The sequence below is a fragment of the Castor canadensis genome, chromosome 8, assembly GCF_047511655.1.
Source record: "Castor canadensis chromosome 8, mCasCan1.hap1v2, whole genome shotgun sequence".
NCBI classification, from domain to species: Eukaryota; Metazoa; Chordata; class Mammalia; order Rodentia; family Castoridae; genus Castor; species Castor canadensis.
Genome location: NC_133393.1, coordinates 46,678,998 through 46,967,355, shown reverse-complemented (window position 1 = coordinate 46,967,355; position 288,358 = coordinate 46,678,998). Strand labels below are relative to the sequence as shown.

The 288,358-nt window shown below is 42.8% G+C and overlaps 2 protein-coding genes and 2 non-coding genes across 4 annotated transcripts; 1 reads left to right on the top strand and 3 right to left on the bottom strand.

The window, feature by feature from the left end:
• The first annotated feature begins 88,184 nt into the window (after nt 1-88,184).
• Nucleotides 88,185-235,561, top strand: Bmp6 (bone morphogenetic protein 6). Its single transcript, XM_020172702.2, has 7 exons — nt 88,185-89,730; nt 206,891-207,083; nt 220,031-220,179; nt 220,937-221,134; nt 233,591-233,667; nt 234,795-234,905; nt 234,994-235,561. The coding sequence occupies exons 1-7, from the start codon at nt 89,088-89,090 to the stop codon at nt 235,141-235,143; spliced, it is 1,521 nt and encodes a 506-aa protein (XP_020028291.1). The 5' UTR covers nt 88,185-89,087; the 3' UTR covers nt 235,144-235,561.
• Nucleotides 157,013-157,119, bottom strand: LOC141426002 (U6 spliceosomal RNA). The gene has a single exon (XR_012451116.1). It is a non-coding gene; the product is annotated as a U6 spliceosomal RNA (small nuclear RNA).
• Nucleotides 235,562-237,649: 2,088 nt separating the features above from the next.
• On the bottom strand, nt 237,650-268,814 carry Txndc5 (thioredoxin domain containing 5). The gene is made up of 10 exons (XM_020172703.2): nt 268,499-268,814; nt 263,356-263,505; nt 256,324-256,429; nt 249,543-249,639; nt 247,012-247,127; nt 244,539-244,625; nt 243,818-243,961; nt 240,814-240,896; nt 239,281-239,410; nt 237,650-237,973 (listed from the first exon to the last, which is right to left on the bottom strand). Exons 1-10 carry the CDS (start codon nt 268,750-268,752, stop codon nt 237,851-237,853), a joined length of 1,290 nt encoding a protein of 429 aa, XP_020028292.2. The 5' UTR covers nt 268,753-268,814; the 3' UTR covers nt 237,650-237,850.
• LOC141426062 (U6 spliceosomal RNA) lies at nt 262,499-262,605 on the bottom strand. The gene has a single exon (XR_012451171.1). It is a non-coding gene; the product is annotated as a U6 spliceosomal RNA (small nuclear RNA).
• Nucleotides 268,815-288,358: the final 19,544 nt, after the last annotated feature.

Genomic DNA, 288,358 nt, shown 5'->3' with positions numbered 1-288,358 from the left:
GCCTCCACATTTGGGAGAGCAATCTGCTCTACTTGCAGTCCACTGATGTAAATGTTCATTTCATCCTAAAACACCCACGTGGAAATATGTAGAAAAAAATAGTAACTAAATAACTGGGTATTGTGTCCTAGCCAAAGTGCACATAAAATTAAGCTTCACAGCCAGCTAGCTATAGGCGTCAAAGCCAGAGAATGACCTTCCTCCCCAATGAGAGGCTCTGGCGGGCACGATGGGGCTACACACAAGGTGACTACAGGGGGAGAGGTCAGTGTCCCGCAGCTCAGGGATCTGAACATATTAAATCAAATTGAGGGTGGATCCCAAGTCAGAGGTCATGATTCACTCCTATAGCCCCAGCTACAGGCAGAGGAAGAAAGATCACAGTAGGAAGCTGGCCTGGGCAAAAGCGTGAGGGCCTATCTGAGAAACAAACTGAAAATCCAAAGAATGGGGAGAGTGGCTCAAGTGTGGAAGGCCCTGAGTTCAATCCCCAGAACCACAAGAAGGAGAGGAAGTGCCAGGTCTTAGAAGGGGCATAAGCCTCATTACCCCACAGTTAATCATCTATGAGAAAGAGTGCAGGCAGAACAGGAAGAGGACAGAAACCACCTCCCCGCCATTCCTGGAGCAGGTAGGAAGCAGGTGTCTGAAAGGATGAGACTTTAAGGGTAAAAGGTGGGAGGAAGTTTTGGGCCACTGGGCTTTGCCTTGCCTCTAAATCATAACACTACCTCCATGGAAGCACAAATATTTGAGCTTGTCCAAGTTCAGATGTCTTTCCTCTAAATCAGGGGTTGGCAACCTTCTTCTGTGAAAGGCCAAAAAGTAAATATTTTAGGATTTGTGGGCCATATGGTTTCTGTTGCAATTACTCATTTCTGAGATTGTAGCACAAAGCAGCCCTAGACAATCCAATAAAATTTTATTTACCAAAATAGGTGATGGGCCAGACTCCGCCAGTCCAGGCTGCAGTTTGCAGCCCTGGACTCCTGGTTTTCGATCTTAAAACCAAACAAAGCAGGATCTGGCCTTCAAATCTTCTTCAATAATATCCAACAGATAAACCAGAGCAGTGGCTCAGGTTGAAGTTTGGGTGGATGGGAGAGCCCAGTCCTTGGGGACCCTGAAGGAAGTTCCATGCAGACCTTCAAGTCCTATGGACCCCAGTGTGACATCCACTTCCCCACCCCAATGGCCTGTTCCATTTGTGTTCATGAATGCCTCTCACACTGCATTGTGCTGTAATGTTCTTCCTACCGATGGCCTGAGATCCTTGAGGGCTCAGGCCACAGCCTTCTTGTCTTTTCTCCCTTACTCTAGTACCCAGCGTGATGGGAGACTCAGGCATAGCTGTCTCACGTGGTGTGTTTGGGAGCTTGGTCAGTCATGACTCAGTCCCTGTCTCAAGACAGCCAGATCCTCTGTGTAGATCTGGAGCTGGGAGAGAGTAGGAGTTCACTTTCTTCCCAGCTCGACACCCCCACCCCTCGCACCTGTTAGTTTCTCAGGTGAGAGAAGGAGGCCCATGTATTCCTCACGTCATTGACTTCTGAACTTGTGCCCTGACCACAATTTCACTTTCCCACAGACATTAAGTTTGGGTTTGTCCCCAGTGTTTTTGGAAATTACCATTCACGGTTATCATGGGATTATTAGAAGGAAGAAGGCCAGAATATTGGTGATTACATGTGAGTGTAAGGGGAAAGGGTGGGGACAGGGAAAGTTCTGGTCAGTGTCTACTGGTCTTCACTGCAAAAAACATACATATTGCCCATGTGGGGATTATAACTGTAAAAACTTCCTCACCTACGCCTAGAATAGTGCCTGCACATGACCTCACTGTAAGCTGAATTTAATAGAATGGAGGGTTCCAGGAGTTCATATTACCTCCTTACTCATTATCTGAGCTCTGAAGTTATAGAGTTATTTCATGAAAAGCAAAAGTATGCACACCATGAAAGTATTGACCAAAGCACTGGCTACTTATGAAATCTTCTCCACTCAGACATCTGCCCCAGATACCAAATAAATCTGATTACAGTCTGTGTAACATACATTCAATGATACCATGCCAAAACAAATGGAACATGAGAATGTGGCAAGAGTAGGGTTTTTCAGGATGTTGATGAAAATGATAGTGGATCACCTCTCAGCTCTCCTGCAAAGCCATCAGCAGAGCAGGCTCTAGAAGCAGACACCCATTAAGGAATGAGGAAGGGAAAGTTGACAAGAAAACCGGGAGAGGTTCTTCAAAAGGAGTTAGAGTGGGAGAATTGATGAAGCAAATTCTTTTTGTAAAAATGACCATGGTATAAAAAATGAAGGAGGGAATTATACAACTATAGAACTTTATCAGAAATAACATCCCCCTCTGTAAATGCCTGCTTTCTTTTTTATTCATTTTGAAAATTTTATTCATTTTGAAATAGCCACAAAAATTCTGTCAGCTACATGATAAAAACACACTTAATTTTATTTTTCCAGATAAATTTTCAACCAAGCTTTTTATTATTATTTGTTATGAAAATATGTTCCCCCTTTTAACCAAGTTCACATTAAGCCATCTTTCTTTAATATCAATTATCCTTTGATAATGAGGGCTGTTTACCATAATGTTGGGATGGAAAAAACTTTTCTTATAAGCAAGACAAAAGATGCCAAGGAAAAGCTGTCAGAATTTTCCAACAAAATTTTGATACTTTTGCATGTGAACTAATAATAGACAACTTACTGGGTGAAAAATCCGTGCAACATATATAATCACAAAATGGTTAATAGAAAAAGCAAATATAAATCAATAAGAAAAAGGAAAGTAAGTCAGAGGCACAATAGGGAAAAATAGTTGGTGGATTCTGAGAAAAAGAAAGAGAAAGGATGGGCAGTGACTGAAGACACGTGAAAAGATGGCTACCCTTGATGGTAGTCAGGGAAATGTGACATAAATTATTAAAACACCACTTCATAATGTGGAATGGCAAAAACTTGGTGATAATATCCAGTGTTAATACAGATGCAAATAAGTACACAATCTCTACCCATTTTTGCCTTTTGGAGACACAAGTTAACAGGGTTTAGCAAAATTAAAATGTGTGTCCTTCAATATAGCAATTCTAGTTCTCAGGGTAGAAATCTGTCCCTTAGAAATACTTACACATGCTCACCCAGAACTATCTACAAGTTATTTATCAAGACATGATGAGGTAGGCTCAGTGGTACATGCCTGTAATTCCAGCACTCAGGAGTCTGAGGCAGGAATGTCATAAATTTGAGCCCAGCCTGGGCTACATAGCAAGACCCTGTCTTACATGCACAGCTAGGTCCTTATGGCTTGGCAAACCCAGAGTCATGTATAATCCCGCTTGCCTTCCTCAAATATAGTTTTAAAAGCTTAAATATTCATTTTCCCAGACTCCCATTGGACTTTTGCTGTTTCCCCCTCTTCCTGCCCAGACTACAGGTATGATGCCTAGAAGTATAAATGCTATCCTTTAGCTTTGAGGATAAAAATCAAACTTTGAGTTAGTGTCCAGGGCTGCTCTGACACAATAACACAAACTGGGTGGCTTAAAGAAACAGAAGTGTATTATCTCACAGTTCTGGAAGCTATAAGTTGAACACAAGGTATCGGTGGGGCTGCACTCCCTCTGAAGGCTCTGGGAGAGGGTCCCCCCAGCAGCTTCCCAGCTTCTGGTGTTGTCAGCAATCCTCAGTATGCCTTGGCCTGTAGATACATCACTCCAGTGTCTGCCTCCATTGTTACATGGCATTCTCCCATGTCTGTGTCTCTCTTCTTCTAAGAAGGGCACCAGCCATGTTAGATTTAGGGTCTACTCTACTCCTGATTATATCTTTAAAGGTCATATTTTCAAATAAAGTCATAGTCACAGTTGTTAGGGGTTAGAACTTGGACCATTTTTGGGGGGACACAATTTAATTCATAAAACACACTAGAGTGGAGAATGGGAAGATAGAAGACCCTGGTAGCCTTTGGAGCCACCACCAGTCTATGACAACCCACCTAGGAAGTCTTATTTTGTGAGTCAAATAAATTATTTATTTATTTAATCCACAGATTAGGTTTTCTTTTGCTTGCAGCTGAATACATTCCTAACTGACATATTCCTAACTGTCATACTTACTCATTCATCCACCTATCTTCGATCCATCATCCATCATCCATCCACCCACCCGTCCATTATCCATCGATCCATCCAGCCAGCCAGCCATTCATCTAGTCAACCAGTCTTTAGAAGGTGCCTCTAGTGTGCCAGTCAGAGAGAGTGGTGATGGCTTACTCAGAGTTGAGGCTGGCACAAAGAATATATTTGACATTTATTAGTTAAATCAAAGAATATATTTGACATTTATTAGTTAAATGTATGAATAAAATATTCTTTTTATGAAACCTATAGTTTGGAGTATATGCGAAAAGTTAACAATTAAAATGTGTGATGGGGCTGGTACCCAACTTGAACTTGAGGTTTAGGGATGTTTCCTGGTGATTCAGAAAGGTGATCAGACAATGTATAGAAGCCCAAGAGAGATTTAGAAAGTGAAAAAAATTCCTATGACTGATCCATGGAAGGTAGGGAAAGGGGTGTGTGGAGAGGGCAAGAAGGACAGAGAGAGAGAGAGAGGAGAGAGAGAGAGTGTGTGTGTGTGTGTGTGTGTGTGTGTGTGTGTGTGTGTGTGTGCTGACCAGGTCAAACTGGAGAGCTTAGCCTAGAGACATGGACATTTGGGACCACTCTGTAATATTTGAGCCTTACAATGTTAAAATGTCCAAAGCAGAAGGACCACTGTGTGTACTTTCACATTTTGAGGACAAGGGCTGTGCAGGAATGTCTTTGAATTTTTTGAGTTATCTGACTGATAGGACCATGTGTACAGTGTATAGCAAAAGAAGGACCTTAAGGTGCAAACATTCTCATTTGTATCATCAGATACTGCTCTGGTAAACGCTTGATTCTTGGGTGGATGGCATCCACAAAGCTCAAGCTTTGTGTTTTATGGACATGTGTTAGCACTTATGGGATGTTTCCAGTAGGTCTTGCTTTTGCACATCACCCTTACGCAGCTGTGTTTTCTGGACGAGGCCCTTGGAGGACTGGGTAACGCCAAATGCTCCCTCCTGATGCTCGGATTCTTGCCTTATGTCTTGCTTGCCAAGGGGATAGGCGTAGATAGTTTTCTCTCCAAGGCCTTCTTTTCCATTTCTCTAAAATTAACCTAAAATTTTCAAAAAAAAAAAGAAATAGCATAAAGTAAAGGGTGATGTGCACATAGGAAGTGCTAAACATTGACTGAATTATGTAAATTAAAATTAACATCACCAAGAATTCCATATCTTAAGGGAAGTCTGGTAGCTGCCTCTGCCCATAGCACAGGAACCAACTGAACCCGTTCCCTTCTGAGAATGTGAGCCAGACCCCAGTCTTCTGGTTCCTTGAAGTACAAGGGCATACTCTACGCTTTCTAAGTGATTTCACTGAAGCCCTTCTCCCTAGAGAGGAGGTGAAAGGCAAGCACCCTCTATCTCAGCGAGGGAGGGGTAGACAGAGAGCAAACTGAGAACTCTCTCCATCTGTCCTCTTTGTCAACACCTCCTGCCCTTCTACTCTCCATGTAGCTGAAGAACCCAAGAGTCATGAACCAATTTTGAAAAAAGTTGTTGTGCAGGGTAAGACTGAAATGTCCCCCTAAAGTTCATAAGTTGAAATCTTATCCTAAAGATGATGGTATTAGGAGGTAAGAGGTAATTAGGTCATGAGAGTGGAGGCTTATGAATGGGATTAGTGCCTGACTACACTTATAAAAGGGACCCCAGAAAGCTTTCCTGATCTTTTTTTGCTGTATTAGGACAAAAGAAAAAGATGGCCTTCTGCAGTCTGGAGGAGGGCCTTCACCAGAGCCTGACCATACTGGCACCTTGATGTTGGACTTCCAGCTTTCACAACTATGACAAATAAAATTCTGTTGTTTAAGATACCCATGAGCTTCCTAAGGGAAGCAGTCTCTCACTTCTCTTTGGAATAGGGTATGTATTGCCTCTATGCTTCAGGCAAAACTTGCATTTTAACATCTTTTAAAAATTTCTCTGAACCTTGGTCCCTCATCTGTAAAGTAGGATATAGACAAATATATATAGCTATCAGCTGTGATGGATAATTTTGTGTGTCAACTTGACTGGGCCCTGAGGTCCCCATATTATGTGTGGGTGTGTCTGTGAGGGTGTTTATGGAGAGAGAGAGAGAGAGAGAGCAACCTCTGTTTCTCAGACCTTCAGGCTCCGACTGGAGCTACATCACCAGTTCTCCTGGGTTTCCAGCTTACAGACAGCTACTCATGGACTTCTCAGCCTTTATCATCATGTGAGCCAATTCCTTATAATAAATCTCTCTCTGTATTGTAAATACTTAAATTTTTTTCTGTATATTATGATATTTTGGCATCTTGAAAATCCCTTGCTGGTTGAGAAGAGACTGATTCTGTGGGGTCTAGTCAATTTTCAGAGATAATAAAGGGTCCATACAGAAGCATGCCTTTGAGATGGAACTGACCAGTCTAGAGAGATCCTCCTCTGTCTGGCCTGTGCACCCTAGAACACCATATTCTTTTGTCATAATCATCCCAAGGCCAGGTGACTGGCAACTAGACAGCACGCTGCAGCCAGAGTCCACCAAGATTATTCGCACTAATCAGTCCTCAATTGTTCACCCTGCTTTGTCTTGCCTTTCCCATGGAAACCCAATAAAGTCTCTGGCCCTTGGGTCTCTCTGCATTCCTGCTTTCTGCTTCTGGCCACCATGAGGCTTCCTCATGGTGTGGCATGCATCCTGTCTCTAGGACCATGAAGATAATAAACCTTATCTTCCTGAGACTCTCCTGCATCTCTTCTTGTGGCCACACCTGACTGAATATGATATTCTGTCAGCCTCTCCCTCTCCATATGTATGCATACAGATAGACATAGATGTAGATATAGGACTGGAGGTGTGGCTCAAGAGGTGGATATAGGTACACATTGGATAGATATAGATATGCAGCTGAGTTGGTCTTCCATATTGTGGGTTCTGTATCTGTGACTTTAATCTGGGATAGAAAATATTTGAAAAAAATAATAAAACTATAGTTTTATGCTATTTGTATAGCATTTGTATTGTATTAGGTACCATAAAAATCCTAGAGATGATTTAAAATATACCAGAGGGTATGTGAAGTTCTATGTGAAGGCTACACCATCTTAGAAAAGGGACATGGGCATCCACGGACTTTGGATTTGGGTACTGCAGGGTCCTGGAACCAATCTCCTGGAGATGCTAAGAGACAACTGTCTATCTCCTCTTGATTCTATTTCTCTAGAGAACCCTGACTAGGCTGCTGTGAGGACCAAATGAGGTCTTTCTTTCTTTCTTTTTTTTTGGTGGTAGCTGGGTTTGAACTCAGGAGCTCATGGTTGCTAGGCAGGTGCTCTACCACTTGAGCCATGCCCCCAGCCCTTAAATAAGGTATCTTAACTAAAGATGGAATGTGTTTGGCATGGAGTAGATGCTCAGCCAGTGGTTCTTCCCTCCTGCTTGGCTCCACTCTCTTAAACCTGTGTGATGAGATTGATGGTATGATATTCAGTTTTCTCATTGCTGTGACAAATACCTGAAAGAACAACTCACAGGACTGAAACTTCAGAGGTTTCAGTCTATAGTCCTTGGTTCCATTGCTTCTGGGCCTGTGGTGAGGCAAAACATCATGGTGACAAAAGCATGTGGAAGAGCGAAGCTGCTTAAGTCATGACAGACAGGAAGGAGGGGATGGGTGGGAGAAGGGGCATGGGACAAGATATATTTTTCCAGGGTATGCTCCCAGTGGCCTACTTGCTCCATCTATGCCCTACTTCCTATTTTTCACCATCTTATTATGAAAGCATGAAAGAATTAATCCATTGATTAGGTCAGAGCCCTCAGGATCCAATCACTTCCCAAAAGCCCATCAGCTGTCAATATGAGCCAGTGGAGAACATTTCATATTCAAACTATAACTGGTGGCCACCATTCCCCTGGCTGTTACAACAGAGTGCTCCAGTTACAAAACCCTGGCATATTTCCTGGAGTCACTTTCTCTGCACCATCCCTTGTGTGAGCAGCTGGACCCATCCCACAGCCCAGTCCATGCAATGTGGTAAAGAGCAGTTCTTCTCACCTGGCACTACCCTCAGGTGAGCTGGAATCAATGTACCTAGGGCAGGTGTTCCAGGAAACTCAGAGCCCTAGGACCATGGAGCTGGGTGCCCTGAGGGTGACAATGAGTCAGGATCTCTACCTTTCATCTCTACCTCATGCAGCTTAGTTACCACACTGCAGCCCTTGGTGGGGAGGAGAGAGGAGAGAAGATTGTTTCCTGACAGGAGGGGAAGTGCTGCTTACATGTGTCCTCAATAAGGCTGAGAAGCTAGCCTTCCTGAGCTAGGATGTTCTAGCTTCATACAAATGCTACATCTTCCTTGACCTTCATCTTGTAAAACTGAGTCTCAGAAACAGGTCAGAATTTTACCTGGCTGAGGGAAGAAAAGCTGTGTAGGAGTAGGAGAATCACAATTTCTATTTTTAATTCCCCTTATTTGCCCCAAGATATGTTTCAAGATCCCCAGTGATTGCCTGAGTGCACATAGTACCAAAGCCTATATATACATACTATGATAAAGTCTAATTTATAAATTGATCACAGTAAGAGATTAACAACTAATAATGAAGTAGAACAGTCATAATAATATGCTGTAATGAAAGATATATGAATGTGGTCTCTCTCTCAGAATATCATCATACTGTACTCATCCATGTTGTGATGATGTGAGATGATACAGTGCCTACGTGATGAGATGAAGCAAGGTGAATGACGTAAGCATTGTGACGGAGCACGCATCTGCTGTTGACTTTTTCCATTGATTCATGGTTTGGTAGCATGATGAAATCAAGCACTGTCCTGCTCCATCTCACCCAGGGCCTGAATCATCCTTTGTCCAGCATATCCTCTCCCTGTATGGTATCTGCCCGTTAGTCCCTCCCTGTATGGTATCTATCTTGGTGATTAGATTCACTGTCGGGGGTTCACAGTGCTTGTGTTCAAGTAATAACAGCCAATTTGAAACTTATGAATTGTTTATTTCTGGACTTTTCCATGTTTTATATATGGAACTGGAGTTTGAACTCAGGGCCTTCACCTTGAGCCACTCCACCAGCCCTTTTTTGTGATGGTTTTTTTTTTTTTCAAGATAGGCTCTCATGAATTATTTGCCCAGAGTTGGTTTTCAACCACGTTCTTCCTGATCTCTGCCTCCTGAGTAGCTAGGATTTACAGGCATGAGCCACCAGCACCTGGCTTTTTTTTCAATTAAAAAAATTTTTTTTGAAGCAGGGTCTCCCTATATAGCCTTGAACTTGTGATCTTCCACAGACTCCCAACTTCTTCTATCACACCTAGCCCAAAGTTCAATTTTTTTTTTTCCAGTGCTGGGGATTGAACCCAGGGCCTCATACATGCTAGGCAAGCGCTCTACCACTGAGCTACACCCCCAGCTATATTTTTTACCTCAGTTGACTATGGGCAACTAAAACTATGGGAAGCAAAACTCTGGATAAGGAGGGGAACAGTATCCCCTGATTGGGCCAGAGCAGGGAGCTGGATCTGTTGGGCTGGCAGGCAGGGTGAGGCAGCATTGTCTCCTATAGAAGCCCTCTAACACTCTCGATGGATATTCCCACAACTATACAGTTGGGGATATCATCCAAGGTGTCAAAACATATTCCCTTCCACTTATAACAGATGTACACCTACATCTCTTGATTTGAGAAGACTTGTGACTTCAAAGGAAATCAATTGAAACTCATCCATAAATATACTTAAGGCATATACTGACCTGTGCAAGGGACATTTGCTGGGACCGTTTGCTTTCATTTGAAAGCCCACCACCATATACCTACATATTTAGAAGTTATAAGTCAATTCAATAAACTATTAAGAACAATATGTTCTGTCTTCCAGTCTTGACTGGCATGCTTTCATAATGATCCAGAAAACCAAGTTCAAGCTCAATGTCCTTAGACTTCTTGGACTCTGAACATCACCACATGGGGAGAGCCATTCCCTGGCCTGTGCTCTGCCTATCTTCTGTTTGCATATCTGGCTCCAGCTGCACTGTAGGAGGACTCAGATTCACAGAGGTGGATGCCCTATTCCCTAGTTCTAAACTTGGGCTACAGCATCCCCCAAACAGTTGCCTCATGGCTACTTTTGAGGTTTAGGCTGCACGTACTGAAGGTGCAGGCTTCCCTTTGAGGACTGACTCAAGAGAAGGGGATATAGACTCTACTGAGCTTGGGCTATTTGGGCAGATTCCAGGATCCCATGTATCTACACCTAGAGTGTGGAAGAGTGACCATGTCTCCTTGGGCCTATACTCCTCACCATGTAGAATGGCGCACATCCAGAGAGCCAGAAAGGGCCCTCAAAAACATGGGAGTCAAGGCAGGAGGCCTTTTGACATGGAGTCTAATGGCCATTCTTAAATGTGGGAGAAATTCCTTAAAAGAAACCATATTTCAAAAAAAACACATCTTGCTGCTGAAAAATAATCAACAATGGACCAGAAAGAAAACTAGGAGAGTTGGCAATCAGCACAGACTGGGTTGACCAAGGTACAATTATTTCAGGTACGGAAAGGTGTGCTTGGCCAGTTTATAGCCTCATGGCTCCCTGTCCAGTAGCCCTCCCCTCCAACACACTCCAGTGCCTGTGCATGCAGGAAATGAGAGGGATTGCATGGAAAGAAAGCAACTGCATCTAACTTAGACACTCAACAACTCTGGGAGATAGGACTTCTCTGAAGCAGCTAGTTATGAAGCTGAGCAAGCATCTTCCACAGGTCCAAGGAAGTGATTCTCAGAGACTGTGGCTGTGCGCATTAGGATGTGAGGGGCTTTAAGGTTGGTGGTAGCCATGATGGGAGGGGCAACAGGAGGGGGCAGGGTAGAAGGATGGAGAAATTGTAGACCTGGGAACATAGGGTCTGTAGAGCCCTAACTGTGGGGACACTCCCTGGGATCATTAGAAAGAAAGTGCAAGTAAGAGGGGCTGGTGGAGTGGCTCAAGTGGTAGAGCACCTGCCTAGCAAGCATGAGGTCTTGAGTTCAAACACCAGTACTGCCAAAAAAGAAAAGAAAATTAGCAGAAAGAAAGTGTAAGGAGCAGCCTAGTATGTGTATAATCCCTATGGAGAACACTGGAGAAGAGGATGCTGGAAGAAGACAGGCCTTCCTGGTCCTCAAGGCGTGGTGATCTCAGTGCAGTCTCAGCTCCTAAAGCTGGACATAACAGACTATGATTCATTTCAGCACAAAGGCTTTGAGACCTGGGGTTTTCTGGTGACATGTGCTTTGGTTGGGATGGGGGAGGGAGGGAGTGGAGCCACAACCTAAAAGATTAGCTTAAGCTTTATAAAGAGAAGCCTGGGTGCATCACATACTTAAAATGTATTCTTAATTATAGTTTATAAAAATAATGAGGAACCCCAGAGCATCCACCCTCCTTCAGCAGGAGGCCCCTGAAGTGGACTCTGCCTCTCCTCTGCTCAGATGTAATCTTTCCCCAGTTAAGTCTCAGGAAGACAGATGTTTCCAATTTAGCCTTGAAAAGTACACAGTAATAAAATAATCTTCAAATTAGCATGTCGGTAGGCCCAGTGTTTACAATCCAGCTTGAAGAAAAGGCCCTGGCTCTGCTGGTTCGCATCTGCTGGGAAGACAGGATTGCCCAACCAACCAGCATTGTCGTATTATCTCTTCCACTCTCCAGCTCACGTTGCGGTTCAGACAGAGCATTCTTTCTTTGAAGCTCTGCAGAAGCTGACCAAGTATTTATGCTTTTTAAAAACATGCTGTTTCTTCCTTTCTTTGTGGTATTAAAAAAATCTTCCTTTCTGATGAAACTTTATTACATCTTCTTTGAATAGTTGTGGATCTCTTCAGAATCGAGGTCTGTTGGATGGGCTACGCCTCTCAGGGAACGAAAGATTCTCAGAGACATGCTTGGTCTGTTTAACCAGGAAAAGATTTGGATGAGCCAGAAAGAATGACAGAAACAGTGCATGGATAAGGCATTGACCGGTCATTAAAGCGAGGGACACAGAAGGAGCATGTCACTTCTAAAACACGGCCTCCACTTCAGATTGTTGGTAGATATCCTTTCTAGGCTGAGGTCAGTCAACCAAGGCTTCCCAGGACCATGACCTCAGGTCACTTTGCAGCCCATTTCTGAACCCAGAGGGCAGGTCCTCTTGTACTGAGTCTTTGTCTGGGCTCCAGTTTGTGCTTATTCAACAGAGGGAGGACAGTGTGACCGCTGCCATTTCTTTGGCACTTTTCCTACCAAGAGGATGAGTCTCTTTCCCCTTCCTTGGGTCTGGCCTGGCCTGTGATGGCTCCAGTTGCAGGGTGTGGTAGGAGGAATACTATGACAGTTACTGGCTCAGGCTTTGAGAGAACTACAGCTTCTACCCTGCTCTCCTGGAGTCCTGAGCTGCATGTAAGTGGTCTCACTAGTCTTATGGAGAGGTTACTGGAAAGGCTCTGCAACCACATGGAGAGGGAGAGGAGTCTAGCTAAGCCAAAAGTCTTTCAGAGATTTCATGTAGCCACCAGGCCTGTGAGTGAAGCTTCATAAACCCTCCAGGCTCTAGGTGAACACCATCTAGTGACCAGAGTCAGCAGAACAAAGAGCAGAAGAATCACCCTGCTGAGTCCTGCTCAAGAAGTCAAGAGTAATCTTTGTTTTAAGGTGTTGCATTTTGGAGGGTTTATTTATGCAGCAACAAATAACTGGAACCGGCATGGTGCCACCTACGAAGTACGCAGGGGGTTGAGATGTCACCAGAGTGCACATTTTGATGGAATCCATTCATGGGAATTGCACATAAGGCAACAAACCCAGAAAGAGAGATTCCTCTAAAGACTTTGCCGCTCTTCAGAGGAGTGTCACAGCTATCCAAATTCAAGGAGACTAAAGTGTCCAAGTTATGCTTGTCTGTCTAACTCTCTCTGCTTTTTGCTAAACCTCAACCTCCCCAGCAAATCTTCAAATAGATAACATGCAGGTCTGAATCCCACTGACACACACAGCTTGGGCTTAAACCAGAACCTCTCTTCAAACAAGTATTTCATTTACACCCAAGGCCAGCATCTCTGGTTTGTGAAATGCTCCTTCTTCTTAACCATGGGCCAAATGGCTCCTCTATTACCATGTTGACAAGAAGTGGTAGGGTGATGTTGGCCTCCTATGAAACATAAACCTCATCTATGTTACAACATCTTTGCTGGGGAACAGCTGCCATGAGAATCTTCAAAGAAGTGCAACTATAGTTTGGGGGAAAGTTAGTGGAATGCAGCTTTGTAGATAAGAATACAAAAAATTTTTAACAAGTTACAAAAGTTTACCAGCTGCTCAAGACTGAGTATATATCACACAGACAATAATATAAACACAATCAACATTATTTACTCAGCGCAGATGACTCCTGGCTCTAGGACTGTAGACAGGGACTTGAGTTTAAGCTGCTTTTAGTTGTATTGTGCTTGTTAGTTTGCCCGCTAAATATGATGACTTATGCAACGGCATGGAAAAAGTGTTAAGAAGTGACCTTATTTTTGAGGCAATAACCCTCACTAGGGAAAATGGTGTTAGGCTGATTAGTGCAATGAACTCTAAGAATTTTTGTCAACTCTTTCTCCATTGTTAGGAAAAGTCATGTGAAATTGAAATTTCTCTCAATCAGTTTTTTTAAAGCTTTTGTCATTGTGTGTGACTTTTTCCTGAGCTGAAGGATAATTTTTTTGTTTTTAGTTGTACTGGGATTTGAGTTCAGGGTCTTGCACTTGTTAGTCAGGTGCTCTACTGCTTGAGCCATGCCCCAAGCTCTTTTTGCTTTTAGCTATTTTTCAGATAGGGTCTCATGCTTTTTGCCTCAGCTAGCCTTTGACTAAAATCCTCCTAATTCCACCTCCCATATAACTAGAATCACAGCTATGCCCAGCATATTTGTTGAGCTGGGGGGTCTCACTAACATTTATTTATTCATTTGTGGGACTGGGATTTGAACTCAGAGCTTCATGTTTGCAAAGCAGGCACTCAACCAATTGAGCTATGCCTCCAATACATTTCACTGTTGTTATTTTGGAGATGGGGTGGGGGGGTCTTGAGAACTGCCTTGAAATGCAATCATCCTGATTTTAGCCTCCCAAGTAGGTAGAATCACAGGCATGAGCCACCTGGTCCTGGCTTCACTAACTTTTAAAAGAAGAAAGAGAAACAAATGGATAATTCTGTATCAGTATACTGTGTAAAAAATCATTCCAAAACATAGTGCCTCACCTTTCATGATTTCTGTGAGTCAGAATGTCAGGAAGACCCTGGCTGGGAAGATGGAGCTTCTCTCTGTGTGGTCAGGGCCAGGCAGTTGCCAGAGCTGTCACTGCAGAGACTTCCATGTGGTCTCCATGGGACAGTTTGAGTTTCATCCTTGTATAGTGATCTCAGCAGATAGGTGGTTGACATGGCAAGTCAGAACTCCAAAGGCAGCATCCCAAGAGAAGCAGAGGAAGCTAGATGGTCTTCTGTAAACTAGGGTCCAGCACACAGCAGCTCTTTCGTCAGAGCTGCAAGCCATCCAAGCTTAAGCATCAGAATCATGGAGCCTGGATCTGTGTAAGTCACATGGCAAGAAGAGCATGTAGGATGTGAGATGTCATTGTGGTCATCTTAGGAAAGTACACACAATTCCATATTCTGTTCTTGACAAGTAGTCAAGGCCTTTGAAACAGAATTTACACCTAGTGAATGTTCTATACAGTTCCTTGCAGACACCCATAGCTGTTGCTTGCTTTCAAATATCATCTGACCTTTTTCAAACATGTTTTAGTGGAGAGTTTAATTCCTTCCCCTCCACAGCTGTGTTATGGAAAAATATACTTCTTCACATCTTTTCCAAGTGCAGGGTCTTTGTTCTCATGTTTGTGAGTTAGAAAGGGCATAGCAGTGGAGCTTGGGAATAGATGAGAAAGATAACATAACTGGAAGACAAGAAGAAAGATTTTTCAATAAAACTTGGGAGAAAGAAAGGAAGATAAGGAAAACTTAAATTAGGACTTAAAACATGTTTTTCTTGCCTATGGGAGCGAGGAAGCTGCAGAGTAATCACAGGAGCTGGCAGATCCTGATTCATCTTTCAAGGATGCAAGTCAAGATTAATATAACTCTAAATATGAAGAAACACTTAGTTGGGTGCCCGTGGTTCACACCTGTAATCCTAGCTACTTGGGAGGCTGAGATCGGGAGGATCACAGTTTGAGACCAGCTGAGGCAAATAGTTTTTGAGACCCCTATCTCCAAAATAACCGTTGCAAAATGGACTGGAGGCATGGCTGAAGCAGTAGAACACCTGCTTTGCAAGTGTGAAGCCCTGAGTTCAAAGCCCAGACCCATCAAAAAAAGAAAAAAAAATAACTCACCAGTGTTGCAGAAGAGTTAAGGGCCACACTAAGCATCGAGAGCACTGTAAACATCCAGCATGTCTTTTGTACCTAGAATCACTGCAAGAATAAAATAGTCCATAATGAAAAATGAAAAAGCTTTCACCTGCTTATTGCCATAATGAAGAAAACCAACAAGCCTGGCGCTGATGACTCACACCTGTAATCCTAGCTACTCAAGAGACAGAGATCAGGAGGCTCATGATTCGAAGCCAGCCCAGGCAAATAGTTTGTGAAACTCTATCTCGAAAAAAATCCAACACAAAAAGGGTTGGTGAAGTGGCTCAAGTGGTAGAGCACCTGCCTAGGAAGCATGAGGCCCTGAGTTCCAAAAAGAAAACCAACAAGCATTACACTAAAACCAGAAGGGGGATTACAAAAGGTTTTTAGTTATTAAAGGATAGAAACAGAAGTTATTAGCAGAAAGCTATTACTATAGATTTAATACGCATAAAATATCATTGGTAAATTAAAAGAAGGCATATATGATTTGGTAATTTCACTTCTGGGAAGTTATTCAAAAGAACTGAAGAGATATCTGCACTCCCGTGTTCATGGAGACGTTATGCACAGTAGCTAAAGAGGTGGAAGCAATCTAAGTGCCCATCAATGGATAAATGGATAAAGAAAATGTGGTATATGTATACAATGGAATATTACTCAGCTACACAAAAGAAGACAATCCTGTCATATGGTACAGCATCGATGAACAGTACAAAAAGAATCCAATCACAGAGGGACAAATACTACATGATCCCTTTTATATAAGGTAACTAAAGTAGACAAACTCATAGAAACAAAAAAGTAAAATGGTGGTTGTTAGGGGCGGGGCGGGGGGGGGCAGGAATGGAGGTTTGCTACTCAATGGAATAGAGGATTGTCATACAAAATGGAAAGCCCCAGAGATTTCTGTACAGCATTGTACTTACCAGCATTGTAGTTAACAAGACTGTACCTACCTTTAAAAGAGCTCATGCTATTTGTTTTTTACCAAATAATTATTCTCATTGGTAGTTGTCACTCCTGTTGTCTTCATGGGTAGTTTTTATAAATGCAAAGTGATATGATGGCATTCATATGCTTACTTGTAATTTCTCTTCCCACCTTATTTTTGTCTTAGCAAAAACCGTAGCCTGAGGTCCTCAGGCAATTAACTCTTGGCTGGGAGTAAGGGACGCACTAATGGCCAGCTTCTTAGGATAATTGTGTTTAGTTGTAATTTCTTTAATTAACAGTGCATTGAAGCCTATAACGTGAATAATTTTCCCAAAGGGTTTTACTATAAGAAACTTGAAACTGACTGGGAGCTCTTTTAATTAAATGCTTTCATAGTTGGTTACCCGTTCATTGCTCATGTTTACAACCAGTTTTCAGAAATAATTTTTGTACTTCAGTACAGGCACACAAGGTCAGGAGAAGGACTCAAAAACCAAAGATTGCAAGAGCAGAGTATCAATGCCATTAAAGTTATTTCAGGTCTTGAAAACATTTTCAACTAAAGTGGTTTATTCGTTCTTTTAGTACTTTATGCTTTAACAAAATCTGCCTTGTACTTCTTCACAACAGAATAGGAAACTGTATTTTTAGAATATAAAGACGACTTCTGACAGCTTCTGAATAGACCAACGACTGAGAACTTGCAGAACCAGGAGGTTGCTGGCTCTAATTTTGTAGGTCTTTCTTTAAAAATGAAGCTTATTGCTGATGGGGCGTTTATTCTTAGACTCAAATTGTTCAAAGTATTTTCTAGATCCAGTATGACTAACGAGAAGCCACTGAAGGCGGCTAGTGCGAGGCTCAGAGTTCTTTTTCACAAGGTACCAGATTCTGACCCCTGGCACGATCCATTTCTATCTCCTTTCTCTCTTCTTTTTTGGTGATGCTGGAGTTTGAACTCAGGGCCTCCCTAGGCATGCTATCTCCTGAGCCATGCCCCTTTTTCAAGTGAAGAAGAGGCTTATCGTCTGGCGCCCTACCTAACAATGGGGCAGAACACTGGAAATGAGACTGGAAAACTGGGACACAGCTGCAGACACTGTCATCTTGGCTTCTGTGCCAGTCAGCTCCAGCCTGCCACAACAAAGCTCCACAGACTGGGTGACTTGAGCCACAGAGGTTTATTTCTCACGGTTCTGGAGGTCAGCAGGCTGAGATCAAAGTGGTGGGTGACTTGGTTGCTGTTGAGGGCCTTTCCCAGACTTGCAGACAGCCATCTTCTTGCTGTGTCCTCATATGGCCTCTCCTCAGTACAAGCACTTGGACAGAGATCTTGAGTCTCCTCTTATAAGGGCCCCAATCCCATCAGGAGACCCCCCATTACCTCATCTAACCGTAATTATTTCCCAAAGGTCCCACCTTTAAATACCATCACCCTGGGGGCTGCAGCTTCAGCATATGAATTTTAGAGGGACATACTTCAGCCTTCTTTAGCTACCTTTCTTTTAGAATACAATCTGAGCTCTGACTTTCTGGAACACTTTCAAGAATTACTTCTTGGAATCTTGTTTTAATATCTGAGAAGTGATTCTTACCAGTAACTTCTCAGGAATGTCAATGTTTGTTTAGATAATCATTGCAATGTCCTAAAAGACCACATCCACTTGATGTAAAAGTTAACCTGAGGTATATTTTAGTGACTGCTATTTTTATTGAGAAATTATTACTACAAAAATAGATTCTTACTATCATTCAAAATTCCTTTTAGCTTGTGGGGCTAAAAGCCTAGATATCCAGGTGTCTAGAAGATCAACTTCTCACTCCGGCTCTGGAGCTTGCAAACCTGAACTGTCAGTCATTCTACATTTAGGAAGTCCCTTCCCTCCACAGTACTGGGAGAGATGGATGTCTCCCATCTGCTCCATCTGCTCTCAGCCGGGTGCTGGTGGCTCACACCTGTAATCCTAGCTATTCAGGAGGCAGAGGTCAGGAGGATCACAGTTCTGTGATCCCACCTTTTCTACTTTGTTCCCACCTTTTCTACTTTGGGCTCCACTTCCTTCACAGTTGGTCTCCGTCTGGAACCCACTGACTGCATTGCCTTTGATCGCTGTGTGTGAGTTTACGTTCAAGTGACTAAGTGTGCGTGTATATGAAAAGATGTTGATTGAACAGGATAATTACTCAACACCAACTGACTTAGGAAAAGGAGAATGCATTGACTCCCATAAGCAAATGGTGCCCTAGTGAGGTCTAGTGAGGCAGAAGGAGCACACAGTGAGGCAAAGTGATCATATTATTCACAGACAGGGAGCCATAAACCTCAGGTATATGGTGGCCAGTCATTCAAGGCTCAGGAAAGCTGCCTGAGATGGAGTCTCCTCTGCATGTGCTCTATGCTGCACTTGGCTGAACAACACCCAACTATGGGTTTGATACCCTGAGTGAACCTGGAATCTCTGAGAATAAGTATTGCAGGACGCTCTGTTCAAGGAGGGAAAGCACGGCCTGGGCTGTCCCAGTGTCTCCTTATCTCAGGTTGCTACACTCTTGGCACATTCTAATTATTATGAGAATTACAAAGAAGAGCAGGAAGGCCATCTGGGAACCTGTCCTCTTTCAAGGAGAAGCAACAGGGATGACTATAACTAGGGCTTTCTGTGTCTTCTCTGTTTCTGTCTTCTCTCTCCGTCTTTCTCTAACATGCCATCATTCTCTTGACTCATTTTATTCCATAGGATTACAATGATGGCTTCTGGTGGTATTTGAGCTGAACAAAACCAGGTAAAGGTTCCAATAAGCCTGGCTGGGTCTTGAGCTTACCTCGGACTCTTGTCATGGGATGCCACTGCGCAGTTCACAAATAGACCACCTGTTAGAGTGAAGCAGTTTTCCCAAAGAAGAAGGGAGGATAGTGACACACTTGCTAGAGCATTGTCAGCTGGGCAACTACCCTCATTTCCTAGGCTTCTTCTATTCTAGTACGACAGGCCCCTCTTCGTAACTCTGTGGAACTTCTCTTTGCAGTCCACCTTGCAGAGCTGGATGAATAGGTTGGCTCAACCTTGACCTTCCACTTGCCATGTGGGAAACCCCATCGCAGAGTGTGAATTGCAGAAGTATGCACTTATTCTTCTGATTGTCTAGCAATTCCATAACTACAAGGCCTAGTCACTCACAATAGAATAAAAGTGTACTCACCTTGAATTTCAAATGGTCTCCCTGTGGGTCTGCAGGGAAACAAACAGGCTCTTAGACACACTCAATGGCTAGTCCCTTGGCTACTAAAAAAACTAAGATGATCAATACACTGAATTTCCTGCTTATAGGATTAAATTCTTTGCAGTACTGGGGTTTACTTCAAGGCCCTGTGGTAGGTGAACACTCTACCACTTGAGCCACACCACCAACCTTTTTGACTTCTGTTAGTTTTGAAATAGGTTCTTATGGTTATGCCTGGGTCAACCTGGACCATGATTCTCCTATTTAGATTTACTGCACAGCAGAGGTGACTGATGCTGCAACACCACACCCAGTTTTCTATTGGTTGAGATGGGGTCTTGTGAACTTTTTACTTGCCTGGTCTTGAACCCAATCCTCCTGATGTCTGCCTCCTGAATAGCTAGGATTATAGGCTTGAGCTGCCATACCTGGCTCTTTAGAATTAAATTCTTAAATGAGTGCCATGTTTCTTCATCTCTAACTGGGAAAAAGAGATTTGAGCCTTACCTACTTTCCACTATGCAAGTTAATTTACTTTGAGTATCCACAGCAAGCTTGAAAATTCTTTGAAGTTTATTGTTTATTTTAAATTAATGTAAATGTTTCACTCCACTCCACTAAATCTGTATACTATCTAAGTAATGTTTTAAATTACTTTGTATTGATGAAAATAGATTTTCTGAAAAGATACCTCATATTTATCTTTCTGTCCAATTATTCTCTAGCTTTGAGTAATTCTTGGTGTTGAGTTCGAGAAATGTGGTTATATGAAATTACAGCCTTACTTCCTCCTGTCCCCACGTTCCAGTCTTTGGGAGCAATTTTTGAGAGCTCAAGCTTTTATAAAATTGAATCTTTGGGACACACAATCCCATCCAGATCTCAGAGGGTGATGAGTAGAAAAGAACTTTCCAGAGATGTGCAGGACAGTTAAGAGTTCACAGTATCATACTTTGGCATATGCAACATCCATACCTTCTTTCACTCCCTGACCTGGGGACTGCCACCTTAGACACTCACCAGCCACATGTAAATCATTGATTTAGATGGTTTTCAGCGAGGGCAGTACCACCATCCTGATCAGCTCTGAGTATCAGTCTAGAAATCCAGGGAGTGGAGAGCCTGTATTGGGTGTGTACAGAAGTTGGAGGCAGGGATGTGTTTTGCTGCCTTGTATCCATTTACCTTTCTCTGAAAACCACACCCAATATCCCTGTGGGGAGCCACCACTAATACACTTCCATTCCATCTCCTTCAGTTGGCTTTGACTCCTACATAGTGAAAAACACAGGACTCAGGCCTAGATAACCAGGTCCCTGGCCAGAGACAAAATAGGACACAATCAGAGCAAGCAAAATGAAATCCTATTGATCTTAAATCCTGGAATATGTGTAATCTAGAGCTGCTGTAGAAATTTTGGAAAAGAGACAACATTTGAAAATGGCATAGTAGACCACGTGAGGAAGGGAAACAGTCCTGGTGACATTGTTGGGCATTTGTAACAAATGATGCTTGACTCGAATATCACCCTGAACTTTCAGTTATTTTAGCTAAAAAATTATTTTCTTCTTTTATTTATTTCTCTCTCTGTCTCTGTTTTATTTCCTAGCTCATTTGAGTTGGGGTTTTGTTCTTTTAGAATCAACTGCATACTAATTGTATGTTCCATGTACGCACCATGGAAGAAAACTGATAACAGAGAGTCTCCCATGGTCACCCAGATGGCAAGCCAAGGATCAAAGTCCAAAGCCAGGAAGTCGTTCCATCTAGCAGAACATGACTGTGCTTTGGATTGGTGGACATCTTCGTTTTTGCCTTTCCCAAATGATGGCTTCATAGAAGTGACTGTGTCCTCTTCCCAGCATTGTACTCTGAGTGTATCAGGGGTTGTTAAAATGATCATTTAATTATTTGAATCATCTTCTGTGAGGAGTGGTGAGTGTATTTTAAGTATATGCAGACATTTTGGGAGGTGTGGGTGGAAGAATGTGTGCGTGTATGTGCGTGCCAAAAGGGGTGGAATGTCATAGATTTCGGTTATAGTTCTCCACCCAGTCACTATTCATCCTTGTTCTGAGAACTGTATGCAATTTTCCTCTAGGAGTTCACCCATGACTCCCATAATGCATATATCCACATCTAGGTCTAGAGCATCCAATTCATTGTCTGTATAAGATCCAACAAAGCCAAAGAAATGTGATGAGGCTGTCTCTACACTCTTTCTATCTGGAATTAAAGCTTGAAGAAAAGAACTGCAATTCCTAGGGCCATCTTGTGACCACAAAGAAAGCATTCACTTGAGTAGAAAGCCAATGTTTAGAGGACAGCAAGTCAGGGCCAACACACAGTGATGTTGGCTCTTGACATTGTAGGGTACCTGAAGTCAACCTGTCCTTAGATTTTTCGGGTGGTGGAGCCCATACATTCTCATTTAGCAAAATTCATTTTCTCTGGGGTTTCCTGCCACTTCAACTGGAAGTAGAAATAAGGGAACCAGGAGTGTGAGACAGGAAGGGTCAGTCCCTCTGGGGACCCACTGAGGAACTGTGTAGAATGCAATTCAAAATAGTTCCACCAGAAGACAGGTAGTCTATGACATTTATGAACTAGCCCTTGTCCCTGTTATTTGAGGGATGCGCCAGGCCAGTGTACTATGGATTGCAAATAACCAAAGCTGAGCTGATTTGCATAGTTTTTGGAGAAAACACTGAGACAGCAAAGCAGGGGAATTCTGAGGAATATACTCAATGTGAGAAGGTGATAGTGTGCACAGATCTGTCCATCACAGTGGATTCAAACAAGGGGATATTTGTATCCCCTTCGAATTTCTCCAATAACAGACCTCTTTCAATTTTCTCCAGGAAGTGGAAAACCTGCTGATGTCTACCTGGGGCTTGGTTACTTCATATAGCTCTTACAAATCATCAAAGTGATATCCCCAATATCATGGTGATAGAGCAACCCTTCATGAAAGCACTTCAGTACAATCTACCTCTGGTCCTTCATGTTCTTCTAAGGAAGCTGGTCTGACCAAGGTAAATTTACCAGTGACATAGGACACATTTATAAAAATCAAAAAAGTTCAGGCAGTGCACAATCAAACTTGGATGGGTCTAGCACTCAGTGACCAAGAAACCTGACTGCCTCCATCTGAAGAAGCCAGGAGTGCTAAAGCTGCAGATTACAAGGTGAGTTCTGTCCTTCAGAGATTTGAGTACCAAATCTAATCTGTGCTAATACAAGGTGAAAATCAGGTCAAGAGGTATCACAACAGAATTTGGGGAGATAACTTGAGGGCTCAGGCTCCTTTCTCCTGGAAAAATACCACTTAATGATGATCTCTTCCCTAGAGTCTATAAATAATTGTGTGTGCCTCTGCATGGAATAATTAATCAGTAAATTTACATTGTTTTTGTGGCTCACTTAGCTGATAGCTGGCTTGCCAATCAGATACGCGGTCAACTCTGTATCTGTGGGTTCCACCTGTATGGATTCAATCAACCTGAATTGAAAATATTTTTTAAAATTGCACCTGTACTGAATATACATAGCTTTTTTCTTGTTATTATTCCCTAGAACAATGTAGTATAACAACTATTTATATAGCATTTATATCATATTAAGTACTGTAACTCATGGGCTGGCCAAGTGGCTCAAGTGGTAAATGCGCCTGCCTAGCAAGTGTGAGGCCCTGAGTTCAAACCCCAATACCACCAAAAAAAAAAAAAAAAAGCATTATAACTCATATAGAGACAACTTATATGTATATGGGAGGACGTGCATAGGTCCTCCCATATTTTATAGGAGTAACCTGAGCATTTGTGGATTTTGGTGTCTGAGGGGATCCTGGAACCAATCCTCCATGGATATTAAGATAGGACTGTACTTGCTTCTGCCTTGTCCTTGAGATAAATCTAAGAGGAGAGTGGGTATGAAATCTGTGTTGACTGATGGGATCATTGTTTCAAATTGGTATGGACTTTGAACCCTCCAGACTGCAAAGTTGTGGTTACCTAACCCCAGGGTGCAAAAATTTGCCTTGGGAAAATGACAAATTTTTCCAATGAGACAGTAGACAGGGAGTACAACAAGCACGTGCATGTGTGCATTTATAAGAAGGTTAGAGCTGGGTCTTTCTCTAGAAGGCCTTTTCAGGCTGCTTCCTTATCCAGTGAGGTGAAGCTGGTGCTCACTGGCAGCTGTGCCTTTCCAGGTGTTATTGCTAAGGTGACAGAAGTGGCCACCCAGTTGAATCTTCTTTCCTCTCTGTTCTTTGCTTAATTGTTTGACTGCTTTTCTTTTAAATGACCTCAGTAAAAGTGAAAGCAATGCATCCTGCCATGAAAGTTGTTTTGTCTTTGTTCATAAGCAAAGACAACTCAGGAACAACTGACAAATTAGAGAGTTTAGACCAGATTTCATCAGAAAAAAACATCTTTCACATAAACAGTAATTTTATGCAGTCACTTAATTTATTTGATAATTTCCCTGGACTGTTTCCATCACATTTGCTCAGAGTTGGGCTTGATTTTTATTTTCTTTTTGTTGACACTGTTTTCTAGATTTTCCTACTACCACCCTCACATTCGGATTACGGACATGTAGAAAGCAAAAATTACTGTTACATTTCCAAAAAGCATCCAGGTGCAATGTGTGACCTCTGCTCCAGACAGGTCCTGATGAAAATGGGCTCAAACAATGGGTCATTTGCTCTCTCTCTCACACACACACACTCCTTTTTTTTTTGGTGGTACTGAGGTTGAACTCAGGGCCTTCTACTTGCTAAACAAGCACTCTACCACTTGTGCCAAGACTTCAATTCTTTTTGCTTTGGGGGTTATTTTTCAGAGAGGGTCTTGTACTTTTTCCCTGGGCTAGCCTTGGATTATGATCTTCTTACCTATGCCTCCTGCATAACTGTGGTTGTGAACCACCAAACCTAGCTTGTTTGTTGAGATATGGGTCTCGATAACTTTTTCCTGGGTTGGCCTTGAACTGTGATCCTCCCAATCTCCACCTCCTGAGAATCTGGGATTACAGATGTGAGCCACCTCGCCCAGCTCAATGATGATTTTCTGTGTGAGAGAGAAGTATGGCTCCCTCTTTTTTCCAGGTGGGGTTGCATGTTCTGCTCATTAATTATAGTGTCTAGGTGGTTGCTACATACCTATGATGGAAGATCCAGATAAGCAACATAGATCTAAATGCCTTAATTTCCAACTTGTTAATGAATCAACTTCATTATTAGGCTCAGAAGAAGTGCTACCAATGTCCAGGCAAGATGGCTTTTTGGTGTGAGGGACTGTTTTATGCTTCACAGGAAGTGTAGAAACCCTGGGCCCCACCCAAATACCTGCTTCATCTGCTGGTTAATGTGACAATGGCTTCCACGCTTCTCCAACACCTCACCTGGTTGAGGTTAAGTTGCATAAAGGAAGGAGGACTTAGTTTCAGGAGAGTGTCTGGGAGTGCCTGGCAAAACATAGTTACCTTCATGAAGAATCCTGGCAGACAGGGAGCGTAAATAATGCTCTTTCTGCACTGAAGTAGCTCACTCTGCATCTGTGACTTGGGCTTCAGAGAGGTCAAACTCTTGACTCAGGCCCAGAATAGTTCCAGAAAGCTCTCTGAAGGGACTATACATGACTATTGCATTTCAGGGTTGAATGTTGTCTCTAGAGTTGATCCTAAGCTATTCTCCTTATAGGTGTTGGAAATAGATACGTGGACTTCAAAGGGTGCCCTCCCCAGGACCAGGTCAAATCCATGCTGTGTTAAGAGGTTTTGGATTCCTTTGGCCTCGACTATATTCAGAGGGTGGAGTGATGTTAGTCATAATGTGCTTTTATGGTTCTCTGTAGGCACCCTAGGATAGGACTACTGCTGGCCATATGCACTGTTAGACTTGGGTGGGTGCGGGGTCGGGGGGAAGATCCTGGCTTTCGTAAGATAAAAGATTTCCAAAACTAATAAAACTTAAGGGTAAAATGCTTGTTATATGTGACTATCAAAGTGAAGCTCTGTTTCAGAATGTTGTTGACACAGGTCTTAGAACTGTATGTTCACACACATAACGAGCTCATGGGAGGAAGAAAATTCCAATCTAGGTTATTTTTGGAGAAAATTGTAGTTCTTTGTTTCTTCTAAAATGGAATGGATCACATTTCCAAAGTCTTTGGACTGTATCCTGTGAATGAGGCTGTAACCCTTTTGGTGGTTATAGTATTTGTACAAGAGGGCCAGTGGTAGGCACGTGCACAGCTCTTTTGGAAAAAGTTTAACAATTAGGTATTGAGTATGCATTATAGATGACACACTGCTAAGTACTAAAGGAATATAAGAATGCATGTTCTGTAACACACACTTGTTACAGAACAGGAGATCTGATGAGCTATGAGAATACCAGGATCAGCTAGAAAACAATGTAAGGCAAGTTAGGATCAGGTACCACCATGATGGTTGTCTTAGCCCATTCTGTGTTGCTATAGCAAGATACCTGAGGCTGGGTACTTTATGAAGAAAAGAAATTTATTCAGCTCACTGTTCTGGAGGTCCAAGAGCATGGTGCTGGCATTTGCTTGGTTCTTTTGATGGCCTTCTGGCTGCATCACAACATGGTGGATGGTATCATGTTGGGGACAGGTGCAAGGGAGAGAAATCACATGGTAAGACAGGAAGGAATAGAGAGCAAGCTGAAATAGCCAGCCCATTTTATACCAACCTACTCTCAAGTTACTAATCTAGTCCAATCAGAGCTGGAACTCCTGTAGACAGCATTCATCTGTTCATGATGGGTGTCCTGCGTCCTAATTACCTCCTAGGAGGCCCCACCTCTTTTTGGGGGGCATAACTGGGGCTTGAAATCAGGGCCTCATGCTCGATATGCAGGTACTCTATCAGTTGAGCCTCTCTTCCAGCCCTGTTTTGTGTTGGGTCTTGTGAACTATTTGCCCAGGCTGGCATTGAACCTTGATCCTCCTGATCTCTGTGTCCTGAGTAGCTAGAAATACAGGTGTAAGCCACCAGGACCCGGCTGAGGCCCCACCTCAGTGTTGGGAGGGTTCTGCCACTTCCCAACACCACCATTACTGGGAACCAAACATGCAGCAAATGAAACTGGGGGACACGCTTGAGTCGTATCCTAGCCACAGTCAAGGCCAAAGTGGCAGTGTTCAGAGCACCCACTGTTGGTATTGACCATAGCATAGCAGCTTCATCTCCAAGCTTCATGCCACAGTTGCCATGTTATTAGTGTCCACATGTGGATTTCAGATCATTCTAACATATGCTTATAGCTGCAGATTCAATGTTTGGGAATAAAACCTCCTACAATATAGTCATTTTTTTTCAAATAAATGAAAACCCAAACTTACTGAACTATGGATCCAGAGGTTGGGGTGGAACACTTTCTATAAATTATTGTCCTAAGTATGATTAATCATTGTTTTATTTGATGGTACAGGAGTTTGAACTCAGGCCCTTGCACTTGTTAGGCAGGTGCTCTACCATTGAACCACTCCACCAGCCCTGTTTTGTGTTGGATATTTTTGAGATAGGGTCTATCAAACGATTTGCCTGGATTGGTCTTGAACTGAGATCCTCCTGATCTCTGCCTCTAGCATTTTTTTGTGTGTGTGTGGCAGAACTGGGATTTGAACTCAGGGCATTTATGAGGGAGAGTTTACCATTTGAGCCATGCTTTCAGCCCTTTTTGCTTTGGTGATTTTGAAGACAGTGCCTCACTTTTTGCCCATGCCAACCTGGACCTCTATCCTCCTATTTATGCTTCCTGCTATAGCACATGCCACTGCCTGGATTTTTCCCTTTTTTTATATTGAGATGGAGTCTTGCTAATTTTTTTTCCCTGGCTGGCCTGGAACCTTGATCCTCTTGATCTCAGCTTCCCAAGTAGCTAAGATTACAGGTGTGAGCCACTGGTTTCCTGCCAGACATAATTTTTAAAAAAGCTCCTTAGATGCTTTTAATGGACATCTGTGGTACTGATCCAGGTAAATATAGACCAAAACAACAATCTGATAAATATTGTAATAGAGGTCCAGGTTGAGCGTACCTAATCTAAAAATCTGAAATCTGAAATCCCCCTAAATCCAAAACGTTCTGAGTGCCAGCCTGGTGCCACAGTGGGAAATCCCACACCTGACCTTGTGTGACAGGCTACAATCAAAATGCAGGCACACTAAAAGTACTATATAAAATTACCTGCAGTCTATGTGTATAAGGTGTATGAGAAACATAACTGAATTTCGCATTTTGACTTGGGTCTCATCCTTAAGATATCTCATTGCAAATATTCCAAGATTCAGAAAAATCCAAAATGTGAAACATTTCCATCCCAAGCATTTTGGATATGAGATTCTCAACCCCGAAGTTGGGGGGAAGGGAAGATCATCAACCTGTATCAATATGATGTAAGGAAAGGCAAAAAAGGAGCTCAAAGCTGGGTTTTGGTGGCGCCCGCCTGTAATCCTAGCTACAAAGGAGGCAGAGATCAGAAGGATTGTGGTTTAAAGCCAGCTGGAGAAAATAGTTCATGAGACTCTATCTAGAAAAAACCCATTACAAAAAAAAGGGCTGGTGGTGTGCCTCAAACCCCAGTACTCAAAAAAGAAAGAGAGAGAGAGAGAAAAACACAGTGAGAGAGAGAGAGAGAGAGAGAGAGAGAGAGAGAGAGAGAGAGAGAGACAGAGAGACAGAGAGAGACAGAGACAGAAGGAAGGAAGGAAAGAATTAAAGAAAAAGAAAGAAAGAAAGAAAAAGAAAGAAAAAGAGTTCAATTTCAAATGGAAATGTTGATGAGCTCTTTCTGGAGAATGCAGGTTTGGAGCTGGACCATATTACTTGCATTTTTGAGTTCTTATGCCTGCCTTTCATTTTTGTCAACTTTTTCTCTCCCATCAATGGGCGATCAGCAGTCTTTCTCTTTGCTAGGAGTGTATGTCTACAGCAATGCATTTATTTTATTTATTTATTTATTTATTTATTATTCATATGTGCATAAAATGCTGGGTCATTTCTACCCCCTGCCTCCACCCCCTCCCTTACCACCCACCCTGCCCCCTCCTCCCTCTCACCTTCTCAATACCCAGCAGAAACTATTTTGCCCTTATCTCTAATTTTGTTGAAGAGAGAGTATAAGCAATAATAGGAAGGAACAAGGGGTTTTGCTAGTTGAGATAAGGATAGCTATACAGGGAGTTGACTCGCATTAATTTCCTGTACGTGTGTGTTACCTTCTAGGTTAATTCTTCTTGATCTAACCTTTTCTCTAGTTCCTGGTCCCCTTCTCCTATTGGCCTCAGTTGCTTTTAAGGTATCTGCTTTAGTTTCTCTGCGTTGAGGGCAACAAATGTTAACTAATTTTTTAGGTGTCTTACCTATCCTCATATCTCTCTTGTGTGCACTCGCTTTTATATTGTGATCAAAGTTCAATCCCCTTGTTGTGTTTGCCCTTGATCTAATGTCCGCATATGAGGGAGAACATACAATTTTTGGTCTTTTGGGCCAGGCTAACCTCACTCAGAATGATGTTCTCCACTTCCATCCATTTACAGCAATGTATTTCTAATGTAGTGTTCCTAAGCAGTGGGGCTAGGAAATTGAACTTCCAAGTTTGTTGGAATTGAGTGTGAATTAGGGATAAATAGGCCCTACTTCCCACTAAAGGAAGCAGAACTCCTTAGAGAAATGGCTGATTCCAGTTCTGGGACAGGAAATGTATATGGTGAACCGAGGGCTTTTTGTTATGCCAGAGAGCAAGGAAGCTGCCAAAGAGTAATGTGGTCATGCCAGAAGGACACAGATGCCAACTGGAGTAGGCTCCACAGGTCAAGAGGGGACAATTAGATATCAATAAAGATAATCACTGCAGCAGACTGAGATATATTAAATATGTGATTATCCAGGGTTTCATAATGATATCAAAACAACAAAAACAATAAAATCAGAAAAACACTCAAACTTCAGTGTTGAATTGGAATGACAAGGGTACCCATTTATTGTTCTGACAATTCATAAATAAAGGGAAGCATCAGGTTTTTTCTTCTATTATTTTATTCCATTATTACCTCTGGGGTAAATACTTATTGGGGAAGGGAGAGTTCTAATTGATATTGTCATTGTTACTTTTTTGAGACACCATCTCCCTATGTAGCCCAAGCTGTCCTCAAACTCAAGATCATTCTGCCTCTGCCTCCTGAGTGTTGGGATTACAAGCGTGAACCACCATACTTTGTTTCATGTATCTAGTTGATACATGAAGAAAAAATTAGAAAGTCATATTTTGCAAGCTCTACTGAGTCTAGAGAAAATCATCTCTTACAGTATATGGATGCATGCCAAGCCACCATCGTGCTCAGTCCAGACTTGTCTGTTGGGACTAGTTGTCACCAGGGGTTGTGTTGCTCCTCCAGGTGACCTCTCATCTTTTACAGTGTATCCTGAGCTGCTTTACCTGGTGACTGGCTTCCTCGAGGATGAGGACAGAAACAGTCAATGCAGTCAGGTCTCTTAAGGACTAAACTCACAAGGGACACAGTGTCACCCCTGCTACTTTAGTGGACGAAGCAAGTCACAGTTAGTCCAGGTTGGGGGGAGAGGAAATGGACTCCAGCTCTTGATGGGAGGCATGACTGTCTTTAGGAACAATCTATCACCATCTGTCCTTCAGTCACAAAGAGCCACATCCTTCCATGTGCAAAATATACCTCCTTTCTTTCAGTTGTCTCCATTTTGGCATCAGCTCAAAGTCTAGGGTCTTAACAGCTAAATCAAGTCCTCAAGAGTGGCTCCTATTGATCTGAGACCTAAGAACTAAGAAGCCAAGTTACCTCCCCTTCACATACCCAATGTACAATGGTGAGGTTGCACAAGGCACTCGTGTCCCAGAGAAGGAACAATGGGATGCACATGACAGTCACCATTCCACAGCAGTTGTGAATCCAGACAGACACAGGACACAACTTCCCATGATTCTGGCACTGAAGTGGGAGGAATGGGTGTCTGTCTTTGGAAACACTTGTCACAGATGCTAAAGTCTTCAAGGGAAAAGTTGCTAGAGAACTTTATGTTGGAGAGATTGGGTTGACATGACATGAATTTCATAGCCAGCTGGGGCACGGGTGGGGTGGGGGTGGGGGGAGAGAGAGAGAGAGAGAGAGAAGGACCCCCTATCTTCAAAATTACCAGAGCAAAAAAGGGTTGGAGGAGTGGATCAAGCAATAGAGCAGCTGCCTAGCAATTGTGAAGCTCTGAGTTCAAACCCCTGTACCACCAAAAAAAAAAAAAAAAGTGTGAGACCCTATGTGAAAAATAAACTAAAGCCAAAAGTGCTGATGGCATGGCTTAAGTGGTAGAGTGCTTGCCTGGCAATCACAAAGTCCTGAGTTTAAACCCCAGAACTGCAAAAAATTGTCATAATCCATTGATTTATACAGATGATCCTAGACTTACAATGGGGTTACATCCCCTAAACTCATAGTGAGTTAAAAATATCACACGTTGAAAATGCATTGACTACACTTAACCTACCGAGCATCCTAGCTTAGCAACATGGCACATTGAAAGCATTGGAGAAGGTGGGGGTGGGGTTCCCTCGTGATCTCAGGGCTGACTAGGAGCTGTGACTTACTGTCACTACCCTGCAGCACTAGAAGATTCCATGACATCTCACCAGCCCAGGAAAAAGGTCAAATTCAAATGTCAGAATTCAAGTATGATTTCTATTGAATATGCATTGCTGTTGTAAAGTTGAAATATTTTAAGTTGAACCATTGTAAGTAGGGAACTTTCTGTATTAGACAATTATTTTTTTTGGTGGCATTGGGGGTTGAACTCAGGGCCTTGACCTTGCTAGGTAGGCACTGTATCACTTGGGCAAGCCCTTTTTATGTTGTTTTTAAAAGATGGGGTCTCACTTTGTGCCTAGGCGAGCCTGGACGTCGATCCTCCTATTTATGCTTTCCTGAGGAGCTGGGATGACAAAAGTGCACCACGGCACCCAGCCATTGGATCTTTTGAATTTTTTGCCTGGGCTGGCCTTAAACTGTGATCCCCCAATCTCTGCCTTCTGAGTAGCTAAGATGAGCCACTGCACCCATCTGTATTAGACAAATTAATCATTTATGGAGATCCTGTACATTAAAAAATATTCATTAATTGAAACTAACATGCACATAGTTTTAAAAAGTCAAATACTTCTATGTAATTTACAACAAAAAGAGCAGCTCCCTGCCCTCTTTGTCCTTTCCTGGATTTCCTCTTACTAGAGCTGTGACTTTTCAAGTCTCTTACTTCTTTCCATGTCAAAAGAACTGTTATATCCTATTCCTCTCTTCTAGTTTTCAATTTTAGCTCTTAGCCATTGGCCTCCAACTGAAGAACATAAGATTTTGCTCTTATATCATCCTTCACACATATAAACTTGCCCTTCTTCATGCCTTCCTAATAGCTTCATTTTTGTTAAGTCAATATTGATGTTTGCACTATGAGAACCAGGCAAATATTGTTCTCAGCCCAGCCCAGCAGTGAACTCAGATTCTATTTTGTTTCTTGTGTGCTTTTTTTGGTTCTCAGATGTTCACAATCTTTTCTGTTCATTTTGTTCATCTGCTTACTTTCCTCCATTTCTGAGGCTCCTCTCCCATCCCCTGCTAGAGTCAATATGTTCTCAACATGGCATGGCAGGTGAATCTTGGTTCCATCTCCTTCCTCCTGGAGATAGCCTTCCTGGATCTCTCTCTCCTCCAGCTTCTATATGAACTGGTCATGCCTCGGCCCACCTTGCAGACATAAGCCTGAGCTTCCTTTTATGTTTATCCTAGAATCTTGCTTCCTGGAGCCCAGAATACTCTTTGGGTTTGAAGTCACGAATCTGTGGCTTCTTGGGAGAGAAGAGAATAGTGAGCATTACATTGGGGTTCTGTATGAAGGACGTGAAAACCCTGGCCTGCCTTGCCACAGGCTGAGCTCCTTGTGAGGCTGGCTCTGAGATGGAGATTAGCCTATAGAAGACTTGCTAGGGTTGCTCTTAGGACCAACCCCTTGGATGGGCAGGAGTCAGGATTGGACTGGAGGAGAAACTGAGTTGATTGTCATTCTCACTAGTCCTATGGGGTGTTCTGGAACTGGAATGAGTCTTCAGAATTGTCCCAAGTTGGGGTGAGGGATCAAGTCTTAGGTGCCCATAATCATCAATCACTGGGTTTTGGCCACTGCAGGAAGTGGGTGTGACGCTGAGTGTGTCACCTCTCTTCTTCTATAGGCACTGGGCAGGGAGGAGCCGGGTGGCACCTCACAGCACCTGCCACAGTCTAGTCCTGTGTTGCTTTGTACACACTTCCTGTAGAAGGTCTGGATCAGTCCCTCCAGGATCCTAGTGAGCTTCTTTTCCAGGGAAACATAGAGGAGGGAAAGTGGGGGAGGCACTGCCACTCCTATGCTTAAAGATGCTCTGGTGTCCTTGACTCCTCCTCCACTATCCATTCAACATCCTTTGTACCCTCAACCAGCACCTGCACTGGTCTCAGTAGCTTAACTGGGGCTGTGACCCAGACTTTCATCCCTGAGGATCTGAGCTTCTGGCCACCATGCCTTTCTCATACTGTGGATGCTGGATTTGTCTATTTGCTATCAAATAGTCAAGAGAGGATTAAGAAGTACAAGTAAGTCATCTAAATGCAAGCTGCCCTCCTTCTTATGTGTAAAATCAGGTTGCTTATTTTTCATATTACTATTTTTGAAATGAGGTCTTGTTATGTTGCCCAGGCTGATCTTGATTTCCTGGGCTCAAGTGATCCTTGTGTAGTTCTTTGAGGGGTCCAAGAAGAGGGGACTTCAGTGGATTCCTCCAAGAACTGGATATGTAATTCCTGAATTTTAAGTGTCACAGTGAACTGATGCTTGATTCATGCCTTAAAAAAAAATCAAAGGATATGAGGTGATGCTTGGGAATGGACTCTGGTGGGCAGAAATTTCCACAGAGCAGACATGTGCCTTGCCTGATGGGGCTTCAGGGGTCATCTTAGACGCAGCCTCTCAGGGACAGAGGTATGTACCTCCAAAATTCATTTGCTGAAGCCCTAGCCCAATATCTTAGAAAGTAACCATTGGGTCCTTAAAGAAGTAATGAAGTTAACATGAAGTCATTAGGGTGAGTCCTGATCCAAAAGGGCTGGAGTCCTCTTAAAAAGAGGACATTAGGATATGGAAGGTACATGCACAGAGGGAAGACGTGAGAAGACTTGGGAAGACAGCTGTCTACAGTGTAAGGGTGTAGTCAGCTAAGGCTGCCATAACAAAATACCAAAGACTGATTGGCTTTAACAGCAGACATTTATTGTCTCACAATTCTGGTGGCTGGAAGTCTAAGATCAAGGTGCGAGAAGAGCTGGTTTCTGGCGAGGCCTGTCTTCCTAGTCATACAGGTCCTCTCAGTGTGCCCTTGCATGGCCTTTCCTGGGCGTTTGTGTGAAGAGAGAGCTCTGGTGTCTCTTCCTCTTCTAAGGACACTTGTACTATTAGATTAGGGCCCCAGCCTCTGACCTCATTTAACCTTAGTTACCTCCCTACATCCCCTGTTTCCAAATACATTTACTTTGAGGTTTAGGGCTTCAACCTAAAGAAACCAACCCTTGACCCTGGACTTCTAGCTTCTAGAACTAACTGTATGGAAATAAATTGATGTTGTTTAAGTCACTTTGAGCTGGCTGTGCAAAAAGGCCACCTACAAGGATGAAGAAGCCTGAGAGCAAGAAGTTGGGACATACTAAGGGCTGAGGAAGGAGGCATGGGAGACCAGCTGGAGGAGTACATGCATTTATCTCAAAGAAGGGGACAATAGGGATGTTCACAAATGGGAGGGGAGGAGGTAGTCCCTGTAAAGCTAACAAGTGCTTTTCTATGAAAGAAAAGGGAGATCTTAGCCCGGCGTGATGGTGCATGCCTGAGGTCTCAGCTACTTGGGAGGCAGAAACAGGAGGATTATGGTTCAAAGCTAGCCCAGGCAAAAGCATGAGACCCTGTCTCAAAAACAAACTAAAGACAAAAGACTGGGGTGTGACTTAAGTGGTAGAGTGCTTGCCTAACAAGCCTGAGGCCCTGAGTTCAATCCCCAGTAAGGGGTGGGGGGCTCACATATGCTAAGCCCAGAAGGCTGTGCCAGTTTGTGACAGAGGACCAGCAAGTCCATCTTCCCTGCCCTTCCATTTCTTCCCTCCCCCATCCTGGTGCCCTGAGAGAGTGGGGGAGAAGGCCCAGAGGGGACACAGTGAAGAATCCCAGTGGTCTCCTGCCCAGTGCAAGCAGCCAGGCTGCAGCAAACTGGGCTGGGAAGGGAAGCTCTAGCTTCTGAACATCAATGACATTTGGAGTTTTATGTGATACAACATTTTCATACCAAAATGGGTCTGTCCTATAACTTGCCATGACCAGAGGACATTTGATCACCTGGGGATGACAACAAAACTCATGAGGCCTGTAACAGATTTCATTCAAGAGAATGGGGAAAAACTAAAGCCAGAGAACGGTTAGCAAGAGATTAAAAAAAAATTGCTTATTGTGAGTCCTACTTATTCCACCTAGAGGTCACACAGGTTCCCTTCTTCTTAGGTTAAAGTTCAAGGTCTTGAGCGTGTCTGACCTCATTTCATGGAACTCTTGCCCTGGCTTATCAGGATCATTTGTGGTGACCTTTGTCTTCAAGCTCCTCCCAGGGTCATTGTATAAACTACTTCCTGTCTGGAGTGTTCTTGCTCTTTACCTTCCTCACCTGTTCAGCCTTCAAGTGCGTCTCAGCTGCTGTGTCCCTAGAGGGGCCTACTTTAACTTCAACCTAGATTAGGTCTTTTTTAGCTATTTTCTCACAAAATGACTTTTCCTGCATATCTTTATTGAGTACAATTTTACCAGTTTGTTTGAGTGTGAACTTGTCCATCTCCTCCCCTGAGCTGTAACCTCAGTGAGGGCAGAAATCATACCTTTTTAAAGTCACTGGTGTGTTGCCAATAACTGGCACATAGTAAGTGCTCAATAAATATTTTTAAAATTTTATTTTATCTGTTTTACATTTACTTACATGTGCATACATTATTTGGGCCACTTCCCTCCTCCTCCCCCAATAAATATTTTTGAATGAACAGATGCAGTGTCAGCAACAGAAAACGGAACACCAGGGCAGTGTTAGGACAGATGAGATTACTGCACTCTTTCTACCACCCCTGGGGCAGGGTTCTCACCTGCAGCATGATTGACATTTGGGACTTCCAATGCTTTGTGGTGGTTGGGGCGTGCCCTGTGTGTTGTAGGGGGTCTAGCAGCCTCCCTGTCTCTACATTCTAAACACCAGTAGCATGTACTCCCTTGGTCCCTAGACACAATAATCAGAAGCGTCTCCAGACATTGCCATATGTGTGGGGTTGGGGACAGGAGGACAGAAAAATTGCTCCTGGTTGAGAGCCACTGCTTTAAGGAGGCTGAAGGTGGACTTTATTTTTGTTTTCATATGCTTCATAGTGTGTAAAATTTTTACAGAAAGCAAGAATTTCTCTTGCTTAAAAAACCAAAACAAACGAATAAACAAAAAATCTAGAGATAAAGTCAGGGGTCGTGACTGTCAAATACCACAGAGAGGAAAATGATTGAGCAAGCAGTTATAAGTGGTTGAGAGGTGCCGTTGGTGACCTGTGGCACCTGTGCTGGGAAGAGGACGCTAGGTGACTGAGGGTTAAAAAGGGTCTAAGGAGAGAGGAAGTCAAGGCAGGTGAGGCCCAGGGCTTGCCAGGAGAGGGGTGAGAAAACATGTTAGTGACTGTGGTCATAAAAGCCTCTCAAAGGCTGTCACTTCTCTCAATTTTAAAATCTCCAAGACTTTCCTCAATTTGCCTAACATGAGTAAATTCTGAACCTAACTTTAGCTGGGCAGCAATTCCAGAAGCAAATCCTAGTAGCCAACTGTATTCTTTTACAAGGGCCATACACTAGAGTCTTACAGGAAAGAACATCTCCTTACAGCTCTTAGAAGTCTAAGATCAAGTTGTCCAGAGGGCTGGTGTCTCCTTGACTTGTAGATGGCCATTTTGTCCCTGTGTCTTCATATGGGCCAGCTCTGTGTGTGTCTGTGTCCTGGTCCGTAGGTCCCACAAAGACCCCAATTGGGATTGGATTAGGGCCCACACTAGTGGCCTTGTTTTAACTTTATTACTTCTTTAAGGCTTTATCTCCAAATACAGTCAGTCACATTCTGAAATATTGGAGGTCAGGACTCCAATATATGATTGGGGTGGGGGGAGGCACAACTCAGCCATGACACTAGAGACTATTTCACAGGGACTGTTAAGCCACATAGTCACTTCCTTCTCCACTGCAAGAGCCAGCACTGACCACTGCCTTTAGCTCCCTCCCTCCAAACCTTATGTCATCCCCCACAGTGACGCACACATCCCTCTCCTGGATCCTAATGGTGAACTGACTGCTCCACATTCATCCTGGGTGTACCCGCCAAATTTGAATCATTTTAGGACCACTCCTTTCTCACTGATCACTTGAACTTCAAGAGGTCAAACAAACTGAGAGTTCAAAGTCACTGTGCATATCATTACATTTGAGGTTTGAGACATAGACAAGAAACTTCTTTAAAGTGTTACAGTATTACCAGCCCTATAGGTGAAGTAGGGTAGGCCAGGGTTTAGGAATTGCAGCCCAGGGGACGTGGTCCCCTGGAGACCACTCCTAGAGAGACATGTTGTTTTTCCTGAGTCACTTCTATGAGAATGTGTCAGCTCATGTCTTTTGGTAACTTGCTAATGAAATGGTCTTTATTAAATACATATATATAGAAAGGTAAAAATAGGTGGAGTGTTTTCTAAATAACTCTGGCTCAAGGTAAAGTGGTGAGGGAGTTGTTAGTTCTTTTGAAGGCAAAATAGAACTGTTCTTCATCGTTCCCAGCCACCCTTAAACTTCATCCTAGGACAAACAAGACATCTCCCACCTAAAGAAAATGAAAACGCTGTTCTTGACGGGATTGCTTCAGAAATACACTTGGCCTTCAGAGTTCCAGCTTTTCTGGGACTCGTTCTACAGAGTCTAACCCTTGTGGTTTTTGGTAGGAGGTAATTTCTGGCCTGGTTATGATTTGAAGGAGCTGGCCCACAGCTCAACTTTGCTTAAATTGGAACAAGATGTCACCCGTGGTCTTGCTCCCATAGTAGGCTCTTGAAAATAGATTCTTGTCTGATGGATGGATTTTAAGGCCATTGGGATGAGGGACTTCTGTCAGTTTCCATGAGTGGAAATGACACCATCATTCTGTCATTGCGTTTCAAGTGCCCTGTGCCTTGTACCACGTAGGAAGTGTGAGTTGTGGGAGAAGCTTTTTTTTTTTCAAGCAATGAAGGCAATGGCAAAGAATATTTCATAAAAACAAGTGACAAATTTCACTCAAGTTACTGACACATAAAAGGAAAAAATTAGTTTTTGCTTTGAAGCTAACCAAAAACAAATGGGACCATTTCTCCAAAGGAAAAGTTAGAGTTTAGTTATGATCCATCCCCTCCCAGAAATCTAGGAAATTATACATCTCGTACCCTCTGTTTATAAGAATATGAATAACCTGATTGTGTGCACAGGGTCAACGGCAGGTCAGGGAAGAATTTACTGCCTGGAGCAGCCTCAGCATCAAGGCAGAAAAGGCTGCTGTTAACTCCTTGTTGACACCACCCGAATGCCTTCCTTTTAAGAAAAACCCAGACTGAGAGCTGGGTGAGGTTAGGAACCAGGTCGTCAATGTCTTTAGATGTCTTCCTGCTGTGTGGAGCCACGTGGCTGGCACATGTCAGGGCTCCAGTGAATGAAGGAATGGCCTTTGATCAAGGACAGACACAGCACTGAGTTTTTTTTTTTTTTTGCATTGGGAAAGGGGACCGGTGCCATGGAGCAACAGGGGAAGAGCCATCAGCTTGCTCAGATAGCTCTGGGAGTTTTCCAATTTCATTTACCCTTCCAAGGGGTCGGTGATGTCTTGCTTTGGGGGATGCAGGAAACGTGGGACAGAGAAGGCTCACACCCAGGCTTGACTGAGTGCAAAGACCACCCCACGGCGGCGCTGTCCCCAGAACCTCCTCCAAAGACATCGTGCTTGTTCATTAAGCCCATCAATCCAAGGACCGGACAGGGAGAGTCACAACACAAGAGTTGGGGGAGAAAAGCCAGACCAGGTGAGGGGTGTCAGAAGTCCCAGGAGAATGTCCCCTAAGTCCCCAGGAGCAGCAGCGCAGGAGCGATGCGGGCAGGTGCGGTGCTGCCAGAGCTGCAGGCCCGCCCCAGCCCCAGCCGCAGCCTGTCCCGCCGCGTGGGAGGAGGGTGCGGCCCGCGGGCAGGACTGTCATCTGCGCCCCCAGCTTTTTTATAAAGCACCAGCGGATGGCGCCACTTCCTTCGCTGCTCTGAGTCACAGGGCCGTTCCAGCCACCTGCAGTCCCCCTTCTGGCGCTGGGGACAGAGCAAGCCTGGGGTCTGGAGTCCGGCTGCAGGCAGATTGCTGCTGGGAGCTGCGTGCGCGAGTATGTGCCAGAGTCAACGCGAGCTCAGACACGTGGCGCTAAGAAACGCTCATCCCCGCCCATCCCCATAATCCTGCATTCACAGAGGATAAAGGGATCGTGTCCTGCCCGTTTTCACCTTTTTTTTTTTTTTTTTTTTTTTTTTTGGTGGTACTGGGGTTTGAACTCAGGGTCTCGTGCTTGCTAGCTCTGCCCTCAGTCCTTTTTGCTTTAGTTTTCAGATAGCGTTCTCCCCCACCCCACCCCTTCAGGAGCAAAACCTTCCAGTCCTTCTGGTCTCAGCCTCCTGCATAGTTGGGATGACAGGCACGTGCCACTAGATCCAGCTTTATTGGTTGGGATGGGGGTGTTTCAAACTTTTTACCTAGACTGGCCTCAGACCTCAATCTTCCCCATTTTCAGCTTTGAGAAGCTGGGATTACAGACGTGAGCCACCACACCCAGCCCCGATTTCACTTTTTTTTTTTTTTTTGATTTGTGGTGTTGGAAATGGAACCTGGGGCCATGCACATGCTAGGTAAATGCTCTACCACTGAGCTCCACCCTCAGCCCTCACTTATGTTTCTAAATATCCTAATTTGAGGAATGAGCCAGGCATTGTAATTCATGCTCGCTGTTGTACAGCTGTGACTTCCTTTGCTTTGTAGGTAGCAACCTGCTCTGCCATTTCCTCAATTCTGCTGGACTTCCTCTTTCAGCTCTGACTCCAGGCCAGGTGTGTTTAGCTCATGACAAAAGCTGCCAACTTCCCCCACAGCACTACTGGCTTTGGAAGTGTCAGTGCCTGGCTAGATTCACTTGGTCCTTCTGGCTCCCAGCATAGCACACGAGTTCTACCTTGTCCTGTTCTCTGCAGCTTCACGTCACTCTCCCTTCCCCTCTGCTGACTGCAGGCCTGACCCAGATGCAGAAACAGCTCCCACACGAAAACTCTAACCAGCTCCTACCGTTTGTTGTGTGCAGTCAGATCCTGGCCTAAATCCCTTGTCTGGTATCACTCACCCTGAATGGTTCTTCTTCTCTGCTTGAACCTTGATGGAAAGACTGGTTAAAGACAGCTGTGACAAAAAGGTCCGGGTAGGCAAATAGAGAATCTGCAAAGTCACAAATAGGGAAGGATGTTCAGGAACCACTAGCAGCTGGCTCTTCCTAGAAATAAAATGAACAGCAGGAAGAGGAAGGTGAGGCTGGAGAGAAAGGTGAAGTTGACCATGGTGGGAATTGAATGTCACGCTGAAAGTGCAACCAATACGAGAATCAGCAGGATGAAGGAAGCGTCTATACATGTGCTAAAATAAAGTAGCAGTGAGGGGGTTTAAGGATCCACTGTGCTGTGTACTATTCTCTGAATGGTGCACCACATGGAAAAGTTTTAGGATATAGTACTTTTTGTTTTTTTGTGGTACTGGGGTTTGAACTCAGGGCCTACACCTTGAGCCACCAGCCCTTTTTTGTGATTGTTTTTTTCAAGATAGGGTCTCTCAAACTGTTTGCCTAGGACTGGCTTCCAACCATGATCCTCCTGATCTCTGCCTCCTGAGTAGCTAGGATTACAGGCGTGAGCCAGTGACATCTGGCTTAGAATATAGTACTTTTTAAAAGAAATGTTGTTTCCTATTGTTACATAACTAGATTAGATAATATACAGCCTTGTATCACTTAATGGGGGGGCATGGTGTAAGGAATGGGTAATGGGGGGGGTTGCTGTGAACATCTTAGAGTGCACTTACACTGACCTACATGGGATAGGTCACTCCACGAGGCTCGGGATAAAATCCAGAGACAAAATTAACATGAGATGGACGAGGCTACTGCCAGGATCACGTGGCACAGATTACAGTGAACTTTTTTTTTTTTAGTGGTGGTAGGTATTGAGCTCAGGGCCTCTAACTTGCTAGGCAGGTATGCTACCACTTGAGCCATCACCCCAACACTTTTATGCTTTTGTTATTTGGCAGGGTCTCAAATTTATGCCCTAGTCAGGCTGGACCAAGATTCTCCTAATTCCACTTCCCACATAGCTGGGGTGGCAGGCACACACCAACAGGCCCAACTTAATGGTTGAAATGGGGTCTTGCTAACTTTTGGACAGGGTGGCCTTATATTTAAGTCCTCCTGATCTCTGCCTCCTGAAGCTGGGATTGCAGGCATGGACCACCATGCCCAACTACAGTAAATATTTTTCATAAGTAGGAATTTATCCTAAAATAACTGTAAAGTATAGCAAACGCATAAACCAGTGACACGGTCATCATTACTATGCACTGTACATAAGTACTTTTGTATGCCTGGCAGCATTACCACAGACAGGTGAGGAGCAGGTAGTGTACATTACAGTGGCCACAGTGTCACTAGGAGCTAGGACTTTTTCAGCTCCATTATAATCTTAAAAGGACTCCCACTGGGCTCATGGTCTATCATTGAGCGAAACACTGTTAGTGGCACAGGACCGTACTGAGCTGGGACAGGATAGGTATGCTGTGCAATAAATTAGCCATACAGTTCAGGCTCTCATGCCCCAAGGGATTTTTCTTGCCCATGTCAGGCTGGTCAGATAATTATTCTTAGACACTCATTAAGCTGTGTCTCAGAACTCCAGTGTCTCTCTAATGGCAGCAAAATCTTCAACGTGTAGTCTAAAGAGACTGCCATGACAGGGGACAAGAGTGTGGGCGATCCTGCAGATCAGGGTGGGATGGGTCACTAGGGGAGGCCTGGAAATGGCTTATAAATCCTCCAGTCACGCTTCCTGAACTGCCAGGAAGCTGGGAAATGTGGCCCAGACAAGGAAGATAAGATGGGATTTGGTTAATGCATAGATCAGCATGGAAGGTTCTAGTTATGGCTCTGTTGCACTGACACAGTAATTGAGTTGGGTCACTGACAGAGCTGGGCTGGGTAGGCTTCCTTTCCAGTACACGGTTTAGACCTTCTGTTCTTATTTCCATGCTTTTATGTAATCAAAGGCCAAAAATAAGAACTGTCATGTCACATCACAACTCACTTCTTGTATAGTAACACTTTACACTACAGTGGTTCTTTGAATTACGATGGTTGTGTCCCAATAAGCCCATTGTAAGTTGAAAGTGCATCTGATTAAACAGATCCACTCAATGTACCACTCATTGGCACAACACACACAGTGTAAAGCACACAGCTTAAAGCATTGGTTATGTGTTCTTGTGATGGCATGGCTGACTGGGAGCTGTGGTCGCTGCTGCCACCAGTTTCAGGGTAGAGGATCAGACCCCATAATGCTAGCCTGGTTTAAAAAAAAAATCCACATTCAGTTTCTGCTGAATGTGTACCGATTTTACACCATCACAAAGTTGAAAGATTTTAAGTTAAAGACCATCTGCCTCCATTTATCTCTAGACCTGCTTCTCCTAGGTAAATAATAACCTTTATGTTCTAGAATGAACAGCTGGGTGTCGGGATTGTTCAAGCTGGAGAATATCAGCTAATGAAAGTTTAGAGTGGTAGCCAGGCACTGGTGGATGCCTGTAATCCTAGATAATTGGGAGGCTGAGATTTGAAGGATGGAGGTTCGAGGGAGACGCCATCTCCAAAATAACCAGAACAAGATGGTCTGGAGATGTGGCTCAAGTGATAGAATGCCTGCTTTGCATGCACAAAACTCTGAGTTCAAACCCCACTCCCACAAAAAAAAAAAAGAGAGTGATTTACTTTCTATGATTATGCAAATATACAGAGCAATCAAAGATCCTGTATGCAAGAGCAGAATCACTTCTTATTTCTGATTATCTTGATTCTTCACAGTCACAACTAATTAGTGGGGAGGCTAGCACATATCACTGGCACTTTTGTCTGTTATTTTATGTTTTTTAATTCTTTTGTTCACTATTTTAATTTTATTTTTGAAACTGATAACTAGAAACATAAGAATTATGCACAATATTGGGGTATCATGTGACATTTTCACATGTGTATACATTGTGTAATATTTCACTTTACTTTTTTAGTGGTACTGGGGTTTGAACTCAGGGCTTCACACTTGCTAGGCAGATGCTCTACCACTTGAGCCACTTAGCCAGCCCTACTTTGTGTTGGGTATTTTTGAGATTCGGGCTCATTAACTATTTGCCTGGAGCTGGCTTCAAACCATGATCCTCCTGATCTCTGCCTCCTGAGTAGCTAGGATTACAGGTATGACTACCAGTGCCTGGCTATGTGTATTGTTTAAATCAGGTTAAACGTTTCCTCAATTAAATTTATCATTTCTTCATGGTGACAACTTTCAATATCCTTTCTTCTAGGTTTTTGAGACATGCAACAGGTAATCGTCATCTAGAGTCATCCAGAAGTATTTCCCCACAGACATGATGTCCTACATGTTTCCAGCCTATGACAGGTTAAGTAGGTGAAATTGAACCTTTTACTACATTAATTGTTACAATTGATTTTTTTTTTTTTGCAGTACTGGAGTTTGAACTCAGGGCTTTAAAAAAGGTCCTCTTTATTTAAATGTCCAAGAGGTTTCAATCATACATTTTCACATCATAGTGTCTTTTATTTTATTTTTAATTTTATTCACATATAAGAGTTGTAGAGGGGAATACATTGTGATATTTACATATGTGCTTACAATAAATATTAGTTAGATTTACCCCCTTCATAATGTTTTAAAGATCAAAACAATACTGTAAAGTACTTTGAAACTGAAAAATATCACATGAGAAATAATGTTTTAATTTTCTTGTAGAGAACCTCAGATTGAGCAAATGCTATTGCGATGGTTAATTTTATGTGTCAATTGCGGGGGGCACAATACCAGATATTTGTTCAAACCCCAGTCTGGATGTTGCTGTGAAGGTGTTTCTTGGATGACATCCACATTTAAATAGGTAGGCTTTGAACACCTATATGTGCTTCAGCCTCGCCCAATCAGTTGAAGGCCTGAAGAGCAAAACCTGAGGCACCTGAGGAAGGACTTCTGCATCCAGACTTGGACTGCAGCATCAGCTCTTTCCGGGGTGTCCAGCCTGCTAGCCTGCCATGTAAATGTTAAACATGGCAGCCCCACAAGCATCTGTTGGTCTCTTTATTGGTCTATCTATCCATCCATCCATCCATCTATCTATCTGTCTATCTGCAACTTGTTTTTTTGTTTCTCTAGAGAATCCTGACTTGGAGAGACATTTTTTTTTTTGAGCAAAGGAAAAAGACAGTATATATTAATTTTCATGAAAGTCTTTAGGATTATATCATAGGATGTTCTTTGAGAAGCACAGATCCATTAAGGATCCCAATGTCTCCTATTTATGTACCTTAGGCCATTTTCAGGCTTCTATTTTCTCTAATTCTTTTTACCTCTGAATTCTCTGCTTGAGGGCAGAGCAGTCAAAACACTCTTAGGTAGGAGAACTCATTATCAAGCAATAAATCCAGGACTGTTCCTTCTCCAATCTATGAAGAAGATTGTTCTTACTTCCCCGGATCTCTTATTTCACCTATGATAAGGAGTTAAATCCATGTTAGGGACAGATTAGATACATTCCCAGAAACAAAGGGAATTGGCACTAACTGATATTAAATAGCATTCGGACACCAGCCAATGGAAGGAATGAAATACAAAATATGACGAAGACCGTCTCTGACCCACCCAGGCTTGGCTGGCGTGCTGATGCTCTGTGGGATCTCCCATGCTTGGAGTGTGATGGATATGTGGACAAGGCGGGTCGCACAAAGAATTAAATGTCAGCTTTATGAAGTTGATTTGTATTGTGTGAGGATGACCTCCTAAATAACATACACAGAAGAAACTTACCTATAAGACAGCACTGTTGCCTGTGTACATTCCTTGTGGCTGTGAAAAAGAATTCATGTCTGTTGGAGAAGTTAAAATGAAAGAGAAGTAAGAAGCAGAGAAGAATAGCATGTAGCAGAGGTTACCTGACAGAGGACTAACTCAGGATCCATTTAAGAGGCACCTCATTCTTCTCCTTGTTAGGTTAGAAGACAGTAAATTGGAAAAGATTATAAAGTAAGGGCAGCGCCGGGGAGACAGGTCCAGCTTAGGAGCTATAGTCATTTTTTGTATACTCCTTTTCCTTTCCTCCTTTGGGAAGCTGGGATGATAGCATATATCTCTAGATTTAAATGCTCCATAGTAAACCTCATAAAGTTAGCAGTTCGAGTCCTATTTATCACCCACATAAGAGGGAAAAAACACTACTGTGTATGTGGCTGTTAATAGGCCCAGAATTGGAGAAGTTAGAAGTGAAAGCAGACAGTAAGACAGGCATGATCTAAAATTAAGACTTCTGTTTCAGAAGGCAGAGGACAAGTGGGAGAATAAAAAGGAAATTCTCCTGTACAGAGGAAGTAGTTAGTTAAAAACATTGAGTGGGCTGGCAGAGTGGCTCAAGTGATAGAGCACCTGCCTAACAAGTGCGAGACCCTAAGTTCAAACCCCAGTGCTGTCAAAGGGGAAAAAAAAATCAGTTTGCTGGGCATTCATGGCTCATACCTGTAATCGTAGCTACTTGAGAGGCAGAGATCAGGAGAATGGTGGTTCGAAGCCAGCCAGGGCAAATAGCTCATGAGACCCTATCTCAAAAAAACCCTTTGCAAAAAAGGGCTGGTGAAGTGGTTCAAGGTGTAAGAGCACCTGCCTAGCAATCGTGAGGCCCTGGTTCAAACCCAGTACCACAATAACAACAACCTTGAGTAACACTGTTAGGGAATGAGGACCTCTCTGGTCCCAGACAGCCTTGCTGGGTGGGATATTTGTGGAATACTTTCTGCTTTTCTAAAGACAATGATAACTTCTTATTTTCATACTTGTAAGGCAGGGGAACTCCAGGGGCTCTAGCATGTCCACACGCCGAAACATTTAGCATACGGCCAGGGACTTGTTAGGCTTCCCATGTCTGAGAAAGCTGAGTTTCCTCAGTAGATATTCTAAACTTATCGTGTTAATATTATGCCTTAATTAACACTAGGGTTGTCAGAAAGAAGTAAATCCTAGGGAACTTGTTCTCAGCCTCCGGGTTTTGTTTCTGATTGAGTGTCAGGGGAAAGTCAATAATTTGCCCAGACCTCAGTTTCTTCATCTGCGTAATAAGGACGGTCAATAAGAGGATTTTTAAACTCTCCCTGCCATTAGCATTCTGTGAACTAGCTAGTTCTGTTGAACTAGCTTCAGAGGGCCCAAAGCTTAAAGCAATAAATCTTACCATATAGTTCAATCCAGCTCAACCATAAATACTCTAATATTTCTTAAGTACCAGGATGTCCAAGACCTCATTTAGCTGCCTGAGGTGTGTGGGTATGAAGGCTGGGGCCTGCCATTCTTTTCAAAGAGCCCATGCTCAGGAAGGATGCAAGTAGAACATGAAGTAAGCACCAAAAGGTTCCAGAACTCCTCCAGGGAAGTGCTGTGTTTTTCTTTTTTTTTTTTTTTCTTGTGGCACTGGGGTTTGAACTCAGGGCCTCACGACTATTAGGTAGGTGCTCTTACAGCTTGAGTTACTCTGCCAGACCTGCTGTTCCCATTGGGATGGTGACATTCTGAGATCTGAGCTAGGGGGCTGTGAGCTGAAAGAAGAAAGTGAAACAGATTGCCAGAGCTGGAGGAGAATTCCACCAAAGTTGGAAACCCAGAGTGTACTGAGGAAGAGCAGTGTCCCTTTGGACTAGTGCTATAGTTTGGATTCAAATTGTCCCCAGATGACCATGGATGTGGCAGTGTCAAGGTGGTAGAACCCCTAGGAGGCAGAACCTCATGGGAGATAATTAGGGTTGTGATGGTTCCAACCTCATAAATAGATCAATGCCCATCCCTTGGGAGTGGGTTAGGTTTTTTGGGACTGAATTGGTTGCTGTAAGGGCAGATTGTGATAACACCTGGCACCCTTCCTCATTCTTGCTCTCACATGTCCTTCCATGTGATGCCATCTGCATGTTATGACACAGCATGAAGCCCTCACTGGATGTGGTTGCCTGATTTTAGCCCCAGAAATGGACCCAAATATACTTTCCTGTATAAAGTAGCCAGCTTCAGGTATTTCATCATAGTGATGCAGAATGGACTAAGAGAAGAAAGACTGCAGAGTATATATATGGAGGAACAGGGAAGGTAAGATGAAAGCAGTGTCAGGAGTTTGCAGGGGGCCTTGGATGCTGAACTCAGGGACTGTACTTAACTGACTAAACATTTCTGAGGAAGGGCATGAGAAGGTGTTATGTAACTGATCAGTCAGAAAACAGACACAGAGAGCGCTCAAGGGACACACCCATTGAGTAAGACAGACCTTGGGGACAGCTGGGGATAGGACAGTTTCCCAATGTGACCTGGTTCAACCACTCGATTATGCTGTGCAAGTGTCATATGGTAAATGAATGTGGTGGAGGGAAGTCATTGCTTCTGAAGCTACGTGCTTCTCAAGGTGTCTGCTTGTTTTGCTAGGGTCTGTCCTGGAAATAGTTTTGTTTTTCAAGCTTGTCATTGACACAGTCCATGGTGGGGAAATTTGGCTTCCGTCCTGGCTCATCTCCCATTGCCATTTATTTTGGGGAGGGGGCAGGGGAGCTGTCTAGCAGTTTGGGGCATGTCTGGGTACAATAGCTCTGAAGGGAGTGGCTTTTGATGAGTCTTTTTTTTACTTCCCACCAGGATATACCACATCATAGACAGGGCTGGAAATGAGAAAGCCAGGATCCCTCTGGCTTTAATTGCTGACTTAATTGCTTTTTAACAATGTTTTGGCTGGTGTAGGTGGTGAAGCAAGTTGGGCTGCAATATACATTCCTTGCAATTCATCCTAACAGTGATATTTAAATGGTCATTGCTATTAAGCCAAGAAGGTAATACTACAAGGATTTCCATCTGTTTCCTTTACTTCTTTTTAATCTGTGTTTGGATTTGCTTTTTAAAGCAACCACTAGCATTTTGTATGCCTCTTGGATGCAGCAATCCAGCAACTTCATCTAGCAAGGGCATAAGGACCATAAGCAAGGACAGAGGGGCTGGGAATTCTCATGGCATCACACTGCATATTTTAGGGAGGGCCTCTGGTAGAAAATGAAGGGAGATTATTCTGGAAGGTTAAAATCTTATTTGCTCTTGGGTGCAGGTTTCCCTGCCAGGTCCATCTGATTAACTGACCCCTCCTTCCTTTCTACTTTTATTTTTCAGGCAACTGACCTGCTGAGCAGCCTTTTTTCTCATCTGCTGCTTTCTTCACATTGTTCCCTTGTTTATCTTTGATGAAGTCTCTGCTCATGCATTTGAGTTTTTATCAGAAGCTTTCTTTTTTTCTTTTGCCTTTTAGCATATTGCATTTTCATCCTCCTAATCTGCCCCTTTTGCAGATTAAACAAAGGATCAATTCATACTTTAGTTTTAGATGTTTGGATATCCTGCACATATGTAACAACAGATGTTTTCATGCAAGTAGGACTGTCAAAGTTAATTCAGCTTTGTTTGCAACTGCTATTTTAATGAAATTTGGATTTTTGGTTTGACTCTCAGAATTTCCTACTTGTGGCATTTTATTTCTTTGGAAATACAATGTTCACTAGACAGTAGAATTATGTGTTAAACCTCGTGATTTGTAAAGCCGACTTTCTAAGTTTTCAGCATACTTGAGTATGATGCTTCTACAGAGGGTAGGAAAGCCCAGTTTATGGTGGGTATAGTCTTCTGATCAGCTGCACCAGAAATGACACAGGATGGTTTCAGTAAGCATAATGCATTACTTGATATGTGAAACACACACACACTCACATACACACACACACTCTGACACACACACATTAAGAGGAAGGAAGAAAACCTCTTCAAAGGAGGGTATTTATTGAAAGTTGTCAAATTACACATTTTGGGGCCCAAAAAGGTGGAAAGTGCTCTGGAACAACCAGACCACAATACCTGTTCAAGTCTGAAAAGCATTCGTTGGTTCTGTGACACGTGGTACATGGTGTCTGCGCTGGCCAAAACAGGAAGTACAGTCAGGAGCCATGAGAGGCTGGAGATGACAGCTGGCAGTCTCTCTCTTAAAGACTGACATGGTGGAAGCCAGGGAGTGACAGAACTAACAAGTGGGGCTTTGGTCAGAGAGCGATGTTGACCACTTAGTACCTCAGGGGAATTCCAAGGCTCAGGTCTGGCCCTGGCAGCCATGGGCGTGGGGGCAGTGAGCAGGAAACGGAGCAGGAGGCTGCTGGCTGTTGATCAGGGACCAGCAGGACAGGCAGGTTACTAGGTGGTCTATGTGGATGCTGCTAATGTCACCAAGCAGGCATGTGACTCAGGAAGAGAGAACTGTGAGCCAAAGAAAGAGTGGGCCTCTTCTCACTGCTGTCTGTAACAAACTGTCAACCCATAACTGCTAGGGTTTGAATGGGCCCCCCAAAGTTCAAGCCTTGGAAACTTAACCCAACCCCCAAATTCAAATGTTGATGGTGAGGTGGAAGATAATTAGGGTGAGATGAGGTCATGAGGGTGGGGCTCCTAGGATGGCATTAGTGGCTTTATGAGAAGAGAGACCCAAGCTGACATGCTGTTGCATTCTTTGAGGACGTGATTTGGGCTATGACTCATCAAGAGTCTGTGAGCTGCATGAACTTCAATTGTTTATAAAGTACCCAGTCTGAGGTATTCTGTTAACGCAACATAAAATGGACTAAGATAATAATCATTCAATACCCATTCAAAAATTGACCTGTATTAAGTGCCAATTGTATGGCAGATACCGTTAATCTGGAAGTCAGACATGTTTCCAGGGCAAGAGAAGCTTACTGTCTGATTGGGGAGTGTGAGGTATGACAATTTTTCAACATGAGCTTGTAAACTCACAGGGCTGTGGGGGCCAAGCAGGTCATGGAAAGAATGAAGCCATCATCCATTAGGGGAGCTCAAAGCTCACCTAAAAGATGCCACCATATTTCTATGTTGGCAAATCTTCTAACTAAGAAAAATCAGAAATGCAGACTTCTGGGATGAAATCTCCCAATTTTAAGATTTTAGCAAGCAATTAAAAAATTAAAAATGCAGTATTGGGAAGGGGTTGGTGGCCTTCAGTTTCAATAATTGTAGCTGCAGGCAGCTGTTGGTTCTGGTTCTGGCTCTGCTCTTAACTTGCTGGTGATCATCTCTGGACCCCAGTGATGTCATCTATCAAATGGAGCAGTAAGCTGTAGAGTTCGAATGCGAGGGTCTTACTTATTCACGATTCTGTGATTTCAGTGTCTGAATAAACTTAGCATTAATTTCCTTCTGCCACAAGAGTGGGAAGTGTGGGGGTTGTGTCTTCTGTGCTCCTTTGTCTGAAATGTGTGACATCATCAGAGGGCTGTCACTCTGGAGGAATTCATCATGGTGGCTAACATTGGCCAACCCAAACTCTAAGAATGCATGAGGCTTGGATGACGATAAATGTTTGCTTCTCTCCCATGCTTGTGGTCAACAAGGAAGCAGGATGGCTTACAGGATTGTTCAGAAAAACACATGGCAGAATCCCAGACCTGTCAGTTAACAGTGTCTGTGATTGGGCAAGTCATTTCCCCTGGGCCCCAGATGTCACCAGCTGTAGAGCTAGGAAAGGGAATGGTCCTTTCATAAGAACTTGGATGCTTCCTTCTGCCAGAGGGGAAGAATATCATTATATGCCTTGTTTTTTTTTTTTTTTGGTGGTTGTTTTTTTTCAACTGCTATTTTAGCAGAAAGCAGAATAATCTGGACCATGTTAGATTAGTTCTCCAAAAATTGCTTTGACTGAGTTATAATTTGATGTCTTCCCTTTGGCTTTTTCTCCATATTATCTTCAAAACTGCAGTTGAAGCTATTATTCAAAATGGTAGCTCAGCCTTCCATGGCAGGTTGGCCTGGAAGTCCCATGAAGTTGGCTGGAGTAGTCATTGTTGGGCATTGAGTAAGTCCCCACTGAGCTACGGCTCTGCTCTGCTGAGTGAAGGTGTACAAGGTGGCCAGGAGCTGAGTTGCTTGGACCCATCAAAAGGATTTCTAGAGACTGTGAGGAGCAGAGGAATGGGAGAAAGGGAGGAAAAAAACCTAGTTGAAGGGAGACCAGAGAAGTCTTGGGATAACAAGGACAGATGTGTCCAGCATGCAGTTGGAGGAGGTTTTGCCATATGCTGTGTGACAGGATCCACCCTCATCTCACAGAACAAAACCAATACCACTTGCCAAGGATTTTTGCTGACTTCTTTCTTCTTTTCTTTTCTTTTCTTTTTTTTTTTTTGCAATACCAGGTCTTAAACTCAAGGTTTCACACTTTCTAGGCAGGCATAATTATTATATTATATTTGGATAATAAGGAATAACAATGGAGTTTAGGACTGGAGGTGTGGCTCAACTAACAGAGTGTCTGCTTTGCAAGTATGAAGCCCTGAGCTCAAACTCCAGTCCCACCAAAAAACCCCAAAACAGTAGGGCACCTGTTACTCATGCCTGTAATTCTAGCTACTCAGGAGGCAGTGATCAGGAGGATCAAGTTTCAAAGCCAGCCTAGGCAAATAGTGAGAGAGAGAGAGAGAGAGAGAGAGAGAGAGAGAGAGATCCTATCTCAAAAAAAAACCCTTCACAAAAAAGGGGAGGTGGTGGGCTGGTGGAGTGACTCAAGGGGTAGGCCCTGAGTTCAAACCCTAGTATTGAAAACCAAACAGAACACCTTGTTAAAAGGAAGTCTATATCCCCATTTACTTATTAAAAAAAAAGCAAAATTATTATTTTTTTATTTTGTTATTTTTTTTCTTCTATTCATATGTGCATACAATGTTTGGGTCATTTCTCCCCCCTTCCCCCCACCCCCTCCCTCACCTACCCGGCTACCCACCCCCCTCACTACCAGGCAGAAACTATTTTGCCCTTATCTCTAATTTTGTTGAAGAGAGAGTATAAGCAATAATAGGAAGGAACAAGGGTTTTTGCTAGTTAAGATAAGGATAGCTATACAGGGAGTTGACTCACATTAAAATAGCAAAATTAACTATGTATCTTATACTTACTGGAGCTTTGGAAGTTCCACTATAATGTGTATCCAAATTTTTATAAGTGATTGGGAAGGTGGTCATCTACCATCAGAACAAGGTGACAACTCATTTTAAACAGGAAGGCTATGGCGGGGGGAATACTTTTTTAATATATTTTATTCTGTTCTGTATCTTGATCTGGGTGGTGCTTAACCACATATTCAATTTATAACTAGTAAATGTTCTTGCATATCTTATGTACTTTTTCTGTGTATGTTAATCTATACAATAAAATATAAAAGCTGAAGGTCAATGTCTTTCAATTTTAAAAGTATAGTGTGATAAAATGAAAAGTGATTAAGAAAAGATTGGAGAATCTAGGAATAAACCCAAGAAAAACAGGAACTTCTTACATAAAAAGGCAGCATTTCAACTCAGTGCGGGGGGAGTACAAATCTTAATGACTGGTGATGGGAGTACTCTGATCTATTTAGGATAACACTATACATTTGAATTTGTTTACTTATTTATTTCTGCATTATTGGATTTGAACTCAGAACCTCACGCTCACTAGGCAGACACTTTACCACTTGAACCACTCCTCCAGCCCTGTTTTGTGATAACTTTTTTCGACATAGGGTCTCTCGAACAATTTGTCTAGGGCTGGCTTCAAACAGCCTCTAATCTCTGCCTCCTAAGTAGTTAGGGTTACAGGCGTGAACCACCATTGCTTGGCTTACATTCAATCTTAAATAAAGGTGAAAAAGTTAAAAATCTCAGGAGATTATAAAGCTGGAGTGTGGTATCAAATGAAAGTGACCAGAGAAACCTAAATTTAAAATACCACTTTTAGAAAAATGTTTATTCATCTTAAGGATTTTTTTCAGCTTTTACCTGCGAATCTCAGTAGATTGAGGTCCTGGTTTTAATTATAACTCCCAAACGAATTCTAGAAAAGTTGGTGTTTACAAAAAACTTATCTCCAGGTGCCTGTTATAGGTGAGAGCCTGTAATCCTAACTACTTGGGAGATAAGGAGGATTGAGGTTCAAGACCAGCCTGGGAAAAAAGCAAAACCCTATCACAAAAGTACCCAACACAACAGTAGTAGTAGAGAACCCTCCTAGCAAGCCTGACATCCTGAGTTCAAACCCCACTGCAAAAATAAATAAATAAATAAATAAATAAATAAAAATTTTAAAAATCCTGCAATAATAGGACACATTGGTGAGAACTTTTTATAATCTTTTAATGGTGAGGGACTTTCTAATTATAATTCTAAACTCAAGAACCAAAAATAAAAATAATCATACATTTGACTATAAAGTTAAGAAGATCTATTTATAGCAGAAAACTTGATAAAATAAAAACAACAATTTATTTAGGGCACACATCTATACAATCCTGGCACTCAGGAGGCTGAGACTGAGGACAGCTTGGGCTGCATAGTAAGACTTGTCTCAGACAACAACAAAAAACAAAAATACAATATGACTGCAATCAAATTTAATTTCTATAACATATATAAAGAGCTCTTTTAAATTAAATTTTTTAAATACTAATATAAAAATTGGCAAAGTGTCTTAAACAGATAATTCACATAGAAAAATCAATGACAATGAACAATGAATAAAAAATACTCAATATCTATCAGTAAAGAATTCAAATTAAATCTTCATTTTTGAAAAGAAAGTTCATTATTCTTAAGGAAGTATAATACCTTCAATTGGCTTATAGAATTATATTAATATATACAAGCTCCTTAATTTTAAAGTTACCATACACAGTTTTAGCAGAACTTAAATAAGCTCTTCACCAATTAAAATGGCTGAGAGCCAGGTGCCAGTGGCTTATACCTGTAATCCTCTCTACTCAGGAGGCAGAGATCTGGAAGATCAAGGTTTGAAGCCAGCACAAGCAAAGTTTGTAAGACCCTGTCTTGAAAAATACCCAACCAAAAAAGGGCTGGTAGAGTGGTTCAAGATGTAGGCCCTGAGTTCAAACCCCAATACTGAAAAAAAAAATGGTGAAGAAAGATGATATTATGTATTAGCAGTTGAAACTCTTTTTTTTTTTTTTGTGGTACTGGGGTTTGAACTCAGGGTCTACACCGTGAGCCACTCCACCAACCCTTTTATTTGCCTGGGCTGGCTTTGAACAGAGGTACTCCTGATTTCTGCCTGCTGAGTAGCTAGGATTACAGACATGAGCCTCCAGCTCCGGCTAGTTGAAATTCTCATTTGTGCTGGTAAGAATGCAAATGGTATGTCCACTTTGGGAAACATTTTAGTAGTTTCTTATTTATGATAGGACTGGTGTTTGAATTCAGGGCTTCACACTTGCTCTACCTTTTGAGTCACACCTCCAGTTTGGTAGTTTCTCAAAGTTAAATAGACATTTATCATTCAATTCAGCAATGCCCTTCCTAGGTTTTTACCCAAAAGATCTGGAAACTTCTGTTCACCTAAAAAATTACACACAAATAGCTATAGCCATTTATTCCTAATCACCTGGGAAGCAGTCAAAATGTCCTTCAACTGGTGAAGGCATAAACAAGCTGTGGTGTATCCAAATTGGAATACCACTTGGGAAAAAAAGGGGACCAATTCCTGATTCATGTCACAACATGGATGAATTTCAAATGCATTATGCTAAGTGAAAGAAGCCAAGCTCAAAGACCACATGTTGTACAATTTCATTAACATGGCATTCTGGAAGACACGAAATTATAGGAACAAGTCAGTTGTTGCCAAGGGTTGGATGTGGGAGGAGTTAATTACAATGGCAGCACAAGGAAAACTGAGGGATGATGGATGGATCGAATCTTTTTTTTTAATTTCTGATTTTTTGGTGGTGCTTTTGAGACAGGGTCTTACTAGGTCTTGGATTTGCAATCTTTCTGCCTCTGCCTCCTAAGTTCTGGGATTATAGGTGTACATCATTATGCTTAGCTGGTTCTGAATCTTACTTTGTTTTATTTTCTTTTTGTGGAACTGGGGTCTAAACTAGGGGCCTCATGCTTGCTAGGCATTTGCTCTCCCACTTGAGCCACTCTACCAGCCCTGATTCTGAATCTTGATGATGATGGTCTGACTCACAGAAGTCTACATACAAAGTCAGTTTTACTGTACATAATTAAAAAGATGAGCCATATGGCTCATGCCTATAATCTTAGCTACTTAGGAGGCAAAGATCAAGAGGATCTTGGTTCAATGCCAGCCTGGGCAAATAGTTCGAGAGACTCTATCTCAAAAAAACCCATCAAGGTATAGGCCCTGAGTTCAAACCACAGTACTGCAAAAAAAAAAAAAGTAGCAGCTAGGCACCAATGGATCAACCCTGTAATCTAAGCTACTTGGGTGGACTGGAGGTGTGAGTCAAGCAGTAGAGCACCTGCTTTGCAAGCATGAAGCCCTGAGTTCAAATCCCAGTCCCACCATAAGTAAATAAATAAGATGAATAAAAGGTCAATCTCTTTACAAATTAAACATTGAGATGAAAACCAAACGATGTCTTTTTTTAACTTAGACTTGATCATCTATGCTCACCCTTTTTTCAAAATAAATTCTGGGTACATTAATGTATAACAGCATACAAAAGTTGTAAGTATAGATCTTGCTGATTTATCACAACTCTCGTGCTCAGCCCACCCCTGCTCTGATGGGGACAACACTGCCAGAAGCCCCCTCACCCACCCACCCCTTTCATCTTCACAATCAATACTCTTATGCTTAGGTCTCTGCTTGAATCTTGTGTAAAGGAAACCACACATGTATATTTTGACTAACCATCCTACTTATTTATTTTTATGAATGTATTTATTTATTTTAGTGGTACTGGGGTTTGAACTGAGGGCCTTGTGCTTGCTAGGTAGGCAGGTACTCTACTGCTTAAGCCATTCCTCTAGCCCTGTTTTGTACTGGGTATTTTCTCTTTTTCCTAATTTTTTTATTAGGATGTATTTGTTATATGGGGAGGGGAATGGTCCCCATTGTCTCTCCCGCCTCAACCCCTACCCCCCCGCATTGGGTATTTTAGAGGTAGGGTCTCACAAACTATTTTCCCAGGCTGGCTTTGAACCGCAATCTGATCTCTGCCTCCTGAGTATCTAGGATTACAGGCATGAGCCACCAGCATCCGGCACCAACCATCCTTTTAAAAAAAGAAAACAAACTAAAAAAAGCTAAGGTAAAGGCTTTGGGAGGTGCACGCCATACTGTCTCTTCACGATCTAGATTTTTCTCCTGTATTATTTTCCCTAGCAGGGGTAGACATCAGTCTTAAACTTGGCCCAAGTACTGATCCTGTCATACGATACATCCTTGGTACTTCACCAGACAATGATCTATGAACTTTCCCTGCTTTGTTCTTTTGAGCTCATGCTTGACTTCTGCTTAGTGAAGTTTAAAGCAGTGGGGAGAAGAGACTTCTTGAAAAATATGGTACTGAAGCCTGCTCTAAACTTGAGTATTGGAAATCTCCAGTAAAAGTAAATCCATATGGTAGGTCTGGTCCTAGCTTGATTCCTGTGTGACTGGATCCAAGATTCTATATAAATGCAAGTGAGCATGTGTGCGCGCACAATCTTGTATGTGCTCTTTGTGGTGAAAGTCAGTTATGCTGGTTTTTGTTTTTGTTATTCTTTCCAGTGAGAGAACCTGGAGTATCAACTCTGAGTTTCAGGGTTGGGGCAGGTTTTATTTTCTTAGCAGTAACCAAGTGACAAAGTGAAAAACAAAACAATCTGACAATTAAAAATTGCCTTGAAAAATAGTATCAATAGCAAATACTAACTTTTAAGAGGTCACTATATTCTCCAGCTGATTCCAGCCTAATTTCAGTATAACACCCTTAGGTCCTTTGACAAAACCATTATTGAAGCAACTGCAACCACAAAGCTCAAGTGAAGGATATCCCCCAGGTGGGTGTGACCAGCAGGGCCACCAAACCATGGATTTCTTGCTTATTCTAACTCAGAAGTGCTCAAAAAAAAAAAAAAAAACCCTCCCCCCCAAAAAACCCTGGTTTTTGTAAATAAGGCTCAAGCAGAAAATTCTTCAAACCTATTCTCTCATTTTCTCTCTCCTCCCCGCATTGTGAGGATTCCAACTCTGACTTTCTTGCCTCACATTGAAAGTTTTAATGCAAGTAAAATTTTTTTTACTATTATTATCATTAGTTTCTAAGTTGAGAAGTTAGTACAATTCAGATATAAAATTAAAAACTACCCCCATAGGATTCAACAAAAGTCACACTCAGGGTCTAGTAATGAAATGATAGAATGTTAGTGTTGGAAGTCAGTCCTTTTCATTCTACAAATGAATGGCTGGGCCTGATGAAGTCACATGACTTGCCTAAGGTTCCTGGGATAATTAGGGGCAGAGGAAGATGAGTATCTTGGAAGCCTCCAATTTTCCAGCCAGGCACTCTTTTATGGATCACTTTTCATTCTCTCAGAACATACTGAGTTAGCTTGGTTATTGTTGCAGATGGAAGAAGGTACACTGGAGTCGAGCCCTGGGAATTTTAGTTGAGATGTTTGGCTAGAAGATATTATTAGATAGTTTGGAGAGAGTGGACTTTAGTAATGGCTTGATTTGGCAGTTAAATGATGTATTCCAAATCCAGGCTTCTTTTCTAGCCTTCCATTTAGCTTCCAGGTATCATCTCTTGGTGGTTATAATAAGGCTGTCAGCAGTACCCAACAAGTGAATGAGGGGCTCATTTTGGAAGCTTCTAGAAGACCTCTGAACTCTCCTAACTCCCCATTGGTTGATGCTCCTATCCTGATTAACTTAAGCCTGAGTCATAGGTGCTATTCAGAAGTCACATTCCCCTCTAGACGAAGTATGGTTTGCAGAATGAGAATGAAAGTAGTTGCGAAGAAAGGGGACACATGTAAGGGAGTGACTCAAGGTGTACTTCAGTTGTAAATACCAGAAATCAACTTGAACTAGCTTAAATAGTGGGTATTTACTCACAGATACCCAGCTGATCTCCCAAGTACAGGGAGCTGTGTGGCATAGGGGAGGGACCTGAAGTCAAGAACTAGAATCATCTGGAGCTAAGATCATCCTCACCTTCCTCCCCTCCCAACTGCTCCTCTCCTCTGTCTTCTTTTCTCCCATTTCACCCTCCTCTTACTTCCTTCTCTTCCTCCCCTCCACCTCTTTCCCTCAGTGTCCCTCTTCCCTCCTGTCTCTTCCCCCTCTTCCCTTCCCCCTTCTCTCCTTTCCCATTGACTAGTGACCTCTGGTTTCTAATTCCTCTTTCCCAGTGGAATCTGTTTCATTGTCTTGGGCCTGATGTCCCCCCCTGAGATGGGCAGAGCATCCTAATAGAGAAAGTGGTGGTAGGTGGTGGCATGGAGAGAGATGGGAAAGCCTGTAGTTCTTAGATTGGGGCTAAGATAACACCACTAGAGGAGGAACTTTGAACTCTGGATAATAGTTATCATCTGAGGTGCTCCCTGGAACTAGGGTGTCATTGATGTGGGCAATACCTTTGACAGGGAGCCATCTTGTATAAGTTCATCCACTGCCTTCTCCCCAGTTGGCAGGTCTGGAGTATGGAGAAGGAGATGTTTGGAGGGGAGAAAGCAGATGACATGGGTTAGAATTCTTGTTTCTAAACAGCTCCAGTGGAAATTTGGGGAAAGCCTCCTTTCAGTCATAACACTGAAAGGGGATATTAGCTGAACCACAGAGAGCTTTTGTAGTGTTTGACACTAAAGCAATGTTAATGAGAGGTAGTCCACAATGATGTCTTTCAACCCAATCTACTGACGACCTTCATAAGAGCTAAGAGTCTCCTCCTTAAGATGTGCGTTCCTGAGATTCTCAGACTCAGGTGCTGCTCTCTATTTACTTTCAGCAGCCCCACCCTTTCCTCTGGGAGGGTGAGTCACCCTTTGGGGTAGCAGTGTCTGAGGTCTGACAGCAAAGTCAGAGATGACTCTGGGGGGCCTGAAACTGTCCACTGCAGTGAGGAAAGGGGTTGTTTTAGCCTGACCTTTGAGAATAAATGGATCAGAGCCTTTTTCTGTTATCCTCTTTCACAAGTTCCTCTTAAATCTAGAACAGTGGCCTTATAAACAGGCAGGAAATCTGTGTGTGTTCTGCCAGGAGGGGGAGTGAATGGAGTGGTTGTGTGTGTTAGGTCATCTCATTTCATTCAGATTAGTGCCTGTCAGGTCGAGTGGTAGGAAATTTCAAGGGTCTCACACTGAGTGACTGCCAACTTCCCTCAAGAGCAAGTCATTTGGAGAGACCTCAGGTTAGCAAAAAGCACATAGAGAAGGACTCAGGAGAGCCAAAGTCAAAGGAGTGAGGAACACAAGTAAACCCCACTGTAGATCTCATTAAAGAAGCAATGCTAAAACCCAAAGTAGCTTCACGGAAGCAAAGGAAAAAGTGGGAGACCCAAAGACTTGGGGACACCCAAAGAAGATGGCGTCCATGATGACATTGTGAAGCCTCACTTGTAACTGTCTTGTGGTATCTTGGATGTAAGAAAGCTTTTGGTTCACATTCACACTATCACTTCATCCCCAAAGCTACATTCTGAGGAAGCCATCATCCCCACTTTGTGGATCAATAAATCGAGGCTCAGTAGGGTGAAGACAAGTCTTCTCTTGTGTTAGTTAACTTTCCGTCGTTGTGGCAAAGTATATGAAATTAGCGACTTTGAGGGGAATAGGGTTATTTTGGCTCATGGTTTCAGTCCATGCTTTGTTGGGCCTGTTGCTTTGAGCCTGGGTAGCACAGTGCATCATGGCAGGAGCACATAGCAGAGGACAACTGTTTGGCTCATGTCAGCCATAGAACAAAAAAAGAAAGACAGGAAGAAGCTAGGGTCTCATAATCCCCTTCAAGGGCACACTTCCAATGACCTGACTTCCTCTCAGTAGGCCCCTCCTCTTAAAGCTTCCACACCTGTCAATAATGCCACCATAAGGAACAAGCCTTCAACCCATGGCCCTTTGGGAGATACTCAAGATGGAGTATCTCTAGACAGCACCTGTCTAGAGAGATTGGGGTTGGGATACAGACTCAGGTATTCTGCATTGTTCAGTCTTAGGGCTTTCACTGCCTCACACGAAAGCAGGTCAATGTAATCTCACTCTATTTCCATAATGACAAAGCAGTACAGGTTTATCTCTATTATGCAGATGAAGAGATTCAAGCTAACTGAAAATGACACTTAGCATGTGCTGATTCCCTAGCACACGTCAGGCTCTGTGCTAAATCCTCTGTATATATTATCTCCTTTGGTTTCTACCTCAGTTCCATGATCCTTCATTTTATAGGAGGGAAACTGAGGCTTTGTGAGGCTCGCACAGTTGAGCTAAGCTGCTCAACTGTGGAGTGTCACAGCTTGAGTTCTCACACAGACAGTTTAACTCCAGTCCTGCAGTTCTTTGTCAGTCTGTCCAGTCATGTCCACGCAAGATGGCTCTGAGCTCCAAGTCTAGCCAGGCTCACCTCAGTGAGTGTAGTTGCATCTAGTCCATTGGATTTACTCATTTTATAGATGGTCCTAAAGATACCTCTGCTCTGAGAGTGCTGAGGGTAATGCAGAAACGTGACAGCGATAGTCATACCATGTGGTGTTCAACACCACCTGTCATGACAAAGGCAGTAGAGTTCCTGGTGCTCAGGCCAACTGCATATTGAGTTCAAGGAGCACCACTGTGCACATGTGCCTTTGTGAGGCCATGGGCACCATATAGTGGATGCAGTGTGGAGAGCCTTCTGTTTTTAGGGATCCATGGAGTTATTCTTATTTCTTTTAAAATCTGAAGAAAAAGAAACTTTTAGGTCAAAGAATTTGTCTTAAATCGAGCACCAGTGGTTCACGCCTGTAATCCTAGCTTCTCAGAAGACAGAGATCAGGAGGATGCTGGTTCCAAGGCAGCCTGGGCAAATAGTTCACGAGACCCTATCTTGAAAAAAACCCATCCCAAAAAAGGACTGGTGGAGCGGTTCAAGGTGTAGCCTTGAGTTCAAACCCCAGCACCACAAAAAAAATTTAGTCTTAGCATATAATATTATTTGTCTTTATAGCAATGCAGTTATAAATTATAACTTTTATATATAGTCAATTCCCCATATCTGCAGCTTCTACTTCATAGATTCAATCAACATTTGGGAAAAAAAATCACATCTATCCTGAACATATACAGACTGATTTTTATAATGACAAGTTATCCTGATTCCCTAAATAGTGTAACATCTATTTACACAGCATTTACATCATACTAGGTGTTATATGCAATCTAGAGATGGTAGGAACTACCCAGGAGAATGTGCATGGGTGCTATGCAATACTACACAGTTTTCTATAAGGGACCTTGAACATCAGCCATGGCTACCAAGGGACAGCTTTTTTAATGGAGGAAGGGACCAGGAAAGCAACAATGCTTGGGTCCCACAAGAGTCCTAATGGTCCCTGATAGTAGCAGTTTATTGTAAGGCAAAGCTTTTGTCTGGGTGTGGGACTTGGCTCCCTTGTGAGCCACGTGGAGTGAGCTAACTTCCAGGTCAATCAGGGGCTTTACTTGTGGGCAGCACAAAGGCAGCACACGGGGAGAGTGTAATAGCAACAGTTAGAATAATGATCATGGCTTTCATACCAAGTGTGAGGCACCATCTAAGAACATTCTCTTGGTGATCTCTTTTTGTGGGTTTTTTTTTTTTTGTGGTACTGGGGTTTGAACTCAGGACCTACACCTTGAGCCACTCTACCAACCCTTTTTTGAATCGTAATCCTCCTGATCTCTGCCTTCTGAGTAGCTAGGATTATAGGCATGAGCCACAGGCACCCGGCATCCTTTTCATTCTTGAAAGCATTTAAAAAACTCTTAAAAAGCACTTTTTCCTTGTAAGAACTTTGTTACCATTCTTTCCCTCCCTGAAGGCAGGATGTTTTATGGGTGTGAATCTGGGAGGCTTTAACAGTAGAAGTTGGGGGAGAGAATGAGAGAGAGAGAGACAGACAGACAGACAGACAGAGACAGAGACACAGAGAGAGAGAGAGAGAGAGAGATACTGACTTGAGGTAAAGACTTCAAAGGTGTGGAAATGATCTGGATGCCGGGACCTGTGATAGGTTCACTATGGATGTGTGGATGTTCCTCAGGGAAGGACAGAGCTTCTAGGTCTGGCATAGCTCACTTGCCCTCTGACTATAAGGTCTGAAGGCTCTTCCACCCCAGACAAAGCAAAGTAAAATGTAGATATGCCTTCTGAAAGGCTAACTCCAATTTGTGCCCTGCATTCTGTGAACACTTCCAACTCTGGGCTCTTGGGACTGGCCTCTTGCCTTTGCATTTTCCTACAAGGTTCCATGTAGGGATGCCTAAGGCTACTTGAGTTCATTGGCCCATGGAGGGGCTTTGGACTTGTCAAGGTGCCTCCCCAGTGTTTTGGAAATAGATAGGTCAGCATTGGTTCAAACTGACATGACTAATGGCAAAGGTTACCAGGGTTTGGGTTCAACTTTCTATGGCCATGAAGAGAAAACTCATTGTCCCCTTGTTAGGAAACTGGCATGGGACAAGTTTATTTATTTATTATTTATTTTGGTGGTACTGGGGTTTGAACTCAGGGATTCATGCTTTCTAGGTAGGTGCTCTACCACTTGAGCCACTCCATCAGCCCTTTTTTGTGTTGGGTTTTTTCGAGATAGGGTCTCTTGAACTTTTTCCCGAGCTGGCTTTGAACCATGATCCTCCTGATCTCTGCCTCCTGAGTAGCTAGGATTACAGGCGTGAGTGACTGGTGCCTGGCTAGCATTTCTTTATAATAGCCAAGATATGGGATCAATCAAGGCTATCCACAGATGAATGGATAAAAATGTGTGTACATGCCACATTGGAATATTATTTATCCATAAAAAGAATGAAACCTTGTCATTTGTGATAATGTGATGGACACTATGTTAAGTGAACTAAACCAGGCACAGGAATTAAAGCCCCACATATTTTCATTCACATGTGGAAGCTAAAATAGTTGTCAAGCTTATTTTGTGATTCTTTTATTCATGTCAGTGATCTGTAGTGGATTTCCTCCAACAAGGGGCAGGGACAGTGCCTGATACCATTTCCTACTGCCTCCAAGGCCAATAGGATAATAGGAAGTTAATCAATATTTGTTCAATAAGTGCTAAAACAAATAAATGACAGGAATGAATGAAAGGAAAGTCAGGAGAAAATGGACCCTTGTTGAGTAAGTACAAAAATCAAAAATTATTTGAATACGGAAGTCATTTCTTTGAAGCAAAATAGGCTTATCACTGTGACCCCTAAATGACTCAAATCACACACAGCAGTTTCTTGTTCTTTGGGGAGAGAGAGGGAAACTCCTGTAACTGCCCGAGCCTCACATACAAAATGATAGATGCCTATTCTGTGTCTTTTTCCTTCTCTGTATTTTTCTTAATGGAAGCAAATGGAATTTTCCAAATATCACTGTATGATTGGAAAAAGTGAGGCGCTCTGTAGTGCCATTTTGGGGGAAGGAGGGAAGAAGGGGAAAAGATCCTGAAAAGGGTTTATGTTTGCTAATGGAAGTCAGATGTGGTCCTTACTTCACTTTGCCCGTGGGTGCTCCTGTGCCACGTAGGATGTTCAGAAGTCCCTCGAAGATAGGTGCATTCTTTTCATTCTCTAATTTTCATACCTTAGTTGTCTGTCCCCTGTAACCCCTGGCCCCCAGCTTTCAGCAGAGCCTAAACCACGCTCTGGGCAAACCTAAGACAACTTTGAATAAGAACCTGCTGGAAAAAGATTTCCCTTACAAGCTAAATGTTACATTTCCACTCCTCAGAAAGGTGCTGCCGTTTGGCCGTAAGACAGCAGCCAAAACCCTGTAACCTTTTGCAGTTTGTCGTGTTATTTTTGGTTCATGCCAGCATGGATCACAGCTGTGACTCAACAGAACCACTAAAGCAGGAATTCAGAGCTGAAAGAACAGCAAAGCCAGAAAGGACTGTCCCCCATGGGTCATTACACAACACGCCTGTGGCTCACCTTTTCGGATCCAGCTCCGCACACACGAGGGCACTTGTTTTGCAGATGACCCCTGTAAATTGCGTCAGCAGCTTCCCAAATCCCACTGCAGGCCGGGGGTGGGGGAGGCTTTCCTTTGGGGGTGTTTGTTTTACGTCAGTAGTGACTTACTTTTCAGAGGTAAAAGAAAAAAAAAAACTGTGTTGATACATTTCTCCCTCAAACAAACCAAAAATAGGCCTAGGGCTTGATTTAACCATTCAGTTTCCCCTTGTGATGGTGACAGTAAGCTGAGATCACCTAGCTCTGGGTCTTCTTTTGCTTTTCCTCATCTATGTTCATAAAATGAAGCCATGGGTTTAGGCCTGACCAAATGGAAACCAGGCATGGACTGCAGCAGACACTCTGTTAGCCTGTTCATCAAACGTCTTTTTGACTTCTGCCTTCATTTCCTTTTATTTTCTTGCTTTATTGCTGGCACATACCAGGCAAGCACTCCACCACTAAGCTACCCCCAACCTGTTCTTCATTTTATTAATTACCACTTAAACTTGCAGCATCCCCCAATTCTCCCTTTTGAGGGAGCATAGAAAAGGAGGGTATAGGAAAAGATAATTCTTGGTGCCTATAAACTAGGTACTTATTTATTTATTTTTTTTGGTGGTGGTACTGAGGTTTGAATTCAGGGCTTTGCCACTAGCTAGGCAGGCATTCTGTCACTTAAGCCACACCCCCAGTCCTTTTGGCTTTAGTTAGGGTCTTGTGCTTTGTCCCTGCTGCTCTTGAACCATGATCCTCCTATCTCTGCCTCTAGGGTATCTGGGATGACAGATGTGTGCCATTGCACTCAGCTTGTTTGTTGAGATGGGGTCTTGCTAAGTCTAGAACTGTTATCTTCCTGATATCTGCCTTTCAAGTGGCTGGGATTACAGGCATGAACCATCCCACCCAATCTTTTAAGTACTGTTTTTTAAGCATCCGATTATTTATGTATCTTATTTTTGCAGTACTGGGAATTGAACCCAGGATCTCATGCATTTTAGGCAAGTGGGCTACCACCTCAGCCCAGCTTCCTGGTCAGACTTAGGAATATTAAGGACTTAAGATATTAATTTGGGCTGTTATTTGCTCAATGAGATCATTCATCAAGTGTTTTCTAAGACAAAAGGAAAAGGCAGCTCAGCCAATTGATTTCTGTATGGGAAAACAGGCGCACGCTCTGCGTCCTATGAGATGCCCACGGTCACTTAGAAGATGGCGTCCATAGCAAAGGCTGCCTCTGAGACCGGCTCTTCTTTGAGAACTTAAGGATAAGTTAGAATATGGAAACACTATTTTGGCTCAAGTGATAGAGCGCCTGCTCTGCAAGCACTTAAGCCCTGAGTTCAAACCCCAGTCCCACCAAAAAAAAAAAAAAAGAAAGAAACTCATAAAACTTCTGCTTCCTTTTACTTGGTTCTCTTGTTTTCAACAAGTTCTTACTAGAAAAAAGTTTTAACATTGAAGGAGTAGGGACTGCAGAAACCATGTAGGTTAATCATCCTATTTATAGATGCAGAAAGTAACACAGAAGGGTTTAAGGAACTTGCCTAAAGTCACCCAGATAATTTGTGGCAAAGTTGGGGCTCGCATCTGGATTCGGCATGTCCTTTGACCCATACTGTGACCTGCTTTGGAGAACAAATTGGTCTAAAGAACTGACTGCTCCAAAGAATTCAGATCCATAAATCCTTAAAACAAGTTATTTAAATCGCAAAATGTCATGAGAGAAAACACTGAGAATACTGAGCAAACCTTGGGGGATTAGTGAAAAAGGAAGTTGTTCCTATTTAAAGAAAAATGTCTCTATCCTTATGCGTGGAATGATTTTTAGATTATTTTTTAAATTGCTGAAGTTCAGTTGGCAAAGCAATTAACTTTGAAAGACATGTTACTAAACTAGGGTTTTATTTATTGATTCTCTATAAACAAATGAATGCTGAAATGTTACCTAGAAATGATTCATTTGTTCCTGTTACACATTAGGAGCTCACTAAATATTTGTTGAATGATTAAATAAAGATTACAGTGCTCTAGAAGTCAGCATTTGACTTTAGACTTATTAATAAGGTGTATAAAACATGGCGTTGAGAGAAACAGCCAGACAAAAACTACCATACTGTAAGATTCCTTTTAGATGAGGTACAAAAAACAAGCAAAGTTAATATAAACTATCAGAAGTCAGGATAGCTGGCCATTGGTGGCTCATGGCTATAATCCTAGCTACTTAGGAGGCAGCGATCAGGAGGCTCGCGGTTCAAAGTCAACCCTGGCAAGTAGCTCATGAGCCCTTACCTCAGGAAAAAAAAAAAAAATCCCAAGAAAGGAGTAGTGGAGTGGTTTAAGTGGTAGAGTGCCTGCCTAGCAAGCATGAGGCCCTGGGTTCAAACCCGAGTGCTGCCAAAAAAAAAAGAAGTCAGGATAGTGATCATTCATGGGGTGGGTGTCTGGAAGTTGCTGCAAGAGGATCACTATTTTTCTTGATCAGGGTTTTGGTTATTTATGAGTGTCCAGTTTGTGAAAATTCATTGAATTGTGACTGCATATTATACTTCAGCAATAAGTTAAAAAATATGTAGTGTTTCTTCATAGAACAGAACAGGTTAAGAAATATTTAGCTCTTGGAAGAAATTCCTATAGCATAAATTAAAAAGAAGATGTCGGGTGGAGTTTCTACTTTCCACAGTGCTGTCACGGAATAAGTAGAACTTTGACTGCTTCTCAATTTTTACAGCTGCCTCCAGAGACTTCTGACAGTTTTATCACATTTTTGACAGTTACAAAGCATGTGTTAGACATCAGGATGACACAGGGAGAGGTTGGAGGGCTTATGTACACATGGTCTTATAAGTTGAACATTTTTTAGCATGAAACAAACCATGATCCTGGGCAATTGAATTACATTGCTCATTTGTGAAAGCATTTTGAGCTTGATTCACTAAATATATAATACTGAATTATATATAGAATTAGCACATTAATTTTGGAAAATCACATTTAAGTAAGTACATTTTTAGGAGGAGTGTAATATTAGACATGCTTATGTGTATAAAACATAGTTTTTAAAAAACCTATTTATTATGCTGTACTGGGGTTTGAACTCAGAGTGGCAAGCATTCTTCCTCTTAAGCCATATCCCAGTCCTTAGAACAATTTTGGAAAGAAATAGCTGCTACTTCAAAGTTTACCTAAGACTAGAAATCCAAGTCTGATTTTCAAATGTGCCCCTTTTGGGAGGAAGTAGGAATATCCTATGAGGAATTTAGGAAAGGGAAACAAATCCTGAGTGAGAAGGTCTCCTGATTTCCTCCAGTGAGACCTGCTTGGATTATCCCAGGTCAAGCTAAAAAATTCACTGTATAGAGTTTTATCAGTTTCCTACCTAAGCTCTTGCCCGAGAGAGGCCTTGGGTATTTATGGAGTTATCATTTGAGACTTACGCGTACAATTTCAAAGGATTCCCACAATGAAGCAGGCCCTAGCTCTTCCCAAGTCCACCGCACTTTGTGGCTATATATCTTTTGAGTGTAGCCATAACAAAGGAATCCTTTTGTTGAAGAGAGTTGTTCATTCAACTTTTGCTGGCTGTATTTCTCGCATTTATCAACTAAAGTTAAAAAATAGGAGAATTCACCTTCCAACCTGGTGGTCTCAGTAAAGGAATCCAATTATTGCATTACAAAATGCTCTCTGTTTAGATAGACTCCCCCACCATTTCTCCCCTATGGAGTGTGCAGTGTGTATTTCAAAGAGAATTGAAAAAATTGATGCAAGCTAGAGCAGGTGGCTGGTACATGTGTTTTGCAGCTCTCAGTTTGCCTATTTCTTTTTTAAGGAAAAGTAATGAGGGAAAGAGGCTCCAAAGAATTCAACCTGCCACCACCCTCATATGCACATCTTTACGGGGTCCAACACGCTCCCTACTTTTTTCCTTATTTGATCCTCACAGCAGTGCTGTTGGTACTAGTTATGTACGTGTGTTATTCCTATTTTCAAATGAGAAAAAACTTTGTCTTAAAGGCAGAACTGGAGCCATACTGTCTTTTTTTTTTTTCAGTACCAGGGTTTGAACTCAGGGCTTCAGGCTTGCTCAGCAGACTGTCTACTGCTTGAACCACACCTCCAGTCCTTTTTGCTCTGGTTATTTTGGAGATAGGGTCTCACTTTTTGCCTGGGTGGGCCTGGACCTTGATTGTCCTATTTTATGCTTCCAGCCATAGCTGGGATGTGAAGCAGATGCTACCACACCCAACTTTTTTCTGTTGAGATAGGATCTTGTGAACTCTTTTTTCCCTGGCTGGCCTGGAAATGTAAGCTTCTAGATCTCCACCTCCCAAGTAACTAGGATTGCAGACTTGCAACTTTTTTTAGATTTTTGATGTTTAGAGACATCCTCTGTAGCCCAGGCTGACCTCAAACTCATAATCCTCCTTTTCGCCTCAGCCTCTCAAATGCTGGTATTACAGACATGTGTACCACCTCCTGCCCTACATCATACAAGATTTTTTGTTTTGGCAGGAGTAGGGTTTGAACTCAGGGCCTCACACTTGCTAGGCAGGTGCTCTACCTCTTGAGCAATTCTACCAGCCCTGTTTTGTGTTGGGTGTTTCTTGAGATAGGGTCTCGAGAACTATTTGCCAGGGCTGGCTTTGAACCTCAATCCTCCTGATCTCTGTCTCCTGAGTAGTTAGGATTACAGCTGTGAGCTACCAGTGCTCAACTAATGAATTAATTTTATTTCAAAATAATTTTTTCCCTGCAGTGCTAGGTATGGAACCCAGGGCCTTCTGCATGCTAGGCAAGCTCTACCACTGAGCTATACCCCAGTTCATCTTGTTTTTTATTCAGTAGATATTTATTGAGCATATCCTGAAGTCATAAATGATGCCGGGTTCTGGGGTGATACACCAGGTTCCTGCATTCTTGAAGGTTATGGAGTTATCAGCAAGACACGCATTAAACAATCCACGCATGAATGGATACATTTAAGTCGTCACCTAGAGATGACTTGTATCACCTATACAACGTAAGTGCTGTGTGAATAATTGTTACACTATATCCTTTAGGGAACATGGACAAGAGAAGAGTTTGTACATGCTCGCTCTAGGATATTTTTGATCTGCAAGTGTTTGAATCCACAGATGCAGAACCCAGGAACACAGAGGGTCATCTAATTTAAGTTATGATGACTATTACAAATAAACTGTACGGGGGCACTATGAGAGATTGTTACCAGAGAGCTTAATGCAGCCAGGGGAAGGCCTTTTCTAGGAAGTGTAAAGAGTGCAGGTAAAGAGTACAGTGGGGCAGGGAGAGTATTCCAGTAGAAGGAACAGAGTGTGCAAAGTCCCTGAGGCAGAGGTACTGGGGCCTCTAAGAGATGGAAGGACCTCCCATGTGACGAGCCCACAGTGATGATGGGGGGAGAGGCAGTTTTGAGGCTGCAGAGATTAGCGGGTTCTTGGAGGCCATTGGAAGGTTCTGAGTAGGGAGACAGCTTACCCTTGAAGACCACTGTGGCTGCCAAAAGGAGAATGAATTGAGAGAGGAGGGAAGGGTTGGGGGAGCTTGGAAGAAGGGATAAGGCAGCCAGAAGAGGAGGGTTTGTTTGAAGTTAAGAGATGAGAGTGTTTTAAGAATGAGGCAGAGGTCAAGTGTGTCAGTTGCCATGAGAACTTTCCAAAGCAACTCCTGGACTTGAGAACTCAAGAAGCCAATTGTGCCCTACACAGTGGGGGTGGAAGCTCAGTTGGAGGGAGTGAAAGTGGAGGCTGCGTGTGTCGACCGTGCTTCATAGCCATCATGGGAAAGGTGGGAGGAAACTAGAGGGAGTGTGCTATGGTCTGAATGTTTGTGTCCCCCTCAAATATTGAAATCCTAGCCCCCAAGGTGACAGCATTAAGCGATGGGGCCTTTGGGAGGTCACAGGGGCAGAGCTCTCAGGAATGGCATCAGTGTCCTTGTGGAATAGGCTGAGGGAGTGTGTGCAGCCCTTCTGTCATGTGAGGACACAACGAGAAGGCAAGATCTGTGAACCAGAAAGCGCCCACCAGACACTGAATCCACGGATGACCTGGTCTTGGACTCCCAGCCTCCAGAACTGTCAGAGATAAAATTCTGCTGTGAATAAACCTCCCAGATTATGGTATTTTAAAGTAGCATCCAGAGCAGACTAAGGTGGGGTGTGCATTCATTAGGGAATTAAAGGAAAGATCTTTTTTTTGTCCTGTGGTACTGGGATTTGAACTCAGGGTCTTGTACTTACTAGGCAAGCACTTTACCACTTGATAAAGGGAAGCTCTTTATAGTGGAACATACTAAAGCATTTGGGCACAAGGATGAAAGCCATTGTCATTGAGGGAGAGCTGGATGGTGATGGGTGGTGATGTGTGTTGGATTGTCATGCAGACATATGCTGTTGGCTAATCAAAGGAATGAAGTCTTGGGAAGACACAGAGGATGTTATCAGAGTTCCCATGGAAACTTTCATTTGATTCTACACTGCTCCTGGGGTAGTAACAAAGACACTGTCATTGTGACAAGAGGGAAGGAAGAACAGGTGGGTTTGTAGACTTGGTGGGGAGGATGAAGGCATTGCTTTCCAAGAAGTTGTTTCCCCGCTTTGCCACGTGAAGCAAGGTCATAGTGAAGGGCAGGAAGGGAGCTGGGGCAGAGTGAGGACTGTGAAATGGCCGTGGTGTGGAGGCTGGAGGAAACTTACAAGGCAGTGTCCTTGGGGCCCATTGAGAACGACCTAGTCACCAGTCTGCCCTCTGGGTACTTTGGTCCTCAGTGTCATCTGCTCCGTGTTTGGGGTTCACCAAGGTGGGGGCGATTTCAGAAGAGATGACTCAGGACACTACTACTTCAGGCTTGCTTTGGGGTTCCATTAAAATACTGGATACGAATTTGGTGCAGCAAGGGGGACCTGCTGACTTCCCAGGCTGTTAGCAGCACTGATAGGGTTTCTCATTTTTCTGCTTCTTTTCTTGGAGGCAGAGCAAAGACTGAGGCAAAGAGGTGGAGTGTTGGTGTTGGAAATGTTTCTGACTACTGAAGTCTGAGGCCATGGCCCTGCCCCGCTCCAGTCTTTCTTCTTTCCTGCACAGTGGGCCTGCCACACTTTCTGCCCTCTGCACATCTTCACCCTCCACTCATCTTCAGCCTTCTGCCTGGTTTGAACCCCTCTGGAACTACCCACATAAAGGGTCAGACACTACATCAAGCTATATTTTGTTTTTGAGCAATATCTTGCTATGTAGCCCAAGCTGGTCTTGAACTTGCTATTCTCTTCCTTCAGTGCTGGAATTACAGGTGTGTACCACCACATCCAACTCGATCAGAATTTTTAAAGGAACCACAGAACCTTCCTTGCACCCTTAGCAACAACTCCTACCCTCCCCCATGTTCCCAAAGAGGGAACTTACTGAGAGGGACTTAATGAGTGGCCTGGTGGGAAGATGCATGGCTTTTCCACTTCTTCACCTCGTGGGGTCAGGTGTGTGCAAAGACTCAAGAGGATCGCTGTGGACACAAGTGCATCCCAAGGAGGGAGGGCAGGGATCTCACTCCTTGATCTCAGCTGGAAACCTGCTGGCCAGCTCTCGTGCTGCAACAGAGCAGAGGGGAAACTGGGGAACGGATTCGTAGGGGGCCTGCTCCCTCGCCAGACATTTGCAGGAGGAGAGGCTTCCTGGAATGGGCTTGCCAGCAGGGTGTTGAAGGACCAGAGTTGAATAGGCTCCCTGAAGTTCTCTTTGGGCTTCAGGGCACATAGAAAGGACCTCAGTGGCTTCCATGGCTCAGTGCAAAGGAGCATGGGAGTTGGAGGAGATGGAAAGAGGGTGAGTCAGGGGGCATCTAGGCCAGTATTGGAGGCTCAACTTGGAGAGGAAATTTAGGACACAGGCTACTGAAAGAGCCAAGGAGACACATGCTGCCCATTCTAAAGGGGCCTTTGGTGATGAAGACAGTAGGGATGAACCGGAATCCAACCCACAAGCCACATGCACTCTGTATGTAGAAGCTACTATGTCACAGAGGGCACCAGCATCTGATAGGATCAGGGCAGAGCAAGAGTGATCACTGTCTCCACCACCAGGGACATCAGGTACTCACCATGACCTCGGTCTTCCTGATTGTTCCTCCCACTCCTCATCCTTCCTGATTATTCCTCCCACTCTTCGTCCTACCTCCTGTGGGAGGTAGACCAAAGAGAGAGAGGGGAGGAGGGGCTCCAGAGCAGACCACACCGTCTGTCCAATTCCAGGTGCTGGTGCAGGAGGATGTTGAGCAGAAGGAGAGCTTTGAATTGCACACACATGCCCACAAACACCACAAATGCACACAAATGCACCCAACACACACATATGCACACAAATGCATACATATAAAAACACACACGTGCACATGCACACACAAATGCACACATAGCAAACACACACGAATACAAATACATGTGCATACAAACATACATACACTGAACACAAGTGCACACATGAAACACATGTACATGTGCACACAACACACAGACCTTTAGTAGTCAAGATAATATATTTGGAAGAAAAACCCAAACAACTCCAGTGCTTGAGAATTTCTGTAGATGAGTCTATCCCAGGCCTTTGTGTGTGTGTGTATGTGTGTGTGATTGGGGTTTGAACTCAGGGCTTCACATTTGCAAAGCACTTGAACTACACCTCCAGTCCATAGTGCTCTGATTATTTTGGAGATGGGGTATCACAAACTGTTTGCCCAGGCTGGCCTCAAATCGTGATCCTCCCAATCTCAGCCTCTTAAGTAGCTAGGATTACAGGTGTGAGCCACCACACCACACATACATTCAAAATGGACATACATACACAATGGACACAGCACTTGCAGGGGGCATATAAAATCTTCTGTGAAGTGAGACTGAAATAGTGCCTCACTGATGAATTAACTTCTCCAAGAAATCATCCCAAATCTATTCATATTCAGTTAAGCATTAGAGATACTTAAGAGAAAGAACAAAACATCAAAAGTTGAAATTTAAAAATAAGATATATGTTATAAATCAATGATCATCAAATGAAGACAAAAATTTTTTTTTGTTTTTTGACAATATCGGGTTTGAACTCAGAGCCTCACACTTGCTAGGCAGGTGCTCTACCACTTGAGCCCCCAACCCACCATTTTAAAGGCAGATTATCAAGAAATGAGAAACACGTGACCTTATAATGGCATTAAATATTTTTCTTATAGTTATACTTTAAATGTATTCTAATGAAAATAAAAATAGCATATGCCTTTTGTTTAGTTCTTGCAGGATTTGGAAGAACTTGCTAAGTAGCAGTAGTGTCCTGTGGATACCCTTTGTGAAACAGTATTGTAAGGTTTAGACCACTTTTTATTCAAGCTTTGGATCAGACATTGGGTCTGAGGTGCTCTTTCAAAAATATTATTCAGACATCTAATGAAGTTATTGGAGGGTTACACTGTATGGGCTCTTAAACTGCAAGTAAGTGGTAAATTATTCAACCATTCCCATCTGTGCTGAGGGATGAGAAATAGGAATTTGAGAGCACATGGTTGAATGCATAGATTGGAGAAAAATGTACAATGTTCTACTTTTTTTTCTTTGATGGGACTGGGGTTTGAACTCAGGGTCTTACACTTGCTAGGCAGGCACTCTACCACTTGAGCCACTCCGCCAGCCCACTAACTTGAGACTTTTTAATACATAATTTGTTTATCACCCTTTGTCAATCCTAACCATGGTTGGTGTAATTAATTTGATTTCTTGTATTCAAGGTATCTGTTCCTTGATTTCTCCTCTGTATTAGTTTTCTATTGCTGTGTATCAAATCACCCCCAAAAGTTGAGCAGCTTAAAACAACACATTTTTACTATCTCACAGTTTCTTTAGGTCAGGAATTTGGGTGCAGCTTAGCTGGGAGTCTTGGACTCTAGGTCTCTTGTGAGTTTGCTGGCTGGGCTGCAGTGTCATCTGATGGCTCAGTTGGAGAAGGATCTCCCGCATAAAATTGTTGACAGGTTTCAGTTTCTCATGGGCTATGGGACTGAGGACTTCAGTTTCATGATGGCTGTTGGCCAGCAATCTCTGAGAAGTCAGGATTTTTTTCATAACCCATTCTCAAAAGGGACATCCCATTACTTCTGCCACTTTCGGTAGAGGTGAACTTTCTGCATCATAACTAAGCATTTATCAAACACGATGGATATAACTTTGATGAGGCACGACACACGACTTTGTACCGTCGCAAAACCAGCATGAATTTTTTCCCCTACTTTGCAGTTTCATAAATAGAAGAGTCATTCTTATCCTACATCTTAGCAACCACAGTGTTTGTTCTCTTTCCTTATTAAGTCAAGCACTTTTACCTTTTCACTTAAAGAAAGCACATTGTAGCTTCTCTTTGGTGTATTCAAATTGCCAGCATCTAAATCTACTCTGTGTTTTAGAGTCACCGTTAGGGAAAATAAGGGCTAATTACTGTGATTCTGCAATAGTCAATCTGGCAACATTGTCAGCTACTGAGAGACTCTTAGGTAGGTAGCACATACAGCATGGATACACTGGATAAAGGTGTGATTCTTTTCCTGGGAAGGATGGAACAAAATAGTACAAAAGTTCATCACTACTAAGAGTGGTTCACAGCTTAAAATGATGAATTATTTATTTCTGGAATTTTCTAGGTAATCTTTTCAAATTGTAGTTGACCACAGGTAACTGAAATGGCAAAAGCAAAACTGCAGATAAAGGGAACAACTATATTACTTATATGCAGATGAACTCGAAATTAATTTTTTTTAGATGATCTCACTGCATAGTCCAGGCTGGCCTTGAATCCTCCTGCCTCAACTTCCTAAGTGCTTGGATTATGTCATGTGCCACCATAACCAGCAAAATTAATTTATTGAACAAATACTTCCTCTGAGCTGTAGAATGATTTCCCTACTGTTTATGTGATAATTCTGTATGGATGTCACAGAAGGACTCAAACTAAATGCCTGTAGTAGAATTTCTATTTTCCAGCTTCTTTCTCCATAACTTGTTTCCCTCTAGAATTCCCAGTAAACAGAGCCACCAGCGGCTTCGTTTCTTCCATTTCTCCAGTTCCCCATTCCAATATATCACCAAGTCCTAAATTGTCCTGTCTTCTAACACCTATCTGTCACCTTCTCCGTTATCTCTGCCCTCCTGCCACCTGGCTCCCGACAGAAGTCCCCTTCTGGGCTTCCTGCTTTTATGCTCTGCAAAGCCATCAATTAAATGGCTCAAAATAATATATATCAGACTATATTTCTGTTGGTGAAAACTTTATGGTGTTACCTGTTTATCCTTTGAAAATCCATGTTTCTCAAGGTCATGTGTAATATGGCTGTTGCTTGTCTTTCCAACCTCAGATCATACCATTCATCTGTGCTTACTATGTGTCAGTTATATCAGCCTTCAGCACTCCATAAGCTTGCCAAGTTCAAAGAGCAAGTCTCCCTGGGCCTTTGCACATACTATTCCTTCTCTTAAATTCTTTCCTGTGTCCTTCTCAACTTGGCTAGTTCTTGCATTTATCCCAATTAAGAATTATAGGTAGCCGGGTGCTGGTGGCTCATGCCTGTAATCCTAGCTACTCAGGAGGCAGAGATCAGTAGGATCTCGGTTCAGAGCCAGCCTGGGCAAATAGTTCTCAAGACCCTATCTTGAAAAAACCCAACACAAAAAAGGGCTGGGTCAGTGGCTCAAGTGGTAGAGCACCTGTGTAGCAAGCATGAGGCCCTGAATACAAACCCCAGTACCACACACACACACACACACACAAATTATAGATCTACTCATTTTATTTATTGCCTGCCTCATTAGACTGTCAGTTTCATAAGGACATAGGCTAAGCCTGCTTTGTTCATGGTTTTATACCCAAAACCAAGCACTTAGCAAGGACTCAGTACATATTTGAGTAAACAATTTCACAGTCATGCTCCAAGTCTTTCCTCAGATCTGTGTCCTTAACAACCTTCCCAGTCCATGGAGCCTTCTCAGAATCCTTCAGACCCACCTACAGATTCCTTCCCCTACCAATGATTTAGAAAAGCCACAGTAGCAGTTGCCACAGAGTGTTGAAAACTCGCACCTCCAGCTCCACAGTAGACCATATACCCAAGGAGGGCAGGGGATTTGTCTTTTCTTTTCACCTTCCTTCCTTCTTTCATTCCTTCCTTCCCTCTCTTCCCTCACCTCCATTCCCCTCCTGTCCCCACTCCTTTTCTTCCCTTCCCTTTCTTTTCTTTTTGACAGGGTCTCACTATGTAGCCCAGGCTGGCCTAGAACTCAAGATCCTCCTGCTTCCGCATTCTGATTGTGCGCACTACCACCCTTGGCTGGGGACTTAGGCTTTTCATCACTAAAAACCCAAGCCTGCATTCTGGTGCCTGGTGTCCACAGGCACTCCTTGACACGTTTTCCTAATGATGAGCTGAGAGTTGGTAGTCACAGCCCTCTCCTGGTCCCGCAGTGGGAAGACGGAAGCTCTTTTCCTGGCTAAGGTACAAAACCCAAGCCCCTGACTGCTCTGCCAGCCACCAACCCTTGGAATCTGTAGCAACCTGAAGCCAAGTGGGAGTCTCTCTGGGAATGGGCTTCTTTGAGGCTTTGGGATTTTTGCTGAGGGAAACATATTTATGGAAGGAAAGAATGGCAGTCTTATAAAGATTGTTCCTTGAGTTGCTCTGCTGAATGGTTGGGAAAACCATATAGGGCAAATGTAATTATGTAAAATGCCCAACATGGGGTATGAGCTTCCCTGAACTTGTAAATGATAGCAGCATCATTTTATTAATTGAATACAAGCAGTTTCTTCTTTCCCTTCAGTTCCCATCTAAAGACACCGACAGATGTCCTTGGTGACAGCAGCCCCACCCTGCTGGCATGGCCTGAAAACCTTTCTTCTGTTGACCTGGGGAGGCCAACTTGGAGACAGGTGGATATGTGCACACGGAGGAATCTGTTCCAGATGCCAGAAGATTTGGTTCTGCTGAGGGACGTGAAGGAAAATTATGAGAACAAGTGTCCCATTCACACGCTGGGAAAATAAGTGTTTTACTAATCCTTAAATAACATTTTACTCTGAGGTGTACTGGCAAATTTTAGTTTTATTTCTGTGTGAAGGTCTCATTTTTAGAAGTGTGATTTATACACATTTCAGTAGCAGAGGTGAGTGTTAAAAATTAGTTTATGTCCTTCCATGCTAATGTATGCATAGGGAGAGGATAAGATAACAAGTCCTGGCATTTTTGTTATGTTTAATGATTAATATAATATTTATTATTGCTAGTGATGGCTTAGTTTAACTATTATAAATGCACATGGTTTTCTATGTTTGGCGTTGTCTTCTCATGGTAGAGGAAGTATGTGATTAAGAAAGAATCTGTGTGTTCTCTCTCCCCACCTAAGGCCTTACCCAAGAAGGTTCCGTCATTAAACAAATATTTATTTAGCACCTTACCATGTGCCAGGCACTGTGCTAAGTGCTGGCATACAACAAAGTCTACAGTCTGGATTTTTAGTGAGGCAAAAGTGAGGTGGCGAGGATTCTCACCTGGGTATTTAGGGAGTGGCTGAAAAGTTGCCTACTTGTTACCTAGTCTGCCCACAGCCCCAGTTCACTTGTTTATGGAGTGGATTTTACTAGCCTCCATTAAAAAGTGGGGGAAAATGCCACATAAAAGCTAACAGTAGTTTCTGCTTAATGAACTATATCATATGAATTTTATTGGAGTACATCTGGCACATTTAATATAATTTATTCAGAGGAAAATTAGCATGGTCTGATCAATGGTAAGAAAGGGTAGCCACATTCATGCATGATCATTAGAAGAAATTTTAGTTCTGGAACTAAAAGTTTGCTGTCGACAGTCAGCTGTCTGAGTATCTAGAAGTTGACTCCATGGAAGACTCTTCACCCCTGAAGACCTGACTCCACCCCTTCCTACTTTTAAGCTTCATTATTCATCATCTTACATATAAATTGGTGGGGTGATTTTTGTTGCCATCATTGAACATAATTTCTGAAACTCATGAGGATAAGGACAGGTTATAGTCAGGTGCCAGTGGCTCATGCCTACAATCCTAGCTATTCAGGAGGCAGAGATCAGGAAGATGGTGGCTCGAAGCCAGCTGGGGGAAACAGTTCACAAGCCCCTAGCTTGAAAAACAACCTTCACAATAAAGGTCTGATGGAGTGGCTCAAAGTGTAGGCCCTGAGTTCAAGACCCAGTACTGCAAAACAACAACAACAACAACAAAAAAAACAGGCTGCGACATAATTCTGTACCTTTTGTTTCCCCTCTTTCTTCCCTATGTCCCAGGATTCTTTTTTTCATCATTTTCTCTTTCTTTAGAGTTTTAAAAAAGAATGATAAATTGGCAGCAACACAGAAATCAAGCAGATGTAGGAATGATCCCACATTGTCCAAATCCTCAAGGATCTTAAAGCAGCTGACATTAATAATGCTTCTGTTGTCAACTACAGATTCTCCTAAAACAGATGAAAAAGTAGAAAATCTTGGCAAAGAAACAGAAGCTATTTAAAAAAAAAAAAAAAAAGAACCAACTAGCTGGGTGACCTTGGCTCACACCTATAATCCTCCATACTTGGGAAACTAAGATCAGGAAGACAGTGATTCAAGACAAGGCCAACCCAGGTAGGCAGGCTGTGAGACCCCCCATCTCAACCAATAGCACAGAGCTCACATCTCAATGGAAAAAAAAAAAATCCAAATACTGGTGTGCTGACACTCGCCTGTCATTCCAGCTATGGTGGGAAGCTTAAAATAAAAGGATCTCAGTTCAGGCTGGCCTGGACAAAAATTGAGTTCCTATTTCCAACATAACCAGAGCTAAAAATGCTGGAAGCATGTCTTAAGTAGTAGAGCAAAAAGTCCTGAGTTCTAACCCCAGTACCACCAAAACCAAAAAAAGAACCAAGTAAAAATTATAGAACTGAAGCTGGGCACCAGTGGTTCATGTCTATAATCCTAGATACTCAGGAGGCAGAGATCAGGAGAATCACAGTTTGAAGCCAGCAGGGGCAAATATCTTGAAAAAACCTATCACAGAAAAAGGACTGGCAGAGTGGCTCAAGCAGAAGAGTGCCTGCCTCGCAAGTGTGAGGTCCTGAGTTCAAACCCCAGTGCTGCCAAAAAAAAAAAGTAAGTATAGAACTAAAAAAATACATTATAGAAGTTAAAAGCTTGCTAGGTAGATTCAATAGTAGAGTAAAGATGACAGAGGATAGAGTCGATGAACTTGAGGACACATTAATAGGATTCATGTGTTTCTCAAAGGCAGAGAGAAAATAGTCTAGGAGCTGGGAATCAGCAGGACCTCAGGAACCTGTGGGACCTTAAGAAAGTGTCCACCATTTCACTGTCCAGGAGAAGGGAGGAACAAGAGTCAGACTGAAGAAGATTTGCATAGATAATTGCTGAGCACTCGCCTACATATTTAGGAAGGAGAGCAAATCCTAAACAACCTAAACCAAAAGAAATCTACTCAAAGACTCATCATAATTAAACTTTTGAAAACTACAAAGAAAATGTCTTGAATACAGGCAGGCAAAACAACACGTGACTTACAGGGGAAAAATGGTTTGAATGACAACAGATTCTCATCAGGAAACATGGTGGCCAGCAGGAAGTTGGCACCACGTGCTTCAAGTGCTGAAAGAAAAGAATCGCCAACTGCAGATTCGACATCCAATGGGAATGTCCTTTAGGAATGCTGGGAAAATAAGGTGCAGTCATACCTCGGTAGCTAAGGGGGATTGTTTCCAGGACCCCCTTAGGTACCAAAGCTTCACATGCTCAAGTCCCTTCTATAAAATGCTGTCGTATTTGCCTAGAACCTATGTACATCCTTCTGTGTGCTTTAAATCATCTCCAAATTACTTGTAATATCTAATATATGTAGCTGCTGTGGTCAATAGTGATTATTCTATACTGCTGAGGGAATAGTAGCAAAAAAACTCTGTACTGAATTTAGTACAGATGCAATGAAAAATATTTTCAGATCCCTGTTGGTTGAATCTGGGGATGAAGAACCAGCACATACAGAAGATTAGTGGTCATTCTCAGACAATGGGAAACTAAGAATTTGTTACTAGTCAACCTATCCTCAAAGAATGATTTGGGTTGGCGAAGTGGCTCAAGCAGTAAGAGTACCTGCCTAGCAAGTGTGAGGCACTGAGTTCAAACCCTGGTACCAAATAAATAAATAAAATAAAACTTAAAAAAAAAGAATGGCTAACAGAAGTTCTTCAAACAGAAAAATAACAAGAGAATGAGTCCTAGAGCATCAGCAAAGAAGAAGGGAATACTGAAGGAAAAGAACTATTGGTACACATCACAAACTCTCCTTTTCCTGAGTTGTAAGATATACTTGATGATGAACAGAAGTTATAATGCCATCAGTGAGGTAATGGAACTCCAAAGTAGAAAGGGAAAGGGGGCTAAATGGAAGTATAGTTTTCACACCTCACTTGAAAGTGAAAAATGTTGCAAACAATAATAATAAGTCCCATATGTAAGATTTTATAATGAGAGCAACCTCTATGAAAACTATTTTATAAAAATTCCTCAAAAATGCTATTAATCAATCAAGATGGAATCTTTAAAAAAAAGTTCAAGTAACCCATAGAAGACCAAGAAAAGTTGATCCTAAACTTGAAATATCTAGGTAATTCTATAATTTAGAGCTGATAATTAATTATTTAAAAACTCAACAGTGGGCTGAAAGTATGGCTCAAGTGGCTAGAGCACCTGCCTAGCAAGCTCAACGCCCTGAATGCAAACTCCAGTACTACCAAAAAAACACCACCCCCCAAACCAAAACTCAACAATGATGGGCTTTAGTGTAAGTATACGTAGCAATAGACTCAGAGTCAAGAAGCTTGGCTTTGTATTCATGAGAAATAATTCAATATAGATTAATAAATGAAATACTGAGTAAAAATTTAGTGCCAGGCTCCGCTCATGTCTGTAATCCTAGCTACTCAGGAGGCAGAGATTAGGAGGATTGCAGTTTGAAGCCAGCCCAGACAAATAGTTCACAAGACTGTATCTCAAAAATACCTAACACAAAAAAGGCTGTCAGAGTGGCTCAAGTGGTAGAGAGGCTGTCTAGCAAGATTGAGGCCTTGAATTCAAGCCCCAATACTAACAAACAACAATAACAAAAATTTAGTGATATAATCTGCCCATTATTAATCTAATTGGCATAAAGGCCCATAATACTTTCTATGGCAAAGGAAGTAGCTGAACTTTGTTTCATCCTAAAATTAAAGTCACAGGAATACTTTTCTCAGATAGGCTTTTTATTTTGGCATAATTTCAAACTTGCAGAAATGTTGTTAATATAGTACAGAGGGTTACTGTGTATCTCATGCTGGGTGTCTCCCAGCATGAGATAATTATAATGTATTGTCTTATATTATTATGGTACATTTATCGCAACCAATGAACCAATATTAATACATTTCTGATAACTAAACTCCACGCTATTTTATTCTATCAACTTTTCCTTAATATCTTTTTTTCTTCTGCTCCAGTATCCTATCCAGGATACCACATAAATAAGAGTGGTTTTGTTCTGTTTTGTTTTTGGAGATGGCATCCAGGCTGACCTTGAATTCCTGGTCTCAGGTGCATACCTGGTTTGTAGGAATCTTTTAAAAGTTAATTCCTAATGGCGAAATTTCCTATCTTGGAGATTTTCTATTCAGAGATGGAGTTGTGGTCTTGCATAGCAAACCACTGAGTGTTAGTTGGAGCAGTTCTTGTGGGATGGGTGCTGAAAGAGATCAGATGGGTTAGAGCCCCTTAGCCACACCCCTTGACATGGTCATAATCCCTGGGACCTGACCACTGTTGGCCTCAGCCTGCAACACATTGGGCAGTGGGGGGGGGGAACACACTTTGCTAGCCCTGTACAGTGGGACAAGTTGGTGGCATGGCTTGTTTTTACATGCAGTTAGCACATCCTCTTGGAATTGGACTCTGTCTTTTGGATGTGTCTAGAATTCAACCACTTATCTGTCCAGGGTTCTCAACCACTTTTCTGTGTTTCCCATCGGGAACCCCATAAGCCATCATCCTTTCCTGCTTGACTGTGAGCAAGGGTTTCTGATTCTGCCCTGGAAACTATAGTCCATTTTCAGTCCAGTGGCCTGAGCGGTCATGTTAAAATTGAAGTCAGTTTGCATTCCTTCTCTACTCAAAACCATGGAAATGCCCTATCTCATACTTGTTTGTTACTGTTTTTCCCTTACTTAGTTGTTTTTCTATCAATGTTTTACTGCAATTTGACATGAGTAATAAGTGGACATATCATATGTATAACACTCACTGGATTATTAAAATTGACCTCATCAGTATAATCACCAACCAGGTGAGAAACTAGGCCAACCTTTGGGAAATCTCTATTTGGTTTTGTTCCATCAGTATTCCATGTCTTCTCTCCAGAGGGATGGAGTAATCTGATTTCTAGATTCATTTAGTCTGCTTTTGAGTTTTACATAAGTGCAATTACAGGATATATTTTATCTTGTCTGGTTTCTTTTCTTCAATGTTTTGTTTGTGAGATTTTTCCATGTTATGCTATCTCATTGTTTCTTATATAAGCTGACGTCTTCACCAGCATGTCCAGGGCCTCTACCACCTTAGTCCCTAATTGCTACTCTCTTAAGTTTTCTGATAGAATTTCCTACTGGTATTACCTCCCATGTCCCCAGTGGTGGCTTCATTGGCTTTCTACCTTTCCTTCTCAACCTCACCAGGCACTTTACTAATGCAGGGATGATGTCTGACCATTTCTGACACCAGATAACCTTGGGACTATTCCCATTTACTTTCCCAGGTCTTTACTCAAATGCTGTCTTCTTCATATTCCAATTTTCTCTACAGCACTTATCATCATACTAAATATCTATTTGTTTCCTCTTGCTGCTGAAACTAAATAACAAATGTAGTGGCTTAAAAGAATACAAACTTCTCACAGTCCTGCAAGTGGGGTATCCACAGGCCAAAGTCAAGGACTCTGCGGCCCTGGGCTTTTGTCTAGAGACTCTGAGTGAGGATCTGCTTCTAGGCTTGTTCAGGTTCACTGACAGAATCTGGAATTAACATTAGGGTTTCTGTTTTCCTAATGACAGTAAGTTGGAGTTTGTTTTCAGCTACCAGATGCCACCTGCATTCCCTGGTTTGTGTCCTCTTCATCTTCAAAGCCTGCGAAATGGAGTAAGTCTCTCAGGCTACACATCTCTTATGTCTTCCTCTTCTATTATAGACTGTTGGAATTATATTAGGCCTTCTTAGAGAATCATGACAGCCCTCCTATTTTAAGGTTACCTGTTTACCAACTTTAATTCCATCTTCAAAGTCCTCTTTGTAACATAAGGTCACATTTTCACAGGTGTAACACCTGGAGGAAAAGCCATGGAGGCTAGCATCCTCCCTGTCAAAATATATCTTCTTGGATGGAGGTATAGCTTATGTAAAAGAGCTACCTAGCAAGTGTGTGTGTGTGTGTGTGTGTGTGTGTGTGTATTCTTATTTTGCTTGTTGTCCATCTCCCCATCTAAGAGAGCATGGGTCTCTGACTGGTGTCCCAAAACTTAGAGCAATGCCTGCCATATAGCAGGCATTCAACTCTTTGTCAGCTGAATGAGTGAATGAGTGAATGAGCGAATGAATACATGCAGACCAGGTAACTCATCTTTCCCTTCTCCTTTGGCAGCTGAAAGTCCTCATTCTAACCTGATTTTGCTCTGTGTTTTTTGCTGGTCCCACATGCTACTGGTTATATCTCTGCTACTTTAGGAAGTTGGTAGCACCATGTCAGGTTTTCATGTAGCCTTCTAGTTCACACAGAGATATATAGGGACATGGGTTATTGAGTGGGTCACAGAATGGAGTGAAGCCTAGAGGTCAACACAGACATCCTAGAGAGCTCATGGCTCCAGTCCAGCTGAGACTACAGTGCTTTCTTGGAAGAAAACTCTTCAAGGATAGTAAAACTAGACTTGGAAATGTGGTAAATATTGTTTTGCTCAGCAAAAACAAATGGAAGACTTAGTCTGTGAATGTCAATGATCCAATGAAAATTTCAAAATCTTTTTAATCCACTGGATGTCTCAAAATACTTTGTGGCTTGATATTATGTAGACAGCCTAAAGCTTACAATCATGAGCTCTGAGCTTCTGTGAAAAGTTTGAAGCACACAAGTAACAGATTTGCTATTTGGGTTACAGTGTGGAAAAAAAAATCTCTGAAAACAGATTTATGTATTAGTTTTTCACTCTGCCACCAGATGTCCTTCATGAGTAGGAAAATATGATGGCTTTGAATGATATTTTGAAGTGTGACTGCCCAGGATTTTTGAATAGACAGTGAAACGAACATGTTAGCGAAAGAACGTGCTACCATAGATGTGTGGATGTGACAGGTACTTTGGAAGCTGCTATTCAGGCATAGCTTTCAGAAACAATATTTATTTAACTCTCAATTTCTCATTTCGTATACTTTGCAAACATTGGCCTAACATAATTCCTTTTTGCTTAACTCCAAATTGATATTTTAAAAATTACTATATTTTGAAATTAGTATTTAAAAGACTCCGATCGTCTGCTAAATCGTAATGATAAAAGTTTAGTATTTCCAAGTGGTTTCCCCTAAGGATTCAAGGGGCAGAGCTCGGACTTTTAAACACCATAGCCACAGTTTCTAAGATTTTCATGTTAAGTTAGTTCCAAAAGCATTGACTTATAACTTTAAAAGGCAGTTGAATGGGACCACTGTATGACTGAATATAAAATCAAAGACTGCACTGGTAGTTTACCACTAATGAGATAACTCACAGAAGAGTTAGGGTGTAGAATATTTAGCATATCAAATTAATAAGTAGTATCTTTTCAAAACAGCAATTAGCTGGTCAAATGTTTATAAATGTTTAATATAACCCTCCATAACATAAAAGGAACATGGACTACTGCATTTTAAAGCATTTGCTGTGTGAATTACACTGTGCCTTGATAAACCTGTGGGGTCAGGATTCCCACCCTGTCTGCAGTATCATGGAAGACATGGGATAAGCCCATGCTTTCTGGTGAGGGTTCCTCACTTCTTCATGAAGTGGGGCAGGGGTGGGACAGGCAACCTATTTCCAGAAATTGAGGCCATCTGCATGAAATGTCAGCCAAGCAACCAGATGTTTGCTAAGGATTGGCTCCCACATCTGGCTTCTTCAATGAATTCCTCCTCTTTCCCCCCAGATGTTTTAGAGACATGTACAGAGAACTTAATGACGCCTGTCCAGGACTCACAGAGGAAGGGGAGGTAATATTTCAGTGTCCTGTAGGGGGCGAAGTTACCTCTGATTTTCTTAAGGCATTCACAGATTTCTATGAACTCCAAAGCTAGATCTGCTCCTTTCTGTTCAACTCAACTCACCTCTCATCCTCTTGAATCATATGCGGACTTTGTTAGTCTTCTGTTCTGAGACTTGGAGGAGCATTGGGATCTTTAATAGGGATGAGTTAGAGAAACAGGGAGCAGGAGAGGTGGTGGTGGTTAAGAGTTCCTTATCTACGCAGAGTTGACTTGGGGAGGAAGTGCCCCCAATTTTTAAATTTTATCATTTTTACATTTACCCTCATGTGTATACATTGTTTGGGCCACTCCCCACCCCCGCTCCCAACTTGAAGTTAGAACTGTACCTCTTCTCCCATCCTTTTTGGTCCCCAGTGAATACAGAGCTTGCCTTTGTCTTTCCTGGCAAATACAACATGCGCAGGTTGGGTATGTAAGAACATTTTTAGGGCTCTCAAAGTTGGATGGCACTCTCCTTATGATCATTGCCATCCTACTTCACGTCTTTTTCAGGCTTCCTATGGCTCTCCTGTTCATCATCTGGAGACAGCCTCAGTACCCCACATTCTAGCTCTATTCAGCAGCAACAGAGAGTCCATCTGGGGGTGAGAAACCCATGACAGAACTAAATTAGGGATGATGCTTAGATGTTTGACTTCACCAAATGTCAGTTTTGACTTGGGTCACACAGGTCAGCTTCCTCTAGCCAAGTACCTAAAAAAAGGGGGAGATGGCTTTGGTGTGTGTGTCCCTGTGTGTTCTCCATTAGATTTATCTCCACAGATGCATGTACAACAAGGTGAGTCACACCTGATTTTGTGTCTTAAATGGCATAGCTCTATTAAGTGTCCTCATATACATTTAAGGTTTTTACAGTTTTCCACTGCTTTCCTCAATGGCCTAATGGCTTGGAGCTTCTTTTTCACCAACCAGAAATCTTATGAAGAAAGTATGACTAGGTTTGTGTGAGGAGGCCCTTGGTGGGAAGCCTACATAACTCACCTGGACTTCAGATCTTTTGAGCAGACCTCACAGCTGCTGTGGGAGCCATGGCAATGATTTTATGCTTGAACCATGTCCTAAACAGAAGAAAGAAATGAGCTAGACTCTTATATTGTAAGAGTGCTGGCACCCCAGACCAACCAATGATATATTCGCTTTTCTGGTGAAAAGAATCCAAGAAGATGGTTAAAGACTGACCATAAGTATTGTTATAGTTGTGTGGCCTGAAATAAATTGTTATTAGACATTTGTAGAATTAAAGACTGTCCTAAATGACCACTGTGCCTGGGCCAAGATAGAACTGGACAGAAGGATCCAGGGGGTGGCTGGAGGTAAAGACCTTTACACACTTAAAACAGGTTATTTGAAATAAGAAAGGAACTCATATAGGATTTGGACAAGCAGAAACCCCAATGATCTCATTAATCTATTTGGTCTCACTCTCAAATGCTTTGGACTATGTGAACTAAGGCTACCAAGTCAACAAATTGCAGATTTTGTTTTCTAATTTTTCAAGTTTTCCCAGGTAAAAGAACCTAATGTTTAAGGTGAATTTGCTTGTAGGATCTATAGATGACTGGATGGTGTATTGGCAAATGAATTTGTATCTTTCCTGGCAGTTGGTGGTGTTGGTAGAGGTGTTACATTGTCTACTGTTCACAGCAACTGTGTTTCAGGGCCCTGTCTATTATTGCCACCATTTAGGATACATGCCAAACACCTACCCTTACTGGAATTGTCTCTACCACCACTCAAGTTTTGTCTTGCATTATGTAAACTACATAGTATTTCAATACATTAAAATGCAACATTAACTGACAAACTGGAGAAGCATCGAGAACACTACCAAGAAAGTAGGGATGGCTTTTCTATTATATATTAGTGGATTGTACCGTGTTTGGGTGTTAGTTTATGAAGCCAAACCGAAGCCCCACAGAAGAGACGTCAAAATATTCCACCCAAAACCCTCAGGGCTCTAGTCTGGCTTATATCTGGCCTTCTCTATGGCAAGTTTGTAAGCACTTTCCTCCGAGGGTGTGTCTCAACTTCCAGCAGCTGTCTGTGAAAGCCACGTGTCCGCGAAATGCTTACATTACATCAATAAGAGAAACTAAGAAGGGAAAGGGAAAACTATCATTTTCCTTTTCTTCCTGAATTCAGGCAGTACAGATTTAATAGCTGTGTTTACTTTTATTTAGTCACAATTTAGGCCTTTCACGTGATAGTAACAGAGAAAGGTTCAGATCCGGGCGTTGATCATATGGTTCATACTAGCGATGACCTGTTTGCCTTTGATACCTCGCGGCTCCTTTCCAGACGCCAAGAATTCTCTGTGCTTGAAACCTACGCGCGGCAGAGGCTACGCCTCTGGGGAGGGGAGGGTGAAAGAAGGAGGCGGACCTATTTAAATAGCCCTCAAGATTCCTCTCTGTATTGGCTGCCAGTCTGTCAGTTACCCAGAAGGGCGGGGAGTCCGGGGACTGGAGTGCGGTACCTGAGTAAAGACACACAGCAGAAAGCCCACATTGGCGGCTGCGCGGAGTACCGCGCGGAGAGGCGGGAGACTGCAAATTCCAGAGCCGACGCCGCAGCCACTGTCCGGTTCACTGGTCTCCGTCCCTCCCAGTGCCCTCTGCGAGCGGGGTTTGCTGGGCAGTCGAGCGAGCTCTGAACGGAAAGCAAGATCCTTGCTGCCTCGGCTTGGGGAGGCGCACGGCGGTCGGAGACTGAGGGGGAGCGACAGTGCTCGAGGGCGGAGGGGCGCGGAGTTTGTGAACGAGAAGGAAGTTCAGCTTCGAGGAGAAGGCTGGCATTTCGGGACGCCTGGTCGCCACAGCCTAGGCCCTAGCGGCAGGGTGAACATCACGGTGGCCTTGAGAGCCGGGGAGGGGTGTGCGCGGGGATGATGTCGGGCATCGCTTCCAGTTCCTGAGCGGCGGCCCTGCTTCCCCGACGCCCCTGGTCCTACTCAGCCAGCCGCTCGGGAGAGCGGTGGGCAGCGCACGTGTGCGGACGGTGAGTGTCCCGTGGGGAGTGACCGCGCCGTGACCCGCCCAGGGGCAAGGGCACCGCCTGCAGCGCAGTCTTGACTCGGACACACCTGGCCTGGACCGTGCGCCTCTACAGACTTGCACCGGGGCTCCCGGGTGATCGCCGATTCGCCTCCCCTCCAGCCTGGGCTACTTGGGGGTGCCCCGGACGACCATGAGAGATAAGGACTGAGAGCCAGGAAGGGGAAGCGAGCCCGCCGAGAGGTGGCGGGGGCTGTTCACGCCAAGGGCCACAGCGGCCGCGCTCCAGCCTCGCTCCGCAGCTTGACGCCTCGCGGGGCCTGCGGGGGCAGCCCGGCCAGGCTGGGATGCCGGGGCTGGGGCGGAGGGCGCAGTGGCTGTGCTGGTGGTGGGGGCTGCTGTGCAGCTGCTGCGGGCCCCCGACGCTGCGGCCGCCCCTGCCCACAGCCGCGGCCGCCGCCGCTGGGGGACAGCTGCTGGGGGAGGGCGGGAGCCCTATCCGTGCGGAGCAGCCGCCGCCGCCGCAGTCCTCTTCTTCGGGCTTCCTCTACCGGCGGCTCAAGACACACGAGAAGCGGGAGATGCAGAAGGAGATCCTGTCGGTGCTGGGGCTCCAGCACAGGCCCCGGCCCCTGCACGGCCTCCAGCAGCCGCATCCACCAGCGCTCCCACAGCAGCAGACGCCTCGCGAGGAGCCCCCTCCCGAGCGGCTGAAGTCCGCGCCCCTCTTCATGCTGGATCTGTACAACGCCCTGTCCACCGACGACGAGGAGGACGGGGCATCGGAGGGGGACGGGCGGCAGCCTGAGTTCCACGGAGAGGCCAGCTCGTCCAAGCTCCGGCAGCCGTCTCCCGGCATCACACACCCCCTAAACCGCAAGAGCCTCCTGGCCCCAGGACCTGGCGCCAGCGGCGGATCTCCACTGACCAGCGCGCAGGACAGCGCCTTCCTCAATGACGCGGACATGGTCATGAGCTTTGTGAACCTGGGTAAGGAATTGGGGTAGTTTCCTGGGTCGGGGTGGTTGTAGTGTGAAGGAGAGGAAGTGTCTGCGGCGTGCAGGTCCCGCCTGGCGCGGTGGGGATGAGGAGACAGCTTGCGCTCCGCTACCTGCGCGGCGGTGGGCCGCACGTGTGCTCCCCGCGGGGCCGGCCCGCTGCGATCTGTGGCCGCGGGAGGCGGCGGGCAGGCGCGGGCAGCTCGGAGAGTGCTGTCCCCCGCGGGCGGGTCTTTGAGGGCGCCCTAAACACTTTTGTGCTCTCCTCACTCTTGCTGAGCTCTGGCTACGTAAACGCTCTACTGAGGCAGGAAAGCCCAGCTGAATGTGGCCATTCAGGGAAGGAGAAGGTTCCCCAACACTTTTTTCCTTCAAACTTTCTTTTGCCCTTTGATGCTGGGAGTGCTTAGTTTTCCCACTGCGACTTTTAGGGAATCCGACCGTAGTTGAGAACTTTGGAAACTTGATATGAGTGTTTTAAGAGGTGTCCAAGGTATTGGCGAAAGAGGGCTTTGGTTTCGGAGGAAGGTCCTGTAAGGACCGCTAACGGCGAGTCAGTCCCATCGGACGGGGCTCGTGCCTGCTGGGGGCCGGATCTCAGCACAACTAGGATACTCCTCACATGCCCTTGGCTGTTGTCCCCAAAAGCTGAACCTTTAATCAATGCTACCCAAGCTGCATGGGCAGAGAAAGGGTGTGGGGTTGGGGCCGGGGTTGGGCGCTGAGCTCGTCTGAACCCGTTGCCAGGCAACAGAATGGAAATTCAAGGGAGGCAAAATCAGGCTCTGCCACAAATGTTTTGTGGCAAACGCGGACGGAGTCACTTTGCCTTTCTTCCCCCTTTAAGTTTTCTCGTCTGTAAATGAGATGGGTGTGAGGAAGACTTTCCTAGTCAGCGCCTTCGGTTTGTGTAGCTCTTCATTCATAAACTGATTCGGTTTAGTGCAGACAGAGGGATGGAGGAGATGCGTCCTCCGCATGGAGGCCTGGGGCTGCTGTAGTCACGTCCTGAGTGGGTGCAGCCGCACGGTGGGGTGGGTCTCCGCAGGCTTCCTGTCCCACGTGAGACGCGTGGCTGTGCCCAGCTCCCAGAGTGTGTTAGCAGACGCTTGCCAAAAGTAGCACACAGGTCTCCAAGCCATGTCAGTTTCCTGTCGTTTTAGCGGCATTGTTTACATGAGTGATACCAGTGTGATATATCTAACTGGTTTCTTTACTAGTGTATCAGTGATTCTCATTGGAGCTGAGCTTTTTTTTTGGGGGGGGGAGCGGGGGACGGGAACATGAGGGCAGGAGTTAGGGGGGACCGGGAGGGTGTGGAGGCAAGTGGTGCAGAAATCCTCCTGGGAAATTCGTGAAACAGAATCTCACAGGGAGCCGAGGCCCAGGGCTGCCAATCTGGCTACTTGCATTGCCAGGGGATCTGATCTAGTCCTAGAATATTCACAATGTACTGGAACCAAATTCAAGGTTGAGCTACCTCCAGGAAGCATTCTGTGAAAACTCTCTTTCCTGCCGGTCATTAAAATTTGGTGGTGGTGGAGGGGGGCGGGGATCAGAGGTAGCAGAGGCCCAGCATTATTACTTATTCTAACATTTCTACTTCTGGTTTAATAAATTCCACCCCTTGCTCTCTCCTCAACACCTCCTTCCCTCAGGTTTCCTGACTGCTTTTGGGGAACGTCCTGTTGCCTTTTTGGGGTAGTCGTAACCGTAACCCCAGTAATGCTGGAGAAGTCTTGTACTTCTGCCTTCTTCACAGAAAATTCTGGGTGTGGACCATGGTTCTTGACCTTGGCTACCCTGAGCACTTAAAAACTAGCATTTAGTATTGCCTCGAGCACTTAAAAACTAAGAGATTCTGGGGCTGCTTCCCACCCAGACCCTGAATCCTCAGAATCTTTGAGGTGGGGGATCAGACATTTTTTAAAGTGCCTTAGATTTTTTTTTTAATGTACCACTACACTCAAAAACCTCTGAAAGAGATTCTGGTGCCGGAAGGAAATCAGTGTGTCATCCCAGTAAGAAATTAAAAGCAAGGCTTCCAAATACTGCTACACTTTAGAACAACCTGGGCCTTTTAAAATTTTATCCAGGTGCCCAGGTGGCACTCCACTTCAATCCACTCAGAATGTGTGCAGGGTAGAACCAGGAACTAGGACTTCTTCAAATGCCCCCAGGTGATACCAGGACTCAGGAACCACTGTCTTGGATGGTATTTGAAATTTTGAGACCTGGCGTGAGGCAAGTTTGTAAAGAATGGTGACATTTGTTGTATTTAGTGACCTCCAGATTTCTCTGGTGACTCTCATTTCTGACCTTTTTTTTTGGCTGTACTAGGGCTTGAACTCAGGGCCTTCACCTCGAGCCACTCCACAAGCCCTATTTTTGTGAAGGGTTTTTTGAGATAGGGTCTCGCAAACTATTTGCCCGGGCTGGCTTTGAATCAGGATCCTTCTGATCTCTGCCTCTTGAGTAGCTAGAGTTACAGGCGTGAGCCACCTGAGTCCATCTAGAAAGGATTTTTAAAAGATCTGAAAAGTTCCAAGAGAACTCACTAAGAGCGCAATTTCAGGCTGATATGAAACTGAAAGAAATTTCTGGGGTGGGCACTCTGTCCCAAGTCCTGTACATCCCCATCACTGAGCCCATAAATTATAAATTTAAAATCTGATATAAATTATACTGACTGTAGGTCTAGTCCTGGATTCCATCTGGGTAATTAAAGAAGAAAACCTTTCCCAGGTAAGAAGAATCCAAGCAGCATGCCTCATCACTTGCCAATCAAGCAATTCTGTTTTATCTTAATCTATTTAGCAATGATACAGAGAGATTTCACAGGGAAAGACTAAAATGTGATAAAATCTGATTATCCTGGCTTTGAGCCTAAGAAGGACAGTTCATTTGAAGAAAGTAATTGCTTAGCAATGTGGATTCTCGAAGGATGTTGGGAGAATTCCACAGATTTCCCAATTGGTGTCAATGTCATGTTAGCTGTTGTGCTACATGACTCATCTATTAAAGAACCTAGGGAAAGATAAGTGTTACAGCACTGAGTTCTGAAGTGCTCTATCCACTAGGATAAGAAAGTTGTACACTGGAAGTACAAGGGAAAGTGTTACGTGGTTGTAAACATGCCTCCTCTCTGGGACTGGAGGAATAATTTACTCATGAAATACATTTGAAACACCCTGAGTTTTGTCAGCCAGGGGACTATCAGGAAGGATGAATCAACAGGATGAATCTCTCTCAGCCCAAACGCTGGTCATTCGACCCATTCATTGTTGTTTATGTTGACAGTTTTAACCGTCTGGGTGAACAGGCTGGAATGTGAAGTGCTAACCTTCTGCTGTCCCTGTGCCTGGTCTACAGTGCTGGGGTGAGCTCATGAACTTGCATTAAATTAGGGCCACAGATGACATGTTCTATTTGTTTTCTACTGCTAAAAATGCCTTGGCAGCTTTGAAAGCAAGCCTGCCAATTTGGTGACCTTGGAGAAGTATCCCGAAATATCCTTTGGGTCTTAGCTTAAAATCCAGCTTCTTAGAGAGACCTTTTTACCCTTCTGTATGAGCTGGAGCTGCTTCACTGTCTTTTGTACCATCCCAGAGCCCTGCTTATTTCCTTCCTTCTGCTGACCACGAGGAGTTTTTCTCTTGTTTTTTTTAAATTTGCTTACTCATTTGTTTGTGTACCCTCTAGGATGTCATCCTCCAAGGCCAATACCACACTCATCTACCACAGTTAGCCTGCCTACCTAACAATGCTGGGCACTTGAAAGATACCTCAAACCGAATGAATTAATGAGAATGTAAACAATAGCCCACACTTTAAATTGACATTTCACCAATCTGATTCTTTAGAAATGATTTTAAGGAGTTAAAAAAGCTTGAGGTAAAGACATTTAGAACATTGAGGTTTATGGTATTTGATGCTTATCACAATGCTTTACTGATATAACTACCTCTTTTAAAGCAGCTATCCATATAAATATTAATTTGTAATATGCATTACATGGAGACTAGCAACAATGTTTCTTGCCTTTCAGACCTATTTATTTGAGGTGTTGGGTCTCTAGATGCTGAGATTAAAGAAAATAAAAAGCTGAAATCAGGTTTAGAAAAAGGAATCAGTATGCATTAGTAGAAGAAACAAGAAACTTATTGTACTAAAAATACTGGCAATCTTCTCAACAAAATTACTCTTGGGAAACATAAATTAGAAGAAAAATGGAATACTCCCTACTTGTATTTGAAACCAGATTCACTGCACTGTCCTTCCCTCATAAACGTGGGATCTGTAGTGCCATTTTTCATTTGAGCTGTCTGTCCTTATGAAGATTTTTGTTAGCAGAAAATAAATCACGCCTGCCAGCTACTCACAACAAGAGTAGTTAGGAGAATTTGCAAGAGTGTGGTTCAAAGAAGAAGCTGTAGATGTTCTCCTAAAGAAATTTAAATGTGGTATTTCAACAAAAGAGCTGTACAGCGTGTTCTTAAACTAAGATCAAAGGGCAAGCAGATACCATTGTTTAGAAGTCAGATGGTGTTTCCTTTGGTTGTCCTTCTAAGAATGGGTATAAATCCTTTTGTAAATGTGCTGAGTCACGGTTAGTTCCTCTGCCTAAGAGTTTACCTCTGATTAGCTTGCAGGAGGACTTCCCAGGGATGTGAATATCTGTGTAAGTTAAAGAAAACTCAGCACTTTATTCATCATATGATAATGCCACTTTAAGCAGTTCTACTTGTTGGATTTCATATTTTGGTGCTGGGGATGGATTCCAAGGCGGCACCCATGCTAAGGACATACTTGACCACTGAGCTACCCCCAAGCCCCAAATTAATATTTTACAGGAATATGGGTGCGACTCTCAGTAGCTGCTATTTAAGTACTAAAAGATAACCATGCTAGCTACTTTGTCTCACCCTGTCTATTTTAAGAAGCTGAGTTAGAAAAGAAAAATGAAGAGGGCAGATTTCTTGGAGAATATATCAACTTGCTGTTTACTTTTTCAAAAAATCAATCCTCTGCTCTTTGCTTCCCCGTCCTACATTAAAAAAAAGAAAAGAATTATTCTAGGGAATGTTTGTTTTGTAACTTATTAATATAAAGTCTTTATGATTTCACTTTTTTCCTTTTCCGAATTTTAGTCACTTCACTATGGTTGGGGGCTTCCAACTATGCCAAAAGTAGGTAATATTTTAGTGAGGTAATAGTACTTCTGATTAGAAGTGGTCATAAATATCTGGTTAAAAGGAGTAGAAATCAATACAAACTCCATCGATTTACAAAGTCCCTGTGCACATAAACAGCTTTTAGACATTAACGTCCTATCCCACCCTCCCAAGGTACAATACTGTCCAACCATGTGCTGGGCTGGCTAGACACTGTCACCCAGGGATGGGGAAAGACTCCCATCCTTTTTGCTCCTCACAAAGAACCAGCGTATTCTGTTGTCTTATTTGTCTGTTTTCACCATGATCGCTGAGTTAATTTTATTCAAACACTTTCTCTCTCTTTTTTTTTTATGGGGAGCTAGGGTTTGAAGTCAGGGCTTCAAGCTTGCAAAGCGGGTACTCTATTGATGGAACATACCTCCAGTTCACTTTGCTCTGGTTATTTTAGAGATTGAACCTTGAGAACTATTTGCCCAGGCTGGCATCAAAATAAGATCCTCCTGATCTCAGCCTTCCAAGTAACTAAGATTACAGGTGTGAGACACTGGCACCTGGCCACATTTTCTCTTTTTAATCATACCCTTAAGCTCCTCCACACTCATCTGTGTTACATCTCTTGCCCTCTTGAAATTTATGAGCCATAAAAGAATTCCACTTTTACTGGAATATGTGAAAAAGGTGACTCTGGTATCAAAGAGAAGGATAACGCACACCACTTTAGTAAAAATTAGAGTTAGAAAGACCCAGTGGCATAGACCTCCCAAATTTTTTGTTAGTATAATTAATTATATGAAGGGTTTCACTGTACTATATCTACACATACATTTAATGTGCTTTTCTTATAATTCACCCACTCCCTCAGTTCCCTCAGTTGCTGTTCCTTTTCCCCCCTACCTTTTTTTTTTTTTTGCAATTTTTTTTTTGGGTGGTACTGGAGTATGAACTCAGAGCCTCATACTTGCTAAGCAGGCACTTTACCACCTAAGCTACTCCACCAGCCCTGTTTTGTGTGGGGTATATTCAAGATAGGGTCTTGAGAGCTATTTGCCTGGGCTGACTTTGAACTGTGATCCTCCTGATCTCTGCTTCCTAAGTAGCTAGGATTACAGGCAAGAGCTACAGGTGCCTAGCTTGCTCGTTCTTTCTTTCTTTTTTTTTTTTTTTTTTTTTATGATTTTTAGTGGAGCTTCATTATTTTATTTTCATGCATATGAATAAAGTCCTTCAACCATATTCACCCCTCCCTCACCCTACTCCTCCCCCCCATTTTGCCCTCCCCCCACCTGCTGGTTAACCTCAAGTTTCTTTTTCTTTTTTGGTGGTATTGGGGTTTGAACTCAGGGCCTCACCTTGCTAGGCAGGCCCCCTTACCTCTTACCTCCAGCCCAATGTCAAGTTTTTGAGTGCCAGAAATTCTCGGAACCTGAGTTTTAGCTGCTTATTGTTGATCACTGAAACTTATTGGGTAGGTTTTTGTTGTTGTCTTTTAGTTACCAGGGTTTTGAAGACTTGTTCTCTCTCATTTTTTGTTTCAAATGTATTTTAGCACCCTATGGGGCCAACAGCTAATATGCACGATGTTTTTCTGGGAGAAACACCTACTTTGGGATTATTGGTAAATTTATGTTACGTATAGGATTTAGAGCTGGAAAAGTTCTTGCATTGATAATCTAATCTCTCGCATTTGCACTTGAATTTTTTAGGTTTATCCAGCACCTTTTCTTTTCTTTCTCTTTTTTTTGCAGTACTGGGGCTTGAACTCAGGGCCTACACCTTGAGCCACTCCACTAGTCTGTTTTTGTGTTGGGCTTTTTTGAGATAGGGTCTAACGAACTATTTGCCCAGGCTGTCTTCAAACTGTAATCCTCCTCCTGAGTAGCTAGGATTACAGGCGTGAGCCACTGGCCCTCCTTCTTATCCAGCACCATTTCTTCTGCACTGTGGTTTATTAAGACGGAGGGTTAAACACACACCTGAAAGAGATGTAAGGAATCAAAACTGGGGGATAGCTGATCAGGTGTGAGTGAGAAATAAAAGAGAATTATGAAAGCATGCAAGCATAGGCCTGGGTACAGGATGCTCAAGTCTTCTGGAACTTTCTGGGCTTTGGATAATATGTGCTCCTAGAACTCTGCTTTTAGAAAAGGTAATGCTGCACATTTCTATAAATATCCTAGGGTATGCTGGAGGACTGTTGACCCCAAAGAATTGTTTTCTGCCCCGAAGCTGAGTTGAAAGCCATGTTGCCTTGTGTGGCATTGTTCCACTGCTATCCACAGGTCCCGGTTCTCTTCCTGCCCGTCCCATCTCCATTATTTCAGAGGCTGGGTCCATAATAGAGATGGTATCTAAATTACATCAGGTGATTCCTTGATGGCTCCCCACGGTCTTGTTATCTCAAGTGCAGTCCCGGATGGCTGGGTTGAAGAATCTCCTTCAAACATTTTTGCAGAATGAGGTTCTGGGTCTGAGTGGGAGAGCCTTCCTGACTTTCAAGTTCATGGGCACACGCCCTTGATTACGTACTGATCCTGCTAGATAGGTTGGGATTTGTCCTGGGCCTGAAATGTCCTTGCTTCCCAGTCCTGGTTTTATGCTCAGATTGTTTTCTCATCATCAGAGAGCACTGTCTGGGTAGGGAGAGTGGAGGGGACTCAACTCAGGCAGTGGGAGGGATAGTGCCCGGGGATAGGGTGGGGTCACAGGAGCTGACCTTTGATATCCGCCACCTTCCCTATTATCACTCTCTAGCCACTTACCCTTTCGCCTTGTCCAGAATGTGACTTCCAGCCTGAAACATCTGGGCTTGTTGATTGTTGTTCCTGTGTTTACAGCCTTGTTGGTTTCCTGTACATGAACATGGGCTGGGAAAACATTCCCATTTGTGTCTCAGCGGAGGGGGAGGTTAGCTGTATCACTGGTGCAAGCTGCCTTGTGTGCTGATGAGGTCAGGAGGTTTATTTATTTATTTATTTATTTTAAGATTGGCTTTGCTTATTTTTTGAGACCAGTTATTTTCCCTCCCTTCTTTTAAAGAATCCAAAGGGGTGAGTTTTGTAAACTACAAAATGAAAGACGGAAAGTTTTTACTTGGCTTTTATTTTTTCCAGATTTTATTTGCATACTCTCATGATAAGTTAATGACAGAGAAGCTGATTTTTTTTTTTTTGAGCAGTTTAAGGTTCACAGCAAAATTAAGCAGATTGCAGAGATTTCCCCTACACCCTTCCCCCACACAGGCACAGCCACCCCCCTTTGTGACCATCCCCCACCAGAGAGGTCCATTTGTCACAGTTGATGAACCTTCGTGATGCATCATTTGCACAGAGTCCACATTTTGCATTATGGTTTGCTCTTGGTGTGGCTTATTCCGTGGGATTGGTTTGCACAAATACATCAGGACATGTATCTACCATCTTAGTTGCACTTTCACTGCCCTGAAAATCCTCTTTGGAAAAGCTGTCCATTTAATGGGAAAATTCAAATCCATGAACATAAAAAAATTCAAAATATGCAGTTTGAGGAAAGAGTTATAAAATACCTTTGATGAGAAATACTTTGTTTCTGGGTTTTACCCTAGTGGCTGTACCCTGGTGGTGTATGAAGAAGTAAATTTTGATCACCTATCACAACGTGGGGCTTTATTTTGTAGTGCTTCCACGTGTTGACAACAAATCCATCAGAAATCTTTCTTTCTTTTTTTAAGTCTAGGAGTTAAAAATCTTTTTTCCTCCACATACTTTCTCTGAGGTGTCTGTCACCATAGTACCTAGACAATCCCTCAGGCAGAGACACAAGTGATTAAATTTCTCCCTGGCTTGAGCCCTGTTTGATCCATGCTCGGCAGGATTTGCAGGAGTAAAATAAAGAAGTCTGAAGAACAAGTAAGAATTACTGGAATTCTGTGCCTGTAAATTATTGAAATTTGATGGTGGAGGGGTCTTACGGGAGGAGTTCAATATTTTCCCTTCGTTCCTAAAAACTTAAATTAAAACTTAATGTGACTTCAGGATTGAAACTGACCAAAAAAAAAAAAGAAACAAAAAAAACTTACTGGCCCTGGAGGTGGGACCAGGGAGCTTTCAGACTTCCCCAGGGAAGACTATTTAGATTGGAATAAAGCTAAATTAATTAAGACCCCATAAATCCAGAGGTCTTTGTAAGTAGTCTATAGAATAGGCCTATTTGCCTTTGAACTGTTCTCTGTAAAAAGGGGTTACACAGATTACTGATAAATAAATACGAAAATGCAACAATATTAGTAAGAAACTTGGTAACTCTAAAAAGTGCTATTGAACACATAGCTAGCAATTCACCTTAGTTATGTTGGGAGTTAGTGGGCATTCCTTCACATATTGTTGTACAGGTGAACACATTGCCCACTCCTTATCTTCCCTCCTCACCTGCACAGATGAAACCTCTAAAAAATAAGGGAGAGTTTAGGGCCATGGCAGCATCGTTGGGTTTGAGACACTCAACTTTGTTCCATACATCTGACTTAGGAAGTGCTGTGGTTTAATAGATAGACATTTCAACTGAGCACAAAGAGAAGTGATCCCAAAGGACAGGGCAAAGGCTTGTGGAGAAAATAGTGAGAAGGTCATAGGGGTCTTTAGTTGAAGAAAATTGGAGAGCTATGTTTCCCCAGAGAGACTTTGCAGTTTTTGGGGTCTGGTTAGAGCAGAAACCTCTCATGTCAGTCTTGGGTACTCCTCTCCCAAATCTGGTTACTTCATCTGTTTAATTGAAGTTATTATAGGCACAAATTTGTCATTGTTATAAGATGTGGAATCCAACATGGTGGCAGGGATGTAGGTGGTACCCAGTAGATGCTAGTCTACCCACCTCCCTCTTTCTTTCTGGTACTTTCTTTTCCTTCCATTAATAAGTTTGGCAACTTCATTACATTTATTTCTTCTTTTGTACATGTTCATTTCCTGCGGTTTTGGTGCCTTTCTCATTGACCCAGCAGGGCATATTACACACATTTCCATGGAGTTTTATATCACAGTAATGAGTCATTGCTCGCTATTATGGTTGCAGTTGGTCTCTTGATGGTGCTAGAAAGTGTTTATGGCCTTTTTAGCATAGAAGAAAGAGCACTTGATTAAATTTAGTCCTTGGTCATAGTAATCTGACTCCTTTTTTTAATTGGTGGGACTGAGATTAGAATTCAGAGCTTCACACCTGCAAAACAGGCATTCTATCACTTGAGCCACACTTCCAATCCATTTTACTGTGGTTATTTTGGAGGTGGGATCTCACAAACTATTCATCCACTCTGGCCTCCAACCTCCATCCTCTTGATCTCAGCCTTCCAGGTAGTTAGGATTACAGGCTTGAGCACTAGCCCCCAGCTAGTAATATCCTTTTTAAATAATATGTTGTTCAAACCAATTTCCCAAGTTTCTAGGTCTCTTAATTTTATTTCTTTCCTTAGCTTTAAAATGTGAATATTGGGATAGATCTGCATTTTTCTATAAAATATTTCATGGAACATGACTTTTTTGAAATGTTCTGCAAAAAAAGATCATGGGCAGGTGCGGCTTACGCCTGTAATGCTAGCTACTCAGGAGGCAGAGATCAGGAGGATTGAGGTTCAAAACCAGACTGGATAAATAGTTCTCAAGACCCTATCCCAGAAAAACCCATCACAAAAAAGGGCTGATGGAGTGGCTGAAGGTGTAAGCTGAGGTCAACCCCCAGAACCACAAAAGAAAAAAAAAATCACGAAGCACTTAATGTTTATTCCTCTCCTTGAGATGTATGTGTCTTCCAGCGTGTCAAAGCCCTGACAAGGCTATCAGCAAAGAAGCCTGCTAAATTTTTGTAATAGTTTTCTTAGAATTTACTTTCACTCTATAACCCCTTTTTGCTGAAAGCCCTGTGTCACACCCAGGCCTCTCTGTTCTTGTGCCCATTCCTTACCCTTCCCTAGTTACTCTCATAACTAGGGCTGGAGACCCTAGAGGCTGCCTTTCCAGCTGCCACTGCCCTGCTGTTCCTCCAGTTCTGAGTGGTCTGCCTTGTTCCACCTTGCACTGGTGACCCCTGGATTGTCTTCCCTCCTTCCTGAGGAGTGAGGTGGCTTCCTGCTGTTGTTAATCCATGGGTTCCTGCTCCAGGATCTGCTTGGCTGCTGAGTTCTCCCACTGCCACATCACCAGTTCCCTGTGTCATCAATTCCCTGTGTTAAATCCCCTCTGTTGGAAACACTTGCAGGGTTTCTCTTTCCCTGGTTGGGCTCTGTGTTATTCAGCTTTCTGTTGCTGTGACAAAATACTTGAGATAGACAACTTAAAAAGGAGAAAAGACTCATTTTCACAGTTCACAGTTTCAGAGGTGTCAGTCCATGGTCATTTGACTGTTGTCTTTGGGCCTGTGGTGAGGCAGAGCATCATGGTGGAGATGGTATGGTGGAGCAAAGCTGTTCATCTCATGATGACAAAAATACCCTTCAAAGGCACACCCTCAGTGACTTACTTCCTCCAACTAGGCCTCACCTCTACAGTTTATACTACCTCCCAGTACAAGCCCATCAACAGATTCATCCCTTCTGTGTTCCCTTCTGTGTTTCTGGCGAATGATTTCTTTCTAAAACAGCTTTATTGAGGAATAATCAACGTACAATTAAAAGCATGCAGTTCTATAAACTTTAACAACAATCAGGACTGAGAACATTTCCTGAGCTATCCTAAATAATTATCTACCCTAGGGCCTGAAATGATCAATCCAAACACACAGGAAGTGCCACCCCAAGTTCCATCTTTCACCAATGCCATTGCTCTCCCTTTTATCTTAAAAGGGTTTTGACTGTCCTTATAGATGGAATGTGCTGAAGATATTTGTGGATGGTTGTCTTGGATCAGAGAACTGTGAGGTCAAGTCTTCATGGGGTCAAGCTTGCTCTTAGCAACTATTTGACCTTAACCCTTTATCTCACTTTCCATATTTACTCTTGGAAATAATCAAATGAAAAATAGGCAGTGTTCTTTTTAAACACTGAGATCAAACATCCGGGGTACTTTTGGGTTGTTAGTGACCTTGTCAGCATCTTGTTTCTGAAGTCTCAAGTTTAAAAGATTGGATCCTGCTGGAAAACAGCACAAGATGCTTCCGCCAGTTTCTGTTTTAAATTCAGTCAATTTAGGTAGGGCACAAGTCCAAGAACTCTTAGAAAGTAGACTCCAACCTACCCCCAACATTCCCCCTCTGCTCGCTGTTCTCCAAGTGTTCTGTGAGATTATAGAGATCACTTCTCCCTCTTCCCTTGCCCCAGACTACATAAGTATTGGATTTCTTTATGACCTTTTGCCTTAAAGAATGGCTGATGTCACTTACTAGCCTATTATCTCAGCAAGGCAGAAACATGACATTTATAGCTGCAAATAGACAGTAAGTACTAGTACAAAGATAAGAGGGAAGAAAATGAATATTTAAGGTAGTGCTAACTGAATGTTCCAAACAGCACCCAGTGATATTTTGAAAATATGTGATCAGCTGCCTGCCATTCAGGAAGGCTGCTCTTTCAGGCTGTCCCTTGCAGCCTGACTCCATCACTTTGCTGAAATTGCTCTATCGAAGGCAATTGATGATTTTCCCAAGTCCTCATCCACTTCTCTGCAAGCAGTGGTCATGTCCAGTCTTTTTTCCCTCTGCTGCTCAGATTGCTGTGTTTTGGGACATTTTCTGAAACACAGTAGGGGATTCAGAGGGTTGGTATGTGGCAGAAGACCTTCACACTGGGCCTAGAGGACACGGTAGGTGGGAGTGGGGGGTGGGGGGAGGTCACACCCAGTATGATGATGGGCAGGCATCAGACTCTCAGATGATCCCCTATGGAGGTTGGTGGCTTAGTAGGAGAGAGGGCCATAGTGATGGGGAATCAGCAGTCAATGTGTTCAGAAAGCCAATGCAGAGAGGTCCTAGCCCCAAGCCCTTCCTCATGCCTTGTTGTCCTTTTACTGACCCATTTCTTCCAGATATGGCCCAAGTACGACCTGCACTGCACAGGTCTACATGACTGTGTAGTGCTTCTCTTAGTGCAAGAACCATTTTGTTTTAAAAAAAATTAATTTCTGTGGATTCATACTTTTGCAAAATTCATGAAAAATGAATTATTAGAACAGTGACATGGAAAAAACCCAATATCTGAAAAAGTAAACCTTTAATTATTAGATTCCATTCTGTAAAGTTCTTGATCAACTTACCATGAAACTGTGTAGACACTCTCCATTTCTGTTAGTACTTCATTGCAGGTTAGTAACTGAGTTTATGAGTCAGCACAGATCCATTAACAAGCACTTCTTGGATCTGCCCTGACTTGGGGGATTGGGGTTGTGGGAATCTGCATTTTTATCAAGCTCTTGGTGACGAGAGTAGTGACTGAGGTTTGAGAACCACACTACTTGTTCTCAGGTTTAAGTTTAATCTCTGTCCTCACTTCCACATCCAACCAATTGCCAGATTTACCATTTCTGTTCCTTAAATCTGTCATTCCCAGATGCCCATACATTCTCCATCACTCCCCAGCTTCTCCAGATGAGGTCTTTATGATCCTTGATCCTTGGCCTTGACTTCTGCCCTGGCCTCCTTGTTGCTAATCCACCTCTGCATCCTTGCCAGCTCAGCTTTTTTGTAGCGCAGATGTCATCTGTTATCCCGTCCGCCACCGTCATTGAATCCTTATGGTCCAATGAAGGAAGCCAAAATGCTCTGACTTCATCCCATTCTGGTTCTCCTCTTTTACTGTCTTTGCAAACACCATCCTGTCCACTGACTCGGTTCCATGATTGCCTTTTGACCCCACCCCTGACCCACTCTCCACTTTACCTGCTTCTTTAAACCCCAGCTCAGATGCTGTTTCACCCACGAAGCCTTTCTGAGACTTGCTTCTCTGCATCCCATGAATCTTTGGAAGAGCATTTGGGGCCAAATGACAGTCCCTAATGCAGAAAGCCACAGAGCACAATTCTCGTTCTGATGCCTGTTTGCAGATGAGCTGTGCTTGGCTTAGAAGAAGGAGCTGGGAGCCTTGCATTCCAGTGTTGGCTCTGCCACCACCAGCTGTGTGAACTGGACTAGTTCCTTCAACACTGACTTCTGATTCCTATCCTCTAATTACTTTTTGTGGGGGCTTGAGATGGATCTCTGAGCCTTGGGCAGATAGGCCTCCTCTCCCCAAATGCCTGGCATGGTACTTAGTTGATAGCTGAATGAAGATTGGGTTCTCTAGAATTAAATTGGTGTGTGTTATCTTCTTTTCTCTCATCACTAATACCACCAGATATTTGACAGAGTTATGAACTGTGGAGCATTGTGTGTGGATATGGGAAATGTGGTTTAGGTTGTGTGCACAGCAGTGGTTATGAAAAAGAGATGTTGCCTTCTTCTTTCAGAGTTTGTGTTCTGTGACTTTCTCGATGGCTGAAGAAAAGGCCTCAGAAAAAGGTAATATTATTTCCCTCCTATCTGATGTCATTATGACTTAAAGAAGTGTTAGTGGGAGGCAGAAAGAAGTTGCCGTGGAATCTAAATTTAAATTTCCTGCTTGTGCCAGGCAGGAGGCATGCATGCGAGCAGGCGTGGCTCCTCCTGCAGGTGCCGATACAAAATACTTATCTTGTCAGCTTCTACTGCAGGCTCACTCCTTGGCTTACACTGTGAAGGTGTTAGACATTCTGTTTACATAAAGGCTGAGGGGGTGACATAATGTCTATTGAAGCAAGTCACTTAGCTCCCCACCAGGCAGCAGGGAGCATTTAAAAACTGAAAACAGATCAAAGTGGTGGGCTGGGTTGAGATACCCTTACTCAGGGGGAGGGTGGTCTCTTGGTTGGTTGCCTGAAACAGACCTGCATTATTGCCCTGCTGTATTGCCAGACCATTGGTGAAATGAATCAGGCAGAAGGAAACTCCAGGAAGCAAATCCAGAGAGACTGCTCAAGAGAGTGCAAGTGCGTCCAAATAGGTTGGAAAAAATGTCAAATCAGAGTAAGCACATACAAGACGTGATGTTTCTCTTTTTATAGACTGTTATAAAAGTTGTTTAAAATTAAACAACTTTGCAGTACTTAAATTATGTCTAATGAGACAGGTAGGTCCTGGAATGGGGAGCCCTTTTCTTTTCCTTCTTACCCCACCTATAATTTGCTCTCCCTACCAGAGTCTATAAGACATAAACACTTCCATTTCCAGGATATGTATTAGCCTTAGGATGGGCAGGATGGGTAAAAAAGGAGGGGCGGGGAGGAGAGAACATAGTAGTAAATACAGATGTCACATTTTTATTTATTTGATAGAAATGGAATGAGGAGATAAAATGAGATGGAATTATGGAAACAGTTTCAGACTCATGCTTTTCTGTAAGGCCTATCAAATGATAATCTTGTTCATTTTATTGCTTTTGTTGTTCCTCACATGGTAAGTATGTGTTCTGCTGAGCTGCACCCTATCTCTCTCTCTCTCTCTTTTTTTTTTTTTTTGGTGGTACTGGGGTTTGAACTCAGGGTCTCAAGCTTGCTAGGCAGGCACTACTCCACCACAGCCACTCTATCAATTCTTTTTTGTAATGGGTGTTTTTGACACAGGGTCCCTAGAACTATTTGCCTGGGGCTGGCATCAAACCAAGATCCTCCTCATCTCTGCCTCCTGAGTAGCTAGGATAATAGCCATGAGCCACTGGTGCCTGGCAGCCCTAGCCTATTTTGTGTTTTTTAAAAATTTTTATAATATATGGAAACATGGCAGAAGGTTTATTGTACAGTATATACTCCTTTTTTTCAGCCATTCCTTCCTCACAAGTAGTTTACTGTTGCTTTGGTTTTCATTTTTAATTTTTGTCTATAGTTAACAACAATAAACTGTGTGTGGTGTTGTACTGTTCAGTATTTACACGGTTGATGTGTCTTAATTGTTGAAATATCTGTGGCCTCTTTTTCCAGTTGGCTGGCTCTTGTTAGAATCATTTATCTCACTTCTGTTTTCTCAGTGTCTGAAGACAGGGGATGCTCCTTTCTAGAACAAATGGATAGAGTGACCCTTTGACTTCTTGTTTGCCTAGAGGCCTGTGTTTTCAGGTCACCTTTTCTTTTCCTTTTTTGTTTGTTCTTTGCAGTACTGGGGATTGGCCACAGGCCTTATGTAATGTGTCCTATCATTGAGGTACACTCCTAGCTCTGCTGGCCAGTTTAAAGCCTGTTCATCCTCAGGCATGGAAGGTTCTGCTCTCTCATCCAGTGTTATGTTTTCATGTCATTTCTGGTGCTTTAGGGCCTGGCTTATAGGAAGTTGAACACAGAATCGAAACTTCTCCTGAGGTGCCACCTAACACCACTAACCACAAGGACTGCCGGGATAGCCCTGTTGACACTGCAAAAATAAAATATGTCACCAGAACATGTCACAGAGCTGAGAAACTTATTTCCATGATTCCCTAAGGTCAACTTTGGTACATGCTTTTTCCTACTGGGCAGCAAACATGTGTTACCAAACTCTTAGCTAAGTGCTTTTTGTTTACAATTCTACAATGAATTTCTGGCTTTCTTCATGTTGACTCCTGAAAATACTGGGATCTACTTCCACGTCTTTTTCAGGGAATAAATTCCAAGTTGCAGTGCATCTTTGAACCTTTGTAAACATTTTACTGTGAAAACTTTCAAGTCTACAGAAAACTAGAACGACTTTACAGCCAATATCTGTAGCCCCAACACTTAGATTCTACCATTAGCAGTTTCTTGTTGTACCTGATTTGTCACAGGTCTGTCCATCCCATTTCCTATTTGTCAGTCCATCTCTTCTTTTTAGATGCATTTCAAAGTAAAGTTGCAGGTGTCAGTACATTGACTTCTCAGTATTTCTGCTTGTATACCATTCAAATTCTTCAAGTTCAATAGTTCAATGTTTACTTTTTTTTTCCTTTTTTGTGGAAATGGGGTTTGAACTCAGTGCTTTGAGCTTGCAAACCAGGCTCCCTACCACTTGAACTACACTTCCAGTCCATTTTGTTCTGGTTATTTTTGGTGATGAGTGTGTTATGAACCATTTGCCCTGGTTGGACACAAATAGTGGATCCTCTCAATCTCAGCTTCCCGCGTAGCTAGGATTGCAGGTGTGAGCCACCAGCGCACAGCACTTTTTTTTTTAAGTTAATTTTTCTTTAGGTGAAACATCTTATAGAATGGAATGTACATTTTTTTATGTATCATTTAATGAGTTTTGACAAATGCATACACCTATATAAACCCAAACTCCTGTCAAGGTATGGAATGTAACTAGCACTCAGAAAGTTCCCTGAGGCTGCTCACCATCTACCCTGGATATGGGTGGTTCAGGTCACCCAGAATTTAGGACTTCACCTTTTGGTGTCTCCTTTCTGAAGTCTCCTTCCTTGCTGGGATTGCCCACATCTCTCCTGTGGCTCGTCCAGTTGAGAGACTGGTGATCCGGCAGGGCTACATCTGGACACCCCTATTAAGCTTGAAGTCACAGAATTGGGGAACCCATCCCATGCTGTTTTCTCTTCCAAGTCAACATCCAGAACATGCCTCTGCTTTTGGTCAGTCTCCACAGCATTCAGGTAGCTGGGTGTGGTTTTTAAAAAATTGTTTTTACTAGAGTTTGTACTTTTAATCTGTAGGGCTGTTAGGACACTAGGATCTTATTGGTCATTACTAGAAATCAAACCTTGTTAATTTTTTATTTTATTATTATTATTATTTGCAGTGTTAGGGTTTGAACTCAGGGTCTCAGGTTGCTAAGCAGGTGTTCTTACTGCTTGAGCCACTCTGCTAAACTCTTTTTCTATGATGGGTATTTTTCAAGAAGTATTTGTCTGAGGTTGGCTGTGAACAAAGAGCCTCCTGATCTCTGCCTTATGAGTAGCTAGGATTATAGGCGTGAGTCACTGATGCCTGTCAAATCTTGGTAATTTTTTAAGCAGTTATTGTGCATGGAATGCACAAAGAGCTAGTTAGCTACACCTGGTTCTCAACTTTTGATTTATTTATTTAGCTTTTTTGAGTGGGACTGGGGTTTGAACTCAGGGCTTTGTACTTGCAAAGCAGGTGTTCTACCACTTGAACCATGTCCATTTTTCTCTGGTTACTTTGGAGACAGAGTCTCACAAACTATCTTTCTGGGTTGGCTTTGAACCAAAATCCTCTGAATCTCAGCTTCCTAAGTAGTTAGGATTATAGGCGTGAGCCACAGGCACCTTGCTTTGGATGGTTTGATTTCACAAGTTTTCCACTTTATGGTGGTGCAAAAGCAATTCACATTCTGTAGAATCTGCACTTGGATTTTGAATTTGGATCCTCTCCTGGGCTCGTGATATGTGTTTGGCAACACTGGGCCGCAGCATGAAGCCACTGCTCTCCTCTTAGTCAGCCCCGCTGATCACCAGGGGCAGTGACCAATACTCTACAGCATGCTGGGTGCTAAGCTGTGATGATGGCTAGCTATATTCAATGCATTTTCAACTTACATTTTTTTTCAGCTTACAATGAGTTTGTCAGGATGCCACTCCATCATAAATTGAGCAGCTCCTGTATGTATAAATGGATTTCAAATAGCATTTGAAGAATATAGGGCCTGTGATTGCATAAGTTTACATGCCAAAAGATACAGTGACAGTGTGTCTAACCAAATGGAATTGTGGGTACTGGTTAACACACCCTGAAAAAAAGTGTTGCTTAAAGTCAGAGAATGTCTTTGGTATTGCACATAATGGATTCAATGTGGCCACCCAGCATTTACTGAGCCCTTTCCAGGCACCTGGGTAGACTCTGGCTGCAATATGGAGGGAAGGTAAGGTTGCAGAGGGCAGAGAGATGGAGTCATTGGCTTGAGAGAGGGAGGCAGATAAGAAAACAGAACATTGCTGAGTCTACCACAGAGCTAAAACCAGAATGTTGTTCCAGGAGCACTGAGGAGGGTGTGGTTATTTTATAGGGGGACATGACATTTGATCTGGTGTGGAAAGAGAAGGTGGATCCCGTGAGTGACGAGAAAGGCAAGCCTGCCTGAGGAATGCATTGGAGACCCACTGTGGCGGTGGTGCTTTGGGAATGGCAAGAGGTCTCAGGTGTCTGGTTTCCAGGGCGAGCTGTTGCTGGCGGTGGCATGGGACTCAGATAGGGGAGAGGGTGGAAAGACAGACTGTGACTAGTGGGGCAAGGATGTGGGAGTACGCTAAGGAGTCTGGGCTTTTTTTGTAGGCTCTGAGGAGCTATTTCTGCCTCTTCAGTAAGGCTGTAATGACTGATGTGTGCAGTGATGGGAAAGATATTTTTGGCAGCATCAGAACAATGAGCAGGCAATGGGGCAACCAGCTAGAACATTTTTTGCAGTTGTCTAGATATCCTCTCCCCTATTTTAATCTGTATTTGCAGCATTTGAGGGTCTTTTTTGAAAGTTTAAAATACTTTGCATTTTTCCTTTCCTGCAATTAAATTTAGAATGTTTAATCAAGTGGGGAAATTAGGTGAAAAATAGCACCCAAGAGCTTATAACTTGTGGAAAAAGTACTCGTTCCAGTAACTAGAATCTGAAAGGTTCTGATTTAAATAGGTGTTTTAATAGACTTGTCTTCCTGGAACTCTTTCCCTCACTTCTCCTTACAATTGCAAACACCCATTGGGAGCTGGTTGCCTAGAATTAGTAATGTCATCTGTGGTCAAGGTGCAGAGAATGCTCCATCTGCGAAGCTAATTGGTCCACAGGAGACTTCAGTGATCTGGGCCTCGTTTGTAGGCAACTCAGCCAACTGGAATGGCCAAGTTGAAGTTCAGCCTCATTTTCCACCTGGTTTGTACCTACTTTGTTGGCTAGCCCACACCTGTCCCAGGTAGTTCGAAAGGTTGGTGTCATCTCCAGCGGCTGGAATTTGTCAGAACTGGTTGAGGCAGTTGACATGCTGTTCTCATTTCTACCTATCAAATTAGACACTAAGTTCTGACTCCTAAGAAAATTTTATTTATAGAGTACAATTCAGTAAGTTTCATTACCTCAGCACACAAAATATTTTGGACCCCTGTCCAAAAATAAGGACACTCAGATATATAAGAGGTAGTATAGAGAAGTTTAGACATTTGTATTAGACTTTCTGTTGCTGTGACAAAAACCTGAGAAAAACAACCTAAGGGAGGAAAGACTTGTTTAGGCTCACGGTTTCAGACGTTTTAGGCCAAGTTTGGCTGGATCCATTGTTTTGGGCCTAAGACAAGGCAGAATATCATGGTAGTGAGATTGTGTGTTGGAGGCTGCTCCCGGTGGCCAAGGAGCATAGAGAGGAGTAACAACAAGAGGTAGGGGACAAGGTGTAGCTTTCTAGTGATTTACTTCCTTCAACTAGGCCCCGCCTCCTGCTTTCCACCCCTTCTTAGAAATGCTGTAATGTTGTGAATCCATGAAAAGATTAATCCATTGATAAAGTCTGAGCCCTCATGATCAAACTACTTCTCAAAAGCCCCAGCTCTGAGCACTGCTGCATTGGGAACCAAGCCTTCGGCACTTGAATCTTTTGGGGGACACTTCAGAACCAAATCATAACAACTTTCAAGGTTGGTATTTACTATAGACAGGATGTTAGCCTCTTGGTTTTGCTCCTGGTGTTACATCTTTGAGTATATTACCTTATTGGCAAAGGAAACTATGGTGCTAAACAGCTGACCTTAAGATAGGTGCTTGTCCACACAAGGAAGGGGTGAGGATAGGTAAGACACCTAAAAAACTAGCTAGCATTTGTTGCCCTTAACACAGAGAAACTAAAGCAGATACCTTAAAGCAACTGAGGCCAATAGGAAAAGGGGAACAGGTACTAGAGAAAAGGTTAGATCAAAAAGAATTAACCTAGAAGGTAACACCCATGCACAGGAAATCAATGTGAGTCAATGCCCTGTTTTGCTATCCTTATCTCAACCAGCAAAAACCCTTGTTCCTTCCTATTATTGCTTATACTCTCTCTATAACAAAATTAGAAATAAGGGCAAAATAGTTTCTGCTGGGTATTGAGGGGGGGGAGAGGGAGGGAGTGGAGTGGGTGGTAAGGGAGGGGGTGGGGGCAGGGGGGAGAAATGAACGAAGCCTTGTATGCACATATGAATAATAAAAGAAAAATGAAAAAAAAAAGATAGATGCTTGTCCTGGAGTATTGTTCATATAGGCCTTGCAAATAGAAGAGAAAAGCAGACAGGTCAGAGATTTTATGGAAGAAGAAGCAAGAGCAATCCTATGCATCAGTCTCTGAAGCTGGAGAAAGGAGGCCTAGGCCAAGGGACACAATGACTCTAGAAGCTGGGAATGGCACAGAGCTGACAGTCTGCAAAGAAATGGGGATGCCAGTCCTGCACAAGGAACTGAACCAACAAGGAAATAAAGGAATGCTGTCCTGCTGCCATCTTGTTTTTAGCTCAGTGAGACCCCTGTTGGGCTTCTGCCAATGGGACTGTGAGAGAATAAGTTTGTGTTGTTTTAAGTTGGTGATGGTAACTATAAAAAAATGCATATGGTGTTGATACTTGTGCAGGGCTTTGTTGTCTTGGGATCTCTACTTAAGAGTAGTCTGAGCTGGTGGCCTGGAAGAGTAAAACCTGCAGGTGCTGGAGTCAAGTCTATTTGGGTTAGCAGATGGGGTGGGCTCTGCACAGCTAGTCACCTGGAGCCACGCACAGCCATGGTCAACCACCCTGTGTGCTTTGATATTGTCAATGAAGGTAAGCTACAGAATGATGTCTCCTTTAAGTTGTTTGTAGCCAAAGTTCCAAAGACAAAAAGTTCCAAAGACAACAAAGAACTATTATGCCCTGAGCACTGAAGACAAAGGTTTTGGTTATAAGGGTTCCTGATTTTACAGAATGATTTCAGGAGTTATATGCTCAGTGGTGACTTCACACAATGCAACAGCAAGTCCATCTTTTGATGACTTGGAACTTTACCTTGAAGCATAGAGGTTCAGGCATCTTGTGTGCAGAAAGTGCTAGATTGAACATGAGGTTCTCAGGTTTTCATCTGCACCACCAAACTGACTGGTAGGATGACAAGCATGTGGTTTTTGGGAAGGTGAAGGAGGACATGAATATTGTGAAAACCATGAAGTACTATGGTCCAGGAATGGCAAAGACCAAAAAGAATGTCACCATTGCTAGTGGTGAACCACTCTAATAATACCTTTAACTTGTGTTTTGTCTTCACCACCAGACCACTCCTTCTGTAGCTCAGGAGAGTGAGCCTCCACCCGTCGGCTTGCAGTCTGTCATCTTTGTGCTCTCTCTGCAGCTCTTTGAATTCCTGACTTCCTCCCAAGTCTAGCTGGATTGCAGAGTTAGGTTCATGATTATGAAATAAAAACTTGGGCCTGGAGGCTAGTGCATGCTCCAAGCTAAGCGGGAGGCAGAGGTAGGAGGATTGTGGTACAAGGTTGGCGCAGGGTTAGGTTAGTGAGCTCCTATCTGAAAAAAAAAAAGTTAAAGAGAAAGGACTCCATGGAATATGGATCAAGTGGTAAAATGGATTGCATTTGGTGTGAGGCCCCTGAGTTCAATTCCCAGTACCATGATAAAAAGGGAAGGGGGAGACCCTAAATAACAAGAAGTAGGAGAAGAAATAAAAATAATAACGTGGACTTTCTAGGCATGGCTTAATGCAAGTTATCCTCTGTGTACTCCAGTTTGTCAGCTATAAAATGGAAATAATAGTTGGATTTAGTTCATCGGGTGGTTGCCAAGATTAATTGACATATTATATATGTCAAGATTTTACCACAGTGCACAGTATTTCTTAAGTACTCAACAGTTAAAAGCTATTGTAAGATTTTTTTGTGTAATAAAGGGTCTCTTAAGACAAAATCTTCATGCTCCCTGCCTTTTAAATGATTAATACATCATCTTCTTACATTGAGTGCAGGAAAGCATCCTAAAGAAAACTGGAAAACTTCAGCCAGACCTACTTGGTATGGGGTTCTCCTGGAGAGCACTTATGCACCTCCTGGATCTTGGTTTTTAGAGAAACTTATAAGCTAAAGCACTATGTCAATGTAACGTAAAATGAAATATGGCCTTTGGGGGCTACACTAGTTGTGGGCACCCTGTGAGTAAGCTCAGTTCCCATGGCCAGCTATGGAGTGGGGTGGAGATGTTTGCCGTGATTAAGCTTACCCAAGCTGAATGACCAATATTCCTTGTCAATGTGGGAATAACCATTGTGTACTGGGAAATCCCAGTTCCATGATCCTGTAATGATGGAATCCCATGCTCCTATAATATCCACAGCACTATATTTTCTTGGATCACATGACGCCCCTTTTCCCTGTGATGGCAAGTTTGCTGCTGTGCTATGACAATGCCCAATCCTATAATCAGTCCAAGAGGAATTTGTAAAAAGTTCCAGAACCAAAAAACACCTGGAAATCCCTATGTTCTTTCGCTAAATCAAGTGCCTTGGTAAAGGAAGAAAAATGCCTAGGACTGGTTGAGTATCCCTTTTCCAAAATTCTTGCATCCAGGAGTGTTTTGGATTTTGGAACATTTACATAAACATAATGAGATATCTTGGGAATGGGACCCAAGTGTAAATAATCAGATACACCTTATACACATTGACCGAAGGTAATTATATACAATATTTTATTTATTTAACTTTTTGTGACAGGGTCTTGCTATATAGCTTAAACTGACTCAAACTCTCAATCTCTTGCCTCAGCCTCCTGCGTGCTGGGATTGCAGGTGTACACCACTAAGCCTTGTTCCAATATTTTAAATAATTTTGTGTGTATTTGGGAAAACCTTTCATGATGTTAGCATTCAAAAAGTTTCAAGTTTTGGAGCATATTGAATTTTCAGATTAGAAGTGGTAGGATGTACCACCATTTGACTCCCACATTGATGCCTTCGGTTTTCTACCCTTTGGTACAAGAGCCTAGAACCTCCCTGTAGCTGTTCATTGTCCACTGTGTGTTTGGTCTACGTGAAGAGCCACTGTCTCTCTACTCCATTGCAGGGGCAGATGGCTCTGCTATGCAGAATGGAAAGCTGTGCTTAGCTTAGACTATCACCCTCTGGGAAATTCAGGACTTTCTTCTAATTCACTTTTGTTTCATCTTATGAGTGCTGAGAATTTTGCAAGTGATCGTGTTTCCACACTCTTTGTTCACTAGGAAACTCCGAAACTACCTCATTCAGTATATGGTATTTATTTGCCTGTATTATTTTATTTTCTTATCCCATTTTTCTCTATTTCTGGTTTCACATCTGCTTAATGTGTATTCTATAAAACTATAGTTTGATAAATGGTCTCGGGCTGTTTTCAGAATGAGGCAGGGGAGAAACAAATTACTGCTCAAAATAAATAATAAGCTGTACACTGGTGGATCATGCCTGTAATCCTAGCTAGTCAGGAGGCAGAGATCAGGAGAATTGCAGTTTGAAGCCAGCCTGGTCAAATAGTTCACGAGACCCTATCTTGAAAACACCCATCACACACACACAAGAGGGCTGGAGGAGGGGCTCAAGGTGTAGGCCCTGAGTTCAAGCCCCAATACCGCAAAAAATAAATTGTCAAAGAATCCTTGGGACTTCTCTCTAAGGATAAGTCTACACCCTAAATTATGTCATCATTTGTGTACGGCTGAAGTCATATACTGCCCAGGGTGCAGATGGGAGTTTGCCTGGTTGATTCATTGGGAATGCATCACTACCAGGCTTGATTGACACTAAACATTCTTGAATGTAGTCTGTGGGTAATGAGCCTCAGAATCAATTTGAGGAGATTATTAAAACTGTGTGATCCTGGGTTTTACTCCCACAGATTTTGATATGGGACTGAGAAATCTACATTTGAAGAAGATTGTAGATGGTTTGTATTTATTTTGTGGAACTGCTAGGCAGGTGTTCTGCCACTTAAGCCATGTCCCCAATCCTTTTTTGCTTTATTTATTTTATTTATCTTTTGGATGGGTTCTTGAATATTTGCCTGGAGCTGGCCTTGGATCATGATCCTCCTACCTGTACCCCCTGCATAACTAGGATCATAAGTGTGTGTCACTATGCCTGGCTTATTTGTTAAGATGGGGTCTTGCTAACTTTTTGCTCCAGCTGACCTTGAACTGTGATTTTCCTGATCTCTGCCTCCCAAATAGCTGGGATTACAGGCTGAGCCATCACACCCAGCCCTAGAAGGTTTTTTAATCAAGTGGTTCATGGACAAGATTTTGAAAATTACTGTTGGAAGGGTGCATAGAAACCAAAGAGGCAGAGGTTATGTACTCCAGATGGTAGAACTAGCAGAATCAAAGGCACAGATTGTGATGAAGGACAAAATGTGTGAGACAGGGAGCCTTGAGGTTTGTGGGGGCACTTTCACGTGTTGTCAATGCCATCTGTGTGCTTTATTAAACACTAGAACTTTGAACTTATTTAAATATTTGAGTATATTATATTGACTGTGTTAGCTTTCCATCACTGTAACAAAACACCCGAGATAATCAACTGAAGCAGCAGAAAGATTTATTTCCACTTACAGTTTCAGATCTGGTTAACTGTCTCCATTTCTCTGGGCCTATGATGAAGCAGCATATTGTGGCAGGGAGTTTGTGGTGGAGCAAAGCTGCTCATGACAGTGTGGCCTGGGAGTGAAAGAGAGACAGAAAGGGGTCCCAAATACCCTTCAAGGCACAGTCCTAATGATCTAACTTCTTCCCCACAGGCCCCACTTCTTTCTATTTTTTTGCGGTACTGGGGTTTGAACTCAGGGTCTCACACTTGTTAGGCAGGCATTCTACTACTTGTGCCACTCCTCCAGGCCTCTTTTGCGGTGGGTGTTTGCTAGATACGGTCTTGAGAACTATTTGTCTGGGCTGGCTTCGAACCACGATCCTCCTGATCTCTGACTCCTGAGTAGTTAGGATTACAGGTATGAGTCACAGGCGTCCAGCTAGACCCCATCTCTTAAAGGTTCCACCACCTCCTAATAGCACCACAGGCTGAGGACTAAGCCTTTAATATATGGGTCTTTGGGGGACATTCTAGATTGAAACCATAGCAACTAAAACATTTAATATGTTTTGTGCCATTTAAACATTTGAGGGCCCCCTGTGTGCCAGATGACAGACAGGTATCTACAATACTATAATATTTAGACCACATCCTCTGGGTTGCTATGGAGATCTACAGGACTTCAGCCTTCATGGTAGCAGGTACTAGGATAGAAATGTATTTGGGGGATGTCAATTAGGAAATGACAAGGACAGGATGAGGAAGTCGAACCTGAAAGTTGAGTGGATATCTTTGCTGTTGTGAGTTTCTGAAGTTGTATCATGTGATGACTTAGCCTGAGAGTCCCACGGTGACTTTCACAATAACAATAGCCCTTTATTTTTCTTGGACAGTTTGCTTGTATTTTACCTGTCTTGTTTTTTTTTAATTAAATGAACTACATAAATATAGTATCCTTGATGAGGTGTATTTTGAGATTTTTCCAGCTGGTTCTGGGACTTGAAAAAAAACTTGAAATCAAAAGCCTGTTTGATGTTTCATTCTCCATTCTTTACAGACAAAGTGAACATTATTTGAAAGATTTAAAGTGGCAAAACTTTGAATAACTTGGCTACTATTTCTTTTCAAGTTTAGTTTCCATGGTCATCAAAACCTTTCAGGTGAAATGTCAGATGTCCCCCTGACTCAACTCCATTTCTGTCCCAATTCTGTGGTGTTGGGGCACTGCTTCTCTCCACCTTGCTCCTCTCCACCTTGCTCCTCTTTCTGGAACTGCATGAGCTGTGATGGGGACGGGCCCATCTCAGTGTGCTGCTTAAATGACCGTAATCTAGAAGAAGAGCTAAACTCTCCACATCCTTGTCCTTGGCTGCAGTCCAAAGCCGCTAGTGTTTTTGGATTACTGTCTTCTCAGCCACATTAAGCCAGATTCTTTGATGTTGGTGAAAGCCAGACTTGACCAAGTGGTATTGCCTCCTGCTGATATTTAGGTGGAAGCCAACACCATAAAAATGAACATTTTACTAAGACGTTTGCTCGACTACCTGCAGACCAGCCAATCACACTGCCAAATTGGTCAAAGAAAGAATTGGCTTGAGGATTGCAAAGTGCATTCCTCCAGCCAAGAAGTGGAACTTGGGTCAGCCTCTTGGGGTTCCCTCACAAAAATGTAGTAGACATGTCAAGCATTTTAATTGGAAACTTCCAAAAAATAAAAAAAACAGTTTGGTTAAGAAATGAAAAACAATCTTTGACAGCTTGAGCCATCTTTTATTTCTCCATTAGTTCACCCACTGGATTTCTAGAAAAAATTACTTTTGTTTTAAAAGATGCTAACAGTATAGAGTATCTAAGTGGGTTGACGTGTATATTCTCTGCCTCTGTGTTCTCTGTAAGACTTGGCAATGTGGAGCACACAGAGACATCATTAAATCATGTTTACAGAGCTCCATGGAGCAATCATGGCATGTTAAGAGCTATAATGGACACAGAATTAGGCATGGCTTCTGTCCAGCAGAGACATGTCAGAGGGCCAATTACAGATGAACTGGCCACCAGTAGACACCCAGGTTCTCCTTTTGAAGATGCATGTTTTCTTTATGACTTTTCTTAGCTATAATGTAAGATGTTTTTCTTGGTTAGTCAAGTGAAACTTTTTCAAGAAGTCTAACCAGCGCCTCAGAGCCATTGCCTGTGTGAAACTCTGAGACTCTTAGAAATATTTGAGTTGAGCAGGCTCCCCTGTACCTTGTTCTTAGATGGCAGACCTCTGAGAGCTACTTAGACACTTTGGTCACAAAGAGTCGCTGCTTCATAAAGACTCTTCCTGAAACTTGGTACTGTGATCACCCAGAGTGTTCTCAGCTGAGTTATTTCCATGTTCTTCAAAATTCTTGGTCTTTGGTCATTGCTCTAGAGCAAGAGTTGGAAGCCTTTTCTTAAAGAGTCAGATAACAAATATTTTCAGCTTTGTTGATCTGGTCTTTGTCCCAACTGCTCTACTTCCCTGAGGTAGTGCAGAAGTCATATTTCAACAAATGGGAGTGACTGCATTCTAATAAAGTAATTTTCAAAGCTAGGTGGCTGGCTCATGGGCTGTAGCTTTCTGATTTTTCTTCTAGATCTGTGTGACCCTGGGTATGAGTTGTGAAAACTTAATTCTAGGCTGGTTCTCTGACATACACATGGGCCTCCATCTCCACCTGTAGTGATAGCAAATTGATTAGGAATGTCTATTTAATGCTGTTCTACTAATCTTATAAAAGTTTTATGCTGTGTCTTAGTCTTTTTTATTACTATAACAAAATACCTAAAGCTGGGTACTTCATAAGAAAAAGAACCTTATTCAACTCAATTCTAGAGGCTGGAAAGTCTAAACAGCATGGCACCAGTGTCTGGTGAGGGGCCCTGGCTGTGTCACTACATGGTAGATAACCAGATATGTGAGGAAGGTCTATGCATATCAGAGACTGGGAAGGAGACAGCAAGCTGAGAAAACTAAATTCGGCTTATAACAACCTGCTATCTCAGCAATGAAGCCAGTCCACTGAGACCTAACTAACCCAGTCTCTCTTGAAAAACATAAATCCATTATGGGGTGGATACCTGGTGACCCCAAAGGCCTCTTACAGGTCACACAGCTCAGTATCATTACACTGGGGAGTTCAGCCTCAAACATGAGTTCTGGTGGGACAAACCACATCCAAACTATAGCAATAGAAATGAATTTGCACCTGTTATTTATGGAAATCAATATAGTTTTTTCCCCCCTTTGAAGGGGGTTATTTTAATGCTGTATAATTTTTCTTGCCAGGAAACCATTAACTTCAAGAAAGTGCTTTTAGAGTTCCATCACTAAGCATTCTTGGATTGCATTTTTAGAGATGAAAATGCAGGTGAACAAGTACAGACTGTAGATATGCTTGAGTACAGCCATCCTTTCAGAGGGGTCAGTGGATTAAATTTGAATGGCCACATGGAGCACAGAGCCTGTGTTTTTCCTGCCTTTCTTCTTGCCCTCTATATTTTCTTCCTTACTGGCTGGCCACTTGTATAGAGCCAAAAGAGTATCAGACTATCACCACTTGGCATAGTAAACACCTATGCCTAACCCAGGGGATGAGACACTGGGTTAGCCAGCAGTCAGTGTTGATCAAGCTGCAGAAACAGGTAATATTAAACACAGAACCAATCCTGTTTTTAAGATTTCATATTATATGTGGTCAGAACACTGCTGATGCTAAAAAATTACTGGTCTGAGTCCAAAGTAATTTAAGACATTAAGAAAAGGTTCATAACATTTCAAGCAACAGTTTGACAGAGGTCCTGACCTCTATCAGGCACCTGCTACTTACTTGATCAGGTGGTCAACCCTGTGTCCCTAGTAAGTGACTTCACCCCGACCATCTACCAACCTCTCTGTCCCTTCTCAGAGAGGGGAGAGAACTCAAGAGAAAGTGAGAAATCAGATTTGGTGGAAGGAGTTTGCCTGGTTAAAATGAAGCTTTGGAGCCAGGGTTGCACTAAGTGTGGAGCCAGGACATTTTTCTGAGACCTCTCAGAGCTTCACAGGTATTTAAAGTGCAGGAAGCACTGATCTAGTTCACGTCCTTCCTTCTTTGCAGGTGACAGGAGCCATCCTTGTTTCAGAAATGCCACTTTATAAAGAGTTGTATGCATTTTGGGGAGATGAAGTAGGGGAGAGAAATTTTGCTCCCAGGAGCATTGAGACTTTGCTCAGAAATCTATGAAACAGGATCATCCTGAATGCCAAAATAAGCACTCTTCTTGCTCTGCTGAAGAAGTGCTGCACAGTGTAGGTTCACCACCAATTCCTTCAGCATTTGGTTTAAAACATTTTCAAAATCTCCCTTGCGATTACTTCTTTGACCTGGGTCATTTAGAAATATGCTGCTTAAATTTGAAATACTTGGGGATTTACTGATTTCCAATTTAATCCCATTGTAACTGGAGAACACTTTGTATTATTTCGGTATGTATTTATTTCTTGGTGATACTGGGGTTTGAACTCAGGCCCTCGTGCATGCGAGACAGGCACTCTTCCTGCTTGAGCTACACCTACAGCCTTTTTTGATTAGGTTATTTTTGAGATGGGCATGCACTTGTGCCAGGGCAGTCTTGGACCAGGACCCTCCTATTTATACTTTCTGCTTAGCGGGGACGACAGGTACATCATCATACCCAGCTTTTTATTGGTTGAGATGGGCTCTTGAGAACTTTTTACCCAGCTGGCATGAAGCCACAATCCTCATCTCTGCTTCTGGAGTGCTGTTATTATAGCTAGTTATTACAGCCACTCCCAAACTTGAGTGCTTTACCTCTTGAGCCATGCCCCCAAGTCCTTTAGCTTTTACTTTGCTTTTCAGATAGGGTCTCATGCTTTTTCCTGTGGGTAGCCTTGAACCATGATTCTCCTGCCTCTGCCTCCTGAGTAGTTGGAATTATAGGAATGTACTACCATGCCTGTCTAACCATTACTTCTTCAAATTACTTTTTAGTTTTATTTTTTCAGTACTGGGGCTTGAACTCAGGGCCTACATCTTGAGCCACTCCATCACTGTTTTGTGATGGGTTTTTTTGAGAAGTGTCTCCCAGATTATTTGCCTGGGCTGACTTCGAACCATGATCCTCCTGATCTCTGCCTCCTGAGTAGCTAGAATTACAGGCTTACCGGCCTTAGGCTTTTAAATCACTTTTGAGAGCCACTCCTTCTGGGACTCCTTTATATTCCATGGCTCAGTGAACCCTGCTCATTTATCTTTAGTATTTTTTTTCCCCCTTTTTGATATCTCTCATTTGGGATAGTTTTTTTTCCAGTGCTGGGTCAAACCTAGGGCCTCACATATGCTAGGCAAGCACTCTACTGCTGAGCTCAGAGCTACCTCAGCCCAGAGCAGTTCCCATTGCTGCAATTGCAGGTTCACTAATATTTTCTTCTTCATTATCTAAACTATTGTTAATTCTGTCAATTCTGCCAGATTCATTCTGTTTGATTTCTAGACATTTAATTTGCATATTTTTATGTCTTCCATGTATTTCTCCCTCATATTCACATTTTCTGTGCTCCTTAAACATGTCTGAGTATCTGTAACAGTTATTTTAGGATCTTTACTATTAATTCTATCACTGCTGCCACTTCTGTTTCTATCCTATTTTTTTTTGGCTTGTCTTTTGGTTATGAGTTATCTTTTTCCCATGTCTTTGCATGCTCAATAATTTAGATTGAATGTTGTGTGCTGGATTTCATTCCATTCCTTTAAAGAAAATTAGATTTCATTCTTCTGTGCAGTTAAGTGGCTTTCAGAACACTTAACTTTTAATGTTAGACTGCTTTTAGGGTTTGTTACAGGGCATCCAGATTAGCCCTGATTCTAGGGTTAATTTATCTCACATTCTTTTTGAGGACTCTACCCAGTACCCCATTTTTAATGAGGTGTCCATACACTGGTTCTTGGGCACACAAACTTCTCCCAGACTTGTGCAAACTCTGGTAACCTTCCTTCTGTCCCTTCCCTTCTCTCTCCTTTTTTCCCTATTGCTTTTCTCTCACTTTTAGGTTTTACTTCTGCAAGAGCAGATGAGAATTCAGCTAAGGAGCAGAGGAGAATCTTTGGAAGGACCTAAGAGCTCTCTCTTTCTGTGTGGCTCCGACTTTGCCAGTGTTCAGCCTTGTGGTATAGCTGTTTGGTGTCTCCACACTCTGTCTTCTTAACTCAGTGGGATTATTGGGCTTTGTTTGGTAGCTCCTCTCTGGGCTGCTTCCTCAATACTGTCCCCAGGAAGCAATGTGTGGTGATCATATGGTTCAAGTCACTTGTTCCCAAGTTTATAAGTTCTCTAACACCTTATGGTGGGAGGGCAATTCCACAACAGTTAATTCTTTGTGGGCAGAAGTCCCATTGTGTAGTATAAAAAAGTCAAATTAGCCGTGTGCTGGTGGCTCATACCTGTAATCCTAGCTACTCAGGAGGCAGAGATCAGGAGAATTGTGGTTTGAAGCCAGCCCAGGCAAATACTTCATGAGACCCTATCTTAAAAAAAATCCCATCACAGAAAAAGGGCTGGTGGAGTGGCTCAAAGTGTAGACTCAAGATATAGGCTCAAGGTACTGGTTCAAACCCCTGTACCACATACACACACACAAAAGATCATACTGTGTAAGTATTATTTTATTTCTAAAGTGCATAGTGTGGCTGGGCATGATGGTACATGCTTGTAATCTCAGCATTTGGGAGGCTGAAGCAGGAGGATTGTGAGTTCAAAGCCACCCTGTACTACAAAGTGAGACCCTATCTCAAAAAAAGAAAAGTGTAATATGGTATGTTATTTTCCTTGGGCTGCCCTAATAAGGTACTGCAAACGAGGTGGCTTTGAAACAGCAGAAATTCAGTCTCTTGCAGTGTTGGAGACTGTAAGTCTGCAGTCACAGTGAGGAAAGGGTGTGCTGTTTCTGGAGGCTCAAGGAAATGGTGTGTTCCACACCTTCTTAGCTTCTGTGTCACTGGCAATCCTTGGCATTCCTTGGCTTGTGGAGGCCTCATTCCATCTCTCCCTCTGTTATCACGTGGCATTCTCTTTGTGCCTATGTCTGTGTCTCTTTTCCTCCTCTTATAAGTGTATTAGTCACACTGAATTAAAGGTTATTTACTCCAGGATGACTTCATGTTAAGTAATTATATCTATGAAGACCCTATTTCCAAATATTGTCATGTTCTGAGGTTCTGGGAAGGACATGGATTTTGGAAGGACACTACTCAGGCCAGTACATATGCCAGCGGTGAGTACAACATCCCTCTGATCTTTTGATAAGGACATTCCTTATGCCAAAACAAGACCTGCTTCATTTCCTGCTCCCTGCTGCCATAACTCCACACCCCATCCAGCTATCCATTGGTGTTCTGTTACAGTTACACAATGCACTGAAGCTTCATCTTTGTACGGCAGGAATGTCTGTTTCTTGACGGTCCCCTGGACATCCCTGGAGTGCAAAGTAGGGAGGAGATTGCCTGTAACATTCCTCTCCATGGCCCTAAGTGTCTACTCCCTAGCCTTGCTGACACAGATACTTTCTGAAAGTTCACATATTTTACAATCCTGCTGTGGGTTATCTTCACGAGTTTCCTTTGTGATGCCCTCCCTAGCAATGACTCCTTTTCTAGATCAAAGCTCTGCAGACAAGAAGCAGAATTATGACAAATTACTTTTGCCAGCAGAGAAGGATGCCATTGTGTGGGGGGAAAGCACCAATCGCAGAGATACGAGTTTCACAAACATTTCATGGAATGCCTTTGAGTGATGGCTTAGCTTCCTTCTGGAAAGATGCTAATCTGCACAGGACCCAGCATCCTTGGGAACGCATGGATAAGGGGAATGCAGACTGAGGAGCCACCACACTTAGCTAAGGGACACCCGACTCTCCAGAGAGCTGCATGAAGGAACAGAGATCCTCACTCAAGGCCAGAAGTTCCGGTGACACCAGGCATCAATCCTGTGAATTTTGGCTTGGTACTCAACCACTAGGCATTTTAATTTTTAAAATAAATATCAAGAAATAAAATCCCAGAATCTTTCAGGACCTGAGTAGATCTGTGTTTTGGAAAAATCACCCTACTGACAACTAGGATTTGCAACCAAGCTTTTTTAAAATGAGGTCAACAAAACCCCTCTCTTCCCTACAGTACCTTGTGATATTTTCTGTATTCATTTTGACTTTTTTCAAATAGCTGTGGCTGAACTGGCTGAAGGATGATGCTTTAGAGGGGTCAGTCACAGGAGGCAGCTTGCCAAACCCTATGCACAGGGAAAATGCAGCCCTAGGGTCAGGGTGTGCCTCACCATTTTGGCATCTTGACATTTCTTGAACCTGGCCACAAGCACCCTCCCTCTCTTTCCACCGACTTTCCATGTGCTCACGTGCACAGGAGTTGGAGCCAGGGTCTCCTCACTGCTCACCTTGTTCACAGGTGCACTCATGGTTTGAGGAGAGGCTGTGTGGCAAAGGTAAAATAGACTCACTTGGGTGGTCTGAGCTCCCCTCTTTGCTCTCCACAGCCTGAGAGCTGCTAAGAGCAGGGGCTGTCTTATTCCTATCTGTATCTTCAGTATTTAGACCAGGGCCAGGCTCATGCGAGCCATGGGATTATCTTCTGAATAAGTGTGAGGAGGAAGCCTTCCCTTAAAGATCTTTCTGGCTGCTGGTTTTGGGGCTTGAAATTCAATGACCCAAGAGGTGTTCTCTGAAGCTTCAGATCTTTACGCCATGCACCATCATACACGTGTGCCTGACACTAGTAATACCATTGACTTATCAGAAGCCCTGTGTCACTAGGAACGTCATAACATAGAATAATGCCATGAGATGTGAATTCTCTTACATAGCTCCTTGGGGGAGCTCCAGGCGTATGGGATGTGTGAGGGCATGGGTGAAAAAAATGCAAGTGATGCCCTGGGCAGTGGGAGCTCAGGCGTTTCCCAGCTCCCACTGGGCATGCTGCAGTACTGAGCATGTTGGTTCTAGCCCTTGTTTTGTCACTAAACTGTTGACTTTAGAATCCCTGTTGCCTTATCAGAAAAACACATGCTCTTTGAGAACCTTCTAACTCTAAGCTCTTGCCTGGAACCAGCTTTGAGTTTTAAGTAATGGACATGTGGATTTGTTTATTGTTATTATCATTATAAATTTATTTAACGTTGTGGTGCTGGGGATGGAACTCAGGGCCTCACATGTGAAACAAGTGCTCTACCATTGAGCTATAGCCCCATCTCAGCAAACTGATTTATTTTGGTAGAATTTTTTTTTTTTTTTTTTGGTAGCGCTGGGATTTGAATTTCAGGCCTCACGCTTGGTAGGCAGGCACTTTAGTACTTGAGCCACTCTGCCAGTCCAAGTTTATTTTGGATTCATTGTATCATTATGTTCCCAGCCTTTCTTGGGCTCAAGAGATCCTCCTGCTTCAGTCTCCTGAGTAGTTGGGACTACCGGCATGCCCCAGCCAACTGTACCCTGCTCAAATCAGATTTTATTTTATTTACTTAAGGTTTTTTTTTGGCAGTACTGAAGTTTGAACTCAGGGCCTTGTACTTACTAGGCAGGTGCTCTAACACTTGAATCACTCCGCCAGCCCACCAAATCAAATTTTAAAAGCTTGAGTGAGGTTAAAAAAAATTTTTGTTGTTGTTTTTTAAAAATAAATAAAATGTAAAGCCCAACTGAGTCTTCCATTATGTTTGAGAAGCGAGAATTTCTGTTTTTATTTTTTTGAGCTAGTGTAATAGACTTATGAAATTGAAACAGAAAATACAGAATTATAATTTATTTGGCCATTTTCCTGACTATCTTTGTCACTCTGCATATGGATAGAAAGAAATGGGTCAAAATAGAGAGAAAAACACCACTTTCTACCTGAACTTTGCTATTGGGTGACTTTGGGAAAGTCACTTAACTCTGCTAGACCAAGTTTCATATGTAAAAACGGGGGCCTACCAAATAAAAGCTAAGGTCTTGGGTGCATCCAAAAATTCTCTATTGAATACGTGTTGTTATTTTGTGAGGCCTCTCAAGTGAATTTTCTTTGCCCAGTGCTGTAATTAGTGGGTAACAAGTCTCTGGTTAATTTTGTAAAATAGCAGCCTATATATCTCTTATTCCTTCTCCCTGGACTGACATCCCCACCAGCTCTAAAGAACAATATCCACTTCAAGTTTCAAACTTTCTTCTCTTATTTTATGTGTTCTATGTAACATTTCTCAAAGACTATCTTTGGATTACTTATACACACAGCTGTTTTATGAGACTATGCTGGAGTTTATGAGTCAGATTACTGTTACCAAAATGTTTGTGAAATCACTTCTTAAGTCATCTATTTTCATCATGTGCAACCTGTTTGACAATCAAAACATTATGCCCTTCAGCACTTGGCTGGTCATGATAGTAAGTTTTCCAGTCAACTGTTCCAACATAATATAATTGGGTAGTAGACAGAAAGCACAGTTTTTTATTTTAGCATAGAATTCCAAGTGCATTTCTCTTTTGGTAAGATTAAGAAGGACATTGAAATATTCTGTCATAGACTCAGCGTGATCAGTTAGTAGCACAGAAAAATCCAGTAGAGCTGAGGAGGGGTGGGTGTACAAATACAAGCCCAGCTGTGGTTTCTGTTTTGTGGAGCCACAAGGGATAGAAGATGGACTGACTAGGGAAGAAGACAGCAACAGAAACTTTGAAATGGTGAGCCATGTGTACTGCCTGCCTGTCTGTGACATCTCTCACTGCCTCAGGTATGCAGTGACACCAGCTCTCCTACATCGGTGCTTGGTCGTCCTTTAAGGCAATCTCAAATGGTAGCTCCTTCAGGAAGTCTTCTTGATGGACTCAAGAAACTCCTTTCCTCCAAGTAGTCTTATTTCCACTCTCTGATTACTCAGTTGTCATTTGTGAACATCTCACTGTCCCCACTTGTCTGAACCTTCTTGAAGACAAGGACTGTGTCTTGCTCAGCTTGCATTTGTTATAAGGAAGAGTTCATATCTTGATTAAGGTGAGAGTGGTCATGCGTTTTGTTTTTTTTTTTTCAAGGACACATCTAAGCCCAGCCAGTGGGTCTTCCCTGGTGGGTTCTTGAAGGTTTGCTTTAATGATGTCTTATCTTCCACAGTGGGATGGGCACCTGTCATTGCTAAGGCATTGGTGTGTCTTATGCAGACTTTCATGCAGTAATCATTGCCCTCTTGGAGCTTATGACATATCAGGGTCAATAAGAAATACATAATAAAAAGGAACGACAATAGTATTCTCTCAATGCTAGCTGAGTAAAATAGTCAATAAATTGGATGGAAATGTAAACTTAATCTTATTTCATAGCTTACTAGATTTTCTCTATAACAGTGCTCAGTGAATTAAAGGACGTAACTCAGTGTGCATGTCCCAGTGTGCACATCGGCATCTTTTAAGTGTTTTTCCAGTGACTATACAGGCTGAGCATCCCTAATCTGAAAATCAGAAATCCAAATCGTTCCAAAATCTAAAACTTTTTGTCCGTCTACGTGGCGACACAGTGGAAAATTCCACACCTGACTTGGTGTGACAGGGCACAAGCAAAATCCAGGTGCACTGAATATATTGTATAACTTTACCTTAAGCTATATATATAAGCTATGTATGAACATGAATGAATTTCATATTTAGACTTGGGTCCCATTCACAGGAGATCTCATTATATCTGCAAATATTGCAAAATTGAAAAATCCAAAACCAGAAACTTATCTGGTCCCAAGACTATGGATAAGGGATACTCAATCTGTATTATGTCCTCCAACACAGCGACTGTGTATCCATGTTTTCACATTTCTCCTTCAGGGGAACAGCAATAGGATGATAGCTGGATCTTGATAGTGGGCGGTGCTGGGGAAGCCGCCTGGCAAAACAGATGTGCAGCCGGCTCCAGGCTGTTTTGCAATTACAGCATCCCGGGAGCCTTTCACCACCTGTGAGATGTGACCACAGCCCATTAGATGTGACCATGAAGATCAGGCCCAGCTTTCCACCTGACCCCTAAACCTCTGTCCCTGTGTGTCTCCCCATCCTCTGCCTTGCAGACACTCCTGAGGATTCTGCAAGCCCTGGATAAATAAGCTAGCTTTTAGAAGCCTGTGTTTTGAAATACAAAGCATGCATCTCTGAAGCAAGGTTAGAGCTTGGAGCAAGATCTCCAGGGTTTTCAATCTCCGCTGTCTGTGGCCAACCCCAGGGGAGGAATAACATGAAAGAGATCTCACAGAAATGAAAGCACAAGACGTGTCTTTACTTTGAAATACGAGGACTATTAGTATTCCCCCCTCCATTTTTTTTTAAAGCAATGCTAAAGTTCTGTATTTTAGCAGATAATAATCATCTTACTATTCTTATTTTTAAAAGTTGGGGGGAAGGCATTCTTGTGGGAGTAAATAGACAACAAAAGCAAAACCAGAAGAAAAAGAATTTTTCTGAACAGAAGAAAATTCCAAGGAAACACCCCATTTTATTTTAGAGCCTATTCTTTTAAAACATCAAAGATTCTAGTTAGCTTCATGCAAAAAGTTGTTTGCTACAGGGATCAGCATGCCAGACATGAAAGTGTGGTTTGTGGTGTTTGACATCCAGGTCTCCCTGTCAGGTCCCGGCAGGACTCCTGATTACTCCACAGGGCTATTTACTGGGCCTTCCTCCTCTGTCCAGAAGTGGGCATACCATCCCTCCATCGTAAAGAAGTGGCAGGTGCAGATGGTGATCATAGGTGTGGCCCTTGGCCCTGCTTAAAGGGAAAATAAATCTGTCTATAGCATTTGAGTAAATAAAATAGGATTCTTGTACACAGCAACCTTCATCTATCCACCCTCTTGGCTCCCATCGATGGCAAGTTGTAACTGGACTACAAGGCCTAATGTGTTGTGTAGTCTGGAGGGGGAAATGCCAAAGGAAAACTCTGCTGGATCAAGCAAATGTTTCTTGTGCTCATTTCTAGGCCTGTAAGCAAACACAGCTGTTGAGTGAAGGACCGTCTTCAGAAATGGTGACAAAACAGTGATACCCTGCCAGGGAGATCCAGCGGGGGAGAGCTGTTCCAGGGCTTTGGAGGCCCAGCAGGCCACGTCCATGTGTCTTCTCTGTCTTCCAGGACAAGCTGGGTGGGAGGAGAGCCGGCTCTGTGCTTCCAGCTGAGGCAGCTGGAGGACTCAGAATTAGTGTGGAAAGGCTTTGCTGGGCAAGGAGTCTGAAGTTTCAGCTGCCTTATCCAAATTAAACCTTTGCTGCAAAGGCTGTCTTTTTCTGGAGGTGATGGAAGCAAATGTTTATCTCTTCTTGCACTTATTTGAAAGCAGCCTGCAACTTCAAGTAGCATGAGGATACCAGCTTATATTTATGTCAGTCACTCCCTGCTAACAATAAGTCTTGGGTCCCACTCCTGTTTCTTTTCTCTTCCTACTATTATAACATATATTTATGGCACCATATGAGTAATGCTCAGGACTCATGCCGGCACCATGGGCTGCCATTTGCATCCATTTTTTTCTGATGGTATGATGGGAAGGTGAGATTTCCACACAGCTGTGGGCCTCTCACTTCAGGTTGCTTGCCTCATCCTCAATGCTGGAACTGCAGGAGCCCACCACAGCTGCAGCAGGAGACTAGGTGAAGGCAAGAAGGGATTATTTTGTGCATGGAGATCTTGTCACCTCAGCTCAAGCCTTCTTTCATTCATGCCTTTATTTATTTACTAGATATTTATTAAGTACTTACTGCATGCAGGTAATTAGGTGACTTCATGCCTGTGTCTTCTCTTAGACTACTAAGAGGCTTGTGACAAATTTGGGTTTTGTCTCATTTGCTGTCACCTTCCTCCCCCTCCCTCCCTGTAATATACCTTTTCTTCCTTCCTTCCCTCTTTCTCTCTCCCTCCTTCCCTCCCTTTCTCTTTGCAGTACTGAGGTTTGAACTCTGGGCCTTGCACTTGCTAGGCAGGCACTCTACCACTTCAGTAACACTCACAGCCCTTTTTTTTGCTTTGTTCTTGTTCAGGTAGGCTCTTACATTTTTGTCCAGGGTCAGCCTCAGACTTCTGTGTGTGCCATCATACCAGCTTATTGGTTGAAATGGGGTCTCAATAACTTTTTGTCTGGGCTGGCCTTGATCCTCCTGGTCTCTACTATTCCCAGCTGCAATATAATTTTCAATGACTCACTTCACTTGAAGGTCCCAAACATAAAGAAACGGTAAGGAGACAGAAACACTAATGACTCTGATTTGGTCACCACACATTTACAAACATGCATTGAATTATCACACTGTACTCTATAAGTATGTGCAGTTACTAAGTGTCAAGGAAGAAAGAATCACTGCTGTGGCATGAACCATTCTGGAGACCTGCAGGCCTTGAATTTCCCAGTGATTACTTTGTGCCTCCGCATCTCCTTGTGGCTGCCACAGAGATGCTGATGAGCCCTGAGCTCTGGGTTCATTAGCAGAAAGTTCAAGTTTTCCAGAGAGAGGGACCCCAATTCATTTTCCCACCCACCTGCTGCCAGTGGTTTTTGCTTTATTTTGTTTTGCAGCTCTGGGGATGGAACACAGGGCTTTGTGCACACTTAAGCATGTGCTGTACCACTGAGCTACACTCCTGCCCCTCCCCTTTCTTTGAGACAGGGCCTCATTTTGTTGTTCAGGCTGGTCTTGGACTTGTACACTCTAGTGAACACTTATTTCCCCTCCAGGGATCTGGGACTATAGGCATGTGCTACAGGACCTGGCTTGCCTCAAGATTGTAGGAAGGACAATGTAATAAAGTAATGATCTAATGATGGCACTAGCCATCACCATTACAGGTTAGGGATCACCCCCCAAAAAAATCCCCAAATACTTGACCACTTTGTGTGTGGTGTAGCCAGGTTAACTTGTTGCATGCCCATACCTGCTGATAAGAAAGATGTGGAAGGGCATAAAAAGCACATGTTAGCCAGCACACATTTCTCATCACATCAGCAGCATCTGACCAGGGACAACCTTGATTCTGGATCCTCCATCAGCTTCCAAGCCTGACCTCCTTTTAGCACTGCTGGTAGATGGCAAGTCTGTTTCTGATGGGTGTTGCAAAAAATTACCACAAACCTCAATGGCTTAAGACACCTAAGTTTCTTCTCTTACCGGTAGTTCAGTAGTGCAAAGGGTCGAATACAAGTCACTGGGTTAAAATGAAGAATTCAGAAGACTGGGATCATTCTGTAGGGGAGAATCTATCTTCATGCCTTCTCCAGATCCTAGCGGCCTTCTTTACTGGTGATCTCTTGCTTCAATTTCAAATCCAGCAGTGTAGCCTCTTCAAATCTCCCTGACTCTTACCTCTGCTTTGGTCATCACATCTCCTTCTCTGACTCTTCTGTCACCCCCCACAATAAGAGGGGGTCCCTTATATTACACTGGGTATACTGGATAATCTACGATTACCTTCCTATTTTAGATTATCTTCGCATCTTGCCAGGTAAAGTCCCTCTGGAGTAAGGTAACATATTCAGAGTTTCCAGAGATTAACACGAGTTCATCTGTGTGGGGAGGGCCAGTGACATTATTCTGGTTGTCACAATAAATTTGGTGTTTTTATGATGACTCATAAATTTTAAATAGGAGGCTCTTTTTTCAGTGTGTGCTTCTAATTGGTGTTTTTAGCAGATGGAAGGAAGATCCAGTGGAGAATTTTGAGGAATGTATCTTGTCTATAGATTTTCTGAGTGTGTTGCAACTTATCTCTAATGATAAATTAAACAAAGTAGATTATTATATCTGTACATTCTCATTAATTTAGAAGGTATGTGATGCAGATGTGTTTCTTTGTTCTTAAGGTAGACGTGATGTTCCTAAGAATTACCTATATAATGAAATAAAATCAGTACGAATTTTGAAAGCATCTCCTCTGACTTCTCGGGATTCATGGAGACATTTTAGATCCTCTCCCTATCCTATTGCTGAGTTCACTACTCCAGTTTGTAGACTGTTTTTAAAAAAATATTAAATATTATCCTACTCTATTTTCTGATACTACAGACTGCATAGTTTCGTAGGGAATACAAGTTTATTTTGCACGTTATTTTGGAGGTTGGCAAGTTCAAGACCGTGGTAATACCACCTGGCAAGGGCCTCCTTGCTGCATCGTGACATTGTAGAGGGTACGAGACAGAGAGAGGGCACAAGGGAGCCAAACTCATAACAAACCAACTCTGGCCATAAGTAACCCAGGTCCATTCCTGCGAGCAGTGCCCTCATGGCTGAATGACTTCTTAAGGTCCTATCTCTTGGTGGTACTGGACTTTGAACTCAGGGCCTTGTGGTTGCTAGGCAGGCACTCTACCACTTGAGCCAAGTCCCCTTCTCTTTTTTAAGGTTCTACCTCTTAACACTGTTATAATGGTAATTAAATTTCAACTTAAATTTTGGAGGAGACATTCAAACCATAGTAAATACTTTTGGATAATTTTTTTCTTTTAAAAAGCTTCAGTAAGATATAAACCAACAGGTATTAAATAGCATGATATTTTGAAGGTGTTTTTGTGCTTACTGAAGATGGCAAGAAACTTCTAGGTTATTTGTTCTGTTTGAGGTTTCAGAAAACTGGTCCTTTTTTTGTTTTTAAACATTTTTTGGCACAGAGCACTTTTTCCCAAATGGCCTGATCCACAAAGACTCTGGTGCTTTGCAAAGTCTGGATTTCTAAGCCCCATCCTGGAGATTTGGAGTCAGTAGGTGTGGGGGTGGGGTGGGATGCTCAGGAAACAGAGTTCTTAGCTGTTTTTTTCCCCAACACAAAGCTGTCATTTTTTGTACTTGTTATCTTAGGTGAAAACTTAATACTGTTAGGTTGTTCAAGCCAGAGACGATTCTTATTCAGGAACCAGTTGGCCAGTCTTGCGCACTTGGCAGTTACTTGTAGTTATTTCAGTTTCCTGATCTGATCATTCCAACGTCTTTGCTCTCTTTCTGAGTCTGGGTCTGACGCTTGCTTTGTTTCTTCAAGCTGTTTTTTTACCTTTTAGTGTCTTGTGCTTATTTATGTTTTTGGCGGTACTGGGATTTGAATTCAGGGATTCCGGTTGAGCCTTGGTTTTGTTGAAAGCTGAATTCATACCCAGCTCTGTCAGTGACTTACTGGACAACAGGAGCTGTGGTAAATAGGCCTTTAGTGATGTGGACGGCAGGTGCTGGGGGAAGGGGAAGCCTTCTGTAGTGAGGTGATTGGGTTTCAGCCTTTTATTTAGTGAGCCTGTGTCCCTGGCTATGACTTTCACAAATTGCTTTTTGCCTTTTTTTCTTCTCCTATAGCTGGGTCAGGATGGCTAGTGGACTGGTGGAATTGAGTGTTTCTCCTCTCCAGGGTGGAATGCTAGTGCTGGCTGGATTTGGGTGTTTTCCTTCTCCCAGGTAGGTTAGGCTTTGATAAAACCCCAATGGTTTAGGCTCTGATTAAGTAGTTTCACCTGAACGCAGGACTTATTAAGAAGATTAGCCCTAGGCTGGCATTTTCCAAATGTTCCTATTTATTCACTGAGGAGAACTGGTTGAGCTCCTAGCAAAGCCAGGTGAAGTGTACCTTCACCATGACTGGGTTCCCCCCAGAGTTGTTAGCCCCCACACTTGTCTACTCTGAGCCCACTGGCAGTCTATAAATTTCACTTCAGGCCTTTGGCCTGGTGCTGGTTCTTGTGATGCTTCCTGCTTGGCTGTTCCTGCTCTGGTAAGTTGTGATCCTCTACACTCACCTCTCTGCCGCCCTCCTCCCTCTCCCCCACCACCGTTGTCTGTGGCAACATTTGCCCTGTGTCTTCATCCCCAGTGGATCTAATCAGAATTGTCGACTTTTCAGTTTGTCAGTGTTTAGCTTTGCTGTGATGGAGTGGCTACAAGTGCCTCACTTGCTCACCTGGAAACCAGAATTGAAATTACTTGTGTCACTTGTGTGTGTGGTCCTGTTCCTTTTATACCTGCTTCTCAAGACAGTCTGGGTATTGCCATCTGCCTCTGAGCATAGACAGGTCTCCAGTCTGGGCGAGGCCTCAGTTTCCTCCACACAGATACTCACTAGTCCTGTTTTTCCTGTTCTGTTGACTATAGTGGCTCCTCTGAAAAGCAGTCACCCCTAAGTGGTCTGGTCTCATCTTGTAACATCTGCTCAGTCTGTTGAAGGACCCCAATGGTTCTTCTTGTTTATAAGGAGTGGCCGTTCTGTCCTGTATCAGCATTTGACATGAACTCCCCTTATAATTCTGGGTGCTGTTGTACTTTTATTTACCCCAGCTTGTTCTGATGTGTCATGTAGGCTAGTTGAGTCCTTTTCTATCAAATTGTGAAGTATAAAACCAGAAGATTGGGCCATCTTCAATGTTGCGATGCCAGTCCCTGAATTAATACACTGCAGCTTTGTTGCACTGATTGGATAAAGCAGTTCTAAAGGTACAGACAATTCTTCATGTCTACTTCCAAAGCAAACAGTAAGTGTGCAATGTGCCAGTGTAGTAATGCAGGCAGGTTAAACAAAATCCAAAGTGAACGACATACTCAGAAGTCTCAGGTAACTTGTGAATTAGAAAAGAGACTGATTAGCAGTAAAGGGAATGAGCCAGCTGTTGGGAAGGATGAGGGGAGCTAAGCTGACCACAGCCTGGACTGGCCAAAATGATGAGTAACCTGAGAATTGGGGAAGCCAGTGGTTCCCAGACTTTGTTTTTACATTAGAACCACGTGGGGGCTTTAAAAAGTTCACCCCCTTCCTAACTCAGTCACTATACCTGGGGTTCACTATACCTGGGGTTCGAGCTGTGCATCTTGAATCCTTCAAAGATTCCCCAGGTGATTGATTTTCTTGTGTGCAACAGATTATTGAGTTGGTCAAGTCCAACACGGGTGTATCTGAGCTGCATGTCCTATTAACATGACCTCTGCGGGTTTTTTGTTTTATAATTTCCTGGCTTTTAATTTTTGTTTTTTTTTCTTAACAGTACTAGAATTGAGCACACTCCTGATAAGGGTTTCACTTTGTCCTGGCTGACCTCCAACTTGTGATTCTCCTGCTTCTGCCTCTCAAGTAGCTGGGGTATAACCTGAACTACCACGCCTGGCTTTTAAATTTAAAACCTAGAAGACCTAATTGGTAGGCTCACAGAGAACTCAAACATGGTGGTTGACATAAGAGTTTTGGAATTTCAGGGGAAAAATTTTGAAGAAAATTATTGTGACAAATTGTAATTTACAATTATAATCATTTAAAATCAAGACAAACTGTAATGCACAGAGGTTGATTTGCTTGGATTTTTGAGATCTATCATCATATCATCTGCAAATAAAGATAAGATTTTTGTCTTTCTCTTGTCTTTCATTGTCTAGGGTCTCTGTTAGTGATGCAATAACAGTGACAGTGGGCATTCTTGGAACTGGTGATTTATGTAAACAGATTTTCTAACATTGAGTCATTGCTGCATCCTTACTTGTACTTAATTATTTTAGTGTCTTAGGATATAGTCAAATGATCAAGTTACTTTTTGATCAAGTCAAATGGTTATGCTTATACCATTTTGGCATCAGGATTAGATAGCCAGTTACAGAGCAAACTTAAAGAATGAACTGTGGGGGACCTGGCACTGGTGGCTCATGCCTGTAAATCCTAGCTACTTGGGAGACTGAAATTGAGAGGATCGAGGTGTGAGACAAGCCTGGGGAAATAGTTCCTGAGACCCCTATCTTCAAAATAACCAGAGAAAAATGGGCTGGAGATGTGGTTCAAGTGGAAGGCCACCTGCTTTGCAAGTGAGCTTGAGTTCAAGCCCCAATTCTCCCCTCCCCCCCAAAAAAAGAAAAAGATGAGCTTTTGGGGGGAATGGGACTATTATGGAGGGGATAAATTTGTTCCCAAAGTCCACTGTATGCATATATGGAGTTACCATAATGAAACCCCCTTATATTATGAATGTATGCTAATTAAAAATATAAAACTTTAAAAAAAACTTAAAATGAGCTTGGAAGTTTTCTGTTGGTTTTTTTTTTTTGGTGTGTGTATGCCATGGAACAGTTTAAATAATACAGTATAAAACTTATTTAAACTAGGAAAATAAGCCACATCCTGTTTTTAAGCGGTTGAACATACTTTCAAGTGAATTGATATCTAAGTACTTATTCAGTGAGGTGAGTACAGCTTACATCATGTTAAATACTAGGTCCTGGTGGTTTGATTCAAATAATAGTGAATAAAACAAAACAAAACTGATCCCTTTAGAAATGAGGGGAAGCATAGGTAATAATTAGGACCCCTCCCTCGGTCCTTGTGGCCCACAGAATGAGGGCTGAGTATTCTCAGGACTGGGCTTTTTTTCATGTTTTATCTGTCATCTAAGTCCGAGACATAGGTAGGACTGGAAAAAAACCCCATAGGGAGAGATTCTGGATTAATGGGTGTAAATCTATATTTTTAGTGTCATTATTCTCAGCTTCCCGGTTGACCTTATGATGTTGCCCTCTCCTAAAAATACTCCCTGCTTTTGAAACTTTCTGATTATAAACATATCACTTAGGGTGCTCATAAACATACAGATTCCAGGCCCCATTCCAGATTTACTCAGAAATTCTAGGGAAGGGGGGTCGAGAAATCTGATGGCCAACAGTTACCCCAGGTGATCCTGTTATTCGGGGAGCTTGGGCAGCTGTATCCTGTGTGGAACTAATTTCAAATCTGCCATCGCTGTGGTTTCCAAACTTGAATAGAATCAGTGGTGGGGGCACTTTAAAAAATCCTCCTGTCTGGGCCCCTCCACCAAGGGAATCCATCTCTGGAAGTGTGTCCCAGACGTCAGGATTTTTGAAATGTTTTGCCAGCATAGAGAGTCACTGACTTTGAGCATTCCTGAGATGCAAGTGATAGTCTTTGAGTTAATTGTTGACGCCTCAGCTCACTGGAAAACTTAGCCTGGGTGTCACTGAATGACACAGAGACTTGTGTTCTGCTCTCATTTTTTTTTTTATTTCTTTGTCTCTCTTAGATTTCATTCTATTTAAAACCATAATGGTCAAGCAAATTAAAAGGCTGGAGGCCTGACTGTGTTGGGTCTCCCTTCTGTGTCCTAGAGACAGCTGCGGAGTTGGTGGAACATGGATCTGCTGGCCTTTGCCTCTAAGTGGCCACCTCCATACCTCCAGGCTGTCTTCTGCACTGAGTTGACCCCAAGGTGACCCTCCTCACACAACAATGCTATACAGATATAGCACTTACAGGAGGTCATTGCTATCATTATCCTTATCTTCAGATGGGGAAACTGAGGCAGAGAAGTTGCAGAATCTTTTCTGAGATCGTGCAGTCAGTGGGTGGTGGAGCAGGACATTGAGCCCAGGCATGATGGCCCTGAAGTCTGTGCTGAGGCGTTCTGTAGTTGAACTTTCTTGCCTCTCAGAGTAGATTTTACTGAATACTGGGCTGGCCCAGGCCGTTTGTCATATAGGAGTCATGGCAGAGCCAGCAGTGAAAACCTGAAATTGTGTATCAGTCATTCCTTTTCTCATACATTCTTTTAGCTGTCCTGCCAACTTGTCACTTGGTTTGTGACCCTGTCGCCTCCTAGGATCATCCTTAGAAAAAATGCCATCCTCTTCTTCAGAGGAGTTGTTTGGGGTTTTTTTGTTTTATTTTGAGATCTTATAGCTCAGGCTGGCCTAAAACTGAGTATCCCAGACTGGCCTGCAATTCAAAATCCTCCTCCCTCAGCCTCCTAGGTGTTGGGATTACAGATATGCACCACCACACCTGGCTATCTTTCTCGGTTTTACAGAGTACTTCAGCTAAACTAGCTGGGTGGCCTCCAGTTAATCAAATGCCTGCTTGTTCTTATCAGTATTAGTGGGAAAAGTTTTTCTTTCTTTCTTTCTTTCTTTCTTTCTTTTTTTCTCTGTCTGTCTCTCTCTCTCTCTCTCTCTCTCGCTCTCTCTCTCTCTCCTTCTCCCTCTCCCTCTCTCTCTCTCCTTCTCCCTCTCCCTCTCTCTCTCTCCTTCTCCTTCTCCCTCTCTCTCCCTCTGTCCTTCCCTCCCTCTCTCCTTTTCTTTGGTGAATTGACAACTTGTCCTGTAGTCTTGTTCTGTCAGAATGAATTTATTAAGTTATTACCAGCTGCAGTCAAACAATTGGAACCTCCTATCCCTGTAGGTGGGGACTGAAGCAAGCCAAATTGCAAACCTGAAGCCAGTTTATTCACAGTGACAATGACAAGCCTCTTGTGTCCTTTGGCCAGTATGTCCTCTCTCCAAGGGCTAATTAATGCCACTCCAAATCAGGGCTGCCTTGACTCTGAAGGAGTCAGATTAAAATGGGTGGTGATTACACAAAACCTGAACTCAAATGCAAAAATGAGGTAGACTTCCAAAATTGGTTTTTCTGCTCAAAATTCCTGAGGCCAAGTCTCCCTGACTCTGGGCAGTGCTTGGGTAGAATCTGACCCTGCTTTCTTTCTTTATTTCTTTTTTTTTTTTTTTTTGGGATGGGGGTTTGAACTCAGGGCTTTGCACTTACAATGCAGGCTCTCTACCACTTGAGCCACACCTCCAGTCCATTGTGCTCTGGTTATTTTGGAGATGGGGGAATCTCACAAATTATTTGCTCAGGCTGGCCTCCATCTGTGCTCCTCATGATCTCAGCCTCCCAAGTAGCTAGGACTATAGGCCTGAGCCACAGGTGCCCAGCTGACCCTGCTTTCTAAGGTCTGGTGAGTGACAGGTGACAGGTATCCCCTTCCCCCCAACTGATTAGCACATTCTTAGATTCTTTCTTTCAATATTTTGTACAACATTTGATCTGATTACTCTTTTTCCTTGCAGGTCTGGAAATTATTCTCTTTTTGATGGCGTAGCTTGTCTTAATTGGATTCGTTTTGGGTTGATTTTAAAATTTAATTTTCTTTTTTTTTTCCAGCTTCTTGAGGATTCATCACTTGTAGCTCCATAAATTGCTAGCAGTCAGGAAAATACCAGAAGGAAAATACATAGATGAACCCAGTGTATTCTCTGTTTTCATGGGGTTTTCCCAGTTGAGGCCGATTGTGTAGTTTCTGTCTGTGAATGTGCCTGTAAAACCCCAGCGTGACCCTTTCCTCTGGGTCTCTGTGTTCACATGTGGATGCAGCCCAGGAAAACCAGTTTTACTCTAGATTCTGGTGTTTCAGGCAAAGCCAGAGGAGTCCCGTATTCCAAGGGGAATTAAGAAGGATCAGGAAAACAGAGAACATCTGGACATAATAGCATTCACTCACCACGATGCATTTTCCTGGAGAAGGTAGTTGGGCAGAGTTCTAGGGAATAAGTGGGCTGACTGTGGAGAGCATCCTTCAGACAAGACCAGGGGCAGGAAAAGGAGAGTGAGCCAAACTTTGTTACATGCATAAACATAATCTCAGAATGTATATGCACATTATTCAGACAACCTCAGAAGATGCACAGTTGTTTATTTCTATTAACATCTATGTGTATCTGGAGACTTTCAAATCCAAAAGAATCCTATTGCAAAAGTTTTAAAAGGAATGGGGATAAAGAGACATTTGAATAATGGCTAAGCTTATGCATAAGACTAAAAAATTAAATGCTAGGTAATTCTAAGGTAACTCTTCTACTTTAATAGATCTGTGTGCATGTGACTTTTTTAGAAGTAGCAGAGTAGATGGTTTGGAACTTTCATATTTCCTTTCTGACTGTTGGTTCTTCATATTTAGGTGAAAGCTAAGGTTTTCTCCCTCCATTTCTGTGTCTCCCAGGAGACTTCCTGATGCTGTTTGGAACTTCTGGGGTTGTGGAATATTAACCACTTGGTAAGGATTTCTTGGGAATGTGTGAAAGCCAGGAGCCCTGCATGTGCTTGACCTGTCATCTCTGTTTTTTCCAGAGGGGCCTTGCATCATTCCAACCCAGGGGAGAACTAGTCCTGAGTTAGGTTGGGGAGAGGACAGTAATTAGTGGTGGGCCCATGGAATGGGTCTTGTAACTAGAATAAGGTCCCCTAGGCATTGCTTTTGGATGGAGACACATGGTGCTAGTCCATCTTGGGGCCTGTGTAACTCCTTCAGAACTAGACAGCTCTTTCTTAGCTTGCTAGCTCTTGGCTCTTTTACCCAAGAAATCGAATCAAAATGCAAGTAGGTAAGCAAGACTGGTGCTAACACAGGGGTAGCCTCAATTCATCTAATTTACTTTAAAAATGTAAATCTTTTGTAAGCAAAAGCATTTTATTACATCTAGTTATGATTTACTATGGTTAAAAATCACCAGGCTTGAAAGAGTCACTGGGAGGGGCTATGGACAGGGCCATTTGTTGCTCAGTGGCAGATAACAGATCTAGAGAGGTGGGTAGTTGATGGCAGATCAGTCACTGGTTGTCACCAGGCTCATGATGGCAAGAAAGGTTGGGAGAAAGCAATAGGCCATGAGCACATGCAATCAAAGCATGCAGGACTATTTGAGTCCTCACCATGAACTGGCTAACCCTAATGTGAGGATGTCTTGTTTCAGCCTTTAACACCTCAGGTGGCCCTGGAATCATTGTTCACATACACATGGGAAAACCAAAGCTCAGTGTGCTGCAAACCCTTTTGTAGGTTCACTCAGTAGGGAGTGGCAGAAACAGGATTTAAACTCATCTTTCACTGATGTCCCAGAGTGTTTTGGTCACCTCAGTGCTCCTTACTCCCTCAGTGGCAGGAATCCAGGTCCAGTCCACAAGGTCAGGGAAACCGGTGGGTCCTAGGAATCCTGGAGAGGGAAGGCAGAGCAGGCTGTGTCCCAAAAGCAGCGTAGGGAAGGCTCATCATCCAGAGGGAGTGGGGACAGTCTAAGTACAGACAGAGGACAGTCGATAGCACTGTGTTGTTCTCTTCCTGGGCACCATGGTGTGGGTCAGCAGACTTTCCAGCATTTCTCAGCTGACTGCAGCAAGGTAGCTGGTGCACCTGTTTTCATGGGCTGCCTTGGATTTGCTCCTCTACAATGGGTTGATTTCAAAGTGAGCTTGGACCTCCTGCTTCAGGCCTACTGAGGTGCTTACATCATAGATGGAAGGCCCTGTCTGGTCAGTGGGTGCTTTGAGGACAGCAGGCTGGTCCTTCAGCATTGTTCTACCTCCCTATGGGCCTTGCCATTCCCCAGACTCCTCTGCAGCCAGTCCCTGATCTTGGTGTAACTCACATTCCCCCAATCAGACATGCTTATGGATGGGCTGACATGGAAAGCACCTCAGGGGTAGGAGAATGGTGGGTGCTTGGGCTTTTCATTTGCTGACTGGGGCCCATCTTGCCAGCCCAGGTGGCTGTGGAGCAGCTTCCTGTTTCTCAAGTTGTACCTAAGGTGGGATATGCGGTTCCAGGGTCAGTGCCAAGGCAGGAGGCCACTTCTGGAGTATTGTTCCAGACATCATTATTGGAAGACCAGCCTGGATTCTGTGCTTCTGGCTCTTCCTGTGATTTGGTAAGCATCCCATTGCCTGGCTTAAAGGCCTTCCTGACTAGAGTAGGGAAAATACTGGAGCTCTTCTCTCCAGGTTTCCTGGAGGCTTCTGGTTGACTTTGGAGAACCAGGGTGGGGACCAGAGAAGAGGGAATAGAGACCTGGCTATCTTGGACTTTCTCTACAATGTAAGAACTTGAGATAAGGGTACTTGAAGTTTTCTATATTGTCAACACAGATTATTAGAATAGGAAAGGAAATTTGGATTGGTTCTTGGGCTGGGTGTGGTGGCTTATGCTTGTAATACTAGCTACTTGGGATCGTGGTTTGAGGCCAGCCCAGGCAAAAAGTTAGCAAGATCCCATCTCAGCAAATAACCTGGGTATGGTGGTACATATCTGTAATCCCAGTTATCCCAGGCTAGTTCAGGGTAAGGGGTGACATGAGACCCTGTCTAAAAATAAAGTAAAAAAGAACTGGAGGTGCAGCTCAAGAGATAGAACACCTGTCTAGCAAGTGAAGGGTCCTGATTTCAAACTCCAGTACCACACACAAAAAAGATTAGTTTTTAAAAATTATTTTTAGGATTTTTGTGCATTTTATTGACAGATTCCAGCAATTGTAACTTCTTAGAAGTTTTGAATTATACAGCAGGCATAGGCAAAAGAATTCCCCACACCTCAGTAGTGTGTTGCTGGGATGGAGATGATAAGATAAGCCTATATCCTTATCTTAAGGAGTTCAAGAGTTTGGAGGGTCAGGTGCATGTTATAAATACATTAAGAACTGGCAACACGACATTTTAATTAATATATTTATGTATACATATATGGACACATATGTATGTATAGGTGTACATAAGTGGTGTGTGTGTATGTGTATTATCCTTGCTATTTCTTGTTGTTAGGTTGGGTTTTTGAGGTGCTGGCGTTCAGAGCCAAGGCCATATGCATGCTGGGCCAGGGCCTTACACTATAGCCCATTAGGCTGAGTCTTAGCTGCACGTGAACTCTGATATGGACAAGTCAGACACTCTTTATGCTTGGACTGCAAGGCTAGCAGAGCGAGGGTGCGCACAGGGCTATTTCCTCCTTCCCTTCTTTCTTCCTGCCTTCTTCCTCCATTCTTTGTTTTTGTTTTGTTTTGTTTTTCAGTACATGTATGTCTGTTTAACTCTGAAGTAAGTTTCAACTTTCTATAAAAGCTATGAAGTCGCAATTTTAAATGGTTTGAACTCACTGGAGGAAAGAATTTATAGCAGTGTACCTGTTTTGCAACCACAGAAGCCAAAACCTCCATCTTCCTCTGCATCTCTCAGATCACAAGTGCCAGGACAGAAATCAAAAAGGAGCTGGATTTGGAGCTTGGTTACTTTGTGTGCGCCATATGACATGAGTGGAGTAGGACTGGACCATGTTAAGTTCCTGCTCTGGTGCAGTCCTCCAGTCCTGTTAGTGAAGCTGTTCTTAGAAGTAACATATTACTGGATGATTTTACATGAAGATGGGGAGGAGGTAGGTGCGGATGGTGTCACTTAGCATTAGTGGTACTGATGTGCTGATGACCTTGAGTAATTGCAATAGGATGTGACAACTTTGTGGTTGAGTGGGTTGCACCAAGTTCTGCTGCTGTCCTCTGCAGGGTCCTGTGACAAACAAAGAGTGCAAGCACGTGCTTTTGAGAATTTTGTAAAACACTTTCACGACATTTGTGGGAAAGCTTTAGCAACAGGTTGAAGACTTGAGAGGTGCTTGGGAAAACACAGAGGTCGTGGACTCAGAGGAGTCCCTTTTAAGTCCTACCCCAAAAACCCAAAACCTATTTCTCTCATCTGTAGAACCATGTTCTACAACATTTGTTCTCTCGTTTGTAGAACAAGGGGGCTGAATGGATCATTCTGGAGTCTTTTCCGGCTTGAAATATCTTAATCTGTATTTATTACTGGTCCTCATGGCTGCCTCCCTTATGGCATGGGTTTCCTGATTTAGTCTTGGACAGGCTGATGGGCAGGTCCACTGCACATAGTAGGTGGGTGGCCTCCCTGTACTTGCTGAATTCAGACTTTTTCTGATGTCATCCCCACCTGACCACCACCCAGTGATGACAGAAGAGTCCCCACTGAGTTTGAGTGCTGGATGTACCTTCCAAGTGTTTAAGTTGGCCTAAGTCCACTGTTGACTCCACAGAATAATGTGCAGGCTGTCCTGTGTGCACTCTTCCTTGTTACTTTGAACCAAGAGCTTAAATCGGTGGAGGGAAACGCCTCTGTGATGAACTCTTACTATATTGCTGGAAAGGCTGAGTCAGGATTATATTCCCTGGATGGAAAGTTCCAGTGTTTGAAGTGTTGCTTTTCCCTTTTGTCCGTCTATGTATTGGTCCATTCACATATTCTATAGATAGCCCCTTGAGTGTTGATGTGCTAGGCACTGTGCCAGGAGATGCAAAGTTCTTGGTTCCTAGGCCAAAGGACAAGATAGAGGACAAATCCCAGCTGATGTTTCTTAGGGCACTTTCTAATGTGGTGTGGGTCAAGGGTAAGCATCCTGGCTCCTGAAGCTGAATTGAGTTTCAACTGAAAACCGAGGGTATTGAAATGAGGAATAATTCTACCACTATTGTTGCCTTGACAATAGTGAGAGACAGGTGCCAGGGGTCATTCTAAGATGTCCACTTCCCTTTTCTCTAACAGTTGAGCTGCCTGCCTCCTGCTGTATGACCATGTTGAGAATCACAACCTAGTTGCCTGGTGTCTGTAGCTACTGGGGTGGTAGGTGGACAGGGAGATGCAAGAGTTCAAGGAGTCATTTCAATTTACCATTTTCCAAAGTGAGTGCTAGAAAACTGTAGTGTCGGTGTTAATAGGGATTATATTTTTCTTTTTCAATAAAGGTTTCCAAACAGTGGAAAAGACTTACTGAATGTGAGATTTTCAAATTAAGTGGTATGTGAAATTCTAAGAAATACTGTATTTTTCCTTCCTTTCTTTTCTTTTCCTTTTTAAAATCATAGACTTTCTTCTATTGCCCCTTCTCCTCAACACTAGCTCTAGGGCTACAAAAACTAGAAGGAAGGAACAGAGTGAGTTCAGTAAGTCAATACCAGTTGTTCTCGGGATTTGAGTGGGAAGTTGGGCAGTAAGAAACAGTGAGCATGTAATTCTAATTACAGTGTGTTGGAGGTGTGGAGACTTGGAGCTCATCTGGTCCAAAGAGACAGTGATTAGCCTCAAGTCCACAGCTGGCCAGCAGTGGGAACCCAGATAGAGCCCTTGTCCTCCACCTTCCAGTCCAAGGTACTTTCCACCCGCTTCCTCTTTGGAGGGCTCTGTCACTGAGTAATATAAAGACTAGTTTATTCAGTTAATGATTTTGAAGGCTGGGTTGGTCAAGATTGGGTAGCCACATCTGGTAAGGTCTTCTTGCTGGTAAGGACTCTGCAGAGTCCTGAGGAAGGACAGGGCACCATATGGCAAGACAGTGTCCAATCTCAGGTCTCACTTCCTCTTCTTATAAAACTTCTGTCTCTTTGAATTAGGACCATACCCTTATAGGCTATTTAGTCTTAATTACCTCCCAAAGGTCCCACCTCCCAGATAACTTTTTATTCTTTTAATATCTTGTGGTGGGAATTAATTCAGCATAAGTTCTAGTGATGACTTTTAAACCATAGCAGCTCCTAAGGCACAAGGCATCCACATAGCACATGTACTTGTACACATCCACAATGATGAGGACCTTGAGACATTATTTCCTTATTAAAACAAACATGGTTGTATCATGGAACAAAATGGAAATTCTCATGAATGTTTAAGATCAGGCATGAAAAGTTGAAGAAGTTGTGAACTTTTGGCTAAGTTGGGGATCTCTAACTCATATCACAACTCTCTGCTCCAAGGATGACTTGGTGGAGATTTTAGAGGGTCACAGGCCTGCTGATATGGCCCCTGTTGCTGTGGAGATGAAACATGTATTCTGGAAAGGTCCAGAGTGTCCAGAGCTGCCACCAGGATCTTGGTGTTTTATCCCCCAGTCTCTCGGCATTCATCAAAGCATTGTGCAGATGTTGCTTTTGTCCTTGTTAAATGTAAATATAATGTTTTCAGTTATCCCTTAATGAGTAAAATGGACTCCCCAAGAAGAAGATGCACGCATTAGCCTAGGAGACTGCCTTCCTGTTGTCAGGTGGTCAGGGGACTGTATTTACGTCCCCAGATGACTGAATGGGGCCTAGTCAGCTCTGATTCTACTACCCTTTCCCTTCCTTGCTTCTCAAATCAAAGATGACTTTCTTTGCTTGGCACCCAAGGCCAAGTTAGCTGTTCTTGGTGATTGGAGATAAATTTGCTAATGTTCTTCATCAGTTGCAATGATCTAGTTCAGTATTTACAATTTGTCTTCCAAGATTCTAAAACTAAACATTTTAGGGCAACAAAGAAGGCACCATTCTGTCATTTGTTAAGAGAAGTTTTATTTATTTCTGGGTAATATATTTTGCACTCATTCTATTTACATAAGGGTGAAATAGCACTTGCAAATACAATGCTTTCCACCTTAAAAAAATTAAAACACTAGACAATGTCCCTACTTTGTTTCAAAGCCCAGGGAGGGAATAAAAGGTAAAGTTTACAATGCCTGGAAATGTTAATGAGGCAAAATTCAGACCTGAACTTCAAGAATTTAGTCACTGAGGTAGTTGCCTAAGTTATACAAGAAGGCATTGAGCTTAGAACTTCCAGCCCTGCCTCCCTTTCCCCAACTTTCTCATTTTGGCCCAAGACCTTTAACTATTTGAGCCTAAACTGGATCACTGAAAGATATTTTATAGACACTTTGATACACATCTTTGATCTAAAAATCTGAAATCTAAAATGCTCCAGGCTCTGAATCTTATCAGGTGCTGATAGGATGTTCAAACAGTTTTAGATTTTGGAGCATTTCAGATTTTGGACTTTTAGATTAGAGATAGTCAACCAGCAAATATTTCATTCAAAAAATCTGAAACACTGTGGTCCCAAGCTTTTTAGGTCAGGGATACTCAACATGTAATTTTAAAAAAAATAATGGGTAGTGTGCCTTATGAGTATAGCTTCTCTCTTGCATCCCAGGGAAAAGGATATTGCTTGAGAACTTCTTAGTCCTCCAGTATCCTCCTGATATAGTCTACAGGGTGACTAACTTCATTCACCCTTTTGTCAGTCCACTGTTGAGTTCTGAAGGCTGTTTTCTAAGTTTCTCCCCAAAACTTGGTCTCTTGTCTCATTCTCAACTTTACTATAGGTGGTTGTCAAATTGGAGTAGTAAGTGCAAATACTTTCAAACAATTCAGAAGCCACTCAGGCTTGTGCCCGTCTACCTTTCCATAATTCGAGTGAGGACTCATAAAAGAAGGCCTGGAGTATTACACCCCCTTTATGTGGTCAACCCCTCAAGTGTGTAATCCCAGCCTTTTCTTTGCACACCCACATTGTGAGAGGGCATTGTAAGAAGCCAATCCTGGTGCCTAGCTGGGAATGCTCCCAAGCCTTCCAAATGAGAACCTCTGGCCAGGATCAGAGAAGGAGGTTTTCTACTGAAGAAGACACCTGGCAGGTGTCTTCCGGGTCCAGGACATGATGAAATAAAAGAAGACAGAACACTGATCCAGCTGTCCAGGTCAGCCCTGGGTGCTGGCAGGTGGCCCTCTGTGTGCGTGCATTGCACCTGTTTCAAACAGACAACCAGCAAGCAAGGGACAGAGATTGGAGACAGTTTTAGTCATTATGGTTTTTAAAACGATACAGGTAGTACATGAGTTCTCGCTTTACCAAGAGCCTCTTCTTCAGGCATTCAAAGCTCCCCCAGGGAGACTGCGTGTCACATGGGTCCCCTGTCAAGCTCAGTGCAGGTACTGGAAAGCGGACGACACACAGGAAATCAAATTCCCTGAAGGCCAGTGGTTGAGAAGGAAGTGTCTTGTTTCTTAGAAGACTTTTGGCTTTTGCCACATGGGGAAGGGAGGCAGGAGGGAGAAGCTGGGGACAGTGGGAGATACTAAAACAAAACAAACACACAAACCGAATGAAAACCTCTATCTTTCTGGCATCACTAACAAAAATAAACAGAGGAAAAAGCTGAAAGTAGGACGTAGAAACCCAGCAAACTACTTCTTTGGTAGTCCTGTGTGCGAATACCCTCTCGATTTGGAGCTGGACTTGTTTTGGCAGTGACTTCTCCAGAGTTGCTTGCTTAGGGGTTGGGCCCAACCTGAGATGTCACTGCATACATATGTTAGTTAGCATTTTCTGTGGCTTAAAGTCCTTTAAGTAGTGATGGCAAGCTTTGTGTGTGTGTGTGTGTATTTTTACAGTTTGGGTCATTAAGCCCAGGGCCTTGCATGTGCAAGGTAAGGACCCTACCTCTGAGCTACATCCCAGCCCTATCTTGGCAAGCATCAGATCCTTTTCTGTCTCCCTAAGGAACTGAGAGGAACCATATTTTCCCTGTGGCCCTGGAGCAAGTGCAGCAGGTATTGGCCTGGGTGCCCAATAAATCAGATCCTTCCTCAAAATGGGGTGTCCCAAATGCCAGGTGACCACAGTGTCCTCTGCTGCCATCATCCCCTCTGCTTCTTACCTGGGTGGATTTACTCTGAGATTGAATTTGCAGTATGCTTATTAAGACTGACAATAAAAATGTTAGATTCCCCCATAGAGCTTATGGTTTCCCAAGTGTTCTCAGAAGTGCCACCTTATTAATGGCTCTCCTGAGGTCATTGTACTCACTTTAGAGATGAGAAAACCAAAGTAGGGAGAGAGGCATGGCACTTAAATAGCCAAGTGATGCCATCTGAGGTCAAGACCGGATTGGTGAGAAGCAGCCTCCCTGAGGCTGGCTGGGTCTTTTTGTGGTGTCTGGTGAGAATGTTTGGGTGGTATGAACTTTCTTCCCCAGAACCACAGGTTGCCTTTGGGAATCAATTTGTGACTCCAGCTCACCTCATTCTACCTTCCTTCATGGGCCATATGTGGTTGAGCCTGTGTTTGCATTGAGGAGAATCTCAATAGCACACACACCCAGCCATTTATTTCTGTACTTCTTCCACTTAGCTATAGTGCTAATTTGTCATGGTTTATTCTAGGCAGCTGTGATGTTCTCATACTTGTCTTGTGTTTCTGAGACCAATTTAATTCTACATCTGCTGATGTGTGGCTGCCTCTGTATTGTTTACTTGCCATGATGGCACTTCTAATTCTTTTTAAAAAGTATGGGAGATTCTTCAAACTCTAGTGTTTCTTAATTCTGGGTTTTTTTTTTTTTTCCCTCTTGCTGGGTATCGAACCCAGGGCCTTGAGTATGCTAGGCAAGTGCTCTGCCACTGAGCTACATCCCTAGCCCTTAATCCTTTTTTTTTTTTTTTTTTGGCAGCACTGGGGTTTGAACTCAGGGCCTCACACTTGCTAGGCAGGCATTCTACCAGTTGAGAAATACCTCCAGCCCCCTTAATTCTTGAATTAATCTAAATTCTTCTTTTATGTTCTAACTTAGTAAGGGGATCTATCTATCTATCTATCTATAGTATGTTTACTGTGAGAAGACCAATTCTATTTTTAATCTGTGCCTCTTGGGAACTGTCTAGTCTCCAAACAGTATAATGCTTTGTGTCACCATCTTTTTTTTGCTCTGATACTATCATAAAAGCTATTTCCACGGCTGCTTCTAACCCTCTCTCAGGGAACACTTGGTTTTCAATAGTCAAAGGCTATATTTGTTCTATTTAATCCTCACCACATTTTTATAAGTACAAATTGAGCATCTTTAATCCACAATGCTGTGAAATCTGAAACTTTCCTAGTACTGACCTGAGGTTCAAGAAATTTTCAGGTTTTGGAACATTTTGGATTTTCAGATTAGGGATGTTCAACCAGTAAAGTCTGTGCAGATATTCCAAAATCCAGAAAGAAATCTGAAGCACTTCTAGTCCTAAGTTTTTAAGATAAGAGATACTCAACCTATACTATTGTTACTTCCCTTACCACTTTACAGATGAGGAAACAGGCACAGAAAGACTAAGTAATGTGCTGAAGTAAGTGGCAAAACCGTCTTCCTTCTATGTTGCTACACTGTCAGCTTCAAGGCATGCTTTTAGGTGATGTGGTACAAAGCTAGTCCATTCTCGGGGTGTTTTTACAGATTTAGTATCAACAGGCACCCAGGCAGCACTTGCTGTGGGAGTCAGTGTGTGCAGAGAAAGAAGCGTGGCCTTTAGTATTTGGTAGGCCTGGCTCTGCGTTGTCCTGTCACCCACAGACTTAACATGGAATTTAACCAGGTCTCTCGTTGGTTCATTCAACAAGTGTTTATTGACTATTTAGTGTGGTTTGTTTATCAAATGTCTCTAAAGGCTCATGTGTGGAAGGCTTGGTCCCCAGCTGTTGGTACTGAGAGATGAGTGGACCATGAGGGTGCTGGCGTCACCAATGGATTAATCCATTGATGAGATCATAGCTGAATAGGCCTAGTTGGAGGACATAGGTCCCTGGGGCTTATCTTTGAAGAGTAGATTTTTTGACCCTGGCTCCTTTTTCTCTCTTCCTGTGCTCCCTGGCTGCCATGAGCTGAGCAGCCTCCTCTGGCCCCCATGATATTCTGCCTCACCTTAGGCCCAAAGCAATGAAACCTGAAACCATGAGCCAAAATGAACCTTTCCTCCTTTAAGTTTATTGTCTCAGGTTTTTGTTTTGTCACAGTGATGGAATGTGGACTAACACAGTGGACAGAGATGCAATTTAATAAAAATACACATGGTATCAACCAAACAGTTACAGTACTGAGTATAATGACAACTGAGTTAAGTGCTGTGAGAGAGCCAGAACTCTTGGCTAAGACTGGGAGGCCAGGGAAGATTTTCTGGAATAAATGGTGCTTGCTCAGAAGTCTCATGTCAGCAAGGACTGTGGGACCTTTGGAGAACTGGAAGGTGGCATGGTAAGTGTGAGGTCTTATGGGCTACATTCAGGATTTTAGTGTGTAAGTGACTATAGTGGGGGTGATAGCAAACATGCATTTGTAGAAAGATTACTGTGGTTTGGTATAGAGAACAGACAGAATAGAGGGATGGAGTGGGTGGGCATCCCCACAAAGAAGCTATTTTTAAGGGCTAAGGTTGTGGCTTAAGTGATAGAGTACCTGCCTAGCAAGCATGAGGCCCTGAGTTCAGTCTACCCCGTGCCAGGCACGGTGGTGCATGTCTATAATCTCAGCTACTTGGGAGGCAGAGATAGGAGGATAACGGTCCAAGGGGCTGGGACAGGGGAGGTGGTTCAAGAAGTAGAGTGCCTGCCTACAGGCCTTGAGTTCAAGCCAAAGAGCTACTCCCCTCACCTCAAAGTTATTTTAGTAGCTAGATGGGGTAAAGGTGGTATCTTGAATGACAAAGAGGAAGGAGAGAGTAGATGAATCTGAGCGAGATTTAGGAAGGGAACTAGCAGGATGTAGCAGCAGATAAGATAGGAAGGGGACTGTGAAATGGTATATATCTATACCAGAGCACCATGACAGAGTGTTCTCCACAGAGATGGGGAGCTCTGGGAGCCCCCACATCAGGCTGGTGGGGAGATGGTGATTTTGTTCATGCTCATGTCGATTGGGGGATATATTTTAGAAGGGGGAATTGTCAACTTGGGATCAGTGGATAGCATTCCAGAGGCTGCAGAAGAGAGGTGGGTAGGGAAGGGCTTGGTGATCAGTGTGTGCAAAGTAACTGATGAGGTGACTGAATATGGGAATGGAGGACAGGAAAGGCCCAGCACTGATCATGGAAAAGAAGTCTCTGAGAGGAGCAGCTAGGGAGGTAGGAGGAAAACCAGAGCATCAGGGTATGTCAAGAGGGAGAGATGGATTCACAGTTTCAAGAGCTTAGACAGGCAAAGTGAACATCCCTTATCTGAAGTGCTGTGGTCCAGAAGGCTTTCAGCTTTTGGATACTTTGAGATTTTGAAATAGTCACACACATATATTGAAATACCTTGGGGATGGTGTGTTCAAGTCTGAACATAAAATTTGTCTCATACACATCTTATACACATAGCCTGAAGGCAATTTTGTGCAATATTTTTAATATTTGAAATACAGTTTGTGTACATTGAACACATTTTGGCAGTCACCCATCCTGTGAGATTAGGAACTTTCCACTTATAGGGTCATATCAGTGCTCAAAAAGTTACTGACTTTGAAGCACTTTGGATTTTGGGATTAGGGATGCTCAACCTTTCTAAGAACTTGAAATTGGCTCCTGAGTTTTGCAACATGGAGGTTGGTGATAATTGGGGTTCACTGGTGTGAGAAGACAAGGGAGACGGAGGGGTCAGCTTGCATGAAATCTGGCTGGGAGGGGGAGGAGCACAAAGGCCAGCACTGCCGAGGGTGGAGGGACCAAGGGAGTTTGGTGACAGTGGAGAGGGCTTTGACCATGTTCAAATGTCCCAGGGAGGGACCCAGCTGAGAGGGAGCGGCTGACTCTCGAGACAGACTAGATGATTTGAGAGTATAAAGTGGAAAATCATCGTTGTCATCATCAGATGACTGTGAAAACTGAGATAACATGGAGAGTGTGTGGAACAATCCATGCTCCTGCTCTCCAGGGCATTGTCACTGGATCCTTTCCAAGTCGCCTCTTACTTTCTGTATATAGAAAAATGGTTTCTTTTTGTCCACATGCTCTCTAATCTCCTTTGAAACTCAAGGTTTTTTTTTTTTTGTCTAAGTGGTTGTAAGTATTCTTCAGCAATTGGGTTATGTCATCTTTCATGTTCTGTGGAAATGTGAGGTGCTACTATTTCTAATCTTCTTTGTATTTCATACAAAAACTGAAAATGTTCTTTCCTTCTCAACTTCCTTTTGTGATTGTTGATTTTTTTTTCATTCCATCATAAAATTCATGATTTATCTTCTTGAACCTCCCTTGCTTATTATTATCTAAATCCATCTTATTTATTTCTTTAGTGCCAGTTTCTGGTTAAAGTGAACTGGCCAGTTTTTTATATTTCTTTACTTATTTTTTTATTTTTGGTGTGACTGGGGTTTGAACTCAGGGTGTCATACTTGCAAAGCAGGTGCTGTACTACTTGAGCCACACCTCTAGTCCATTTTTGCTTTAGTTATTTTTGGAGATGGGAGTCTTCCAAACTATTTGCCTGACCTGGCCTTGTATTGTGATCCTCCCAATCTCAGCCTCAGCTTCCCAAGTAGTTAAGAATAGAGGTTGTGAGCCACCAGCCTCACTGAATTGGCTGTCTTTAAGTAGAGCTTGATGGGTCTGTGTGTGACAATAAAGGGTTCATATTTTTATCATAAGTGTTACTGGGAAATAGAGCTTTTCTGTGCTGGGATAAAGTTTTAAAATTCATGTCTCAATTCAGATTTTTTTTTCCCAGAGATCCTTCTTTTTTTTTAAATGAAATGATCTCATTTGGTGAAATTTACTTTTTCTTGCAAAATCCTTTGGACTTTAAATGATAAGTGTTTTCTATGAGTATATGTAAAGATCAAACACAAAAGAGAAGAAAGTGTAGTAAATTGATCTTGGCCACACTTGGAAGTCTTCTCACTTCACAGATGCTGAGCCAGAGCTCATAGGAGCAGCTGAGAGGAGGAGGGGCTGGTTGTCCCCACCGAGGTTGGTCACCTCCCGCCTTGGGATTGCATGCAGAATGATTTTCTTCTTCATCCAGACTTGGCTCCAGACTTGCTGCAGGAATAAAGGAAGATTTTGTATTTATTCCATTCTGACAAGTCCCTAGAACCTTTCCTAGTTAGTAAGTACGGTACAGATGGAATGTCCCTTATCCAAAATGCTTGGGACCAGGTGTGTTTCAAACGTTGAAGTTTTCCTGATTTTGGAATATTTGCGTAGAAATGATGCATCTTGGGGATGGGACCCAAATCTAAACACAAAATTCATTCATGTTTTTTACACACCTTATAAATACCCTGGTGGTGATTTTATCCAACATTTTCATGGTAATTTTTTAAAAAGGATATTTGATTTGTGGTTAGTTGAATCCCAGGATGAGGAATCCATTGGTACAGAGGACTGATTGCACTAAGTTCTTTCTTTTTTTCTTTTAATACTAGTTTTTATTAGCATACATTAATAGTGCAAGGGGGTTTCATTGTGATAATTCCATAGATAGTGTACTTTGAACAAGTTCACGCCCTTTAGTATATTCTTTTAATCCCTCTCTCTCCTCCCCCTCCCTTTTTCAAATAGTGTTTGATGAGTTTCATTATGCTCTCTTCTTATATATAACATACTTCCATACTTTTCATCCCCAAGTAACCCCCCCTTCCTGACTTTTTGAAGTACTGGGGTTTGAACTCAGAGCCTTATGCTCTACCACTTGAGCCACAACACCAGCCCAATTTTATGCATTATTGTTGATAATTTTGTGCACAAAAAAAGTTTCATGGTATGGAATTTTCCACTTGTGGCATCAAATCTGCACTCAGAAAGTTTTCAGTTTTGGAGCCTTTTTGATTTGGGAGGCTCAACCTGTCCTTGCAAACCTGGAAGAGTAGTCATGGAGATGAGAAAGTTGAGATGAATTCTGGAGAAAACTGAGCCCTACACCCATCCCAAACACCTGTTCTAGATAGCTGGAGGGGAACCGTTGAAGTTTAAGTGTACAATGAATGGTACACCTCTTCTTGTGACACTCTGCTACCTGCCAGTGCTATCAGAAGGAAACAGATAACAGGTCTACTGACTTAGGTGCGCTTCCAAAAATGCTGTTAAAATGCATAAAATTATCGCTAAAATGAATAAATACATAGAGTTGAGAAAGCGATGACTCATTCATTTCTCTCCATTTCTTTTTCCTGTGTCACAACATCGAGTGCTTGCTCTTTGCTCCCTTGGTAAGTCAGAAGAGAGTTCGTGGATATGTGAGGTTCAGAATTGCTGGACGCTTAGTAAAATCATTGCGTCTTAGCTCGTGATTTTGCACTGTGATTGTCTTTTGAGCCGTGCTAGGCTGGGAAAGGCCTCTTTCACTGACGTCGTGGGCGAATGGCCTTCCTAAGCTATTGACAGACTAAATGGAGGTCATGCGACACGATGATCTTCTTAAAGTCTTACCATGTCTGCTGCTGGCAGGAGCACGTGGAGATCTCATACTTTGTTGTGTCTTACAGACTCCATTTGCCTTTTAAAAAGTCTGTTTATGGAGGGGGAGGATATGGCTGAAAAAACACTCGTACATAAAACAGCTGCTAAGCGAATCTCCACACACTGAGATCAAGAGGACATGAAGAAATATGTCCTTCCAAGGACCCTTTTGCCAACTTGGAGCCTCCATCAAAAAATAAATACAGCCACACTACAAGTTTCTGGTAACTTAGTTACTAAAAAATAAATTGAGCTACTTAGACCCTTGAACCTTGATTTAAAAAAAAAAAATCTCTGAATTCTATTGCAGTGATGCAAAGGAAGCCAAAGAAGCAGAATGTTTCTTTGCCCTTTTATTAACTGATGTACTGCCCCCCCCACCCCCCACAAAGAGTCTTGAAAATGCACGAGACAGAAGCACAGGCTTCCTTAGCAGATGAAGACATGTCTTCATTCTCTAAACATCATCTCCGATAAGAAAAGATGACCTGATGGTCTAGCTTCCTCTGGCCTTACTCATTTCTCTGTGGCTTGCCATAGTTGGAGAACCTTGTGCTCAATGGCACCAGGAAGGTTAGACACTCCCCCATGATGGCACCTTTGGATGCATCCCTTCTGTGACTTCCTGGAACACCTCGGGATTTATTGCCTGTGGTATCTGCTGTTGCCCTCTGAGTGTTGTTTCTGAAGAAAGAGGCCCCTGTAAATCCTCTTGGTCACACTTGGAGCATTCTGATTGTGTGCTACAGATGTTTTACAATTTATTTCCAAACAGCTGTTTTTCCCTTCTTTAGTCTGTTTTTCTTTCCTTTTTCTTATTTTTACCTACATTCCCTCCAGAAACCTTTTAGCTCTCATCCTTGGCAAAGCTCCCTTAGTAGAAGTTTCACATTCCATGCCTGATGTGCTCCTCAGGTGCACCTGTTCCTAGAGGCAGCCATCAGCCCAACAGACTGCTGTTCTGAGAGTGGGAAGTAGTTTTGTGTATGTGGATCAAAACTGTGTAGTCAATCAGCCCAGAATGACAGCCCCAGTGACAAGCGAGCTATGCCTAGAGTTTAATGAGACAACACAGAAAGTAGGAAAAGCAGTGGTTTATAATTGACAATGCTCACTTCAAGCATCAGGTAGGAGAGCCCCATGAAGATGACATGGTGCTGGGTCATGGGAATAATTTAAGAACATAACAATTTGGCAGTCCGCTCCCCTTCACACTCCCCCAGCAGCCAGCTGTCCAAATCCTTGACCTTTACAGGTATGAAAAGGAGGAAGAATTAAGATCCACAGATAATCCTAAAACCTTGGTAATGGCTTTCACTTCCTTCTCCTATGATCCTTTTCTCCACAGGGAGCTAAATTGACTAGTTCAAATTCAGTGTCCTTCTCACTAATCCTCATGAAGAAATTGGGGTGAAGACAAAGTCCAATCAAAGGGGGCAGCATGCTGGCGGCTCATTGCTGTAATCCTAACTGCTCAGGAGGATCATGGTTTGAAGCCAGCCGCAGCCAAAACAAGGCTGGCAGAGTGGCTCAAGTGGTAAGAGTGCCTGCCTAGCAAGCATGAGGCCCTGGGTTCAAACCCCAGTTAGCCAAAAACAAAAACAAAAACAGCTTCAGGAAGGGAAGAGAAGGAACAGGTTTGGAGACCATTCCTTGAATAACTAAGCATTGATTGACTGTTAGTAAAAGGAAAATGTATCTGTATGTCCCTTCAGCAGTTGTCCATATGCAGATACGCCATCTGTGCTGCAAAGTGTGCATGGATTTCTCTTGAAGTGCCTAAGTGAGTCAGCGTCTGAGATGGGAGTCACACCTCTAAAACAGCTATCAAGTATTTAGGGATGAGGTGCTGCAAAGCCATGAGCGTGAAAACAGTCCATGAAGGCGGGCTTGGCCAGCTCTCAAAAATCTTAGACAGTTGCAACACAGTCCTTGGCTCCAATGCTGGATTTTTCCCATTCATGCACTTTTTTGACAGATGGATTGTTGCAGGCTGCGAAAAAGCTCTAGGAGGAATCTGTTAGATTCCTCACTCAGGGCAGGGGGCTGTTTGCTTTGCAACCTTGCTCTTAGCAAGCCCAGGTGCAGTTCACTTTGTGTGGTATACCACTTGGTTACTTCTCAGTGATGGCTGCTCTGTCTGGAAAGGTCAAAGACACACTTAGTGCTGGCATATTTTTATGTTAGGTTGGAATGGACTCTCAATTTACTAAATACTAGACGCTGGTATAACTATTCTGGAATTCGTATTTCTTAACTCCTATGGAATGTTTATTACTTCCATTATAGTAATAAGATTTCTTACTCAGAATCCCACAAAATTAAGTGACCTTGGCATTTCCTTCCTAAAGCTACCCTTTTTGCTGGTGGATGAGTTCACATTCATATTTGGTATCATTGATCCACCTTCAAAATCTACCTATGGTAGATTTTTTGTTTTTTGAGACAGTGTCTCATTATGTACCCCATCATAGCCTTGAACTCATGATCCTCCTGTCCCATAGTATGGGCAATCTTAAAACCAACTGTGCTCATGTCTACTCAAGAAGGTCTTTATAGCCCGTTAGGGGTTCTTATATACTGTCAGGACATGACTGGTAAGTGGACCATGACTCCCGTATGCATGCATGTGGGAGGAACGCGATACTATAAAAATAAAACTGTGTTTTATTTGATTAATTATAAAATAAAATGTACAGTTGGGAAGTTGAAAATGGAAAGAAGGATAAGACTTATGAGGTTATAGTTCACATGAATCTTTGTGTTGAAAATGCATGGATATTCTGACAGGCTGGCAAATGCTCCTTGAGCCTCTTTGTAGCGAGCCACTCCTAACAGTCCCTTCCCAAGTGTCTTGACAACTTCCTTTCTGGAGTACATTGGACTGGTGGTCATTGCCCAGCTTGTGGGGCTCCTTAGGAGACCCCCCCCAACTGACTGCCTTTTATTTATTTATTTATTTATTTATTAAATATGGAACGCTTCACGAATTTGCGTGTCATCCTTGTGCAGGGGTCATGCTAATCTTCTCTGTATCGTTCCAATTTTAGTATATGTGCTGCCAAAGCGAGCACCTGACTGCCTTTTAAAAATGACCCTCTCATCTTTTCAAGATGAAGAATGTTCTTGAGGGTCTGTGATGACCCTGGCCAGCCCACAGGGAGCCCACGGGACTTGGAGACTGGCAGCTTTGCACACCTTCTGCCTGCCTAGGAACAGGGCTGTGAAGTGGGTGGGCTGACTGGTGTCCTGTGTCTGAGGCCCTGGCCTATACCACTCCCATCCTGCTGGGTGGGGCCAGTGTCCATCCCTTCTGTCTGTTCTGAGGACATCCAGCCACATACCTGGTGCTCCTTTCCAGAAGCTGCTTCTGTTATCAGTTGCCACAGTCAGTTCTGAACCTGGGATACTTGCTTTGATGCTGGCTCAAGAAAACACAAAGCAGTGCTTGGTACTCATAGGTCCCTTCCTCCTGCCTGCCCTCCCCCATGACTCTGTTGGAGTTTTTCTAACATCTGATTCCTCCACCTCTTCCTGCCTCACAAACCCCTCTCCTCATTCCTTTGCATGTTCAAGGGCACCCTGACTGCTTATTCTGCCTCCCTCTCCCATCACCTCTTGCAGTCACTGCTTCTTGACCCTTAGTGTCAACATCTTTGGGCTCTGCCTTTGGTCTGCTCTGCCTATTAATCTTTGCTGTTACCTCAATTCGTCCCAAGGCTTCAGTGGTCACTGAGCTGTTGTCTCTTAACCACACACACCCACACTCTCCCCCTGCTCACCCAAATGCCCCTCAAACATCACTACTTGGAAGTCCCAGGAGCCCCTCAAATTTAGCATGCAGGGAAACTTATTTCCATATGTTCCCAAATCTGCAACTTTTTTTGTGTTCTCTGTCCAGTGCAGGGTGGGTCTGTGCATTCAGCTTCCTAAGCCTGCCACAGGGCACCATCTTAAATTCCTTCCTTTCCCTCACTCCTCTACTCCCCATTTCAGTGGCTTGGTCATGGTCATATCAGTCCTCCCTCCTTCATAAGTTTCTCATTTATCATTATTTTTATCCTTCTCCAACCTTTTACTTCCTGCTTAAGCTTCAATACCCTGGAATACTTTTTTGGACCTACAAGGTTCTTGTACCAGTCAGAGAAGCAGAACCAAACAGATGGAGAGATGCACAGTACTTTACTTAAGGAATTGCTTCATGTAATTGTGGGGCCAACAGTTCCAGATCTGCAGGACAGGCTGGCAGCTGTAAACTCAGGTAGGAGTCGATGCTGTAGTCTTACGGTAGAAGTTCCTCTTACCTGAGAAACCTCTGTTTTAACTCTTAAGGTCTTCAACTGATCGGGTAGGCCCCACCCACCTTATCAAGGGCATTCTTCACTTCAGCTCCACTGAGTGTAGGTGTTAATGTCCTGTACAGAACATCTCAGCAACACCTAGATGAGTGTCATCAGTGGGGACTATATAGCCTATGTGGGTTGGCACGGAAAACTGACTTCACAGAATTAGACTCTGTGCTCATCTGCTCTATCCATCTGGACTGTGGGCAGGGATTGTGTCTTGTCCACTTGATGCCCACATAAAATAGGAGTATATATGACAATGATATGTCAGCATATGTTCCTCAGTTGCCGCAAATGTACTCTCTGGTGTGTGGAAGGGAAGGGAGTCAGGAGAAATCTCTGTACCTTTTGCTCAGATTTCTGTGAACTTGAAAGTGCTCTAAGCAAGCCACAGGAGGTTCAAACTCATTTAGGAAGTTCACCAGTTTCTAAGAGGTTAGGTGAGAAGAATGTGCCTGCCCTTGGTTGCCACCTTTCCAGGACTGAGCACGTGGATGTAGGTTTTCCCATCTTATCCCTAGGCACTGCCTATAATTATAATGAGATACCTGAAAAAGAAAAAGGTGCTGAGCATGGTGGCACACTTATGCAATCCTAGCATTCAGGACCCAGAGGCAGGAGGATCATGAACTTGAGGCCAGCCTAGGTTACATAGTAACACCCTGTCCCCCCACCAAAAAGTTATCTAGATCACAGTTTAGCTTTGGAGGCTAAGTCCAAGATTGGTTGGCTCTATTGATACAGCCTCTGTTGAAGACCCCCTTGGCTGGGTGGCATCATAATGGTAGGGGCACATGGGAGAGAAATCACAAGAAAGGAGAAGAGCCAGTTTCACTCTCTAACAACTTGAGAACTAACTCAGAGGTCCCATGGGAACTGCTTTCATCCCTCTCCTAGGGCAATGTGTCTAATTGCCTCCCACTAGGGCCAGCTCTTAATGGTCCCTTTGCTTTTCAGCATGACCACACTGAAGACCAGGCTTCCAACATGTAAACCTTTGGGGAACAAACCACATCCAAACCATAGACCCCAGTCACCTAATCCAGGCCAGCATCTGTTGCTGTCACCTTTCAAGGCCTTTTCAGAGCACCTGGCTGTACTTCAGCTAATTTCATTCTTCGGCTCATGGGAAAATAACAGCATTCTCCCCCACTCTCTGGGGCCTCCATTCTCCATGGCCTTCCCAGTCACTCAGGCAGCCACTTCTGTTCTGCCCCTCAGTGCTGTGGGCTGTTGCTGTCTCCCTGAGCTCTCAGGACAGGATCTGCAGCCCTATTTGGATGTTCTGTCACTTTCATTTCCAAGCCTTCCTGAGGGCCAAAGTCATCCTCAGAGCCCCATGTCAGTGTTGCTTTTCTTTCTTGTTCTCTATGACCCTTTTGGGTGTCCAGAGAGTGGAGGGAGGGTCACCTGATCCAGTGGATGCTCTATCAAAGCTATTAATTATGAAATGGTCCTGAAAAGCCTTAAAGTTGGGCTTTTCAGTTCTCTTTGTTCTGCTGTTATGATTTCTCTTTGGAATAATGGTTGCTTCATGTCACAGAGCCCAAATGGAAGAGTCACAGGCTAAAGAGAAGACAGTGAAGGGCACAAGAAAATAGCACATTGTCGATAACTCCGTAAACTTGCCACATTTATAAACACCCTTAGGATATCAAATTCTCACCCTGTGGGAAGACAAGGAAATGAGGTTCAGAGATTCAGAAGACCTCATACTTGCCCAGGGTTATAAGTGCTAGGACAAGGATTTGGACATGGGACTGTCTGACTTTACTGTGCCATAAAAAGAGACCATTCTCCTGGGGACACATGAGAGGGTGTGAAGAGAACCATTTGTAGTATCTTGTAACTCAGGAAAGGTTTTCCCTACTCTACAAAGAAAATTTTCCAGACCTTAGGCTCCAAATATTGTCTAGGGAAATAGAAGAGTTCTTTTCAGAGCCAAGCACCAGTATCTGACACCTGTAATCCTAGCTACTCAGGAAGATTACAGTTTGAAGCCAGCACCGGGCAAATAGTTTCTAGGACCCTATCTTGGAAAAAAACCATCACAAACAAGGGCTAGCAGAGTAGCTCAGGCATTGAGAACACCTGCCTAGCAAGCATGAGGCCCTGAGTTCAAACCCCAGTGCTGCCAAAAAAAGTCCTTTTCAGGAAACATGTTTTGTTTCAGTGTTTATTAAACTGCAAGCTGCATGATAAAGAAAAAAAAAGTACAGTTGAACGTCTCTTCTTTGTCAAGCACTGGAGATAAAGCACCTGATGTGGGCATGGATTGGCCACACAGTGGGAGTGAAACTGAGTCCCTATGTCTATAACTTTCCATGGGGAGAAACATGAAGGCAGGAGATTTTTTCGTTTTGTTTTGAGACAGGGTTCATGATATAGCCCAAGCTGACCTCAAACTTGTGATCCTCCTGCCTTTTCCTCCCCAGTGCTGGGATTATGAGTGTGCATCACTACACCCAGCAGGCAATTTTAATTTATACCCAAGATTTCAAGAGATGCACACAGGGGCAACAGAAGCCCCAAGGAGCAACCCCAGCTTGAACTGATGGTTGGGCTGGGTTCCCAAAGTCCTAATAAAAGGAGACTTGGTCCACGCAGATGATCTAGAGGATGCGATTGGAGGCAGAGGAGGTGAAAGAATGAAGCCACAAAGTGGCAAAGCTGCCCTGACACTCAGGAATCTCCAACACAGGAAGATGTGGCCAAAAAAGCAAGGTCCATGTTGTAAAGGGCTAGTTAGTTATGAAGGCATTTAGATTCAACCTTGTAGCTGATGCCAAGCCACTAAAGCAATTTAATCAGTGCTGTGACCCAACTGTGTTTGAAGATACACTGCTGGGGAGCAGTGAGGAGAGTGTAGGATAGACCTAGGAGATGGGAAGCCATCCAGAGTGTCACCCAGCAGAGAGATGAGGGCCTGGGCTAGGGTAGTGATGGTGCAGGTGGAGAGCTGAAGACGATGTCACAAAGTACCACAGAGGTCCAGTTGGTGGGACTTAGCACTGAATGGAAAAGATGGGAAGTTAGAGATGACTCCCAGGCACTGGTCTTGAGTGTGTCACTGAATGGTGGTGCCTCAGAAAATGATAGAGAGCAGTAGGTTTAAAGGAAGATGATGACTTCAGTTTGACATGCTGAGTTTAAGGGACCCTTGGGAGAGCTCAAATAAGCATTTGGAATCATTTGTATGAAATGGAAACGACTGCCAATCATTTGGATGAAAGGTCAAAGCTAGAGGTATAGGATCTGCTATATAACCTGGAGCTGTCGCTCTGTAAGAGTGGGTGAGATCCCCTGGGGGGGAATACCTACAGTAAAAATGAGGTAGTTCCTCGGATAGATTAATAAGCCATGATGAAGAGGATCCTGGGAAGGAGGCAGAATGGAATCAGAAGTGTGCAGAATCCCAAGATGGAAGGATGCCTTTGGGATCAATAATGATGCATTACCCATAGAGGTCTTGAAAAGAAAAGAATTTCTCTGTATTTCTAGGTCCCGGGAGCTCCTTGGTGGCCTGGGGGAGGAATGTTTTGGCAGATTTAGTGAGTACAAAGCCAGAATGAAGCCATGGTGGCGGAGAGGACTTGGTCCTGTTGTAGGAAAGTCCCTTCTGTGCTGGGTGGGAACGTTGCATTAAGCCATGTTAAATGGCATTTCCCGTCCTCAGACATAGGAATATTAGGTCTGGGCTTTGTCTTGGTGCTGGAATATCTGAGCTAAATTTTCCTACTTCCTTACCAGGTATACAATGGATATTCTGTGTAAAGAAAAATAAATTATCTGTATGTCTTGAATGTCTTAAGCTTAGAGTTCATAGTGAAGAAGTTTCTATTTTGCCAGAGAAATCCATTTTTAAATAATGTTGCTTTAGCATAACTCATCTTTATACTATTTAGTATATAATCAATACATAATGGAATTTTAGTTTTATTTCAAGATTTACTCTGTAAACTAAAGTAGATTTTTTGTAAATGAAAGAAGGTTGCTGGATTCAAAATAGAATGAAATATTTATATTTGGGAATTAGTGAAATAGTTCAGGAGATAGTCATTTAATTCAGAGCTATCTGAATCTTTCTGAATACTCAGCTCCATTTTATAGCTATCAGCACAGTATTAAACTCATAAAAAGAACTAAATACCCTGTTTTGGTATGGATTGGGGCTTATTTTTATTATGTGTCAATTTAAATGTAAAATTCTGGATCCAAGTCTCCTCCTCTTTAAAGAATACTTTATTAAGTACCACCTCTTCAGAGTATGTTTCAATGTCGACTAACCAATCTAGTGAAGTGTTTGGTAAAGCAACAGGAAACTTTGCAGTAACTACAACAAATATACATCGTCACACTCTTTGTGGAGATGACACACTGGAAACTTCAGGTGGTGCTTACTTTAAAATGTATGCTCTATTTAACGTGTCCCTACGTTCTCAGTCTCCAAAATAAATCTAGCACAGGCAGCACCACCCCCCTGCCATCCACTATACAAAACATGGGCTGTTGCAAATCCCAAGCAATGAAGTGGATAGTCATTTCAACTTTCTTTTGGCATCTAATGCTAAGGCGCTACTATTTTAATAAGTGATGTATTTTAATCTTAATAAGCACCTAAGAATTCATTGAGTGAAAAGTTAAGGTTAGCAATTGACCTTGGCAAACTGATGCTTATAAATTATATCAATGTGAAATTGGATTTTAGTTAAGAAATAAGAGTGGGTGTTGAGAGGGAATAATAAACCATCAAACTGCAAATAGTAACATTTCATCACACCACTGTTCTCATTGGACATTATTCACAAGTGTACCTTTGATTTATTTTTCTCTCTGGGTCTGTAAATCTCTTTCTTGGAGTGCAAACTGTATGAGTAGTAAGTTCCATGTGCCAGGAGATGGCTTGGTTCATCTCTTAGACTTTGACTTTATTAAATACAGCAACAAAAAGTATAGATCTATGCAAGTCTTAGAGAACTTTAACATGGAAAAATATTTTAAGGGGATTTCTACATTTCAATTTTATGTGTATTTGGTTTTTGCTAGATGGTCTTCTCTATGATAATTTGTTCCATCATGATGCATTGAGAATGTATAAACTAACAATAAAAAAGATCAGACATATCCGTTGACCCATCTGTCTCCTGGGATGGGATGACTTCTGCCTGCCATTGTATAGTGGCCCTTGTACTTCTCTTGCATTCTTCCTTGATGCTATTATGCTTCTGGAACTCTCTGTCTAATCTTGGACTGTCAACTAGTTGTCTTGATTGAGTGATGTATCAAGGAGACCAAGTCTTGGATTTAATAATGACAAAAAAATCCCCCCGTATTTTACCTAAGTATGTATCACTGTATAGTCCATTAGGTTTCTTACATTTGAAGGCCATAATAGGCTGTGCATACCCTTAGGCCAAGTCAGTCAAGTCCTTGCTATGTGTCATGGGTTAGAACCAGATGCAAGGCCAGAGGATGAGGATTCTGGGACCCACAGGAACCCCATGGATGATCGGGGCCACTGTCCTCAACCTCAAGAGAATGAACTTGAGGCCCAAGGAGGCCCAGTTCCTGTGCAGTCCACGGTTTCTGAGAGCTGGTGCTGGATGTCCACTTCAGTACACGTGCTCTTCTTGGTACAGTGTGTGTGGATGTCTCAGCACATTGTTGTTGTAAACAAACAAAAACATACCAACTTAGGGTTCACGTTCACATGTTCCCAGGTTGTATTTTTCTGTTACCAAACCCAGTGACATTCTGTCAGTACCACTCAGCTAGAGGGTGATCAGATCTTCTACACTCCCACACTGTACCATGTATTGTGCTAAGGGTGAGGGAACAAGGACGATCATCCACCTGTTAATAGGAAATATTCAAACTAGCTCTTGGCCTCCACACCTTAGGTAGCATGAGGAAGATGATCTATAAATGAATTTCATTAGATTCAGACTTTACAAGAACCACCTCAGGAACCTGAGAAACTCATGCCAGGGTTAGAGGTGACTTTATCTCACAGACTCCATGGCTAGGTGCCTGAGCTCTACAGGGGAACTGAGAACGTGGTCAGCACTGGGCCTCTGGCAGGCGGAGAAAGATTGGATCATCTCATTACATCATTTTTAATTATTACCTCTTGACCTCATTCACTCACTTTCTCTCACCACACCATGTACTGATTTTAATTGGTCAGTAGCCGGAGAGTAACAAGCTTACTCCAACTTTCCAACACAGAGCATGAAAGCTTGGGCTACTGCAGAGGTTTTGGATGGGGGAATCTGGCCTAGACTCCAAAGCAGGCAGAAAGGAGAGGGCGGTCTGTTCAACACAATAACCTCACTTGAAGGCCTGAGTGCCAAGCTAATTTGTTAAAATTACTACACTCAGTTCTCAGTTATCCCTTTCAAGGATTATTCATGTTGGGGATTGTCAACTGTCACCAAGTCTCAGCTAATCAAAGCAGGGGACAGGGACAGAGGCAAAAATCAGTAATTGTGTATAAAATGGGATTTAGAGAAGTTCAGTGACTTGGATTAATGTAGGAAAGGCCTGTTGAGATTGTTAAAGAGACTGAAGTTAGGAATTTTTTTCCCAAAGGACTATTTGATTCTAGGTGATTAGTGTGCAAGTTACCTGTGTTTTCTGGATCTCAAATTTTCCCTGTAAATCAGGATAGACCACAATGAAATTTAAGGTCTTTTCATGCCAACATTCTATAAGTGCAGGCACTTACTTTAGGACACCTGCAATAAACTGGGGTTGAGCTAGCCAAATAATTCTAAGCAGACACCTTAGCTTAATTAAATCAGCAGTCATGATTTATAGATGACAACAGCCCCAAACCAGCTCTATTCTGACTTCTATTCCAGTTGTACTGTTTGTCTTTATAAAGGCTAACAGTGCTTAAAAGCATGTAATCTTAGAATCTTTAAAACTTGGAAGATTTATTTATTTTAATTTCTATCCTGACTGACAGTTGAGTTTCTCTTACACAGTGTCATCTTCCTTGGCTTAAGGGACTGAATACTTATTGATAAGTGCAATACTGAAGGGTCAGCTGTCACTAAATAAGACCCTTCTAAATTCATGAGGCCCTGAATTGGTGAGTTTGGATCTTGACTGTCCCCTTAAAGCCCAAGTGGTAAAGGCTTGGTCCACTTGGTGGGAAGTTTTAGAACTTTTAGAAGGTGGGCCCCAGTGGGAGGTCTTTAGGTCACTGGGGACAAGCCCTTAAAGGGGACAGTGGGACTCTAGCCCCTTCCTCTTCCTCTGTTGTTTTCTGGTCATGAAGTGAAGAATTTATGGTACCACACATTCCCTGCCATCATCATCTGGAACTTCCTTCAGAGGCCCAAAGCAGTGGGTCCACTGGCTCTTTGACTGGAACCTCCAAAACTATGAGCCAAAATAAACCTTTTCTTTTAATATGTTAATTGTCTCAGGTATTTCATTATAGTGACAGAAAGCCAACTACCACATAGTATGTGATACTTTTGGAGTGTTTGTTGTTTATGATCTGATGTGTATCAGGTATCTTCTAGTTAGGTTACAAAAGTTATTACAATAAAGGAAGGGGGTGTGGGAGAGCGTAAGTGTGTGTATACATTTTTATCTAAGAGCCCCCGCCCTGGTATGTGGTTTCCTTCCTCCTCATCCTCACACACCTACCTAGAAACATACCAGATTTACTGTGAGCCTTTGTCTCAGATGCTCAGAATGTAAAATAGATAATCCTCATCTTTAGTATTTCACAGTAACCAGCTGGAGACAAAGGAGATAATAAATATGATTGTTCTTTGAATGGTTAAAGAGAAGAAATTTAAATACAAATTTTATAGAGCCAAATAATCCCAGTGTAGAGCTTCGTACAACAAAGACATCCATAAAATGTTAATTCGATCTCACATTTCCTCACACATTTGCCTGTCTCCATAGCCCAAATGTTCCGCAAACTTTCAAACCATGTACCTGATCAGGCTTTTCCTCTGCTCCCTGCATTGTCCACAGAGCCTGACAAGCCAGGTCTAAACCATACCTAGCTGGAGGTGGTGGGGGTTGGGGGGTGGGGCGGGGAGGACAGAATCTCTTTGTTCTGTCCTTACCACTTTCAGAGGCTCAGTAGTAGCTTGGTCTACTGAAAGAAGTTTTCTTTTCTTCTGAGGCTTGAGTTTATATATTTACTTTAGCTGTTATGGGAGTCCTTTTCTTGTTCCATTTTATTTCCATGTTCAGGAGCATAGTGGATTATTATTGGAGTGACTTTATTTTATAAACCAACTGATCAAATTGATCTGCTGAAACTTCATTAATTTAAGCAAAGTATTTTCAGTCCACATTTTCAGTGCCAAAGTTTCCTTTAGCTGATTCTGTCAGCAAGGGCTTGGGCTTAAAACAAAGCAAATCAGAAGTAGCTGCAAGTCCTTGACACTGGCTGCAGTCTGTGGAGCTGGTCAATCCCAACTGTATTTACTTGAGTTTCATGGAAAAGGGTGAACACTTGCCTCAGGTTGGAGGGAGCTGTGTGTAAGCTTTCCAGAATGGAGACTGTTTTCATCTGGCCTCTTAATTTGGAAGAAGAAATGTATCACAGTTGTGGAATGTACTAATCAAGGCAAAGACGATGAAGCAAAATATTTCTCAATCAATGGTCCCTCCTGTGCACATGAGAGAGGCCATTTCCATTGCTCACCATCAGCTTTTTACTAAGAACATTTATGAACGCAAACAGTGTCCTCTTAAACACTTTCTTGCAAAATTTCCAAACTGCTGTGTTTATTGTCTTCTTGAAGACCAGCCCTCTTATTTTTGGCATTGCCTGATACCATTGGACTTCAACCCAGCTCTTCATGGCTAAGTGATGACGCACTGAGAAACTCGATAGAGAAACACCTGCAGGGAGTGCCGTGCCGCTTGCACTCTTGGGTGGGCTCTGCCAGGCTGGATCTGAATAAATCCTTCAGAGCAAACCCAGGTGAACAGGAAATCATTTCCGTCTGGTCACCAGAGCTCTGAGATCCAGAGTGATCAAGTGGTGAGGCCCAGGCCAGTTGCATGCTGCTATATCTTGCTTCACTCATGACCCTGGCATCACAGTGACTTCATGACATAGCTCAGGGATGAAGAAGTCTGTCCAGATAATAGAGTAGTGTCAGAGGAAATGTCCCCTCTGGGTTTGGGAGATGTGTGCCAAACTGGGGTGTGTGGGAAACTCAAGTGGCTTGCAGAGTGCTCCCTGGATACAGATTCCTTCTGTAACTCTGTGAGGTCTTCAGAGAACTTAGACATGGAACAGTCTAGCATGATTTAGAGTCTGCAGAGCCACTGTAGACTAGCAGATGTTGTTCTTATTAACAGAGCACTAGTCTGACCATCAAGTAATGTGGGGCACAGATAGTTCTATGCTACAGTTAATGACCAAGGTCAATTTGATCTCCATCAGAGAGACCATGTCCTGCCCAAAAATCCGTGAAAGGCCCTTCCTGTCAGGGAGATAGGGAAAGTCCTCAAGCAGCCAGAGATCCAGAGGGTAAATTCCAAGTCACACACAGGACCTGCCAAAAGGCCATTTAGAAGGCATTTGATGAGCTGGTCATGAGACCTGCAGCTAAGCCAGTTAATTGGCTCCCCTCCCATTCAGTTCATCTCCTTGTATTGGTTATTATTAAAGAAAAAGTCATATTGTTTAGTTATAGTTTGTACTTAAAATTGTGATTGATCACATTACCGAGTCTAATTGGGAAAGTATCTTCAAAGTTTTCATTCATTCAGCCAATCAACATCAATTGAGTTCTCTGCTTTTGGCACTGGATATTTAAAGGTGAGTTGAACAGATGTGTCCTTGGCCTTCTGCAGCCTGTTTGAGTGGATAGCCATCATTGACATTTTTTTTAAAACTGGATTCTGTTGTTCAGAGCTTGTGATGGTCACAAGGAGGGGGATTTTGATAAGGAGTCAGAATTAATGGATAGGCACGGTGGTCAGCGTGACACTGGTTCAGTGGAATGGCTGAGTTAGAACACTCTTCGATCTGCTCGTTGTAGACCCCATTGGGAGAGGGAGGATAGGCAGACATTTGGCCAGCAGAGAAGGATGGCAGCTTATCCCCCTACCAGATGCTCCTTCTGAGCAAGTTGCTAAAAGGAGAGATGGCAGGGTCCTTGACTGAGCTGAGACTGATTGTCACCTGACGACGAAGAGTTTTCATGCTTTTTTCATCCCAAGGAAATGTTCTTAGGCAATGTCTTCATTCCAGATGGTCTGGCCACATAGGTCTAGGGGCCATCTGGCATTCTGGCTTAGAGTGCACATACTATGGTGGAGATGGGCCAGGCATTCACTGCATGCTCATTGGGGGCTTCCTTAATGTCAGGCATTACTAGGTGCTGGGACACATGAGAAGATGGGAGAGACATGGGTACTGTACTGAAGAACATTTTTGTTCAAAGGAGAGAGACAAACTTAATGAGGAAACAGAATAGAGAAGAATCCCTTCAAGCTGTGATGGGTGCTAGGAAAGAAGCATAGAAAGCTGAGTAGGAAAATATCAGATTCTGGATGGAGTTGGCTGGGCAGGTGAATAGAGAACTGTAAGATGGAAGGGATTTCTGTGTGGAGTTGAGGAAGAACAGTCTAAAAAGGGACAACAACAAACACAAACACCCCAAGGTGGAGAGAGACCTTGGCTCACACAGGTGCAGCGGGCTCAGTCGGTGGTCAGGGGGAAGAGGAAGTGGAATAAGCTGGAAGGAAGGTGGTGGCCAGACCACGAAGGGCCTTGGCTTTCTTGGAAGAGTTTGGGTTTGGTCCAAGTAGGATCCATTGAAGGGTTTGAACAGATTCCTAAAATAATCATAGATACCACTACCAGATTAATGGTCTCTGTGGGTTTTGACACTACAGGACAATCTTGAGGTCTCTCCACTGCCTTCCAGCTTGTCTTATCTTTCATTTATTTCTGCCATGCAAACTAAGCTCCAATCTAATGTCAACCTGCACTCCTTATGGCTCTATTCCTCGGGTCTTCTTTCACACCATTATCACCACCTGCAGAAAACTCCCCGTACAAGGCTCAGTTCATTTGGCAATCCCTCAACCATAGCTTTCTCAGCCAAGATGTGCTCTCCCTTCTCTAACAGCCCTTTGTAACTTTCTAGTAACATTATATTTCATTGATTTCAAGATGCATTGTTTTTAGAATGCTATCATTTTTATTGAAAATAGATAGGTGAAAGCCAGGTGTGATGTAACTCCAGCTACTTAGGAAGTAGAGGCAGGAGGAGCACAAGTTTGAGGCAGCTGGGGCCAAGTTAGTGAGACCCTATCTCAAAAACAAAATAAAAAGGGCTGGGGGGTGGCTCAAGTGGTAGAGTGCTTGCCTAGCAAGCCTAAAACTCTGGGCTTAATCTCCAGTACTGGAGGAACACACACACACACACATTTATGTGCTTATAATTGCATGCAATTGCTTTCAAAAGATACACAGATGTGAATAAGAGCAATTAATTCTGGAGAGAGGACTGGAAGTTGACTTCCATTGGGAAGTTTACTTTTTATTATATTCTTTTGATTATTCAATGTCCTACCCTGTATGTGTATCAATTTTTCAAAACAAACAAAACTCTGGTGAATATACAGCAATGAGCAGACAGTTTCTTCAGTCTTGGTAAAGGCAAAGTGTTGAACTTGCTGGGCAAACTTAAATAAGTTGAGCATAGCAATTGAGAGTATCAAAGTTTGATTTATAGTTACATAAATCAATGCTGCCTCTTAGATTGAATAAAATATGTTAATAAACTTCCTCCAGTACTACAGGAATCCATGCAACTGCCTTTATTCCCTGCTAAAATGAGAAATCTAAGCTTAGAGACCCCATGGTAGCCCCTTCGGTGTCCAAGCTAAGCACCGTGTTTCACACAATAAGTGGTAAACAAGAGAGAACTGTTCAGGAAACAATAGAGAACTTGCTGCCGAGGAGTCTGAGGGACTGGATTGGAGCATCGTGAGAGATGGAGCTGTCTGGAGTGGGTGGTGATCCAGAGAGCCCAAGCACTGTGCTAGGGAATTCCAATCTTCTGAGGATTATCCTAGACTAGAAGTTAGAGGCAAAGCCACTAAAGTAGGAAATCAAAGCAGAGCTTAAAGTAGCTTCATTTTTAATTCTCACATTGGATATTTTTTCCTTGATTCTCTCCACTTAAGGCAGCTGGTTTTGAATTTACCTCCTTTTGCCACACACCATCTTTTCGTGTCAACTGCCTTCAACACTCCTTTGCTTCTTCTTTGTTTTTTGGCAGAGGTTCTGGTTTTACACATAGTGATTATCAAGTTGGAGTTTTCAGGCAACTCTATGACTACTGGGTTCTGTCACCAAAGTCCTTTATTAAAATGACTTAATTTCACATGAAGGCAGGAAGAATGGATTGAATGTGGGTAGTGTCAGAAGCCATCTCCTCTTTCTCTATCATTGGAAAATCGATTCATCCAACAAATATCTAATGTTTTTCCTATGTCAGTCACTGTGCTCAGTTCAGGGAACAGAGATATATCACCTCCCTTGAGTTAGCTTCTATTCTAGACATAGAGTTAGTAGATTATTCATGCAGGGGCAGGGAGAAGAAAAACAAAAACATACTTAGGGCTGTTATTCAACACATATAGACTGCCTTCTTTATGAGTCTGTTTTCAACTATGAGATTCTGTGGCTACACTAGAGGATCTAAAAAATGTTTTCCAATGCTATGACAGTTTTTTAGTGTGTGCAGATACTCTATAATAGAGTCATGACCTAGAAATACTCTCCCCCTTCCCTATCAGCCCAGTGCTTATAAACTCTCTCCCAGGTCGTGCCAGAGTGATAGAATCTTTTATACAGAGCAAATTATTATTAAATTCTAAGCACCTGTATCATTCAAAGTTTAATTGTATTTATGTAATACTGTTGTTGATCTGATATGGACATTTTTGTCCCCTAGTGTTATATTAGGTCCATTAGAGAACAGTGAGAAATCACTGTTCCCACCTAGGGTCTTCCCCATGTGAAAGAGCGCTGTTGGTCTCTCATCTGTCATCCTTTTCAGTAGAGCCAAAAATAACTGCCAAGTTCATTGTCCGTGCCTTCTACAGCACGGAGTTTGTAAATGCTATCTTTTGGATTATGAAGCTCCCCACTCACACACAGGTATGTGAAGTGATCTGTATCTATCTAACACACACACACAAACACACACACACACAATTGTGATTTTTGGCTACAGTCATTTAAAAAAGTAGAATGAAACTTGTATCTTTTTAAATTTGAGACACTGAGATGCTACTATTCTTTACAGTTTTCTGTTGGGTTCATTTCAAGAGCCAAATCGTCCTGCTGTCTTGTTTTAATGGCTTAGGACAATGGAATGTTAATTGTCTAGCTGTATCAGATACACAGGAAGGAAAGCAGAGCTGGCCCCATTAGTTTTGTGGAGGTCTCGAGTAACAAATGGATGGAAATCAAGGAGCACATATTTTGTGAAAACAGGGAAACAAAACTGACAATATTTGGTTCAAGAGCTTTGTACATTCAGAAGAGTCCTTGTAGAACCATGTAAGGCAAATAAAACCCCACAAAGAGTATGTTCAGGGTCAGGAGAGATCATAAAATATTCTAGCCCAGAAGCCAGAAGGTCATTAAAATCTATATCATGGGTGTAAAGCATCCTAGGGAGGCCTCCCACTCTGAGCTAGAATTGGCGTGGAAGGTGCATTCGAATCTTTTTCTCTCTGATGGGACTGGTGCATGACTCCAGTCACATTCAGCCTCATTGCTGCTGAGCAAGAAGGGTTCACTTGAGAAGAACGCATACTTTCACACACAAGCACGGCTGCATTCTGAGATGGGGGGACAGTAGTGTGGTTGGATGCTTTTTATGAGATTAACATCAAATGTATTTCTACAAAGTCTACTCAACACATCTACTTAACACTGTGCCAGTCTCCCATGGGCTATGCGGCAAGCGTTCTTGGGATTTCCAGCACCCTGAGGACTTGTCTCCTGGTCCTCACATGAGGGAGAGCCAGGTTCTCAAATGAGGGTGACTCATACTTGTGATCCAAGTCAACTTGGTGAAATTGATTCCAATTGTTGGTCATTCTCTCTTAAGCATGAGTGTAAGTTAAATTCCCCATGTCCCATCTCTAGCTAACCAGCTGATTGCCCTGGATAAAGATGTCTTTCTAATCCTTTTTGTTCTCATCCTGATGCTCTGTGTAGCTCTTCTCCTGCATAAATTGTGACTTCTTTTCTTTCCATACAGGAATATTTAACTTCTAAATGTATGGCATTTGTGGTTATAAGAATGCAATCTTTTGTTTGTTGTTATTTTCTCTGATTCTAAGGAACAGAATCAGGGAAAGTTTTCTAATTTGGTCTAGAAAACTATTAAACAAAAGGATTTAAACAAAATGAGCACATCAAAGTAGTCCACTGAGAATTTTATTAGCATAGACTTTCCTTAGCTATCTTTTTCTTTCCTTGGGTTGGGGAACTTTAAATATTTCACATCGTAGTGAAATTAATGCTTTCCACTTCAATTTAAATTAGTTCATCTTCTTGCGCTAAGATTGGATTGCTAAGTAATTTTTAAAAGCAAAGGATTAAAGTTGGCTTTATCATGAAGCCAGTGAATTTAGTGTCGCTGGACAAGTAGGAAGTGAAAAGCTTTACCAATCAGAAAATGAAAATTGGTTTGGTACATTCCCTGTTCAGTTGCTGAAGTCAGGTCACTTAATCTCAAACTCACCCTAGTCTTACTAACCTCCTGACAAGAGGATTCTACTGTCACTCTGCCACCCCATTTCAATGCTTATACTTGTCCACACATCTAAACATCTCTTGCTTCAGTTTGTCAATTCTCCTTACTCTTTTTTTTTCCCTTTGGGGTGGGGGGAAGGCGCTGGGGATTGAACTTGACCTTGGAAGTCCACACTCCCAATCCTTTTGCTTTTAGTTAGTTTTTCAGTTAGGGTCTCATGCTTTTGCCCAGGCAGGTCACAGACTGATCCTAATACTTTTGCCTCTGAATTACCTGGGATTATAGGCATGTACCTCCACACAGGCTCTTCTGTTCATTCTTAGAAAACAGTGGGCCACTGTCCTATATAGTATTCTGTTCATGTGGTGGGGGAGAGAATGACATCCCACAGGATTGTGAACATTATATCCCATCTCCATCCTTTTGCCATGTGTGGTCCACAAACCAGCAGCTCAGTGTCTTCTTGGAGCTTGTTAAACATGTGAATTTGGGGGACCCTGCTCAGGCCCACTACACCAAATTGTGGGAATAAGTTCCAGAAACTTGTGTTTTTATAGGTCCTCCAGCAGGTTCTGATGTTTACTGAGTTTGAGAACCCTTGGTATATTGAAAACTGGGAAGAATCAGTCATGAAGAAGAGGGGGTAGCCGAAACCACCCTGAGGAGAGGAGACTGTGCCTCCATCACACTTCAAATGCATCTTGAAGATTGGTGGAATGTAGCCATCCTACACCGCCATGCTTGTGAATGATCCTGGTCTCTCTGTGTTACTAACCAAAAGTCTTTAAATGTTAAAACAGAAGAAAATAAATATGCATATAAAGAGATTGCCCTTAAAATTGAAGTCAGCTTAGACTTCTGATTGGCCAAAGACAAACTTGTAGATTATTGAATGCTTACTGACGGATGGGAAAGAATTTCTTAACCACACACATTTTACTCACCAGAAACTGCCCAGAGCGCCTTGGGAGAACCATTGTAAACTCACTGAAACCAATTGCCTGCTATTTCTGTGCCACAGCTAACTTCTCAAGACTGCAGCTTCTGAATTGCCAATTTTCACCTTCACATTTATTCTTAGAACATGGGGAGGTGTAAAGATTTTGTTGGTCCCTGTAACCCCTTCCCTCTTCCTTTCAGTAGACTTTTTTGATTTTATTTACCTTGAAAGAGCAAACCCGACAAATGTTCAACCACTCCAGTCAGAGGAACCCACTCCCCACTGATGCTTCTGAGAACTTAGGGCCATCAGGAAAATTCAGGGCTTTTTTTTTTTTTTTTTTTTTTTTCAATGTGGGGCTTTGGCCAGGGTTGCATTTCTCCCACTGGGTGTATGGTACAGAAATATACCCATCTCAGTGTCTCGGCTGATAAAAATTTTAAAATGATGGCTTAAACATTCATCTTTTATAACTTTTGGCTGGAGTTTATTTAAATGGAACTTTCTGGTAGCTTTCTGCAACCTGTAATAAACTCGCTGGAATGAGTGAGAAATAGATATCACATGTTTCCTGAGCCTTCCTTGGATCGGTGGCCAGGAAAAAGCTGTTGTTCAAGGGTTAATGGTGTTCAGCCCTTATTTATGTTTGTGTGGTTAGGGGTGTGCAAAATGTGCCTCTTGCTCTCAGTCCAGGTTTGGGGAAGATTAGCTGTTCTAAACAGAAATGGAAGACCAGCCCAGAAGAATTGGCAAAAGAATGCGTGGCATGGGCAGCAGGACGTTTTTCCCCCGTGTGTGGCTATGTAGAGACGGAAAAGGATGAGATGCGGTTTAAAAATTAAATGCAGACTAACTGCTCTGCTCTCCTGAGGAATGCCAGAAAACATTTAATCCAGGGGGTCCTCCTGACCACTGACCACGATCTGCCCACCACCATTCAAGAGAACTCTTCCTTCTCTGTAAAACAGACCGGCATGGTTACTACTGCAAAGGCTGTCGCCTGATGGGTTGAATGGTGGAATTGTGTTTGAATTCGCACTACATGCAGCTTGAGAAAAAGACATGCCGCATACGCCTCATTGATTTGAATATTTAGGATGACTTCTAGGAAATGAAACATTTATCATGACAGCAGGATTAAGGGAGAGTGGATTTGATCACTAAACTCTTTTGTATTGGCCTTCCAAAATCTCTTGCACCTGAGACCTTTTATTTTTCTGTTTGTTCACTCCACAATGGTAAATGTTTGGCTGCCTGCTGTATGCAGAGTTTGAGATTATTAGCCCAAAGTTTTGAAAGCATTTTTATAAAATAGTTAAATGTTTCCATATTCTCTACAGATCTCTGAAGTTGATTCTTTTCCTTTTCCTTTTTTGGCTGTACTGGGGTTTGAACTCAGGGTCTCATGCTGGGTAGGCAGGTACTCTACCACTTGAGCCACTCCACCAGCCCTCTTTTGGTTCGGTATTTTTCGAGATAGGATCTCACAAACTATTTGGGCTGGCTTTGAACTCGATCCTCCTGATCGCTCCCTCCTGAATAGCTAGGATTACAGGCATAAGCCACTGGTGCCCGGTTCGTTCTTGTTTTGGAAGGATTAGGGTCTGAACTCAGGGCCTAGCACTTGTTAGGCAGGTGCTCTACCATTTAAGCCATACCTACCAGCCCATTTTTGTTTTAGTTTTTTTTTTTTATAAAGTAATTTTTTTAAATGAGTCTATATTTATTGTATGGGGGGGGATTCATCCTGACAATTCCAAATAGGCTTATATTGTTAGATCACCCCCACAGTCCACCCCCTTCAATCCCCTCCCTACCCCACTTAAAGCAATCGCAAGAGGTTTCTTTGTTCTTTTTCATATAAGTATATGAAGTCCATAAACCATATACCCTCACCTTAATCTCCTTTGTTCACCCTCCCTCTCCCACAAGTACCCCCATGCACATTGTACTTATTTTGCAGTCTGTCTTTCTGCTTTAGTTATTGTTTTTAGATCTGGTCTTGCACTGGCCTCTGACCTGATCCTCCCACCTATTCCTCCATCATAGCTGAGATTACAGGCATGTACCACCAGCCCAGCCCCTGGATCTTTCTTGGTTAATTGTATGTATTGATGGGGAAATTTTTTTAAAAGTTATTATATTCAAATACATTTATTTGGCTCACTGAAGAATAAGAATTGACCATTTTTCCAGGTCAAATTGTTCATGTTATCCATAAATAGCAAATGGTGACACTCAAATTGTGAATCCCCTGGGATTTGAACTCAGGGCCTCACACTTGCTGGGCAGGCCTCTACCACTTCAGCCACTCCACCAGCCATTTTTGTGATGGATTTTTTTGAGATAGGGTCTCATGAACTATTTTCCCAGGGCTGGCTTTGAGCCTTGATCTGATCCTCCTGATCTCTGCCTCCTGAGAAGTTATGATTACAGGCGTGAGCCATCAGCACCCAGTTAGAATAATGGATTTCTTAAAGCTCCAAGGGACATTAGAGAAGATCTAATTCAAAATCCCAATTTACTAAAGAACACACTGAGGCCCAGTGAGCTTAGCCCAAGTGACCTTCCCAAGGGCACAGGGGTGGCAGGTGAGACAGCCACAGACAGCAACTTGATCTTTGTTTTCTTGCTCCTCTCTTCCTTCCATAGACACTTGCCATGCACAAAACTCTTACTGGGTCCGCTCACTCTCAGGCACTGTGCTCGATTTAAGGACTAAAGCAATAAGTAAAGAAGTGAAAAGTCTATGTCCTTGAGTCGTTTACAGTATTTATATGTCTTAGATTTTCCTTCCTGTCCTAGAAGCTTATGAAGTATGAAAACTAAGCAGAGGATCTGCTAGAAGCCTTTGGATGCTTTCAAGAGATTCATTATACTTAATAATTATGTTCTTAGATTGTTTATAAAGCATTAAAATACATTTCTTCTTGAGAGAAGATAAGTGTCAAAGTATAAAGGATGCATCTCTCCTTCCGTCCTCTTCCTACCCCTTTTCCCTCCCTCCCTCCCTGCCTCCTTCCTTTTCTACCCTGATTCTCTGCTACCATGGAGAATACTGATTCTTGGTGACAGGGTATCTGAGAAGGAATACTCTTAAAACTATGTGTTCCCACGGAAAACAACAGTATGGAGTCAGACTTCTGGGGGTGTTCTAACTCTGCCAGAGCCACACTTACAGTTGGAAAGCCGGGGTCTGAAACTGAGCCCCCCTTAAGCTGTCTTTTGAGCCCCCTATTGGAAAATGGCACGTGGAAGGCCTCATAAGTGTGCAGTTACCTCAGGACAGCTCACACTTTGGGCCTGAACAGTTCTATAAGTACATATTGAAGTTCCTGCTAAATAGTGTCAAAGGTCAGTCGGTAAACATGGCAAATTACACTGTCCTCATCTATTGCAGCAGTGGTACCCAGGAGAACAGAAATCCCCTTCTTGTCCACTCACTGTTGCTCCCAAGGATGGGTCCTAGGAACAAAAGTCAGATGAATTCAGAGGCCCATAGGGGCCAAGATTCAGAGCAAAAGATTGTGAAGCAGGACATGCTTTCTTTGGGGATAAAATGAAAGGAGGAAGAAATCAATGGTGGGAGAGGAAATAAGAAAAAAGCATTTGGGAGGAAGGTCTGATTTGGAGGGAAAACTGTTGGCATGGTAACTAGTTGCCATGGAAATGAGCTTCCCCCCACCAAGTTTCTGACCCACCTTCTTCTGAGCCCACTTGTTTGGGCAGATTCTGTTTATGAAGCACTCTGTGTTCTGAAATGGGGTCTAAGTTCAAGGCTGTATTCTTGTCTGCTTCCTTTAACTGTACCAGGAGGAGTATTACACATGTAACACAGGGTATAATTTGACCTAATTGGTTCCAGGCCTCATTATTGTCTCTCAAACAGCTTGCCCCCTCTATTACATTCACATGGGATCCCTTTTCCCTTAGTTGAACTTTTCCAGTTAAACTCTTGCAGAGGTGAGAACTCTTTCTACAGATGACTTTTGTAATGCAAGCACCTAATACTCTCTTTGGACAGTAAAAGCCCCTGGTGATGAAAATATGTGTATGCTTTTAAAAAACAGAGATTCACCAAATGGAAAACATATATGAAAACGGATGCTATGGTTACAAGAGAACAGGGTACTGCCTCTACTCAGAGCTCTGTATCAACACAGGCAGGTGTTGAAACAGAAATAGTAGGGGGGAGGCAATAGATGCAGGCCTGAGTTTCCAAATTCAACATTGATTGAGTTGTTTTGGGTTAGGGTTGAGTTAGATCAAGGCTTGTACATTGTCTACACTTTGATAGAGTTGTGTTATAATTGGATTAAGAGAATGGAAGGACTTTAGGGAGAGGCAGTAATAAGTGAATCCATGTGTTTGTTTTCAGGACTGATAGAGAATTCACTTCACATAGTAACTATCTTCAACTTTCCATCTTAGAAAAAGTTTCCTTTGGTTTACATAAAAAGCACTCTCCATTGTGGTTCTTATGAATGCTGGGTTGAATCTCAGATGTGCTTTGAAATTCAATAGTCTTTAGGCAACAGAAATTTACAAAATTAAACTATTACAAATTAGAAGAAAATAAAGATTATTTAGCTGGTCTGTAGATAGAGAAATGCATTCTAGCTGTAAAGTAATAGGAGACTGTATAATAATATATACATATATTAGCTTAGATGAAAAATTAAAACTCACTTATATCAAAACATAAACAAAATTAGGTGAGGGCTGTAGAATGGTTGCTTAGCAAGTGCAAGGCTCTAGGCTTGATCTCAGCCCTACAAAAATAGATGGGTAGATACCAAAATTAAATGTATTGGCAACATTAACCTTTGTTATGTGTGTTGCAAATATGATAAACAATAAATATGGCAAAAAAGAGAAGATATCCTTCACTTCTTTTTCTTTTTTTCTTGCAGCACTGGGGATCAAACCCAAGGCCTCACAAATTCTCAGCAAGTTCTCTCACACTAAGCCCCAGGCCCAAAAGATATTCTTATACAAAAAGTCCATACAAGATGGATGCCAGTGGCTCTTTCCTGTAGTCCTAGTTACTTGGGAGGCTGAGATCCAGAGAATTGAGGTTCGAGGCCAACCTGGGCAAATAGTTCTTAAGACCTCCCCCATCTCCAAAATAACTAGTACAAAATGTGTGTACTAGTTACACTTGAGGTGTGGCTCAAGTGGTAGAGTACCTGCTTTGCAATCACAAAGCCCTGAGTTCAAATCCCAGTCCCATCAAAAAAAGTCCGTGCAAATCAAGAAGAAAAATACTAAAATTGATTAAAAACATGCAAAATATGTGAAAACAGTTGGAAAAGAAGTATAAATGTGCATTTTCAGTGACTGAATTTCATTATGGGTATGAGAGCACTGTGAAGTCCTCCTCACGATATTTCCATACGTCCCATTTGTAAGGACCTGATCCAGGCTTTCTCCCGGGCCTCAACTTTTCCTGGGAATTTTGTACATGACTGTAGACCCTCGTATTCAGTGATGGCCAGGAAGTTCAGATACCATCCTTGCTGTGGGCAAAGGATTTTAGTGGCACACAGTTTGTTCCTGGTTTCACTTTCTTTCTCCTACTTTACTCACTTATTAATTTTTATCATGGTATGAGATTTAATTTTTAAAAAGTTTTCTCTTGGTATGGTTTAGTACTTTTTACTGTTTATTAATTATACAAAATACTGTATAAACAATGTTTCATTGTGACATTTTCATACATATATAACATACTTTGAATATATTCATCCCCCATTGCACTCTCTTGTCCCCTGACCCCATATCTCTTCCCCAGTAATCCTCCTTCTTCTTTTTTTAAAATCTAGAGTCTGCATATGAGAGAAAACAAGCAATATTTGTCTGAGTCTGACTTATTTTGCTTAACACGATGATCTCCAGTTCCAGCCATTTTCCTGCAAATGCCATGATTTTGTTCTTTATGACTGAACACTCCATTATGTATATACCACAATCTGTTGATCGGTTGATGGGCACCCAGGCTTGTTCCACAGCTTGGGTATTGTGACCAATGCTGTGATAAACATTGGTGAGTGGCGATTTCTGTTGTAAGCTGACTTGCATTCCTGTGGTTATATATCGTGGAGTGGGTATAGCAGGGTCTGTACCCACCTATTTCAGTTTTCTGAAGAACTTCCACACTGATTTCCATAGTGGCTACAGTAATTCACATTCTCACCAGCAGCATCCTGTGATTTTGTACTTTTTGGAATGGCAGGGGTTTTAAGCAAACCACAATATAAGATATACAGATGCTCCTTGATGCACAGTGGAGTTATGTTCCAGTAAACCCATTGTAAATTGCAAATATCATGAGACCAAAATGGATTGAGTCCACCTACCTTATCGAACATCCCAGTTTAGCAACACAGGGCAGTGTTGGTGGCTTCTCCTCATGGCAGCAGGGCTGACTGGGAACCATGTTCAATGTCACTGCTCAGCATACCAGAAAGGACAGGAAGGAATATCATTAGCCAGGGAAGATCAAGATTCAAACTCAAAGTATGGTGTCTTTTTTAAGAAAATAAATTATAAGTTCAATTCTGTGTTTTAAAACGTCTACAAACGTTCCCTAGTATCCCTCTTCAATTTCTCTTGGGAATTCCCTTGATTCTAAACATCCGGGTGGGAAATAGTCATGTGTATAGGTAGTCAGCTAGACAGTGACCCCCTACTCCTGCACCTTGACTCTTTTTTCTCTACTCCACCCAGAGCTTCAGAATGAAAACCCTGCTGTTCTTGGAAGGTGCCACCCCCTGCTGGTGAGCTGTGAGACTGCAGGTTGGAATAATTCAGTTTGTTTGTGGTTGTAGGACTGAAGTCCCCATTTTCTTGCTCATTGTCAGCCAGGGTTGCTTCAGCCACTTGGTGGTAGGGTGGTATCTAAACACTGATGGACTGGTGAACTTGAAGACATTTTTAAATGTGTGGCAATTCACTCTATGAATGCAAAGTAGTAGGGTGGTTAAAAGCATAATCTTTAGAAAAAAATACTTGGGGTCAAATCCTGGCTCTGTCACTGGTAGACTTTTGGAACTGGGGCAACCTTTTCATCAGTGAGTGAGGGTAACAGTGGGAGTTGTGAGAAAGGGATCAAAGTTTATCATTGTGCTGGGCACATAGCAAGTGTTCAGTTACTAGTGGTTCCTGTTACTTTTGCTGCTAAGAATCAATAGTAGCTGTGGCAAAGCCTTAGTCTTGGTTAAAGTTACTTTGTAGTGAAGACATTGTGAAGGTTGAAATGATTTTAGGAGGATCACACAGTTGATGTGTGGGTGGGTGTGATGCTGGATATCCAATCCAGTCCTCCTGCATTCTAGGCAAGAGCTATACCCCAACCATAAACAGAATTTTTTTGTGGTGCTGGGGATTGAATGCTGGGCCTTGGCATACCAGGCAAGCCCTCTACCACCAGTCATCACCCCAACTCTCTAAATTTTTTGAAAATAGCACATACTGTAAGATCTAAAAAGGGAAAAAGGGGGCTCAGCTCATTCCTATTACAATTAACAATGAGTGATGAACAGAGAAGATGTGTTATTATTAACATTTTCCTTTGTGTCCAGTTGCTGGACTTCCTAATGCAGCCCATTTAAGCCAAAAATAGAGCAAGAGGAAATAGAAGACAGTAGAGTTGTAGAAGTAGTGGTTCTGACCAGAAGCCAAATGGTTAGTGGGGTATTTTACTAACCACTTGTATATGATAAGGCTGAAGCTGTGCTTGCTGGAAAAATTGTTTGGGCCGGATTCTGTGGCACTTCTGGGCAGACTGTGCCTCTGTGTTAGAATATTTCACACAGTCAAGACCGCAAGAACGTCCTGCCCTCTAGCAGGCAAAACTGTTCATTAGTAGGATTGAAAATTGCTGGAGAGACTGCACATTCACACCATCACTCAGCACTAAGAGTGTAGGTCCTGGCTTGGTGTGGTTCCTCACACCTGAATTCTAGCTACTTTGGAGGCTGAGATCAAGAGGACCACGGTTTCAGAACAGCACTTGCAAAAAGTTCACAAAACCCCATCTCAACCAATAGCGCCTGTCATCCCAGCTACACTGGGAAGTACAAATAAGAGACTCACAGTCCACACCAGACTCTTGGCATAAAGCGAGACCCTATTTCAAAAATAACCAGTGCCAAAGGGGCTGGGAATGTGGCTCAAGTGTAGCAAGCATAAGGCCTTGAGTTCAAACCCCAGCAGGACAAACCAAACCAAAACAGTAGATCCTAGCCAGGGGCTGGTGTCTCAAACCTGTAATGATAGCTACTCAGGAGGCAGAAATCAGGAAGATCACAGTTTTGAAGACAGCCAAGGCAAATAGTTCGTGAGAGCCTATTTCGAAAAAATCCTTCACAAAAAAGGGCTGGTAGAGTGGCTCAAGGTGTAGGCCCTGAGTTCAAGCCCTAGTACTGCAAAAAAAAAAAAAAAAAAAAAAGTAGATCTTAACAAGTGTATAAAGAGGGAGGAGGAAATATTGGGGAAAAGAGAGAAATAATTCTGAGTGAAGGGAATGTCTTGTATTTTTTAACACATTGGTTCTTTTACATTTAATCCCCTCAACAATCCACAGAAATCTTTTCTCCTGTTTTAAAGATAAGCAAGCAGCTCAGAGGTCAAGTAGCTCTTAACGTTCCAGCATTTGGTGGGTGGAAGGGCTGCAGTCTAACTCCGGTTGTATGGTCACACAACTCATGCATTTTCCACTGGCCTGACCTTGGATTCCAACCTAAAGTAACACTGGGGTTAGGGAGGTGGAGTCTGCCCTGATTGGGCAGATGAAGCCTCCCAGTCCAAAGTCCCTCTGATCACATTCAGTCATTTTGTTCGCTGATCTTTATTGCAGACTAATGGTTTGTTTGTGGACTAAGCTATGAGAACTAGTACAACTCAGTGCAGTAGCACATCAGAATATAGGTTATGCTATGCTTTGGATCTTGAGTGTCTCCCAAAAGCTCATGTGTTGAAGACTTGGTCCACAGGGTGGTGCTATTGGGAGGTGATGGAGCCTTTAAGAGGTAGGGCCTAGTGGGAGGTCTTGGCAGAATGGCTGAAGTGGTAGAGCACCTGCCTAGCAAGCATGAGGCCCGGAGTTCAAGTCCTAGCACTGCAAAAAAAAAAAAAAGGTACATGATGGGATTATGTACTTATTCATGTGGAAGACTGCTTTGTGTTTTAAAGTTGAAGTATACGTGTGTTTTAATTTAACCTTCAGCAAACCAGATTATTACAGCATCCAAAACACCTCCTGTGATTTTGGAGTGCAGTGTCGGGTGGGCTTTGGGCGTCATCTTATCAACCACTTCTCACCAGGAAGTGAAGACACAGAGGTTTGGAGGTGAATGGCAAGCTGTTTGCCTAGTTTTGCCCACCCTGCCAGGCTTATCTGTTCCTGTGACATGTTGTGGGTCTAATAGATGAGTACATTTAGATCACATCTCCATGCCCACACATTGGGCTTTTTTTTTTTTTTCACATTTATAATTGGACTGCTTCCTTTAAAATGTTTAGAAAGCATAAAATCGTTCAAATTCATGGCTTAGACTATTTTGTTCTGCTGATTTTTCTCAAAATTTACAAAATGTGAAGAATAGCAATAGATCAAAAGTAAGCAAATACGCACAAATTAGGGCCGGGAAGGCTTTCTAGATTTCCTGATCCCACTGCACTGGGAGTACCAAAGAGTGCTTCTAAACCTTTTTTTTTTATGTCAGATGGGAGTGGCAACAGCGTGCTTGCTTTATACTGTGGGACATTTTGTATCTCACTCTGCTGAAGTGGATTTGGGGAAAAATATAAAAGATCTTGGAATCCTTAGTACTCCCCCCCCCCTTTAACTTTCTTGCAGCTGCAGACAATGATGCGTCTGTATGAAGTCCCACACTGTCACCATACATGACTGGAGTGGGAGCTACTTCTTTGTTGTGGCCTGGTGCTTTTAGAGGTTTCCTTTCTCGTAGATAGGGTTTGATCATGAACCAGTCTCCAAAGGGAAGTGCTTCTAGCTGTCTTGATCTCAAACACAGAATTTTAGCTCAAACCAAGGTGCCTGGCTTAGGGACTCCTGGACTGGGATCCTGGTACCCTGCTCCATAGCTCTCTCTTCAAAGCAGGCAGAAGATTCAGCTGCTTGTGATCACATCCCGCGTACAACTTTCAGGGTTCTCCTGGGTCAGAGACTCACATTTTTAGGTCAATTGATAATAGCTACTCAGTGTTCCATCACGAGAAAACACCTGTGATAATCAGCTTAGCGGAAAGATTGCTGGGTGTGATGGCCCACACCTGTAATCCCAGCTACTTGGGAGGCTGAGGCCAATCTGGGCAATTTAGTAAGACCCTATCTCAAAATAAAATTTAAAAAAGGGTTTCTGGTGGTATAGCTCAGTGGTAGAGTGTTTGCCTAGCAGGTGTGAGGCTCTGAGTTGGATCCCTTGGTACTGAGGGTGGAGGGGATAAGGAAGAAAGATTCATTTTGGCTCACAATTTCAAAGGTTTCAGTCTGTGGTCATTTGGTCTGGGATCTTTGGGCCTGTGGTGGCACAGTACATCTTGGTGGGTACATGGGGTGGAGTAGTCCTCTTTACCTCATGGAGGCCAGAAGGCAAAGAGAGATACAGGAAGAGGTGGGGTCCCATGGACCAAACCTCCTCTCTTTAGGCCCCACCTCTTAAAGGTTCCATCACGTCTGTGTAGCACCATGGGCTGGGGACCAAAAAAATACATGGGCTCTTGGAGCATGCTTATCCAAACCACTACAATATCAAAATAAGGAAAAGTCGTCAGGATCTGGAGAAAGGTAACTTTTTCATGGAGTAGATGGTCATATTTTATATAACACATGAAGTTGGCAAGATGATCTTTCCAGATTTCAGAAAGGGATATCTCCTATCCAACCAGGGCAAGATGCAAGGACATGAGTAATTAGAGGAAGAGACATCACTCATCATGGCAAGATGGATTGTGAGAATTGGCTGGAGAAGAAAATGAGGGAAAAGACCAGCTGCAGTGTAAGACGCTGGATGTGTGTGAACACATGTGTGAGTCTGGCCATGTGTATACACTTGTGATCTCTAGTCTGGGTATCTTCTAGAGTCTATAAAGTTTTACTGAAGTAGACATGCTATTGCAGTAGGGTGACCCACTTGTTCTAATTTGCCTGGGACTGTCCTGGCTTTAGCACTGAGAGGCTGTGTCCTGGAAGCCCCTCTGGTTCTGGGCAAGCCAGGATAACTTGGCCAAAATGCATCTTGCTGAGAGTCATTCCCAAGATCCGGCTGGAGAAAATGATCCAGCTCAGACCTGAGCGTCCAGGGTATAGTTGCATATGTGTGTCATTGTCTCATTACCCCAGCTAGCAGGCTGGAGTTCATCCAGGTCAATTTATGTGCTAATGTTTTAGGGACTGCATGCTTTGCAAAAGTTCTCCTGACTATCAGATCCAGAAAACAGTTGTTGAAATTTGAATTTGGCAGGCTGAAATAAACAGATAGGAAGAGAGAAAGAAGTAAAAAAGAGCAGGCAAGGAGAGAGAGAAGGAAGGGTTGAGGAAGGCCCTTTAGGCCCCATCAGGAAGGTCTCCACAATGGTACTAGGCCCACATAAGCCTAGCCATGGGCTCAGAATCTGTTCTGGAAATCCTTTCCATTTTTACATTACTCTTCCAAAATTCAGCATATAAATGAAAATGGTCTTTCAGTCCCAAAGTTTTCCATCCTTCAGCTGGAATTGAGGGGATACTGTGATTTTTCAACCAGAAACAGAAGCCTTGGGTTTTATTTTTTTGTAGCAGTTACCATAAATTGGACTCCAGTGAGTAATCTTTTAATCAGATGGAAAGAAGCATTCCAACTATGTTCCCAGTCATCTGAGAGTCTTTAACAACTTCTCTGAGAAAGAAAGTAAAAGGTGGTGAGATTGGGCATCAGTGGTCCACTGAAGTACTGTGCTTAAATTTAAAGGTTTTTTTTTTTTCTAAATAACATAAATGTATTTTTATCATAAATAGAATGTATTTATTGTCAATCATTTATAAAACAGGGATAAGTAAACTTAAGATAATAGAAATTAGCCACAATTCTTCTACCCTCCTAGCTATATACCCTTTTAGGTTTGGTTTTATATTTTCTCAGGTTTTAAAATAGCATATGTACATTTTAATATATGTGTGCACACAAATCATACAAATAGTATTATCTCATACATCATTTTATAAATACAGCCAGCCCCCATACCTGTGGGTTTTGCACAGGCAATTTTGGAAAGAAAATACTGGAGACAAAAAAATATGGGTCTGTGCTATATATGAACAGACTTTTCCTTGTATTATTTTCTAAACAATATGGTAAAACAGCTACTTCATAGCATTTACCTTGTGTTAGGTGTTACAAGTCATCTCGTGATGATTCAAGGCACACAGGATGAAACGTGCAGGCTCTATAAAATACTACCCCATTTTGTACAAGGGTTTTGAGTATATGCAGATTTGGTATTTGGTGGGGGGATGTTCCAGAACCAACACCCATGGCTACCAAATGACAACTGTGGACACTTTTTTTTTTTAAGGTTTGCTGGGTTCTGTTATCATGGGTATTTTGGGTATTGCTGTGAGTGTACCACAGAACAAAAAGCTCATACCTGGTGATGATACATTCTATCCCAGGTGGATTCGTGAAGGGTTGGGAGGCCATTGTGGGTGATGTGACTGTACAAGTCACAGCTTTCAGATGTGTTTTTCTGCATTTGGGGACTTGCTAATAACCACGAGCTGCCTCTTTGTTTCATGTGGCCTCTTCTCTTTCCAGCAAAAGTAGCTCTCCTCAGCTTCCTTAGCTGTGGTTGATCCATGGTCTTAGAATGCTGAGCATTTCCTGCAGGGAGTCAGGTGGAGCTGGTCCCGGGCAGTGGGACTCTCCACTCATTCCCTGAGCAGGTAAATAGGACCTAGGAGAAGGCTGAGGCCATTTTGCAGTTACTAAATTGCTCATTCTTCATGTTTTACTTTTCCCCAGGTACCTTTGTCCTGTGAACATAATTCACCTGTCTTGGGCTGTTTCATTTTGTTTCTTTTTTTTTTTTTTTCTTGCTCTACTGGTGTTTGAACTCAGGGCCTCGAGCCTCTTGGCTGTTCCTTGAGTTGTTCTTTCTTCCAGCATAATCTCTGCCTATGTGGAGAGTGACTTGTGCCTCGGGGAACTCTGCTGTACACTTCTGTACAGATTTGGCAATGTGAGCCAAGAACTTCCCTGACCCCACCTGAAGGATGGCTTCTCCTGGGTTGAGTGGGAGAACTGAGGTTGGGTTCTTGGGTTCTTGCAGTATACCCTTTTGAGAATGCTGAGCCTTGAGCCAAGGATGTCTTCTGTGCTCTCAGAATTACTCCAGGGGCTGCACTGTTAGTGATAATTCCTACATGGGATTGGGGGCCAGGGCACAGTTTTGTCCTCACCAATCAGGTGACCTTGAGCAAGTTACTTTTCTGGTTGAGAGTCAGTTTTCCCAACCACGTGATGGATATGTAATAGTGACTATCTGGGGAGGTTATTATGAAGACTAGGTAAGTCGATGCTTTTAAGTCACTTCCTTAGCAAATTCTCTGACACAGCCTTCAAGGTCTGGGATTATAGGTGTGTACACTTACCCCCAGACTAACATTCAGTATATTATTTAAGCAAGACCTTCTGTGCTCTGTAAGGAGACCCAACACTGGGCACATTAGACATGTATACCTAAAGGGACTTGGGCTGTTTGGAATATGAGGAGGAAAGTTGCTGGGAATGAAATATAACTTAAAGGAAAGCTTTTAAGATCATGAATTTCAGCTACCCACACTCCATTCACCTTGTGAAACCAAGCACTGAGTGCATTGTCCCCAAGAGCGGAAAGGGTGTCACTTTCTCTTTTCTGTTCTCATTGTGCAGTGCACTTTGTCCTAGATGCTTTCCTCCTTGTCCCCTCCTCTCCTCATGTCTGGTTCCTGCCACCCTGTCTTGGCCAGATCCCAGCCTGCGGTGGGGTTTTGCTGGCCTGTTTCTGTGGGTCCCTGCTCCCCGCAGGCCTGCTTGATGCCTGCCCACATCTCCTCCCTCTTACTTGCTAGCCACCCCCCTCAACCACACATACTTTTTTTCTTTACCACCACCTTTTCGAGTCTCTTCCTAATTGTTCCCACTCCACTGGGATCAGCAGTACAAAGTGAAGCAAAATGCTACAAATTACCGAGTGGTGTGACTTTCAAAAGCCAGAGTTTCAGAAGTCATCCTGCCAGCCTCGAGGGTTGTTGATTTGATGGGATCTCAAGCCATGGTAACTTGTTCCTCCAGGCCCTTTCCTTCTGCAAACTGCAGGGGTGCCTCAGCTCTGCAGTGGCTGAGTTGTGTGTGTCCCAGTGACTAGGCCTCCTCCTTTTTTATGGCAGCTAGCCATTAAAGTTTCCTTCCTCTTTTCCTCCCTCCCTGCTTCCTTTCTTCCCCCTTTCCTTTCCTTTTTTTTTTTTTTAGTAATGGGGTTTGAACTCAGGGCCTCACTCTTGCTCTACCACTTGAGCCACTCCACCAGCCTCCCCTCCTCTTTTTTTTTTTTTTTTTTTGCATTAGTTTTTTTTAGATAGTATCTCACTTTATGCCCATGATGGCCTGGACACTCCTATTTGTGCTTCCTGTGTAGCTGGAATGACAGGCATGCACCATTACACTCATTCATGGGTTAAGATGGGTCTCGTGTACTTTTTTGCCGGGGCTGGCACCAAACAGTGATCCTCTTGATCTCTGCCTGCCAAGTAACTAGAATCACAGGCGTGAGTCACCTTGCCTGGCCCCTTAAAGTTTGTGAATGTGGAATTCTATACTCCTAGGCTTGCCCAAGTCTCTATAACATTTTTTCCCTAAGTGTTTCATTTACATTCTCCCAGGTCCCCGATTTTCTTTCTCTTTGGAAAATGTTCTACATTGAGGATCCACTGGTACCACAGTGATGACCCAGGAACTGTTTGTTCGTGAATATGTGCAGCACACCTGGAAGTGATGGCGATTGAGCTGTTGACTTGGCTTTGCTCCAAGTCGGGTGGGAAAAGATGATTCATGCCTCTCCAATGTGGAGTACTGCACTGTACACTTTGCAAAATGTATCCACATGCTTTTCTTCAGTTAAGCATCCTGCAGCTCTGTGATGCAGATGAGGGACCTCCCTTAAGCCAATGAAGAAAACATAACTGAGGAAGTTTCTCACTCATTCAAAAGAATTATTACCTATCAACTGTGTGCCATACACAGTTCTAGGTACATGGGTTATAAGAAATGCCTTGTACAGGGAAATAGGCATTCCAGTGGCAGAGAGAGACAAATCAATGAGGTCAGTGTGGTGGTAGGTGGGGGCAAATATTGTGAAGATCAAGGAAAGCAGCCATTTTAAGGGGGTGGAGTGTGACCACTTGTGCTGTGTTGAGTGGTCAGGGACAGTGTGGGAGGAGGTAACAGCTGAACAGAGAGTTGGGAGAAGTGAGTGAGCTATATGGATATCTGCAGTAAGAACTTCTGTGGCTGGAAATAGGATGTACAGAGGTCACAGAATTGTCCTACTGAGCAGCTGCTTCAGTTATACAAGTGTAAGAGCACAAGCCAGGGCCTAAATTCCATTAGCTTTGCACCACACTAAGGATTTTGAGTTAGATTTTGACAAGATTTTTGTTCTCAGAGGGGAGGGCATTTGAGGGTTGTATACTAGGAATGCTGTCACCCAATTTATATTGCACAAGATTATTCTGGCCTTGGGGACAGAGTAGAGTGAGAAGGACACATTAGGTGGTGATCCCAGTTGTCCAGGTAACAGACAGTGATGGTTTAGTGCACAGTGGTGGTAAACAGATGGCGAGTATGTTGGGCTTTTTAGATTTGGCGATAGAGCAGATAAGATTCTCTAAGTATCAGAGAGTCACCTTTGAGAGAAAGTGGAATCAAGAAGGACTCTAAGCTCAGAAGAATTCCAGAGGAGCTAGAGGTTCTGGGTTGTGGCACCTGCCTAGGAAGTGCAAACTCCTACCACCCTTCCTACTGAGTTCAAACTCCATACCACCCTTCCTAAAAACAAAGAATAAAGATGGTACTGTGGGTGGTTAATGGTCTTGTCCTATTGATTGACACAGATCTCCCAGTCATCTTTCCAGAACAGTTTGTGTTGGGGTCAGAGAGTGGCAGGGATCTTATCTGGCTGAATACCTACAACCAGTGGCCGTTGGAAATCTACAAGTGTCCTCCCCTCTCTCTGTGTCAAATGTGCTTTGAACACAGATGTTTATTGGTCCTTTCTGACTGAGTGAGAGGAAGGTGGTGAATTATTGGATAATCTTTTATTTCAAGGTCACTGTGGAGGGGCTATGGGAAGCCTTAAAGGGGTATCCAATTAAATAGCAAGAAACCATTTGGTATATTTGTGGTATCTTTAAATGCCCATTGATGGCCTTTAAAATGACTTTATGTGCAAATGTGAACTCTACAGAGGAAGGGCCGAGAATCCTGAGAGCTTATTAGCATGTCTTCAGGTAATAGATGCTCAGTAAATACTTGTTGAGTTTGGTGGTTTTTGGTTGGATGTGTTAGCATTTTCTGGAATGTGATTGGAGTCCCACCTCACCTGGGAGAGATTAGTGTCAGTGGCTTCAGCCACTGTTCCTGACAAGAGAACAGATGGGAAAAACATGAAGAAGGGAGGCACTTAAGACAATCCCACAGGTCCACTGGAGTCAGGAACAAGCAGGAATAGCCTACTGGGTCCCAGGTAGTCAGTGTTAGGATTACCAGCCTCTGCATCGTTGTCAATGGGCAGACATCAATCCTCACTCAATTTCCATGTTTTTCATTGTTTTTCAACAACTGGCCTTTGTTGACATTGTTATGGCAGGATAAAATCTGGCCATCTCTGGTAATTCACAAAACTTCAATGGTTTTAATATACGGTATTTTCCCAGGTTGTTTGAAAGATGCTCTGCTTCCTCTAGCTGCTTATCAGAGCTCCATGATGATCAAATGGTGGCCTCTCCAAGAGCATATTCCCCAGGTTTCTTCTCTTTTTTTCCCCCTGATTAGCATTTTGCTTGAGGCCACCAAAGGGAAAACAAGAACAACGGCAAAATACAAAAAAATCATTCTAGACTGAGTTTAAACCCCAGTTCAAAAAAAAATTGTGGGGAAGACACTAATGGTCAAAGATAGTTTGAATAACTAGTGTCTGACTCCTACTCTCCCATAACCAGGAGGAGAAAAGACAGGCAGAGCATCAGCTCTGGGTGAATCAAAATGTCATATGATTGTACCAAATCGCCTGTGCCAAGAGAACAATAAGGTCAGGACAATTGCCTGGGAAGTGGGGACTGGGCTTCAGTCTGCCTACTTACAGCTGCGTGACTGATGTAGTTATCATGAGGTTGCTTCTCAGCGTCCCTGGACAGTCCCTTTCCACTCACCTCCTTGTCTGTTTTCTTTTTGCCCATGACTTTTCATCCTCTCTGTGCTCTAATGACACTGGAATGTTGGTCCCAGTAAATCCCAGCCTGAAGGCCAAAGGCAGAATTCCTTAATACCTTCCTTCCCATCTTTATAGGTTGTCTTCCTTCTCCAAACCTGAGGAAATGCCTGTGTACTGACCTCATCTGTGTGTGATTTGAGATCCTGTGGCTTGGTGTGGGGAGGAAGTGTGGAGCCACCCACCAGGTGCCCCTACCCCTACCGCGTGGACCTGTTGTTTGGGGAACACAGAATGTTAAGTGAGCAGTTTAGCTTGGACTGCCTCAGAGGCAAATCAGTCACTTCAGATGGAGATAGTTTATCTCCATTGTGTTCCCAGGAAAGTGAATGTGAATCACCAGGATGAAGAATGTGCTGTCTGGTATGGCACCAATAATGAAGTATAATGTTTTTAACTAGAGGAGGGGGGGGAAGAGAGAGAGAGAGAGACAGAGAGAGAGAAAGAGAAAGAGAGAAACCTTTGGCTGGTCACTTGCTGTTCCTGTTGTCTCCCTCTTCTCTCCCTTCAGATACATGCTTGGATAAGAATTTTCTTCTCTAGCCGGGTTTTTCCTAAACTCAATCCTGCAATGACATGACAAGGCCATGTTAGACATGGAAATTATTGCAGAGCAGCAGATCCAACACACTCATTTCACCAAAGACCCCAGGAAGCAGAGATGAGGCTCTGTAAGAGCATATGCCTCCAATGCAACTCAGATATGTTTTCCTTGCCCCACTTGTTAATTAGTAAATCAAAACCAAATGAAAAATATAAATAAGTACATACCACAAATCTGTCACACTTGAAAGTTTCCCAGCTCATTTCTGTCTTTCTGGCTTGATGCTCTCCCTCATCATCGCCATCTGTGAGTAACCGTGCCTTGATAGATTGGAGTCCTTCGGGGCCTTATAAATAAAACTGTGTAAGAAATGACATTGTTCAGGTAAAGATTATTTGGCTATCTCAGAAGTTATGTGACTTTTTTAAAGAACCTGAAGATGGAAGTGATGAACTGTGATTTTTTTTCCACACTCTTTTTGAGCTTTTGTAGGTGTTTCCTTTCAAATTATGTATTCAAATACTCAGTCCTAGTGAGTTTGTTTGCTTGATTTTTGTAATTTAAGAAGCTTTGCCTGTTCAGATACACTTGGAATTGAAAAGGACTAAACTCACCAGCACAGCTGTTGCTCAGAAGCAACCAGGAGACCTTGTTGCCCCAGAAAGGGCAAGAAGACATTTTCTGAGAATGGTCCTGGGAGAAGGGTTTTGTTGTGTTTTTGCAGGAATCTGGGAATTTAAATCTTGCCTATTAAAGGAAAGGAATGGCCCTGTTTTGTTTGTGTGTTCAGATCACACGGCTGTACTGGGGAGACACCAGTGGTGTTTTTCCATTCTCATGTTTAGAACCCTAGGGCATCAACACATGTCATGTGTGGTTCCCTGTGCCCGGGATTGCATCTTGGTTTAGAACTGTGGGCCTTAGCTGACCAGGACAGGTTCTGGTGTTCATCTCTTGCTGTGGCCAGGCTGGCTAGTGCTTGGGAAGTGCAACTCCGCTGGCTCCAGGAGGCATCCTCCACCCTACCCCATTCAACAAATGCCTGCTGGTCACCTGCTGCCTGCCAGGTACTGTAGGGGGCACTTGGACTAGATGAGGCACAAAGCAAAGTTCCTTGTCCCTGTGGACAGCCCTCAGTGGGAGCATGCCTGGGCTTGCTTTCACTCACTACTGGTGCCTTATGGAGGTGAATTGGGAGGGCCACGTCAGGTGCCTCCCATTGTGCTGGCGATCTCCACAGCTCAGGCTGCCCTGGGCCAGTCACGTGGGGGAGAGTTTGGAAGGGATCATGAGAAAGTGCTCTATCCCCACATCCCCATGTTTGGCACATGGTGCTGTGCCGTGAATAATAATAGGCCATTTGATGTGGTGTAATTTGATAGGATTATGAGCTCCGTAATCCTGGGAACCCAAGTAAGGAACTGGCCTGTTACTTTTTTTACTTTCAAAAGTTGAATGTTTCGTCAAACCGAGTACTCCATTGTCATGGTCAAAAGTCCACTGTGGAGAAAGGCAGGATTTAGTGTTTATTTAAGCTTCCACCCAATGAGAGAAACTGTTGGTCAACATAGTTCAACTCTTCATGATTCAAGAGGTGATTTTTCATCTTGTGGATTTTTCAGCCTCCCTGCATCCCCCAGATGTTTTCATGGAAGCAGTAGAATGTATTGGCTAGGTAAGAGAGTATGTGAAGAAAAATCTCCATGGTAGACAATGTGCTAAGTAAGGCTCTCAGGAGAAGGATGCATCACCTGTTGTCTTATGGCTCTCTTGGAGATCCATGATAAATGGGTTATTGAGTCTGTGCTCCAATATGTGATAAAATAACACAATGTCTTGAGTTCCAAATTTTATGGCTTCTCTATAGAAGCTGGGAGAGACTGGAAATGGTTCATTTCCTTGATATAGTTAGAAAGAGTGCCACCTCTGGGTCACACTCTGGCTGTTGTACCCAGTATTTCCTGCTTGCTAAACCCCTGATTTTCAAAGAGACAATGGCCATCCAATTCAGCGTTGCCAAGATTTCTTCTCTCTCATCTGTGCTGGAGATGTAGCTGACCCCCCGCCTTGCCGTCCTTCCCATGATGTTGATCTAGGGTATCTGTGACTATCAGTCCACATTACCTTATTTTTCCTTCTTAGTCTCTTCTGTGAGTTTCCTGGATTAACCTTATTTCTATCAGGCTCAGCAAATGTTCATTGTGAGCCTACTGTGTTCCAGGCACTGCGTTCAGCAGTTGATGTAGTGCCCATTGACTTTCCAGCCTCTTTCTACTGTGTGCCACACAGTTGACCCTGGGGAGAGGAGACTTAGCTCTTCACCCTTATGCTTGGGCCAGGCCATGTGTCGACATCAAAGGACAGTATCGACCCTTCCAGTGTTACCTCTGGGAGTCAGTGGCTGAGAAAGAGAGATGAGTGAGAATGAAAGAGATATATGCCTCAAAGAATTAAAAATGAGCACTCAAACAAATGTGTGTGTGTTCATAATGGCGTTATTTACTATTGGTAGAAAGAGCCCGAGTGTCCATCAGTGGATGAGTGGATAAAGGATGAGATATATGTACAATAGAATGTTACTCAACTGTAGAAGAATGAAGTGTTGACATACACAACATGGATGAACCTTGAGAAAATGATGTTAAACCAAAGAAACCAGTCAGAAAAGACCACATATTACATGTTCCATTTAGGTGAGACGTCCAGAATAGGTGAGTCCATAGAAATAGAACAAAGACTGATGGTGGCTAGAGCCTGGAGAAGGGCAGGAATGGGGAAGTACTGCTTAATGGGTTTTCTCGGTGCGGGGGGCGGGGGGGATGAAAGTGTTCTGGAACCAGCAAGAGGCAGTGATTGCACATTATGGATGTACTGAATGCTTCACTTTAAACGGTCAGTGTTATGTCATGTAAATCTCATTGCAGTTGGAAAACAGAATTGGAGAGAAGTGAGTGTTTCAGAGGTCTGTTTTTCTGAAATGAGGATGTAATTTAGAAATCCATTCTGCTTTTCTTATGCATTGTGATGTTGGGATACAGCTTGAGTATAATTGAGGTAATTTTATCTGATTAATTTCCTTCCTTTGTTTTAAAAAAATTTAGTGTGCTTGGAGTTTGCATCCTGAAAGTAGAATGCAAACCAGTATGAAAATTAGTTACTTGGGCCAATAGGACTGGTGCTTTAAAAAAAAACAAGACAAGGCAGATGTTCTGAGGCCCACAGCTCAGCTGTTTCTGTTCTGTAGCGCTCCCCCTGGTTTTGGGGAAAGATGCTGGGCTGGAGTGAGAAGTGTGAGTTCTGTTCTTGCTCCTTACATCCCTTAGGGATACTACAGAGATCAGAAAGACCACCCAGTCCTGGCTGGGCACTCATTCCATACACGTCCTTCAGCACCAGGCCTAAGCCCTCTGTTGGGGCATGAAGGTGAATATGACATGGAACCTGCCTTTGTGGGGCTTACAGTGTAATAGGTGATCTTTTTAGCATGAAGTAGGGATACAGAGCTGAGGATTTTCATGGGAACCTAGATTTGAGGGCAGTGATGCCACTTTGGGGTGGATTGGTAGAGAAAGGCAGGTAAGGAAAGTATATCAGGCTTTCTTTTGGTGCGGATAGCCCTCCCATAATCATGGTTAATGTTCCTAAAACCCGCCGGACTTTCTGTAAAAAGCGCGGCAAGCACCAGCCTCACAAAGTGACCCAGTACAAGAAGGGCAAGGATTCTCTGTGTGCCCAGGGAAAACGGTGTTATGACAGGAAGCAGAGTGGCTATGGTGGGCAGACCAAGCCCATTTTCCAGAAAAAAGCTAAAACTACAAAGAAAATAGTGCTGAGGCTTGAGTGTGTTGAGCCCAACTGCAGATCTAAGAGAATGCTGGCTATTAAGAGATGCAAGCATTTTGAACTGGGAGGGGACAAGTGATCCAGTTCTAAACTCCATTTTTTGTTTTTTTATGAAGAAAATAAAATCATGAGGTCAATTTCAAAAAAAAAAAAAGAAAGTGTATCAGTTAACTTCCATCACTGTAACATACCTGAGATGGTAAACTTACAAAGAGGAGAGGGTTGTTTTGCTCACAGTTCTGGAGGTTTTGGTCCATTATCAATAATTGGCTGTGCTGCTTTTGGGTCCCATGGTGAGGCAGCGTGTCATAGTAGAAGCCTGTGGCAGAGCAAGACTGCTTGCTTCATGGCTGGGAAGTGAAAGAAACTGGAAGATGATGGGTCCCATTATCCCTTCCAAGGGGAAGTCGCTGGACCTCAGACCTCCCTGTAGGCCCTACCTCTTACCTCCCAATAGTGTCATGGTGGGAACCAGGCCTTTAATACATGAACCTTTGGGAGACATTTAAGATCCAAATCATAGCAGAAGATGTCCTGGAATTCAATCTTAAAGGAATACTTAAAATATCTGCATTATTGCAATAGACTGAATGTTGGTGACCCTCCCCACCAGATTCCTGTGTTATAATCTAATTCCCAATGTGCTGGTATTAGGAGGTGGGGCCTTTGTCAGCTGATGAGGTCATCAAATCAGAGCTCTTTCTAATGGGATTAGCATCCTTATGAAAGGAGCCTCATGAGACTAAGGGTGTAGCTTTGTGGTAGAGTTCATGTTCAGTGTTTGTGCAGCCTTGGGTTCAATCCCCTAGCTCCAAAAAGAAAAGAAGAAAAAAAGTCCCAGAGACCTGCCTTGTCCCTGCAGTCATGTGAGGACATGGCAAGAAGGTACCATCAATGAACCAGGGAGGCAGGCCTCAGCAAACTGAATGTGCTGGTGCCATGATTCTGAACTTCTGGCTCTCAGAACTGTGAAAAATACATTTCTATTGTTTATGAGCCAACCAGTCTATAGGTGCTATCATTTGGATCTGAAATGTTACTAAAAGGCCATGTATTGAAGGCTTGGTCATAGCCTGGGATGCTATTGGGAGGTAGTGGCATTTTTAGGTGGTGGGCCTGGTAGGAAGAGTTAAATCACTGGGAGAGTGCCTTTGATGGGGATATCGGGACCCTGGCCCCTTCCTGTCTCTCTCCTTACTTCTTGGCCACCCCTTAAGGTGAACAGGCCTCCTCTGCCCCCATGCTACCATTATCATGCACTGTGCTGCCAGTGACCCAAAGCAACAGGGCCAAGTGACCATGGACCAAAACCTCTGACTCTAAGAGCAAAAATAAACCTTTTCTCCTTACAAGTTGACTGTCTCATGTATTTTGTCATAGTGATGGAAAGCTAACATAATGGTAATTAGAGCAGCCCAAATGGACTAAGATAAGTACCCATTAAGTATCTCAAGTACACAGAATACTTGTAAAAGAGAAACAGTTAAAACTAAGTAAAAACATATTTTTAAAAGTTAAAGTTTTATGTTTTCATCAAGACATTAATAATTATGGGGCAATAAGAACTTTGATATATCTAACTTTGTTTTATTGCTTTAACAAATTATTTTTATTGACATATACACTAAAGGGTTTTCAAAATTTGGGGTTTGTGAAAGGGCAAAGAGAGGCTAGAGGGTGCCTAGCCCTGGATTCCATCCCAGCACCACACCAAAAAAAAAAAAAAAGATATATAAAGAGCAAGGAGATTGTTTAAGGAAGGCAAAGGCATGGGGACCTGGGAGGTCTGACGAGAAGAAAACTAGAGTAGTTAGATGTACCACAATAGTTGAGTTTGAAGGCCAGGAAAGGTGGATGGAGACATGGTGTGAGCAGCAGGTTCTAAGTGAGACCTGTGACTTAGGTACTGGCTGCAGCGTGGGACATGGAGTGTAGACACACGAGGAGCCAAATAGAGGTGCAGGACCAGGATCCTGCCCAAGTGTCATGGTAGTGGAGGGAGCAGGAAGGGTGAACTTGAGACACCTTTAGACCTGTGCTGTCTAGCAGAACTTTCTGTGGTGATGGAATGTTCAATTCCATCTGACTAGCTTTGTTTCCTCTTTCCCCTCCCACAACCATGTTCACTGGGCCATTTCCTTATGTTTGAGCAATCAGTGTATTTTCAGCACACATACCCAGTAGTACTTTTAAGTCCATTCTTACAAGGTGCAAATGGATTTCAATAATTTATACAAACATGTGGGTTGTGTTCAATCACTGCAGTTTTAAGCTACTGTACACAGGAATGAAAAGGTTATAGAAAAGTGCCATAGAAATAGTTCCTTAAGAAAGAAAAAAAAGCCTTTAAAAATGGATAAAATAAGAATGACGGGATTTTTAATAGTCTCTACCAGCCACATATGGCTACAAACACTTTAAATTTGGCAGTGTGCCCTGTATGGTACCATAATGGTAGATATCATCACCATCATATATTCCACATCCCTGGAGTGCACACCAAGTATGAAACCCACGGTAAAGTGCTAACTTTAGGTAACAGTATGTGTCTATTTGGTCTCATCAGTTATGACATAAGCACTACAGGAATGGGGAATATCAGTGAGAGGGGCACCTGGGAGGGGGGAGGGGTGGATATGCAAGAACTCTTTGTGCTTTCCACCCAGGTTTTATATAAACCTAAAACTCCAAAAAGATAAAAGAAAATGCTAAGAAAGAAGTCCAATTGCATAACAAAAATCTGACCTTTCACCTTGACTTCTCATAACAATTATAACTGTTTTGGTCTTTGGAATTTTGAAGGCAAAAAGAAAGCATTTTAAACATGTTTATTGGGATGAACAGCAATTTTAATTTTAGACAGTCTAAATTTAAATAGCTGCCTGTGGTGTGGCTGCTGTGTTGGACATTGCAGTTCTAGAAGGTAAAATTAACAGGAGTTGGTGATTGATTGGACAATTTGGAGTGACCAAGTAGAGTAACAGGGGTAGTTTAACAGGAAGGTAGCCAGTTTCATTTTCTGCATGATGTCTTCAAATGGGGGGGGGGCGGGGTAGGGGACATCTGGAGGAACAAGTGTGCCTGGCAGTAAGATAATCATGTCCCTAAGCTGAGCAGTGGGCTGCAGATGGGCATTTGGGAATAAGCATAAAGAGAATTGTTGAAATCGTGAAAGGAAGTGGCACAGAAGGCCACACAGTCGCCTCTGGCCTCAGATTGCTATTGATTTGATGGCGGTGGTAATATTTTCTCTGCCTACCTCTGGGACTATTCTGACAAACAGATTAGATAATAATGTGTGTGAAACTGCTTTGTAAACTCTTCTGGCATTAGGCTGGTTTTACAGTATCTTTAGGAGTTGAGAGGAATGTGTCCCGAATGTCATTTTCCAAGCATAAAAGGTAAGATAAAGATCTTGATTCTGGAATTATTGCAGAGTGCATAATCTGTGGGACCTTTTGCTTATCCAGGATAAACAAAAGCAAACAGGCTGAGTTGGGGACAGGGACTCAGGGACATCTTTGAGGACTCCCCTGGGTGGGTTTTTGTGAGAGCAAAGACCAGCACTACTATGGTTCCTGAGCCCAGCGTGGGGCCCTGGATAAGGTGGGGGAAAGAAACCGCTGAGGTTTCTGGAGTAAGCTTTGATGCTCCAAGGGAGGTAAAGAGGTTCTGGGATGGTAGTGTAACTCACAAAAGCAAAAGTATATTTGCTTGTTTGAACAAAAGCAACACCAATTTAAACATTCAGTATGAGTTTCAAACAGAAATTACCTGAAACTAAAAAAATCCCCAAACACATAAAGGAAATAGATCACCAAATGAGCATCATCTGAGGAATTGGAGAGCGATCAGAATTAAGTACCCCCCCCCACTCTGTGTTGGAGAACAGACTCCAAGTTAGATAGGAAATATAAGGAGTATATATAGAGAAAAAGAATAAGTAATAGCATAACAAATAATATGACAGGACAACTGGCCATTGGAAATTACTGAGTAGATAAAACAACAATCGGGGTACTGGGAATTAAAAAAAAGAATCATTAGAGTGAAAAACTGTTAACAAGTAACTTAAGCCACATATTAAACACAGCAGAGTAGAGAATTGGTGAACTTGATTGTCATTTTGAAGGAGACTCTAAAGAGAATGGAAAAAGGCATAATTGCTGAGCTAACAGAATTTTCCAGAACTAATAGAAGGTAGAAATTACAGATAAATGAATTACGTGTAATCCAAGTATGTGAAAACACATACACAAAGGCATATCGTAGTGAGGCTGTGGCATAGCAAAGGAATAACATTTAAAAACCGCCTAGAAAAATCAAGTCATGTAAAAGAAATGATTGTTCTGACACAGTGAGTACAAGGTTTAATTTTTTCTACCATCACAGTGAGGACATTCTGCCCATTTCTGCTCTGTAGTGGAAGTGAGAGGTGTAGCAGAACCTCCCCTCTCCTCTGCTCCCCATTACCCTGTAAGCCCCTCCACTCCCAGATGGAGCTCAGGGCCTCACATCTAGGCAGATCCTGATGCTCTGCCCTCTTCAGCCATGTCCCCAGTCCTTTTCTTGATCTTTTTACTTTTTGTTTGTTTGTTTTGGTTGTTTTTTTTATTTTTTGTTCTTTGCAGTACTGGAGTTTGAACTCAGGGCCTCACACTTCCTAGGTAGGCACTCTACCACTTGAGGCCCTCTGCCAGCCCTACTTTTTTATTCCAGATAGGGTCTCATGCTAACTTTGTCTGGGGTAGCCTTGAACCTTGATTCTCCTCTCTCTGCCTCCCCAGTAGCTGGGATCACAGGTGTGAGACACTATGTCTTCCCCCCCACCACACACCCCATTCTTTTTAAATTTAATTTTGGTGGGTTTTTTTTTTTTTGAGACAAGATCTTGCTTTGTTGTCTAGGCTGGCCTCACACTTTTGATCCTCCTGCCAGGTGATATGATCACAGATGTGTACTGCCATGTCTAGCTCTACTTTTCTTTTTAGGTTGTCCCATCTGTGGTTTGACAGAAGATGTAAAAATTCTCATTTGTGAAAATTGCATGCTGTGTATACTGATTTATACTCAATGTGATCTGATTGCTTCTTTTTAATGGTCCTCATAAGTGGGCAAAAAATGTGGTTGTTTGTTTGGCATTAATGGTCCCTATCCCTGGATAGGCATGATTACTAAGTCTTTTTTCCTGGCATGTGTTTATTAAGTGCTGAGTGTGTTCCCTGATGGTAGCTGAGATCTACTTCTCTCCCTAGTAAAACATGTTGTAGCTCCTAAGCACCTTTCCAACCTAAAGTGACATTAATACCCATATTTAGAATTATTCCAAAGCAATTTTTTAAAAACAATAAACAAGTTGGTTTTCGCTTTCTACTAATGACAGTGTAGTTGTTTAATGTTGGTTGTAAAGCCCTTTACAGTGTATGTACTGAGTCTAGCTTAAAAATTCATTGGACTAAAAAGGCAGCCCAGGATTTCCTTTGTGGTGACAGAGTTCTGGATGGTTATAAGAGTTCTGGTGGTGGTTATAAGAATGTATGGCACGTACCTCAGTGTCAGAGAATTACATACCTACAAAACGATGTAAGTGAAATCCGAGGAAGCTATAGCCCAGCTAATGTGCTGTGCCAGTGTCACTTTGCTGGTCTGGACATTGCACTTCAATCATGTAAGATGTCACATGGCTGAGGGTACGTGAGACCACTTTACTATTTTTGCAGCTGAGGGTCTGTAATTATTTTAAAAGAATTAAAGCTTTAAAAAGTCATTTGGATAGCAGCCAGGAAAATAGTGTCTTCCTAACATTTTGTGATTCTCAGAGTGTTAGTAAGGATTTGGTGAACCCTGGAAGGTGTTTTTGACCTCATTGAGGTCAAAAAGAGTGTTAGGGAGTTCACACCACTCAAAGTTTTATGCTTGTACAATATAAAAGTCAAAAGGCTGCCATTGTTACCACCCTTGGAAGATTACTGGAGACTGTCCTTATTACCTGAAATTAAATAAACTTGTGCCATTTTGAGTTTCATGTTTTGTGTTTAAATATCAGTGGAAACATGATGCCTTTGGCAAATGCAGAATTTACTGGCAAGTTCCATAATCACCTTAGCTAATGTAGACTGAATTACCCAGAAAGTAAGTCCAGCTAGTGAGGAAGTAATGTATGTGGTTGCTCATAAAAGTAAATGTCCTAAACAGATTTTTCTGTTCTTTTCTTTCACCTGTATTGCTTTTTTTTTTCTTGTCTCCTTTCTATTTGCAGTCAAAATAGGTGATGTCTTTATTTTTTTCTAGACAATTTTATTTGAAATAATTTAGACTTGGATACTTTTCAGAAAATACCTATATTAAAATATCCTTATTTCTATGAAGTAGTAGTGGGGGAATCATAGTTAAAAGAAGGCAGTTTGTTGCTTTGTTTTTATTACCCTTACAAACTGCAAACAGCAAAAAGTAGGTGACCTCGTAAAAGGTCATTACCATTAAAAGTGTTTTATATGGTCCTTGGGGTAAAAAATATCTAAGAATGCCTCCAAGAATACAGCACTGTATTCATAAGCTGAGTGCCAAGGATGATTGGAAATTTCACTGACTGCCCTTTTGGCAGAATGCATTATTTGCAAATTAAAAGCTAATTTAGAGGAAGTGTTAATTGGCCTTATCTGTGGACAAATGAGTACATTTGAATGACTCAGCAAAGGCACATTGTAAGCTGAGAGGAATTAGAGTCTGGAAAAGCAGGCCAAGCATTATTACAACTAACATTTACTGAGCACTTCACTTGCATTGCCACTGGCTATTTTGTATAGGTTGTCTGACTTCATCTTCAAAAACGCTGTTCTCATCTAACAGATACTGAAACTTTAATATATTGCCGAGCATCACCTAAGAAAGAGTGGAGCCAGGATCCCAAACCAGAGTGGCACTTTGGCACTTCATCAACACTCTTAGCTGCTACTTACTTATATACTTACTGGTGGCACTGCCATTGATAAATCACATGCTAGGTGATACAAAATAGACACTGAATTTAAAATCCAGTCCTCTTCGTTCCCTTCTCATGTATTGAACTGTCTCGCATTTGAGGAGTCCAGAATCATACAGTTTGGTTAAGTTTCTTGGGAACATTGATACTCTACCCAGCTGTCTTTAAGTGTACCTGGAGGCAGTAACAAACTTGGGTTTATTTCTTGTATCCCTATGTAGTATTAGCAAAAGTACTGTGCAAATCCAATTGTAGGCAAAAGAGTAGAGAGAAAAATGAGCTCCAAGCAAACAAAAGTGACGGTGGCCGAGGTATCCTGGGGAGAGTGAGTGTGACACAGTTGGAGATAAGAATAAGCCTCCTTAGAGGCTCAGAAGACTGTAAGGTAAGGACTGGGCAAAGGGTGTAGAAACTCATGGGGCTACAGAGACCATGAATCTCCCTAAAAAAGGATAAAAGAAAATACATTCAGAGTGTTTTAAAACAATGTTGTCTTAGTAGAGAAGAAATGGGAATGCCCCTAAAAAGCAAGGGGTTCTAATTCACATTGTTAATAGCATGAATGCTTTGGATTGTGCTTCTGTTTTTCTCATTTTTAGGATCTTTATCTCTGTATACCTGTCTGTGAGCATCTGCCAGAATCCTTTTTTTTTTTTTTTCTATTTTTCTCTTGACAGGGTCTTGCTATGTAGCTCAGCTATTCTTGAACTTATGACCCCCCTGGCATCTCCACCAGAGTTCTGGGAATCACGGGATCAGGATTCTTCCTTAGTTATAAACATTGCCTCTCACCATTGGACAATCATTATTCTTAAGAATGACATGCAATCTCTCCCCTCCTAGCATGGTCAGATTTCCCTTCTCTCTTCTCCTGCTCTTAATCTCTCTTATCCTCTCCTCTCTTCTTGTGTTAGTTATCTATTACTGTAAAACAAATCCCCCCAGGCATAACAACTGAAAATCACAATACATCTTCTCTCAGTCCTGTCAGTCCTAGTCGGGTTCAGCAAGCTGGTTCTCGTTCATCTTTCATGTAGCTGGATGGTGGCTAGTGCTGGAGTCATCCAACGCTCCAATGGACAAGACATCCAGGATGACATCTTACCAACCGAAGTGGTTGGGGACTGGCTGGATGGTTCATTCTTCCTCCCTCCCTCTCACTCCCTCCCTTCTTCCCTCCTTCTTTTCCTCTCCCTTTTTTCCCCCTCCTCTTCTATCTTACTTATCCATGAACTTCTGTAGTTTGGGCTTCCTCACAACATGGAAGTATCTGGGTAGTCAGATTTCTTACAATGGCAGCTGTCTTTGCCCGTAGAAGTGTCACCACCTAGCTTAGGAAGTCCATCAGCTCTACCATTCCATTGGTCAAAGCAGGTTACAGAGTCAGCTGAGAGTGTTGTTTCATTGGGGTTGTTGCTCTTCAACAAAGTCAATCTACATTTCTCTGTCACTGAAATCTTGGTCCCTTTCTCTACTCTCTATAATTGAAATATCTTAGTTATTGTCATATATCTTACTTCACATTGTCTGTAGTAAGAATGATTGAAAGAAAACTTTGAGAATTCTTACGCATGCTCTCTAGTGGAGCTTAGAAGTATATTTCATTTAGTTATATTAAAATTAAGCTCTCTAAAGTCTTTACAGAAAAGCCTTGTAACTATTTTTTTTTAGAAAGTCTTTTTTGGGAAATCAGATTTGATTCATTTTTCACCAAAAACAATAAGGTATCAAACTTAGAAGGTGGATCAGTTTTAGGGAAAAGTGATCCACTGTCCCGTGTGGGCGTCCTTGGGTGAACTCCTCAACAATACTGCTTTTCATGCCTGGCCAGTAATTAGTAAACCTACTGTCTTATTGGGACTGAACTGTGATTTGCTTTCTGATTGGACCTTTTTTACTCACATTCAAGCTCTTACAGAACCAAGGTTTTTCTTTCTTGAACTCCCAAAGGATGGAAAAAGAAAAAAAAAAAAGTTCAAATCTGAATGATTTGTTTAACAATTGCGTGGCGATTTTGGAAATTCTTTGTTGGAAACATTGTACCCATAAATGACTTAACTTTCCTTAGTTTCTATGAATGCTTTTGGAACTTTGTTTCTTCTAGAGAGTTACTAGGTTTTTTGTTTTCTTAAAGTTGCTAGATCACTAACACTTTTCTCTGATAGTTATAGAAAACAATACATGTGGGAGGAAGTGGCAAATAACTTTTTTGTTTTTACCTATAAGCCCTAGGAAAACTGGGCCGTAAAGGACTTATTTGCTCATGAGGTTTTGTTGGGTTTCCATTAAGAAAAAACGGAACAGGAACAGCGGGGAAGATGTGTTGCCTAGCTGGGAAACAGAGTCAAAGGTTTTTGGAGGAAGCAGAGCCTCCTTTTTTCTTTTATAGCTATTGTGAGGTAAGCCTCTGGGGTTGAAACCATTTCTCTCACACAGGACTTTGTATAAACATTTGAAAGCTGACTCTGAAACAGTAATTGTAGTTTTCCTTATTTTGTCTTAGGAAAACAAAAGTTTTATTAAAAATAATTTTCCCTACCTTTATTGAGGTATAATTGACAAATAAAAATTATGTATATCAGAAGTGTACATGTTTCAGTCTACAGACCCATTGTGAAGTGGTTACCACTATCAATCTAATGAATTTACGACTTTTTGTTGTATTTTTGTGGTGAGAATATTTAAGACATACTTGCAGCAAATTTCAAGTATAAGATATTATTAGTCACCTTGCTTTACACTAGGTATATAAAATTTGTCAGGCAAAACTGAGCCTTTATGCTTTTACTAACTTCTCCCAAATCCCCTCCCACCCGATCTGTTAACGCCGGGCAACCACCATCCTACTCTGTGCTTCTAATTCAACTTCCTAGATTCCACATGTGAGTGATTCCATGTGGCGTTTGTCTTGCTGTGCCTAGCTTATTTCACTTAGCATAACCTACTCCAGGTTTGCCCACATTGTCATAGGCGGCAGTATTTCCTTCTTTTTTAAAGGCTGAATAGTATGCTATTGTGCACTTAAATCACATTTTCTTTATCCATTCATCTACAGATGGAAAACTAGGTTGATTTCATGTGTTTTTTCAAAGGAAAACCTTTTAGATTCCATCCTTTTCCTGACTTGTTTTTCAATGTAAACCATTAGAAAACAGTAAGGGACACCATTGGTAATTTCCTCATACATCCTCCTTTTCCTGCCTGGGGTGTCCTGGCAGATTAAATGGCACTCCAGCAGCTTCCAGTGTAGGTGGTGCCTCCCCTTAGTCATTCAGCCCTTTGCTCCCACCAATAGGGGGAGGACAGGGCACCGTTTTCTGTGAACCTTTACCCTAAACCCCTCAGTAAAAATGTCCACTGGACAACAAGCAAAATTCACAGACCCCTGGAAAAAGGCGCTGTCCATCCCCCAGCCCCACTCCATGTCATGGTTATGGATGGTGACACATGAACAAAACTGAGGAGGGAAAATCAGTGGGAGGAAAGGGGGCTGGGAAGGGCCAAGATGGGCACCGGCACCTACATCGTTACTTCATTCTCACACCTTTCCCCACAAAGTCGTGTTCTCATTTTTGCTGATGAGAAACCTCAGGCCAAGAGCCTAACTAATTTGATCTCACGCAAATTAGTTCAATCAAGTATCCAAACTGAATACAGCCTAAGAATTTTGTGTCATCCTTAAGTGATGCAAAGGATTTTGACCTCAGCAACCCTGAAAGCTTAGCCAACATTGTTTTCTCCACCCCCTGGTCACTGGAATCCACCACTGGTAACTGCTAATCCACTTGTGAAGTAAGGTGGGGGAACGTTCATGAGGTGAACATGTGACACTTAGTCAAGTAACAATAGTTGTCACTCTCTCTTGTTTAATCCTATAGTGGAGTACGACAAGGAGTTCTCTCCTCGCCAGCGACACCACAAAGAGTTCAAGTTCAACCTATCCCAGATTCCTGAGGGTGAGGCGGTGACGGCTGCAGAATTCCGCATCTACAAGGACTGTGTTGTGGGGAGTTTTAAAAACCAAACTTTTCTTATCAGCATTTATCAAGTCTTACAGGAGCATCAGCACAGGTATGAAGGCTCAAAGGAAGCCCAAAAGGTGGGGCTGGCTCCCATTTCTTACCCTCTGACATTACATGACCCCAACTGTGTCTGTGGCAGGCATTTTGGAGTTCAGGGGCAGTCATGAACGTAAAGAGGACGTTGTTCTGAAGGGTAGAGTTTAGATATTTTGCTGTCTTTTTGTAAACAACAAGCCAATGAGTAGTGTTTACTAAGCACCCTTGTGATCAGACAACTGTATGATTTATTGGGAATAAAATGTTTCCCAATATTGTTTGGTCCCCACTTTGAATGATGTATGAGGCTGCCTAAAATTAACACACACATTAAAATTATATTAATCTTTTAAAGTGATGCTAATTCCAGTAACTGTGAGGCTATGTATTGTGCACCTAATATACACGCACATGTTTATCTTCGAGTAAGAGTGTGCAACAGATTTTTTTTTCCATTAGGATACAATGGAATGGTAGATTTTTTTTTCTTCCATATGCTTACATCTTTCTTGTTTTCCAAAATAAATTCAGACCATTTTACAGAAAAGCTTCTATGAAGTATGTTCATGGGACTGCCTAGCTATAATGAAAAACTCCCGTGGAGCAGTTGTTGGGGGATGGGAGGATAGAAGGATGAAGTGTGACAGTCCTTAGTTCAAATCTGTAGTACACAGAAAAGAAGCCAGTGACTTTGAATTTTGCTTAGTAAGTAGGGGTCAGTTTAGCAGTTCACTGAGAACAGACCCACGGTGTATAGATTAGCATGGCTCTGTAGTTTATAGTATACACAAGGTGGAAATTAAGCTATTAATAATGACAGCCTGACAATTATATGGTAGATAAAAAGATAAAAATGAAGGAAGAGAATATATGGGAGAGGGGGAACAGGGAAACCCACATCACAGGCTCAAAAGGGATTGGGAACATTTGGTTTTATAAACCAAGTCTATATTCTTGATTTTCATCTTGGAAGTCTATTGACTGTTGCGGGTTTGTCACAAATACGCACGTTGAGATCACAAGGAAGAGATCACTTGGGCCATGAAAGGTTTATTTCAATCTTAAAAGCACCACTAGTGCCTGGCCCTTCTGTACCTTCAAGTCTGTTGTGGGAGGAATACAAGAAGGAAGATGGAAAGGCAGGTATTGAGGACATGCCATGGTATTGAACTTACACACTGAGGGTTGTAGGTGAATACTTACCCAGGACAGTTAAGTAATAGTAAAATAGAGCCATTGTGGTGTCCTTATAAGACCAAAATTCCAGAATGAGAGGGAGGTTTTCTGATGTCTGATTTTGACTGTGCAGTAGAAAGCAAATCATTGTCTTTTGATGCTTTGGAGTGAATTGGTCTTCAGTGATTCTTGGGCACTGCGTTACCCATTGACTTCTCAGTTTTTTCCAGTATTGTTTTCTGGTGGGAATAACCCACGGGCACTGCTTTGGCTCAGAGGTTTGCTTGGAACATGTGGTTTTCCCTCTCCTGTGGGAAAAGCATTATAGTAAAAACACTAAGCTGGAAGCTTAGTGATTATGGGATTTTTCAAAATTATTTTTTTAAAAAGAAAGCTAACAGGACCTTTGTGAGGTTTATACTGAACTCTAGCCAAAAAAGAACAGCTGCCTTGTGCTCAAGATGATGGTGACATACTTTTTTGAGGCCAGCAGTGAGTTTGGAAAACAAAATCCCGAATGGTCCCAACCTTGGAAAGCTCTGTGTCAAAGCAGAGGGCTGCTCTTTGCCTTCTAGGATGGGAGCATTTGGCAACTGGATTTGTTTAATTTTTGTGCAGAGGAGAGGGAAAATACTGGGGAATTGGGAAAATTTCATGCTTTTTAAGGGTTGCAGTTGGCTAGGGCAAGGTTTTCTTATCTGTGGGCCAGGAGCCCAGGCCTCCTGCTGCTTCCTAGCATTCTTCCAGAGGCCTCCAAACTTAGCTGCAGGGCTTCTTCAGGGGGAGGGTTTGATCTCTCCATCTGTACCATCTTGGGGTGTCTTGGTGGAAAACCCTTTTCTAGGCTTGTAAAGAAACTTATTTGTCTAATCTGTGTTTAAGTGAAATTTGTAGCATTTGGTGGATTCACTTAATTTAGCAAATGTTTGTGTTACAAAATATTTTGCCTCCTTGATAAAGGACCAGGGTAGTTTCAAGTTTTTATGTTTTGCTTTTTTTCTTCCTTTTTATTTTATTTTGCAGAGCTGAGGATTGAGTCTAGGGCCTCAGGCATGCTAGGCAAATGTTGTGTTGGGTTTTCTGATCTAAAAGGCAGTCAGAAAACCTGACCTAGAGGTGGTCAGCGAGGATTCTTGGAAGATAGGCCTTTGCTGTGCTCTCTGCACAAACATGTTTGTTTGATTAAAAAGAAAATAGTTGGACCAGGTAAGTTATTTTTTTTAGTGGCTATTTGAATAGATGGGGTTTTGAGTAAAATTAGAGCAACATTGTCACTTTCCTCAAAGCTTAAGAATAAGTGCTGGGATTGAATCTAAGCAATGGAAAGATCCATATCCCATTGTTTGTTGTGATATCAACTCAACTGTTGACACTAAGTTCAAGTAACACTGGACACCCTTTGCATTTTATTTCATTTAAAATTTCTTTCCATGTTTTTGTTTGATGTTTATATTTTGAGTTTGGTTCAGTGTTTAGTATTATAGGTCATTATGTCTTCATGATATTGGTAAAAATGTATACTTATATAGAATTAACAGTTTGAAAAGGCCTTAATCTACATTCTCTCTTGGATTTTATATGATCCATCAGATAGACAAGGCAGGCATGTCATCTTTGAGAGAAGGAAGTATGGCACAAGCGATGCCTAAACTATTGTTTGCTATGCTTTCTAAAAGTCCCCCAATGATGTGGGGACTGTCCCCAGGAAAGGTACCAGGAAGAGGTAAGCCATGTCCCCATACCCCCACTTGGGGGGATGGGGTTGATGACATCCCAGGGATGCTCTGCCTGTTGTATTAGAAGTGGAAATGTGTCTATTAGAATTCAGGCCCGGCACTATGGAAATCAGTATGGTGCTTCCTCAAAAAATAACCAGACCAAAAAGGGCTGGAGGTGCGACTCAATTGGTAGTGCACCTGCCTTGCAATCATGAAGCACTGAGTTCAAGCCCAGTACCACACACACACACAAAAGTAGAACTACCAGATGATCCAGCTATACCACTCCTGGGTGCACCCAAAAGAGTCATTCCTCATACAATATAGATACCTGCACACCCATGTTTATCACAGCACTGTTCACAACAGCCAAGTTATGAAATCAGCGAGGTGCCCACCAAGGGATAAATAAAGAAAATGTGGCTACATACACAATGGAGTATTATTCAGCCATCATGAAATTATGTTGTTTTTAGGAGAATGGATTAAACTGGAGATCATTGGTTAAGTGAAATAAGTCAATCTCACAAAGACAAATGTTACATGTTTTTTTGCTCACATGGGTTCCAGGGGAATAAAAAGGATATGAAAATAAAAGGTGGAAACTACCAGGATATGGAAGTGGAGGGAGGAAAGGGAGGGCAATTGAGAAGTTATTTTTGTATTTTGATCTTGCATCTAGCAGCCTTGAAAATGTGCATGTTGATTCTAATATTTTTTTCTGTATATTCTATATTTTTCTGTGTATTTCTGAGTATAATCATACCATCTATAAGTATCAGGTTCATTTTTTCTTTTCTAATTCTATATTTTTTGTTTGTGTTTTTCTTCTTTATTGTGCTAGCTAAGAGGTCCAGTACAATGTTGAATTTAATTCAGCTTTCAATCAGACGTCTAATCTCAGAAATTCCAGTGAGATTTTTAATCTCAGGGGGAAGATTTACTAATTCAGTATTAAGGATGATGGTTGTTGTAAATGTTCCTGTAGATTCTCTTTTAGGAAATTCTCCTCTATCCTTAGTTTACTAAGGCTTTTTCTTTATTAGGAATCGTCTGGAATTTTACCTATTTTTTCCCAGAATCCTTTGATTTGGGATGATTGTGTGATTTTTTTTTTCTTTAAGGTGTTAATTTGGCTACCACATTTAATGATTTTCAAATGTTAAACTAACTTCACAACCTTGGAACAGGTTCAGCTTGTGGTTTATTACCCTTTTTATGTAAGGCTGTATTCAAAGACCATGTCTGGATCATCTATGAGTCTATTTCCATTATCTTTTTATTCCCTTGTTTTTTTTCTACATTTATTTCCTAGAATGTCTAATAACTTTTTGTTTATTAAGTTTTAGACATTATTTAATAAAACAGTTCTAGATATTGTTACCTCCTTTAGACTGGAAGTCAGATAAAATACAAACAATTCTTGTTCTTGTTGTTGCAGTTGACATTGGACTTCAGGATTCATTAGAGTGCATCTATTTCTTTCTCCTATGGTTACTGCCTTGGAGGTTTCAGCTGAAAGTCTAGGATGCTTACCAGAGACCCTCTTCCTTGATGGGCTCTGAACTCCAATTTTTCACTCCCCAGCATTGTGAGACTGCCAAAAGTTCTGATTTGCTATTAAGATTCTAAACAGTTTCTTTCAGCTTGTTTTCTCAGCTTCTCATCCATGTATACACAGCTTAATATTTGGCAAATATCTCAAATGAAAATATTGGTGTTCAAGTCAGCCAGAACTTGAAGAAGAAAGGGACTGCCTAGAAGTGAACCCATGCTTCTGTGAGATTACGTTTATGTGTTCACTGTTACACAGCTCCTTATCTCTGGGACCTTACCCTCACGTTCTAGTTGCCTTGACCTCTTTTTAAAAATTATTTAAACTCTACCCTTAGCCAGTGATACTGCTCCAGGCTCTAGGCTGCTGCTGTCCGTCTGGTGTATATCTCATGGCAGGAATTTACAAATGCTCTGAAATGAACAGGCAGCTGCGAACACAAGGCTCACGGGGCATTTTCCCTCTGAGGTCTTCGTCTTCACCCACCAAGTGTTGCCTGGCTAGGTTGCTCTAAGATGACTTCAAGGAAGTTTGGTTTTTTTGTTGTTGATGCTAATCCATTATTTTTAGTTATTTGTGGTTGCAGTGTTAGTTTGATATATCATGGCCAGAAGTATGTCTCTGAAGAGTAGTATTTTTAAAATTATTTTCATTTGGAAATTTTTTAATTTTGCAGTTATGGGGTTTGAACATAGAGTCTTGCACTTGCTAGGCAGATGCTCTACCACTTGAGCCACTCTGCCAGCCCTGGAAATCTTTATCATGAATGTGTCCCCTACATGCTGATGCCTGTGTAATTAACCAAATGTTGCTGTTCTGCAGTCAGTAATTGTCTGTGGACCCAGTGATTGATTCACTTCTCAGGATCTAGCAGTCATTTCTGTAGAAGAGCCTTCCTCACGGACTAATGGCTCTATGGACTTTGTTGGATTTTCAGTACTGCCTGCTGTAGTGAAGATAAAAATTCAACCTTTTAGATACCTGAGATGGCTTCCCCTATGAAGAGAAGGGCAAATTTGAGAAAGCTAGGATGGGAGGATAATATAATAGTTTGTGGAGAAGAAAACCAAAGCCTTTTATCACTGTGTCTAGCCACACCTGCTTCTCTCTGTGTGTCTGGCTTTCACAGCTAGCATCCTTGGGGACTCCTGAAATCTTACTGTTGATTTGATAATCTTTGGCTCCCTTGCCGTGGGCCTCAGGCAAGCAATGAACTTTTCAGTATTTTTTCCTTTGCACTTGAAAAGGGGATAATACACCCGCCCCACAGCTCAGGTTATATAACGAATTAGTTTCATCTTCCCAGTTAAGTGAATATTCCTTACACCTAGAATGATCTGCCTCAAACAAAACAAAGTGGAACAAAACTCAAGAGGCCTCCAGACCTTGTTCTTCAGCCTGTTTATGTTCTGTTCTTTGTAAGGCATGGTGTAGAATTAAAGTTATCATTAAAAATCACATATACTCCAGAGCGCTAAGATAGGTTATGGTGGAGGGGAGTGACAGCACTATATTTTGGAGACTGCGTATCCATTTGGTAAACTTTAAAAAGAAAAGAAAATAGGTTCTTATTTCTGGAAACTGTGCCTTATGTATTATTCATCCTAGAAACAGATTGCTTTGGTTGCGTGCATCTCTGCACAAGGCTTTGTAGCTTTGTGGGAGGCAGGTCATATTAGTGGTTAGGATTAATTTCTGAAACCTCTCTTAAAAAAAAATCAGAGATTAGCAGTATTTTAACTGGCTCATTTCTCCATGTTGGGCAAGGATGTGGAAATTTCGGCCTGTGGAATTAGAATATAGATTTGGGTAACCTGTTTAAAAGTGGCAGGAGCCTTTGCTGAGTTTGAGCTTATCACTGGGGTAGGCTGGAATAGATTCCAGCGTATCGAAACATTATTGTGTTTATGGCTGAAGAGGAAAGGTTAGGAAGCCATGAGCTTAGTGAAGAAAGTGAGTGCCTCCTCACCCTCTCTTCCTGTCTTGGACACATATGAGCAAGTCTTCTCAAATGCTGCTACTTTGGACTTGATCTTTCCTATGGTTCTGCTTATTGACCTAACTTGATAGCTCTCCCGGCCTTAAGCCAGTCCATAAGACAACCAAACTTATTTGTGGACCAGCCTCCATCTGATTTGCACTGTTTAGGGAGAGGAGCAAGATATCCTGAGAGCAGTTGACCTTCACCTTTTGGATTACAAAGCAGGCAATGGTCAAATGGTCATCTTGGTGTATTTAATGAGGAGCTTGTGTGCTTTGGGTTCGTGACTCCCAGAGAGTGCTCCTCAGATTAACAGGGCCAGCATCATTCAAGAACCTGCTAGAAATGCAATTTACCCCAGGCCTGCTGAGCTAGAAGCTGCCCAGGGGAGTCCGACATAGACTACACTGGAGGACCACTGGAGTGATGGTTAAGAGCATGTATAACACATGGGCTGAATGACTTGGGTTCAAATCCCAGCTGTACATAGACTGCCTGTGTGACCCAATGGGCAAGTTACTTAACTTCTTGGTGCCTCAGTTTCCTCATCTGTAAACCTGTGCTAATATTGATAATATGTATTTCTTGTGATGCTGGTGAGAAGGACATGTAACAGCCACAGAGTAAACACTATTAGTGTTTGCTACGTTGGTATTCTGTACTTCATCTGTAGAAAATGAAACAGAGTTTCCTGGATCAAGGTGTCTCTGACATTTAAAACATCTCTTTATGCCATGCTAGCCTTTGAGGTGAAAATTGAGTAATGTCAATTGGCATGAAATCAATTAAAACTTAACCAATTATGTAACAATATTTATTTACCCTTACTACTTAAATTCATGGCTGGCGGGAGGAGGAGTCATCAGTTTACCCTGGATCATAGTATTCTATTTCCAAATTTCCTATTCCTTATTTAGTGATAAAATTTTAAACATAACCTGTACACTATACCTTACATAAGGAAAAAGTACAAAGTAAAGGCTCAATTGTCATATTTTCCCTAGTGATTTTTAAAAATTTTTATTCTACTTGAAACCTGAATTTTCTTTGTTGCATTGAGTTCATTGGTGTATGAATGTTGTTTTGCATCTTAATTTGCCATTGAGTCCAGATACACAACAGCAAAGATTCGTGTTACGAAGAAATACAGAAACAAGACTACAGAAGTACCTTATAAAATATTTCACATCTCTGCTTATTTCAACCTATAAATTCCATGCCATCAAAAACATTTTTTTTTCCGGAAAAAGTTAGTAGTAAACACAGTTACACTTTGGTAGGGTAGTGTGGTCTTAATGGATGCAGTCTTATCGGGAAAGGGACCTATGCCTCCTGCCGATCTCCAAGGATGAAGGAGGGAAAGAGCTACTGTGTTTTGCCCTCAAGGTTCTGCACCCTTAGAGACTGTCTCGTGGGAAAGACTGTGCAGGGTAATCCTGACCACCTACTCCAACTCTCTCAGTCTGTGAGTAGCATGCTAGACAGTCACCTTTAACTCCAGAGTGAATTTCAAAGATTTCTAGAAATCTTTAACTACATGTATTAATTGTGAAGAACTCCATTTGCCCAGGATGATTACAATATGAGGAAAATCATACTTAGATTTGGGATAACATTAAGAAGAGTAACATTGCTGTCCTTTGGACGTGGAAACTTTGTTCATTGTGCAAAATGGGACCTGAGTTAGTTGACAACAATATGGTCAATAGATGCCTTCAAAATTGCATGTTTCTGGTCTCAAGATTTTCTTTTATGGTGTCATAGCTTGAGTGTGTTGTCTCAGTGGGAAGGTCCATGTAATCCATTTGTGGTGATTTGGACCAGACTAGAATTCTTTATTTGGCAGTGACCAATATCAGATACGAACATATCTCAACTCTGCCCAATGCGATTTAGAAGAATCGGCTGCATCTTTACATTTTATTTGATGCTATAGTTCTCCCCCCACCCCTACCCAGTTCTGCAGATGTAAGCAGGCGCTCACATGTGAGGCAAGCACTGTACCACTAAGCCATACCCCAGTCCCACTTGAGGCTCTACTTTTATAGTCAGTAGACTAATAAGGCCATGTGTCAGTAAAGAAAAGTAAAGAGATGTGGGTCAGACCAGAGCCCTTTTTGTGCTTCATTATCAACAGTATTTCCTAAATGTTCTGAATGTGAGCCAGTGGAAAAATCTGTGCCTTGAAAGCATAATTCCTTGTCCTGGATCTGCAAATGTGTGTCTTAGCCTGTTTTTTGCACTGTAACAGAATATCTGAGACTGAGTAATTTATAAAGAACAAATATTTATTGGCTCACAGTCTTGAGGCTGGGAAATCCAAGATTGAGAGTCCACACCTGGTGAGGGTCTTCCTGCTGTTTTACCCTATGATGGAAGAGGGAAAGGCAAGACAGAGCAAAAGGAAGGTGGGATGAAGTCATCCTTTTATCAGGACACTGCTCCTGGGATAATAGCATGAATCCATTCACAAGGACCCAGCCCTCTTCCAGGCCCCACCTCTCAACACTGTTGTTTTGAGAATAAGTTTCTAGCACATGAACTTTGGGGGACACATTCAAACCTTAGCAGGTGTTAATATTCTCATGCTGAATGATGTTCTGCTTGGGAGAAGTAGGTCAAGATAGCAGGATCACTGGGATTTACTACAACAAGACTATTGCAGCAAACCTATCTTGTCTTTGCTGCATGCACCTCTCATCCCCACCCTGACCCTGATGTGCGAGGACTACTCTTGATTTCTGACTCTTTGCCTGTCCTGTGTCTCTCAATGCATTTTCTGTATCCAGCTGACTTTGGCATTTATACACAGTAGGTTTTTTTCCCTTATTCCTTATTCTGAGCCCTTTCTCTTACCTTTAGCCTGTAGTCTGTACATGACATGACTCTGCTTTTTATGTAGATGATAGCTAAGAGCCTTGGCTCTGATTCAGTTCTGCTTATCTCTCTAAACACCTGTGAAATTTACCAGTATCAAAAATGGAGTCACTTATGTCAAACTATAGCAAAATAAAGTTGGTAGGCCACAAAGGAGATGTCATGCACATGTTCCAAGAATTATTGCAAGGAATTCCTTCAAACTACAGCATTCCAGATAAGCCTCTTTTATAACGACATTTGCCTGACAGTGGCTGTCTCTGTCAATGAGCCAACTCCTGCAACAAGCCCCCACAACCAATCATCTCCTGTTTCCAAACTGCTGGACTTTCTTCTTCTAAAAGTTTCCCTTTGCCCCAACTTCTTGGGATGCCCCTATAGTCCATCACAGCATACTGTGCACATCCCAGATTGCAATCCCCTGCTATTCTCTACTAAAGCCTTTGTCTAGAGGGTTAGTCTCTGTCTCTTATTTCAAGTTGACATACTGTGTGACCTTGAGACCCTCTCTAGGGCCCCCTTTCCTCTGTTCTGAAGAGAGGTAATAATATAATCTGCCTTTTAGGTGGTCTGAGGAGTGAAGGAAGCCTTGGCCCAGTACCCCTAGCTTGGGAACACATTGTAAATATGTGTTGTTCTCTGTCCCACTTTGCCCAGTTATGTTAAGTCTGTGCATCCCACTCCTCCCCTCCCCTCCAACCCAAGACCTCCTCACTGCCATTGGACCACAAATATTTAATCTGTCAAGGCTCAGCTGATAGACTGTGTTTGTTTAACAGGTCTCATAAGCAGTGAGAACTGGCTGTACAGTTAGAAAGTGTGCCACAGAAATGGCCATGAATTATGGGGGCCCCAATGTAACTCTGTAGCAGAGTGGGGATAGAAACCTGGTCCCTCATGTCTACTGAGCACCTTGAACCATGTGGATTCATGATAATTAATCCTTTTCATCAACTCTCTTCCCCTTTGCCCCAAGGTCCACTTTGAATTCATGTTCTCTCTCTCTCATTCCTGCATGCTTCTCTTTCCTTTTCTCTCTTTTTGCATGATGGTTTTCTGTCTCATCCCCTATTTTCTCCTATGATAAGCTCCCATTTCATTTATCATAAATCTCACTCTAAAAGTGAAAGCTCATCCCAGCTTTTTCCTACCAGCCACGTCATACTTATACTTTGGACAATATTTCCTGGCATCCTTTGGTTCATCCTTAAAAACTAGGTGCCTGTCATGTCATGAAGCTCTGTAAAGAACAACTGACCCTCAGCAGTAGCTCCAGACACAAGGAGCAACCTTCCATCCTGAAGTTCTCACTGGGCTTGGCTCGAGAGGGCCAGCCAAACTCTACCCATCTGACATGAATATGTACTGTGCTTCTTTCAGCACCAGAGCTCCTTTTCCCACAATGCTATTCATACTGTCTGTGTTATTTCTGGAAAGGGTCTTCTACAACCTTCCAGAATAGAATTTAGGTCTTTCTACATCAAACTTCAAAGCTTTGGACTCACAATCCCCTCTTGCTGTTTTCCATGAACACCCTCTGTCTCCCTGGTCACAGTTGTTGCCCCAGTCACAGGGGGTACTTTGTCCACAGGGGGTGTGACACATCCACACTGGGAACAGCTTTTAAGAGAGCAGGCCTGAGCATGGCCCCTGCAGACTCTGCTAAGCAGCTGAGTAAACTTATAGCTTTACCTACTGTTGAGACTTGGGAAAGCTGACAGTAGACGTCCCTTGTAACTCAAAGCAGCCATGGAAGCAAGAAAAATTGTTTGTTTCCCATCTAAGAAATCTCACATTTTTAAGATGTTTTACTGGCCTCACAACATATTTGATGGAATGGAGGTGAATTTCATTCATTTGTCACAGGTCATCTGGTAATAATCTAACCTCAAAAGACCATGTGTCATGATGAAAAAACTTTCTGAATCAAAGCTAAGTCCTTTCTTTTGTTCTTTCACTAAGTTCTCCCATTTGCTGGCTTGTGATCCTGGCTGTGTGACCATGACCATAACCTTGTGTCTCAGTTTCTCTAGCCGTAAAGTAGAGATAATACACTCTATCTAGTATTTACAATTATTATAAAGACTGGGGAAAGCAAAGTACACGAAAGAACTTTATAATTAGTTTAAAAGTACACCATTAGTATTGTGACACTCAGCTTACATTTAGTATAGGTTTAGTATCTTTCATCCAAAATACTTGAGACCAGGAGTGATTTGAGTTGGGGGGTCTAGACAAAAATTTATTTTGTTTTCTGTATATCTTATACACATAGCCTGAAGGTATTTACAGAGCTGTGTTGATGCAGCAGACACCTAGTTTTTATGTAATACTTTTAGTGTGCCTGTGTTTTGATTGCACCCCATCGCATGAGGTCGGGTGTGGAATTTGCCATCTGTGATCACATGTTGGAACTTAAAAAGTTTCAGATTCAAAGTCATTTTGGACTTTGGGTTTTCAGATTAGGGATACTCAACTGGTAATTAATTCTAGTAGTTTCTATCACTGTAAGGTATTTCAGCAAAATACCTCAAGCACCAGAGGATTTTAACATTTTCATGGCCAAAGTGTAGCCCTCCCTGTGGCTGGAATCTCAGGCCATTTCATTACAGAGGCCCTGGAATATGAACTCAGATTCAGATTGTCCCCCAAACCCTGTAAAACGACTAGCCTCTGTCCTGACCTCTCCTAGCACATGGGGGAGCAGTAAGAAACCTGTATGCCATCTTACCATGATCTCTGGAGTTATGTTAATTGAAAACTGAAAAATATAATATGTCCTATACAATGACACACACCGGTAGTCTCTGCTACTCAGGAAGTTGAAGCAGGAAAATTACTTGAGCCCAGGAGTTCAAGGCCAGCCTAGGTAACATAACTTTTGGTGCCGAATGGAAGGAAAGAACTTGGAGGACCCCAGTCACAGCTCACAACTGTAGTGGGATGACCTTTAAAACCCCCGTAGAACATAGGTCCCATTCCGCAGTCCAGGTGAAAAAGGACTCAACAGTAACCCCAAAGCATTCAGAGGTCTTAATTAAACAAAAGAATGGACGTAACTCAGAAATGTGACATGGCTTATTTCTCCTTGTTTCACAGGCACTAATGACTTTCTGGTCATGATTTTTTAAAAATGTATAAGCAAATCACATCCTTATAAGTAGTGCTTACATGGATCCTGACTTCATTCTGCATTAAGCCTGATCCTCACTCCCTGCCTCTTACTTTTCTTTTTTAAAGTTGATTAGCCAAAAAGTAAGCTATTAACCAATAAATAGCATCCTAAGTCCATAAAATAAAGTAATGCAATGATAAGATGAACTAAATAAACATTGAAACAAATGAAATAATATTTATTTGCAATTTACTCTAATTTCAAAAAAGATTTGGTGTAAGGAGCAATAGCTCTTAGTGAAGTCAGAGGCACTTCCTGTGTTCAGGTGACAGCGGATGTCCCCAAAGGGCTTTGTCATGTGTCTGTGTCTCTCCTAATTGTATCATGCTTGTGTGCCATGTGGTGTCATACCACACAGAGCCATGGCACGTCACACAGATGGGTATGATCTGACTTTGACATTTATCCGGACGACAAGACATGACCCCATGAGAATGAGTGCTGGGCACTCACCCTGCTGTTCTTTCTTTTCTTTCAGAGACTCTGACCTATTTTTGCTGGACACCCGAGTTGTGTGGGCCTCTGAAGAAGGCTGGCTGGAATTTGACATCACAGCCACTAGCAATTTGTGGGTGGTGACACCACAGCACAACATGGGGCTCCAGCTGAGTGTGGTGACACGGGATGGTAAGTTGTGATTCCTGTGGTGCCAGAATGGAGCCCATAGCCATTCTCATTCATTTCCTCAGAGCAGTTGTGGTAGAGCTGTGCCTCAGAGTCCAGTCCTCGGCTCCGGGTGATCTCATTTATGGTTCCCTTGTGACAGTGTTGTCAACCAAAACCTTCTCCTGATGATTCCTAGCAAGGACTTAAGGACAGGCGGGACTATCCCCGAGGGTCCACGAGTAACCATGGGAAGACAGCTTTACAGGCCATGGCAGGTGGGGGGATGTTGAGGAAAAGGCAGGTGTGCTGTGTGTGCAGCCTAGTGGTACAGCACTTACCCAGCATTTGTGAGACCCTGAGTTCATTGCCCAGCACTGCACAAATAGAAAGAAAGGCAAGAGCTGCCGTTGAGCCCTGCCTGTCGACTGGGTTTGCCGAGGGGACCTGTGTGGAACCCTCTCCACCCAAAATCATAAAGCTCAATTCCGTGTTGCTTATCCTGCCACCCAGTTACCTCACTGAACTGGGAGGAATAGGGTTAGAAAGAAATTGTGAATGTGGATGAGTAAGACAAGTAAATACAGGAGAGCTGGAGTTCCCAGAACTCCTTGGTTGGATGTGTGTGTCCTTGGAGCCAAGTGAACTTGGGGAAGCCTGAGACCTCCCCTCGCCCTCATCTTTATTAGCCTGCAGGAGATAGGAAGAATCACTGAAGTGTGTAGGCACAAGACTAAGGTTCCCTGGAATAAGGAGACGCCTGCTTTGGTTTGCATTCAAGGGCTCCACATCAACCCCCGTGCAGCAGGCCTGGTGGGCAGAGATGGCCCTTACGACAAACAGCCCTTCATGGTAGCCTTCTTCAAAGTGAGTGAGGTCCATGTGCGTACCACCAGGTCAGCTTCCAGTCGGCGCCGACAGCAGAGTCGCAACCGCTCCACCCAATCCCAGGATGTGTCACGGGTCTCCAGTGCTTCAGGTAAGTGTGACTGAGCCCTTCATGCCGAAGGTGTCACATGTTGAACTGCTTCTGTCTGGCAAACTCAGTAGCCCGTGGATCTCCTATGGGTGACGGTTAGTTAGCATGGTCACAGGTTGTCTGCGTGGATTCCTAGGGCACTGGGACTGGAGTCCACAAATTGTTACCCCGAGACTGAGTCTCCAGGCAGCCTAACTGCCTGTTTATCCAGACAGGCATCTTTCTGTTTGGTTAGATTTCTCAGCTCTTTTCAGTTCCATGAATCACGGAAACACGTTGATTTGTATTTCTAGTTGCTGGATGCCTGGGGAGAGGAGGCTGTGACATACAGGTTGAATGTTCCTTATCCAAACTGCTTGAGCCAGGAGTGCTTCAGAGTTTGGAAATATTTGCAGATAAATAATGAGATATCTAGGAAATGAGACTGAAGTCTAATTACAAAACTATGTTTCAGATGCATCTTACACACAGACTGAGGTTCATTTTATACAGTATTCTCAGTGCACTGTGTATTGACCGTAACCCATCGAATGAGGTCATGTGAGAGATTTTCCACTTGGGATGTCATGTTGGTGCTAAACAGATTTCAAATTATGGAGCACTTTGGATTTTCAGATTAGGGGTGTTCAAGTTGTAGAAACAAACTCTCTTTGTGTAATGTGAACTTGTGTTTATCAGTGCTCTTGCCTAGAAGTGATGGAAAGTCAGACAACCTTCTAAAATGGATTTTATCAGCTCACTTAACTGGGAAGTGCAGAGGTTCTGTCTGTAGACATGGCTGAATCCATGAGCTCTGATGGTACTAGGACTTTCTCTCTCTTCTTCCTTTTTATGTATTCCTGATCAGTGGCATTCTCAAATAGACTATCTCTCTATGCAGTCCAGGAAGGCAATTCACAGTTCCAGGATTTCATCACCTGTGGCAACCTCACTCTCAGCTTGAGAGCCCCTCTTCCATGGTATCTTCAGCAGAAAGCTAGGCTATGATGCTCTCTATGGTTGTATTAGCTTTTGTCATGAGCTCCACTCTGAGCGCCTGCAGGAAGTGCTCTGATTGGCCAGGCCTGCACTATGTGCTCACCCAGGAGCTAGGGACTGAGTCAGCTCCATTCTGCCAAGAAGAGGCAAATTGAAACTGAAAAGCCCCAAGTGACTGAGGGTCAGTTCTGTGGTGCTTCCAATGCTAGGCCCTGGAAGGAGGTGGCACAGAACGACACTGGTGGAAACAGGGAGGAGGGTGGAGCAGACATTCCCTATGGACAACCAGACACAAAGCACTGAAGCAGTATTGACCTCAAATCTACACATCTGTTATGGTGAAGCCAATGTTCAAGCTCTGGTTTCCTTTGGCTGTGTAAGTAGCATGGGAGTCGAGTGTGAAATTGAAGTTTATCGTGGGCTTTGTCATCAGAACTTGCTGACCTGACTGCTATCCTGTGACTTTGGGCAAAACTCATCTGTTTCAGCTTCTGTTTACTCCTCTATAGTGGGAATGACGAGTGTCTTGTACACTTGCTGGAATAAAGTGAAATGCATGTTCTCTAATTCATAATAGCCCTTGGAGATGAGTTACCTGCAACTGTAGGAAGTAGGTGCACCGGGTGTGTGCTGGGGTCCAAGGAAATAAAATACTTGGAGAAGATGTGTTTATGTTCCCAGGATGGAGTTTATAAATGTCACTTGCAGTGCCCAGAAAGAGTTAGTGCAACTTCCCAGAGTACCCTACCTTTTTCTGGGAAGAAGTGTCTCCTAAATTTTAGGTTGTGACTTAGTAAGTCTCTTGTATCAGGAACTTATCTGTAGAACTTGATCCACTGCCCAGTGGGACATGACGTTTTGTTTCTTGTCCTGGTGTTTCTTGAAAGCACTGCACAGCATGGGTGTTCCTGCATTTCCCACTAGAAACAGTCAGGGTTGGGGATTAAAAAAAGAAGAAGAAGAAGAGTGCTTTTTTCCTTTTCTCCCTTCAGAGGCAGACTGCTGAATAGTTAATAACCCACATCTTCCTCTGGGGCACAGTGGCAAAGTTTCCTAATGGTACGCTTCAGTTCATTCATGAGCTGTGGTCACTGTGGTACTGGGACCCTTAGACACAGAGGCATCTCTTGAAATCTTGATTGCTTTTTCAAATTAAAAGTTCACTTGATTGATTCAACACCTGCCCTGCCCGCTCAATACCACACACCAGTTTCTTTTAATTAAGAAAACGTGTTGTCTCTGATTTGAGTTTTAACAATGTCACCCAATTATGATTTTCCAAGTCCCTTTCAACTGTTTTTTTTTTTTCAGTTTGATGAGTTAAAATTAAATATGGATATCAAAGTTAATCTAATTTGTAATGAGATACAAATGCCCCAATTTTTTTTTCTTGGTCTTATGACCCCCTCACCATCTCCCAACCCAGTCCCTCCAAATTTGCTTTGTTCCTCTCAGTAATACAGGATAAGTGTTCATACTGAATCCCTCCGGCCTTATTTTAAAAGTCCCAAGAAAGTACTATTATAAAGACCCTGTCCAGTGATCTGACAAATTGCTCATGTTTGACCCACCAAGGTGCACTTTATATACTGGCTCTTCTTTATTTATTCTTCCGTTAATGGGAGTGGACATGCAGAGGGAGAGGTTCTTCTCCAAGAAGAGATTCCCAGAAAGATGGTCTGATACCTGGAGAGGTGGATGTCTGTCTTCTGTGCTCCCTCCAAGCCCGTGGGGGTCCAGAGGTTGCTGGGCCTTTGGCAACCAGATCTGTGCTGCTGAGTCAGAAGAGTTGCATCTCTGGTGTGGCTCCAGCAGACTGTCCCTTGTAAATCCTGCTGGAGGCTGAGGCAGAGATTGCTGTGCCTCTGCTGCCCCCCTCGCCCTGTCCATGGTATGCTCCCAGAAAATCAGTTCTTCTCCACAGAGTGACCACGTGCAGAAGTGGCCCACAGGGATCATCTCACATCTGGGTAGAGAAAATAACATTCTTCAAATCTCTGTCATCAGACTGAAACACAGCAAGGAAATTCATGGCTATTTTAGGAACTGAGCTGAGGATGCTGGAGATGGCAAGATGAGTCCAAAGGAAGGAGCCAAGAGTCTATCTACCATCTACCTGCTGCCCACCAAAACCTATTCTACCTTGGTACTTGGCTTTCAGGCTGGACTTCTGAACACATGCACTGGGCAGTAGGTTTGGAGGGAAGTCTCTCTGGATGGTTTACACGTGCCCTCGCTTCTCTGCAGCTGTCTGCTCCAAAGGAATGATGGGTGTTAGCTGGGTTGTGCTTTTCCTGTAGAGTTGGACAGCCTCTGGATGTATCTTTCATCATTTTTATGCATGTTTGACTAGTGCTGGACCAAGCTGCTGCAGCCCACTAAATCTGGCAATTCTTTTTCAGCCTCCAGCTCTTTTTTTTTTTTTTGGCAGTACTCAGGTTTTAACTCAGGGCTTCCCACTTACAAAGCAGGCACTCTATAGCTTGAGCCATGCCTCCAGCTCTTTTTGCTCTGGTTATTTTGGTGATAAAATCTTGCTTTTTGCCAATGCCAGCCTGGACTGCAATCCTCCTATTTTAAGTTTCCCATGGTATCTGGGATGACAGGCATGTGCTACCACACTCAGCTTTTTTCCACTTAGTTTGAGTCTCACCAACTCTTTTTCCCCCTGGGCTGGTCTGCAACTACAGCCCTCCTGATCTCAGCCTCCTTTGTGGCTGGGATGACAGGGGCACAGCACTGCATCCAGTTGCCTTGTTTTCTTCATAGAGGCAATAAGCAAGCAAATAGTAAATAATTTTCATGATTTCAGTGGCCATAAGTGCCCACTGCACCCAGCTGTTGGTTGAGAATAGGTTCTTGCAAACATTTTTTCCCAAGCTACGATCTCCCAAATCTGCGCCTCCCAAGTAGCTAGGATTACAGACAGGAGCCACTGTGCCTGGCCAGCACCCACTTCTTATCGGCCCACTGTACTTGTGGTACTACTCTTGGGTCCCTTCAGCTAGAGTTTGGTAGTCTGTATCTACTGTCATTCTCCCTCTTTTAATTGTGTCTCTCTTGGCCTCCATTATTTTGTCTTCTGGGGGACTGTGATACCCCTTGGTATCCAGGATGAGGCCCATGAACAAATGGCCTTGAAGGATGATTCCCTTTGGGAATTCTAGATTGTGATAAAGCAGCTTTTCCAGGGTCTTCCCAAGACATCTCTGAGGGGGAGGAGGTAGTAAATGCCATCGCAAGTCCCTGAGTGAGTCTGAGGTGTTTTGCTGCATTAGCCCACAGGGTCCTCACTTTGTCAGATGATGGGTGTAATTGTTACCTGTCATGTAACAGTTCAAGCAAAACTGGAGTTGCCTCTTGTTCTTGGTGTTTATACCTATTGTCAGCACCCAGCTGTGTCACCTGTCTATGAACTAGCAAACCCTGAGACCCTGTGTGTCTTTGAGTTCCAGACTGTCATTACTCCAGTGTACTGGTGAGCGTTTCTTAGAGTCGATTTTCCTTCATCTGTCTCCCACCCATACAGATGTGTATTTTTAAGGACCTTGGGGAGAATGTGGCTGTTGGGCAGTTGGGTGGCCTGTTGATCTTCTTGTTAATAGCTCCACACAGAGTCATTCAGTATGCTCCATCCGGAAAGAGGCAATGGGAACCTCTTCAAGCACTTTATTATGACTATGTAAATTTTTTGTGGAACTGGGGATTGAACTCAAGGCCTCCTGCTTGATGGGCAAGCACTCTACCACTTGAGCCGTGTTCCCAGCCCTTGTTATTTATTTTTAGATAGGGTCTCATGCTTTTGCCGGGGATTGGCCTTAGACTGTGAGCCTCTTACCGCTGCCTCCCTGGGATCACAGACATGCATCACCACTACTGGCTTGTTTGTTAACATTGGGTCTCACTTTTTCCCAAGCTGGCCTCAAACTGTGATCCTCCTGTCTTGACCTCCTGAATGGCTGAGTTTATAGGCGTGTACCAATTTTTTTGCTATAAATTTCAAGGAGCTCTAGTCCACAGACTCATCTTTTTATTTTTATTTTTTGTAGGACTGGGGTTTAAACTCACAGCTTTGCATTTGCAAAGCAGGTACACTACTACTTGAACCATACCTCCAATCCATTTTGTTCTGGTTATTTTGGAGATGGGGTCTCCCAAACCACAAACCACTTCCCCTTGAATCTTGAGGGTGTCAGATTCTTAATGCTGTCCTTAGTACTTCATCATTGGTTCCCTGAGTTGGGGGGCCAAGGCTGAGTGTGTTGACTCACCGTGGAATCCGAGGTTTATGAGGAATAAACATGGCTCAAGTGCTGCAAATTACAGGGTTACTTCTTCATAGAAGTAGGGAATTTTAACTTTTCATTTTCAGCTTAAGTTAAAATTTTAGGACCTGCAGCTCAGTTTGCAGATACATTGGTTACCAAATAGAGGCTGTTCAGAGCATCCTAAATGAAATCATTTCTTAATTCTCCACAGATGTGAATGACAGGTGTGGAGTGAGTGATTTAAAAGTTACAGTTATTTCAAACTCCACTTTTATCATGCTTTTGACTCTTTTACCATTAAACCTTTTTTAGGATAACAGTTATCAAGAGGTAAAACAGACTAGAAAGTTCCCTCTTCCACTTCCTTAGGTCCATCCCTTGCAAAATGGGTAGCAATGGAAAAAGGCAGGTCAGGCTGACCATCTCTAATTGGAAAATCCAAAATTCAAAACTTTCTGAACATCCTGCAGCACTCAAAAAGTTTCAGATTTTGGATTTTCAAATTAAGGATACTCAACATGCTCTATGGCAGATTTTCCAAAATTTGAAACACTTTTTGTTCCAAGCATTTCAGATAGAGATAATAAAGAGAGATAAATAATTTGCCAATTACCAACCCCTGGAAGGGAACAGGAGATCAGGAGGCTACTCAGTCTAGGAAGTGACAGAGTGAATAGAAGGTACTTAGAGCACAGGGAGTCTTAGAGTTCAATCTTTTAGAGAAGACTTGTCTATTTGTATTAGTTATTTTTGTAACAAATAAAACTGTGACCAAAACACCTCAGAGAATAACCCAGGAAGGTTGTTTTTAGCTCACAGTTTCAGGGGTTCAGTCCATGGTCACTTGGCCCAGGCTTTTGGTGCCCAAATGCTGGACTGCCTTGAAATTTCCTCCTCCAGATCAGTCATCACTTTTCAACTTGGCCTCCCACAAAGTCTCAAGATATGGACAAGATGTAGACAAGTTCTTTGCTACATGTAACACAAATGGCCTCTGGTCCAGGTTCCAGTGGAGTCCTTGTTCCCATCTGAAGCCTCCTGAGCCTGGCCTTCACTGTCCACACTCGCATCAGCATCTGGTCTTTTGAGGACCCACTAGAGCTGTTTGCAGTATTCTAGGGCTTCTCTAGCCCTTATCTCCAGACTTTTCCAAACTCCTCCCACAAACCAGTTCCAAAGTGTTAATAACCACTTGGTCAGCAGCCACCCTACTTCTCTGGTATCACTTTTCCGTATTAGTTACTTTTGTGTCACTATGACTAAAACACCTGACAGAACAATTTAAAGGAGGAAAGATTTTTTTTGGCTGATGGCTTGATTTTCGAAGTTCTGACCATGGTTGCTTGGGAAGCCCATGCACTTAGAATGAACATCACGGTGGCAGAAGTGTGTGGCAGAGGGGCTTCTCTTCCTTGTGGCAGACAGGAAGCAGAGAGCGAGGAAGAGACTGGTGACCAAGTATACCTTGGCCATGAGGTCACTTGTAGTTACCTACTTTCTCCAGCTGAGCTCCACCTCCTAAAGTTTCTAGAACCTCCCAAAATGGCACTCCCAGTTGGTACCAAGTATTCAACACATGAGCCTGGGGGAATAATTTTATGTGCAAACCAAAGCACTGTTTTTAAAACAATTCTGTATTATTTTATAAGCCAGGAAAAAGTTGAGACAAGACCAAAGCTACACTCTGATTACATGGAGCCCAAGGAGATCTGGAACCTTAGAATAATATAGAATAGGACCTCATTGTTACTCCAGAGCTCACCCTGCGCATTGTAAACAAAATCTAGACTCTGAAAATCAAGCTGTCCTCACCCTCCAATCTGTTATAAGATTATTAACAATCAGAAATCAGGATCCTAGTTTGGTCCCCTGGCCTCCCTTAGTGTCAGTGACATAAGGAGCTGGCTTCTCATACATGTCCCACAGTGGCCACATTGATTCCGTGGGGTGAGTGGGATAAGATGGGGTTGATAAGACCAGAGATATGGGAAGGGCAGCCAGGCCCGTGAAAACCGAGGTCCTGTTTAACAGCCACTGTTTTGTTCTTGTCCTTGTCATTCTAGAAGAAAAGGGAAATAAAACTAATCAGTCATTCCCTCTACAAAACAAGCTTAGTCTGGGGAGAGTTTGTTGCCTGAGCTCATAAAAGCTGGGAGAGGCAGCGTGGAGCCTGTCAACTCTCGTCATGCTGGTTGTTTTCCTGGCCATATGCAATGTGCTGAGCAGGAACAGTCTTGCTGCTGGATACAGTCTATAGGGTCAGCCCACGGTGGCCCAGATAGCCCTCTGCTTGGGAAGCACAGCAGGTAGGCTGCCAAACCCTGGGGACCTGGGCTGGGCCCTGGCCAGGGGACTCAGGTGCCTCCACTGCCCTGGCGCTTGCCCTGTGATGTTTGCACCTGCAGTGTGTGTGTGTCCCTGGAACCTGGCAGCACCACCTCCCAGCCCCATGCCACCCTGAAAGTCAGGTTTCTCTACTGACACAGGTTCCACAAGGCAATGGAAAGCTGTACGGTGAAAGGCAATCAGTATCCTGGTAAGAGCTGAGCTGAAAACCCATAGTGTGGGGAAAGATTCTCTTCTCATTAGGAGGGACTCCAGGGTTACTTTCTTCTAGTTATGGAAAAAAACTGCCCCAAGAATATTTATGGTTGTTAGGTTTTATCACCTGCTGTTTTAACAGTTAACCACCCCCCCACCGCCCCAAAGGTGGATTTCTCTTTGGGTCACTCTCTCAAATAATACAGGGTGAAGACATTTCATTAGCTTTGATGCAGCCATAAGTTTGTGCTCCAGCTGCCCGGGGACAAAGTGGGGAGCTGCTTGTCTAGGGAAATGGGGCCCTGATTCTCCCTGTAGGAATTCACCTAAAAGCTGGGTAATCAAACAATAAATGTCTACATCTATAGTTAAGAATGAAATTCCAGGCTGGTAGAGCCATTTTTATATTACTTAATTTTTAAATGTGTATTTTGTTAATTTTGTGTTCCTTTACAGGTAATTTTCTTCTGATATTGGGTTACTTTGGAGAATTTGTTTGAGATGCTACCGTTTCTGCTGGTGGACTGGCTTAAGTAGTAGAGCGCCTGGCTAGCAAGCATGAGGCCCTGAGTTCAAACACCAGTACCACCAAAAAACCAACATCAACAACAAAAAAACATGGTGTCAGTGAGATGCTACCATTTTAGCAGATTTAGATAAGAATTTATTTGATCTTCTTAGGACTCATTGTACCTTTTCATTTACAAATGTTTGCCAGGCTGATGGAATGGCTCAAGTGGTAGATGACCTGCTTAGCAAGCATGAAGCCCTGAATTCACTCCAGTACTGCCAAAATTAAAACAAACAAAAAATATTTACCATTCTTCAGTTTTGGAAAAACCCTACCCATTACATCTCCAAATATTACTGTGCTCAGAAATCCATATAAGAAATATGTTGAACTTTTCATTCAGTCTTCATTATCTCTTTATAGACAGCCTTAAGTTTTCTGGCCAGTTGATTCTTTGCCATATTTGAAGTGCTTTCTTCATTTTTTTTAATTTAGTTTTTTTTTATTCATATGTGCATACAATGTTTGGATCATTTCTCCCCCCTTCCCCCACACCCTCCCTTACCCCCCCCCGCCCTCTCTCTCTCCCCCCACCCCCTCGATACCTGGCAGAAACTATTTTGCCCTTATCTCTAATTTTGTTGTAGAGAGAGTATAAGCAATCATAGGAAGGAACAAGGGTTTTTGCTGGTTGAGATAAGGATAGCTATACAGGGAGTTGACTCACATTGCTTTCCTGTGCATGTGCGTTACCTTCTAGGTTAATTCTTTTTGATCTAACCTTTTCTCTAGCTCCTGGTCCCCTTTTCCTATTGGCCTCAGTTGCTTTTAAGGTATCTGCTTTAGTTTCTCTGCATTGAGGGCAACAAATGCTAGCTAATTTTTTAGGTGTCTTACCTATCCTCACCCCTCCCTTGTGTGCTCTCGCTTTTATCATGTGCTCAAAGTCCAATCCCCTTGTTGTGTTTGCCCTTGATCTAATGTCCACATATGAGAGAGAACATACGATTTTTGGTCTTTTGGGCCAGGCTAACCTCACTCAGAATGATGTTCTCCAATTCCATCCATTTACCAGTGAATGATAACATTTCGTTCTTCTTCATGGCTGCATAAAATTCCATTGTGTATAAATACCACATTTTCTTGATCCATTCGTCAGTGGTGGGGCATCTTGGCTGTTTCCATAACTTGGCTAACTGTGAATAGTGCCACAATAAACATGGCTGTGCAGGTGCCTCTGGAGTAACCTGTGTCACAGTCTTTTGGGTATATCCCCAAGAGTGGTATTGCTGGATCAAATGGTAGATCAATGTTTAGCTTTTTAAGTAGCCTCCAATTTTTTTCCAGAGTGGTTGTACTAGTCTACATTCCCACCAACAGTGTAAGAGGGTTCCTTTTTCCCCGCTTCCTCGCCAACACCTGTTGTTGGTGGTGTTGCTGATGATGGCTATTCTAACAGGGGTGAGGTGGAATCTTAGTGTGGTTTTAATTTGCATTTCCTTTATTGCTAGAGATGGTGAGCATTTTTTCATGTGTTTTTTGGCCATTTGAATTTCTTCTTTTGAGAAAGTTCTGTTTAGTTCACTTGCCCATTTCTTTATTGGTTCATTAATTTTGGGAGAATTTAGTTTTTTAAGTTCTCTGTATATTCTGGTTATCAGTCCTTTGTCTGATGTGTAGCTGGCAAGTATTTTCTCCCACTCTGAGGGTGTTCTCTTCAGTTTAGAGACCATTTCTTTTGTTGAGCAGGAGCTTTTTAGTTTTATGAGGTCCCATTTATCTATGCTATCTCTTAGTTGCTGTGCTGCTGGGGTTCCGTTGAGAAAGTTCTTACCTATATCTACTAACTCCAGAGTATTTCCTACTCTTTCTTGTATCAACTTAAGAGTTTGGGGTCTGATATTAAGATCCTTGATCCATTTTGAGTTAATACTGGTATAGGGTGATAAACATGGATCTAGTTTCAGTTTTTTGTAGACTGCTAACCAGTTTTCCCAGCAGTTTTTGTTGAAGAGGTTGCTTTTTCTCCATTGTATATTTTTAGCACCTTTGTCAAAGACAAGTTGGTTATGGTTGTGCGGCTTCATATCTGGGTCCTCTATTCTGTTCCACTGGTCTTCATGTCTGTTTTTGTGCCAGTACCATGCTGTTTTTATCGTTATTGCTTTGTAATATAGTTTGAAGTCAGGTATTGTGATACCTCCTGCATTGTTCTTTTGACTGAGCATTGCCTTGGCTATTCGTGGCCTCTTGTGTTTCCCTATAAATGTAACAGTAGATTTTTCAATCTCTTTAATGAATGGCATTGGAATTTTGATGGGAATTGCATTAAACATGTAGATTACTTTGGGGAGTATCGACATTTTTACTATGTTGATTCTACCAATCCATGAGCATGGGAGATCTCTCCACTTTCTATAGTCTTCCTCAATCTCTTTCTTCAGAAGTGTATAGTTTTCCTTGTAGAGGTCTTTCACATCTTTTGGTATTACACCTAGGTATTGATTTTTTTTTAGGCTATTGTAAATGGAATTGGTTTCATATATTCTTTCTCAGTTTGTTCATTATTAGTGTATAGAAATGCTAATGATTTTTCTATGTTGATTTTATATCCTGCTACCTTGCTATAGCCATTGATGGTGTCTAAAGAGCTTCTGAGTAGAGTTTTTTGGGTCTTTAAGGTATAGGATCATGTCATCTGCAAATAGGGATATTTTGACAGTTTCTTTACCTATTTGTATTCCTTTTATTCCTTCTTCTTGCCTAATTTCTCTGGCTAGGAATTCCAGTACTATGTTGAATAGGAGTGGAGATAGTGGGCATCCTTGTCTGGTTCCTGATTTTAGAAGGAATGGTTTTAGTTTTTCTCCGTTAAGTATAATGCTGGCCGTAGGTTTGTCATATATAGCTTTTATGATATTGAGGTACTTTCCTTCTATTCCTACTTTTCTTAGAGCTTTTATCATGAAATGGTGTTGGATCTTATCAAAGGCTTTTTCTGCACCTATTGAGATGATCAAGTGGTTTTTGTCTTTGCTTCTGTTAATGTGGTTTATTACGTTTATTGATTTTCGTATGTTGAACCACCCCTGCATCCCTGGGATGAAGCCTACTTGGTCGTGGTGAATGATCTTTTTGATGTGTTGTTGAATTCGGTTTGCTATTATTTTATTGAGGATTTTTGCATCAATGTTCATTAAGGAGATTGGCCTATAGTTCTCCTTTTTGGAGGTGTCTTTGCCTGGTTTTGGGATAAGTGCAATACTGGCTTCATAAAATGTGTTAGGCAGTTTTCCTTCCCTTTCTATTTAGTGGAACAGTTTAAGGAGGGTTGTTGTCAGTTTGAAGTGCTTTCTTCAAATGTATTGCCTGACTTTTTAATTCTCTCTTTAGTTATATCTAGTCTGATGTTTAACTCATCCATTTTATTTCTATCTTCAATGATTATGTTGGTTTTTATTTTTGGTGGTACTGGGGTTTGAACTAAGGTTCTTATGCTTGTTAGGCAAACACTCGACCATGAAAGCCACACCCTGGCTCTTTGAACTTCAGTTGTTTTTCATTGCGCAGGCCAATCTTCACAGGGAACCTCTGGGTGCAGTCATTGCTTTAGTGCAAGTAACAGGGCTCGATCCTGGCTGTGAGGATGGTGAGCCAAGTCAGAGAGCATAGCCCCATTCCTGGACCTCCTGGTTGGGTGCTGCTCTAGAGCACTTCCTTGAGGATACTCTGCTGACCTTGCAGCTATCTTCATTTCTTCTGTAACTTCTGGATGGTCAGTTTTTAAAATAGTGAATTGTGCCTGGCACAGTCACCTGCTAATGACAGTACAATGTCTTTTAACTCCAATGGGCATCTCAGCTCACCTGCCATGCATTCAGCAGGATGCACAGCATACCTCTGTTGCTTAAAGGTGTGCATTCAAGTCAACAGAGTCCCAGGCCTGATCTCAGAATGGGCAGAGTAGAATATATAAAGTGTTCAAGCAGACAACTGGGAACCCAGTGGAATTGTTGGTTGATCACATATGTCTAAGAGGGGACTTGTTCACAACTCTCCTGAGCCTAGTTCAGTGGCTAGCATAGGGCACTCTCCATGTAAGCTTTTAAGTGAAGGAATGAATGAGCTAATGAGGCATCTTTTGATCTCCTCCAATAGATTACAACAGCAGTGAATTAAAAACGGCCTGCAGAAAGCATGAGCTTTACGTGAGTTTCCAAGACCTGGGATGGCAGGTGAGTTCTTGGGACAAGGAGAGCAAAGGTCCTTTCTGGATAGTTCTTAACTCAGTGACAACAGTCATCATCAAAGACCCAGCACTTCAGGGATGAGATGACTCCATCAGCAGAAGTCCTGGGCACCCTCACAAATGCTTGGGTTGTTGGATGGGTTAGAAGACCTGGGTTGCAAGGCATTCCCATGCTCTGTGACCCCTCAAACTCAATGCCCACATCCCCCACACTCTTTCCTTATTCTTTCAGAGCTCACAGGGCACATATTTATTTGGGCACTTAAACAAATCTGTATTTTGAAACAGATGGAAAAAATAGTTAAAGTAGTCCACCAAACAGTACAGAACAGCTGCTGGTTTGTAAGAAAAGAATCAAATTCAACTATAGGTTATCAGTGATAGAAGATAATTTTTCTTTTTTTTTTCAATGTTGGGGGGGTGTGTAGTGTCAACTCATGACCTTTCACATGCTCTGCAAGTGCTCTACCACTGAGTTACATCCCCAGATCAGTACATAGTTTTTTATGCAGGCGACATTATTTTGATAGGAGCACCCTGAGCTACTGGAGAGGGTCCTTTTCTAAGTACACACAGTCCCTGACTTAACAATGGCTTGACCTGCAAATTTTCAATTTCATAATGGTGCAAAAGCAGTGTGCACTCAGGAGAAATCACACTTCAGATTTTGAATTTGGATCTTTGCATAGGCTAGCAGTATGGTCTAGAGATGCTGGGCCCCATGATCACAAGGGGAAACAGCTGACACTCTACTGCTAAGCCTGCATGATGCACAGTGCTAAGACTAGATGCAGAGCCTAGGTGAGCTATTCATGGGTTTTTGACTCATTTATTGGGAGCATTTGTACATAAAGTCGGCCACCTGTACAGTTATAGGCCTACCAGGTAGGTAGCGACTAAAACCGTGTGAGCCTATGAAAGGAGCAAGGGCTCTGGATTCAGACCGACCAGTCCACCCCTCAGCTTTGCCATTTGAATGAGAACTTGGTCAAATCAAGCCTCCCTGCCTCAGACTCCTAAGTTTCCATGAGTGCTTCTTTCACCAGGTTGCTGAGAGCACAGATGGTGGAATGACAATTGGTCTTTTATTGCTTCTTTTGCTTTCTTAACAAGGACTGGATCATTGCACCGAAGGGCTATGCTGCCAATTACTGTGATGGAGAATGTTCCTTCCCACTCAATGCACACATGAATGCCACCAACCATGCGATTGTTCAGACCTTGGTGAGTGCTCAGACTTCACATAAGTTGGATCAAGCTCAGGCCAAGTATCACTTCTAATGGTTCCCTTTCCCTTTCTGTCTTGGAACAGGTTCACCTTATGAATCCCGAGTATGTTCCCAAGCCATGCTGTGCACCAACTAAACTAAATGCCATCTCAGTTCTTTACTTTGATGACAACTCCAATGTCATCTTGAAAAAATACAGGAATATGGTTGTAAGAGCTTGTGGGTGCCATTAAGCTGAAAGCAGTTGCTGGGACACACTTTCCGCCTCAGATTCCTTGATTAAATCTGCCTTAAAAACCATAAAGCACAGTGCAAATGGGGTGGTAAGACTGAACTCCTCTCCTGCTGGTGCCTTACTACCCAAGGAAGATTTTAAAAGGACCTCATTAATAATTTGCTCACTCCATAAACAGTGAGAGTAGTTGGTTTGTAGGAAGCCGAGTCTGAACGTTTGCAATGAGGTCTGAGAAATGCAGAAACATAACTTTGAGCACCCCCCCCTCCCTGCACAAAAAAAGAGGGCCATTAAATTAGTTTTAGCTTTAGATCAAGCTGTTTGTAGTATTGGTGAATAGGGAGGACCTTGAAGGAATATAAGCAATCTTAGCTAAAATATCAGCTGGTTCAACATTATCTATCAAGAGCAGATTCTACAGATAACAGAAACTGGGTAGAGGGCTCTATACATAGATTTCATTCCCAGGAAGGCCAATTTCACCCAGGACCAGCAGCCCAAGATGGAACCAGGGCTCCAAGAGGTGCTTTTTATCCCAGTTGTTGCTGTTATGTGTTTGTGCTGGAGTTTTGTTGGTGTTGAAAACGTACGTTTTTCAGTCAAAACAACCCACACCTCTCTCCTCCCACACTTGCTGTATTCTTTGCTGGAACCAAAAGTAGACTAACCACACTTTAAGGTGTGACTGCAAGAGGTGCAAAGCATTTTCAGTAGCCTTCGCTTTAACTGTGTAGCATCTGAGAACAACTCTGCACCTCTTCATTGGATTGGCTCTCTGGAAAGCACGTTAACTTCAGGAACGTTGGCTCTAATATCATTGATGTGGTTCTCTACCTTTTACCATGCAGTAGTCTATCACGTTGGAGGTTAGCGCCCACAAGGAGGAAGGGCGCCTGCCTCCAAGGATGGCTTTCTGGAGATGAGCACGCTGTTTATGAACCAAAATCACAATTTCTCTTGTAGAAAGTAAGGCTCAGATTACATCTTAGAGTATTTTTTAAAATGTCTTTTTCACAATCATGTACGGGAAACCAATTTCATACTAAACTGATTAAATAATACATTTATAATCTTTTAACTGTTTGCACTTACAGCTTTTTTTTGTAAATAGAAACTATAATTTATTGTCTTTTATATCCATTTTCTGTAACATTTAAGGAAAGACCAGACCTTTTTTTTTTTTTTTAAAGAGTTTATTTAGAAAGAATAGTGTAAACAAATTGTACCACTTTGATTTTCTTTCAATACAAGACTCATGATGCAAAGCTGGAGCCACTTGTGATGGCTAGGCTTCTCTAGAAAGCTGGATTTTCTTCAAGACCATCTGTGAACTACATGTGATTAATAAAGATTTCTTTTAAGGCAGAAGCTGGCCAAGACACTGCTCTGTTACCTTCTGCCTCAGAAAGAAGTGGTCTTGTTTTTGAAAGTCCTACCATAGTTGCTTTGTGCCAAATGTAGATATCACCTTGCACTTGGGAGGGAGATGAATGGTGTTGGACAGAGTGGTCATTATGAATAGGTACCTGTCTTGAGCTTAGTCCTCTCTCTAGTTGCTTATTTCAAGGGTGACAGTTAACAATGTTTAAGAACCAGAGTGGCATGATGTAGAAGGACTTTAGCATGAACCCCACCTGTTCACACCAGGGCTGGAGCTATCCTACTGATTCAGTCTTTGGTCTTGAGTTCAAATGAATTCCATTGTTCATACATTAGAAGGTCGACCTCCTTCAGGGCAGACAACAAACAGCAGACTCTCTAAAAGGACTATTTAGGAACAGAATGAGAAACAGTATCTATTGGGGGCCCCAGAGTGGAGCTACACAGTGTCCCTAGTACCCAGGCCTTGGAAAGCCATCTTGTCCTGTCATCCCAGGCAGCAAGTACCAGAATTTTTCTACAAGGTGACAGGGTAGTGCCGACTCACCATTTTCTAGGGAAGACAGCTTAATGTTCACATAGACTTGGGCTTTGTGTTCATATAATGAGCAAATGAAACCTTTCACCCCATGTGAAACAAACAGGAGGATCCTTTGAACGACACCTGATCTAACAAGGATCAACATGCACAGAAGGCGATGGCCTCAGTGTGGCCATACTGAAGCGCACATCAGAAGTACAGCTGCTTTCATTATGGCTAACCTCTCCAGGAGAGAATTACTGACAGAAACTGAAGCCAAGCAGTGGCCAGGAAGGTTTCTTCCAGAGGGTGTGAGTTTTTGTTTTGAAACCTCTAAATTATAGCCTGATCACATTATTAAGTCAATTGTGACCTTTGGCTGAAAGGAATATCAAAGGTGGCCACAGACCACGTTTTGAAAACTCAGGCAGATCAAAATGATGCTTCTGGATGATGCTTTTGCCAAAATCACCCAGAAGCCAAACATAGTCCAGCAATTTGATTTTCCTCCACTCTATTTTAGTCTCAAAGGAAACCATTTAATTTTGTCAAGAGAAGGTTAAGGGATGGATTGCCACTGAAAACATTTAGTTTGCACAGTGACCATGAGTTACACATTTACTTAGAGAAACTTAGAGAATCCGTAGTGTGTTGGCTTAAACACACACATAGAAGACACCACAAGTTTGGTACATTCAGCTTTCTGAATAGCCACCCTTTGATATTCAGACATCCATACGATGTGACTCCTATACGCTGCGTAGAGGAGACCAGGCAGGACAGGTGACTTCTTCCACCAGGATTGCTATAGTTCATCCTTTGCCTGGTGTAGAACAAAGTGGTGTAAGGAGTCAAGGTCTCTACCTCCACTGTGTTCATTGACTTTTTCACCTCCTCGGAAAAGCAACAATGTGGGATAGCCTCGTACCTTTAAAAGAGGGGGAAAAAGTCTGAAAACCAGTGATTTAAATCATACACAATTTGTTTCTCAAAAACAGATAAACTTCTGCAGTTGGGGCTGGAATTCTGTGACTAGTTTCTAAAGACGTATATACCACTAGAGTTTAGAAAGCAAAGCCTTGGGGCTAGGTGTTCACATTTCAATCCAAAGTTACATTAAAGATTAGGGTAAAATGACCCTAAAGTCAAACCTTTCAACCTTTAATCGTATATGATCACCTGAGGATCTGGTGAAAATGTAGATTCGGGGGCCAGGCATGGTGGTTCGTGCCTGTAATTCCAGCTACATGGGAGACAGCAATTAAAAGGATTACAGTGTGAAACCAGCCGGAGCAAAAAAAAGTTAGCAGTATCTCCACAAAGAAACTGGGCATGGGTGGTGCGTGCATGCCTGCGGTCTCAGCTACGCAGGACTCAGTATGAGAACTGAGATCCAGACCCAGCTCCAGGCAAAAAAGCGGAAGACCCTATCTGAAAAACTAAAGCAAAACAGAGCTGGGTGTGTGGCTCGAGGGGTAGAGTACCTGCTTAGGAAGTGTGAGGTGCTGAGTTCAAACCTTGGTACTGCCAGGGAAAGAAAAATACAGACTGGGACTCAGAAGGTCTGGGGTGTGGTCTAGGCAATGGACACCTTTCTTCTGAGGACCACAGTGAGCTGTAGCCACATCCACAAAGACTTCTCAGCTACAGCTTGCCCCTTTAAAAAATTTCAAGGCCCAAAAAGCAACTCATGTCTATTAATGATAAGTATGTCTCTACTAACATTTACTCTCAATCTCATGAGGTCATAAACATTAGAGGCTCCAAAGAAAGTAACACAGGCCGGGATGTAGCTTGGCCTTGGGTTCCACCCTCAGCACCACACATAAAAGGAAAAAAGTAAATGGCAAGTCTCCTTGGCAGTTTAAGTTTCATTAGTTCCCATCCTTTAGGATGCTGAGCCCCTCAGATATTTACAATGAAAGCTCCAGACTAGCTGTGGTCAGCCAACAGATAGGACCATGGAAGTGGCACCTCAATGCTTGGTGCCCCAGTACTGCAGTCTGAGACTCAGACAGCGTGGCTGAAACGCCCCACGGAAATGCATCTGGTGAGTAAGAAAAGCAAAAGAGAAGAGTGCCTTGCCTTTGAAAGAGTACCTTCTGCTTTTCAAAAGGACACAGACTATGCACTGTTGGGAGGATGAAGGCAAAGTAGTCCACAATAACAAAGTGCAGCCCACTGGGGGGCTCCCATTCCTGAAGAGTCTCAGCCTTGTTTTCACCCGATACCCACCGAGTACTTGCTGCAAATATTCCTCTCAGCTGTGCAGTCTACTTCAGCAATCTTGACCTCTGCCAAACCAGGGAAGTCCTTTTTGGAGAGTTCCTCCCAAGTAGGAGCCAGATTCTTACAATGGCCACACCTAGGAAAAGACAGTGACAGTCCTGCTGAGGTCCTGGCTTATCACCTCCATTTCACTGCCAAGCCTCGCTTCTCCTTTATGAGCCAGTCACCAATTGCCTAGAAGCTCACAACACGTTAAGTTCTGCCACTGGCTGCATAGTACTCCTCCTCCCTCTCTCAAACGAGGAATTCAAAGTCAGTCCAAAGTAGACTTTCTGATAAGCTGACAGAAGCGAGAAGTGAGCTGGTCTAAAACGAAGTTTAGACTTTGAGGCCATTTCTATGATATGGAAAGTTGAGCAAGCTGGACGTAATGTAGAAGGGGACCAACACGAAACAAAACAGAGGCCACATAATTTCTAAAAAATCTCTTCAATGCCGCAGTCATTTTAGATTTAATTGCAGAGGGTCTTAAAAGTTCTTAGTGTCAAGTCTCCCTTGGCGCCTCAGCAATGTGGTTCAAGCCCCCTTCTCCCTGTAATTTATGCCCTTTTCTTTCTAACCCTCCCTTCTCTAGGGGCTGCTCCCCTTCATGATCTTCTTTTTCCATTACCTATACAGCTTTTACATTTTAAAAAAGAGAAAATAATTATAAAGACATTATTTGCAAATGTCTCTGTTCTTTAAGGATAAAAGTTTCATGGCTCATAGGTGTCACACATGCTAACTGCATTCCTGTCATTAAGGTTTCTCATGAGCATCTTCAGTGAAACAAGCTGACAGAAAACGTGATTTTGCCCTCCCACATTTAGGTAAAGGACCTAACACTCCTACACACTTGCTTATTCAAAAGAAGGAACTGTTTAACTTGTGAGGATCAAGCGTTCCCACTGCGCAGCTGAGAAGCTGAGATCCAAGAGCAAAAAGGACACAAGGCTATAGTGGTTCACAGTTAAGTCTTAGAACCTATCATCTTCCCACCACATAAGATTATCTTGTTCTCAATCCATTCATACCCTGGTCTTTGGTGTGGCAGGAAGGTTCTGGTAACTGGGTCACACACTGAATGCTATTAACAGAAAGCTGAGCAGTGCTGGAGTTCCCTATAACATTATGTGAAGAAACCAAGGAGCAGAGAGAGCGCTACACCATAATATTCATAGTGTATTTAAAGCAAAGCAATCTATTTGGAAAAGAACCCAGGTACCACAAAACTTGAGTTTCATAGGGCCATCAAAATTCACCTCCATTTATTTCTCCAAAGCAGACTGAACTTTAAAGTAACCTCATTCTCTAAATAATTGTGAGTGCCACTGAACTTTACCATACAGGGGAATAGTAACAGTTCCTATTTCCTACAACATAACCTCCGTTATGTGCTATTTGTCCAGCATGAATCTGGAGGGTTGGCTATCAGTTGGAAAGCATGATATGACGTAATCACACGGGGACAGAGCAGTTTCTAATTGAGTAGCCACTTACCATGGAGCATAGAACTTGATAAAGGTTATTCCCTCTGCAATGGTGTCATCGAAGTTCTTTTCAGTGAGTGCCAGCACAGTGCCCTTCAGGGAAAGAAAGAGAAAGCCACAGTTCAAATATATCCTTTAAAGGAATACATGGCAAAAAATCCTCAGTATCTTGAAAATGCTATTGCATGCTCCAAAATCACACACAGTTGTCTTCCACAAGTGATACACTGAGCAGGCTGCAGCCTCTGAAGGTCCCAGGGTCCTCAGCCCGGAGCTGCTGTGAGGAGGGGACAGGACATTGCACAAATATGTGCTGTCTTATGGGAGATGTGGCCGGCTGAAAACTCCAGGAAGCCCTCCCAGCCCTCTCTTCTGTTCCCATCCTCCAGGACTCTGTGCTGTGGACTCTCAAGGTCCATGCCTGAGCCTGTGCCACTCACTGGGTAGTGTGAGGCTTCTTATATGCTGCTTTTCTCTCTGGCCATTCGACTCTCCTGTCACATGTATCAGGTAAGCATTTTATCTTCCCCACATAATGGAAGGAACGTAGTCATAACAGCACAGGTAATGGCTTCTTTCCATTCATTTATGTGAAGTAAATGTGAAAAATATTCTAAGCTCTACTTGGAGAATTTCTGGGGAAGGCTCCGTAGCAATCTGCTTTAAAGCAATTCTACCTTGACAGTTCTCTGCAGAATTATGACTATGTGTTTCTCCAAAAATGAGTCTGCAATCCACTCCTGAATGAGACTGGATGATTTAAGGTATGGTTCACTGTACCAGGGCTGCTGTCAGGGATTCTGAAGCCAAGAAGGGCCATTGTGGAACACTACCATTTTCTTTATGTCCAGAAAAACACCACCACATTCACTGAGAGACTCGCTTCATGGAGAAAAGTTGTCTTATAAATAGGAATAGTTGTGTGATGAAAATATCCACAGTATATAATTATACTCAATTTGGGATAACCTTTACAACCACCATGACACAAATGCTCCTCCAACATATGTGGTCATAACAACAAGATCATTTGTTTACTTCTTCAACCAAAATTTCAGCTTTCAACTAACATGCAAGCCATCCCCAACCTATAAGAGTCCAACTAAGGAATGCTATGGGGACAGGGAGGTCCTTTGCTGTCTCCACCCTGGGAGGAGGGCAGGTGGCTCTACTGGTTTTTCCTCATCCTAATAACTGGAGCTTCTTGGGCAGTAGTGTTATGTACATGCTGAGGATTCATGGTTGCTGGGTCACAGCCCCTTCCCTTGGCCCCCATGACCTCACTGTCCCAGGTAAGCACTTGGCATGCTATGAAGTGCATCATCCCTTGGTATCCAGAGGGTACTGGTTCTAGAAAACCCTCCTCCATTCCCATTCATACATTTGCTCAGGTCCTTTACGTAAAATCGTGTAGTATTTGCAAAAATAACTCACAGGTATTGTCTCATATACTTTAAATCATTGCTAGATTAGAGTTCCTAATGCAATGTATATGTAATACATTGTATTACATTAAATAATTGTTATATTGTATTTAAGAAATAATAACAAGCAAAAAAGTGTGTTTAAATTTCTTTCAACTAGCTTCTTCTGTGGCTGGCTGAACCTGTGGATACAGAGGGTGACTGAATGCTGCTTTGGAATATGTTGGCAAACAGTCCTTAGCGTGAGCAGCTGGGAAATCCACATTCTGATCTCCTGGGAGAAGCACACAGTAACTGGCTTCAGCACTGATTTCTATGGAGAGCTGACTTCTTGCCATGTTCCAGACCCTACTATTTACTGTCTGCCATACATTTCTACCTAAACACTCTCACATGCACAGCCTGGAAATCAAATCTGAAACCAAACTTGCTACCTTCCTCCTGCTCTGGTCCTTACCTGGGCCAAAATCAGAGCCACTTTGGACCCTCTTTCCTTTACCTCCCCCAGCCCCCACTAACTGTGCTCACTAATGCTGGATCCTTATGTTCTCTTCTCCTATCCCCACTCTCACTTTTCACTCGGGAATCTCTTTCAGTGCGATGGTTGTCCATCTGTCACGCCTGTAGCTGTGGGTCATGTTTCTATAATTTACATATCTAAACCCTCCAGGTGTTCTCCATCAACTTAGGACGCAGTTCACAGCACCTAGCTGGCCAACCAGGTTCTCCAGCTCCACCCTCTCCCACTCTCTGGCATCTCACAATGCACCTCTTGACCTGTTTCCACTCCCTTGCCTCCAGCCCTGGCTTTGGCTCCACCCTGAACACATCAGTTGATTCTCACATCTGCACTTGACTCCTGTGTGCCTCCATCATACACCTTGTGAGCTCTTTGTCCTGCAAACAATGCAGCCACCCCTCTTCTCTACCTAGCACAACTGCCATGCACACATACTGTCACAGCCCCTGTGACACCTGCTTGTGTGTATCCTGTTTTCCCTATAGACCTGGTACCATCAGAGGCAGGAAAATGGTCTTGTTTTTGTTTCCTGGCAGCCCAGGACAGTGCCTTAAAATAAAACAAGTGCTTGATCAGTGCATAAGTAATGATCTGAAACCTGATACTACCTGAATGAATGAATGAAGATAGCACTTTGGTATTTAAGAGGCTGCCTAAACAAATGAAATATGTTGCAGCCTCCAGCCCCTCAATCCCATGCATGGCACAGGCCCTCTCTGCCACCAATCTCCCAGGGGCAAAGTGAAGTGACCTCGGCTAGTTCTGGAGTGAACAGAAACAGATCCAGGATGGCAGCCAAGACTTCACAGCAAATAGCCCAGAATGACTAGACCAAAGAGGAAGGACTCTCTAAATACTGTCCCAAAATTTGTCTCACATCTCCCTGGTATTTAAAAGGGAAGCTTCTATTTACCTTTGCCCTTTAAAGCATGTAAAAGTAGATGAAAACATTTTGTGTTGAAAAGGCAAATGTAGCCAACCACCAGAATGGCTGTCATCCTGCCTACTGACTGGGCAGAATAACCCTGGACCATCTCTGTCCATTCCAATCAATGGTGGCAAGCACTCACCTTGTCGCCTGTAGGCTCAGCAGCTAGCACTGGGGCCTCTGAGGGCTGGATGGTCTCTGGGGCTCCCGTCTCTGGACCCTGCAGCTGTGACTCCACATAGTCTTTCAGTGACTCCAAGTCACGCTTTCCCTTGTACTGATCGACCTGTCCAAGATATGGGCCATACAGAGATGTCAGTGCTGAACCACTTGCCTGCACAACCCCACTGGCCATGCCAGATTCTCCAGGGGTCTCAACCCTGGCTGCACACCTTGTGCAACATCTCCCGCCCCACTTAGGCAGGCAAGGAGGGTTATAAGCCAAACTTCTTGGCTTTGTTGACAGACTTCCTCCCTGGGAGTCACACATCACAGAGTCTGGGGTGGAAGAATTCTGTGAAGCTGACCGTGGGCCAGGCACAGAAGGGAGGGAGGGGTAGGACATTGCCGAGAGCAAGCACTACACCCACTTAAGGTCCAGAAGGTGTGTGTTCATGACTAGAGCCCAGGTGCACTATGCTGTACATTTGTGTTACTCTAATGAAAACCTGAGCCACTAAAATATCTCAAGACAGTATAACAAAGATAGCTTTTCTCAACTACCAGATCTTATCCATTACAAGAAAGACATCTGCTCCACTGTGTGTATTCCTCCAGGCCTGTTGTTGCTAAACCACTAGAACCCACCAAGCCACTGCAGCTAACGGAAGAACCATCTCTGCAGAGGCTGAATGCACACATACCTTCTTACCATCTCGGAACCAGAGCAGGGTTGGATAGCCCCGGACCTGGTTTTCAGAGCAAAGTCCGTAGTGCTGTGTACAGTCGACCTAAAAAACAAAGCACGATAAAGCTCCTGGTCAGTATCCTCACTGCCTTCTTGCTAAAGTGACTACTAGATGCTTCGTACTTTAAAAAAAAGAAAAAAAAAACAAAACAAAGCGAGTTGTTTTGTTTGCTTTTTTAAAATTCAGATTGGGTAGCACCTTTGCCTTTTTGGAAAGACTTTTCCGAGAAGCTGCCCCAGAATAAACCTGAGCTAATGGAGCAGGGTGAGCGAGATTTCCTTTAGAGACATGACTTATTTTAACTCAGTTAGAAATGCCAGTATTTAGGGAGCAACATTCTGACCTGAGCAGGTTAGCAGCTGGCATTGGGGAGTCTAGCCCAACATCTAGGAAGGGTGCATGAGCTAGGATGCCATAAGCACGATGCTTACCTGGGCCGCTACCAATGCCAGCTTAGCTACTTAGTCATGTTTCAAATCAAGGGGTACTGGCCTGGGGGTGTATCTCAATGATAGAGCACACGCATAGCATGCAGGAGACCCTGGGGCTGATCCCCAGCACAACACACACACATGTGCACACACAAAACCAAGTGGGAGTAAGTAGTCAATTTTAATAGGAGTATTTGCGATATAATACAGGTAACACTGTAGCCGAACGTGATGGTGCACACCTGTAATCCTAAATATTCAGGAGATGGAGATCGGGCAGATGGCAGTTAGAGGCCAGTGCAGGCAAACATCGAGACCCCATCTTAACCAATAAACAAATTGGGATAATGGCACACACCTGTCATCTTAGCTATGCAGGAAGCATAAACAGAAGGATCATGGTCCAGGCCTGCTGGGCATAAAATAAAGCAAGACCCTATTTGAAAAATAGCCAAAGCAAAAAGGGCTGGCAAAGTGGCTCAGCTGGTAGAGCACCTGCCTAGCAAATGCAAAGTCCTGAGTTCAAACCTTAGTATTGCAAAAAAAAAAGATGTCCAATTAAGATTATAATCTGTCCTTAATTCTATAAACTCAGCTTACCAATGATTGTAGCTCTTCAAGCTTTTGACTTCATTTAACTCTTTTAAAGATTTTCTACCAACATTAAAATCAGTTAAGTAGGACTAAGTTGTTTTCACTTTATCATGATGCAGGGTAAAACTATTTTATGCCTAAGACTACAGTGAGAGCCATTACAAGGTTAAAGTGAAGCCCAGGAAGCCTCAAGCCAAGGTCTGTGGAGGGCACAGGCATGTTCAAGGACCCAGTGACCCAGCCAAGCATGTCCAGAGATGCAGGCCCAGCCTGAGGCAGGGTTTCTCAGGCCCGGTTCTCCTAGGAGCCTCCACTGACATGAGCTACAAGCAAGCAATCTCTCAGAAAAGCTTATGAAAGAATTTAAAATACAGAGAATGGGGCAAGACAGAAGGCAAGATTATTTTATAATTATTTCTAGAAATGTTCAATATATATAATCACAACATATAATAACATATTATTAAAGTATTCAACAGGCAAAAGTAAAAAATCCATTTATCTAGTAACAGTGATAATGATCACAGTTTACCAAGCTTTGCTCCACACCAAGGCTTACACTAAGCGGTATGTTTCCAGCCTCCCAACTATACATGGCAGATTTTGTCTGTTTTGCAAAGGGACAGACTAAGGCATGGAGTAATCTGGCATTGGTCAGCCAGTCAGGTATATACAGCCCCCCATGCTATTGCTTTTAACCATCTCATTGTCCTAGGTAAATCATCCTGTTAACTGTTATACCTAGACACATAGCTACTTCTGTAAACAAAAGAGTCCCACAACAAAGTAGAGAAATGAGATTTTCACAAAAGGAAACCCATGAAGGATGCCTGGTAGGTACCACAGGATGGATGACATTAAAAGTGCTTGATGGCCCAGGAGCTGCTCTGGATAGTTCCAGAAATTCCTGTTACACAGAAGTTGTTAGACATCACTTCTGGCTTCCTTATGTAAAGTGGGAACAGTTGGAAGAAATCCCAGACAGCAATGCTAACTGGGGCTTGTGGTAAGGGTGGGTCTGCCATGAGTCCATGTGAGCACACAGCCGAGGGCCCTTTAGGAAAGAGCTCTTGGGTGAGCTCCAAGGACGTCCAGTGAACATTCTACAAGGCTCTACCCTGTATCTTTGCAGAAGGGCTCTGGGGCTGCCAATTCAGAATTGGCTGTCTCTTCAAAATAAACAAAGCAGCCAAGGCCATAATTTATCTCTAGGCTGTGGAAAAGCCAGCAAACTCAAAACCAGGCTGCCATCTGTGAAGGTGAAATGAATTGTCAAGTGGCACACTAAATGGAATTAATAAATCAAGTTTGCGACTATGCACACGGAATGAATAATGGGCTACTCCGCTAATTAATCCGGCCCAAAGCAGTCTATTTCCAGTTTAATAAAGGCTTTCACTTACCTTGCCAATCTTGACAGCTTCGGAATGTTCAAGGCCCAGAGCCAGCTGCTCCCAGGTCGGGGCCAGAGCTTTGCAATGACCACACCATGGAGCGAAGAACTTGATAAAGTGGTTGCCTTCAATGGAGGGCCAAGGCAGAGAAGGAAGGGGGAGAGAGGTGCTATAATTTATATCATGCATAACTAGAGGCTTAACTCAAGAATCAGATCTTTGCTCTCTTGCTTAGCAAATCTCAGTTTGTTCTAAACCCTTTGAATGGTAAGGGGTGACTTGCCATCATGTGTGTTTGTGTTCACAATGATACTCAAAACCAAATTTGTCATTTTTGAAGGATAACAGGAAACCAACTCTAAATATGTAAAAAAAAGTGAGATAGGCATTTATCCTGCCTTTTTCATGAACTGTAACAATGACTAAGCAAGTGATAAATGAGAGTATATTTCTCCTGCTAAAAAAAAAAGAAGAAGGGATGCTTCAAGGTCAGCACCTGACACTAGTGAGTGGATCCAGGCAGTGACCATCAGGATAGTCCTATCATGAACAGAGACAGACATTTGGTGCCACCACCAACCATGAGGTCAGTCTTCCTGTACCCCAAAGAAACACTGAGTTGAGACTATGTGCCCAGATCTGGCCACCAGTTTACAGAAAGCAGAGATCAGGGAAATGTGCAAACCCACCATGGGGATTCAATCAGTAAAGTCCAAATTGTGGAATTCTGCAGGTCCACAGACATATGCTCCGCACATAGAAAGCAGAACAAAAGAGAGGAGGGGAAATGTGCAGATCAAAAGAGTCCTTAAAAGATGCATACAGATGCTCCTTAACTTGCAATGGGTTAGGTCCTGACGCAGTCACTGAAAGTCCATATAGAATCATCGATAAGTTAGTCTATATGCAACTATATACAAAACAAAAACTAAACTACAGCACTTAGGAATGCACACGTGAGTGATGAAACCATAAAGAAAGGAGTGCTTTCCACAGAAGCCAGGATTCCTTGGTGGAGGTGAGGGCAGCAAAGAAGAAAGGGAGGGAGGGAGACCTGTAATGTGGATACAGTACAAGAAGCTGGAAGTTTGATTTCCTGATGTGGAAAATGATTAAAGAATGACTGCTTCACAACTCACTAAGCCCTGCATTTTCTCTCCATTTTATTCTATCTATTTTATTTTGGCATAAGACGGAAAGTTTTTTAAAAAATAATACACTACCCTGGCTAGGGAAAAAAATTAAACTCTCACAACACCATTATCTGGATATTGTAGATTTTCTATCTGTGCTTTCTACTTTTACGTCAGGCTTACATCAGATTGAAATCAGGCCAGGGAGAAAATAATTAATGGATGCTGAAAGGTGGTCTGGACTGATACCATAGCAACAATGCATTGGAGGGAAATGGTGAAACACTATTTGAAAACTGAGCAACTGCTTTGCAAGGCTGAGACCATGTGCACACAGGTAGGCTGCAGGTGGAGACAGGCTCTTTAGGAACCCACCCAGTACTGACAAGAAACCAGAAAGAGTAGGAAGCCATGCTGCCCTAGCAGGAAAGAGTCTCGATGAACAGTACAGCAGAACAATGTGGGGCTACAGGATGCCTCTTTCAGTAGGGACTTGCTCAGGGCGGGCTGGACTTGTGAGAGACAGTCTTTGACCAGGTGATTTGGGTAGTGCATCCTACATGGAGCCCAAGTCACTCTGAACCCACAGAGAATCTCCCACGGGGAAACATGCTGAGGTCTCACTGGTGCGGGTTAAGTGATAACTTCTAATAAAAAGGAGAAACATTGCCATAAGTTACTTTAAATCTAAGTGTGGTGGAGAGGAGTCAGGCTCCCAGCAGGCATAAGATGAAAGGCCAGAGGCAATTACAAGCCCTTTCTCACAATGTCTGCAACCCAGACTTCAGGTGATTTCTCTCCATGGCAGACTCTCTCTAGTCAGTCATAGTTGGGCCAACTTTTCTGAAACACATTCATGTGTGAACAAGGAGAGACACACTTGGTCATGCTGGATACTGTAGGTAGATTGTTTTGGTACTTAGGAAACCATTTCCAAAAAGTGAGATGTGCTACAGAAAGTTATTTTAAGTGAAAAGAATACCTAATTTTCTTCATAGGGTGTTAACAGTCCCACTAAACTCTATTTAAACAGGTAGAAAAAAATGTTTGTTTCCATGAAGCATGTAATTAACATTAAAATAAACACTTTCTTATCCAAGGGTGCTCTGGGCAGCTACTGTACACGTTAAAAGTGCCTGTTCATGATTTGTGAGTTCCAACTCCCCTGGACCCCATCTAAGGCTTTAGTTTGGCATTAGGTCTGGCAGAGACAAAAGGAGAAATAATGTCTAAGAGCAGATGCATTAAACAACAATCCTAATAGGTGCTGGAGAGACCCTCAATGTGGGTACTAATTCTACTACCTGTGGAGTCCTTGACTGGCAAGAAGGAAAAGCCCAGGCCATGGTCAGTTGTCTCATGAAACAATCACCCTTCCACAAAGGCCCACCAGACTTGCCACTTTACCTTGTGCAATGTGCTGCTCAAAGTTGCTGGCTGAGAGCTCATACAAGCCCTGCTTGAGTTCAGGGGCTTTGGGTGGTTCTACTTCGGGCTCTGGTGTCTAACAGAAAGAAAGAACACAACAGTCACTGGGTTTGTCCTTCAAGACACAGAGAAGCCTTCCAGGTAATGTGTTTCTGTCTAGAACTATCTGCAGATGCCCTCCCTCACCTGTTTACCTGTACCTCTCAGCAGTGCTGCTGCCATAAGTGAGGTCAGGGCAGGAATCACCTTTGTCAAGTACTCTGGGCACCTCAGCAATAGGCACCCTACAGGACTGAGGCTCCGGGCAACCGCAGATAGCTATACCCACCCCAAAACCCAACCAAATGAAGCAAACAAGATGAAGGACAGTCCTACCCAAACCTTGTCTTCTTCTTGGAATGTAATCTGAGACTTCACACAGTATGCAATGTAAAATTTCCAATGGGCTTATTTTGGAGAGGTTAGTGACACAAAAGCAGGAAAAGGGAGAAGGCTAAGAAAAAGAAACCATCAAGGAAACAAGGGCCTGTTACCCTTAATCTACACAAATGGCAGGAAAAAAACTTTAGAGGTAAACCACAGAAGGCTGATAGAAAGGAAAATCCAGTTAATGAGAGCAGAGAAAGTTGTGGGGTGGGTTGTATGAGCTGTACTTTTTTTTTTGTGATACTGGGGTTTGAACTCAGGGCCTATACCTTGAGCCACTCCACCAGCCCTTTTCTGTGAGATGGGTTTTTTTGAGATAGGGTCTCACAAACTATTTGCAGAGCTGCCTTGGAACCTCGATCCTCCTGTTCTCTATCTTCTGAGAAGCTAGGATTATAGGTATGAGCTGCCAGTGCCCAACTATAAGAAAGAATCTAATGCATGTGACTAAGTTTAGGACAGAAGCACACAGAGTGGGGAGAATAGGGCTTGTCACTTTAAAAAAAAATTATTTTTGAATTAGCATACATTAATAATATGAGGGATTTTATTGTGGTAATTCCATACATGCACACAATGTACTCTGAGAGAATAGCTTTTTAAAAAGATGCCAATACAGTTATTCCCTTTTATCTGTAGGGGATTATGTTCAAGACTTCCAGTGGATGACTGAAATCATGGGTAGTGCTGAACCCTACACCAACAATGTTTTTTTTAATACATACCTCTGATGGTTTAATTTATACATTGGGCACAGTAGGAGACTAATAATAACTGGTAATAAAATAGAATAGTTATAACAATATACTGTAATAAGAGTTACTTAAGATTTAGGAATTATCTATTTCTTGAACTTTCCATTTAATATTCTTGGACTGCAGTTAACTGAAACCACAGAAAGTGGAAACCTGAATAAGGAAGAGAATTGTTCCTGAGGAGATACAATGTGAGCAACCACACAGTCACCACAACACCACACAATTCCAAATCTCTTGGATTTTGCGGCCATATACATCTCTGGCTTTCAACCAAAGTAAACAGAAGTGAAGAAAAGATCAATGAGTCCTGTTTTGCTGCAGGCACATGGTGTATGTTACTCAATTCTCACCTGGCAATTCACATTTTTGTTTAAAATTATCCAAGTCAAGCCATTTAAGGCTTATAAAACACTTGTAAAGTTCTGACAGCCCAAAACCATGCAGAGTTATAATTAGAAAGCTTACGAAGTCTTCCTTTCTGCACTAGCATGTCAAAACATTCGAGTGCCAGCTGGAAGTGGTGGCACATGTCTATAATCCAGAACTCGAAAGGTTGAGACAGGAGGATCATGGGTTTGAGGCCAGTCTGGACTACATAGTGAGATCGTGTCTCTAGAAAATAAAATAACTACCTCCTCCAAAAAAAAATTCGAAGTGATAAGTACCCACACAAATGGAAGACCAAGAAGAGGATAGTGAATAGCCAGTGAGTTTAACTCAGATGAACTACAATGCTGTCTGCCATCCTTCTTCAGATGTTCACAGGGCTTTCAGGAGTAAATGTTCATTATGACACCTATAGAGCACGGTTACTTCTGTGCTCTGTGACTTAACACCTAGAAGTCCTCACCATCCTGGGAACACCACTGTTAACCCTTTTGAGCAAACAGACCAGTAAAAAAGGAAAAGGTAAAACTAAACAACGGGAATAAAAATGACTGAGAACAACAGAAACCTTTCAATATTAATACTAAATGTATATAGCCTCAATGCCCCAATCAAAGGATACAAAATAGCAAACTGGATTAAAAAAACAAGACCCAATCATTTGTTGCTTACAAGAGACTCATATCACTGGAAAAAAAAATAAGTACTGGTTTAAGTACTGGTTTAGAGTCAAAGGGTAGAAAAAAGTTTTCCAAGTAAATGGACCCCATAAACACGCAGGAGTAGCTATACTCATATCTCTCAAAGTAGACTTCAGACTAAATCAGTCAGAAGAGACAATGAAGGTCACTTCATACTAATTAAAGGAATAATTCATCAAGAGAAAATACCAGTCCTTAACATATATGCACCAAACACAGGGGCTCCCCTACACATTAAGAAAACTCTAATGGCCCTAAGAGCACAGATAAATGCTAACACAGCAATAGTGAGAGACATGAATACCCCACTGTCATCAACTGATAGGTCATCCAGGCAAAATAAGTTACTCCACACATTAGACCAAATGATATGGTTGATACCTATAGAGTATCTCACCCAACAACCAGGCAATATACATTCTTCTCTGCAGCTCATGGAACTTTCTCCAAAATAGATATTTTAGGACACAAAGCAAATCTCAACAAATTCAAGAAAAATTGAAATAGCCACCTGCATTATACCATATCACAACAGAATAAAACTAGACCTCAACAACAAAGAAACCACAGAAAATATGCAAACACATGGAGACTGAACACACTGCTAAAAAACCAGTAGGTGACTGAAGAAATAAGGGAAGAAATAAAAAATTTCCCAGAATTCAATGAAAATGGAAATATGACCTACCAGAATTTGTGGGACACAGCAAAGGACATTCTGGGGGAAAATTTATACCTGTAAGTGCCTACATTAAAAAAAGAGACCTCTCAAATAAACATCCTAATGATGAACCTTGAGCTTGTAGAAAGACAAGAGCAAGCCAAACCCCAAACCAGCATATGGAGAGAAATAATAAAGATCAGGGATGAGATCGACGCCCCCCCCCCAAAAAAAACTATACAAAGAACCAATGAAACAAAAAGTTGATTCTGTGAAAAGATTAACAAGATCAACAAACCCTTAGCTAACATGACAAAAACAGAAGAGGGGAAAGACCCAAATTAATAAAATCGGAGAAGAAAAAGAGGAACAACCACAAATACTAACAAAATCCAGAGGATCATTAGAGAGTACTTTGAAAACTTATATTCAGGTAAACTGGAAACTCTAGATAAAATGGATGAATTCCTAGATGCATATAACCAACCAAAATTGAACCAAGAAGATATTAAACACCTAAATAGTCCTATTACACGCAATGACACTGAAGCAGTAATAAAGAGTCTCCCTACAAAGAAGAGCCCAGGACCTGATAGATTCATGGCCAAATTTTATCAAACCTTTAAAGAAGAACTAACACCAATACTCCTCACACTTTTCCAGGACATAGAAAGGGAAGGAACACTACACCAAACGCATCAGATGAGTGACAAACAGTGTCACTCTCCTGGTGACAGGAGAAGCCGACATGACTCTTACACATCTTTTCAAAAAATTTTTTTGGCTTTGCAACTTTATGTTGGGTATATATTCTAAAACAATCACTAAAAAGAAAGAACAAAAAGTTCCTTACAAAAATAAACAGCAATGCTGATGACAGAAAAATTACAAGTAACCCTAAATATCCTCAAACAAAAGTCAAATTATGGTAACTCCACATGGTACAATAACATAAAATGTCATGAACATAATAAAATATTTATGATTATAACTTTTTAAGAAAAAAGTAGGTAAGAAAATATGGAAAAATAAAAATTAGAGAAGAATGTAAAAGATGGCAAATTTCTTTTCTTTTGAGTTTCTTTAATACTGCAGTAACAGTAAGGGGAAAAATGTAAATTTTTTCTTCATGAATATAAAAATGTTTACATTGTTATTTGGTTATCAATGTAGATGAAGAACTTTTTAAAACATTTTCACTTAAAAATCTAAGTTCAATTTCACCACCACAAAATTCCTACTATTCTTTTATAATCACCTGTGATACTCTCCCTCACTGTTCCCATCTCTCTGCCAACTTCTCTTCTCCATTTCTAGAATTTTGCATCCAGGAATGCTATGGAAATGGAACACACACTATGTGACCTTTTTAAATTGGCTGTTTTCACTTGGCCTAATTCCCTAGAGATTTTCAAGGTTTATGTGTGTTTTTTATTGCAAAGGAATATTCCATAATATAGATGCATCAGTTGTTTAATGATTCATCACTTTAAAGACATCTGTGTGTTTCCAAATTTTGGCTACCACAAATAAAGTTGCTATGAATTAAAGAAGTTAAGCTCAAGGGCTGGCTAGTTCAAGCTCAGTGGTAGAGAAGCTGCCTAGCATGTGTGAGGCCCTGGATTTGATCCCTAACACTGCAAAAAAGGAAAAAAGCTAAGTTCAAATTGCAAAGAATTTCTGGTTTACATTACAGGTTTTGAACATCCCTAATCCAAAAACACAGAATTCAAAGTGCTCCAAAATCTGAAACATTTTGACTCCCAGCATGATGCCACAGTGGAAAATTCCACACCTGACCTCATGTGATGAGTTGAAATTAAAAACAACAACAACAACAAAACAGGCATACTAAAAATATTGTGCAAAAAATGAAATTTGGGCTATATATAAAAGCTCTACATAGCATAAATGAATTTCACGTTTAGACTTGGCCTCCATCCCCAGGATATCTCATCATGTATATGCAAATATTCTAAAATCAGAAAAAAAATTTAAAACACTTTTGGCCCCAGCCATTTTGGATAAAGACTACTCAGCCTATACAAAATTTGCATATTTCAACTTTTCCACAGTAGAGAACACTGTTAATATCACTGTAGCAGTTATCTGAGATCCCTACATTGTGGCAGTTATTTGAGATTCCTATGGTTCAGAGACCCTAAAACATGGAGCTTAAGTAACAGTGGTTCTGGGGTGGCAAGGGATGAATTCCATGTAGTCACCTCCCTACAGTGAGCAGATAGAAATGACTCTATGCTGAGCCCAGACTGCACCCTTCTCCTCCCTAGCTTGCACTCAAGGGTACCACTTCCCCTTGGGAGAAAATGAAATCTTTCTACCACCCTGCCATGCTGCTACCTAAAACCATCATAGAAGATGGGCTTTCTTGGTACAACATTTACTTTAAAAGGGTTTTTTTTGAGGCTATTTCTCTTTAAAACTGGTCTCTTCCCATCTGATACCAACCCCCTCCCAAAAGAAAACATTTTCATAGAGGAAGCAATGTAAACTTTATACCTGTATGAAAGTTACACCTGGTAGCCTGCTTTCCCACCATGACAAAGATGCAAATTCATTCTCTGAGAGGCTCAGGGTTTTTCCCCATTAACTAAAATAAGCTAAGTCTCTGGTCAACCTTATTTGATACCACACACTAACATTCATCAGTACAGAGTTTTTAAACATGAGGTATAATAGCACTAAAGAAGCAGCTGAGTTTCTCATTAGTTGTGACATCTACAGAGAATATAGGACAGAGTTGAAGAACCACACACAGACGCTGGGAAATAACACCAACAAGCAGGGCTACAAAATCACTGTGGGGATTGCAATGTGGCCACAGATCACCTTCAAATCAGTAGATGTCTCCCTGACACAAGAAAGCAATCTTAACTGTTGACAGTGAATCACACACAAGAACCTTAGATGCTCTTGATATTTCATCGGAGGTGGGCTACAAGGGAATGCTGGCCATTTTCCAGGCACAGGGATACATGGCATGAACCATCAAAGTCCAATCCCACCTCTGTGGGCCTCAGCATTTATCAGAAAGCACCACACTCACACTCATAGGGACACTTAAAGAATGGCTTATGAGTATAAGGATTTCTGGCAAAATCAAGGCTTTCAATGAAGCTAGACAGGGGAAGGATGGACATTTTCCTAAGTAACAGGGAGCTATGTGAAGACTCTAAAAGCATTTGTTGAGGGCACTAAATTATATTATTAGCAAAGCCAATTAGGACCTGAGGGGCTAAGGATTAAGAAAAAAAGAAAAGAACCACACTATGGGTAAATCTGGTGGGATTAAGACCAAGCCAAGGGGCTACAGGTGGTGAAGGGCCAAAGGTCCTGGCAGAGAGTTGGGAGGAAGTGCTGGTCTGGACTGCATTATCTGGCCTAGACCTCGTTCTGATCCCAGATGGTCACAGTCAGTCTGATGCTAAAGAAATGTTATTCTTTAGATTTCATGTGAGAGTACAATAGTGGATTTCATGTGAAAGTTGCAACATCAAAAGTTTTATCTGTAAGACTGTGTACTGAAATATTTATATGCAGGGCAAGGTGGGAGGCAGAGGAGACAAACATGGTTGACTAACAGGTGACAACTATTGAAGCTAGGATTTTCTTCTAGTTTTGTGTATGTTTAAATATTTCCATTTAAAACTTGTTTTAAGTTAATCTTATACTATCAATGAGTTCTAAAAAAGCAAAGAGTTGTTTTCAAATGGCATCCTTGATTACTCACCTCATCTGGCCTCTGCCCAGTTACATATTACCCCCAAATGTAGGAAGGAACAAAGGGAGGGAGGCAGGGCACTCACAGCCGGCTCTTCATTCAGAGTCTGCAGCATCCAGTTTTCCAGTGCCTGGAAGTCCCGCGGACCTTGGTACTTCACTGGTTCTTGGCCGGGCTTAAAAAACTTTAGGCTGAAAGAATAAGAGCAGATTAGGAAGAGCAGAAGTTTAAAGCACTTTGAACTGTTCTGAGTTGAGAGCATGTTGTTGTCAGGGAGCAAACTCATTTAGTGAACCAAGCAGAAAATGAGCTGCCCACAAGTCACAGCCAGGCACCTCTCTTATAAAACTTGAAAGGTAAACAAAAACAATGTTCCAAGAAATAACACAGTCATGTAATCCTCAACTTTCCTCAAATAAAACAAAACTAAGGTGAAATCTTCCCAGCCCCAGGCTGTGCTTGGTGAGTACTCTCAAGCCTTTCTCTCTTAGGTATGCATCGTCTTTTCCCGGTGAGGAACTGTTATTCATTGGACGGCATGTGAGAGTTCACCTTCTTCTGTTGTTGTGTGTAAGTAGGTCTAATCAGCATGGAGAAGACAGCACTGTTCTGCAATAATGTATTAGGCTACTTTTGCAGATATCAGACTCTTGCAGAGCTCGGATGTTGAGTTACTGTCAGAATTCAAGTCTCCAACCATTAGGACACTCTGGACACTGGTTGATATAGGCTACTCACTCACTTTCTGATAAAGCAGGTATCTTTTCCCTTTCTATACATGTTAGCCTCTGCAGAGCGGATGTGAGAGCAGTTTCTTTAATGGCAAGCGAAAGGTATTACCAGAACATGGCATTAGCACTTCCTGGTCCTGGATCGCCCAGAACTTCACAGATAACAAGGATGAGGGGAAAGTGGGTACTGTCAGAAGAAATAGGAAATCTAAGATACCCTTCACACTTGCAGACATGGATATGGATTTTGTAGTCAGTGCACAATGTACAGAATCAGATTTGGAAATCAATGCAGAAATGAGATCCATAGGTGTGGAACAGTGTCATAAGTAGTTCGGACTAGAACAGAACACCACAGACTGTGAGACTTATAAACAACATAAATGTATTTCTCACAGTTCTGGAGGTCAAAAGTCCAAGTTCAAGATGCTGATGGATTCAGCATCTGCGAGAACTTTCTGGGTTGTTGATAGCACCTTCTCCCTTTGTCCTCACATAGCAGGAAAGGCAAGACAGTTCTTTGGGACCTTTTTAATAAGGGTACTACTCTCATGCATGAAAGCTCTGCCTAATAAATGACCTCATTACCTCCCAAAAGCCCGTACTAATACCACCATATTGGGAGTTAGGATTTCAACATATGAATTTTTAAGGACACATTTAAAGAAAAATAAAAAATAGCTAACTCCTCCTTAAAATGAAAGCCTTAAAATGAAGCCTCACAAGAAAAGCAGCACATTAGCTAGATTTAGGCATTTGGACACACTGGCCTACTAGAGAGCCTAAGCTCATGTGATGGGGCTCAGGTAAGGTCCTTAATGTCCCTCCAATGAACTCAGCTTCCTCAGTAGCTCACACAATGCTCAACTTACACTGGGTTCTGTCCTAAGAAACCACCACAAGCCAAAAACACCGTAAGTTGAGAGTGCATTCAATAACCTCACTTACCAAACATCACAGCTTTAGCCTAGCCTGCCTTAAACACACTCAGAACACTTCCATTACCTTACAGTTTGGCAAAAATCACCTAACACAAAGGTGATCTTATCTCATGTTTTAAACAGTCAGTAGCTTACTGAATGTACACAGTACTGAAAGTGGTATTCATCTATTCAAAATCATCACACAGGATGCTCCCCATCATAAAGCTGGAAAATCCCAAGTCATTAAATCAGGGACCTCTGCACTTCAACAACCACAAGGAAAAGCAGAAATCTAACTGTGTTGGCCAATACACATGCCTCCAATGAAGATCACCTGAAATCCAACCTTATAAGCAACCCAAAGTATGTTGTAACAATTATGTTGGCCTTCACCCACCACTGAGCCACCAGCAGCTCTGGCAAGGTGAGTTAAGGCCATACAGACAGGGATGCTGCTTACTGTCCTTCTCCACCTTCCTTCTCCCTGTTCTGAGTGCTTATCACCACCAAAGAGCTTCAGGGTGGGAAAAAGGTGGTCAAAAAGTACCAGGGATTATCAGATTCATTTCTCATTTCTTTACTAAAGTTAAAATATAGTCAGATCTAGCATATGATTTTTCTAATGTGGTACATATTGAGCAAAATTAAATGAATTAAATAAACAATTTTTTAAAAAGGCTCTTCTTGTATTGAAAATATGTCTTGGGCTGGCAGAGTGGCTCAAGTGGTAGAGTGCCTGCCTAGCAAGTGTGAGGCCCCGAGTTCAAACCCCAGTACTGCCAAAAAAGAAAAAAGAAAAAGAAAATCTTTCTGACCTGATCAAACCTGAGATTTTTTTTCCTTAGTAAGTGCAAAGAGCCCTGGGGGAGAATCTGAGCCTCCATTGCAAAACCTCCACATGGTCTGGGGCATCTAAATTCAATCCTCACCACAGATGGATGTGATGGAGACTGAGTGCAGGGTTATAAGCCCAAGTATGGTCCAAAATTTTACTATTACCAAAACTCCACATGCATTTATGCCTCCTTCAAAGAGACTGTAGGGGAGAACACCCTAGAAAACTGTGATAAAATTCTACTACTATAGACAGTACTGGGAATTGAACTGTGTCCTCCAAAACAGAGCTGTTGCTATTCTAACCTCCAACCTCAGAATGTGACCTTATTTAGAAACAGGATCTTTTCAGAAGTGACTGAATTAAAATGAGGCCATTTCAGCAGGACCTAATTCAATATGGCTATGTCCTTATAAGAAGGAGTAATCAGGATAGAGACATGTACACAGGAGAAGGCCATGTGAAGATGGAGGGATGGAGCGATGCAACATACAAGCCAAGGGATGCAAAAGATTGCTAGATACTATAGTGTGGACCTGGAATGCCCCCCAAAAGCCCATGTGCTAATGGCATGTTCTCCAGTATGGTGCTATTGGGAGTTGGTAGAAATTTTAAGAGACAGGGCCTACGAGCAGTCTTAGGTTATTGGGAATGTGCCCATGGAAGCAACTGTGGGACCCTGGCCTCTTCCCATTTCTTTACTTTCTGACTGCCATGAGGTAAGCAATTTGCTCTATCACACTCTTGCCATGATATGCTGTCTTACCATAGGCCTAAAAGCAACACAGCCAACTAACCATGGACCGAAACCTCCAAAAGTAAATCTTACCTCTTTTTAAGTTTATTATCTCAGGTATTTTGTGACAGTAACAGAAAGCTAACACACCAACAAGCTAAGAAGAGGCAAAAAGGGAGTCCCCTACAGGATTCAGAGGGAATGTGTCAACAACCTGATTTGGGTATTCCAACCTCCAGAACTGTGTGACAATACATTTCTGTTGTTCTAGTCACCCAGCTATGTGGTTCTTTCATATAGCAGTCATGGGAGACTACTACAGATGATATCCCTTCTTTAGTACATCCCTGCTCAGAGAGTCCCACACAAATGATTCTTTCCAGACTCAACGAGAGGCCCTCGAAACATTTTCTTGAGTATAGGGGCTATGAGCGCCCAAACTCTCTCCCTTTCCAATCTTTTACCCTAGTTAAAAGTGCCAAAAGAAGAATATCACAAAAGCTCACATACTGACACACAGCTTGAGTTCAGGCATTTACATTCAACACCTGATCCAGTCTTCCCACAACTCTATGAGATGGGTACCATTTTATTTATTTATTTTTATTTTTGGGGGCAGTACTGAGGCTTGAACACCGGGTTTTGTGCTTACTAGGCAGGTACTCTTACTACTTGAGCCACACAACCAATCCAAGATAGGTACTGTTTTAAAGGAAAAAAAGTTCACACAGGTAAATGTATGAACACCTCAATGCAATTACATGCAGTACATAACACTCTGCCTCCTGCATTATGTTCAAAAAACAACAAAAGAAACTGTTCTTAGGCATATCTGCAGGTCTCTGATGGTCACAGGGATTCCTGGCTCCAGACCACATATGCTGTAGTGAAGCTCATTTTCATTCTTTTAACAACACAAAACCAGTGCCAGGACACATGATCCAACATGGGTTTTTTTAAGAGTGTGAATGTCATCTATGGAGTGACTGATTGGTGCAGATAGCAACCAATGATCACGTCTATATGGAACCTTGTCCACTCCCTCTCTGAAGCCCCATGATACATACCCTTCTTAGTCAGCCCCATTATGGCTCCAGTTTCACCTCCCTGTGGCATGTTTCACGCAGTCAGAAGTACAAAAGTGGACAGAGGCCACAGCCAATCCATCTCTGCTGCTCCTGCCTCTTGGAAGTAACGGGCCCTTGCCAGCTTAGCATTTGCCTCCTCTCCCTCCTCCAACTACTCCTAGCAGCTCCTCTAAGATACTGCTGATCTAAGCAGTCACTTTAAAGGCAGTGTATGAAGCCCAGGGCAGTGAGTGCCTCTAGCTAGGTACACAGAGTATGACAGTTTCTACTGATCTGATTTGATGTTAGCTGGGGTTCTTGCACTTAGACTAGCAAGCAGCCACCAAAGACTGAGAATTTCAGAGTCCATTATGGAAATGTCTCATATGTTCCTAAACATATGAGACAATCTAATAGTGACTGGTGTACTCAGATCAGTGTTCGCACACGTTACTGACTCCCATGTTGACAGGAGGGTGAGATGGGTGACATCCTCACCTTACTCAGACTCAGGGTTTAAAGGACATGGCCAGAGCTGCGTGGTTTTTAAGTGGGAGAGGTGGGATTCCACAGTGGCCTCCACCTTCAATCCCACTTTTCCATGCTCTCTCATCATGAAGCTGAGCTCTGATTTTATATTTAATCATTGGCCCGTATATTATTCAGTTAAGTAATGAACTACACAGAACTGACTTTTCTCAGCTGTGACAAGCATTTAGGGAGCTGCTGTGGCCAACTCTTCCCCTCCTATGAAAACAGCATCTTCCCTCTTTTGTGCACTGCTTTTTTCCCCAACATTTGCCACAGGGTCTGAATGGGGACACTGTTTTCTATGACATCCTGCCTCCCCCAACAATGCAAGGAACTTTCCACCAAGCAGAGCTCATCAGTCATGAGCAACAGTCTTTCCACGAGAACAGAGACTGAACTTGAGAAGCTGTTTAATCACCACAAGGCAAGTGCAGTAGAAAGCCTTTGAGTGCCTAGGGCTGAGTCTTAGGGCTTCCCCCACACCCTTTTAATCCATCCTCTGTCATGATTTGAATGTCCCTACCCAAACTCATCATAAAATTTAATGCTCATTGGAAGGTATTTTTGTTGTACTTGTTGTGTTTTGGTTTTTGGAGATATTGGGGCCTTCCAATTGCAAGATAAGTGCTCTACCACTTGAGCCATACCCTAACTCCCCCCCCCCCCCACCAATTATGAGGTATTGTGAGGTGGGACCAGCTAGGACCTTTAAGAGGGAATGTAGTGGCTCACATCCTAGCTACTTTGGAGGCTAAGATCAGGAGGATCACGGTTTGAGGCCAGTCAGGACAAAAAGTTTGCAAGACCCTATCTTAACAGAAAAAAAGCTGAGCGTGGTGGTGCATGCCTATCATTCCAGCTATGGTGGGAAACAAAAATAGGAGGATAATGGTCCAGGCTACCAAGCAAGAAGCTCTGAGTTCAAATCTCACTGCCAGAAAACAAAGGAGGGAATAAGGATTAGATGATGTCATGGTGGTAGGGCCCCCATGACTGCATTAGTGGCCTTACACAAAGAAGAAGAGACCCCAAGTAAGGAAGTTGATTTTGTTTCTCCATGAATGTCCTGTGCTACCTCAGCAAGAAGGCCCTCAACACATGGAGCCCACTGATCTGGGACTTCCAGCACTGTTGGCTATTTTCCACACAACTGTATTATTGTTTCAGCAACAGAAAATGGACTAAGCTATCCCCTTTTAATAAGTCAGTGTGTTAGTCTACTTTTTGTTACTGAAACAGCTTGTAAAGAGAGGTTCATTTTGGTTCACAGTTTTGTAGGTTTCAGTCCATAGCTTGCTGGGACTCATTACCTTTGGGTCTGGTTTTTTTTTTTTTTTGGTGGTATTGGGATTAAATTAGAACTCAGGGCCTCATGCTTGCTAGGCAGACAGATGCTTTATCAATTGAGCCACTGTGCCAGCCCACATTTTTTTGTTTTTAAATATGGAATGCTTCGTGAATTTGTGTGTCATCCTTGTACAGGGAACAGGATAATCTTCACCGTATTGTTCCAATTTTAGTGTACGTGCTGCCAATGTGAACACTGCAGGAAGCACATAGTGGAGCAAAGCTGCTCACCCCATGGTGACCAGGTCCCAATATCCCCTTTAAGGGAACATCCCCAGTGACCTAAGTTCCTTGTAGTAGGTCACACTTCTAAAAGTTCTGCCACCTCCCAGTCTGCCATGGGCTGGGGACTAAGCCTTTACACATGGGTCTTTGGGTGACATTTGTCCAAACCATAGCAGCCACTTACATTCTGTTTCATAAAACCCAAACACTCATAAATGTCAAGGGAGTGAGTAGCATAGATGGTCAGAACTGGTATACTCTGGTTCGTTAAACCTTCTTTCCAACAGAAACAGCCCTTGTGCTAGTCACATGGAATATAATTTAGGAAAATGCTTAAGTATAATAGAGTCACCAAAAATTCTAGCCAAAATGGGTAACAGTGTGCATACTGTGTAAAATTGCTGGTGAACAGCACATAGGGTAGGATCTCAGGCAGATCCCCACTACTGTCCCACAAATACATTCCTCATGAACAGGAAAACCTACACTGGTTAATTAAAGACCTTTTTCAAACAAAGTACAAAAGGCATCTAAACTAGACACAGCATTAAATGTAGTCATTCTCTAACAGCAGGGGCTGCCAGCCTAAATTCAGCAGCTCCTCATATCTACAAAGGAAGTTACCAAAGTTCAGCTTGGACTGCCCTTGGCTGCAGGTGGCAGGCACACAGATGTGGAAGCCCTAGCACAATCTGGAACCGTGGAGCCTTCCTTCCACTTACGTGGGGTATCCCCGCACGCCCTGGGCAGAACACACATCCGAGTTGACCGTGCAGTCCACTTTAGCCACATAGACCTTGGCATCCTCCATGCTGTTGTATTTGTCTCCCAGGTCATTCCAAGTTGGCTGCAGCCGCTGGCAGTGTCCACACCTGTAAAGAGGCAAGGAGAGTAAGCATTCTGAATGCCAGGTCTCAGGGTGTCCAGCCCACCATTTAGCCTGTTTTATCAGGCAAGAGCCTCTCCAGCCTTTCTTTTCTCTGCAGCAGACAATTCACAATTCACAATTCCTCACTCCCCTGCTTAAACCCCTCAACAGAGCCACCACTTTGATCCCAGCATCAAACGGAAATTTAGCAAAGCACTCCTTCAGTTCTTCCTTTTTGACCTCTAGGCCCAAAGCTGCCCTCCTTGTCTTACTGTCTACCTCTGGGCTCTATGTGATATTTGCAGTTTTCTGAGCTTGGCTCAACCCTGAGGTCCAGTTCACAACTTTCTCCCTGTACTTCACCTGGCTAGTTCCTATCTGCCCTTCAGGTGTTGCTTCCTCCAGGAAGTCTGCCCTGACTCCTGGGTTATTTGTACCCATTCTCTTCCCCTCTTCGGGAAATCTCCCTTGCTCTCCCCCTACAGCAGTGCCTTAGTGCTTCTTATTGTAATTGACTTTTATTGTAAAGTCAGGTCTCTACTACATAACCAAATATGCACAAATTAAGTTAGCTCTGCATCTTCCCCAATCAAAAGCCAATAAATAAATATTTTAAAAAGAAGTTTGTAGCCACCCAAACATCATTTGATATAATCAAACACCTATTTACAATATTTGGTTATATTCAGGTATTTTAAGTCATCTACCATTTAAGATGATAATTGGGACCATGGCTTTATGCCACTCTTCATGCATCTTGCAGCCTCAGCTGTCTGCAGTGCCATACTTGAATTTTGAATGAGACAACACTGGAAATGTTATCCCATGCTTTAAGTATAATCAAGTAGCATTAGAGTACATGGGTTTTTTTTTTTTTTCATTTACCTACTAAGTTATTCACATCTACAAAGCAACCATTTGGTGCCTTGCTTTTTTAAAATGATTTTTAAAAATCCTTGCTAACAAGAAAACCCAGAACTTAGAATTTTTGGTTCTTCCTCAAAATACTTCCTTGGTAAAATCTGTATTAAGCCTCTGCAGCTTTTCAGAGAGATGACCTCCAAAATAGGCATTTAAGGGAGCAGAGGTCTGCTTTCAGGTACTGTCTTCCCTGAGCATCACTCTCTCAGCCAATTATGACAATCTCTGCTTTACAACAGCCTCACCTCAAAGGCGCTCCTATCAGTATTCTCAGCTACACAGGAGGTGGCAATAGGGAAAACTGGGGTTCAAGGATAGCCTGGGCAAAAAGTTAACAAGGCCCCATCTCAACAAACTGGGAGTGATGATTCCAGCTTGGAAGGTGTGGGTAGGATGCTAGCAATCCTCCTGTCTAGGGTCCCTGGCAAAAGCACAAGACCTTATGCAAAAAGTAACTAAAATAAAAAAAGGCTGAGGGCATGACTCAAGTGGCAGAGCACCTTCTTATCAAGCTCATGCCCCTGATTTTAAACAAACAAAAATCATCAAATAGGCTGGTAGAGTGGCCCAAGTGGTAGAAGGCCTCGCTAGCAAGTGTGAAGCCCTGAGTTCAAACCCAGCACTGCAAAAAAAAAAAAAAAAAAAAAGTGTCAAATATACTATTTCTTCTTTTCTGGAAGATCACCAGGAGGGTAAATCCAGTGCTATATCTAAGTGTGCACGTGCCAAGAAGGAAAGCACAGACTGTCCTTTCACACCTGTCCTCCCAGCACCTCACTCATCCTTGGTATGTAATAAATGCATGGCAGCTTCTTAGCTGAATGAATGAAAAAAGCACAGTGAAATTGCACCTGTAGATTTAACTTCTGTGGATTCAACAAAGTGAGCTTGGTAAGGTAGTGGGGTTGGGGGGAGAGGGAGAACAAGAGAAAAAAAAAAGCCAAGTCACACAGAACCCTGACGTGTGCGTGCAATGGGAGGTGTGCAGTTTTTTGTTCCTCAGTTGGCACTGTTTCAGAGTGCTCCTCGTGGCATGAGCTTCTCACCGCAGGAAGTATGACAGAGCTGTCTAAAGACACAATCTGACTAGTTCTTTTGGTGCTTAACCAAAGAAGCCATGATCTGTACTAATGCTGGCGGAACACCTGGCGCTAAGACTTACCCAGCAAAAATGGGGCAGCCTCTGACAGGGCATTGTCCTAAGGAATTTTCAAGGGCAGGTCTGACTCTAGGGAAATTGGAGCAGGTATGCTTGTTTTGGAACTTGACAACTCCTCTGCACTCTCTGGACAAGTTTTCTTGTGAAAACACAAGACTGGGTTAAGAATGAGGATTAAGAAAAGTTTACTACTTGAACGTGGTTATGTGCTCAGTGTAGAGGAATGAATATAGAAATCTTAAACTGGCCAGATCCACCATGGGAAGCGGACTACGGAGGAGTGAAGAGGACTGGAAGAGGTGAATCAATTGGAGCTGTAATACACATATGCATGGGATCAACACAAGGAAATTCCCTGTGTAGCTACCTTTATCACAAACTAGTAAAACGTCATGTTCTTCCTTTTATTATTTATGTTTTTTCTTCTACAAAAATCGGAGAACAGGAGAGCGGAGCAGTTTCTGCCAGGGCGTGGGGAGAGGTGGGGAGGTGGCTGGTGGGGAGGAGTGAGATGTGGGGAGATGGTGGGGAAAGGGGAAAAAAAAGAAAAAGTTCACTAACACTAAATGAAACCTGACCATCCTCCCAGCAGCAGTCATGTGTCCGCAGGTGCCATCTAGCTGTCACATCTGGTTTGAGGCCCTTGTGGCTATAGCATGCACCTCTGAGACAGCCAGCTGCATCCAGAAAGTGGTCTGGGGCCAAGTGATAGAGCAATGACACCTGATCCTAAGCTTGACCTCACTGTCACTAGATTCAGTGTGATTCACAAACTGGCCATAGAAAAGCTGTGATGTGATGTTGACACAAAATTCACAGCCACCAAGTTCAGAAGAAAAATACACAGATGATGTTTTAGTTACATGGTATCCTTGCCCCAGATTGGTGTCCTTGCCCCAGATCGCACGTGGGCTTCCAACATTCCACAGGCACTGAAACTAGATAGAAGCATGGGTAGGGGCACCCAGTGTGTTCTGAGTTCCAAATCACTCAATAGTTTACATTTCAAAGGCCGCCAAAGAAACCCACATATCTCTACTTGGTATTTCTAACAGACTAGTAAGCAAACTAATATGTTTTCTGTGAGCAGTCACCTAAATGGCCACAAGCCACATGTGGTGAAAAAGAGACTGAGTCTTCTCAGTCCAGGACTTGCTGGTATTTACTAAAGATATTCCAAAATTAAAACCCTGTTAGCACTGCAGAGGACAGACATAGTATGTCTACATGTCGATTTTTCTTAAAACAAAACAAAACGGGGTAGGGGAGCTGGCGCAGTGATGCATGCCTGTAATCCCAGCTGCTCTGGAGGCAGGCAAGGGCAAAACCACAAGACTTTATCTGTGGTTTAGTGTGGAAAAACACTAAAACCAAAAAGGACTGGAGGTGGGGCTCAAGTAGGAAGAGTGTAAGCTTGAGGCCTTGAGTTCAAACTCTAGTCCCCCCACTCAAAAAAAATGTACAAAGAGAAAAAGAAAAAAAAACCCAACAGATTTATTCCCTTGAAACTGGCCCCACTTAAGTACAGCCGTGTATTTAACTGGACTTGTTATTCTCAGAATATTTCTGCACAGAGTAACTGTTAACACTGAGTGACTGTATTATGCTCCAAAGTATTTTCTGTATCTTTGGCAGTTCTAAAAATTCAAGTCTGCTGGTTCTTGGAGACTTGAAACACAATATATTCCATACATACATTATTAATGAATAATGGTTATGAGTCAGATTGGCCCCTAAAGGCTGATTTAACCCCAAATAAACTGATATATGGTAATAGCCTGACTGTAAAGTTAAAAGGAAAAAGTTTCTCCCACTTCAAAAGCAAACAGTTTTGAATAAGCCACTTTCCTTGGTAACTTTTCTCTCCTCTCCCCACACCCCTTTCCCTAATGAGCCTCTCCTGAGCTGTGGGGAGGAATACTAAATTCTGCCATCAGCACAGCCAGATCCCACACCTCAAACTGCCTTGTGCCTTAAGATTATGGTTTTCTACTCTGGCCTACGAGAACCTGGCTTCCTCCAGGCAGGAAGGCACAGCATGCTCTGTGTCATAGGATGACTCCCCGGGTATGGCTCTCGGGTTAGCAGCAGGCCACCTCCAAACACACTCAGGTATGGGTTTTTACAACGCTCTTTCCAAATAACCCAGGCTCCAGAAGTAGAAAGGAGGAGGGCAAGACACAGCGTGGGGTTGTGGGCAACCTAGGGCACAGCTCATATCACGCCAAGCAGCAGCGGGCCCCCAGAATTCACACTACTCCTGGCTTCCGAGGTGACACAGGAGCCTCTAACTAGTTACCCCTTTCCACCCACGAAACACGAGCCAAGTGGGAAATCACACCGTGGTGGGTTATTTTTCAGTTAAACCCTTACTAAAGTGATTTGCCCGCTGTCCCCAAGTCAAGCCGTTGGCCAGCGAGGCCAGCGGGAAGGACCCTCCTGGCAAGGGCACGTGGACCCCAGGTCCCGCTGCGTCCGGCCTGCACAGGAAGTTTGGGGCGCAAGGCAGAGGACTGGCGGGGTGACGTCGGGGATCCGGCAGCCCTGAAGTGTGACGTCCCCGTCCTCAGTCCCCTGGCCCTACCCTCCGGTCTGGGGTGGGAGGCGGAGAATCGGGGGTGGGACGGTCTTTTCCCGGCTGTCCCCTCGGGGACCGCCCCCTCCTCGGGGACCGCCCCCTCCTCCCGCACCGCCCCGGCCGCCGAGCGCCACGTCAGCTGCCAGCGCCGGCCCCGAAGCGCCCACGCCCCCCGTCCCCGGCCCCAAGCCCGCGTGCCCCACGCCGCTGGCCCGCCCGCCCGCGGCCGTGTCCACCCCGCGACCCTCCCGGCCCCGAGCCTGAACCCGCAGTGCCCGCGCCGCCCGGCCCGGCGCAGAGTGCGGGGCTCGGCCGGCCTGCGTGGCGGGGGCCAGTTACCAAGGCGCGAAGAACATGATGAAGTGCGGGGCGCTCTGGATCCCGTGCGCGAACATGTCGGCCGTGTACAGGTGCTTGGCGTGCGGGTCCTGCCGGTCTCCGCTGCCGGCCGCGGGGGAGCCATCCGCTGCCGGTTCCTGGGCCCGGGCGCCCCAGCGCCCGCCGCCGCCGCCATTGCCGAGCAGCAGTAGTAGCGTGGTGAAGGCCGGCAGCCGGGCCAGCAGCGGGAGGAGGCGTCTTGGGCGCGGGGGCATCGCGGCGGGGCTGGGCGCGTTCTCGCCACGGCCGCGGGTCCCCTCACCGGTGCCGCCTCCGGCCGCCAGCCCCGCCCTCGGCCCCTCCCCAAAGAGGCCGCGCCCCTCCCTCGCCCCGCCCCTCCCTCCCACTCCCCGCGCGCGCCCGGCCCTGCCCAGGTCGTGTCGCGCGCACCGAGCGCTCTGCGGGGAGAGGAAAGAGCGAGGGTGTCCCACTCCGAGAAGCTTCAGTGAATGGCTCCCGCGGCCCGGGGACCGTCCCAGCCAATCCCGCCTCAAACCGTGCTTACAGCAACGGTGAACCTTGATGAAGGAACAACGAAGAGGCCAGGCAGAGAAGCCACGGGGAACAATGTCAGCCTCAGTTGATCTAGGCCCAGACAAAGACCCCTGGATTTCAGGGAAACAACCTGCTGTCAGCAGAATGTAGGAAGTTGGGCAAAAGTGGTAGGGTTTGCTCCTAAATGACTCAGATTCTTGGCCAGACCTGAAATGCAATTTTTGTGCCTGGGCTGGGGATTGGGGGGGCGGGGTGATAAAGCCCTTCCCAAGTGAGCTTCTTGCCTTAACTCAGGATGAAAAGAAAAGGGGGCCAAAAGCAGCCTTTTTCTCTAGACAAAGAAAGGCTCCTCCTTGCAGCGTTGTCTGGTGTCCTGTTCTGCCTTAACTCATTCTGGTTACAAAAATGAATGACAACAGCTCCGCTCGGACTGAACCAGCCCTGGGGATGGCTGGGGTGCCTTATAACTCACACCTGCATACATACCTTTTGGGACTCTGAAGCTAAATTAGGAAGAATTACTTGGTCCTTGATTGTCCTCAGTCTAGAAAACCCCAGGCAGTTTAACAATAGGGGTTAGTATCCTCTTCCAGCCTTAGGTTCAGCCACTTGTGAACTTTTTTTTTTTTTTTTCATTTTTCTTTTATTATTGATATGTGCATACAAGGCTTGGTTTATTTCTCCCCCCTGCCCCCACCCCCTCCCTTACCACCCACTCCACCCCCTCCCGCTCCCCCCCTCAATACCCAGCAGAAACTATTTTGCCCTTATCTCTAATTTTGTTGTAGAGAGAGTATAAGCAATAATAGGAAGGAACAAGGGGTTTTGCTGGTTGAGATAAGGATAGCTATACAGGGCATTGACTCACATTGATTTCCTGTGCGTGGGTGTTACCTTCTAGGTTAATTCTTTTTAATCTAACCTTTTCTCTAGTTCCTGGTCTCCTTTTCCTATTGGCCTCAGTTGCTTTAAGGTATCTTCTTTAGTTTCTCTGCATTAAGGGCAACAAATGCTAGCTAGTTTTTTAGGTGTCTTACCTATCCTCACCCCTCCCTTGTGTGCTCTCGCTTTTATCATGTGCTCATAGTCCAATCCCCTTGTTGTGTTTGCCCTTGATCTAATGTCCACATATGAGGGAGAACATACGATTTTTGGTCTTTTGAGCCAGGCTAACCTCACTCAGAATGATGTTCTCCAATTCCATCCATTTACCAGCGAATGATAACATTTCGTTCTTCTTCATGGCTGCATAAAATTCCATTGTGTATAGATACCACATTTTCTTAATCCATTCGTCAGCGCTGGGGCATCTTGGCTGTTTCCATAACTTGGCTATTGTGAATAGTGCCGCAATAAACATGGATGTGCAGGTGCCTCTGGAGTAACAGTCTTTTGGGTATATCCCCAAGAGTGGTATTGCTGGATCAAATGGTAGATCGATGTCCAGCTTTTTAAGTAGCCTCCAAATTTTTTTCCAGAGTGGTTGTACTAGTCTACATTCCCACCAACAGTGTAAGAGGGTTCCTTTTTCCCCGCATCCTCGCCAACACCTGTTGTTGGTGGTGTTGCTGATGATGGCTATTCTAACAGGGGTGAGGTGGAATCTTAGTGTGGTTTTAATTTGCATTTCCTTTATTGCTAAAGATGGTGAGCATTTTTTCATGTGTTTTCTGGCCATTTGAATTTCTTCTTTTGAGAAAGTTCTGTTTAGTTCACATGCCCATTTCTTTATTGGTTCATTAGTTTTGGGAGAATTTAGTTTTTTAAGTTCCCTGTATATTCTGGTTATCAGTCCTTTGTCTGATGTATAATTGGCAAATATTTTCTCCCACTCTGTGGGTGTTCTCTTCAGTTTAGAGACCATTTCTTTTGATGAACAGAAGCTTTTTAGTTTTATGAGGTCCCATTTATCTATGCTATCTCTTAGTTGCTGTGCTGCTGGGGTTTCATTGAGAAAGTTCTTACCTATACCTACTAACTCCAGAGTATTTCCTACTCTTTCTTGTATCAACTTAAGAGTTTGGGGTCTGATATTAAGATCCTTGATCCATTTTGAGTTAATCTTGGTATAGGGTGATATACATGGATCTAGTTTCAGTTTTTTGCAGACTGCTAACCAGTTTTCCCAGCAGTTTTTGTTGAAGAGGCTGCTATTTCTCCATCGTATATTTTTAGCTCCTTTGTCAAAGATAAGTTGCTTATAGTTGTGTGGCTTCATATCTGGATCCTCTATTCTGTTCCACTGGTCTTCATGTCTGTTTTTGTGCCAGTACCATGCTGTTTTTATTATTATTGCTTTGTAATATAGTTTGAAGTCAGGTATTGTGATACCTCCTGCATTGTTCTTTTGACTGAGTATTGCCTTGGCTATTCGTGGCCTCTTGTGTTTCCATATAAATTTAACAGTAGATTTTTCAATCTCTTTGATGAATGTCATTGGAATTTTGATGGGAATTGCATTAAACATGTAGATTACTTTTGGGAGTATTGACATTTTTACTATGTTGATTCTACCAATCCATGAGCATGGGAGATCTCTCCACTTTCTATAGTCTTCCTCAATCTCTTTCTTCAGAAGTGTATAGTTTTCCTTGTAGAGGTCTTTCACATCTTTTGTTAGGTTTACACCTAGGTATTTGATTTTTTTTGAGGCTATTGTAAATGGAATTGTTTTCATACATTCTTTTTCCGTTTGCTCATTGTTAGTGTATAGAAATGCTAATGATTTTTCTATGTTGATTTTATATCCTGCTACCTTGCTATAGCTATTGATGATGTCTAGAAGCTTCTGAGTAGAGTTTTTTGGGTCTTTAAGGTATAGGATCATGTCGTCTGCAAATAGGGATATTTTGACAGTTTCTTTACCTATTTGTATTCCTTTTATTCCTTCTTCTTGCCTAATTGCTCTGGCTAGGAATTCCAGTACTATGTTGAATAGGAGTGGAGATAGTGGGCATCCTTGTCTGGTTCCTGATTTTAGAGGGAATGGTTTTAATTTTTCTCCGTTAAGTATAATGCTGGCTGTAGGTTTGTCATATATAGCTTTTATAATGTTGAGGAACTTTCCTTCTATTCCTAGTTTTCTTAGAGCTTTTATCATGAAATGATGTTGGATCTTATCAAAGGCTTTTTCTGCATCTATTGAGATGATCAAGTGGTTTTTGTCTTTGCTTCTGTTAATGTGGTTTATTACGTTTATTGATTTTCGTATGTTGAACCACCCCTGCATCCCTGGGATGAAGCCTACCTGGTCGTGGTGAATAATCTTTTTGATGTGTTGCTGAATTCGATTTGCCATTATTTTGTTGAGGATTTTTGCATCAATGTTCATTAAGGAGATTGGCCTATAGTTCTCCTTTTTGGAGGTGTCTTTGCCTGGTTTTGGGATAAGTGTAATAGTGGCTTCATAAAATGTGTTTGGCAGTTTTCCTTCCCTTTCTATTTCATGGAACAGTTTAAGGAGGGTTGGTATCAGTTCTTCTTTAAAGGTCTGATAGAATTCAGCAGAGAATCCATCAGGTCCTGGACTTTTCTTTTTGGGGAGACTCTTGATTGCTGCTTCAATTTCATTTTGTGTTATAGGTCTATTCAGGTGATTAATTTCCTCTTGGTTCAGTTTTGGATGATCATATGTATCTAGAAATCTGTCCATTTCTTTTAGATTTTCAAATTTATTTGAATATAGGTTCTCAAAGTAGTCTCTGATGATTTCCTGGACTTCCATGGTGTTTGTTGTTATCTCCCCTTTTGCATTCCTGATTCTACTAATTTGGGTTTTTTCTCTCCTCATTTTAGTCAGGTTTGCCAGGGGTCTATCGATCTTGTTTATTTTTTCAAAGAACCAACTTTTTGTTTCATTAATTCTTTGTATGGTTTTTTTGGTTTCTATTTCGTTGATTTCAGCTCTTATTTTTATTATTTCTCTCCTTCTATTTGTTTTGGGATTTGCTTGTTCTTGTTTTTCTAGGAGTTTGAGATGTATCATTAGGTCATTGATTTGGGATCTTTCAATCTTTTTAATATATGCACTCATGGCTATAAACTTTCCTCTCAAGACTGCCTTAGCTGTGTCCCATAGGTTCTGGTAGGTTGTGTTTTCATTTTCATTGACTTCTAGGAACTTTTTAATTTCCTCTTTTATTGCATCGATGATCCATTCTTCATTAAGTAATGAGTTATTTAGTTTCCAGCTGTTTGCATGTTTTTTGTCTTTACTTTTGTTGTTGAGTTCTACTTTTACTGCATTGTGGTCAGATAGTATGCATGGTATTATTTCTATTTTCTTATATTTGCTGAGGCTTGCTTTGTGCCCTAGGATATGATCTATTTTGGAGAAGGTTCCATGGGCTGCTGAGAAGAATGTATATTGTGTAGAGGTTGGATGAAATGTTCTGTAGACATCTACTAGGTCCACTTGATCTATTGCATATTTTAGATCTTGGATTTCTTTATTGAGTTTTTGTTTGGATGACCTATCTATTGATGATAATGGAGTGTTAAAGTCTCCCACAACCACTGTGTTGGCGTTTATATATGCTTTTAGGTCTTTCAGGGTATGTTTGATGAAATTGGGTGCGTTGACATTGGGTGCGTACAGATTGATGATTATTATTTCCTTTTGGTCTATTTCCCCTTTTATTAGTATGGAATGTCCTTCTTTATCTCGTTTGATCAATGTAGGTTTGAAGTCTACTTTGTCAGAGATAAGTATTGCTACTCCTGCTTGTTTTCGGGGGCCATTGGCTTGGTAAATCTTCTTCCAGCCTTTCATCCTAAGCATATGCTTATTTCTGTCGGTGAGATGAGTCTCCTGTAAGCAACAAATTGTTGGATCTTCTTTTTTAATCCATTTTGTCAAACGGTGTCTTTTGATGGGTGAATTAAGTCCATTAACATTAAGTGTTAGTACTGATAGGTATGTGGTGATTCCTGCCATTTAGATATCTTAGTTGTTTGAAGGTTTGATTGTGTGTACCTAAGTTGATGTTACTCTCTACTGTCTTGCTTTTTCTTATCCTGTGGTTTGGTGCTGCCTGCCTTTTCATGGTTAAGTTGGGTGTCACTTTCTGTGTGCAGGATCCCTTGCAGAATCTTTTGTAATGGTGGCTTTGTGGTCACATATTGTTTTAGTTTCTGCTTATCATGGAAGACTTTTATTGCTCCATCTATTTTGAATGATAGCTTTGCTGGGTAGAGTATCCTGGGGTTGAAGTTATTTTCATTCAGTGCCCGGAAGATCTCACCCCACGCTCTTCTTGCTTTTAATGTTTCTGTTGAGAAGTCTGCTGTGATTTTGATGGGTTTACCTTTGTATGTTACTTGTTTTTTCTCTCTTACAGCCTTCAATATTCTTTCCTTAGTTTCTGAACTTGTTGTTTTAATGATGATATGTCGTGGAGTAGTTCTATTTTGATCTGGTCTGTTTGGTGTCCTGGAGGCCTCTTGCATGTGTATGGGAATATCTTTCTCTAGATTTGGGAAATTTTCCGTTATTATTTTGTTGAATATATTATGCATTCCCTTCGCTTGCACCTCTTCTCCTTCTTCGATGCCCATGATTCTCAAGTTTGGTCTTTTGATGGAGTCGGTGAGTTCTTGCATTTTCTTTTCACAGGTCTTGAGTTGTTTAATTAGTAGTTCTTCAGTTTTTCCTTTAATTACCATTTCATCTTCAAGTTCTGAGATTCTGTCTTCTGTTTGTTCTATTCTGCTGGATTGGCCTTCCGTTTTGTTTTGCAGTTCTGTTTCGTTCTTTTTTCTGAGGTTTTCCATATCCTGGCTGTTTTCTTCTTTATTGTTGTCTATTTTTGTCCTGAGTTCATTTATCCATTTATTCATTGTGTTCTCTCTTTCATTTTGGTGTTTATACAGTGCTTCTATGGTTTCCTTTATTTCTTCTTTTGCTTTTTCAAATTCTCTATTTTTATTGTCTTGGAATTTCTTGAGTGTCTCCTGTACATTTTGGTTGACCCTATCCAGTATCATCTCTATAAAATTCTCATTGAGTACTTGTAGTATGTCTTCTTTTAAATTATTCTTGTAGGCTTCATTGGGTCCTTTGGCATAGTTTATCTTCATTTTGTTGGAGTCTGGCTCTGAGTTTCTGTTCTCTTCATTCCCCTCTGGTTCCTGTACTAATTTTTTGCTGTGGGGAAACTGGTTTCCTTGTTTTTTCTGTCTTCCTGTCATTGTCCTTGGTGTTGTTACTGTCCCTGTACTGTGTGTAATTAAGTATTTTCTAGCTTGTAATAATAACAATGGTAATATTGAGAATGGAAGAGTGAGCTGAGATGGAAAGCAAGAAGTTAAAGAAAAGGGGAAAACAAATATACAGACAAGAGGGAGAAAGCAGAACAAGGTATCAGACAAGAGAGTTTCAAAGGTATAAACAGGGAGTGTTAGTGTACTAATCGACAGTAAGCTGAACAGACAATAGAGTGACAGAGAGAGGATTGAAAATCAAAGATAAAAAAAATAAAAAATAAGTATATGAAAGTAATATCTATTTATAAAAATGAATTAAAATAAAATGGAAAATAGAAAATTAAAAAAAACAAAAAAACCCAAAAAACCAAAAAACTTCCAAGTTTATATGCAATGCAATTTCAGTCTTAATAATTTGGATGTCCGTCTCAATCTCCAGTCCTGGAGTTGGTGCCTCAGATGTTGTTCTGTAGTTGTCTCATCAAAGGGGATGCATAAAGTAGAACAAAACTACACTCACACACACACAGAAGAAAAAAAAAAAAAAGCCCCACCAAGTGTCCCCAGTTCAAATGCAATACAGTTTCAGTAAGTTTTTCGGCTTGCAGGTGTAATTCGGTTGTTCTCTCATCAAAGGTAGGGAGAAAAAGAAAAAAAAAGCGTCTGGAGGCAGTTCTGAGAGTGGTATCTGCAACTGTGGCTTGCCTGCCTGCTGCTCTCAGCCTGTAGCTGGCGGTGTTATTTATGCAGATCTCTGGGGTGAGCTTAGCACTCACCTGGTCCCACAGGCTTTGTTTGCTCAGAGTTCTCCTGTGCGGGGGAGGGGGGCCTCTGCTACAGGCTTTTCCCTTTCCAAGCACTGGGAAAGGCGACACTGCCCTGCGTTGTCAGGCCTGCGTGTTTATTTACAGTTCACGTGGGAAGTGGGTCTTCCCTCCTCTCACAAGTGTCCCCGCGCCCCGCTCCCGCCAGAGCCTCTCCGGCCCGCCCGGCTCATTTATTTACAGTCCCGGGAAGGATTCCCTTCCCCCAATCTTCAGCGCTCAGGGCGCCCCACCCTCTTTCCAGCGTGTCTTAACTGTTCTTATTGCTTAGTACTCAGTTTCTCTTTTTTTCCCGGGTGGAGGTCAGTCTGTCCAGGGGGCTATGCTGCTCTGGCCCAGGCTTGTCTGTGGGGGAACCGCGGTACCGCGAAGCTCACCTGGTCTGCGTCTTCCCAAGCCGTATGGGCGCCGGCCACTGGCGGCCCGGGGGCCTCCTCGGTTCTCCGTTTAACGTGAAGTGGAGATTCTCTGCGCCGGCTGGAGATGTGGAGGAGTCAAAGTTATGCCTTTTCTCGGTGATTATGCCTGCAAAGTGTGTCTCCAGCGTCTCTCCAAGATTTCACTATAGGAGGCTCGCTTTCTGCTTCCTACCTCTAGCCGCCATCTTGGAATTCATGACTTGTGAACTTTTAACCATCCTTTGCCAAACACCAAATGCATTCATTTTCCCTTAATACCTATTCTATCAACCACGTACCCTTGAAGTATGGGAGGCACCTCTTATTTGCTCCCTCATTTCCCTTGTGTCCCAAAAATCAAAGCAAGCACATTTTTGGCAACCATCATTTCTTTCTACCATTCTCAGTGTTCCTTCCCTGAATAAATCCTAAACACCTTATCACAGTAGCTTTCTAAGAGTCTCTGTTCACATGGCTCGAAAATTAATTTTTCTCAAGCCTGCCTTTGACTACAACACTTTGCTGTTCAAACTTGAACCAACACACCACCATTAACCCCATGTTTGGGTAAAATACAAATTCCTTGGTCTGCCCTTCAGGGCCTTCTATGACATGGTTCCAGTGTCTGTGAAACTTACTCGTGGCTAGAAATCCAAGGCTTCTCTTCAATAACCTGCAATGGCCAGATTTGAATCCTTACGCTTCCCAATACCTCATACTCCCCAAACCCTTCCACTGTGTTATTGGGAAATTCCAACAAAGGATCACCATACACTCTTCTTGCAGCATCAACTTCTCTCATCTAAGTAGAACATCTCTGGCAGCTCCTTCAAGGTCTTTCAGGTGTGAAAGAATAAGGAAGAAAGGAAAGTGCCTTCCTTGTTTCCCACTGATCCTAAAACATTTCCTCCTACCGTAAAACCCTCAGTTCCCATAAACTCAATGCCATTAAATATGGCACCCTCTGTCCTCCCAGCTTTTGTCATTCTTCCAGGACATTCTCTTCATTCACTAAATATTAGTTCCTGGCCACTTCTTTCCTGTCTTCAATTCTGTTGTCTTCAGCATGGTCTACCTATCTGTTCTTCAGTAATTCCCTCCTAAAGGGACCCCTAGCACTTTCATCACCAGAATATGCACCATTTCTATAATCTGAGAAGAGGTGCTAAAGTTTGCATCTTTTTCTTTTGGTGGTACTAGAGTTTGAACTCAGGGCCTCATGCTTGCTAGGCAGGCACTCTACCCCTTGAGCTATTTTGGCAGCTCTTATGGTTTGCATCTTGACTGTCCCCCAAGGGCCCATGTATTGGAGGTTTGGGCCTAGGATGGTGCTATTGGGAGGTGGTGAAACTTTAAAAGGTGGGGCCTAGTGGGAGTTCTTTCGGAATTCTTTCGGTCATTAGGTACGTGCCCATCAAGGGGATTGTGGGGTCCCTCCCCTTCCTCTCAGTTTTGTTTGCTGGCTCCTATTGAGATGAGCCAGTATTGCTCCATCCCACACTCCTGCCACTATGTGCTACCCCACCACAGTACTAAATGCAATGGGGCCAACTGATCATAGACTGGAGCCTCCAAAACTTTGAGCCTAAATCAACCTTTCTAAGTTGATAATCTAAGGTCTTTTGTTACTATGACAGAAAGCTGACAATACCAAGGCATCCTACTCTGCTTAGCCCTACTAGACATGCAGCTCACTCCTATAATGGATTCCCTCATTATGACATGTGCACTACTGAGTGCTGCCATCTTCTCAGCCCACCACATCTTCCTTGCCTCTTGATCAAATTACATTTCCAGAGTTCACATCCTTACTGCCTTGCCATGCCCTCCTTAGACACACTGGTGCGCTCCATCTCTCTTGCTTTTCCTGTGCCTTTACCACGTATCCAAACTCAGCTGAAGAAAAGTTGCACAATCAAGCAGCACTTTCCTTTCACTTCTGTGAAGAGAAGACTTAAGTCACTACTGGCCCCTGCCCTGAAATTGACTGCATTTCCCCTTGGCAGGTGATGTCCCTCTTTCTGGATGCTTCCATGCTTCCAGTTCCCCTCTACTCCCATCCCCATCCCTCTTCAGTTGCCATCCCTTACCTCATACCTCTCTGAGAAGAATGAAGTCCAAAGCATGCTCTCCCTCATCGATTTACTGCCATTTCTATATAGCCCTGAAAAAGCACCTTCAGCCTCTCCCCTCTTGTTACAAAAGAGGAAGTAAGTACCCCTATCTAGCAAAGTCGTCCTCCAGAGCAATGCCTCCCACAGACAGCCAGAACCTGATTCCAGAACTTTTTATGGTTACTTTAGATGGCAAAAGAGACTTGGAAATGTGATTAAATTAAATATCTTGAGATAGGGAGTTACTCTAGATTATCTGGGTGAGTCCTAATATGATCACAGGTGTCCTTATAAGAGAGGGGGGGATATTTGACAACAGAGGAGAGGCCAGGTAATAAATGAGAGAATGAAATTGCTACACTGCTGCTTGGAAGATGAGAGAAGAGGCCATTAGCCAGGTGTGCAGTTCCAGAAGGTAGAAAAGACAAGGAAATGGATCCTCTTCTAGAGCTTCTGCAGGGACCTTTAGAGAGAACGATTGGTATAAAGTCGTGGTTAAGAGCTGCAGATTTCTAAGCATTGACCATAATATAGTTCTGGTAGTATTGATGTTAAAGTAGCTTGGTCAAGATATCCTGGAATAACATCAGTTTTTAGAGATTGTACAGCTCATGAATGGAGCACATCGTCAGATGAAATTAGCATACAATAGGTATTTCTATTGATAAAACTATTAAAATTGTGGACTTAAAGTAGTCATAGTTCTCCAGGTTTAAGGTCTGATATAGGAATTATGCAAGAGTCAAAGGTTATACCTTTATAATCTACAGATTATTATAATTTGTAAATTTGGTATCATTGGTAACCTATAGTTTTTATAGGTAATGAAGGGTTATTGATTTCATCTATTATATACAAGACACACAGAAATGGGAGAGTGATTAGGATTGAAATAATAACTGGTAAAATTGTTCACACTGTCTCTAGTTCTTGAACATCCATAGTGTTTGTAGTGTGGGTGAGCTTGGTAGTAAGTAGTAGTGAGATGATCCAAGGGACTAGGGAGCTAACTAAAAGACATTTACTAAAGTATGATCATGGAACTTTTAAGTAATTCTTCTATGATAGAGGATGTAGCATCTTGGATTCCAAATTGAAATGGATATGTCATGTAAATGTATGTTTAACCTGTCAGTTAACTTTGACAAAGTTATAATGGTTTTACTAGTATCTTATTAATTGAGAAAGTCATAGTGTTTATAGGACTGGTTCGAAACTACATTTTGGGGTTCAATTCATCTATCTTAGTGGACATTCACGTGAGTAAGTTCTTCAAATGTGTGGTAAGATGGAGAACATCCAGGAAGTCATTCTAGATTTGTGGTTGTCAGTTCAAATAAATCAACTTCTTGTTTTGAAATAAAAGCTCTCAAATCATGAAAATGATTACTACAACAGCTAGTAAAGAGACAAGTGATTCTATAGATGACACCGTATTTCATGCAGTATAGGAATCTGGGTAATGAGAGTATCATCATGGTATGCTTGATAATCCAAGACTTCAGTCCAACATGACTTTAGCCCAGTGAAACTGATTTTGGACTTCTGACTTTTAGAATTGTGACACAATAAATGCTTGTTGTTTTAGGCCACCATGTTTGTGGTCATGTGTGAGGGTAGTGATGGGAAATGAATCTACCACCGCAGCTCACCTGCCCAAGAACTCTTCTTCAGCCATCCTCTCTCTCTCCTGCATGGATTATTTCTTAGACCCTCTTACAGGATCATCTTGAGCCAATGTGTGCATAAGCTAGTACCTCCCAACTTTCAAAAACTGTAAAGTTGCTTGACCTCACATCTGCCAGTTACTAGCCCCAGTCATTAGTCTTCCTTCCCAGCAAAACTTTCAAGAATTATCTGCTTTTCATTTTCCATTCAGTGCTCATGCCTCTCTGGCTCTCAGACCCATCATACACCAAATCTGTTCTTCTCAAAGTCACTGAGGATGTCCACATTTGCCAGTTAGAGGAACACTTCACTCTCCTTATCTATGACTGGTCTTCTCTGCAGTGCTAGTACAATCAATGCTGGATCCTTTTGAATTTGCTTTTTTTTTTTTTTTCTATTTCTGATTTGCTTCCTATGTACTCATCATTCCTCAGGCTCCTTGACCCAACCTCTTGACACTAGTCTCTCAGGGCTGAGCCTCCAACTCGATTTTCTCTTTGTACACTCACTCCCTGGCTGATTTCATTCAACACCACCTGTATGCAGATGATACCACACTATATATTAGCAGCTGAGGCCCTTCTCTGAGTTCTTACTGTCTACCTGATAGCCAATCCAAACCTGTGAGTCCCCACAGCAATCTGCTCCCTCCAACTTCTCTGCCTCAGAAATGATGCATCCTTGCTGTTTGTTCAAACCAGGAACTTGGTTGCAAGCTCTGTCCCCTTTTCCCCCTTATTTCCTTTATTCTCCTTAATTCCTATGCAGTGCCTTGCTCCCTGCTCCATATCCCATCCACCCTTAGCAAGTCCAATCATTTCCATTAGTGAGACACATCTCCAATTGACTTATTCATTGACTTCTCATCAAGTCTACTACAAGTCACCTGATTGTTAAATTGTATTCTTAAATCCCTCTAATCCATCCTCACACAACAGCTAGAACTGAGTAATACCACTCCTTCACTCAACTTCCTTCAGTGGCTTCCTTTTCACATACAATAAAATCCCAACTTATCTTGGCCTTCAAGGGACTTGAGGAAAGATGCAGTCTAGTGCCACACCCCTCTTCCCTCTGCTCTCCTAGTTTCTAGCCATTTGGGACAATTCTGAATCCCCTCCAGGCATTTTTCCACCTCAGGCCCTTGCACTTGTAGTGTCCTCTACTTGACCCCTCCCTCGTTTTCTGTGAAGAACTTCATTGTACCTTTAGGCCTCCAGCCCCTAGGCCACTACCTGGGGACACTTCCATAAAAACCTCTGTGTAGCAACCTCCCTCTGCCCATGGAGCTTGCTCCATCACCACACAGTTTCATTTCTGCATGATCCATTTCATAGTTTGATACCACTTTGTTGCAGATGGATGTGTTTGGTTTGGTAATGGAGCTTCCCGATTGACCCTCCTGGCCATCAGGAAGCTCTGTGAAGGTCACAGGGCTACGACATGTTCCCTATTCTCTCTCTAGAACTCAAATGACTGGCCCACAGCAGATGTTAGGTGAAAGAACCTATCTTTCTAACCATATTTTTTTCCCAGGCTCCACTAAAAGGAATTGACTCTTTCCCAAACATACTTTAATTGTTCCTTTTGGCTGGGACAACCTTGCATGTTCCTGGGGCCAATCACAATGTCGTCTTTAGGACCCACCCAGCCCCCTCTCCCCAGCCACTCAGCATCACAGGGCTGTGCTCTCCTCTTCTTCTAAACTCTCAGCCTCATATGGTATGGACATGCCACTTCATATGGTAGCAGCTACAAGTGGCACTGCTCAGATACCCACCTCTCAGTATCCTGGCTCCCTGCTCAAAACTGCCTAAAAATGGAGAAACAATGTAATTTTTACAGCAGTGAAGTAAATAAATACAGCTTTCTCAGGAAAGGCTTCTCTACACTATGCGTTCATCCACACCCTTTCACAGAACAGAAATTTTTGTCATGTCATTTCTTTTTAGTGTCAGACGTCCCCCAGCCTGTAAGCTCCATGGGATGAGAGGTGTGAATATGATGGCTGTGTATCTAGTGCATGTTTATAGAATGAATTCATGAAAACTCACATTTGTCTACCCTCAGAGCGTAGCTTTCTTGAGAGAGGCCCCTCAAACTCATAGCTTTGTACCAAGAGAATAAGGCAGTAGGTTTAGGGGTCACCACTGCCACTATGAATGCATCACCTTCTAAGTGCACAGCTAGAACTTTTAAGGAAGGAGCCGCTGGGTGCCTGCATTGGACAGCAGCCCAAGGGGTACACAGTGAAACCTCTTGGTTACAAAACTCCTCATCCCAGTGAGTACGATGGGAACTGAAGCAGGATTTCTACTGACTGGGAAAAACTGCTGCTCTCATTTCCACATCCTGAGAGTATCACAGACACCAAAGTGTTGTGCTCTGAAAAGACCCCACAGAAAATCCAGAAACTGAAATGCTACCTTTTGAACCCTTTAGCAGGTGCACCCTGAGTTATTATTGGGCTAAAAATGCTATTTTTAGGTGGAAACTGAAAGTATATTACATCCTGTTGTTCTAACTTTGTCACAACGTTCTAAAAGGTGCCTCTTAAGAAGAAGAGAAACTGTTTTTCTTGATTAGCTTTTGTGATGGTTCAGGTGTGATTACTGAGATGGGGCAAAGCTAGTAGTAGAGTGTTGCCATCAGAAGAAATCTAAAGAAAAAGACCAAAGCAATTTCTTAGCCTATAGTTACCTAGGGAAGTAGAGCTATTTTCAGTGTTTTAAAATGGCTAATGGAAATTTGATATTTACTCACTACCTCCATAAGCTCTAGGAGAACACAGCCTACTAAATAATTAATAAGCACACAAAACATATTATAACATAATAGACTCAGGTGCTTGGGAGATAAAAGCTTTCAAAATCCTTTTGGGATCTATACATGGCAGGGTGTGGGAGATAAAGAGAGTCTCTGTTGAATGAATTGTCACTAGTGGAAGATTTGTGTTGCTTCTCAAAGTCCACAGAAATCAGCCTTCAGCTCTCCACTAGCTCACAGAGTCTGGGGTCTTGCCTGGTCTTCTTATCATCCCACTGTTCTCTCATTTCTCTGTCTGCTGGATGCTGTTATGAGAGCTCTTCTGCCCTCCTCCCACAGAACACCCCCCCCAACCCTTGGCCCCAGGCCAACAGACTGAGGCAGAAGCTCACCCACCATCATCTGGGTTGGAGACAAAAGAGAAGACTTCCTACCAAGAATGAAGGCTGCTGACTAAGCATTCCCACTTGTACTAGCTGGCACTGATGTTCTTGATCATGGACCTGGCACTCCACCGCATGGATTTCTATCCTGGCCCTTAGGAGCCAGCTCTTAACGGCTGCCTATATCCCAGAACACTATTCCATAGTCAGAATCCAGGAAAATGGTTTAACTAATCCAGTGTTTCTCAATTCTGGCTCCATGTTGAAATCACTTGGGTCTTGAAAAAATATGGGTGCCCTGGTTCAACGCCCAGGGCTGAGAGGCACTGGGATTCAAGGATGCACATCCAGGATCTCTGTCCTTGGTGCTTCCGGGGAAAGCTGCCATTGGACCTCAGAGTATAAATCTGGGCAGACCACTGAGAAATGCTGGTTCTATATAAGTTAATAGGCATTTTCCTAATAGAAAGGTTTGGCCCAAACATGTTTGATGGACACTGAATTTACACAGAAACAGAAGAGCTAGCAACAATCCCCAAATTATAGAAAAACACTGCTTAAATGGAGCCACCACTGCCACTATTTCTGGTACAGGACACTGAGCACAACCACCAACACTTCCGCCCTGCCACCACCCTTGCAGACATGGAGTTTGCCTGCCCCCTGCTTCCCCACAAACTAGCTCCCAATGGAAGTCACACTGCCTTAGGACTGAGCATTCTGTGCTCTATTTTAATTTGGGAAGTTAAGTGGGGAAAACCACAAACACAAGGAAGGTGTGCAAAGAAGCTGATTAGCCTAAATGTCAAATGTTTGTACACTGTAGTAAAGAGCACCTAGGAACTGGCCAGACGAAATGAGGATGGGGGAAGAAAGAAAAAGAAATTTGATTATTAAAGGATCTCTCATTTTGTATGTGAATACAACATCCAAACCCCCAAAAGCAACTTATGCAGTGTTTCCCAAGCTTATCTGATTATGAATTTCCTTTTGTTTGCTTTGTCTCTTGTGTCTTTAATGCTCTGTTAGTCAGTGGTAAATGCTAAGAAAGAAACACAAGGCAGTGGAAAGGGGTGTGAAATCTGTCAGGGTTTGGACTTCTGAGCAAAGATGAGAAGGAAGGGAGGAAACAATGCAAGTGAATATTTGGAGGACAGGCTTTCCAGGCCAAGGAATAACAACTGCAAAGGATTTAGAGTAGAATGAATGAAATGGAGGGGCAAGCATTAGGAAAGGCGGTGAGCACAGACTGAGACAGTCTGCAGTGAGAACCTTGGTTTTCATGACCCAGAATGGATGTCACTGGAGGGTTGGAAGCAGAAACATGAAATGAACTGGGTTCCATGTCACTCAGAGCTGCAGTAAAGGAGCTGTCATAATCATGCAGCCAGAAAAGCTGTGAGTCACACAAGGGTAAGGCAGGAGGATGACAAGACGCAATCGGATTTACATCTGTTTTGATATAAATGCCAACAGGACTTGCTGACTGAGCAGATGTGGGCTGAGAGTTGTGAGACAGAGGGGGATAAGGATGACTTGGAAGGGTGTAGCCAGAGCAATGAGGAGGACTGAGTATAGTTATTAATGGAGTTGGGGAAGAGACCTGGAGGGCAGAGACACTCAATGTTGAACTTAGTAAGTGGGAGATATCTTCAGGTACCTGGCACAGGCACTCAGACATTCAAATCCAGGGAAGAGATGGGGCCAGATATAAATTTGGGAAACATTAGCATGTGGGTGGTATTTAAAGCCATGAGACAGGGTGAGATCACTGTGGAGGTATGAGGAAGAGGCTCAAGGGCTGGGCCCTAGAGAATTTCAGATGAAGACTAGCAGATGAAGAGGAACAGGAAAAAGAGACCAGTAGGGAAGAACCTGAAAGCAGGAAGAAAATCTGTTGTCCTAACAACCAAGAATAGAAATGGTTCAAACAGGAAGGAATGGACAGGTGTTTCAAATCTAATGATATACCTTGCTTTTCCCTGGACAATCCCAGTTCACATTTACTGACTTAATTTTTAGATAAAAATTTCAGGGGGCCATTTTTGGGAGGCTAGGTTCTTGCACAAGGTCACAGACCAAACCAACAAGAGTTTAACTGCAATGGCTGAGCTTTGGTTGGTTACTGGAGGCCCTGTAGCCAAATAACTAATTAAGCTGTAATCCACTGACTGGTTAGTTGACTAGGCTGTAGCCAATTAAGTTCTCTGCCTCACTTCTGTCTTCTAATAAATGCTGTCAGATCACATTGTTGCATAGAGTCTTCAGAATCTGCTCTGGTTTTAAGAGATGCCTGATTCATGAATCATTTTTGTTTTGCGTTGCTAAAATCAACTGTCTTAGATTTATTTGGTCTATGGAGGTTTCCCTTTTAACAATTTGATCATTGTTAGCATCCCATTCACTTTCAAATGAGTCCCAGAGAATATAATACATTGACAGGCCACCCTAACGATAGATGAGGTTCGACCACACACCAAACACTTACTTCTGAATTTGGTGATGTGTAGATCACCAGTGACCTTGATCTTAGTAGTTTCAGTGGGGAGGTGGCAACAAAACTCTGCTTAGGTGGCTTCAAGAGCAGAAAGAGGATTTGGAGGCAATGAACATATCTTACACTTTCAAGACTTTGTCTTGTAACGCAAAGGAAAGGAAGGCAATATAGGGTTTTGCTTTCTTAACATGAAAGAAAATCAGCACATTTGAATTTGGGTCATGAGGATGATTCAGGAAAGAAAAGAAACACTGATGCTACAGGAGAAGGAGGGAGAATTTCTGGCGCAATGGCTCTGAGTTGAGTGTATGGCATGTCACCAGGTTAGTAGGAGGTGAGGGTGGCTTTCCACAGAGCATAGACAGTTATCTATGATACGAGTAGGCACAGAGGGTGAACACAGATCCAGACAGGTGGGTAGATGGTGGTGGCAGGGGGAGTGTGCACTGGTTCTCTTCTGATGGCTTCCTTTTTCTCACTGTAATGGGAAGCAGTATTAGGAATTCAAGCTGAAGATGGGGTAACTACTAGAGGCTGGGGGAGGGCAGAGAAAGTCTCAAAAAGAGAGGTATAAAAAATGTGACCAGGCCAGGCCAGTTTAGCATTATTTCCAGGTGGCTTTGAGGGCCCACTTGGAGTCAACGTGGCATATGTGTTCATCCACAGAATAAATGAGAATGGATTTAGCTAGGCTTGTGACTTAGCCAAGAGAGATGACACAGGCAGAGAGACAGCAAAGAGAATGTATGTAGGGAGACATAATCACACTTGACTATGGGTTTAAGTTAGGTGAATTAAATAAAACAATTATCTTAAGAAGCTATAATACTCAGCCACGTATACGTGCAATATAAAAGCTCATTCCCTTTTTGATCTCTTAATGATTTCCAATGGATTATCTGTCAATTACTTTATTGAAAATTTATATTCCATGTATATTATTCGACTTTCTATTGCTACAAACCCCTGAGATTATTTACTTATAGACAAGGTTTATTCTGGTTTACGGTTTTAGAGGTTCCACCTTTGCTTTGTGCTAAAGCAACCTGGTAGCACACATCACAACAGGAACATATGGTGGACCAAAACTGCTCACATGTGCCTGGGAAACAAAAGAGAGGAAAAGGAGGAGGCTGGGATTCTACTATTCCTGTTGAGGGCACACCTCTAATGACTTAAGGATCTCCCAAGAGGCCCCATCTCTCAAAGCTTCCACTACCTCCCAAAAGCATCACAAGAAGGGGACTAAGCCACAGGCAAATCATTGAGGGACACTTAACATGCAAACTATAGCACCATGCCTTCCCCTCTAGTCCTAACACCACTATGAATCTCAGGTTCCTGCCTGCATGCTGCCCTGGTGCCTTGGCTACAACTCCTAATTCCATGTGCTCCCATCCAAATAGTGTGCAATTACTTTGAGATAATAGGGTTATCATGTCACTTCTCTGTCCTCAAACAAAGAATTGCTCTGTTTCCAATGATGTCACATCACAAATCCTCTGCCTGGCTTTCATAGCTCCCTCTACTTTTGCGAACTTCTCTCTCACAGTGTGTAACTCTCTTCCAGACAGGCTGGGTTCCTTATAACCCCTGACAGATGTGTTTATCATCTTTCAGCCTGTGCTTTCTGCTCAATGCTAGCCTCTCTGCTTTTCAAAATTCTACCCACCATGCATACTAGATGGAATAGTGCTTAGTATGAAGACAGAAGACTGCAGTGAACCATGGGGAAAGACATTCAAAGGTATCTACACTCATACACACAACCAGCAAGTTGGAAAGCTGGATTTCAACTTTTTGCAATAATCATGTCTTCATATCACCTTTGCAATTTTCTAACAGAAAAAAATTTAAATTTAACTTCAAAGAACAGTCCCTAGTTCCTATTCAGCAGTAGGTATTTTAAATTTAATTAAGTGTACTGTTTGACATAGCCATAGGTCTGGGATCATGTTCTGAGGCTGGCTCCAGGCAAAAAAGTGATACCTTACCAGAAAATAACTAAAGCAAAAAAGAGCTGGGGATGTGGCTCAAATGGCAGAGTCACTGCCTAGAAAGGGCAAGGCCCTGAGTTCAAAGTGTATTACTACCCTAATTTTTAAAAATAAATAAATTTAGATTGTGGGGCTCTGGTAAAGGTGGAGCAACTTAGGAGAAGGAAAAAGAAAAAGTAACATCCTCTACCCCTGGAGAAAGGGCAGGAAATAGTCTGAGTCCAGGATCATATACAATATAAGTAGAGACCCCTTACATCTGGGGAAGGGACAGGGAACTGTTCCATACAAAACCAACAAAGACAGGCACCTTGGTTGTCACTGGGAAGAGGAACAGGGTCACTGAGAAAGCCTTTCCCTATGACCTAGGAAGACAAGAGTCACCTAAGACGGATGCAGAATGACAGAGAACCTCTCTTCCCTTTCCCCACCACCAAACTAGCAAACACCAAATAACAAACAAGAACCATCCACT

Bases quoted from the DNA above. Each gene is read 5' to 3' on its own strand.
- Bmp6 (XM_020172702.2), top strand. From the start codon at position 89,088: ATGCCGGGGCTGGGGCGGAGGGCGCAGTGGCTGTGCTGGTGGTGGGGG. The intron at 89,731-206,890 runs GTAAGGAATTGG...TTAATCCTATAG, and splicing joins CATGAGCTTTGTGAACCTGG to TGGAGTACGACAAGGAGTTC. The intron at 221,135-233,590 runs GTAAGTGTGACT...CTCCTCCAATAG, and splicing joins ACGGGTCTCCAGTGCTTCAG to ATTACAACAGCAGTGAATTA.
- Txndc5 (XM_020172703.2), bottom strand. From the start codon at position 268,752: ATGCCCCCGCGCCCAAGACGCCTCCTCCCGCTGCTGGCCCGGCTGCCG. The intron at 263,506-268,498 runs GTAACTGGCCCC...GCCTCTTTACAG, and splicing joins ATCATGTTCTTCGCGCCTTG to GTGTGGACACTGCCAGCGGC. The intron at 240,897-243,817 runs GTGAGTGCTTGC...CTTTCCCTGAAG, and splicing joins CTGAGCCTACAGGCGACAAG to GGCACTGTGCTGGCACTCAC.